The 288358-nt window shown below is 38.6% G+C and overlaps 10 protein-coding genes across 16 annotated transcripts; 9 read left to right on the plus strand and 1 right to left on the minus strand.

Moving 5' to 3' along the window:
* Nucleotides 1-12385: 12385 nt before the first annotated feature.
* On the plus strand, nucleotides 12386-172855 carry LOC115427021 (A disintegrin and metalloproteinase with thrombospondin motifs 2-like). Of its 2 annotated transcripts, XM_030145366.1 has the most exons (23): nucleotides 12401-12648; nucleotides 14250-14674; nucleotides 84103-84274; nucleotides 127856-128061; nucleotides 145373-145456; nucleotides 147238-147394; nucleotides 148833-148938; nucleotides 149098-149241; nucleotides 151144-151276; nucleotides 151962-151991; nucleotides 153087-153200; nucleotides 153302-153447; nucleotides 154644-154819; nucleotides 159501-159634; nucleotides 159723-159846; nucleotides 161322-161402; nucleotides 161489-161652; nucleotides 161753-161909; nucleotides 162033-162168; nucleotides 163973-164180; nucleotides 164587-164716; nucleotides 166169-166243; nucleotides 169508-172855. In XM_030145366.1, the coding sequence occupies exons 1-23, from the start codon at nucleotides 12561-12563 to the stop codon at nucleotides 171652-171654; spliced, it is 5337 nt and encodes a 1778-aa protein (XP_030001226.1). In that variant the 5' UTR covers nucleotides 12401-12560; the 3' UTR covers nucleotides 171655-172855. The 2 variants fall into 2 exon arrangements, with proteins under 2 accessions (XP_030001227.1, XP_030001226.1); XM_030145367.1 differs by lacking the exon at nucleotides 151962-151991 and having other exon boundaries at nucleotides 12386-12648.
* Nucleotides 172856-176340: 3485 nt separating this feature from the next.
* LOC115427022 (uncharacterized) lies at nucleotides 176341-178602 on the plus strand. Of its 2 annotated transcripts, XM_030145370.1 has the most exons (3): nucleotides 176341-176511; nucleotides 177475-177669; nucleotides 177700-178602. In XM_030145370.1, the coding sequence occupies exons 2-3, from the start codon at nucleotides 177477-177479 to the stop codon at nucleotides 178269-178271; spliced, it is 765 nt and encodes a 254-aa protein (XP_030001230.1). In that variant the 5' UTR covers nucleotides 176341-176511; nucleotides 177475-177476; the 3' UTR covers nucleotides 178272-178602. The 2 variants fall into 2 exon arrangements, with proteins under 2 accessions (XP_030001230.1, XP_030001229.1); XM_030145369.1 differs by having other exon boundaries at nucleotides 176343-176511; nucleotides 177475-178602.
* A 9744-nt stretch (nucleotides 178603-188346) lies between these two features.
* LOC115427220 (interleukin-8-like) lies at nucleotides 188347-189604 on the plus strand. The gene is made up of 4 exons (XM_030145710.1): nucleotides 188347-188548; nucleotides 188672-188792; nucleotides 189094-189171; nucleotides 189282-189604. The coding sequence occupies exons 1-4, from the start codon at nucleotides 188482-188484 to the stop codon at nucleotides 189340-189342; spliced, it is 327 nt and encodes a 108-aa protein (XP_030001570.1). The 5' UTR covers nucleotides 188347-188481; the 3' UTR covers nucleotides 189343-189604.
* A 1991-nt stretch (nucleotides 189605-191595) lies between these two features.
* LOC115427221 (interleukin-8-like) lies at nucleotides 191596-192749 on the plus strand. Its single transcript, XM_030145711.1, has 4 exons — nucleotides 191596-191758; nucleotides 191882-192002; nucleotides 192309-192386; nucleotides 192497-192749. The coding sequence occupies exons 1-4, from the start codon at nucleotides 191692-191694 to the stop codon at nucleotides 192555-192557; spliced, it is 327 nt and encodes a 108-aa protein (XP_030001571.1). The 5' UTR covers nucleotides 191596-191691; the 3' UTR covers nucleotides 192558-192749.
* A 2029-nt stretch (nucleotides 192750-194778) lies between these two features.
* LOC115427222 (interleukin-8-like) lies at nucleotides 194779-195973 on the plus strand. Its single transcript, XM_030145712.1, has 4 exons — nucleotides 194779-194961; nucleotides 195084-195204; nucleotides 195515-195592; nucleotides 195701-195973. The coding sequence occupies exons 1-4, from the start codon at nucleotides 194895-194897 to the stop codon at nucleotides 195759-195761; spliced, it is 327 nt and encodes a 108-aa protein (XP_030001572.1). The 5' UTR covers nucleotides 194779-194894; the 3' UTR covers nucleotides 195762-195973.
* Nucleotides 195974-198603: 2630 nt separating this feature from the next.
* Nucleotides 198604-199635, plus strand: LOC115427027 (interleukin-8-like). The gene is made up of 4 exons (XM_030145377.1): nucleotides 198604-198766; nucleotides 198890-199010; nucleotides 199316-199393; nucleotides 199504-199635. Exons 1-4 carry the CDS (start codon nucleotides 198700-198702, stop codon nucleotides 199562-199564), a joined length of 327 nt encoding a protein of 108 aa, XP_030001237.1. The 5' UTR covers nucleotides 198604-198699; the 3' UTR covers nucleotides 199565-199635.
* A 3527-nt stretch (nucleotides 199636-203162) lies between these two features.
* Nucleotides 203163-211716, plus strand: kiaa1191 (KIAA1191 ortholog). Of its 2 annotated transcripts, none has more exons than XM_030145375.1 (8): nucleotides 203163-203347; nucleotides 204901-205025; nucleotides 205221-205409; nucleotides 205604-205717; nucleotides 205970-206097; nucleotides 209350-209513; nucleotides 209660-209838; nucleotides 210563-211716. In XM_030145375.1, exons 2-8 carry the CDS (start codon nucleotides 204998-205000, stop codon nucleotides 210766-210768), a joined length of 1008 nt encoding a protein of 335 aa, XP_030001235.1. In that variant the 5' UTR covers nucleotides 203163-203347; nucleotides 204901-204997; the 3' UTR covers nucleotides 210769-211716. The 2 variants fall into 2 exon arrangements, with proteins under 2 accessions (XP_030001235.1, XP_030001236.1); XM_030145376.1 differs by having other exon boundaries at nucleotides 203164-203347; nucleotides 204908-205025; nucleotides 205221-205408; nucleotides 205606-205717.
* A 7727-nt stretch (nucleotides 211717-219443) lies between these two features.
* Nucleotides 219444-234994, plus strand: gfpt2 (glutamine-fructose-6-phosphate transaminase 2). Of its 3 annotated transcripts, XR_003936421.1 has the most exons (20): nucleotides 219444-219601; nucleotides 220682-220789; nucleotides 221676-221783; nucleotides 221971-222096; nucleotides 223007-223065; nucleotides 224418-224552; nucleotides 225473-225534; nucleotides 227382-227461; nucleotides 229062-229179; nucleotides 229361-229524; nucleotides 229843-229938; nucleotides 230367-230464; nucleotides 230608-230728; nucleotides 230856-231013; nucleotides 231247-231361; nucleotides 231555-231682; nucleotides 231830-231997; nucleotides 233355-233516; nucleotides 233839-233982; nucleotides 234040-234994. XR_003936421.1 is itself a non-coding variant. In XM_030145373.1 (19 exons), the coding sequence occupies exons 1-19, from the start codon at nucleotides 219595-219597 to the stop codon at nucleotides 233881-233883; spliced, it is 2058 nt and encodes a 685-aa protein (XP_030001233.1). In that variant the 5' UTR covers nucleotides 219444-219594; the 3' UTR covers nucleotides 233884-234994. The 3 variants fall into 3 exon arrangements, 2 of the variants coding, with proteins under 2 accessions (XP_030001233.1, XP_030001234.1); XM_030145373.1 differs by having other exon boundaries at nucleotides 233839-234994; XM_030145374.1 differs by having other exon boundaries at nucleotides 231830-231994; nucleotides 233352-233516; nucleotides 233839-234994.
* Nucleotides 234995-236370: 1376 nt separating this feature from the next.
* Nucleotides 236371-254192, plus strand: mapk9 (mitogen-activated protein kinase 9). 2 transcript variants are annotated; one of them, XM_030145316.1, is made up of 12 exons: nucleotides 236371-236584; nucleotides 244244-244390; nucleotides 245663-245792; nucleotides 246255-246313; nucleotides 246604-246742; nucleotides 246876-247041; nucleotides 247736-247807; nucleotides 249658-249840; nucleotides 250244-250368; nucleotides 250481-250544; nucleotides 250671-250742; nucleotides 252327-252463. In XM_030145316.1, the coding sequence occupies exons 2-12, from the start codon at nucleotides 244275-244277 to the stop codon at nucleotides 252461-252463; spliced, it is 1263 nt and encodes a 420-aa protein (XP_030001176.1). In that variant the 5' UTR covers nucleotides 236371-236584; nucleotides 244244-244274. The 2 variants fall into 2 exon arrangements, with proteins under 2 accessions (XP_030001176.1, XP_030001175.1); XM_030145315.1 differs by lacking the exon at nucleotides 247736-247807 and adding an exon at nucleotides 248910-248981 and having other exon boundaries at nucleotides 236373-236584; nucleotides 252327-254192.
* LOC115426993 (rho GTPase-activating protein 22) lies at nucleotides 254121-256404 on the minus strand. The gene is made up of 2 exons (XM_030145317.1): nucleotides 255698-256404; nucleotides 254121-254810 (listed from the first exon to the last, which is right to left on the minus strand). Exons 1-2 carry the CDS (start codon nucleotides 256279-256281, stop codon nucleotides 254573-254575), a joined length of 822 nt encoding a protein of 273 aa, XP_030001177.1. The 5' UTR covers nucleotides 256282-256404; the 3' UTR covers nucleotides 254121-254572.
* Between the last annotated feature and the right edge of the window lie 31954 nt (nucleotides 256405-288358).

The following is a 288358-nucleotide window of genomic DNA, read 5'->3' on the forward strand; positions in this document are numbered from 1 at the left end:
GTTCACTTTGTGGTCTCAGGGTGGCAAACAAAAGAGTGTATATGGTGCATAAAACCTTTGCTGAGCATGTGATATGAGGCTGTGAGAATCAAAAATTCAACCCAGGACATGCTTTTATATTCTTATATGTAAATGGATAATTTTTCACAGGGTTGTGAAGTCACTGAAAGATACAGTTACTTTCAGGACTCCAGAATCAACGCAAATCTGACAATTACTGGGTTCAAATATCACCAAATAGGTAAAGAAGTTCTGTCCTGTTTATTAGATCAATGGTCAGTCTCCTCCACCTCTGTTTTACACAGAGACTTTAGTTTAACAGAGTATGAGGCAAATACCACTTGTTTATTTGGTTAAGTGTCAAAATGGCAGCAAGAGCAAGTGGTCAAGTGGACAGGTCAGGGGTTAGCAATGTGGGGTATGAAAGTTCAAATCATGTGAGTCGTAAAATGTGGATTTCCCTCTCCAAACAAATGCCAAACATGATCAACTGGCATCAACATCAAAAATCTGCCACCAGTGATTTAAAGGTGTTATACAGTCTGATGGCAATGAAAAACATACAACTATAATAACAAATATACTGTCATTTTCCGCATTCATAGATGTCATTTTCTGCATAATGATAGCACAATTCATTTTGTTTTTTTACATTATGAGTTATGATGTTTCAGATGGACCACTGGCATTTTATGTCATTTTGTGTTAAGTAATACTTTTTAATGTTTAAATAGATTCAATACACCATTGCCTTACAATGCAAACGCAACTCCAATCGTACTTTCACTGTGCCTCATTATGAGATCTGCACAACCACATTCTGTGCCAGGGTTTCAAAGTTTGAGCAGGGGGAACAACCGGATTGGGCTTCTATATATATTATATTTTAACTTGTTTTATTTGATTTGATTTTAATGTTTTTAATGCTGTGATTAATTTGTATTGTGCTTTTAGTCTTCTGTACAGCACTTTGGTCCACTGTGGTTGTTTTAAAATGCTTTATAAATGAAGTTGGATTGGATCGGGTTGGATTGGGCTTCAAGGTTTTTCAGACCCGGGACAGCAGGGTTAACCCGCTGTTCGCAGAGAAGCTGCTCATAACCGGTTGAGCTTCTGGGATTCTTTGAGTCCCCGGGGGAACAAGTAGCACATTGCGCTTACGACCAGGCAGGTAACCTCAGGGCAGTGGTTTCTGCTGGAGTGGAGCATCTTTTCTGCACTTTCCTTCTATTTAATATTTTGTTCTGCTATTGTCATTTGTAATTTTATGTGTTTCTATGCCTTTGTAAGTACTTTGAATTGTCTTGTGTATGAATGGTGCTATATAAACAAATTTGCCTTGCCTATATAATGATTAACACTGCATGTTGATATCAACGCTGCCTTTGATTAATAGACAAAGAATTAATAGAGTGCACTACACTTGGGAAGACATCCACACTGGATTCACATTCACAGCATCAGCACGAGCCCCCTTCTTTGTGTGTGTCACTTCAATGCCAATGCCACACCAATCTCTTCAGAAGCGAGCGTTCACATGTGACTGCGCCAGCATCGACCCTGAGCCCACACTATAGAGGAGAGGAGAAGAAAGCTTCCCATTCAGTTACCAGGCCCTCTTGTCCCCATGCATTCATCACATCTGATAATGTACCTACAGCCGATACGTATGTGTGGGAGTGCGCACACGTGTGAGTATGTTATACCTCTCATTCTTCTGAAAGCTGGACATGCCTCTGAGGGATTATCCCATCTCGTGAGCAGCTTTGTTACTAAAAGTCCCTTTTTCCAGTTTCTACAAATGTTTACCACATGTCCATTCCCATCTGCTGTCAGGAGCTGAAACAGGTAATAAAGTGCAAACACTGTCAGCACAGTCACAGAAACCTGATGTATTTATGCTTAAAAGCCTCAAAGTGTTTTTCTGAAAGCCTACATAGACTTTAATCTTTTGTTTAGTTAGTTTGATGCAGTTCCCTCTTATTTTCGACAATGTTATTAAAAACACCAGCAGACTCGACCACCTTAGACATTCAATATATGCCAACGCTACTGGACATAACACACTATTTAATGTGAAAATCAGAAGTTCAAATGCAGTGTTATCATAATATCATACAGACACATAATGGGGATAAAGGAATGAGAGACAGTGTGTGATTTATATATATATTTCAAATGAGTGTACCTGAGTGTCATTAGTTGCTAATAGAGCTCTTGTGTTCAATAATATTGCTGAATTATTCACAGAAATTGAATAAAATGGAAGGAAAATGTATAAAATAATGACCTCGACATCTATAAAGTGTGATGAATTATCAATCCCAGAAATTAAGTTTGTGATTTTCCCCTGAAATGATGGGTTGATAATGTTTAGTTACACTGCATCATCAGTTTTTCACCTTTTAACTGTCTATAACCATACACTTCAAGGATGTAAAACAGATCTTTAAACACAGGACAACAAATTATAGCTTATAAAAAAGTATAACAGTTTTCACCCTTTGTATGTATTCCACTTTGTTTGCTTTTATTAAAGGAATCATGGTCAATATAATTTGGCTTTATTACAAAAAAAAAAACAAAAAAAACAACTCTTTAGTGACAAAGTGAAAACAACTTTCTACAAAGCAGTGTCACTGAATTAAAATATACAATTTAAAATAAATGATTGCATAAATATTCACCCCTTAAAAAGTGACTGAACTAATCCAGCAGAGGTCCCATCAGTTGGTGCTAGTACTATCTGAACTAGTGAAACTGAGATCACCTGAGGGCAGTGAATGTGTCTGAAGTGACTGTATAAAGCCATCTGTGTCGGGAAGGTCCAGTAACTGGTTTATCTCTATTCCAGACAATTACAGCATAAAGACAAAAGAAAACTCTGCACAGCTGCAAATCTAAGTCAGGAGATGGATATAAAATAAATTCCATTTCACTGCACATCCATGGGGTTCAGTTAAATCCATCATTAAAAAAAAAAGAATATAGAACATGTGTGAATCTGCCCAGACCAGGATGTCCTCACAAACTGAGAGACTATGAAGAAGAGGACTAGAGAGAGAACGAGGACAGCAAGACGCTTATGACTAATCTGAAGGAGATGCTGCAGAGGCTGTGGAAGACTGGTGAAAAAATCTCAACTGGAGTTCACACACAGCCATGTGGGAAACTCCATGGTCAGCTGGATGAAGGTTCTTTGATCTGATGAGACAAAAATATAACTGTTCTGCCGTCATGATAGATGCTACGTTTACTGGACACCACTGTACCACTAAATGACACCCCCCCCCCCCCCCCACACACACACACACACACACACATACACATATACTAGTAGTTTACAGAAAATCAGGTGAGTGTTCTGGAGTGGTGATACATAAGTCAATAAAGAGGTAGTATGGAGCATATATATGTAAATTAAATTAAATTAAATTAAATATTTAATTTAAAAAGCTGGGATAGGCTCCAGCACCCCCCATGACCCTAATGAGGATAAAGCAGGTTCAGAAGATGAATGAATGAATGAAAATAAAATAGAATAAAATAAATTCACCACACATCTAACCCTTTTCCACTACAAGCAAAAATTTTGCTTTGTATAAATTAGAATAGTTGCCTCTGAAATGTGGTGGAGTGGAAGAATCAGATACTTAAAATCATTTATGGTCAGTTGATTGTTCGTTTCAGTGCTTTGAAACAAACTTGTGGACATGGTGATGGTTTTGGTTTTACAAGAAAGTTTAAAGAAGGTAGAAGAAGGAGTAGATTCACACATGCATCCACTTAAAATTGCAGCAATTACTTCAAATTGCATTGATTTCAGTGAATTACAATGTACAGACCATAACATACCATGCATCCATTTTTGCTTAAAGACAAAACTTTTCTTACTGTTAGACTAAGAAAATAGATCAAAAACTCACATTCACGGAAATGTTTTCTGATTTGCCTTGATTTTCCTTCTCTCTCACTTTCTTTAGCTCACAGACACAGTCACATACTTTCCCACCAATAATTATAGTACAGCAATAGTACACATTCCTGGGCAGGACCTTGGGCTTCCTGTGGTCAGGTTAAATTCAGTGGTCACTGTGCCAGAGGGGTCAGGGAGCAGAATCTGTCCCTGCTGGCATGAGTGCCTCTGTCAGATGAGCTACTGTTGGAATTAAAGCCTACACTTCCCTCCATCGTCCCAGCCCATTTCCACATGAGTCAAGCTTGGGAAAATCCACTTGCCCAGTGCTCTGGTCACCGACAAGAGAAGGTCCAGCTGAAGATTAACATTATTGAAATAAACAAAAAATTGAATCCTAATCTTCTTACAAGAATTGAAGATTGGGAAATATTAATTCAGTTTTGGACAAAAGGGGAAGTTAGAAAAAAATACACACAAGATACTGTGTTCATCTCTGCAGCTGTTTAAAATCTTTGTGAGTTTTTGTGTAGGGTGATTCATAATGTGTTAAACACTTGAGCTAGTTTAAGACACCTCCATGCTCCAGATTCATGGTGATCACTTATCAGAAAGGGCACATAGGCCAATCAGATCAGGTAAGGGCATAAAAGGAAATGGGCCACCGGCACCCACTGAGAGCTTAGATAACATATGGTGCATACACAGTCAAAAGCACGCACAGTGTGTGTGCTTATATGTGTGTGTGACCAACTAAACAGACACACACATGAGGGTGGTCCTGCTGTGAAGAGCAGTGTATTGGCATTGGCAGTGAATAAGTAAAGGTGCTATTGACCTGAGGGTCAAACTCCATGGGCTTGCACAGTACTCCATCCAATGAAAAGTGAAAAGTATTGACAGAATCACTCACTGAACCTCTGAGTACAAAGATAAAACAAAGACGATCTGAGGGTAAACCGCTAACAGAGATGTTAAATATCACTGCTACAGTGTTTCTGTGAATGTCTATATGATCAGGAAAATACAATCTTACAAATTAATAAGAAATGTGTCATTGTATATTGTCAACACTTTAAAACATTCAACAGAAACTGATAAAATATCAGGATATGTTCCCACTTGATTAAAGTTGTACCATGTTCTCAAAACAGTCACTGTTTCCACTTGGTGTTGATGACTGATCGTCATTACAGACTGAACTAATTTGGAAGTTCTTCTGTCAGTCTGGGCCAACTGCTCCTGATAGTCCTGGGCTGAAAGACTGTAGAGGTTATATTCTGTGAGGACTTAACTTTTAGTTGATGTTATTCATATCAAACTTAGTTTGTTGTTTTTAGGTTATTTTTTTGATAACTTTTAATACTAATTCAGACACAGTTAAAATGTCTGTGAGGAGTAGAGGTTGTCAGTGTTTGAAGGTGGAGTTAAACAAGTGAGTCTTAAGTAACTTTTTCAATGTGGAGAGTGAGGTTAAGTCTCTTGTGGATTTCTGAGTGAGTTCCCGAGGATGGGAACAGTGATGGAAAAGGTCTGGATGCCCCAGGATTTGTTTGGTCTGGATGGGAGGAGATGGGAGGATGGCATCAACAGAACAGAATGTGCAAGGAGGCCGAGGATGTTGGATGTTTCACGACTTTTTCACATAGAACCTGGTACTGTCATTAATCCAACTTGCTCAAGTGTTGCTTCAGAACCCAGAATTAGATTTTCAGGTTTTTGTGAGTTAACTTGACATCTTAGATCATAGTGTTTAGTAGGGATGCAACATTACAGGTTATCCACAGTACGGTACATTTTGCGGTTCTTGAGTCACGGTTCACGGTACGGTACAGTTCGGACACAGAGGCTGGCTGGAGCCTGGCTGTGTGAAAAAGTGGAACTGGGAGCTGATCGAGAGCCTTAAGGCTCATTTTTGTTCACTTTATGTGTGTAAATATGTTCGTCTGTTTCAAATGTTGCCATGCATCACTGTCTTCATACTTCCATGTGTCATGTACGTGGGAATGAGTGTTCCTCAATCAATCCACCAGAGGGCGCTACTCTTAATTACCATACTGGCCGAATACCATGAAGAAGAGTAAAGTTTTATGAGAAGAAGAAAGTCAATAATAACAAACATGACGACGACAGATTAGGTGTTACTAATGTGGATACTAATGTTAATATTGAAAAGGGTCGATGGAAGTAAAAGGGCTGTGCTCCGTGTCCGGCTCCAGCTGGGTTCCTCAGTTCCGTAAGTCAGTCTCTTGCAAAGCTCTAATGCTAGTTGTCCTGAAATGTTATTTGAAAATGACACATGAGTCGTACCGCGGTACATGCTTGTACCGAACCGTGAGGGGCGTACTGTTCGGTACGACGGTACCATTGCACCCCTGGTGTTTAGTGATGCAGAGTGATCGTCATAGAGTCTACATATATTATTCCACACAGTGTAAACTGTACTGCAGGTATACGTAAATATATACACAAATAAGAAGACTACGACACACTCTGTCAATTATCCTCCATTTGGAGTTGTGTGAACTGACTTCCAGCAGCCACCTGTGTTGGAGTTCATGGCTTGTCCTGATGCGCTGTCATGGAGCTTTGATGCCTCATCATGTAACCTCTTGAAGACACTGGGAACACCTGTCCTTGCGCTCATAAGGCATGCTAATACATGCAGACACATGGTGGCCTGCTGCCTGACCTTGCTAGGACAGAAGGAGTCATTGGAGAGACGGACCACGGCGGCCCTGCAGGACACAGTATGGCATATGCTCACTCCAGATAGCCCTTAACACATGCAGCATAATCAACATGCCAGAGAGGAAAAGTGCATAATGTTTCATTATATTGCACTAACAACAGTTACAGTACTTAGTCAAACCAGAAACACAAATGTGACTGAGCAAAAATCAGACTGTCAGTGATTATATAAATACTGTAACTACTGTACATCCCATAGCTGCTACATTCATTTACTCTTAAGTAATTGGGGTGAATTATAATTAATAACTAATATCAGCATGGCTTTATTTTTGCTCTGTGTTGTTGTTGCACTAGTTTGTACAAACAGTACTTAAAGAATTTGCCTCTTTAGTGGTGACTACTTCACAGAGCTGGATGATAAACACGTATCGGCAGTCAACTAACACAACAACTTGTAATTAAAACTATATTACCACACAACAGATTTTCTCCACTCGTCTCATCTGACCGTGTAGATCTATTTCTTCACTCACAATCTGTTTGCACGCGCACAAGCAACAGACATCTCAACACTAACCTTCCAGACAAACACACAAACATGTGCTCGCACACGCACACACAAACCCCCTCCCTGCCAAACTTCGCTATAATAACCTCCACAAATACAAGTGTGTGTCTGTTTGTCTGGGAGGAGGGATATTATTGTCTGTCTCTCCCCTGCTCCTTCCAAGTGCACTTTTCAAGGTGCAGGGCTTGGTATCTCCATGGCAACAGCAACGCGACCAGGAGCAGTGGGAGGGAGGGAGGGAGGGAAGGAGGAGGTGGGCGACGGGGATGGGCAGGGGCTGGTGGTGATGGTGGTAGCTAGGAGAGGGAGGAGAAGGAGGAAGAGTGGGTGGTGTTCATGGTGGTGATGTTGGTGGTGGAGGGGGTAGGGCGGAGTGGGGGGTCTTCTGGTCAGATATAGGCATGTAGGGTACACAGACTCAGGAACACTGTGACGTTTTCATGTGTCGTGATGGCAGACTGGAGGCCAGCAGGGTGTGGTTTACTTTTAGAGGTGTTTGTGTGATTGTACAGTTGTGTGTGTGTGTGTGTGTGTGTGTGTGTGTGTGTGTGTGTGTGTGTGTTTTCAGGCAGCCTTGTGAAGATCCATGCACTGAGACACCAGGTGTGATCTCAATGCTTGGTGAAAGATGACCTCTCACTGTACCACACACATGCATAGTGTCTCTCTCTCCCTGCGTCGGGTCAGTGTCTGTGTTTGTATAGCAAAGACCTCCAGGTATTATTGGACTGTGTTTACGTGTGCATGGCCCAGTTATGTCCACCTTTGTACATTTTCTCTTGTTTTTCTCTTCTTTTCTCTCATTTGACCATTGCTCTTATTCAGTTGGGCCTTGTCTATCCAGCTTGGAGACATATATTTTAAAGGTGCGGGAGACTTTTGTGACCAATTTTTTATCAAATCTGTAACACCTCAGTCATAGCCTAAGTATCACAAATCTGTAAGTCTTTCTCTGATGACTCACCTGAATCTCTTGCATTACGGTGAACAGTTTCAAAGTGCCATCCACCATAAACAAAACCATGTGTTTACATTCAGAGCTGGGAGGTCACTTGGGCATCTTCGGAATTTTTTGTCACGACGTGCATTGTGGGAAATGGAGGCTTGTGCTGCTGCTGCCACTGCAGGCAGCTGCGCAAACCTCCATGCAGCGGCAGTGTGAGCCTCCGTTTCCTACAATGCACATCGTGACAAAAAATTCCAAAGATGCCCGAGTGACCTCCCGGCTCTGAATGTAAACACATGGTTTTGTTGATGGTGGATGGGACTTCGAAAATGTTCACCGTAATGCAAGAGATTCAGGTGAGTAATCACAGAAAGACTTACAGATTCGTGATACTTAAGCTATGACTGAGGTTTTACAGATTTGAGGAAAAATTGGACACAAAAGTCTCCTGCACCTTTAAAGCACATTTTTTCAATTGGTTTAAATAGAAACTTTTAACCCCTGCAACTTTATGCATATTTGTTGCATCTGTGGAGTCTGAAACCCACACTGAGCCACCTAATGCATTGTCAAGTGTAATGTTTAAGGCCTGGAAAATCACTATCCATTTTCATTTTGTTGTGTATTCATAATCACATATTCACATTACATCTTGCATAACTTGACAGCAGATGTGCCGGACATTAAACCATCATTTATCATCTGCTGCAGACTGATGTTGATATGATGCAGTAAAATCTGAATATATGGAGGTCAGGGCTGAGGATCAGTGGTAGGTTTACCAACAACACTTGGTTCATCTTATACTGGTGAAGAGTACTTATATCTGATTGACCTTAATCTTTTCTTAACCTCAATTAAATGGTCCCACTTGTCTAACCATTCAGCAGTTTAATGCATTTGTAAGATTCACACAGAAAATAAAATCTGTAGACAGGAAATATGCTTTCTGATGTGCTATCGAATTAAGAAACTAAATAAAAATGATGCAGAGTGAGTTTGCAATGGTATAACATCTCGAAGATGTGGTTGACTGAGTTATAAAAACAAGATTTAACAGAGGTAAAATGAAATGATTAAACTTCCAGAATGGCTTAACTTCTCTGTTAAAGACACTCAAGTCCAGTATAAACAGTATAAAGTTAGCAACTGGATTATTCCTAAAAAAGATGAAGAAAAAAAAACATCCTTGGAAAGTTTTTAGTCTGCTCTCCAGAGCTTCCTGTAAAAGTTCATTGATAATAACTCCCTGGAGTTGCTCTTCATCCTGGAGTTTATGTAACCACTGCTAATTAGAGCCCATGGCCATCACAGAGTGTAAGAAAATCTGAGTATTTGTTGATGCAGAAGGTGAACAGTATGGACACACAACACCATCTGTGTCAGTGTTCCTTTGTCAGTATAGACACTTAAGTTCAAGCGGACTTGTTGACATGTTAGTGATATTATAAAACATGAATTTGGACGAAGACATAAAGTCAATCATTGGTCAATGAGTGAACACAGGTCCGCTGTGTAAAAGTCCAGCCTGTCTTATCTCTGTTACTCCTTTGGCTTGGCTCTGGAAATCAGTCAATGTGGAAAAAAGGTGGGATCACCATCTCGCCTTTTTTCCAGGATCTCTGTGTAAAAGTGGCTTCTGACTAATTTGCACTCTGTACATACTGACAATATAAATCCTCACTGTAAATAATATATTCATAAACATATATTTTAATAGTCCAGATCTCTGTACACATCTACTCAGTTATTTATATTTATTTTATGCTATTTTATACTATTCCTCAACCCATTGTTGTCTTTGTCCCTAGTCGAATGTTTGTATATATTAGGTCTATGTTTAAGTGTGTTTGTGTTTTTGTTGAAATTGTACGTTGTGAGCTAAGAAAAACTGAAGCCAAATTCCTTGTATGTGTTCACTTGAATAATAAAGCTGTTTCTGATTCTGATTCTGAACTGGAGTCATAGTAACACACTTTAGTCTTCTCCCTTAAATCATAGAGAAAATGTCAGATATAAATGTAAAGTTACAGCTGATCATACAAAGTTAACAACTGCAAAAATTGTTTTTGATCTATGTACATTTGTTGCTACAAAAATCATAATAATTGCAACCTTTTAACCAGGAGAGGTGATAAAATGTGAGACACCACAGAGGAACAGCATAAAATAAAAAATGATTTAGGTAATGTAATTAAAGTTAAGGGCAGCTAATGGCAACGCAGTTAACACCATGCAATTATTACATTATGTTTGTATTTATCATCCATCTTATATTGTTTCTGTGTTGTAAATAATCTATGCTACAGTTTACAGAAACATGAACTAATCTAGTCACAAAGTCCTCATCAGCAGGCCACGTCTGGTTTTCCATGATGAATTAACCAAGACCAGATGAGTGGTTGGAAAAGAGAGTCTTAATTATTAAAATGAAATGACGGAGGAAATTATTTTTTGAACATGAACTCCACAATTTTAAACACTGATGGTGATGGATTACTGCTGAGATGACAATTAAAAATAAGGTAATTGAAAACATCATTCAACAGAGAAAAATACCGGAAAATATTTTTTAAATTTTTCTCCAAAACACACACCGTGCCTGTTGTAGGTTTATGGTAACAGTGGTCAGAGGAGGCTAATCACTGTTTTCCACTGAAATACTATATTTATATATATTACACATTATAGAGTAATTTATTTAGTAAGTACTTTAACACTATACCTTTATATGCTGTCACTTCATTTCTGATGGGAATTTGCTTAATAGAGGAACACTCTGGGGCTTTACGAATAATTATTAGACCACTTGTGATTTTTTTTTTTTTTTTTACAGAAAATCAACATTCAATTCTTAACTATTAAGATAAGATAAGATAAGATGAAACTGGTTAAAAACCATGCAATACTACTACTACTTCTACTGCTACTACTATCACTATAAAAGAATAACAAGACTACTAATTTTAATACTTTACAGACTGTTTACATAAGAAGTATAATTGCAATTTAAGTACAGAATATTTCTTTATTGCATTTTAAAGCACACATGTCATGTACCTTTTGCCATACTTTTTCTCTTTTGCACACCTGAAAATGACAATGGTTAACCACTCTGCCGCAGTGGTCTCAATAGTTCTCTCCAGTGCTTTTTCTTTTCTTTCTTTCTTTCTTTCTTTCTTTCTTTCTTTCTTTCTTTCTTTCTTTCTTTCTTTCTTTCTTTCTTTCTTTCTTTCTTTTGAGCACTTTTAATGCTTTTTTGTTGTGGCTACAAATGTGGAAATCCTGCTGAAACCAAAGTGTACTGAGTGAATAAAGCCAGAGGTGGATGTAGTGATCATTAGAACAGATTAATTTTTAAATCCAACCTTAAAAACATTGCATTTCCAGTTTATTTCTGTTTCTTTGCCCTTCCTCTAGAAAATATTAGAGGAGAATCAACGGAGTCTGTTTTGTTTTGGTTTGTATTAATCGTTTACCACTGCTGGTTTTCAGTATTAGTATTATTCAGATGGTCGTGAGGGCTAAATGATGTGCTAAATGAGGGCAAGGCAGGTTAGGGCTGGTAGACTTCTCTTTTTTATCTGTAAATTGGACCCCTGGGCCCTGCTAAACTGTGTGTGTTTTCCTGGTGGTCCACACGGGGCGCTATTGGACACTCAACCCGGGACGCTTGACGGGATGTTCAAAGTTTATGCAAGCCTTGCAGCATATCGGAGCTGTCGGAGGGGAGAGTTGAACAGTAGTTATGATCCCAGACAGCACTTCCAAGTTGCAAAAAAATCACTTTTACGCGCCAGCACAGAGGAGATGTGATGGAGCAGCTTGTGCGTTCATTTCACTGCATTTCTTGTGGATGTGGGCTGTCAGCGGGCCTGTCCGTCAGTCTGTCTGTCTGTCAGTCTGTCTGTCTGTGTGAAATATCCTCTCATGTTGGACAGCAGAGACCCACGGGGAGCGTGTGTGCGCACGCGCGTGTGTTGTGTTGTGTGTGTGCGTGTGTGTGCGTGTGTGTGTGTGTGTGTGCGCGCCTGGTGTGAACTGGACTGTGTGTATGTGTTGTGCGTCTGTGTGTGTGTGTGTGTGTGTGTGTGCGTAAAGTCGGGGAGTTGACCGAGCACTAAGGCAAGAGTGGGGTGGCACGGACGATGCGAGAGAGGAGTTCTCTGAGAGACAAAGAGGAGAGAGGAGAGGAGAGTTGAGTGAAAGTGTCTGAGTGAGAGAGAGAGAGAGAGAGAGAGAGAGAGAGAGAGACCTCAGCAGAGAGGAGGAGAGAGAGAGGGGAGGAGAGCTCCGTCTCTCCCGGTGCACTTGGCAGTCTAGTTGCGGGCTGCTGTGCTGTTGCTGTCGTGGCGTGGCTGGTCGCGCCAGGCGGGGAACTTCACCACACTGGAGCCCGGAGTCCCACTCTCTCACCTGCGCAGTTCGGAGCTGCCATGGGTCTCTCGCCTGGATTTACTGTCCTAATTATTCTGCCGGCCTTTCTGCTGCACACCAGCGGCCTTTACATCGCCAGTAGCGTTGGTAGGTAGAGCTCAGTTAAACGTGGTCAGTGTTTATGTTGTTCTCCATATCTGCTCATTCCTTATCACTGAGGCTGCTCTGTGGACTCTCCAGGCGCGCACTGGAAGTCGTGCAACGTAGCGGCAAAAAAACAAAAAAAACAAAACACTGTCCGGTTTCTCCTGTTTGGGTTGAATTTTTTGGCAGTTTTTGCAAACAACGTTTTAAGACGTATTTGCAACTTCTGTGTCCTGCTGTACTGCCTGAAGGGACTTTCCGGAGGTCCCTCAGTGGTGCACACAGTGTTGTGATCTGCTCTCTCCCATCCTAGAGATAATGTTATCTGGGGTGTAAAGGGACCTGAGAGGCACCGGTTTTACTGTCAGATTTTGCGGGGAAGTAGCCTGACATTATCTGATTCGCCCGCTGTCGCATCTATCGATCTGTCACAGGACGCTGGAGTCGGATGTCAGCATATTGATCACACTATTATCAAATCATTCCTCCAACATCAGAGCTCAAGAAATAACAAGAAATACTATTTGTTTGCATCAGTCAGCAAACTTTAAACATGATGACAGGTCAACGACAAAAGAATGCGTAATGTTGATGATACCAAGGGCACCTGAGGACCACACAGTGTAAGGTGATCCTGTTTCTGGCTGTGATCACACCGTTAAGTGGCCTTGGCTCAGTGTGTGTGTGTGTGTGTGTGTGTGTGTGTGTGTGTGTGGGCGCTAGGTGCATGTCTCAGGTCCCCTTCAAAATGTATCTCTGTCGTCACTGTGATATGTCAACTAGAGACGGTTCCCTTAATCCAAAACAAAACTCAGAGGCATGGATTCCCACTTAGACTGGACTGTGGGTGTCATTTCTAAACTGACTCCTCAAGGTGCGGTTCAGTTACATGTCGATCAGGTATCAGAATGATGATGCTCAGGATGGTGGCACACTGTCAACTCAAGTTGTATTAGTTTTTTCTATCTTTTAAATTCCGTCGCTTTAGAAATGTTTTCACTCTGATCGAGCAAGCTGACGATGAGAAAACAGCGTGAGAAAACCGCAATTAGCACCTTGATCTTGTGCTGGCTTTCCTGTTGACGGTGGAAGGGCACAGAAGGTGTCAGGAGCGCAGCGCAGCACTGCTGAGGCTGCCGTTTCCAAACGCGCACTGCCGAGCACCAGGGTCGCCTCTGGGTTCATGGGTGGGGCTGTGTGTGTGTGTGTGTGTGTGTGTGTGTGTGTGTGTGTGTGTGTGTGTGTGTGTGTGTGTGTGTGAAAGGTTACAGGGTCTTTTCATTTATTTTTATGTTCCATGTGACGCAACCTGGACTAAGGAATAAATAATTCCATGAAATGCCTGACATTTTTCTAATCCCTCTTTCCTTCCCTTGTGTTTTTTCCATGCTTCAATTTGCACTCTATCCATGACTCCCTATTTTCTCCACTGTTTATGCCCTGTGCTTCTCCCATGACGTCTCCTCCTCTCCATCCTGTTTTCTTTTTCTTATCTCTACCCTTTATGTGTTTTCTATCCTTTTTGGTGCTGTAACAAATATCTGTCCTGTACCTGCTCCTCACCCTCTTCTTTGTACTCTCACCTTTACCTGTCCTGTTCCCAGACTCCCTGCAGCATGTCCTGGGGGAGTATGGACTGGTGAGGCCAATCAGTGTGGATGCAGAAGGCCGCTTCCTGTCACATGCTGTCTCAGCTGGCCACATGGCAGGAGGGCAGCCCCGTAGGCGCCGGAGGAGGGAGGTACAAGTAGGCAATGATGAGTGGGAAGGACCAAGAGGAGTCAAGGAAGACCAAGAGCCTGTGGCACATCAGGAAAGGCTTTACTACAACGTCACCGTCTTCGGCCGGGAGTTCCACCTGCGCCTGCGCCACAATGCCAGGCTGGTGGCCCCCGGAGCCAAGATGGAGTGGCGTGATGACAGCGACAGCATCCGGCATTCTGAACCCCTGCACGATGAATGCTTGTATGTGGGAGATGTCACGGACACACCGGGGGCCACTGTGGCTATCAGCAACTGTGACGGCCTGGTGAGTGGCTATCCTCTGTTACCTGTGCTCTTTGCTTATGTTTCTGGCTGTTGCAGTGTTCTCTACTGCAGAGGTGCTCGTGGAGAGTCACAGGATGACATGAAGTGACACAACAGGGCAAATTAGTTAAAAATAAATGTCAAAAAATAGCATTGCAAGAGATAAAATAGCATGGCGCAAATATTTCTGGCCTTTAACCCTATTGCGGTCTCTGGTGAGTCACTCTGGTTGACCATATAGCTCAGAGGTTGTCATGGGGTCAAACTTATGATTTACACTGGTGCTCTCCCTTTTGCCCTCTAAACTGGATGTAATACCAGGCCTGCCATGATAAATACCTAAGTCATGTTTTCATCCCTCTGTCCTCTGCCTCTTTTAGTTACTCATGTACTAAAGAGAAAGGCAGAGTGAGATAATCTCAAGCACAATGATTATCAACTAGTATTTAGTCTGCTTATACTGCTCTCTACAAGATACAGATGAGTCGCTGACACTCCACCAGCATTTTTGTATTGAAACTGCCACCATAAAATATTTTGGTTGCACAACAGTTGCTCAGAGAGCTTGAATTGTAAATGCTTTTAATAGAGCTGACGATGAATAGAGGAAAAGGAAAAGAGATGGCAAACAGTTGGTGAATGGCTGTCGGCAAGCGAGAGAAGTGAGATGTAGACAGTGTGAAGAATCTGCACAGGAACTGCTGAAACGAGAGGATGCGAAAAAGATGGAGCCCAGCGCTCGAGGAAGAGGTGAAAGGGATGAGCAAGAGATTTGAGGCCAGGGTTGGGTAAATACTAGATAAAATGGGCAAATGCAAATGGAGAATGATGCGATTCAGGGGAGGAGTTCCCTTATTAGGAAACATGTTCATTAGTCAGCCAGATCAGCCCACCACTGGAGCTGAGTAGCAGCAACTGGATCCGTTTAGGGTTGAGGACACTGGGGACTGTGAGAGCAGCTGAGAGAGCAGGCAGGGAGCCAGGACAGCACAGGGCTGACATGCCCACTTAGCCTGACACCAGCCAGCGGCATCTTACTGCTGCTGCTCCTCGCCTGTCGTTCCAAGGCCTGCTGGTCATTTCTATCAAAGGTTTCTGGTTACCCATATAGGATTACCTGTAATCAGTGGCCACTGGTTTGTTAAGGGGCTGTCCGCTTTGCCCTTTTATGAAAGAGCAGATTACAAGGTTTTATGTTTGTCGTACTGTGTGTGCATTGAACTGGTTTTTGGTTTACTTAATAATTCCCATCTGAACTGCTGCTAATGTGTCCAATGTGAAAAATAGACACAGTAAGACCTTGTTATCTGAATAAATATGTTTCTGAGTCCAGTAAAGCTAACGTGATATTTAATTTTGCTGATTTAATCACAAATCAAGTGGGTATACACTAAAGTTTAAGTAGTGAATTGAGAATTTCCTTGTCGTGTTACAATTCCTCTTGTGCAGTGAAGAAAAGTAATTGTGTTTGAGGATATGAACAGGGGATATTGCACAAAAGGGGACTTTATTTAGCTACATCTGACCTTTAATCCCTGAGCTAAACCTAAGAATACAATTTTGCGCAAAAATGACTCATAGAATTTACATGAATTATCCCTTTTTTAAATTGCTCAGACACAAAATCTATGATATCTATAAAATATCTATAAATATCTATTAAACAAAATCACACAATTTTGCATATGCTTGATTTTCACATATTAGAAGTGATGGTATCATTGCCTTTATAACATTTAGACTGTATAAACTGATCATCTGCGCACAAAACTCTTCTAATAAACTCACCACTGCTCTCCACTTCCATTTAATTTGTATCTCTCCGCCCATGAACAGCACTTGTCATTACTGATCAAGTCTTACAACACTATCAGGCATGCCAAACATTACAGCCACGCTCTCTCCAGCTCTGCCCACTTCTGCCTTGGTAAACCCAGCAGAGCCACGTAGCCCGGCTCTGCCCTGCTGTACCGACTTCCTCAGCGACCCAGACACCTGGTTAGGGCCTTTCTGCCCCACGTTGACATTCACAGCCAAGAACCTCCAGCTGGCTACGATCCAGACTGTGTAATGAGGGGAGAAAGTGAGAAGCCAAGAAAGGGCCAGAGAGGGTTCAAACCAAAATACAAAAAAAATAAGGAAGAGGCAGAGGTGGGAAAATGAAGAGGGCAAAGGGTGTAGATTTCAAGAAGTAACAAATGACCAGTGTAAATAAGAAAGGAAGCGCGAGAGCACAAGGGGGGAAAAAAAAAAACAGGGAAGTCTTTCTGAATGGATAAATGACCTTTGGAGGGAATTGGATTTCTGTAAACAGAGGCTGTGGTCAGCTGGTTAGGTCTATTGCTGGTGGAGGGGAGGCAGCACAGTAGTATGAGGAGTGTGGAGTGTTGTGTGTTTGTGTGCAGTCTGTGTTTGAATCAAGCAAAATATCAGCTCATTATCCTCGAAGGGTTCCACTTTACACTAAATACTGCTGTAGAAAGTGCTCATGTATTTATCCACATGAACAGATGTGTATGACACAGTGTTGATTTTTCGCCTCATTTGGCATTTTTAAATGTTTAAATACACCATTTACTAGTGTGGGTGTTAGGGTGGAACTTGGAAAGTGCATGCGATTGTGTTGGTATCAGTCAGTTTAGGAGTTGAAAGACATTATTTTAAGTTTTCACGCTATGAATACATTCAGATTGAAGAATGAAACCTTGTATAAAAACCCACATGGATATTTTGTTCTGCAGTTTACAGCTTTTGTATGTATTTGTTTTAAGATACAGTAGTTTCATCCGGGGAAAATGAATGGATTGAGTAATAGATTCAGGTAAACGTTGCCAACTTTTACAACCTGAACCCTGTGTGAATGTATAATAGTCATGATTGTGCGCAAACATTCTGTCATATTGGCTGACGTAGAGGCTGTAAACGGCGATGGCCTGATTTTTGTGGGCAGGTATGTGTGAGGTCAAGTGCATTTGTGTGTGTCTTTTTGGGGCTTGATGTGGAATGTGCAGTATCAGCAGAGCTCCTCCTTTTTCTCTCATGAGAAGACACAAAGAGACAGAGATCAGGGGTTACAGAATTCTGATTTTTTTTCTTTATATTTCCATAAGAAATAGCTTTATTATATTGCAGTACTGTTGATCTCTCTGTAGATTTCATATAGTGTGCTTACATTGTCTGCACTCCCAGGTATAGCATGTTTTGCTTTGAGGATGATTCATTTTAATTGTGTAAATCAGCATTACGTGTCTATTGAAACTATTTGGCTTTGAAATTTGTAGAGAGAAACAGACATTTTTTTCATAGCGATTATTCACTTACAAACATTTAAAGCTCAGGATGCATCCATATGACTGAGCTGAAATTAAGTAGGAGATACCACCCTAAGAAAAACTATTGTGTGAAAATAAACAAAAGTTGTAAGATAGAGAGAGAGAGATAATCGATGCTAATGCAGTTTTAATGTTATTGCTGTGAATGGTACTTATTAAAACATTGTTTAAATAATGTCTACTAGTAAAACAAATTATGGCTGTGAATAGATGTAATTAAAATAATTACTATGTATGTACAGCAGTCACAGTTACACACTCCACTTCACACTCCCATTGAATTGTTGCACATCCTAATATCTCTAGTGGGAGACTTCCTGTCTTCCAGATGGGCCTCAGCTCCCGAAATAATCAGTGGGTTCAGACAAATGGTAGGGCAGCTTCAGGTTACTGTGGGAACAGAGGGTCACTCAGGTCTGTGGAGCCAATATTCAGGCACGCAGGCCCCAAATGAGAACCAGCTGGATGAGAGGTGATCCCAGTCTCAGTTTGTAACATATAAACAGTGCTTCCTGTCATCTTGAGGTTTACACCTAAAATCCAGGTGGATGCGCACCTGGATGATGAGACACATGCTTTCACAGCTGTAATGCACATGTACCATACACGCCTTTCACAAAAACACACCGACAATACCTGGCCTAATACACGTGACTGCACCTACAGCCGGGTCAGATGCTGAAATGCATGGCAGCAAAAAGTAAAGTTTCCTCTAACCATCCTTACCTCCCTGCATGGCAAAAACCTATGCACACATTTCTCTTATTGTCTCCACCTCTTGCTCCTTCTCTCACTCTTTTTCTCACTCGCTCTGCCTCATGTTTCTTGGCCAGCAGCGGTAGCAGCAAGCAGGAGAGCTCTCCTAATGATGGTATTAAAAGAGTCAGGAAAATGACAGAGAAAGAGAAAGAAAAAGAATGTGGCAGACAGCTTTTTGCTCCCCAACACCCACAGATTCAGAGCTCTGGCAAAAAAAGAAAGAGACAGCAAGAGACAGTGTTTCTTTAGTGAGCAGTCTTTGTCTGTTTTTAGCAGCAGCTCTGCTCCCAAGTGTTGATCAGACAAGTTGTGTTGAGGGCTAAGGGTATTGCCCACTATCTATACAGGAAAAAGTGAGATCCAAGAATCAAATCTAGATCTGACTGAAATGAAGATGTTTTACACCTGCTGTTTATGTCGTACAGCATCATTTGCTCGGCAGAAAATAAAACCTGTGAATTGTGTGCAGGTGTTGCCCCTTGTATATTCTTATATGCTGTATTTATGCATGTCTCTGTGCTTCAGCCTGTTCATGTGTGTTATTAGTGCACAGCAGGAATGCTGGAAAGCTGCAGTGTTATTTTAGTGCTTCCACTGAGAAGACTTAGACATCAGCAGCAAGGAGAAATGCCAATTTGACAGTTGTTTTATTTTTTGTGGTTCAGAGATAGCATATCCTTTGCAAACATGATAAGAAATATCCTTACTTGATATCATGGTTACAATACATTTTCAATTTTATGTTTCTATATAGTGCTGAGTGATGTACCGGAAGAACCAGCTTTAATTACTGGCTTTAATCCTGTATAGATTTTTTCACATCCTACAATACTTCAGCTGGAAACAACAACTGTAAAACTAAAATAAGCAGAAAATGTTATATTTTTTAGTACTAGAAGCAATACAGTGTGATATACAGAGTGTATCTAGAGGCGACCTTCTTTCTGTATCCTCTTTACAAGATATTTTTAACACCATAATTCAAATTTTTTTGTAAATGGAAGCAATGTTAACATCGTTGATGTGTACTGATCCTCGGATGTGTTAATCAAAGCTTTAATTATATACACATTACAAATAAAAGTTCATTTTTTAAAATATTCCATGTACTCCTGACAGTGCAATAAATCACACACACACACACACACACACATAGAAAGGCCCAGTCATGCAACCCAGCTCTGCTCCTGTAACTAAAAATCAAACGGTTGTGAAGTTACTAACATTACAAAGCACACAGACATCCTCATGCACCCAATTGTGTGCCAGTGGAGGACTTAATCATGCATGAGTGTGTTGACAGTGGGGCAGACTAGTCACAGTAATAGCCACAGAACTACACTAAATTCCAAAGACATGGACACTTGCGCCAGCCATGCCCCCGGAATACGCTCAGTCATTACCTCCGCATTAGGAGTCAATAGAAAAGGCAGCCGTGAGCTGAGCCAACCCATCCATCCATCCATCCAGTCAGCCGGCCCAGCAGTTAAGCTTGGTCAGGCGTGGCGGCTCACTGGGCCCTACAGTGTGTTATTCCACCCCGGGTCACACGATAAGCAGCTCTCAACTGTAATCAGCTCAAATTGAAATGATGACATCAATTACAGCACGGCGCACAGCTGTTATTGACCCCGGCCTCACTTACTGTGTAGAGTAGGCTTTATGTAAAAATAAATAAATAAATAAATAAAAAAGAGAATGAGAGAGTGAGAGAAAGGGTTGGAGAGAGTGGGGGATTGCCGGCAGGAACCGCAGGGCTGGAGGGAGGGCCAGGTGTGGAGAAGCCAGACTGCTGAGGCATGGCATGAATGGAGAGACAGACTGCACGAGAGAGAATCCTGTTCTCAGTATCTGATTGCAGGTTCCACCCTGCAGTGTAGCGCCACTCAAACACACAATTACTCAATCTAGAGCTATTATCAGACAGGGAGAGAAATAGAGGAAGAGCGAGTGAGAGAGGGAGAGTCAGACAGAAAGCAGGCCCATTCTGAGGAACGCTATACAGAGCAAAGAAGTGCTTTTACCAGAGTTGTGATTACTGCCGCTCACTCAGTGCACTTAACCAGCCCCCTCGCCTCTTTTCCTTTCGCCCTCTGTCATTCACAAAGAGCTGGCTCAGAGCACAGGGATTGTTTGAGTGGTTGAAATAACAGGATTCACCCAAGAAAATAGAGTGGTGGAACCCCACTGATTATAGGGGAACACCTCTCTGACGTCAGCATCGCAACAGGTCTCAGTCTGATACTAAAATCAGCTCAGACACAGTGGAATCAAGGATGAAATAAGACCTACACAACTAATATTAACCCCTAAAGACCCAAATATCCACTGGCAACCAAAAGCATCTACTGATGTAAACTGTTTAATACCTGTTGATCCATTAATCCTATCAATATATGAAAATAATTGGTGTAAAATACAGTTTGTTATCTTTTCATGGTCATCAGATATGACCCATTTGGACGTTTAGAAGCTCCATAGTGAACCTGGAAACTCCATCATCTTCTACAACAGTGATTCACCATTAAAACCCATGGAGTTGGTTTTACATTCAGTTATTGATATCTTTGCTGTAAAATTCACTTTTTCTTCAGTTTTCTCTGTGTATGATTTAATAAACTTCAACTTTAATCTGAGGTTTTTATGAAAATCTACATGATCAGTAAATTAAATATGGGAAAATACATGATATTCACTGAAAAATAACAAAATACAGAGACCAATATTATGATAAATGATGATAAATCACTCATCATCATCAGAAAGTTTAATTTGAGAGAAAAAAAATCATTTGGGAATGGCCACAAAAATAGCACTGGGTCTTTATAGGTTAAGAACTCTGCTCTATGTTTAATAGTATTTGTTATTTTGTCTCATGAGGAGTAGGGTAGTGCAGTCACAAACAATGTTATCAGAGAAGTACTAAGTGAAATAATAGGCTTCTTAATGCAAATATATTCTTTGTATGTTCATTTTGTTTGATAATCCATAGCGAAGATGTGGCAGGAGAGAAGGGCAGAAAAGGAGTGACATGTAATGAAGGTCATCTAGACCTCTTCATGTTCAGTGCACTTGACCGCTCAGTGAAACACAGCGATCCACAGAATAATCCACATGGCCTGTCCTTTCACAAATGTGGAATGTGCATGGGCAGGATGCACAATACAGCCAATCATGTTTCGTGCATTTCAAACAAATGGGATGGAATTGAAAGTCCAGATGGTACAAGAGAGGAGATTCTCAGATTTTTAGTTTCTGATAAAGTAAATACATAGAGAGAGGATTGCTCTTTTGGCTCTGTAATGGCAAAATTATATCACTTGGGTAACTGTTGAAACTATATCAGTCATGCAGTTCCTGTCTGACTCATTTGTGTAATCTATCTATCTATCTATCTATCTATCTATCTATCTATCTATCTATCTATCTATCTATCTATCTATCTATCTATCTATCTATCTATCTATCTATCTATCTATCTATCTATCTATCTATCTGACTGTCTGTCTGTCTGTCTGTCTGTCTGTCTAATGTTGCATAAAAAACTTTCTGCTCTGTGTGTTGAATTGAATTTTATTAGTGTTTTCTTGCAATTAAATGTAAACATTTTAAACATTGCCAAAATAGTTGACTTCAGATCCCTACATTCACCTTATTTCTTCATGATCTAATTTGGCTTCTGTCTTCTTACGGTAGGGGTATCTAGTCTCGTTCAGTGGTTTAATAGACTCAGCGGTTCAGCGATTTGTGAGCAATTCAGCGACTCAGCCCTACTCGACCCTCCTGATAGTTAGGCGTGTCAAACAGTGCAGTGGGTTAAACAAACATTTGGCAGTTAGGCATCGCAAGTTCAAGACCAACGCCTGCTAGACATTTTTTTTTTTTTTTTTTTTTTTTAATTGGTGAATCAAAGGAGTTGATTCGGAATTGATTCACAGCACACGAACAAACCAAAATAATTGAGTTAGTTCACAACAAAATGTGTGTAAATCCAAACCAATACTGTTGATTAGAACATATAATTGTTAAGTTGTAGCATTAAAGCAACACTTTACTTTAGATTTATTGACACAATTGCTTTGAATTTATTAGTAGGTTTTCTTTGCCATTAACTACAACATCTTTTTACATTTAAATAACCATGTTTTGTAGAACAAGTTGCATAACATTTTTAAATTCATTCCAACAATTCCAGTATTTCTTAGAGTGTATGACTCAGCCTTGTGCTCTCGTTCGGGGGGAGTCCTTCCTGCAGGAAGCAATAAACTCACACGAAAGACCAGTTTTGTCTCTTGAGTTCTCTATTGACAGATTTTCCCACCACAGCTCTGACACAGCCTCTGTCTCTGTGCCTGTAGTCACCTCTTGTTACACCACAGTAACAGTCTATGAGAAAGAAAAAAGACCATTTATTTAGTCACATATTATTATTACTACAGCCCTCAATGTTCAGTGTGAAAACTGTCAAGAAATGTAGTTGAAATGTTATTGAATTGTGCTTTAGCTTAAAGATCCTCATATTCACAATGGAAAGCAGCATTTACAGCAGTGTAAATGAAAGTGAAATAAAAATTAAATAGACAAATAGATTTTATTTTCGCCTGTCTGCTCTCCTGTCAGTCAATCAGTCCGCAACCAGTCCCTCAGGCTGCCGGGCTGTGCAGGATCGATGTTGGCCACATCAGCAGTTCTCTTGCTAACAGGCCCCAGCAGCCTCTGTGGAGGATCCTGGAAATAGGACAAGACATTCTCCCCGTCTTTCAGTGAGTGAATAAGCCTTGAGCCTGCCTACCCCCGTCCTGACCCGGCCCACGTCTCCCATGGCCAAGTTGTTTTACCTTCCAGCCACCACACAGGTGGCTTTGTACTCTTAAAGCTTCTGTTCGTCTGGAAGTTTCCCCACATAATCCTCACAAACAAAACACAACATGAGAGGGAGATGAAGAGAGAAAAAAGGAAGGAGAGTGGGGAGGGAGGTAAGGTGGATTGAGGAAAAAATGGCAGTAACACGAAGAGGGAGGGAGGCAGAACGCGGTGGAATCTTAATGTGCCCAAACCTGAACAAGAATAACAGCAACATCATAACCGTCACCACCTGCTCAGTCAGAAGGGATGGAGTATAGAGAGGGGGAGGAGTGAGTCTTGTTGATTAGCATGAGGAATCCTGCTTTTTATTGTCTCTTTCTATGAGCTAAGGTCACTTGTCGACTTCCAGGAACTGGGATGCTTCCCTTAGTGATAACTGCTTTCATTACATGAGTTCATACTTGAAGTCAGTGCACTCTAAAAATACATATACACATTTTCTCTTAGCCTACTGTAATTAGTTATATTTGCTCTTCCTGTGGATTAGGTTGTTTATCTGTCTTGTTTGTAATGTTTACACATTCCTTAATGGAATAGAGCCTGTCTGCGTTTCTGTCTGTCTGAATACAGTGTCATTTTGCTTGGCGCTTCAGTACAGCAGGCACTTTAAGCAGCAAGAATCGCACCTCATAACAGAAAATCACACCCTCCTCATCTTACTAAGACTGCCTGTTTTTGTTTTTCCACAATAGAGAAATAATCACTTTTTCTCTCCCAGTGTATTATGTTTGGGGTTTTTGCCAGTGCACAAGGACCGTGGGAATTGTTAGTGTACCAGCATATGTAATATATTATATAATAATATATTGTATTCTAATAACTGACTCTGTGGGGGCTGGAGTGAAGCAGCAGAAACAAAGAAACACATCTAGTGCTTTGATCACTGTGACTGATCATCTGCCAGAGTGTACAAGGAAAGCTTTGGATACTGACTTACAATTATATAATCATGTTTGCCAAGATGTAATGGAGACTTTGAGATGACCTTGTCCATGTATAGCTCTTCGCTAGACTGAGGAACTGTATAGTTGGACATTCAAGGTGTGCTGCATGTACAGTGTGTGTCCTCTAAATCACTGCCAAACAGCACCAACATCAGGGTTAGAAGTCAAACCCTGACAATAAAATGATGAGTGTGATTAAGACAGCACAGTTTGGTCCAAATGTCATACTGCAATGATTATGACAGCTGGTTGACAAATTAATCCTAGTTTGAAAAAGAAAAGATAAATAAAAGTAGTAATTTAGAAGTGAATCATTTTGCCTGTTTTACAGAATACATCTCTATGCTCAGTGTCACTGAATAAAGAATATAAAGATACAGAGTGGAGTGCAGTCATGAGCAATTATATAACTGCAGAGATTTAAGATAAGATAAGATAAGATAAGATAAGACTTTATTTATCCCACCATGGGGAAATTTCACAGTTTACCAACAGCAACATACAACACGCAAGGGCAGAGAAAAAACAGGTAGAAAAACAACAAGCAAGTGAAAAATTTAATGTGAAGAGAAAAATAAGAAATTTGGAATTCATATAAATATTTCTATAAATTTAGAATTAGAATTAAATTATTTACATTGTGAACTTGATTTATTTGATTAATTTTGCAGCCATAGCAGTAATTACAAGCATGTCATTTTCATCAATATCAGTATAATACATGTTTGATAAATGTTCAGTTTAACTTTAAGTTGTAGATAGCACCCAGAGGACCAAACTGCAACATGCAGGTGGATGTTTCAGGTGGAGGTGTAGGTCGATAATATACCTGTGTGTTGTCTGAAAAGCTTTTTTTCCACCCCTGATTTACAAGTGTTCTGATGATAACAAAACAGCTTAAAACTACAATTAGCCATCCGATTACTTCAGCTTTTACCCATGAGCACAATTCAGTCTATAAAGTCAAAAGAAAATGTCATGTAGCGTTTATTACGATAATTATCAATATGGACTGATTTTTATATTGTGATACTGTTTTTTTGCCATAGAGAATCATGATTAACCCTCAGATGATTTCATGTCCTTGAGTAAGAGTCCACAGTAGCTCTGCTGTACTAGCAAGCAGCCTGTCTGACCTCTGACCTCTGCAGAAAGAAGAGACGAATCAGTAAAATTACAGAGCATTAACTCATCTAAACAGTTATTTTCTATTGTATGTATATTTTTGCATATAAGCTTTAATGCTGATGAGTGGTCCGACAACAAGTTACTCAGTCTGGTGTTGTATGTGAATATGCATTTACTGTAATTGAAGACCCTGGTGCTAAAAGTACTGAAGTCACATTTTTTTTGACAATTCAAGTTGATCATATAAACATGTTGTATTTGTGTAGCTAAGTCCACCTTATAAATATTTAACAGACTTTTTTTGTGACTTCAGTACTTTTAGCACTAGGGTCTTCATTTAGTGTGGTACAAACTGTATTGTGTGCAATGACAAGTAAGTCAGATTTATTCAACTACAAACCAGAGAAAAATACCAAAAAGCAAGTTTTGTTTGCACAGAGAAAGGCAGCATCAGTTGTATGGAATTATGTCAGCTACATGACAGATAATGTTGCACACGGCACAACAGTGAAACCAACAAGCACACAAGTTAATGTAAAATACTGTTTTTTAAAATTTTTTCTGCAGATGCACTCTGATACAGAATCTCCCTAAACATTCTACTATGATTAATCCTTTCTAAATAGAGCCGTTGGAGTCATTTGGTTTCATTGCACATCGCACGAAAATATTGCAATGTCAGTTTTTTTTCTAATATTGTGCAGCCCTAACGTCGAGCTACTGTTGTCTTACACACACACACACACACACACACACACACACACACACACGCACACACAGCTCCACTTACAGTGCAATGACTGACAGCTTCACTTTGAACACAAAGGAAAATAATTTTTTTCTCATGAGCTAATCCTTTGCCTCTCTCTTTCACACACACTGACACTCAGACACAGACACACTGGGGAGAAGGGACTTATTGTCAGGTTGTGCTCTATCTCCACAGTTCATTTCTAATCCTCTTTCTCCTTTTTCTCTGCACCGCCCTCCTCCTACACATGCAACCGCTCCCACCACCCAGACTGTAGTGGCTTTATCCCAAGGCTGGGATCTGCCACACAAGTCCCCATGTTGGCCAAATGAGGAAGACTCGCAACAAGATGAGAGGGGTGGGATACTTCTGGATAAGAGAGGAGAGGAGTGGAGAGGAGTGGAGAGGAGAGGAGAGGAGAGGAGAGGAGAGGAGAGGAGAGGAGAGGAGAGGAGAGGAGAGGAGAGGAGGGACAACTAGAGCAGAAAGCAGGGAGAAAAGAACATCCCCTTCTGTTCTATTCCTCCATTAGCCTCTCCTCTCCTCTCCTCTCCTCTCCTCTCCTCTCCTCTCCTCTCCTCTCCTCTCCTCTCCTCTCCTCTCCTCTCCTCTCCTCTCCTCTCCTCTCCTCTCCTCTCCTCTCCGGGTGTGGTTGCAGTCTGACTCTGATGCAGTCTGACAGGACACTTCTTTCTGTCCTTTTTGCTGGTGTGTGACAGCGTGAAGCTGCCATCCACCTCCACCTCTTTTTTTATCCCCTTCCCCTATCCTCTCTTCACCTCTCTCACTGCCTCTGAAAAATGAAAAAAAAAAACAAAAAACATTTCCATGACTTGCTTTGTGCTCATCTTGTCAAAATGTTCCTCCGTCCACTTCCTTTGTGTATGTGTGTGTGTGCTGGACTTTTCGACAGCGTGTGTGTGTGTGTGTGTGTGTGTATGTGTGTGTGTGTGTGTGTGTATGTGTGTGTGTGTGTGTGTGTACCTTCTTCTGTGTCATCTTAACCCTGTTTTTTTAATATAGTGAGCTTATGGAGCACTGCTTATTTGAGGACACAGCAAAACATGGTAGTTCAATAAATAAGAATCTTCATTATGATGATTTTTACAGATATTTTAACTGATTAACAGCTAAAATAAACTTTGATAATAATTAAACATAAAAGCTGTTTCATCTGATCCCAGTGGATGTTGCGGCAGCGTTCATCTCTCCTTGTGTAATATGGCATATTAGCGAAGATGCATTTGATGAAATATTTATCTTTAAATTTGAGTGTGTTTCCCTAATTTTTGGCATTGTGGGCTGCAGACATAGGGTGGCCTCCCAGTTATCACTTCTGCAGCTCTGTTGGCCTTTTATCCACAGACACTCTGCTGATTTTAGACTCAAGGAATTTTTCAGTTTAGGGTCAGTCACATCAGAAAAGCAGTGTTTTAGCCCAAGTCCAAGTGTGTCTTTCTTTACTTTGAGCTTTGACTGTTTCTTCTTGATCCAGTTGATATTTTATGCCTCTGTGTATGGTTTTGTTTGGCTTTGGGCAAATAAAAACGAGGGATTTCCTGAGGCAGATAGCTGAGGCTTCAGGGCCAGTCGTCAGATGGGAACATTCATGCTGCTCATTCTCTTAAACTGAAGGTCTATGTTATGGTAAGCACCAAAAATATTGGTTTTATCGCCCATTTTCATGATTTAATTTATTCTGGCGTGCAATTTGAGAAGCAGTTTTTTTTTACTATTAGAAATTTCCACTGCAATAAAAATGCCCATTTATAAATTACAATAAGTTAATTGCTTTAAACATTTGCTAAACTAATGTTGAGCTCAGTTACAAATGCCCTGAGCTTACGTCTCATTCTGCCTCCAAATCTAGATCCTCTATTTGTGGGATCGAAAATAAAACGTAAGTGTTTCATAGTGTCGTAGTATGACTCAACATAATCAGCTCTAAAATTGTCATTTCTTCCAAATGTTTCGTGGGATTCTGTATTAGTCACAGTCTTCGTTGTAGTAGTGTTACGGTTGCCACTTCCTCAGATTTCCCACCAATTTGGTCTAGTTGGAAAGCAAAGTAGTTTCTGCAAATGAAGGTGATCACACCTGATCATGTGATTAATTGTTTTCATTTTTGTTTTTTAAAAAATACACAATTTTAAGGATCTGTTTTCTGCTGTTTGGGATATTTTAAAAGTAGGTGGATTTCCAATTGGATAGAGTGACTTTTAGTAAATAAAACCTCCATATTTATGCCTGTTTTTCTCACTCACACTTTTTATCAGTTGGGAATAGGTGAGAAGAGAGTTTTAAATGCTCTTGGAAGTTTCTGTGTGTGTGCCCATGTTTGTTTGTATATTATGGAGATATTAAAGCTGTAGAAGCTGAAATCAGAGGGAAAAAAAAGGCCACAATTTGAAAACACTTCCTTTTGCACCTCTCGCCTCTCAGTAAAATTAAATGTAAAGATAGATCATCTGATGTTGTTTCCCACTGCTATGACAAAATGAAGCCACTTTTCTTTGCAGGTTCTATGTAGAATCAGAGTACTTTGCATCTGACTGGAATCAGTGATTACAATGGTCACCTATGATCGGCTAAAACATACCACTGTGGGGTAGATTTTAAGACAACGTCAATCCATAGAAGGGGGTTGAATTCATGTTTCCTCTCAGATCACTTTCGATTGCAATATGCTCAAAGGTGAATGTAGAATTTCATCCCAATAACAACAAAATATATGGAGCGCTGCAGCTTTAACCTGTTTACACAGAGGGAAAATCATTAAATGTAGGGATGGAGATGAATGATCAGTCCAAAAGATCTTGACGATCCTTTGAGATAGATCACAGTAATCATAATACACAATCTGAATCACAATTTTCTCACCTCTTACAAATTTATAAACTCAGTTTTCTTTTAGTTTTCTTTGGCTTCTGGAGGCTTAGACTGTATGTGATTACTTTTTGTTGTTATCTGAGTAGAAATTCTGCATTTTTGAGAAACTATTAATTTTGGGCTAGGATTATAACAACATTTTGACAATATCTGGATACATTTAACAACCACATCCTCATGTTTGTATGCATACAGTTTAATGACCCAGATTATGGCATTCCTTTTTTTGCCCTTTTGGATTTTTCTCATCAATCAATTATCTTTTCACCCCAATCTAACTCTATCTGTCTGAGTCATTTGGCTAAACTCTCTAAGTTAATATGGACTAATAATGACCACTTATATGTGGCTTATATGTGGACGTAAACTAAACCTTCGCAATAAATGGACTGAAATAAACTCAGTAGCTCAATGTGTGCTAGCAATGTTATTTCTACAAATACAGAGGTTAGTGCAACATAGATGTTAGCTGAATAGGACAATTTTGACAGCACTGCACATCATCATTTGTCAAATTAAGATCAACTACAAATTTCATTGCACTGTACAATGGTATGCAATGACAATAAAACTTATTCTATTCTATTCTATTCTATTCTATTCTACATAGACATGCCTTGTTACATATTATACAAAGTGAGGTTTAGGCGTAGGTGTGTGGTGCATGTTGTTAATGTTAGGATTAAATCTGTGTGAAGTCCCTTAAATCCACAAAAACCTAACCTGTATGTGTGTGTTGATGATGGATAACCACATGTTCAGATTAGCCTGATGTTTTGGACCAAAGAGCTCCGTTGCTACTGTTTCTCCCTCCTGCACTGGTCATCCATCTTTATCTCTCTTTTGCCCTCTCCACGTCTTTCTCCCTCCCTCACACTATAGAGCATAGAGGTCATAGCCCCGGCTGAGCCACAAGCTGTTGTTGCACTACATTGACTGTTCTACCTGCTAATAATGACCAGAGACTCCAGTTTATCATGTTACTCAAAATCTCTGCATGGAGAAGACCACACAGACTGCTTTAATCTTTTAGGAGAAAGAGCAAAAAGATGATGTTGGAACGTGGACAGCTGCACCTGGACTGGCATTAATCCTTTAAAGGTGAAAACCTTGTTTGTTTTATGTTAATGGAATCATTAGTGTTTATTGTGGAAGTGTTTTGAATCCCACCCCCACAGGTCAAATGGTAATGATAGCAACTCAAAACCAGGGGTACAGGAAAAAAGTACATTTTTTTCTGGGTTGAAGAATCTGTCAGAATATGCTTGCAATATTGTTCAGTAATTATAATATTATTTTTAATAGTGGTGATGAATAAATTATTTTTATTAGCACTGTGTAATAAACATGCACAATAAATACACTGCAAAACTGGATGATGACATATGTCATTAAGTGTGACTGTTTATGACAAAACAGAACAAAAAAGAAAAAAAACACGGAGAATATGATCCATAACTTTCCATTAAGGTTATAATGATGATAATTAAGTTTTATTTAATTATTTTGTTTATTTTTGTCAATGTTTGTAGAAGAATAGACTTTATTTTGCCATTTGCACAGATCAGTGGCGGCTGCTCGTCTTTCAGACAGGGGAAGCTCATTGTCGGCTTACATAAAAAAAAAAAAAAAATTGTCATGTTATTTAAACATACATTCGGCCCTCCGTTCCTTTTTAAGAAAATGGTCAGTGACCTTATCGTACCAAGTAGGCGTCTTTTCCAGGGACTGGACCAGTGCCCTCTTAATGTCCAGCAGAGCTAGGCTGCTTACATTTCCTTGGCCCATTGTGTTGCGGGTGTAAGACTTCAGCCTTTATAAACTAGAGATGCTCCTTTCACTCCGACCTAGCCGGCAGTTTGATTTAACGATCTACAAAACGATATTCAACTCAAACAAGAAATGATTAAATTATGTAACTGAAACAAGAAAATGCTGAAATTATGTTAAATTGAAACAAGGAAGTCCAATGAGTGTGTTTTATTTACAGTGCAAGAAATGAACAAGTAATTTGGTAGTGGTTTCTTTCTCTTTCGCAGCAGAATGTGTGACGGTATTAAACTGAACTGTGTCAGTGAAGGAGTAGGTCTCAAAATAGCTGTCAATCAAACGGGATTCAGCCTTTCGACTGATCCTCCAATCAGCACGTGGGATTCTGGCGTCCAGCCTGGCCGAGCTCCGCCCACAGCTCCATTCACCCCCAGAGACACCCGGCGTCCGGGGGCGGGACAACATCATGGCATTTATCCTATTACCGTCCAGTTTTGAGGCAATGAAAAAAACTGTTCCACTCAGTCCCATTGAAGCCCATAGACGCCCGGTGTCTACGGACAAATGCACTGAGCAGAGATGTATGAGAAAACAGCACAACGGGAATGGAGGAGAAGTGAACAACATCGAGTCCGCTGATTTGTGATAAAGCTGATTCTGAATGAACTCATCTGTGAGATGAATGTGTTCTAACACGTTTGTAGTCAATAAAATGTCAACACAACCGTACATATTTAACCATTTAATTTTCGTAATTTTAGGGGAAGCTGGGCTTGCCTTGCAGTCTATGAGAAATCGCCACTGGCACAGATACATTGCAGTGTAGGTACATTGGAATTCTTGTGCATTTTCCTGAGTCACAGAGTTAAAAAAAAAAGACACAAAACACAGCTAAAACACTAGAAAAGTGCTCAGAGAGTGCAGACCTCTGCCAAGGCAGATGAGTGCCCCCCCCCCCCCCCCCCGATTACCACCAAAATTTAGTAACTTGTTCCTTGTGCATCCAAATCCGTCCATAACTTTTTGAGTTATTTTGCACATGGACAGACAGACAAACCAATGCCGGAAAAAATATAACCTCCTTGGCGGAGGTAATAAACACAGCTAGAACTTATAAAAACAGTTATTGCATGGACAGACAAAAATACACACGGTAAAATCAAGTACTGTATCAGAGAAATAATAATAATAAAAGTATAAAAGTACAGGGTGGTAGAAGAAGTTATTGCACATTCAGTTGAAATGGCTGTTGCACGTATTTAGGAAAATACAATATTTTTGGAGAAGAAAACATCTTAAAGTTAGAAGGGAAAAAATTTCATTTCTCATAATTATACATGTGTCTGTTTAATTCATTCCCTGTTACATGGGTGAACCCATACTACTGGACATGTATTACTATTATATACACTTTAAAGGTGGGGTCTGAGATGTTTTCCTGGAGCATTTTTTACTATATTCCGTAAAATCCCTTCACACCCCGATTACAACTAATTAATTAAATGCTCTAACACAAAAATTTAAAAAAATCAGTCACCTGCGGAACGGACAGGACTGAAAAAACACCATCCAGTCATTTTGAGCGCCCACTCGAAATGGTTGAACGGTGATATGTCTATCAAACTCAACTGCCATTCGCCCCTCCCCCCTTCCCCCTTCTGTGCGTACCCCTCTTCGAGCATGAATCGCGCGTTCTCAGAGGCTGGAAGTCCTTGTACAGGAAGCGAAACCAGAACCTGGTTATATTAGTTGTATTAAGATGGAAAGTTCACCGGCAAACTGTTTTGTCACTAACATAAATCACTAGGAAATGTAACGTTAGTCGTATAGGTATGAACTGGGGCTGTTCTGTAAGAGCGGGAGTGTTAGAGGAGACTAAATGAGGTATGCATGCATCTGCGAGCCGGAGCCTCAGCTGGGGCCGTAGTTGGCATCGGAGCCTGAGGCGGGGCCGTACGGGGCCGAAGCCGGGGACGGAGCCTCAGGCGGGGTCAAAGCCGGAGCTGGTGTCGGAGACGGAGCTGGGGCCGGGCAGGACCGTAGACGGCGTCGGAGCCCAAGCTGGGGTTGAGATGGAGCAGAGCCTCAGCTGGCGAATTGTTGCTGTGCAGGGCTCGTGAACCCTCAGGAACAAGCATTGCGCGTGCCAGTACTCTGGAGGCGTGGCTTTGGAGGGACGTCTGAAGAAAGGGGTTTGGACTTTTGAATTGAGTATTTTCAAAATGTAGCTTGCTCGAACCGTTTTTCTAAGATCTTATACCCCACCTTTAATTTCTGTTTATGTGTAAATCATATTCCAGTCAGTATACTGAACAATGGTATCACATATCACGTTGTAATTTGTGCTGTATTTTAGGTATATTTTGTTTAAGTAGTATGGAGGCAGACATTGAGAATATATTGCAGTTTCTCCTGAAATTAATGTTCTGATTCCATATTTCTAAACACAAATCCATAAATTCACACACAAACAGCATAATTCCAGGTCAAAATCATAATATTCATTCAGATGTCAAATAAAAGCCACCAAATACACAAACACTACACACTCCTGGCAGCGAAAACACTGTGGTAAAAACTTGTAAATGTGGTTACCAATCATGCAAAACATATACATTTTCAACGTTTGGAAACCCTAAATTTACTGAAGTAAAATAAATGGAAATAAACTGCAGCTGACTGAGAAAATAAATGTTCTGTTAAAATATGAAACATAAATAATGTAGAGTACAGTGCAGTGTGTATGAACAGTAGAGAAATACTGTGAAAAGCATAGATTAATAGTTTTCATTGTGTTTCCTGATATGAACAAATAAAGTTTGTGCATGAAGAAAGAAATTACGATTGTTTTCATTCACTTTGCAGATCAGAGTCCAGAACTTGACATGAGTATGTAAATTATCTGGATATTTTCCTCTGTGACTCTGAAGATGGGGATGATAGAGGAACTATTTCTCTCCTTGACCTTCCTCTTCTTCTTCCACCTCTTTTCCTGTGTCCTCCTCTTCCTCCTGGTGACCTGACCCATTTCTCTTTAATCTGTCTTCCCTCAGGATATGGTTTGGAATGTGTAGTTAATAGAACTAGTGTTTAAGCAATCGACAAAACCTGTATAATATTCAGTGATATCATATAAATATGCTCTATGTTTTTTCTTTGTGTGTTTCTTTTTCTGTTTATCAGTGGAAGATCTAAATTTTATTGAAAGTAAAAAGTACCCTGTATTGGCTGTAGGTCCTCTTTAAATAAATCCAGCCCATATTATGGTTTTCAGCAGATACAATGAGCATGATTTGGCTTCTTTATGTCTATATTCTCTCCCATGCTGCTGGACACCGCTGTTGCCTTTTCAAGACAGCAGTTCCTGAAGCTCATCTCTCAGTGTCTACAGGAGAAGGGGGTGGGTGAGGCGGGGGTTGGGGGGTAATTTGGTTAGGGGAGGTAACTATGAGATATGGTGGTGAGGAAGGCAGGCTTTTTGACACAGCCACTCGCTAGTGCTGCGCTGTGATGTATAATGGCAATACGAGTGAGCTCACAGAGAGCAGAATGGCCTGCATGAGGGACTCACACACACACACACACACACACACACACACACACACACACACACACACACACACACACACACATACAGGTGCACACATACACACCAAATTGCACACAAATTGAACCTATAGGCTTTTCTTCCACCAGACTCAAACCCGCGTGGGTTGTCAGGATTAAGGTGTCTGTTTGATCTCAGGTAGAGAATTACATGAAAGAAGAAAAATAGCGAGGACGTCTATCAGCTAAATGCTATAAAATCCTTTTCCACAAGGAGCTTAAGTCATTTTTGCTCTTTATCAGAAAATGATAGTTTAAGTAGCTTTTGCTGAAGCCAGTCTTCAGCTCCAAGCAGAAGTGAAAAGGGTCTGATTTCCTCTCAGACGATGTGATTGTATAAAACTGTGGCTGTTGACTCCGTTTCCAGGCCCCAGTAATTGGGGGCAATAGAGGAGCCTGGTGTTTCCCCTGTAGATGAAATCTGTGCTTTAGCTCAGATGGGGTGTGAATTACAGTGTCTACTGTATTGCACAACACAGAAACAGGATGGCTTCATGTGTGTCAGTGTGTGTGTGTGTGTGTGTGTGTGTGTGTGTGTGTGTGTGTGTGTGTTTGCAAAAGAAGTAGTACACATCTGAGGGTGTTTATGGGTGCACAAGCACATATTTATTTGTTTGAAAGTGGTGTGATTCCCCAGTGATTGTCAAGTTTGATAGCTTACCTCGTCTTTTATTTTTCTGGTGGTGACTTTCCTCCGAGGAGCCCGTGTGTAATGTACTTTCTGTATGTGCGACTGCACGTGTGCAGGAAGAAGGACGAAAGATGAGCATCAGATTCTAGCATGAGATGTAGCTCATTTCAGTTTGATTCGTTGAGTTAACAAAATTGTGTGGATCAGATGTTGAAACGGGGATTCTGTTGAGATGTGTCAATGTGTTAATTGGCACTCACCAATGTATGCATTACAACATATACTCATGTATGTATTCACACTCTCACAGCCTCAGGCTACATCCTTAACCCTTAATCTTCATCCCCGGTGAGTTTCTCTAGGTTTTTTTTAAAGTCTCAATAACAGAGGATACTTGTAGACTGTAGATTGTTTAATAAGGAAGGTGTTATAATATGGTAATACATAAAAAAAGCTTCGACTTTAAATGACAAATTATTTGCTTTTACATCAAACATGTCAGTGTGCATATGATTTTAACACTATAATCACACAACCAAGGTATTCATGTGTTGTTTAATTGCTGACTTTTCTGTATTATTAAAATAATAATGCACATTCAATCCAATTTTGATAATTTCTAATGAAGATGTAGATGTATGCTTCAAATGACAAACACTGCGATGGTTTTGCTACTGAAGTTGTATAAGAGACACCACTTTTTTTTTTTTTTTTTTTTTTGCCAGTTTTCATATTTGCCTGTTGAATTTGATGGTCTAATATCAGCATCACATTTATGGAAGACTTCAACTACATTCACAGTAGTTCACTGTGGCTCCAGAGTTTTTAAAGGGAGTTGTTTGACTCCTGTACTCCTGCTGTACCTTCCCACATCTACTATAGGATGGAGAAATTGCTGTGTTTTCATATTTCTCCACAATTTCTGCTTTAACAAGGATCTCCATTCCTTGGTGCACACTTTTGCAACACTGACACTAAAGTGAATAGAACAATACAACAGTAAAGGCAAACAAGCAAAGAAACATATGATTATCAATAGTCAGAATAAAAAAAAATCTGAGTTGTGAAGTTAATGACTTAAAAAAGATTAAAGTGGTAGACTGAATGTGACTGTAATGTGAGAGTATAAAGTCATAGATATACTGTTGAAGAAATTAGGTTAGATCAAATTGGATTAGATCAAATTATATTATATTAGATTAGATTAGAACAGAATGAAGTGCAAGAAAGTGTGCATGCATAAAGATAGTGCAAAAACAAAAAAAAAAAAGAAAATAACAATAGTAATAAAAACTATACAGACTATTTACCTATTTACAACATAGCTCTCCATGATACAACTTATACCTCCATAGTATGTGAATTAGCATTGGATGATAAAGTGACGATAAAGTGATGGTGTGATCGTGTTATGTCTTTATGTTGTGGTAATTATTTCTATCATAATAAACTTTTTTGTCTACATTGTCAGCTAAACCCCCTCCAAATGCTTCAACATTTATATCTACATTTCTAAAATTTTTGTTATTTTCGGACCTTAAAGAACTCAGTTATTTTGATTTTCATGATTTTTTTCTTCATTTTGCCTTTGGTTTGTCCTTTAAGGTTATTTTCATTCTTGTCTCGGTTGCAGAACTGCCACTCAGGGCCAAAAATCAGCCTTTAAACTGGAGAGAAATGGTGATATGACATTTATCATAACTACTGATAACATTGATAACACACTAAGCCTTCTTCAGTACGGTAAAATCATATTCCTGACTGAAATGTGTTTTGCTGTTTCCAACGATGTATTTTTACATGCATCACCTTACATTTTGTAGGCAGGAAAAAAGCAGCGTACAACTATGTTTGTATTGTAGCAGATGTACCTCCAAGTAATGAAATGGACCCAAGCTGAAGAAAACAATATACATATATAGTTCATTAGTTGCTGTTAAAAAACATGTTGAAATGGCTTCGGGGTGGATTTAACCTTTCATTCCTTTTGGGGAAGTGATAGGATGTGGATGAGTGGGGGAAGGGAAGGGGTGACACATCACCTCAGAGTTGCGTTGATGTTCGTGGATGCTTACATTAAAATGAGTTCCTCTCAGTTTGTCTCGTACATGCACCACACCCAAACACAGACATACACAACTCCGAGACGCAGAGCTCTGCAAGTATGTCATTCTCACTTCATGACATCCTCACATTTTCCCTTGATTTCTCTTTCATTGTTTTCTGTCATGTCGCTGGATGGATCCAAATATTCCAAGTGTTTTTGATTCTAAAAGACGACATCACTCTCTCCTACCCTCGCTCTCAGTCTCTCTCACACACACCTCTCCAGGCATGGCAAGTGAAGCTTGGAGCATGCCTGGGAATATTCTCTCTCAATTTGTGTGTGAGTGCTTTGGCTGCACGGGCGCTGGCGGAGGCCCTCCTTTGTCATGGAAACACCAATTTTTAATCTCGGGTCCTTAAACCAATGAATTCAAGCCTCTCAAATCAGCTAAGTAACTCACTGACTAATGCATGCATCCTAGTGTAATGATGCACCTGAAATGTCTCTTCCAGACATGCTCATATTGTATTAACAGAGGTGTGCAAACAGGCAGAATACAATGCGCTGAGGTGGAAACGATCACAAAACACCTGGACTGTTAATAAAATGTAACTGGATTAGTATTGTGGTAAGTGTCAAATGTGAAGTGCAAGGCTTGGCAATCTATAATCCTTACTGAAAATTATATTTTAAAAATATCTGATATCTGAGACAATGGAAGGATTAGTAAAACCAGCTTTGTATTTGATAGAGAAGGTGTTTGATGAGTTTTTCTGATAAATGTCAGCCTACTTTATTATTAACAATTGGGCAAGAAATATCAGTTTTTAATACATGAAAATACAAATTAGAATAAAGAACAAATTTATGTAGTTAACTGTACACTTTTTGACGTGAAGATGTAGCCGTCGACTAACTAGACATTGGCCACACCCATTTTCTACATTTTCTCAAGCGCCTCCCGTGGTATCCCTGGCTACCGCTGGTAACCTTGGTGATACCGGTGGAGATATGCTGCAGTCAGTGGGCGTTGCCAGGGCGTGATATGAAAGCATAGCTGGATCTGTGTGTGTGTGTGTGTGTGTGTGTGAGGGTGTGTGTGTGTGTGCATGCATGCCTGAGATCCTGAGAGCAGCCTCTGCTGGAGCCTTCATTTTGACGTATTCTTTGATGACGGCATTGGCATTCGAGCAGACACACACACACACACGCACACACACACACACACATGCACGCACACGCACACAGGAGAGGGAAAAGGGGGAGAGATTGAGGGAAAGCTGTGAAATATGAAACAGGAGCATCTAAGTTCAGGTAGACTCCTGTATAAACATCCATTAATTAATCGTAGAACCCCACAGCTCATAAGCAAAGAGGTTGTTAAGTGTTTTTTTTTTTTTTTTTTATTGTTTAGACTCTTCTACTGTATAAACTGTAGTGTGTTAATGTCTCTTCCTTTGGGTCTGCGAGGCCAGAGAACCAGGACGTGTCCCTCTCTGTGATTTATGGCCAAATAATTGTGCTTCATCAACAGTATTGTATGCTGTATATCCACAGTAATATAACCAGCGCTACATATACACCTCAGCACAATCACTAGTTCTATATTTGTTAGGCTATTAGGATTCTATAATAAGATAATCAATAAAGAAATTAACATTTGGAGCTACAAAGTGTAACAGAATGGGCCTTGAACTGCTGCGCTTCTTGGGACATAATGAATTTAATTGATTATTTAAGTCTAATTTAGTCTAATTTCACACTAGGCTACATGATTTGCTTTCCTTTAAACTTTCACACTTAGATTCTTTCATTTGTTGGTCTTCTAGTTGGTTAGTTATATCCCTGATAAAGCAACATGTGACAGTAGAATATAATACATATGAATGCCAATAAGGATGAGGAGGACTGACATTTTTGGTTATTTAGATCTGCTCTTCTGTGCTTAATCCTACACGCGCCTGCTTTGTAATGTGCATAATCCCTGCCTGTGTTATCTCAGGCTAATGTACAAGGAATAGCAGAGCCAAGTTGAGGAGATGCACTTGCAGGCTGAAGCTAGCAGCTTCCCAGAGAGGGTTGATGTGGAGGCCAGCGATGTTCACTCATCTGTCGAACACGCACACTGTCTGTCTTCCACCAGAGAGAGACTCCCTTGGCCTGGACTGCCTTCATCAAGACATTAGCAATATGCTGTGGCCAGCGTTTTTGACTTACTACAACATCAGGCGTTCTACAAAGACTGTGGCGTGAAGAACATAGACACTGAGTACAGACAATATGGAGATGACTTTATCATTATTGTATGACTCCTCCTCTCCTCTCCTCTCCTCTCCTCTCCTCTCCTCTCCTCTCCTCTCCTCTCCTCTCCTCTCCTCTCCTTTTTTTCCTACCTCCCCCTGAATAGGAAGGGGTCATTACTGCCCCCCCCCCCCATGTTCTTCATAATCAAATATTTGACCTAATGAAGGGATTTAATTACTGGTTGCCCAGCACTGGAGGTGTCAGATTACTGCTCCCTCTTTTCATTTTCTCTGCAATTTATCACCATCTTGACAGTAAGGGTGTGTATGCATGTGCAACTTTTGTGTGGAAAATTTTTGCTTTGAAGCAGCATGTTGGAGGAGTGAGTGTGGACCTGTGTACAAATCTGTAGTTAGTTGGCCACCTGAGACTATGGTTGCAGAATGGTTTGTTAGAAATGGCATCTAAACTATGCTAATGCTCATACTTTTCTGCACAAGTGTAGCCATACTTTACATTCTTGCTGTGAAATGTCCAAACATCATGATGATGATAACTGTGCACTGGCTTTGTTTAGACGAAAAGACCCCTCTAACTAAAACAGACCATGTTGTTTATATAAGTGTGAAAAAGAGCGTAACATAAGATAAGATCATTTACCAATTAATAATTGCTTCTCCAGTTTCTTCCACTATGTTGGAATAAAGCATGAAAACATCCCTGTTACACCATATTTACATGATACTGGTATTACCTGATGACCTCTGGTAATTTGTCATAATTGCATATTCTGGTCTGTGACCTTAATTCCATGCAAATTCACCATGTTTTTAATTGATAAAGTAAAATTACACAGTGAATAACCCTATTTCAGCAAATACAGAGGTCCTGTGATAATACTATTCCCGGCATCTCTGTGATTTCGTAGGATTTGTAGCATTTTCTGTTTCTGATGCACATTTATTCAGCCTTATTCCTGATCAAGGACTGTGGGGGATGGAGTGTTGTCAGTGGAAATTCAGGGGGCTCATTTCATGATATATATGGATAGTCACTGAAAGAGCAAAGCTGAAATGCAGAAAATCGACATATCAGAAGATGATGAGATAGATGATATGCATGACAGCAACAGAGGGAAACATTATTGCAACTTTCGACAGTTATCTGTAAGTGGTGAGCCTGGCCTTGACATCAAGGAAGGGAGTAATGTCAGTAAATTTGAGTAAAAACAGATTTTGTTCATCCTGTGCAAATGCACCACATGAAAGACATGAAAGACCTTAAAGCCCTAAAATTGGAGCATTACGCAGAGACTGCAATATGAATTTTTGTCTACATTCAACATTTCCTAAGTGATTTATCACCATTTATTATTAGATTATCCTCTGAATTTTGCATTTTCATTGAAAATCTGGTATTTTCCTGCATTTAATTTACTGAGCTGAGTATGTTTAAAGGGCAATTCATGAAAATAGACAAAACTGAAGCTTTTTATTCCCAGCAAAATATATCATTACCTGAATATAAAAACAAGCTTGTACAACCACTGTCTTTGATCAAACTCCATTGATTTTACTGGTGAATCAGTGTTGCAGAAGATGATGTTTCCATGTTCACTACAGAAGCTCTGAATGACCAAATGGATCAGATCTGATTTTGCGGAAAAACTGGGAAACTGCATTTTACTTGAATCATTTTAATGTATCAATACAATCTGTGTCTCAAAAGTTATTAAACATTTTAGATCAGGAGATGCTTTTGATGTTTTTAGGGTGTATGTCCTTATCACCACACATACGTGGATTATATTTGTCATTTCAAATGGAAAACAGCAGCACAATGGTCTACTACTGTTTTTTTCAGGCATATGGCTGTAGCCAACTCCACTGCTTTCTAATACATCTCCATAGCCTAATTTATTTGCTCCAAATCAGTTGAAAGAAGCAAGATTGATTCACATTTCATAAGTTTGCATGGAATTTGGTGTACAGTCTCATGTAAAAATGGCAAATGTGTTCTTGTTCAAGGGAAAGAGCATGGATGTATGCACACCAGTACATTCTTACACATACATGTTAGTAGATGTGGCCCTCCCGAGCATGAAATCTACCACAGAGGAAGGGTTATGTGTGTCCAGACCGTTTAGATTTAACTATGAATTAATAACCAGGCAGGATCACAGCACTGGAAGAAGGGCAGGCGGCTGAGGGGGCGAGACAAAGGAGAGCAACAACAGAGAGAGGACTGAGGGGTGGAAATTACTCCTAAAGCCATTCTCAGCATGGTGGTAGATGCCAGAAAATATCAGGAAAGGATGTCCTCTGTACAAAGCTGCAGCTAGTCCAATACATGCTGAATAGATGAAGACATGGAGCCAGTGTGTGTGTGTGTGTGTGTGTGTGTGTGTGTGTGTGTGTGTGTAAGTAATATAAGTGGCTGGCATCACTTAACTGCAAAACCACACATATCCCCAACCTCCTGACCTCTGCGGTACCATGACGACCAGGAGCGGTTAAACACTGACTGTGCTACTGTTGCATTACAAATTTTTGGTGTGTGTTACTCTCTGTAAAAGGCTGTCATCCTCCCTGTGCTTTCATCTGCATCCTTGTGTACCTTTGTTTATATGTTTCAATTCTCTGAGTCTAAATAGCACCTTTTCAAGCCAGTTTCATTGGAAGGCAGTTCTCACCTACCGAACAGTGTGCAGAGATATCAGTAGCATTACCAATGTACTTTCCTTGATACATCTTGAAGCATTTCCTCTGCACAGATAGCACAAGATTCTAGCCGATAGAAGTTGTTGCGTTTCAAAAGGCCGACCGCTCTGAGAGATATCTTCGCTGTGCCCTTCTCTCTAGCGTCTTTCCTGCTGTGCAGAGCTGTTATGGCTGCTATTCACTGGGTGGCCTTCTACAAGGTTTCTGGCATAAAGACAAGTTGACCTCCAGTGTGCCTCTCCGTTTGTGTGAATGTGTGTGTTTGCGCTTGATCACTGAAAGACACAGGGCAGAAGGGTTAGGCACAAATGAAGAGAAGCAATGTTTGTGTTCACACCCACCTACAGTATGTAATGCTTTACGTTTCCATTCATTGAAGAGTCTGCCATTTGTGCAACAATATAGAAACAAGACGACAAGACCGATAAGTCAGTCAGTTAACCAGTAGTCAAGGAATTAAAGTCATAGAAAGCAATGTTCTTCATTGAGCCTGTTTACATGACCAGAAAAATCCAATAACTGGGAGAAATCGGATGATGGTAATATCAGGTATGTTGCGTTTACTTGCACCTCAGAAACGTGATAATCAAAAAATCCTAGTTTACACATTTCAGTCCATTAACGGATTTCTTTCATAGTACATATGTATGTAGACTCAAACTTTCTCTTATTGTCTTCCACTCGTGTTTGACTGCGTCACTTGCATTTTCACTCCTTTCTTTTTTCTATTTTTTTGTTATTACCTCTGCCAAGGAGGTTATGTTTTTGCCGACGTTGGTTTGTCTGTCTGTCTGTCTGTCTGTCCGTGTGCAAGATAACTCAAAAAGTTATGGACGGATTTGGATGAAAATTTCAGGAAATGTTGATTCTGGCACAAGGAACAAATGATTAAATTTTGGTGGCGATCGAGGGGGGGCACTGATCTGCTTTGGCGGAGGTCTGCGCTCTCCAAGTGCTTTTCTAGTTTATTTATTTTTTGTATGTGTGGATGTAAAATAAGGAGAAATATCAGATTAATGGGCAATCATGCAAAAATAAATTGGACTATTGTGGAGAAATCCAGGTGTGTTAATCCTATTTCTCATAATCGGATTACTGCTGTTATCTGATTAAACATATCAGATTATGCTGTTTACATGATATGATTTGACTAATCTAATAACTCCAGAAATCAGATAATGATCAGAGTTTAGTGTGCATGCAAACCAACTCAGTGTTATTGGGCAAAAATTCAATAACTTTTTAGCATATTATAATTTGCATTAAAGGGGAAACCAGTTTTCTCCGCCTCTTCTTGCCTTTAGACCTATTTTCAGTTATTTCAGGGAGAGGCTTTTCCTATTGGCTGCTGTATAAGTGCATATGCAGTAGAATGCACCATACACATAAATCCATCTGTAATATGAACCCAGGCATCATATGTAATACTAAGTACCCATGACCATCTGTGAGGAGGGCATAAAGGCAGAGAGGAGAAAGCTGAGGAGGGTACATTTTCTTATTTTTTCTGTATTCCAACTTTAAAGATGAAATTGCAGTAAGGACTTAACTAGTAATTTGCTGAAAGGCCTATCAGTTATCCATTCTGAAAACAACACTCTACAAAAATGATCACATTAAAGTATTAATCTAAAGTCATCAGTCTTTCATTCTTCATTGTCACTCTTTCTCTAATTTTCCTTATGATTTGGAGCAGATTATCTGTGTACTATATCTAAACTTTGATGGTTTAAGCCTTTTAAGACTTATATAATCATATATTTTCCTGTATTTAATTCACAGATCATGCAGATGTTCATGAAAACTCAGAGTAAATTCAAAGTTAATTACATCATAACAGAGAAAAATGAAGAAATGACGCTGTTTTCACATTCACTACGGAGTCTCTGAACGTCCATATGGGTCATATCTGATGACCATGAAAAGATGAAAAACTGCATTTTCCACCAATTATTTACATGTATTGATAGGATTAGTAGATCAACAGGTATTAAACAGTTTAGATCAGTATGGTTTGTGTCACCGGTGGCTGTTTGGGTCTTTATAGGATAAGACTGAATTTAATTTGTCATAAGATCTATTTTTCAGAGGGACTGCCAAAATTGTGTCATTTAAAAAAATGTAAAAGTGCAGTCAAAACCTTCTGGTAGCATTTGTTTTAAATGTTTTTCAGTATTATTATGGTGTTTTAAGCCTAACATGAACCAGAGAAAACAAGAAACAAACGTATAGTGTGGTTGTAACTCTCCTACATTTTGTAAAAGAAGTAACTGTGATTATAAATAATTTTTATTTATGTCTCATGTTCATTGGTTTATTGGTTTTATTATTGGTTGGATTGTCTCATAGTAAACAAGGCTGATGAGCAGCTCTTACAGTTTAATGTCCTCCTAGGCACAACATCTTTGTGGTGGATTTAGAAAAAACCCCATAAATAAATAAATAAAAAAGAGCAATCTCCAAATAATGCACTTTTCGTCTAATGGTCCTTTTTGTAATGATGTCCTCTGCAACTCAGTTGGAAAACACTGCTTAGTGATTAAAAGAGGACAGGATTTTCTGCCAGAAACATTAAGTCTGAAAGGTGTCCTAGTTCTTTTTGAATAACTGAAACTATTATCTTCACATAAACTCTCAAATACTTTCTTGTACAGGAAAACGACTTTGATTTGAGTGATTACAGTGAGTAGAACCAGTAAAAATCATAGCGAGAGCAGTTGGCTGTTGTTGTAAAACAGATAAAATTGTAACCCTAAACTGTAATTTTACTGTGAATATATTTCTGCTGCTGCTCAGGCACAAACTAGCATTTTGATACATTATAATGTGATACGAAACCTTTGAAGGGCTACACTACATTCATGACATTTGGACATTAAAACAGCATTAAGTAACTGGAAGAATAAATGATTAGATCGGCTTTAGAATGCAGCTTGGTTACTTTGCAGTTTCTGATCCTTTTCTGGTTCAATTAAAACTATTTCTTGTGTATGAAAGTTTGTGATAAACTCATGACTATCCATGCTTTATCATGATGTGAACCTCCTGAACTTCCACCCAAGTCAATTCACATGCGGACATTCTAATCACATGACCTCTGTGTTCACTGAAATAGGATAGTATGGACTGGTGTTTTACTTTACTAACTACAAATATGTCAAATTTGCATGAGATTAACCCATAAAGACCCAAACAACCACCAGCAACAAGAACTATCCACTGATTTAAAATGTTTAATACCTGTTGATCTACTAATCCTATCAATCCATGTAAATAACTGGTGTAAACTGCCGTTTGTCATCTTTTCATGGACATCAGATATGACCCATTTAGACACTTTTTCTTTAGTTTTCTTCTATTTTTGATACAATAACCTTCAACTTTAATCTGAGCTTTTATGAACATCTACATGATCAGTGAATTAAATCCTACGAAATAATACATGTTCTGTGTCCCATCGATGTTGCAGCACAGGAGGGCATTTGTACGGATTTTCCTCAGCCTTCACAGGCCCAATCGCCGCCAAACTCGCCAAATGAATAGAAACATTACCTGACTATCTACTAGGCACAATTTTATGTCCGTATTCAAATGTTGTGAGGTATGCTGGGCGATTTCAGCCTCTCTCTAATTTGAATTCTTCATCCCTGCCGCCATGCTTCATTTTCGGAAGTGGTTATGCTGCGGTTCAATTTTGTTGAAGAATGCAAATAGGCAGTATTTCACTACATATACTATAAGTTGATGGTACTGAAATAAGCAAACTGCCGAAATGCATAATTGTGTCTTGAAAATATTCCTTAAATATCCACTCCCAAATAATGTAAACTAATAACATCACAACATTTTTTTTTAGAAAATTACTGCTGCTCTTGCTGTGTCCATTTACAATAATGTATAGGCACTTTTCACACACAATGGCACCATGATATACACATGATTTACACTGAAAAATGCAAAATACAGAGAATAATATTATAATAACTGGTGATAAATAATTTCAGAAAGGTTAAGTGTAGAGGAAAAAATCATATGGCTACTGCCACAAAAGTAGCACTGGGTCTTTATGGGTTAAAGTCACCGACAGACTCCACACTTACTACAAATCATCAAACTGTTCATCAAACTGAGATCACAAAGCTGATAGCATGACTGTTTTTTTGAGTTCATGAAAAGTTGACTTTTTTAGGGAACAAACATGATGACCTTACTGAATATAAAGCTATGCTGTATATTAAGCATGTACAATAAACCCTGTAACGTCTTTAAATAAGCTCAACCTTAAACGTCTACAGTAGTAAAATCTAACATACACTTTAATGCAACAGTGAAATGAATCTAAACATCTTCTTTAATAGTAAAACACCTACAAGGACCGGTTTTCCTCACATTTTTATCACATTTTGCTGAAGACTTTCATATATTTACTTAGCATTTTGAAGGTAAAACTTTTACTTGTGCTGAGATTTTTGACACTGTGTTATTTTACTTAAGTAAATGACCTTAAAGGAGTGATATTTTGCTTTTTTTTAAATGGAATTATACATTTTAAAACATTTGCCTGTGGTCTACATAAACTGTAAATGCTATGCTTGGGTCTGAATTCTTCATTAATTCAACTCCACAGGTCCATCTTCAACCCTATTTCTGAGTGATGACACCAGAAAGGTCATTTTGAGCGCTGGCCCTTTAAATGCAAATGAGCCACTGCAGGCCCCACCTCCTCCAAGTTGTTGACAGTGCTGCCCTGTCCTGTTCAACCAACAACTGATCATTTTAGGTAATCAGCTCGAAGTTTGGACATATTTTCAGTATGGACTACAACCGCTGCTGCTGACAAACAGTTATGGTGTACTCGGAGAAATGTTTGTCGGAAGTTTTGACCTTATATGTGCAAACGTCGCGGCGTAACTAGTTATAGACGTAACAAATTAAGCAGGAATTAAAACGAGTTGTAGAAATCCACTCGATTTTTGCCAAAATGAATATAAAGATAGCTTTGCAGCACCTGGAGTGTTCAAATTCAAACTTTTTGAGCTATTAGGGTCCAAATACACAAATGACCAAAGACTAATAAAAGTGGGTTTAGGAAAATATGACCCCTTTAATGCTTCTTTATACAAAATATCAGTATGTTTATCTAGTGCCTGAACAGCTAACCTCAGGTAATTATCAAAATTTTATCTCTAGGAGGTGAATATCTGATACTTTAAAAGCATTTTTGTTTTTTTTTTTTTTTTTTTTTTACAAGCCACATTGTATAAAGCTCCTCATGTTGCCTTTCTCATGCCAACGATGACTGGGCGAATGAAGCCCCTTAAACTCCTGCCAAACACACAAGCATGAAAGGTAGCTTCCCATATCGGTATCCGGTCCTCTTTGTAAAGGGCCAAGGGCTTTGAAAAGCAACAAGGTGCCTCTGTCTTTGTACATGTCACAGATGGGGAACCCAAGCTTGGCGTCAGCAGAGAGAATGGGCATCCCACAGCGGCTGGTCACAGGGAACAGAAAACAGTACAAAAATGGACACACTCTCAGGGAACGTACATTACACACACACACACACACACACACACACACACACACACACACACACACACACACACAGCATCTTGTTATGATCTAAAGACCTGAGAAAAGGACTGAGATTGTGCCAGAATCGGTTGAGCGTCAATGTCAGTTCTTCTGAATCCCCTCTGTGCAGGTTCTATATTTCTTTCTGTCAGCTTAAGTAAGTGAGTTTATGATCATCTTCCCAAATCCTCCCAAGCCCAATTCTCTGTTCTCATTTTCTGTCATTTGTCTCTTCTCTGTCATTTTTACTTTGTTTTCTATTCTAATCCCTCTTGTCTTTTGATTGTCTTTTGATTATCTTTTTCTTGTGATGTAAACCCTAATCGGTGCAGAAAGCACAGGCTGATTTACAACCCAACAACACACCAACAGGAAAGCTAATGAGTCAGATCAGCATGTTTGCACTGACGCTCATATGAGCCTTTTGGGAACAATTGGACTGGTGTACATTTTTGGGAAATCAGACCTCTACATTTAGATTATCTATCAACATAAATATTAATCTGCACCATCTTTGTTATGCCAAGGTGACACAGTGGTTAGCAATGTCATGTCATAGCACGAAAGTTGACAACAAAATCTATCTATCTATCTATCTATCTATCTATCTATCTATCTATCTATCTATCTATCTATCTATCTATCTATCTATCTATCTATCTATCTATCTATCTATCTATCTATCTATCTATCTATCTATCTACCTACCTACCTACCTACCTACCTACCTACCTACCTACCTACCTACCTACCTACCTACCTACCTACCTACCTACCTACAAACAAACAAACAAACAAACAAACAAACAAACAAGAACTTTCAACTCCACAGATGACTGATGTGGGTCTTTCTGTGTGGACTTTGCATGTTCTCCCCATGTCTGCGTGGGCTCTCCTCAGGTACATGTACATGAAATTAACTGGTCAATCTAAATCACCTGTAGCTCTGAATGGTTGTTCGTCTGTACATGTCTTGTGTCCTGTGATGATCTTTGGTGGCACGGTGGTGGAGTGGTTAGAACTTACACCTCACAGAAGAAAGAAGCTCTGGATTTGACTCCCAGTCAGACCACCGTGTGGGTTTCCTCTGCCGTTAAAAAACATACAGATAGGTTAATACCTTGTACCTAGACCAAGGTACTGTTGAAGCACCTTCAATGGCAGCTCATTGCTCCAAATATGTATGCTATGTGCTATTGCTAATGCTAATGCTATATGTGTGTGTGTATTAGGATGAGTAAAATGCAGCATCCAAATTTGTCTACAGGGATAATAAAGGGAGTTAACCTTTAACCTTTTAACTGGTGACACGTCCATGGTGTACCAAGCCTTCACCAGTTGACCCTCTTGAGAATAAAGTGGTTCAGAAAATGGGTGAATGAATGAATTTTTTTACGGCAAATTGGGTTTTGGTCAACATTTGGGTGATTGATGATGAACATGTATTTTTGTGGACTGTGTTTCTAATAAAACTGAACTGCTTAATGGAACTGGATTTTTAGCTGTAGTTTGATCTCTATAAATGACTTTCTGTGAGTTTCTATTCTTGATGAAGTAGTTACTCACCTATTCATTATAGGTGTAATTCATTATAGTTTTTTTTCTGCTATAAATATAATGATTTGCTGAAAGAAAAAAAAAAAATCGTAGACATGCCTGTCATCTGAAATTGAATGGTGCTTCAAAACATTACATTCACAGACATAAAGTGCAGACCGGTTTTGTCTATGCGCCTGTGATACACACATATTAGGCACTCTTAGGGATTCATACACACAGTCAGACAGAGGAAAGATCAGAGATCAGATGTACACAGACGGTTCAGTGCAGACGGTGCCGCTCACATCTCTATTGGCGTCTGGGCCAGAAGAGGAGACATCAGGTAATTAAAAAGAAAAGTGAGAGAAAGAACAAGAGAGGGGGGTGAGGGAGAAGCAGCGAGTGGGAGGGAAGGAGAGAAAGAGGCCAGTAGGGAGAAAGATAATGGACAACCTCATGCAGCTTCGCCTGAAAACATAACTTGTCATTAGCAGTGCCATCAGCAAGCATCATGTTAAAGCGCTAGGTTCTGCCACAGAGACCATCACTTAGGTAAGACACAGAAAGTTCTCCTGGAGGGACAGCTGCCTCTTTTTGTTACCACTGTCACCATCAAACTTTCTATTTTGCATTTGAACTTTTAGATGGATTTTGATTTTGTGTGTCTTTGCATTTCTGTCAGTCTGTGTGTGTGCTGTACAGTGTTGCGGTGCATAGGTGTGTATGCCTGTCCAGTGGTTAAATATTAACCTGGATCTGTCAGGCTTTACTCAGGAGGAACTTAACCTCCAGGCACATCCTTCTTGGGTTCCGAAAGAGTGAATGAGGTAAAACAGAGGGAGATGGCGAAGATGTTCGATCATCTGTGGTTGAAGGTGAAAACAAACACAAAAAACAGACCAAAGAAGGAGTGAACATTTCACAAGGAAGAAAGAACACAAGTGACAGATTTCTGTATCTCTTCCTACACCCTTGGTTCTAGTCATCTGTCCAGTCTGAGAGAGAGAGAGAGAGAGAGAGAGAGAGGGAGGGAAAGTGAGAGAGGGAGCGGCGGGGAGAGACAAACTGAGCTGTCATTATGAAAATGCAGCGTTTTCATTTTCTGTTTGTTTTCTGTTGTCATGGCAGCCGTAAGTTAAGTTAGCTTGTGTCAGGTGTCTGTTGGTTTGACCCCTGTCTTTGAAGCTGACAAGCGCTTGAAAAATGCACTGAGGAGTTTACATGGTTCACTTTCACACACCCACACAGACTCACACACACACACACACACACACACACACACACACACACACACACTCTCAGATACTAAATATGGCAGGGCAGGCTTGCATGAAGGTGTTGAAAATGAAGTTGATTGGGGCCTGTCGTCATGAGAACATCCTCTGTCTCCAACAATCCTCATCCTGGAGGATGAAGGTTTTACATTCCTGAGAAAAATAGAAGAAAGAAATAAGGTGGAAACAAAGTGTGAGGACAGAACGAAGCCTCTTGTCCAAAAGAAAATTCAGTAATACAAAACACTTAATTGCAGTCCTGTGTGCACGTGTCCACAAGTAAACCATGAACAAGTAAGTTTGTCTCATGACTTCCTTATCTTTAAAGCAACGCCTGTAAACAAACTGAAGCAAGGGCCGACATGCTGGGGCAAAAATGAATAAGTAAAACAGAAAGTCACACATGCACATTATTCATGTGGTGCTGTCCATTTGAACTGCATGTGCTGTACTTCAGTGCAGTGAAGAGGTAGAAAAGTAAGTGGCACAGCTCTCTCTCTGAGCTCCAGCTGATTTGAACTGAATGAGTCTCTCGTTCTGTACGCCTGGTAAATATTTCAGCAGTTAAGGCGCCTGCGCTAAGCCTAGCCACAGCGCTAACATGTCATTGACCATTAGTGCTAACCTGCTGCTTCTGCTTCTCTGCTTTATCCTCTCTCCCTCTTTTGTTCTCCCAACTTTATTTTTGTCCTTTTGCTTCCTTACACTTTGCCTCCGGCATGTTAAAGCACTTCCTGTCGAAAAGGTGTAAACCATTAAAAAAATTTGCTGTGTGGCATTCATACACAGCCTTGCATCTCTGAAGCCTCATATGGAACTGCATTGGAGCTCCATGAATGTTTTATTTTGGAAAAATGAATAAATTCTTATAATTAACTTATTTCCAGATGACAAAAGTAATGTTCCTGAATATAAATTCACATATAATATATTTCATTTGTTTTCTGACAACTGACCCTACATTTTTAGCAACAATAGGCTATCTGCTGGCAGTGAACATTTTTATGGTTAGTTTAATAGTTGTATTAGGGAAACATGCTAGGCCATCGTTCAACCCTTTCATCCATGAATTGTTATAAAACTGAGTGGGATTATTCCTCCCAAATCAGACTTAAAAGTTTTTAATTGTAGTATTTTCACTGATAAACATATATTACAGTCAATTGCTTGTAACAGCTTAAACACAACTTTAATTATATTAGAATAGTGTCCAAAGGCCTCTTTCCATAAAGATAATATATGATTGCTTTAGGAAAACTTCATTTAAAAGGTAACTGTAAGGGATGTTTCATGTCCGTGGCAATCACAATTGTGTGATAATAAGTTATTATCTGATAATGTAGGAGAATGTATTAATTAATCAGGCAATCCAGATAGAAATTTTGGTTGTAGTGCTATAACTGGACCAAAAACAGCTAAATAGGAGTAATTATTGCAAATGTCAATTCTAAGTTTGAATAGCACCATGCATGAAAGGGTTAATAAAGTAAAAGTCCACAAAGATGTGAGGAAGGCTTGTTGTGTTTTTATTAATACTAACATTTCCTAACTCTTTCTATTTTTTTTTTAATTTATTTTTGTCTAAACTACATGACTCCTGATTTTTGTCTGCCTGCCACAACCCTCAACCACCTCCTGCCCATTGAGCAACAACACATAGTAGCACTGCAGTTATACATATACATGTTTGTGAGAATGTGTCATCATGTAAATTGTTAAATGTGTCAAACAGAGCCTACATCAGTGCAGTAACAGAGTGTGTCTGATTTCAGGCATAAAATGTGTCAGTTTAAGTCGTTTTGTTATTACAGCCTCCAGTTTTGTGGCCACTTGTGGACAGCAGGAAAGTACACCAATTGTTTGCTAACTTTATATGTTTGCCATTTGGTTCTGGGCACGTAATGTTGGGCTGGGTTTGTGGGACCATTTTCACTGGAAACAGCTGTGTACTGCATCTGAAACTGATGACTGAAAACAACAAACATATGTGACATAAAACCAAAATAAACATTCCTAGAATATTCCATGCAGTGGGTGAATACATAGCATTCAGTGTTTTGTATTTCTAGATAAAACTTTATATTCATTTCAGGAAAATATTAAAATAACCAGCATAGCATTAATAATGAACATTGACGTCAAAATAAAAAAAAAAAAAAGATACACATTCCTGGTTTGCGGTTGCAAAGTTGTAAATTAAACTCTTAAAACATAACCAGAAAAATCCCGTGTTGCCTGGCCTTTTTAACTTAGGTGGAAAATGTGTGCAAACAAAATCTCAGAGCATAAATATGACCACAAAAACACACACATATCTTGATCATTGTATAAAAGTGGGTGTGTTTGTCCTTTATACAGATACACACAAACGCATATAACAGAGGTTGGATCAATCAAGAGAACAACAGGCCCGGCCTGTCAACGGAGGCACAGTCTGAGCCAAATCGATCCAAAGGCAGATCTTATTGGTATACACTCTATTTGGGCTGCAACACACACACACACACACACACACACACACACACTGTACAGACACACAGACATGAGTCATAAGCTCTAGGCAGGAATCTTTTATAGTGGCTTTAGTCCTAGTTGCTAATCCAGCCCTACCACAGTGATGCTGTTGAGGGAAAGTCTGTGTACGGGTCACATGTGTGAGTGTGTGTGTGTGTGTCTGGAAAATATCGAGGGACTGGACGGATAAAGCAGGCGCCTTTAAGAGTCCCAGTTCTGCGCTTAACCTGCCAAGGATTCACACTAAATTAAAAAGACTCCGAACACTGAGAAGATGGAAAGGTGGTGGGCACAGACAGAAAGATGAGTTAACCTGAGAGAAGCTGTCAGCGCTACCTTCCCTTGGTCTGTGGGTGGGAATGACCGACAAGCACTCTGATGTCAAGACGCCCAAACAGCTCAAAAGGAATTTGATATATGACATATTTTCTTGTCAGTTTTACCCGTGTCCACCAGTGGGTTTTACAAAAAAAAAACTGCCATTATTCATTGTGATGAAGCCAGAAAGACATTGCTACAGATCAGATTTTTTTTCAGTTTAGATACAAACACATGTTGATCATTATTAGATTTTGTAACTTGGAACATTATTTTTTCATTATTATTTATGTGTGTAGATTGTGTATTAAACTGATTGATTTGATTGGCACAGTATTCGATAATAGAGGAGATGTAAACATAGATATGAGTTGAATACATTGGCCTGTGGATCGGAGCAGTTATTACCTGTTTGGGAAAATGTCAGATAGAAATCAGTATCAGATCAATGCATCGCTACAAAAACGTACAAATATTTCCAGTTATTGTAAAGTTGCATGAAACCACAACTCTACAGAAGAATTAGTAGATATTTAGTGATTTTTGGGTGAGTACTCTCCTTTTATTTACTGGTTTGACTCTCCTTTAGAAAGAAAAAAACGACTGCAAAGAATTGTAAAAATGTACAATAGAATTCCAAGTATTGTACTGCATGATCTCAAATGCCTTTACATGATGAGAACTCTAAAGTCTTGGTCCAGTGCAGGAAAAAAACAGTTAAGAATTTGTTTGTCCCTGCTGCATTTGGGTTTTTAAATGGTTCAATGTGATTTTTATGCTATTTATTGTTGTTTTGTTGGTTCTGAATGTTGGTTGACTTTTGGCTGCACACAGTTTCTTGAACAAGAACTCACAGTTGATTGTCAGGTTTATGTAAAGAAAAAGCCTTGTGCTGCAAAAATGTATTAAAGTCATTTTTTAATTGAAGCAAACATGAGATGAATGGGATGTGACCACTGTGACCATCATACACTCATGATGGTTTTTATTGCATTTATTTGCGCCTTTATCAAATAAATTGTAATTAAATTTTAAGGTGATGGTATGATGACATGTCACATTTGGGTCAGAAGTAAGAAAAGAAGAGATAAAAGATGAGGGAATAAGGAAAAACCCTGCACGGGAAACTGCATTTAGACGCCTGGTGAACATAACAAGTGTCAAATGACAGTGGATGGTCTAAAACAGAGCCAGATTTCAGCTGCAGTCAGTGAACATTAGGGATAATGCTTCTGAAACTAAAACTTTCATAAAAGGTGAACTTTGAATATAGCTTTTAAATCTTTGTGCCGCTCTGAATTTTAACTCCGTCTTTTCCCATATTTCCATCTACTCTGCTCCCTTTTAAACAAAACTGCTGTGTGTTTGGTTCTGTTTGACGAGTATCTATTTTAAAGTGAGGTCTAAGTCTGTCTAGGGTGTCTTAGCTAATTAAAGCTAAATTATTGATAGTCTTGTGAATTATTCAGAGGGGATAATTAGATATAGAAACAATGGTAAACACAGGTACAGCTGCACAACGGAAGAGGAGCAGGGGGAAATGAAATGGAGAAGGAGAAGGGGACGGTATGGCCTTTATTCCTTTGGCTCTTTGCCAGCCCTCTTTCTCTCTCTGCCTCCCTCCACCTGCTTCATTTCCTTTCCTCCATGTTTATATCATTCCCATCACTCCTAGCCTGATGTCTCTGTCCTTGACTCTGCAGTGGTCATCTCTCTCTGTCAGTTTCATCTCTTCTTCCAGACTTCGTTCCTTCATCCTTCCTTAATTCCTTCCTTCCTTCCTTTTCCTCCCCTCTGTCGTCACCCAGCTCCTTTCGCCCTTACCTCTTCTCTCTCGCCTGTACCTGCTCTTTACTCTTCTACTCGGTGCCGCACCCATTAGACTTTCCTTCTCCCTGTTGCTATGACATTAGCTAGCTGTAGCAGTGTCAGGCCGGTCTTGAGGGATGAGACTAAAGAGCTAAGTCTTGCTCTTTTCATTTAATTACTCCTCCCTCTTTTCCTCCTTGCCTCCCTCCTCCCAGCCTGGTTCTCCTGTATATCACACCCTGCCCTCCACTCCCTCCCCTTCTCTTCTCTGTCACCCAAATGTTTCCTTGTCTCTCCTCCTCTTCTTTCTCACCACTTATCTTCTTATGTGCATGTCCAGCCTCATGTCCACTCTGCCGCTCTGTCGCCATCTCACAACAATAGGTAGAGACAGGAGGGATGTAACATCACACCCACATCCTTCTTATGAAACAATCCAGATCCTGCAGAACTCCACCCATTCCCCTCTTGCTTTTGTCATCATCCTCCTCATCACAACTGTAAATGTCGCCTAATTCCAGCTGTGCCTGATCGTACACGTCACACCGTGGCTCTGCAGTGTGAATGTGTCTGCTCATATGTGTGTATCTGCGTTGGCCTAGGCTTGACCTTGATTACCACGGTGACGGTGAGGCTCCTCATTAGTGCTGGACTGGAGGAAACAGTTGGTAATGAGGGAGCAGTATTGTCCTTAGGGACATAAACACACATACACTCACTCACATGCATACCCACACAGATGCCAATGCACCACTTCGTATTAGTACTTGCATGCACCTGCTGACACCTGCGCTTATGCAAGATCTCATACATAAGTCTCATGCACACACACACACACACACACAAACACACACATACACACACACTCCTTCTGAGTACATCTCAGTCTCATGGCCCCCCACTCAGTTGTCTCGCCTCACCTTCTGTTTAGTGTTTTTTCTCTCCCACACACATTCTGCCTCTTCCCCCCGTCTCTGCCTTCCTCTCTCTGTTCTGCCCACCAGACAGACCTCGCAGACCTAGCTGCCCACTGAGTTCTTACGAGCCTGGAACATCACAGTGTCGCCCTCTAGCGGCAGCGCTCCAACTTCCGAGGAAAATGGCTCAAAATTTCCATCCGCAATCCTCTAAAAAGACTTGTTCCTTAGTCACCTTTCCTTTCATTTTTGATCTGAATTATAATAGATCAGCTCTAAAAGTTAGGTGGAATTTTGGTGTTCGCACATACAGAGGAATTGTGTATTGATGTATAGAGACTGGTTAAGACTGCAGAATGTATAATCCTACTCCTGCTTGGTCTTGGTTTATAGTTTTTCCACAGATGACCTGGGCTTTCCAAGCAGACACACACACACCTACACACACACACACACACACACACACACACACACACACACACACACACACACACACACACACACACACACAAACATAGTGGAGGCTAGTCAGAGTACACATGCAGCCCCCATGCGGGATAGTTAATCCTCTTATGTGCACACAGACACTTGTAGATGGTCTCCTTGCATTCTCTTTCACTTGTAAATGCATAGATAACATGTCTATAGACACTCACAGATGTAGTTCTGTGTGGGAGAGAAATATAGAGTGATCTGAGTGAAGAACATAGGGGTTCTGTGATCCATGTAGCATCAGTTCACTCATGCTCCCACTGTTTGCCTCTAAAGGCTCAAATGTGCTTCATGCACCAGCCATCCGCAACCAGTCAAGTATACATAGTCACTGCTCTCTCATCCTTGCACTTCCATGGTGAAAGGGTATATGAAGAAACAAATTAAATCTGGTTGGTACCACCCCTCACCATTTAGTATGTTAATGTCCAACAAGTCACAGTTGTGTTTTTTTTTTTTTTTTTATAATTAAAAATAGGTTTACTTTCTCACTTTTCAAATTATTTAGAAAACAGAGCAATGAACTGTGTTTGATGAATGCATCCATACACCATTGTACCCCTTTTCACCCTCACCTTTATTCATGTGTCCTGTATACACACAGTTCATGCATAACCTCTGAGCCATACCTGAAGTAATTTTCATCCCAACAGAAATGGAAATAAGACTCTATTAAACTGAAGTGGTGCAGGTAGAGAAGATTATCTCTAGAAATAATCTGAGAGATGTAATGTAACCAAGTGCATCAAATAAAAAGTGTGTCCTGTATGAGTATTACAAGTAACATAAGGCTGGTGTATAAATTGAATATTGTATAAAGTTTTCATGCTACAGGATAATGAATAAGACAGTGTTATGAAATACTGCAGGAATCTTACAGTGATTTCTCCACAGCAGTGCTGTAGAAAACTACTTCAGCAGAATAGCTGAAGGTAGCTTTGATTTTCTTGCGGTCAGAGTCTCGACTGTCAAAAGTATTTACAGTTACAAACTAAATTTTCCCCTCCACTCCCAATTGTGGTTATGTTACCATGTGCTGTTGCATGAAGGATCCTGGATTGCCTCACACTCCAAGAGCTGATCACAGACAACGAGCTGCCTGCAGTCGACATGTCTGCAAACAGAAACGTTTCAGTTTTCAGGCCTGCATGCAAGCCGCAATTACATCACTGAGGAGGTGCAACACTTGGTCTTAACACTACGTCCTTAACCCACCTCAAAAGCACTTTACCACACACATGTACACATACATGCATATGTTAACATACAAGCATTGGGATTCATACATGGAATGCCTTAAATACCATTCAGACACCTTGGTTGCTGTTTGAAACATGAATAACATTTCCTTAAAGATAAACAATCTCGGCCTTTCTGGTGACTTTGTTAGTCATGATTTAATGCTGATGCTGTTCTTCTACCACTAAGGGGTGATCATATTTCCATATGTTCTAATGTGTGTGTACATTGCATGAACTGATTAAGAGTCTAATTAATTTACCCGGTTTTGCCACTTTAATCTCCCTGGCAGAAGCAGAGGTACTACAAACATCAACAGAGCTGGAGATGGAGCTCCAACAAGTCATGTGGCGATGAGGGGACCGTCACATGCTGCCTTCTACTTACACAGCAGTTATGTTTTGACAGATTTGAGCAGAGAAGTGGAGGAAAGTGGAAATGCAAGACGCAGGAGGTATTAAAAGGGGTTAAGAAAAAATGTTAAAGGGAGCTAAGGCAGGGCTGAACGATATTGCAGAAAATATGATCACACTATTTTTTTTCCCATATAGATTATCCATATTAACTGTTAGCTTCCTTCTGCAACTCTCACCTCTTCGTCCACATTAAGAGTCTAAATATACACTGCCCAGCCAAAAACAAAAGTCACATGCAATATTATCATTTAGAATTAAGTAAACAGCCTGGACAAAAAAAGTAACTGCCTGGATTTAACTAAGCAAATAGTTCAGATCCTTCCATCGGTACTGCAGTGGTTAACTAGAAAAGCACTCGGAGAGTGCAGACCTCCACCAAGGCAGATCAGTGCCCCCCCCATCACGACCAAAATTTAATCATTTGTTTCTTGTGCCAGTATCAACATTTCCTGAAATTTTCATCCAAATCCGTCCATAACTTTTTGAGTTATGTTGCACACGGACAGACAGACAGACAGACAGACAGACAAACCAACACCGGCAAAAACATGACCTCCTTGGCAAAGGTAATAATATTTCAGCTGTAACAGGTTCTTTAACTCTAACTGATGCAGTAAGTAGCCTCTCGTGTCTTGAACGTCAAAAAGATAATGGATAATGCCAGGGTTGGTCAGTATCATCAGGCTTATGTTAGAATGGTTCAGGGAGAATGAGACATCATTTTCACACATGGATTATCCTCCATAAAGTCTAGTTTCTAATTTGGGATGTGATGAAGACTTGATGCAGCGGTCCGATTCTCCATCATCAGTAATCAAAAATTAATGCAACTATGGATGGAAAAAATATTATGAACCTTATTGTGACACTATGTAAGCATTATGCAGCAAAAAAGATGTCACAGTGAATGTCTCCTGTAATCAAAAGCAAAGGCGGGGCAGTGAAATATTGCATATGTGACTTTTTTTTTGGCCAGGCAGTGTAGATGGAGATGACCTGACACTGTGGAAAAGAAAAGACACATTTGCACAGGTCTGTGTTGTTCCTTGGAGTAGAGCAGTGGAGTTAAGTTTGACTGAGTCTTAACAGTGATTTGTAATTACAGCTGTCAATCACTATCCGGTAATGAGTAGTTAAGATTTCCTAGTCCACAGAAGGGTGTAAACTCTTGTTTCCTGTTAGACATTTTAAATGCTTAAAGGTAATTGTGGAGTTTTTGCTCATTGACACCAAAAAATTATCAAGCACTGCTGCCAGACCTATGTAAAGTGGAAAGAATAAATAAGAAAAGAACACAAATGTACCTATTTTAATAAGCCTTGGTCATATAAGGGTAGATTTTAGACTTTAGAAGATGTACTTGAATACAGCAGGTTCCTGTCCCTTTATATGTACTGTATGTCCCAAACCTGCTACCCCATCAAATGGAAAATGGATCCACTTTTGGTACTTTTTAGGTGCGATCAGGTGTTATATGTATACATTCTGAGGAAAGTATAATGTCTGAAGCTTATCATCATTATTGGCCTAAATCTTATCCTTTGACTTGGAAATAGGGACTTAGATTAATGACATGCTTTGCAAAAACAATCAAATAATTTGTTTAAACTAGGGATGCAACGGTACAGGTTATCCACCGTTCGGTACATATTGCGGCTCTTGAGTCACGGTTCACAGTACGGTATAGTTTGGGTGCAGAGGCCGGCTGGAGCCTGGCTGTGTGTCGAAACGTAACTGGGAGCTGATTGAGAGCCTTAAGGCTTATTTTTGTTCACTTTATGTATGTAAATAAGTACGTCCGTTTCAAATGTTGTCATGCCTCACTGCCTTCATACTTCCATGTGTCATGTACGTGGGAATGAGCATTTCTCAATCAATCCACCAGAGGACGACACTCTTAATTACCATACTGGGCGAATACCATGAAGAAGAGTAAAGTTTCTGAGTAGAAGAAGAAAGTCAATAATAACAAACATGGTGATGACAGAGGAGGTGATACTAATGTGGATACTAATGTTAATATTGAGAAGGGTCAATGGAAGTAGAAGGGCTGTGCTCCGCGTCCGGCTCCAGCTGGGTTCCTCAATTCCGTTAGTCAGTTGTCTTGCAAAGCTCTAATATACACGGGAGTTGTCCTGAAATGTCAGTTGAAAATGACAAATGAGCTGTATCGTGGTACATGCTCCTACCGAACTGTGTTCGGTACGACGGTACGACATGTACCGTTGCACCCCTTGTGTAAACTCTGAAAGTTAAAACTTTTCAAATACTTCACTCTTCTGGTAGATTTCTGCATTTGTGTAAAACCTGTCGGAAAATATTCACTCCTGAATATTATATTATAGATTTTGTAGTCTTGGTATATTGAATTATATATCGTGTGATCTGCATTGCAATTGAAATAATACATTGCATTTCTAGACAGTTGGACACCACTACAGAGGATATATGTGGATTTGGTGTTTCCATACTAAAGCAGTTATCATTATAAGAGTCAATGGGAGTCAACAGGAGGAAAAGCAGAAAATATCACCACAACAATAAATTTACCTGCTGACCCAGAACCTCTCATCTGGCAATCATCTGATATTCTGTGTCTGAGAACATGTCATATGCAGCTCTGTTTTAGTGTTTTTAGTATTTCGGTTGCATTCTAAAAGAAAGGTGTAGGAGTCAGAAACAAAAAACAAAAATGAAATCCATGCAGTTACTCTCATTATCAAGTCTTTATAACTTATTGCAATGTCATGGTTATAATGTATGTGTGTGTGTGTGTGTGTGTGTATATATATATATATATATATATATATATATATATATATATATATATATATATATATATATGTGTGTGTGTGTGTGTGTGTGTGTGTGTGTGTGTGTGTGTGTATGTATGTGTATGTATAGCTTCATCCTTGGCTTTTGCAACCTGGTAGATATCATATGAGCAGAAAAAGTAATAATCAGTTGTGATACGCTATCAATGAAAGTAGGTGTGTTCTTAGTTTTGTTATTCTGTGTGTACGTATATAACCTTCAAATCAATGTTGTTCATCTGGTTCCTGCTTTTATCTGTGTAGTACAAACATTTGTGTTGATTAACAAGTCCTCACATCTCAGACCAGCACCAGAATCAGTTCTGCTCCAGAATCCCAGTTTTGGTTATGGAAAACCATATATTGAACCAGTATAAACCCATTAATTCAGATGTGAGTCGGCCTCCTGCTGGACAGAATACCCCTCTTGTTGTCGACCATCTCAGTTTCACTACTTAACTTGGCCCAGCCCATACCTTTCCCGTGGCCTAATGTTCCCTGTAAACTTCTAAAGGTATAAAATCCTGGGCAGAAACTTAATCCAGAGTGTGAGAGAGTCACGCAGCCTTGTCATGCAGCTCTATCTCCACTCTTGTGTTGAATAAGACTCAACTGAACCCGCCTCAGTTTGGTACGGTTTTCCTCAGACAGGAAGTTTACGTATTCACCCTGAAATGAAGTAAATACATCTGAAAAACAATTTAACCTAGAAGAGCACTCAAAAAGCACAAATCTCTGCCAAGGACAATAGTACACTTTTCGTCTCCTTCTACAGCTTTACTAAACCACAAACAAACCACAAATTATGACCTATGTTTTCCCTCTATTTGGTAGTTGTTGCCGCTGGTTAGTATAACAGACAGTTACTATGGTAACAAAGGTCAATTTTGTCACTAGGTGCCAGTTGGCGGTTAGTTTATTCAGAGATAATCTAACTAAAGAAAGAGGACTATAAACTGTAAACACGTAGCAGGCTTGGGGTCATCAAAGAGAGACCACAGACTCAATGGAATCAGATGAGAGAAGTGGACAGTGTTTTGTGAATAAAGTTTTTATTATAATCAGAAGAAGCATTTTATCCATAGACTAACAAATTATGAGTCCACGATGACCATAAACCTAAAATGATCATGAGGCACAAATATCACCTTGAGGTGTTGCAACATTTACAGCAGCTCCACATTCTCTCATGTTTCTTGGTCGACTGTTTTTTAATGTTGGAGAATTGATTCCATTGTCTCAGAGGGATAAACCTGAAGGAAGTTTAAAATAGTTAAGGTAGTTGTTAGGTTAGTTGTTTTTTTTTTGTTTTTTTTTTTTAAATCAATAGTAACATTCCATCATATCATCTTCATTTGAATTCTGTTATCATTTGAGTTAACTGATATGATTCCTACTTAAACTGGGGCTCTTTGTTAAACTGAAAACAACAGCAGCACCAGCATTTTGAGTGGATTTTTTTCAAGGTTCACCTTTAACTTCCTAAGACCCAGGAAATGTCAGCAAAGTACAAGCTTTTTTTGTTTTTTATTAAATAAGTGCCTTTATTGGAAACATGATGCAACAGTTTTTTCAGATGCTGTTTTTACAATTTTTTATCGAATGTCCTTTGTGGTGGACAGTTTTCTATTCTTTTTTTTTTTTTTAGTATAAAGTTGTGAAACTCTTATCCACAAATGTGGACAGAAAACCCATAGCTGGGTCTTAGGAAGTTAACTAATGTCCCACCAGGTTTCACTGAAATCAGTGCATTGTCCTTCTGTAAGCCTGATAAAAGACAGGTGGAAAAATGTGGCCGTACAAGTTTCTTGGTGGAAGCAATAAATGCTGATATTAGTGATAGTCTCTAGCTATTTTATTTTATTGCTGTAATTGTTTTACATGTAGTATCCCCTTATTGATTAGCTGCCACTGCTTAAAGAGACAGAAAATGCATTTGTTTATTTTGTGATATTACCAGATTATCAGATCTTTTCAAATATAACCTGACTGTATGGAAAGGTCTGACCTTAGAAAGGAAATATGTTTGTGTATAGGATATACTGTATATCTCCTCATGGAAGCTCATGTTTTTTGCATGTCAGTCATCACATGAATTGGTGTTTTCAAAGGTAGACTTTCTCAGCGTGCTAATGAGACACTTGGTTGTTAAATAATCAACAGGCAAGTCAGCCCAGTGCTGTGATCTCCTCTGGGTTCTCAAGAGGCTTGTGTGAGCGCGAATGTGTTTATTGTGTGTAGAAAACACAGTGTGCACAGGCATGCATTTAGTGTGCATGCGCATGTGAATGCATGTGGGGTCAAAAGGGTGGAGAGCAGAGGGCAACTCCCAGTTATAGCCAACATTTCATTGGCTGTTGTGGCTGTCAGGGGACAGTTTGATTGGCTCAGGTCCAGCAGTCAGTGCAGCGAGCAGGTAGGGGAGGGTCTTCAATCTGGTATAATGTGATTGGCTCTTAGATCCAGCAATCAGCACAGTGAGCAGGTAGGGGAGGGTCTTTACTCAGCTCTGTTGCTAGGTTACAGGTATACCCAATAGATGGGGAGATACAGAGATAGAGTAGAGATAAAGATGAGGATGGGTGTGGATCTGAGCATGGATCTGTGTGCACAAGTGTGTAGATGTGTGAGTGTGTGAGTGTGTGATTGTCAGCACTGGGGAGGGGTCGATAGGACTGAGGGTCAGGAGGGTGGTAGGAAGAGTGAGACAGAATGGGAGTGACAAGAAGTGGAAAAGGCAGAGGGATTTCTTGAAAATGAGAAGAAAAAGGGTTTATTGTGTTTGAGGACAGATTCTTGTTAATACACACAAACCTCATTTATCCACTTTCCAACAATTCAAACTGACATCTTAGACAAACAATTGTAATGGACCGAGTATGGAGAGATTACAGATCATCTGAATGTTCCTGCTGCTTCATTTTGTTGTTTTTAAACACAGCTGATACCAAATGGAATACTTGCGCTTGAAATAACCTCCAAATGTCATGTTTTTCATTTGACATCCTCAAAATGTACCGGTGCAGTGTTGTAATTATGACAGCAGATCCCAGGACTGTGGTTGTTGGTGTGTAATTCATTAGGGTGTTGTTGTATTAATCACAGACTGCTGTAGACAACACTGTTCTGATAACAGCTGTTCCGCTGCACTTAGATTGCAATCATAGAGCGGTCAGTTGCCACTAATCGGGGTCATTTATCAATCTAGAAGAACACACACGCACGCGCACATACACATACTGATCGATGGCCGGGCCAGGCTGGTAAAAGGGATTGATGGGCGCTTGGCTATTGTTCTGTGCGTGTCTGGGTGTAGGTGTGTGTTTGTGAGTGTGCTGGCATGAGCATGTTGAGGGTAGAGAGCACAGAGAGGCTAAAGATCCATAAAGATTAACCTCAAATTGATTAAAATCTGCTATCACTCAAGAACAAATTTGTCAGGAAGTTTTCTTATATTACATATAATAACAGCGACAACAACAATGGCATCGACAATAATAAGGATAGAATAGACAGTAATAGGGATAGTAAGGATAATAATAAGCATAATAATGATAACAACAATAATGATAATAGTAAAGACAATAATGATAATAGTAAGGATGATAATGATAATAATAAGGATAAGAGTATTTACATTAATTCCCTACACTGGGATCACCTAATTCGTCCCACTATACTTTTTATAATCAATCAAAGAAATTTTCACATTAGCACAACTTTAACATCTGTGTAAGTCAGACTTACTATTAGAGTTCATTAGTGTTAAACCAACACGTTAAACAAACTCTGCAAGTTAAATGGACTAAAACTAAACACCTCAGTTCACGAAATTATCATTGGAATAAATGTACAAGCCTAGCAACCTGCGCTAGCAACATTAATGCTGCAAACCCCAGGGTTGGTCTCTAAAATGTCATATTTATTTACTTTATTCATGACATAATCTGTATGAAATCCCTTGACAGTAGATTATATGACAAATTAAGATACACATGACATAATAAATAAATAAATAAATAAATTCATTCCTGGGTACCATCTTGTGTGCTCACATTAGGTTTATGTTGGCGTCTGTTGTGCTGGGAGCTGGCCATGTACTGACCTTAGAAAACTTCATTAATAAAATATCGACTGTCTTGTTTGACTACATCATACATAAATGATACATGATAACAACCACAGTAAAGTCATTTCTGCATCGAGGTTTTGGGTCAGATTTTGCCTGAAAATTTCTAAAACTCACAATTATTTACTCCAGTGGCTCTCTTCCAAACATATGCAATGCTAGAGACCATTAGAAATGCAGGTAGCTTATGTCAACAGATCTACAGCTCCCAGAGCTGCACAGGTTTCACTAACTTTTTAGAACCACAAAGGTATGTGCGTATAGAATGTTGAAAAGCAACAAAATAGATTTTTGAAGAAGTATAAAACGCTGTCAGCTGCAGGAAGGAGCCTGCAAAGTCCTCTCAACAGACTTGCACTGTGTTTTTTGCGCCATGGACAGGTGGCAGGTTGGTGCAGAGACAGGTATGAGTATGTATCCGACAATTAACATGTAACACAGGCGTGTCAAACATGTGGCCCGTGGGCCAAAATTGGCCTGCCATAGGGTCCAATCTGGCCCATGGGATGAAGTCTCAAAATGCAAAAGTTACACAGAAGACTTGAACACTTAATGGTGTCACTGAATCTTCACAAGTTGTTTTGAACATAAAGTTAAATACTATATTTTTCAGTCCCAGATGCCTGTTACTAAATGTTTTGTGCCTTTGTTGATCCACATGGGTAAATCATAAACTGAGGCATGATTTTGTTAATATTTCACTTATTTTTCTTTAAAAATTTCAGGTTGTTCATGGTTGATCAGGTTATTCTCTTTGTTTATGAAAGGATAGTTTATAAATGTAAACCTTTTCATTATGTAATTGTACTTCTTTTGCCAGAAAATATTGCCAGAAAGATTTGGAGTTGTCATTATTATTAAGTTATTATGCTATTATTTTTCTTGTCCAGCCCACTTGAGATCATACTGGGCTGTATGTGGCCCCAGAACTAAACTGAGTCTGACACCCATGATGTAACAAAATTAATTCAGCTAAATCTACATATTTACTTGTGCTGCAGCTGAATTAATGGTGTATATTCGATTTGATAGCAGATTATAATGCACTTTTGAAGATGCAAGAAAAGATATGTGCTACAGAAAAAGTCTGTAAGTTAGATAAGAGGGACATTTTGACCTGATTGCTAATGTAGCTTATCGTCATCTGTAGCATTTATTTTGTGCAGCAGGTTGATGTTTGGCTGTGACTGTCTGCCTGCAGAATGGTACCATTATTGTTCAAAGGAAATTGAATTGAAGCTCATCCCCAAAATCAGATCTCACTGGCTGTATTTTTGCAGATATCATTTTAACACAGGTTATATTGTACGGCTTCTACATGTGTTTCAGTTGTTATAGACATGCGCTCATTCTTTCATTTACATGAGGTAAAATTAGGATTCATGAGGCTTAGACAAACACAATGCCCCATAGGCATGAATCTCCTCAGAGACCCCCTTTGGTGCACTGCCCCAAGGTCTGTTTGGAGTTCTGAGCTTTTCTTAATGGCACGGATGCTGTAAATGTAACACAGCAACCCCTTTCCCCACAGCAGTTCATGACTGGAATGTACCTTTTAGTTGAGTTGGAGTAAGTTTCATCCAGCATTATATCAGCTGTATATTTTATAGCCTCTCTGCCCTTTGCAACAAGCTGTCCACCCGGAACATGCAGGTCCTGTGCTAACACCTGAGTCACACTGCAAAAAACACTGTGAAAACACATAGAGACGAAGCTGTTGATGATTGGATTGAATAGATATTCCTGACACTTCTTCTGGCTCCGCAATCCCTGTAGTTCCACGCACACTAATTATTTCAGAATATGAAAATGTCCTGAATTTGACACGTATCAAGTGAACGTAATATTCTGTGTAAGGCATTTTTTTTTCCTTGGATAGGCTGATGTTATTCTGGTTTTATGAGGACATGTATACAGTGCGTACAGAATATATGTCTCATTTGCTGGTTTTATCACATGTTGCGACACAGGTCAGCTTCCACATTTCTGTCAGGAAGGAGAAACACTTCTACTTTTAAAAATTATAAAAGAAAATGTCTACTGTTTTTTTTTTCTTCTTAGATATATGCAAATATTGAAAAGCTGACCTTTTCAAGAGGATGCTCAAAAAGGGGAACATCTTCTCCTATTAAAAACCCCTGTATACTCTGGCAAAAAAGCCAGGGTTTGCAGGGTTGCAAGTAAAAATAAATTAGTGGAAGTTTTATTTTCATCACCAGTTTATTGGAAATTTGGTCTTTTTCAGAAATCTGCGCATATGAACTTAGTCACTGTTGGTCTGACTAAGAGCACTTGTTTGTCTGGGAAATGTGTGTGACTGTTGAGAGAAGAGGAAATGGTGGAGGTGGAGGTGTAGGAGCAAAAATGCAATGGACGAGGACTTTGGTACCAGTATATTCCTGAGCAGATTACCCTGGACATAATTTAAACACTATTACACTTTACAGTAAATTTATATGAGGGTAACTGGGAAATTAGGTGTTGCATCAGCATGATTATTTCAAGCATTCTGATTTGAACTAGATACATTGACTTTACATGCACTAGTTCATAGAAAAAATGTGAAAAAGTGTGTCTGATTTCCTCATTCTGATCGTATGTGACCGATGTCCACAATAAAATCAAGTAAACTTAAATAAGCTTTTTTTTTCCAGTGTGAGCTAAATGATGTTCTGTGCTATTTTGAATCTTTTGCCTGTATTTTTCCCTTATTTTATTGCCGTATGTTCCTCCAAATGCCTGTCAGATGTTTTATATTCCTTTACCATTAACTCTTGTTAATCTGTCACCATCATATTGTCTGAGCCTTTTCTCCATCACCTCTACACAGCTGGTTATCACACATTTCCGTACCTGTAACTCCTCTGCTTCTTCTGTCAGTGTGTTTTTTGTCCTTCCCCTTTCTCATACCACTGATATATAATCTCTGTTTGGACAAAAAACAGAGGGAGGGAGCTTCTGTCCTGATGAATAACAACAGGGATCAGAAAAAAAAAAAAAAACCCAGAATGGGATACTGAGGCAGCCTCAGCCTGTCTGTCTGGCTGGCACTCTGTACATGTGCCAGGCTGTCAGCGTCTGTGTTTCTGTCTGTGTCAACGTTCTCGCCCTGAACCAAAATTTCCACACATCATGCGGTCAGGCTAACCAGGTTTGGCTCATGCTATTCTTGGGTCCAGAGAATGTTTAGCTAATGTGGCCTGTGCTCTGTTGTCTTTTGTCTATCATCTATCATCTTTTTCCAACACCTGGACCTGTCTTCAGTCTAACATAAACACACTTTGCTTTTAATATTTAGCATTTATGAGAATGTTAGAGAGGCTGGGGTGTTCTTTTGAGTGTAAGGAAAAATGGGGGGGAGAAAAAGAAGGTGGAAAAGCAGATTGCATTGGGATAAATAGCAAAGACACAAGAGGAAGAAGCAGATTATAAAGCAGCGACAGCTTAAAAAGGAGATGAGATTGATCTGTTTGACTTTGGAGTTTACATCACCACTTGGGAGTCATAAGAAAACGTTAATAGAGATAGCTGTGGTGTTATGGGGGCCTAGAGAGGGCCTTTCCTGTTTGTTCTGCCTCCCTCTCTTCCTCTTCTGATGCATTTTTTACAAACTCCCCTTTTTTTTTCTCTTTAAGCGGTCACAGACAGTTGTTGTGTATTGGCTCGACTGGAGATATCAACTTGATCTGACCCAGACTGTGTGTGTGTGTGTGTGTGTGTGTGTGTGTGTGTGTGTGTGTGTGTGTGTGTGTGTGTGTGTGTGTGTGTGTGTGTGTGTGTAGTTTGGCTAACATACTGTGATAAAAAATGTAGGTCAAAGATGAACAATTTGCAAATGAAGTAGAGAAAGAAAGTAGAGCCAAAAGACAAGGACAGAACTGCTCATCATGTGTAGGTATGCGCTCACGTAGATATGTCCTTAGAATATTGATTATTTATTTTTTTGTGACTGTTTTTACAGACCACTCTATGTAATGAGCTGAACAGGATGGCAGGACTGGGGTTGCATCGCTAAGTCTTCCACAGCTTAAATCACACTGGCATCTGACTGCAACACACACATCCTCCTCCACTATGTTTATATTTGATAAATCGCTCTTTGTTACATCAAATTTACCCATATAGCACATCCCTGATTAACATAATTGGCCAATCACTCCGTTCCTCGGGACATTATTCGAATAAGTGAGCCGACTGAATGAATCCATCTTAATTCTTTAAATTAAATGCATTTGTGCTTATTTCCTCTCTGTACCTTTTGTGAGCATAAAGTAGCAGAGAGGAAAGGTTTGCCAGGGGTCATTGCGGTCTTATATATTTAGAATCGCTGAATGTTTTAAATAGCTTCCCTTCATGCCACCTTCATAAATTTCAGATTAATCTACTTTTTGCTGGAGCCGTATTCATAATCCAAATACAGAACTTGCAGAGCTTAGACGGGGAGCATAAAGGTACAATTTGCTGCTGATGCGATTAAATAAAACACTATTAATATTTGCGGTGACGTGTGCTCGTAATCTCTCCCTCTGAAGTGTGTCTAATTTTTCAAATCAGCCTTACTATTGTACGCTGATTCTGTTATGACTCAAAGGGTGAATGAATCGGAGGGTTACACAGTATGAGTCAGTCACTATCAAAGCTATATTTGTGCGTAGTTGTGTGTGTATGTGTGTGTGTGTGTGTGTGTGTGTCCACCCTGCCTGCCTGCCCATGTGTGTGTATGAGTGTGCAACTGTGTGTGAAGTTAGCCAGCAGTAGCAGGGTTATGAATCAGATCAAACACACACACATAGTGACACCAGATCAAACATACGCACACGCACTGAACTGAGCTGAAGGGCCCCAACCGGGTGGGACTTTGATCCGCACCACAACATCCGCTCTTCTACTCCAACACTGCTTTTCTCCTACTCGTCTGTCTCACGTGCCCCTCAGGACACTTACCCAGGACTCATGTTACCCGTTTCAGATCTTCAAATAGAGCTCAGTGTGCCTTCAAACACAGAGGATCCTCCTGTTGTAACTGGACACTCGATGTGTAGGATCCAGATTTGGATCCTGCAGATGGGCTCCAGGTCTCACTGGGAGAGTTGTGGTTAGTGTCACCATCTAAATGGCCATGAAAGTAATAATAACCCAGCACTGTATACGATACGTCGAGCCGCCAGCATATGTGCTTATTTGACTTAATGATGAACCAGATGTGACTTTGTGGTTCAAGTTTCACAATACGGTAGTGGTTTCCTTAAAAACCTGGTACCTCCACCAAGGAGGTTATGTGATCATCCCCATTTGACAAATCTGTTCCTGAGGGAACTCCTACTGTGATGATGTACTGTTATGATCTTTAACATCTTATCCTTTGACGAACAAATTATGACATTAATTGAGACAAAATAAACAAACTATAATTTTGCTAAAGAAATTACAGTTTTTGATGATCTGCTTATTAAGTTGTGATGTGATTTACTGTTTGTGAATTGATTTATATTCATTACACTGTATTCAAAACACTGCAGTACTTCTGGTTGAGTCAATAACACCTCAGTTACCATTCTACCACTAACCATGTGATGATAAAGAGTAGATTTGATAAGTTTAAATTCTTAAACAAATGCAAAAACTTCATCCTCCAGCTCAAATCGTTATGGATTTATGACATAATAACAAGGCATTTATGATTGACATTCCATTTGTCCACCATTTATCTGTACTGTCCAGCTCACAGAAAGGTAAATAAGAATTTCAGAAGTTTTTTTTTTTTTTTTTAAGCCTTTGATTTATGGTAACAGTGCCCCATTTAGGGGACACAGCTAACCCCAAAATGAAGTAATGCACTATTATAAACAGAACATCAGCCTAAAAAGTATTTATGATTAAAGAATAAACAGAAGGAAAAAAAAATCAATATCACTACTGTAATAGGATTATTTTCTTAGCTTTATACAATAGTAATTCTGCTGTGTCCGTTTCCTAAATGTGTCCCTGTGTACTGTAAACCACTGCCTCTAAAACACACACTGAAAAATCACACCAATCACTGTGTGAATTAAATAAAATTCTTTAGCTTCTTCTGAACTGAAGCCTCAAAAAAGAAAGATGTTACATTAAACAGACTCAGCTGTTGTGGATGCTCGTATGTCTTGATCCTCCTTTGTACCAGTGAAACCATTAAGTAGCCGGACTAACTAAACGTCATGAATCTGAGAAATCTGCTGTGCTGACTGTCACAGGAGAACAGTAGGTGACCTTGGAGAACTGACACCACCAGCTCACAGCCATTTACATGAATGAAGTTGAAGCTAATTAGCAGCAGGATAGATGTTACATTTTCATCAATGGTAAAGTAGCCCAGTTTGGAATCATCCCCCTTTAGTTACCTTTGGATAACATAACTGAAATACACTGAAAATACAGGAAAAAAGGAAAACACGTGGTGGAATGTGTGGTTTGTTGGTAGTTGAATGATATTGTGGAACAATATCTGCGCTGTTTGTTTTTTTGTTTTGAATATCAACATTTAAAACCAAAAACAAAGAAAAACATAAAAAAAAAAAAAAAAAAGAAAAGTATCTGACTCTGTGCTGTTATGGTTTTTACCCTCAGCCACACTGACCCCAGGGTATTGTCATCAGTTGGTCGTCCATCCGTCTGTTCAAAAACTTTGTCATGCAGTGATAAGTGTGTCCACTAGGGGCAGACCTCCATAGAGTTGGCCAGAGTCTGCCATATCCACTCCATGGATATCTGCGCGTACGCGGACTGAACTCAATGCGGACCCAAATCGGACTTGACAGTGTACAGCATGGTTAAGGAAAAAAGAGGGATGGATGAAAATGCCTCTGTGAACCATCATTTGGAAAAAACAACACTGGAGTCTCCACATCCGGTCCAGCTTCACTGCGGCCTGACAGTGGAGACGATAGAGCGGAGGAATGGCTGAGAGAAATGGAACTAAACAACAGTAACTTTCACCAATATTTAGCTCAAGCCTGTGAACATGACCCTAATGTTAATGTGAATGTCAATAATGCAATGTTAGAGTACATTGCAATAATGCAATGTTACCCAGCTCTGGGTATAGGCGACACAGGCAATGCATAGGGCGCCATCTGCTGGAGAGGGCAACAAATTACAGACATAAAAATAAAAAAAATAAAAAAATCTAGATGCATTCAAATATCTGTATAATAAACTTGAAACACACCCTTTACGCTTCCTTGACATGTTTTCTCTTAAATAAATCCTAATCAAGCCTCAATATGACAAATCTTTATTACACTTATCCCACTGTGGATTCTGTCATTCACATGTATTTCTTATTCACTATTAAAAGGCATGACACCAACTCACATGATCTGTTAAACATGCTAAGTATCTAAACAGTTTAAATTATTTCTCATTGTATATTTATTTCTCTTAGACTTATTTCTTTTATATTTATGGTTCATTTACATTAATTCTTTACCACTATATGTACTGTTCTAGATTAATCTTGGATTTCTTTACACATCTATTCCCCAAACCAATGGACTCTATGTACAGCCTCACTACTTCCTGAACCTCAGGTGGGTCCTTTATTTCCTGTCTTTGATTATTGGACACACTGATTAATCCAGGTGTGCCTAATTATTCAGTTGTCACAACAAGAAGTAGCAGACACGCCTGGATTAATCAGTGTGTCCAAAAATCAAAGACAGGAAATAAAGGACTCACCTGAAGTTCAGGAAGTAGTGGGGCAGTGCATAGAGTCCATTCCAGTATTAATTCACAGTCTCAAACCTTTTACATATTGAAATCCACATACTAGTGACAGCCCATATTTAGAAGATTTTCATAAGTCAGGCTGAGGGTTTTCAGGTGTGAGCACGTTATGTTATTCTTATGATATCGGCTTGCTCAAAGATTGATTGGACCATTTTATTGTTTTGTCTTATTAAACAAGTCCAATGAAACATTTTAAATGCTGTTAAATAAAGTGTATCATTATCAGTATTATTTATCAAACCATCAGTATTGGCTGAAATTGGGGCCAATAGGGGCTGATAGTGATTTACAAGCCCCTTGTTTTACACAGCACTTCTGTTATGGGAATATTTCACCTTTATTCTAGAACGTCTGTGTAAACAAAATGGTGGGATTATGGGATGCACCGATACCACTTTGTTCCAGACCGAGTACGAGTACTTACATTTGAGTACTTGACGATACTAATACCGATGTGAGTACTTAATAATCCCATTCCAGTTCTTAGTTCCTTTTGTAAATGTGCTTTATTGTCGTTGTCATTAGTCTGACTGGAACTAAGTGCTGCTAATGACATTTAATGTGTTGGAATGAGCATTTCTCAATTAATCAACCAGGGGGCGCTGCTCTAAATTAACCATACTGGACAAATAACACGAAGAAGAGTAAAGTTTTTTGAGAAGAAGAAGAAGAACGTCAGTAACAACAAACATGGAGATGACAGAGGCAACACTACTGTGATACTAATATTGCAGTGTTTTCGCTGGTAAGGTTTAAAAGCTTAGCTTCAGCATGTAGAGAAAAGAGAAATGACTGATAAGTTTCGTTTTCACTTCCGCTGGTGGTGGTCCGCACCGCTCCATTCTCCCGGTGGTATTCTACGTCTGGGTACGCATTCGCCAGCACCTGGAAAACGGATGGAATGTACGCAGAGGACGGACAGAATGCTGCGTCCGTATCTGTCTGTGTCTTTAACATTACTTGCAGTCATCGTTACTTTTATCACCGTCATTTATTTTGAAAAATCTCCACACTCGTCACACTCCCCACACACTATTCCACCGCTGCGTACCTGCTGCACTGAACTGTGAATGTCACACGGCCGTAAGTGGTATTGGTGTATTTGTATCGGATATCTTTTACGAGTACGAATATGAGTACACACACTGAGTATTGGGGCTGATGCCCGATACTCGTATCGGTATCAGTGCATCCCTAGGTGGGATCATTTGGTCCCACCTCTGTAACACCTCTGGAGGTAGTAATAGAGTCATGATAAAGGTGGAATCATGATTCTGGTATGCGATGTAAAAGGAACACCTCTTGTTCCGCAACCAAGGTGTGACGTTTTGATGACGTATTGCGTGTGTGACCACCGCGTTGGGGGGATTTAAAAATGTGCATGGGCCGTGTACAGTAAACAAACATATCAACGCAACCAGAAAGATGTCGAAGTGGGGAAATGCTGAGATCCAAGAATTAAACTTAAAATCTTCACTGCTAAAATAAGCATTGCTGTGCTCTGTACGGCCTCCATTGTTGATTTGTGAACACCGCTATGCTCGGGGTATTTCTGACATGCAAGTTATAAGTCACACTATACGCTGCGCTGCATCATCGCCCCCTTTCATTCCAGAGCGCAGGTCCGCTGTGTAAAAGTCCAGCCTGTCTCACCTCTGTTACTCCTTTGGCTTGGCTGTGGAAATCGGTCAGTGGTAGAAAAAAGGTGGGATCACGATCTCCCGTTTTTTCCAGGACCTCTATGTAAAAGTGGCAATAGATTGTTCAAATGGAAATATGTATATATATAAGCCTAGTATATATATAAGCCTAATATACAGATAGTTTGAAATTCATTCCCATTATTAATGCTTAAGTGCTTTTGAGATTGATGTTAATTGATTCATATTTATTTAGCAGGTATTTATTATGTTGACTCTATTTGTAATGAAGTAAATGTAGTCAATTTCAGACATAGATAATGTGTTTTCAGTATCAACATAATTTGGGGGTGGGATTAAATGGGCCATTTAATTGGGTATCAGCCTTTAAAAACCTACTGTCAGCGGTACTCTAATTGAAACTGAATGAAATATGACCTGAAATAGATCTGACAGACTCACCATTTTGTAAAATTGTCTTGCAGCTGCTCCAACAAATGTCCACATTCACACAGCATTCTGTATTTATATAAGACAAATGCATTCATTACAGTTCGGATTCCCCTGACTCTCATGGTTCGTTATTGCCTTTAACAGAGCACTTGAGCAGGTGACAGCTCAGATTAAATCATCACGGTAAGCAAGTGTGTGCTCTTGTTAACACACATATCCAGTTGTCCGGTTCCATTGCAGTCAGCATGCTCACTGTCCTTTACAAATCCATTACAAAACAATTAATAAGCTTCAGTCAAAGGTCTCACCTGAGGGATTAGAGATTTGACAGGAATAATAGGGAATTTTCTTGCTTATAAAAGACAGACAGAGTAGATTTCACCACATCATTAGTATCCAGTGGAGAAGACTCTGTTGTTACCGCTGTCAGAATTAACATGGGATTCACTTGTAATATTTAACTTTATTGCATCTGCATCTTTTTCACTTCCTATGGCAGCTCATTTACACTGTCCTAATGGTTCTGATGTTGCTGTTATCAGAAGTCTGTAGTGGATCTCTTTTGTACGGTGGCGGCCACATAAACAACCTTTTCCCAAACGTGTGAGGTGTGAAGAACAACAGCACGTTCGGCTGCAAATAAAACAAAGCAGCATGTGACAACACCATCGTACAAAGACATAGATGCACCCAATAGCAGAATAAATCCGTTCATATCTCAGTGTTGTGATGTACCAAACATTAGTCCACTGATGATGTAAAAACTATCATTTCAGTAAAAGGCTGAACAATCTTTGCTTCATTACTGTGGACATTTTTTACCCCACCCCCCAAAGGGGAGGCAAGGGGTATTGTTTTTGGTGCAGTTTGTTTGTTTGTTAACACTCTAGTAGCAAAGCTATTGGTTCAATTCATACCAAATTGGGTTTATAGATTGCCAATGACCCAGACTAGATCTGATTACAAATTAAACATTTTTATGAATTTTTAAAATCTTTTTCTTCCATTTTCTTATAATGGGCGAAATTTCAAATGTGACCCAGAATCAATGTCATTACATTTTGGGAGAAGTAGGTGAAAGTTTCAGTTTTTCAATCTTTTTCTTCTCCCATTTAGTTATAATGGGCGAAATTTCAAGTGTCCTAAAAGATGTCAATTTTGTTTCAATTTACTTCAAACTTGGCACATATATAGAGGCAATTGATATGCTGACATCACCACATGCATAGACATGTAGACATCAGCTGGATTGATGCCAAAATAAGCTACATTATGTGCGAGGGGCGGGGTTTGTTGTGCCTGGCACCACTTGTTGTTGGTAATAATCATTTGTATAGAGCAGGGGTGCCCAACCCTGGTCCTCAAGAGCTACTATCCTGCATGCTTTAGATGTTTTCCTCTTCCAACACACCTGATGGTCATTATCAGGCTTCTGCAGAGCTTGATGATAGGCTTATCATTTGAATCAGGTGTGTTGGAAGAGGGATTCATCTAAAACATGCAGGATAGTAGCTCTCGAGGACCAGGGTTGGGCACCTCTGGTATAAGGCATAATACAAGATGTTATTGGCTCTCAAGAATATTGGGACACATCATATCTACAGCTTGGACTTGCCATTCATTTGAAATATTATCATGATAAAAGTGTTGGTGTCAGTTGTTGTTAATAATTCTCACAATTATTAGGTCTGATCTTTTAAGTTTAACCCTTAAAGACCCAAACATCCACTAGCAACCAAAACCATCTACTGATCTAAAATGTTTAATACCTGCCAATCCACTAATCCTATCAATACATGTAAATCATTGGTGTAAAATGCAGTTTTTCATCTTTCCATGGTCATCAGATATGACTTATTTGGACATTCAGAGGCTCTGTAGTGAATGTGGAAACACTGTCTTTTACAATATTAATTCACCAGTAAAACCCATGGAGTTTGATAAAAACCAGCGGTCGTAGACACTTGTTTTATGTTCAGTTTAGGGCTGCACGATTAATCGATTTTAAATCGACATTTTTTAATTAGGACGATTTTTAAAAAAGGGGAATCGTCAATCAATTTCATCTCTCTCGTGCCTCCCAGCCGCGCACCTTCGGGCTACCGTAGGCTCTTCTTCCTATCTGTGACAGAGGTCTTTCACAGAAGTCCGTGTAATGACCGGACTTCAAATCTGTTAATGAGCCCGCAGTAGTGATACCAATGTAAGCCGTGGTTTCCCGCAACTGAAATATAGTTGCATGGGGATCACTCATCTTACGTTGTCCCGGATCCGTACCGTACTGTCTTCTTCCTAACCGGGTCCGGGTCACAGGGTCAGCAGCCTCAGCAGAGGAGCACAGACAGCCCTCTGCCCAGACACATCCACCAGCTCCGGGGATATTATCCCTCCAGCGTGTCCTGGGTCGGTCTCTTCCACGCACGGATCCCCCAGTTTAAATAGAACCGCATGGGGATCACTCATATCACTTACATTGACTTACATTGGTATCACTTCTGTGGGCCCAGATACCCCAAAAAGAAAAAAAAAAAATTAATTTATTTCTCTTACTTGCTAAATATTTCATTCACAATTGTAAGTTCTGTAACACAAAACCAAATATTATTTATTTTTTGAAAGATACTGAACTTTATTCAAAGCTGTTAGATAAATCTGGAACCAAAAAGGCTCTAAAACCATCAGTATTTGCTCTGATTTGGACATTGTATTGTAGTGTATTCCCCCTGGCAAACTTGTTATGTTATTTTCTTGTTGTATACATTGTTTGTATACTCTACTTCATTCAATAAAGATTTAATGAAAAAAACTAAAAAAATAAAACTTCTGTGGGCCCATCATGTGATACCATCACAGATTTGAGGTCGCAGCAGTGCCTTGCATTGTGGGCTGCTCACAAAAATGACATGCTGACTTTTGTTGTCTTTTGTAGTTTTACCCAAAAATTGAAATTGAAAATCGGGCTTTTAGAGGAAAAAATCGGGATTTTATTTTTTGCCAAAATCGTGCAGCCCTAGTTCAGTTAATGATATATTTTCAGTTTTCTCTGTTTTTTGATACAATAACCCTCAAGTTTAATCTGAGCTTTTATGAACATCTACATGATCAGCAAATTAAATATTGGAAAATACCAGATTTTCACTGGAAAAATGCAAAATACAGAGGATCATAATAAATGGTGACTTGTCACTTATGAAATGTTAAATATAGAAAAAAAAAAAATAATTGTTTGGGAACTACCACAAAAGTAGCACTGGGTCTTTATGGGTTAAAGGTTGATTTTTCTTTCTGAGTGACAAATATTTACATTGTGCAGTTATAAAGATAGCTACATAAGAAGTTATCAAGTTGCCATTCAAGCTTACAGTTAGCTGTGATGGATCTTTTGGACACAGGTCAAAGGTCAAAGTAGGCCATTAAATAACATTATTTGATTTTCAACATACTCTATTTCCATTCACTCTTCAGATTGTAACTTATTGAGGACATGGGACATACAGTAGGATGGTTAAACAAGTAAAAGTGAAGTTAAGATAAAGAAAAAGATCAAATGGGAACATTGAAGGTGTTAATTCTACATTAATTCAGTCATTTTACATTTAAGTCTATTATTATTAGCTTCATTCGATATTATGATAAAGTTTGGTTAATCACAGCAAATTGTGTGACAAATTTTTTTTTTTTGATCGACTGATTATTCTGTTCAAAAACAAAAGAGCAGATGGTATTTCCTCCACCGGTGTGTTGTCAACAGTATGTGTTGCCTTGCCTATCTTCAGACATTCAGATGTTTTGTTGTAGTGGTGGGTAGACAAACAGATGACAGCATTTCATATAAAGTAGGAAAAACTCGACAGTGAGTCAGGTGTGCAGTGATACTTTTTTTCTGTAGTGTAAAAATCTTTATTAATCAGTAAAGATGATGATAAAAATGCAGAAAGCAGCCATGTCTCATAAGGGAAGAGGGGCTAATAAGTCTCATTCTTACACGTCAAGCCTAATAAAATGTTTTCACTCTCAGAACCCAAAGGACTCCAATGAATTTACTGTAATAAGAGAACAAAAAGTGGAAAGGCAAAGCTGCAGAAATCCCTGAACAGGGAGGAGTGAGGACCAGGGAAAACTGTTGTTTTCTGGTTTTCTCAAGCCTGGTTTACTTCAGAGCCACGTGTCACATTGTTGGACAGCTACACATCATGTTGGATGCTTAGAGTATTAGCTTTTCAACATGAGACGTTTAAAGACTCACACTAGACACTGAAAGACACTGGAATAATAATTTTTTTTGAACAAACTACAAACCAATTATTAATAGAAGAATCAAAATTATAGCATTTTGTAGGTGTAAATCGTTTATGACTGATGAGCCCAATGAATTAATTACTTTTTAGAAAGTGGTGGTAAATAATATAACTTTTGTGCTTTGCTGAAAAAACAGTTGTAACAGAAAGAATCGTATTGTTTAGTATAAAGCAAAGAAAAAATATTGCCGATCCCTCTGCTGGAATATAATGTAAACTTTTTTTTAAGCATGTTACTGGTTAAATCTAAATAATTGCAGGATTATGTTGTAAAGATATATTGTTGTTGAGATTAGCAGAGATAGAGATTGCTCATGGATGGATGGATGGATGGATGGATGGATGGATGGATGGATGGATGGATGGATGGATGGATGGATGGATGGATAGATAGATAGATAGATAGATAGATAGATAGATAGATAGATAGATAGATAGATAGATAGATAGATAGATAGATAGATAGATAGATAGATAGATAGATAGATAGATAGATAGCCTTTCAAACTAACAGGATGTACGCTTTTGGAATAATCTTACCATCAGGTACAGCTACAACCTCCAAACTACATGATCAAAATTTTAAGTTTTGCTAAAATATTATTTGTGCCTGTGTGCATGTTTTTCTTTTGCTGAGATTTAATCATTTTAACACCACAGCTCGCTTTCCTACCAGCAAATGTTTCATCAAAACAATGTCTCCCCGGACACTATTTTGTTAAGACAGTCATTGCATCCTGCATTTAGCATCAACCAAGAGCAGTGTGATTCATTTAAAGGAATAACAATAATAGTGGACTGAGCCAGACCTCTATGCCGTGCTATCAAAATGTAGAGATATAGATCTGACTATGCAAGACTACTTGACAATATTTTCTATTCTTTTAAGGAAAGAATATAAGGTTAATTTCTTGTTTTTACTTTGTTGAAATTTCTTTTTTGCAGTGCATGGTTGGTCTTTATTCATAACCATGACTCTCCATGTGGCCCTGAACTCCGTCTTTGAACCTCCTGTCTTGTGTTGGCACATTGTGTCATCTGGTGGTGTACTGCCAATGAATCTGAATTTCACTCTCTTGATGTGGACATAGTGTTTGGACAAGCCCCCCTGTAATCCCTGCGACTAGGACTTGTGCTGCTCCTGCTTTAGAGGAGATGAAGACAATGCTTCTCACTATGAGAATGTGTGCAGACACTTTGATGCTTTATTCACTTCATTTTTTCAAAGGACATGTCCAGTTCTTTGGCTGCCGCACACCTTCCCCTCTCTCTAACCCACCCCCACTCCCACTCTCACCCCCACACCCCCACTATGCCGGCTCTGATCGATCCAACCATGTCTCCCAGTCCCACATGTCATCTTTTTTCTTTGACACAGCTCTCCTCTCTCCACTGCTTGGTATTCTGGGGTGGGAATGCATGCACCATCAGATCCATCAGCTCCAATCGGAATGCCGCACCACGGCTCGGGGAAATGGAGGGATGACGAAAGAGAGAGAGAGAGAGAAGGAGAGAGAGAGCATTGGAGAGAAAAGTAGAGTGAAAGGGGAGGAAGGGAGGGAAGGAGTGAGGGCAGGTCAGTGGTTGTCGACATCCTTCCGGGACCAAAGCCTCAGACTGACAGGGAGAAAGAGAGAGGAGGATGGAGAAAAAAAAAAAAAGAGTACAGGCAAGAGAAAGAACCGTTTTATTTCAGAGGGGCCACTTCTGCTAATATCCATTTCTTTTCAAATCAGCACCTCTGAGGTATTCAAGGACCGTAGTACTTCTTATACTCCATTTCCTTACAACTCTAATGATATATTAAGCAGCACACTCACTTATCTAGGACTGTCACCAACATGAAATTTTAGTCATAGTAAGTGAGAGTAATTGCAGTTTAAAAATTAATTGCTCATTTAACACCAGCAGAACAGGATAACACACATGCACATAATGATATTTGTTGACACTGAACTCCACTAAAAAACACTTTACTGTTTACAGATAAATAAATTACATTTCCAAAGATTAGTACTGAAATGCACATGTAAATGACTGATAATTGAAGCACCTCAAGAGCACAGCAAGATAACAACATGAAAAGGCTACCAGTGTTTTATCAATGATGGAATAATAATACTGCTATCCAGATGTTTTCAGGCAGCTGAATGGAAACAATTATCATGATTATGAAAAAAAATGCAGGTAAATCAATCAATTCTGGTAAGATTAAGTAGTAATCTTAAGTAGTAAGTCAGTGTTTTTCAACCTTGGGGTCGGGACCCCATGTGGGGTCGCCTGGAATTTAAATGGGGTCACCAGAAATTTCTAGCAATTGATAAAAATACAAATAAAAACTTACTAATACAAAATCTATGGTGAGTTGAGAGAAACCATCACAATACATAAAAGACATGACAAACTGTGAAGCTGAAACTGAAGCACTGTGGTACTGTTTATCTGTCAAATGTTCATTGTGGTCAGTTTCAGATGCTGCAGCTCTTTCATAATTCATAGTTTGAGTTATTGTTTGTTCAGTATTAATTGTCAGCCTTGTAAATCCAAGCTGGACTGACTGTACATATCCTGACCAAGGAAAATCAAATTCTCACTTTGTGCAGTAATCTACACCTGGTTTTTCTGCCTCCATCCATAATGATATACATTATATAGACTAAATGTCATCTAAAATTAATGTTTATTTGCAACATAGTATAGCAAACTATTACATGATCAAAAACAAATTAATTTCAGCAAAAAAAAAAAAGTCTCCATTTTGAATGTCTGGGATCACCAGAAATTTGTGATGTTAAAATGGGGTCATGAACCAAAAAAGGTCGGGAACCAGCGTAGTAAGTGTTTATCCAGGACAACAGATGGAAATAAGCTCATCTGCTAAATCTGTTGCACCCATCTTGTTCTTTGCAATATACACTGTCCTGTTACTAAATGGATAAATACAAATAATTGTGACAGCCTCACTTACATCCATAAAAGAATAGATCACTAGAATAAATCAGCCCAAAATGACAGTGAAAAATTGGAATACGATATGCAGACCATGTATGCATATTTGTTAGGTTCATAAACTGTGTCTCTTTTCATAAATCACATATCATGCAGATAACAGACAAACAATTGCTGTTGCCTCAAAAAAATAGAATGTTAAATACACATTTTGCGTAGATTTATGCATTTCTGTAGGAGTAAACTTGACCCAGTGGCTGTGAAAGATATAAACGCCAAATATTTAATTATATTTAACAAGGAATGTAACACTCGTTTTTTTTAAAGTCAAAAACAAAGCAATGCATGACTGAAAAACCATCAGAGGTAAATTTGATCCATTGCTGGTTCCAGTATTAATCATTCTGGGATCATTCTGAGATGTGTGAAGCATCATTAGGCTTGACTTAGTCATTGCTATTTAATTTTGTAAATACAAAATGTGACAAATAAATACTGTGCATGTTAAAATAATGGAAAATAAACCAATAACTTAGTACAAAACAACTGTTGGTGGAAACAATTTGTTTTTAATGTAAGAGGATAATTATTTTTGTCAAGACTTTTGTTGTAGAACAAACTGATGAGTAACATACTTCATTTATTGGTCATTATTGGATGTTATAAGTTAGACTGTTGTTTTTTCTGTGTAGATTGTTTGATCAGTACATGGACTGGCAGATTAATGCAGCATGTACACATATAGTAACAGAGAATTGAACTAAAATATCGGAACCATTGTCACTGACATCCTGTATCAGCTGTTTAGGTCAATACTATAATGTAAACTGTATTTTCTATCATCGATTCACTTTCCTTCAACTCATCAATGCATCATCCACTCCTTCTCCTGTCTAAGTGACGGAAAAAGTAGACAAGCGCTCATCATATCAATGCTCTTACTCTTCTTCCCGTCTCTCCATTGCCTCTCGCTGTGTGTTCTCCCCAACGGCTTTCCTCTACAGCAATGCGTTGCCTTGGTAATTACTAGTTGTCTTAAACAGACAGATGGAATAAGAGAGAGTGATGGGCAATTTTCCCAGGGCCTGTTTTCTCTGTGTATGTGCACGCAACTCCTTTTTGCGTGTGTTTTCTGTTTACATTCGTCTTTACTTAGAGTCTTCTTCGCCGCTCTAACACGCTCTCTTTCCCTGTGAGTTTGCATTTGTGCATGTGCATGTGTGTGTTTGTGTGAGTGTGTGTAAGGCGGACATGGGGAATTACCTGACAGAATGTGTTAGTCCAAGATGAGAGTGGGACAGTCTCATCTTCTGCTGTTGTGTTAGCCATTTCAAGTGCCAGGTGTCACTCCATCCCTTTTGCACGGACCCGAGAGGAATCACTGCTGTCCCCTCCTCTACTCTTTCCTCCCAGCATACCCTAAACGCAGCATTAGAGAGCAGCAATGTGATGTTTTTGCTTTTAAGTTTCACAGAGAACAGGAAAGACAGACTGAAATGAGGAATAGATCTTAGATGAGGGACACACAGTTCACGTACTTGTATCCATGGTACCCAATTAATTTTACACACTCTTCCTTAACGTCCTATTCTTCATTTCAGGCTGGTATGATCAGAATGGAGCAAGAGGAGTTTTTTATCGAGCCTGTGGAGAGAGGCGATGGAGTGATCGAGGAGGAGGCAGGGGGAGGAGGGAGGACACACATCGTCTATCGCTCTTCAGCTGTAAAGAAAACACCCATCAGCAGCGCAGCAGCAGACTTCCACTCTAGAGGTCAGTCTGTGGCGCCCACTGTGCCATCCTTCCCCTTTATGCACCCTTCACTTGATGCTTCAGTGCAGTACCCATCACTTGTCGTTAAAATAAAAAAAAAAAAACAACTCCATGTTAAAAAAAATGGAGCAGCCACTACTTGAAATCATCTGAAACTAATCGGAAACCCAAGCATGAATATTTAAACCCACAGAATGAAGTATTTCCAGATCAAAATATCTCAAAAAAGCTAGGCCTATGTTGTATGTTTTGTTGATTTTATAGATGGAGTCCAAAATTAATCCAGCACAGAAGTATCTTAACATTGTAATACCATTTATGGCCACTGGGGGTGTCTAACCCGAGCATTTCTCTAAAATGACTCCTTTTACTATTTTATTCTAGGACTCATTTTGGTCTCATTCATTTTATTTTGGTCCTCTAATAACTGATCTGGTCCCTCTTTAGGTTTTTACTCTGTTAATAAATTCTCAGGTGGGTTATTTAATAAAACACCTGTTTTCCAGCCAGACATCTCAGCTGTAGCTGTGATTAATAGGTCCCACTTACAAAACTCAATTACTTCAGCAAGACTTTTTGAAGTTTAGCATTTTATTAGTATACTGTTTTGTCATCAGTAAGCAAACACTTAACATTAGCTCCTCCCATTTCTCCTATTTTCTCCAAATATGGTCATTTATGACTCCAACATGGCGACAATCAAATCACAGACTTAAAAAATGGCTTAAAAATAGCAGTTAAGTAACTAACGGGTGATAGTATGTTTCTTCAGTCTACAAGTTATACACAGTCTGTAGTTGTATGAAACATTTCTAATGGTGTTTAAATTCTGAGAAATCTATAATTTATTTATTTATTTTTTCATTTGGTCTCCTGTCAGTGATGTTATGCCATTAATATGATGTGAAAAAACTGTAAGCTATTTGAATTAATCACCTCTTCAGAGAGACTAAGTTGTCTTCTGTTATCATTATAATAACAGAAAATATTACAAGCTCTTCTGTTTTGCTTGTATTGCAAAAATCATGTGGAAGTGGTGGATCTGCATGCACTGTGACTGACATAATCCATGATTGCTTTGATTGAGAAAAAATGTACTGTCCATTTAAGTCTTCAAATGTGACTTTTTATGGATCTATAGGGACTGCATTTATTTTCCTTAAACCGTGGAAGTGCTGTAAACCCTTTCCGCCTTATGCTCACCTGGTTATATAATCATGTCAACCTATTGTACACCCAGACTCAGTGAGTCACATGGAGAGCATACCCTGCTGTCAAAAAGATTACATCTACACACACTTGAAGGCATCTTCCTGCCACTGAGCTGATTTTCCCGTGACAAAGGAGTGGCATATGGAGAGACGTGTTTGATTGGGAAGGTAGCACCCTTCAGATGTTTTAGGGAATTATGTGCTGTCGTGGCTTTGTTAACAATTAACAGCTGGCACTCGAGTGTGTAGATTCTACAGATGAAGTCAATGAACTGCAACAACATGATGGTTGCATCATTTAAAAGGAACACAACCATAGGATTAAGGATGCATGACAAATATGTGTCCTCAAGATGTCAATATCATCATATTCCCAGAAATAAAAAAAATCTCCTTGTTGTGGCTAAAGATGAAAAATAAAACATGTGAAAAAAAGAGCTTTGTCACAGTAAAATTAGGTTATTCGGCTTGCCTCCGAGCGGTATTTTAACCAAATTAATAAAACGACTATTCCTTTTTCCTTTTAGCTCCAGAGAAAATGAGAAGTATTATTAAGCTAGAAGACACACATTATATACAAATAACAACTTTCATTCTATTAAAAGGTATTATTGTTTATTTATAGTTGTTACTAATTATCAGCTTTAATATTTTGTTTCATTGAACTCTGAAGGAGCAAACACTGCACATAGACTATTAAAATACAATGAAATGTTCAATAAAAAATGTATACAAAGTGCTTATTATTTGGTAAGACTAAATTCTGGACAATAAATGCATTTGTTTATTACCAATGAAAGCCCAATAAAGGTATTTTTTTTTATTCATATGTTTATATATTTTTCATTAATTTGTTTGAAAATCACATTGTAAAACTAAAACTATAAAACAAGTAGGATCCCCATAATTCTTTGCTGTAATATTAGGTTAAAGTAGAAGTGCACAGTACGCCTTGGGCATGTCAGTAGTAGTGGCTGTCCTCTGTGATTGATCTGATGCCTGCAAGTCAATCAATTCTGACCCTGACGAGTGCAAGAGTCTGCATCTCAACTAATCACCAAAGTGGGAATATTCTCAAAGAATAGCGTCTCCTGTGTTGTACTAGCTTTATAGTGAGTGTATTGCAATGGATGGATGAGATCTGCGTCTTCCTATTCTGAGCAGTTGACTCGAGAATGCCTAATAATATACAGAGAGAGAGAAAGAGTTTCCATAGGAACACCCAGTGAGGACAGACTGCATTAGTGTAACACAGATCTGCTCCCACTGTTACTGATACCTGGCAGTACATCCACACACACACACACACACATGCACACACATACACACAGGAGCACGCACACACTGAAAAAAACCTATAAGGAAACTCACACACATCCAGGATGTAACCGCACGTAGCTTACACAACTCCCTTGATCATACATTTACACTTCTGAACACGCATATATACTGCGTGCACACGCACACGCACACACACACACACACACACACACACAACACGTCTCACTGCTCCTTGTTGCCTTTGAATCTTTCTTTCTAATGAAGAGTGGGGTGCAGATCAATAGCGTAGGATAGAACAGGCCACAGTGTGTTTGTGTGTGTCTGTGTGCGTTCATGTATGGCGTGGGCTTGAGTTCTGTGGTCGTCTGGCTTTGAGTGCTTGGATTTTCAAGGCTAAGCAGACAGACAGACAGACAGACAGACAGACTGACAGACAGACAAGCGGGCATGTGCTGCTTGCAGCAGCATTTGATGTGGATCTCTCTCTCTCTCTTCGTTTCTGTACTCTTTCTCTTTTTTATCCTTTGTCTTAGCTATTCTAGACCACAACATTATGTAAACACAGGTTTACCTTCCATTTGTTACATCAGATCATTGTAACATCACAGACACATGGACATATAGAAGGCACATTACACTGTACTTCCTAATGCCTTTACAACCCAGATCTTCTCGCCTCATCGTTCTTTCTCTGATATTTTTGTGCTCAGACAATCACTCTTCCCTATGGATCAATCAAGGACATTAGCAAATTAATTAATAATCAATCAATCATTTCTGGAGATCTCCTTTGCCAAGTCTGCTTAGTTCACAGCCAGATATTGAATGCTGGACTCATTTCCTGGCTAAAGACAGAGCGAAGGAAGTTATATTTAGCAAGGTAATAGAGGAGCTCAAGAAAGAGAGAAAGAGAGATGAAGAAGGACCGAGATTGATTGGTTTCTTACACCATAAGCTGAAGAGGTGTGAATCAATGTCCTAAGTGGAGAGAGCAAGCTTTATTATTAATGTGGCACATTCGTCAATTAAATGCTGTGGCGATAGAAAACGAAGGATTGCCATTCATTTCGTCCGGGCAGACAGAGCTCCATCCTTCAATCTGTCTGTTCTTCTCCCCTTACAATTTAATTTGCCCCCCCCCCCCCCCCCCTTTTTTTTATCTGTTTTTGATCTATGTCTTTCTGTTCTGCTAATTTTATATCAGTTTCCTTCTTCTCAATTTTTCTCTGGTTGCAGCCATTATTTGCCCCCAAACAAACTTCTCATCTTGCAGAGTCATTTGTTTGTGAGACTGGACACAGAGGGAGTGGTTTGGCGTTTTGTCTGTGGGGACTGGACTGTCTGCTTCTGTGTTTGTGTTGGATTTTTGTAGTGTGCAAACATATGTATGCGTTCCAGACGTGTGTTGTGTCCAGGGTGCTGAGACATGCCCAGACAGATGGACAACCACAGGGCTTTTTCTCATATCACAACTCACAAAGTCTGATACCTGGACTAAACAACTCCACACTGTCTCTTGTTAATTACTTGTTAACATACGGGAAGCCACAAGATGAAATGCTGTGTATCTTATCATGCCAGCATTGCATTTTGTCAACTCAGTTTTACTCATAGCTGTTACAAAAATGTTGTTGTTAGTGCCTGAGTTGTTTCCATTGACATTTTAGAGATCCGTTTTGTTCTCAAGGCAGAAAGGCTCCCTGCAGTCTCTTGGGTAAAGTGATTGCAATTAGCTGGTGGGCTGACACTGGGTGGAGAACTGAAGCATCTACACAGGACCCCATGCATCTGCACAAAGCCTGCATTTGTTTCACCCCTCAGGCACTGCTGCTCTCCACTGTTCTCGTATGCTTTGTGGTGCATTGTTCTGTGCTCTGCTGTTCCAGGCTGTGAACTGTGTTCTATGTTGTTGGCGTGTACCGCACCACACATTACCAATACAATGACGCACTGACCTGAGCTAGGGGCAAACTGAAGAGGGTCAGACAGAGGCCACCGGTGCTAGTCACTGTCAGTTAATATCTGCCTCCTGCATCCAAAAAGTGAAGGGGTCTCCCTTGAGAAGCCACTCACTCTCTCTCTCTTTCTCTCTCTGTCTTTCTTTCTCTCTCACTTATTGCTCCATGTCCTCGCTCCCCTCACTCTGTCTCCATCTCTGATGATGTGACAAGGATAGTCATATGGTGCAAAGGTTTAAAAGGAGACTTGTGACTAAGCACTTAGAGACATGAGCACACATACACACACACTCACACAATTTACAAATGGCCTGAACTCATCTTCTGTATGTAACAGGGGGTCCCAGCAGGCAAAGCCTAAATGCAGCATAGCTTGTCTCTTGTCTCTTGTTTTGTTTTTTTTTTTGGCCACAAATAGCCACAGTCATAAATGCACAAAATAAATATGTGAAATCCAGCTTCATAAAAGACCTTAGTGTACTCCTGTCTTGTTGATGCTAGTGTGTGCTACGAGTCACAAGCAAACAATCCTTAATGTGTCGTTGACTGGCACCAGATCTATACTGGTGAAAAGCAAAATCTAAGTGAAACATGAGTCACAACGCTGCACCATATGTAATCTACACTTGAAAATGTCAGCAAGATTTGGTAACATATAGCTAAGCCTTTGTGTTGTGTTGGCCTACATAACAGCAACATGACTTACCATTTATAAGTGCAATAAAAATGTGCAAAATTGCAGTAGAAAATTTGTACAACCACTGAGAATAAAGAGAGTGACATGCTTTTAGCCTTTTGCTAGACCAAATGCTATTATAACCAACCATGCACAACAATATTCACAGGTCTGTGTTAGAGTAAGATTAATTTTCACTTTTAATGAAAAATAATGATACATTGATTTCTTTTTTTCCTGTATATTTTTCTTTTTTTTACCTGCATACCTTGGTGAATAAGGTGTTTAAGTGAAACTTTTCTCCGTTAGACGTAAAAGTCCTTAAAAAGTATCAGTATTCACTGATACTGTGATACGTTTTCCAGTTATATCCTGCCTAAAAGGCAGACAACAAAAACAAAATCCAAATAAAGCAGAAAAGCCAGGAACTAAAATGAGTCAGGTTATTCCGCCCACAAATTAACCCAAATTATTAGTATGAAAACAATGAATTTATACCCAAAGTGTAGGTTGAATATATCATGACTTTGACCATAACAGATTTACCACTGTGGTGTCAAACATTGTTCCTGTAAAATATGAAATGCTTCTGACAACACATTATTGTAACATATGATAAATGGCGTGTTATCTAAGATATACAGACAGGTGTTTCCAACCAATTTCTTACAACCAGATTATGGCCATTTTTCATTTACAGCGTTTCCTTAATCCAACAATATTCCCATTTAATCCCATCTTTGCATTCATCTCACAGTAAAATGGTCTTTGTATGAGCCGTCTGTCCTTTGTGACCCGAGGCTGCTGTTTTAAGCTCTGAAATGAATGGTTTAAAGGGGAATTCCTTCATCTTATATAGCCTATGTAAACAACTTTTGCCAAGGGTTGTCTTGAGGCTGTGCATTTTTATAAGTGAGAGAAGCTTTGCAGCAAATTCCAGGATTTAAATGTAGGACCATTACAGTGAAACAATTAGCAGAGGGAAAGCCCAAGGTAGTGGTAAAAAAAAAAAAAAGAACATATAAAGATCTTAATTACAAAATACCTCTATTTAAATAAGGTTTAGTGTGTACTGCTGCAGGGGTTTTGAGTTTGTGTTACTTACATTATATCAAGCATATTGTGTGCTTTGTTGAATTTCACCACCATGCTTTAGAAAACTTTGATGTGGTTAACTGACTGCATCCCTCAGATAAATCCACGGTGTACTGGTCTGAGATCAGCTGGTTGCTCAACCTGCAACAGCAGCTGGGGCTGATTTCAGATCAGCAGAGCAGCAGCCCCACATTCTGTCTCACAGCTTGCACTATATATGGAACATGTGTTTTATGTATGTAATAATGTGTAATGCAATATAATAATATGGGTGTTATATTGGGCAGCAGGGATACACATTGGATCAGTGGGGCACATTATCTCATATCTGCACCGAAAAGAACAAACACAGATGCAGAAGTACTCTCACATGTACACACACACACACACACACACACACACACATACATATACACAGAAACAGTATATGTGTGAAGGAGTCTAAGCCCAGGTGTACCTCTGGGAGGAAATTACAGTGCTTGGAGGGGAAATATTCCAGCAGCCAGCTGCTTCCTCTCTCCTTCTCTGTGGCCACTGGCTTCATCCCAGGGGACGACAACTGGCATATTACCACACTCAACATGTGTGTCATGCATACCTTTATGTCCGTGTGCTTCTCTTGTGCTTGCAGGTTTTATTTCTTGCCTGTTTCACTCATGACTGACAGCATTTATGTGTGAGTGTGTGTACGACTGTAATTGTGCATTTGTGTCTTGTGCCTGCATTGTGTACCTCTGTGTGTTTTCCCTCTGGCTCATTTGACTCCTCACCTGCTAGTGGGTTCCCAGCAGGCCTTCCATTGAGCCGTCACTCAGTGTGCCACAGCGATGCCTTTAAACAGCGCAGGACTCCAGGGATAATAGCAGGGTGCGGCCGACCTCTGCTCCGGTCTGCAGCCGCCACTGCTGCACTGACCCACACACAGTCTGTGTTTGTGTGGGTCTGTCTGTCTACGACACAAAGAGAGAGTGAGCAAGGAGAGGATGAGGTGGAGAGAAGGGGAAGCCTTGGAGGGATGCGGGAATGAAGTATTATTACAGCCTTAGCGAGTGAGAGCGCGTCACTATAATCATGGAGATCATAGTGTTTTGACAAGATTAGCACTTTTCTGAGCCTCTGCGCTGCCTGTTGATGTGGTTTATTCTTTTAGTATCGCAGAAATCCTGCTGTGTGTGTGGAATCTTTATTTAAATTTATGGTGCTTGACTGTAGTTCAGAGCTGTGATTAAGGGCTAAGACAGGGAAATTATCATTTTCATTATTTTATTTATTTAGCTATTTTTGGTAGTATTACTAAGAATTATGTGGGTTTCACATGCAGTGCCCATTCTCTACCTCACAATTAACATCAGGTACCACAGTTAATGTTAGTGCAGGAGGTAGTGTGTACTGCAAGTGTTTACAGTGTCTGAGATTTCACCTAAATCTAATAAACTTGGTGCAACATCAAGTATGAGTCTGTATAGTGATAACAGGCATTGAGTCCTAAGCCATGAGGCATATGCACATGCAATAACCATCAACGTCAAACATGCATTGTCCGTCTACATCATCACAGTGGTTGGTAACACCTGGAACACACTACCTGCATCCCCCCTACGTGATCGCTGCCTCGCCCTGCTGCTACCTCTTACTCATGTGCATGTGTTCACACTGGCAGAGCATGTTACTGAGGCACTGCTGCGACTGCCACCTCTACTTTTACAGTGATATTCCCATCGATAGGCTGTTAATGGGATTTGATTGTACAATACATTTAGTTTCTAAGAAAAATTAGTTCAAGACATCACATGATTTTCATTCATCCTCAGCAGTAGAGAGTAAAAAAAGAGAGAGATCAAATATCAGAATATTTTCCCAAATATGTGATATATTCAGATGTTGTATTAATGTTATATTAATATGTGTCAATTAAATAAAGTATTGCAGATACGACATTAATTTGCATAGACAATAGCATAGCATAGACAATGAGAATTTAGTAGTGGTTCAAATAAAGAGTTCAGTATGGGATACAACTTTTGCAACACCACTATTGTATTGTGTTATTTCAGGCTCATTGGTTGGTTATAGCAAAGGCCAAACTGTGACATGGTTGTTGTACATATCTGACCAAAGATATGACAACATTGTGTCAAAACCACACAGTATATTCAGCTTTTATACATTTGTTTCATGATTCATACCTTTGCAATGGACATTTCCTCAATCCCATGTGTGAAGAAATTGTTTGTATTATTCTTACTGGATATATATTTTTGATCCTTCGGTCAAGAAATGTACTCATCAATTAATGTTTGAAAATATGCATGGTATATAACCATTGTGTGTTTTACAGATGAAATGCAGGGCTCACACAGCAGCAGCAGGTAGGACTGTGTGACAACAATTACATGCAACAGACCTCCCTGGAGGTGGCCAGTGTTCTGTGTTAGCATCAGTTATGTAACCAGCCAACCTAAGGGACAGAAGCTCATGGAAGATGAGATGGCGTGTGACTTCCTTCCTCCCACTACTGTCACAGTGCAGCAAACACACTACACACACACACATGCTGTGTAAAATCTGGCATTCCTCAGACAAGTGTAGGAGACATTGCCATCACTAAATAAGCCTATATGCACATGCTTGAGCAGGAAAATATGACATTGTTTTCTAATATCAAAGCCCCTGAGCAATGGTGAAAGCACAGATGTTTTTGCTTGCTTTAGCTGATCACAGCTCCTCTCAGGGCTGTGTAGCTGTTTTTCCAGTGTGTTTTGTTGTGTCTGAAGGTACACCAACTGTCCTGACGAAAGCACCAAAAGCACTTTTATGATTTTCACCTAATTCCACCCGACATCAATCTGAAATGAACTCTAATCAGCCAGAATAACTGAAGCACCTGGGTGGCCATGCATAGCCTTTTAATGGCAATATAATGTTCCCCTGTATGAGCAACTACTCACTAAAACACCATGTAGGTTAGCAAAGTGTAGCAGTGTGTGTGTAAAGAGGATGTAATACTAGGGCAGCTGATTCAGAGGTTAATGGAGCCTCTCATGTGAATGAGGCTTTCATCGCTCTGGAGACCTAAATACATTCACTGCTAGTGCAGCAGTTTCCTCATTCTGTGTGTGTCTGTGTGTTTGTGTGTGTTGGATTTATCTACTTTACTGAGAATTTAACATGTTTCTCAAGAGCAAAACCATTAGGGTTACAGTGAAGTGTGTGTTTTTACCCTTTATTTGAAGAACTTATACCATTTATTACTGTGTAATTTGTGAACGTGTCTCATCATCTGAAGATGTTGGGAGTGACAAGGATGGACAGGATTAGGAAGGAACTCATCAGAGGGACAGCTCAAGTTGGACAAAGTGAGAGAGGCTAGGTCACAATGGTTCAGGCCTGTGCAGAGGAGGGATAGTGAATATACTGGTGGAAGGATGATGAACATGGAGCTACCAAGGAGGAGGTTTATGGATGTGGTGAAGAAGGACATGCAGGTGGAAGATACCGTAGTAGTAGCAGTAATAGTTTGTGAACATTTCTCAGATGCACAAAAGCTTAAAACCATAAAAATATGGGCAAAAGCAACATTTTCCTGTTTAGATTTTAAGTCACATGTGGATATGGATGGTCAGTAGATGTCATCATTTCAACCTTATCACATGGTCTTTATCTTTTCCCATGCTTTTTATTTTTGTTTTTTACTGTATTGTTTTGGATAAACAATTTTGTAAAATGTATTTATTATGTCTGCTGGTAGTCCAGTCCATATGTTTATGCCATGTCAAGGTCAGCCAAGCAAAAGCAAAAGCAAGGTGCATTTCCATTAAAGAACAAAACAGGCCTCATGTCTCACCAACATTTCCTTCCTGTTGGGATGGTTTTTGCACTCTCCTTTTAAACACTTTTTTTATTCAAATTTATACGACTGTTTGTTTACGCGTATGTGTATGCTTGTATGTATCGTATGTGTTTGCTGCTGATAACACTGTGAATTTCCCCACTGTGGGATCAATAAAGGAATATCTTATCTTATCTCATCTTATCTTATCTTATCTTATCGTATTGTATCATATCTTATCTTATCTTGTCTTATCTTTATTCAACAGTGTTTATTTTGTAGCTTCATTACTGCTACATTAGTGCTACATCTATGAAATATACGTTATTCTCCTTAAGCAGCCAGATATATAATGTCAGTAATATGATTTCACCCTTATGGTTTTGAAGATAAAGTGAAGTGAGGAAGCATTATTTTAACAGATTTGACCATGGTTTCATCATAGTGGTTATGTATATATATTTTTTAAGTTATTTAAAGTTATATCAGAAAATGATTTAGGTCTGTATGAAATTACCAAATCATCAGACTCTGCCAAACATTGTTTTATAAAGACCACCACAACTGAACTAGATAAACTTGTGAACTTGAGGGTAAGGGGTAACATCAAACTCAGCTTTAGTTATTTGTGCTGTGGCTCATTCTTCTTTTAACCCTCCGAGGTATTGGGGTATTTTCTCAATTTTTTCATACTTTCTTAAATTCACCCATTGAATGTACTTGGAAATAATACAATAATCAAGTGTTTTGCATCAAAATGTTCAGGACAGTGTCAGCTTTTATGTTTACTGAGGCCTATTTTTGTTCTAAAGCACTGCAGAAAGAGATCATTCAGCCCAAATGCTGAAAATCTGTGATTTTTTTTTGGAAATGTTCAAATATCTTGTGAAAAGACACCTTCACTGATATGGACCAGGGGATTTGATGATTAAAATAGGTTAACCAAAGTCTTAGCTTCACAAAAGTAGTGAAATATATCCTTAAATGTTAGGTAAATGTAGAAAACATGTCTAAAATGTCATACTGTTTTCACCAAATGACTCAAATGAGGCTGAATAATCACTTCATATGACAAATCAAGTATGTTTGTTATGGACATTGTTAACAGTTTAAGCTCTATTTTCTCCATCTCAATGAGCATTTTAACCCATAAAGACCCAAACAGCCATCGGTGACCAAAACCACCTACTGATCTTAAATCTGTTGATTCATTTATCCGAACAATACATGGGAATAATTCACATAAAATACAGTTATTCATCTTTTCATGGTCATCAGATATGACCCATTTGGACGTTCAGAGGCTCTGTAGTGAACATGGAAACACTCGTCATCTTCTACAACATTGATTCACCAGTAAAATCCCCGGAGTTGGATCAATGACGGTGGATGGAGACACTTGGTTTATGTTCAATTGTATTTTACTGAAAAAGTCACTTTTTCTTCAGTTTTCCCTGTTTTTGATATAATAACCCTCAATTTTAATCTGAGCTTTAATGAACATCTACATGATCAGTGAATTAAATATAGAAAAATACCCAATTTTGACTGAAAAAATGCAAATACAGAGGATAATAATATAATAAATGGTGATAAATCACTTAAGAAAGGTTGAAGAGAGAAAAATTCATTTGAGAACCAACTGACACAAAAGTAACACTCTTTATGGGTTAAAAAAAAAATCATAAGACATGGGATACACACATAATAGGAGTAACACACAGACATCCATGAAGTGAGAGTTAAATTGTCAAAGTGGAGTGTGGGCTTGATGGTTTCTGTCTGATTAACAGAGTGATGTGTGGTGGTGGGAGTTTGTTAAGCTGTAGTTCATTTGCTGCTGCGCCCCTTAGGGAAGTTTAATTGAATAAAAAACAGCTCTGTGCTCCCTCAGTCAGTGGTGGCTATAATACTAACCATGAGCATTGAGGGCAGACACGCTCATTTATGACCCAGTCACTAGGTCAAAATAAAGCACTGGGGTAGCTGTTGTTGCAGAATAGAATTGTGTGAATTCAATTATAAATGTGATGAACTAAACAGTGGCTACATGTGTCACCTCCATCTTCAGATGTCTGTTCTTTTCTGATCTCTCTGTGCCGGCTGGTATGTCTTGTAGCATTAGTCTGATGTGTTCAGATTTAGCTTGAATGAAAGAGGAGAACGGTCCTAGAGATGGATTAGAAAACAAAGCTTCCTCTAAGCTGAGCCGAGGCTCAAAATACGCATTTGTAATTGTGTTTACTGAACTTAATGAACCAGTGACTGTTAAATCCAAATGGGTCATGTGGTTGTTGACCCTAAAATATGAATCCCGGACCTGCACCCAGGTTTGACTGTGGGAGAAATCACAATAACAGATGGTTAATAGGTAGAAAACGACATTATATCAGTATTATTAGGCTTCATTTCTTAAATCCTTTTACATTGTCTGCAATGATGGTTCTTCATCCTTTATATGATTTAATGTATAGACAATAATATATAAAGAACTTACTTTACATCCATGTTTGTCATTTTAGCCACTATAATACACTGTGAATTAGACTACTTAGATTTGTGTTGTGTGTTGTGTTATTTATATTTTGTGACAGTTCTTTCCCGATTTTTGTCTAAGCTTTCATTATTGCTTGGTTGTTGTTGTTGTTGTTGTTATTATTATTATTATTATTATTATTATTATTATTATTATTATTATTATTATTATTACTGTTGTTGTTGTTGTTGTTGTTGTTATAAATGTCTAGCAGCAAAACAATTTAACAAAATGACATAGAAATTAAGTGTCTGTTGAACTGAAATATGTGTCAATTGATCAGTTAATTGATCAGTTAATCTGGTTCACTGACCACACACTGATCCACTATTGAAGCCATTTTTTGCCAATATATTGTTTGATAATTTAGAAAACTTCTTATTATGATCTGTCTCTGCTACACTTATTCTAATTAATCTGTGCTGTCAGGATGTTCTGCACAGTTTCAATTGGAATTGGCTCGGATTTTAGTTAAATGTAAATAGTAAATACATAGATGTAACTGACTTACAGTGAAAATAATAACTCAGAAGGTAAAGATTGCTGAAATTATGTTTTTACTGTTAATTAGCTGTTCGGGTCAACATTATTTTGAATTTGATGTTCAGTGATTTGGATATATTTATTTTCATATTTGTCACTTTTAATTAGATGTTTCTAATATGGTTAAACATTGTTAATTTCACAGAAGTATAATTTGTTCCCAGTGTTGACATGTTTTGTTGGAGGGTGGAAGATTTCCTGCTTCAAGATATTGTTATATCACTTTTTTTTTTTTTATTCAGTATTGGTTAACATAGGTAATCAAGGTTTTATTTTGCCTCAAAATAATGATAAATGCCCAAATTGTAGAACTGATATTACTGCTCTAGAAATATGTATTGCCCAATAACAATTCAAAGTGCAACCTCTTTGTTGTTGTAATACACTGTCACCCATAAAGTTGGAATAAAATATTTTTTACCTCTTCTCATTTAATGACTGTGACAATGTGACTTATACTTGACAGATGGCGTGTAACTGAGACTCAGTATATAATCATTACATCTGGTTAAAGGTGATTACTGGTGTGTATAAATAAGAAAAAAAGCAATGTGTCTGAAAACAAAATTATTCCAACTTTATGTTTATATTAATGGTGAAGGATTTCCCCCAGCTGTTTACTGCATATAGTTTTAGTACTAAGTTTTACTTCAACTCATGCTTTGTCTTTTATGCACACAGCCAGAAAACAATCAATCAAAATCATAAAAATCAAGATTAATTTTTTTGGCCATATCACCCAGACCCAGGTTTATGTTGACCTCTTGTTCGTAGAAAAATGTCGCCATTACCTTCTCTGCTAAAAAATGTCATCTGTGCGGGATTACACTACGACATGAATCATTTTAATGCAGATTATGTAACACAGAAAGTATGTTTTGTATTTAGAAAAAAAAAAAAAAAAAAAAAAAAAAAAAAAATATATATATATATATATATATATATATATATATATATGTGTGTGTGTGTATATATATATATACTGCATATATATATATATTTTTTTTATTTTTTATTTTTTTATTTTTTTCATTTCGAGGACAGAGGTTTGGTTTCTCTTTGTGATAACAATGCTGTAAATCTCATAATAGTCATATAGAAGACAAATAAATCAAATCAGGCGTAGAGTGCAGTGTTAGTTATACTCTGCTGGGAGAGCCTGACGGGAGATGTTGGCAGTTTAAGAGGATTCAGTTTGTTCCACAGTACAATAATCTGCATTTGAGGAGCGTATATTAGATAGAACCAAGCTACTGGTGGAAGCTCTTTGGTTTTATGTAATGTGTCCTCTGCAGCGGTGGACACCATCACACTGAGACAATTACTGAGCATGCTGGCATGTCTTCACTGCCATGCTCTATGTGTGTGTGTGTGTGTGTGTGTGTGTGTGTGTGTGTGTGTGAGTGTGTGTGTTGTCACAGAGCTCATGTGCAAACTCTAGCTCTGCTGCCATATGTGTGGTCCTGTAGCGATGAGAGAAAGATAGATCATCCTTCACAGCAGATGTGCTGATGCCAGAGAAAAGTTAGTTCACTTCCCTGGCATATAACCATGTTCCCCCTGTGATCCTTCCCTTTCTCTTGACTTCCTACCATCGCTCAGAACACTGGGAGATTTCTGAAAAGACTCCCAATCAAGCTGACAAGCCCAGGTGTTCTGGCTGTGTATGGCTTCTACTCCTACGCTGCGAATCAACTCCGTCTCCCCTTCCTCCTCTTTCCTTCTGACCTCTGTTCCTCACTTTTCTTTCTCCTCATTCTCCTCCTCTTCCTGTCACAACTTTGAGCCCACAGTCGGAAATTATTTTAGAAAAAATAAGTATGGTACTCAATAGTAGGAGATAAATAATTTTTTGAACAAAACTAAATGAATAAATGTTTTATTTCAGACATATAAAAACACAATACAACCACCAACAAAGCAAATGCCTGAAGCAAATGATCAACATAAGACAACCAAAACGAACAAAAACAGAGAAATGTATACCATTATACAAAAAAAACTTTGTTTTAGTGTTTTAGTGTTCTTTACACATGAATCACACTATCAATTACACTTATGTTTGTCAGTGTTTATCCAGGCGTTGCTATTGCCAGCTCTACTTTCAGCGATGAGTTTCCCATTGATATGTTATCAGTATCATTTCATTTTGGCATACATTCAGTGTCTAAGCAAAGCATATATATATATATATATATATATATATATATATATATATATATATATATATATATATATATATATATATGTGCTTTTTTTCCAGACAGACTTCATGACTGTACTTGTGTTTAAGTTGTATTATCAGGACCATTAAATGACTTTAGGTCAGTAAAGCTAGCATTTAGCATTTACTCTCCTTTGATGTCGTTGTTCTTCCATCAAGACAACACTCTCAAGAGCTGTTTAAATAATGTGATCCTAAATTTGTTTCTTCACAGTCATTTCTGAGCTACTGAAGATGTCCCTCCGACTCTCAACATGACTTGACCTGTAATGGTTTTCACCTCTGTTAATACTTGTCAGTCATGTGCAGAATGAGGTGTCTCGTGTGTCTCATGATATGAGAGATACAGTCCACTGAACCACTTAACACAACCAAATTGTATTTTACCATCTTTATCACAAGCTAGCACTTTCTTGACTTGCAAAATTATCAGATCCATTTTCATGTATAAGTGATCAAACAGAAAAAAACTTGTCTGTCCCTATTTTTATTACAAACTAACATCCAATGGGGTGACCTGGACATGGTGGGTCTTTGCTTCTCTATTTTTTAGTGGATGTCACTGACTTCTTTAAAACTCTGCGTGTAGGTCTCGTTTCATCACTTATGTTTGGGTACGTTAAGCATAATAAATATGCATACCTGAGATGCTTGCAGCACACTTTAACTCTGTCCCATGCCTCTGAGTCTTACATATGCTGTTTGTTGTCTTTGGAGATGAACCAGTAATAAGTCAGTGCAGATTTCAAAGGATTCTTTATTTAGGGAGATAAACAAGATAGAACACAGATACAGAGTTGAGAGGGAAAATGTGTAGGACAGAAATAAAAACGGTGACGTGAAGAAAAATGACTTCTAGTTAAGATCAACATCACTTCAATTGAAACCGCAGGGTGAAGTTCATAGCAGGATTATGGGTAATTTAACCACTGATATGATGTTAAAGCGAGAACAGTGTAAACAATTAAAGTTGTGTTAAAATTACTGCTGGGAACACTGTTAAATGTTTCACCAACAAAGCTGTCATCGAGGCCTTTCAAAAAAAAAAAAAAAGAATCTGCCATGAGGAGCTGTTTTCACATTTCCATGAACAAAACTAGAATACTGCTTTGGTGAAAGCAGCCACACTGTCACAACCTCTATGTGGGTTATTTTTATTCCAAAAGCAGATAAACACTGCAATTACTAATGTTTAGCAGAGCTGATACAGTACCATGCTTGCGAAGTCATACTAATCAAGTCTGAAAAGGTAAAAAAAATAAAATAAAATAAATAAATAAATAAATAAATAAATATATATATATATATATATATATATATATATATATATATATATATGTATGTATATATTCTCTGCAGATATAAAATGACATTGTATGTGTTGAGAAGTTACAGTATCATCAACTTTAGTCACAACTTTGATAGGTTTGTGACTTTCATGCCTCCATTCTCTTGACACACAGTGCAACACTGTGGAGATCCTCCTGTTTATTATGTTGGATGTGGTGGTGGGGGGATTCTTGGATGCATTTTGAGACTGTAATTTCCTGATACTCATATTATAGACAAATTGATTTCTTGAAGAAAGAATGTACCTGGAGCACGTGGAAAACACAGAGACAGACACTGCGCTGGTGTCAGCCTGTAGTATGCGTGTTGCTGTCTCTGTCTGGATAGTTAGGGCTTAGATTGCTGATAAATAGTGGCCGGTGGCCTTCAGCATCACCAGCGGGGAGAGATTTGTGTTCTTGTGTAGGATTGGTCCAGGCTTGAGGAAGAGAACAAGCCATCTCGTTAATCAGGGAACACTGTGGGGACACAGTGTGTGTGTGTTTCTGTGCCACTCACACTCCTCTGCCTCAGTGCTTGTGGCACGTTGTCAAAATACTGCGCATATGTGTGTGTTTATGCAATGTGTGTTTGTGTGCCAGGGAAGGACAGAGACAGAGAAAGTGAGTGGTGTGTGTGTGTCTCTGTGTGTGTGTGTGTGTGTGTGTGTGTGTGTGTGTGTGTGTGTGTGTGTGTGTAGGTGTGCGCGCGTGTGTGTGTGTGTGTGTACAATATTATGTCAGGCAACTGAGACGGTAGCAGTGCAGACCTGAGCCGATGGATGACAGATGACTGGATGTTAAAGGCCGCAGGAACAGCCATGACTCACATACACACATGTACACACAAATTCCTAGCTGCCAAACCTGTCACATTATAATCCTACCTGTGCTTACATTCCTCCTAGCACCAATTTTCACCTTTAGGGCTGCCAAATAAAGTCTAGTGCCATGTCAAGTTTGAGTATCATTACTGTCTTCTATTAGAGGCCTCAGTGCTTGTTTTTTTTACAAACACTAAATTTTTCAGAAATAAGAAAAAAGAGACAGTATTTTCAGATAACTTTACTTTCTCAGGCTGTTGTAAATACATTATCATCCCTCAAGGGTTGAAACTCATAACAAATGTGTTTGCTTTCTTGGTCCTTTGTGTCAAGCTGCTAGGTTTTGGAGCTCATGCCCAAGCTGCAAGTTTATACCTTATGGTGCTTCAGGGAACATAGCAAATGGTGTGTGCTTTGTTAGTCACACTTTTGACTGAAAAGTAACAACAACTCTACATTAATCAACATGTATCAGTGAAAAACATATGAGAGGCTGATTTGAACAATAGTGAGATAATGAATTAACACTGATTTACATTTCAGTATCTTGATCTCTGTCTCTACATCAGTTCACATTTGGATACAGAGACACAGAAAAATATGCAGTACATTTAAAACATCCCTGTGCAAGTGTCATAATGTCACACATATCAAAAAATATTACTATTATTGTCATTTTTTGTCCAAGGAATTGCTATTGCAGAAGGAAAATACAACTTACAGTGACAGTATTTAAGGTTTAAGGGAGAACATATAGTACAACGATGGTAACACTAGTCCTGTTTTCCATTTTTGTGGGTAAATATTAATCAGCAAAGGTTTAATGGAAAAGTTTTTAACCCATAAAGACCCAGTGCTACTTTTGTGGCAGTTCCCAAATGAAATTTTCTCTATATTTAACCTTTCTAAGTGATTTATCACCATTGATTGTCATATCATTCTCTTTGTTTTGCTTTTTTTTCTGTGCAAATCGTGTATGTTCCGGTATTTAATATAGTAATCATGTAGATATTTGTAAAAGCTCAGATTAAAGTTAAGGTTTATTATATCAGAAACAGAGAAAACTGAAGAAAAAGTGACTTTTTCAGCAAAGATATCAATAACTGAACATAAAAACAAGTGTGTCCATCCACTGTAATTTTTTAAACTTCATGGGTTTTACTAGTGAATCAATGTTGTAGAAAATGATGGTGTTTCCACGGTAACTACGGAGCCTCTGAACGTTCAAATGGTCATATTGGATGACCATGAAAAGATGACAAACTACATTTTACACCAATTATTTACATGGATTGATAAGATTAATCGATCATCATATATTAAACAGTTTAGATCAGTAGATGATTTTTGTCACCGGTAACTATTTGGGTCTTTATAGGTTAAGTTTTTTTGAGGTGATGTTTCCCTGTCATGAAAAACCACTAAAGCTAAAAGAGCTGAAATCAGTAGTAAAAAAAAATCTCTCCTCTGGGTCTAAAGATAGATCAAGAGCAGAACATTTGTGCCCAGGTCATGGATTTGGATTAGCGGTCATAATTAAGATGTGTACCCGGCTATAGAAGTCTGGGCATCAAAGGGTAGATTTACAACAGCCTGAAAAGTCAAAGAGTACATGCAGAAGTCTCACATGTTCTCAGACCCCTTGAATTACAATACACTGAAACACCATTATAGATTTTTTGCCCAGTGACAATAAAAAAAAAAAAATCAATCACTGCAGCTTTTATGTGCAGAAATTGTAACATAACAAATATTCATCTCTGGTTATTGACTGATTAGTAACTTTGTATTTACCCAAAACCCTCAAACAAGGCTGGTTGTGGCAACAGTGTGATAAAGTTTAACCCTGTCTGGCTCTTAGTCTAGCCAGCCATCCATCTTTCCCAATGAGAAATCCATCTGGAATTGCAGGGCTTGAATCCAAATATGAAGGCGGGACTAACAGGCATCAAGTAAACCAATCACAGATAAGACAGATGTGACATAAGTATGTGACGAGCAGATCCCTAATGTCAACAAACCTCAGCATGTTTCCATCAATGAGTGCGATAATGGTGGTCGAGTAAAAACTTTGGTGAATGATTACTGTCGCTTTTGTCAGGAAAACTTGAGAATACAGAGTGTAATCTGTAATTCAGTCCTTATTTTTGAATCAAGTAAACAACTGACAACAGTTGTAAACAGATTTGCGGACTTGGAACTGACTTTGACTCGTGACAAAAAGCAGCTGCATTGCAAAACACCCGCCCCCCCAGACTTGTGATTGGTTGGTATAGAATAGATTGTGCATATTTCATTTTAGTTCAGGGGCCACATTAAGCCAAATTTGATCTGAAGTGGGCCGGACCAGTGAAATAATAACATAATAATGTATAAATAATGTCAACTCCAAACTTTCCTCTATGCTGTAGAGCGAAAAAAGTAAAATTACGTGATGAAAATGTTTAGATCCACCTACTATCCTTTAAAACAATGTAAATAACATGAACAAACTGAAATTTCTTAAGAAAACTAAGCACAATTTTAACAATATTTTGTCTCAGTTTATCTTTTACACATGCAAACTTATAGATAACAGTGGATCTACAAATGCACAAAACATTTAATAACAGGCAGAATGTTGGTAAACTTGCACTTCAGACATTTCAAAATGTTCATATTTGTTCAGGTTATTTGCATTTTTGTGAAATGATATTTTGTTTTAGTGTAAATACAGTAAAATGACATGAAAATGTTTACATTTACAAAGAGAAAAATTTGGAGTTGTATTTATAGGTTATTATGATCGTATTTTACCGATCTGACCCACTTAAGATTAAATTGGTCTGTATGTGGAACCTGAACTAAAATGATTAATATCTTCAGTGTAATTTTTGCATTTTACAAATTCATCCCACGGCCCAGATTGGACCCTTTGGCAAGGCAGATTTGGCCCCCGGGCCGCATGTTTGACACCTCTTATTTATAGGGATACAGCTATGGCATTTCTGTATTTACTTTTTAGCAGTTTGTTTAGTTAGTTTGGACTTATATACCTATTATTAAGATGTGGGACAAAAGTACTGTATTGATGTATAACAAATTCAAATGCTCCAAAAAGTGGCTCTACAGCAGGTAAAAATGTACAGTGTGTTCACTCAGACTTGTTCTGTGGTGTTCTATGGTAGATCATAAGGGGTTACAGGTCGGTTGCTATATTGTAAAACCAGATTGTACATGAATGCAACAACCTACCAGGACCTTTATCACCTACAGCCATGTGTAACAAAGCCTGTACCACCTTCTAATGACACATGGCCCAGTTTATTCTCATTCAGTCATGACTTGGTAGCTTCACCAAACAAAACTAAAACAGCATGCAGTAAAAAACGTCCTCCTCTCCTCTCCAACCCGCCCCCACTTTTCCTCTCTTTTAGTTTTCCTTCCCATCCTTCAGCTCCATCATCCGTTCTGTCCTGGAGGTAGCCCCAGGGCTGCCAGGTGTGTGTCTGTGTGAGTCTGTGTGCATATATGTGTGCGTTTGTGCTGGCATTTCTAATGCTCACCTGCATTTTTATAGTGTACCAAGAACCTGCATTTCACTTAGAAGTTGGTGTGTTTCTTCGGTTTGTTGAGTCCACCTTGTTCTCTTTGTCTATAAATCATCATATTTGTGCTTCATCAAGCATCTGAAATTTCTCCACAGCTCTTAAACAACTTTCTCTCAAACTACTGCAGTTCTTCATCCTGCGGTGTGAGCTCTATGGAGGAGGTTCACAAGAATAATATACTATATATCTATATTCATTGCTATTCTTATACTTTTTAAATTTAAGCTAAGCTCAATTAAAACATATTGGTAATTCTAAATAGACTTGTAGTTAATATGATGTAAGATTTTTAAGTAATTATATGGTGCATTTCTATGTTCAGATATTAAAATATAACCTAAAATTATGATTAGAGTCAACATCAATGTTTTGGATTGTAAAGATATGAACTGAATTTGTTTACATCAATGGTCTGGAGGATTTTTGTGACCACTAGAGGGAGTATTGAGTCACTTTTTCTGTCTTAGTCACAAACTAACACCACAAGGCCTTTGACTGAAGCATCAGAAAGTGACAAGATCAGATGTGAACTGTTGAAAACATCCTTTAGAGTCAAAGAAAGTGACAAAGGGATAAATGTTAGAAATACTGTTGTTGTTTTCACCACTGGACAAGGCTCTAAATGAAAAGAATGGTGCTTCATGGTGAAATTACAGCATTTCTTCTACACTTGTGAGTTTGATTATGAGGCTTATGAAGGTATAAAGTTGTTATGTGATGTTATTATCTTTGCTCATTTTATTGTTTGTTGATCCACGGTTCAGACTAAACTGACGGTTCTGACCTCGTTCGGATGATTCCAAACAGATCTTTAATGCAGGTATTGGCAACACAAACCGTACAGAAAACAGAGGTGAATTGTGGATTTACTGTGGCTGTTTTCTGTCTAAAAACACAGTTAAGCTAACAGAGCTATAATGTAAACTATCATCTGATGCAGCACATGAAGATTAGAAGACTCTGTAATTTTTACAGACTGTCAAAATAACTATCTGTGAGTTTTGATAAAGATGAGTGTAAACAATGAGCTTTATAATTTATTCAGTGAGTGATAAAGTCTGTGGATATGTACTGTGGATTCAATTGACTGGTATGTGAATACTACATGTAACCCTTTAAGTCAATAACTTGAGTAGCCACAACATCATTATCAACACGTGCCCTCCACCCAAACCATAAAAATAATATCATTTAATTATATATACCATTTAATTCTTTAAACATCAGGGACATTGCCATAAAAATAGTTGTGTATCTCTGAGGATTAAAACATGAATTTCTTCCCACCTAAAATAAAGTTAGTCGACTTCCAAACAGATGTATTCTATGCTTACTGTTTTGATTCATTAGTTTATTCACGCACATCCCTAATTCCATGCAGTCAAAAGAGAAGTTTTCACATGCACTGTAATACTGGATAAGTTGAGTTTACTTAAAAAATTTGAGTAAACCGGTTACCTTAAAAAATTTAAGTAATGAGTAATGAAAACTTGAGTGCATTAAACTTAAATGCTTGATTTGAATGGAAATGCTATTTTAAGTACAACACACTAAATGCCAAGTTAATTTAACTTACAATTTGTTGCAATGTCAATTGCTTCGGATAATCACTAACTTAATATCATCAGTGCGTTGGACTCATTCCAAGTTGATTTAAACTAAAATCTTTTGCAATATAAGTTGCTTTATGAATTTATTCAACTTTATATATTGCAGCATGGATGGAAGTTAAGCAGGAAGATAGCTCAGTGTAATTTACCAGAACAAGAAGTGCTTTAATTTTGGTGAGGCATAAAGATTTTCATTAAACAATATCTATCCAAGATGAACAGTAAAGCCATAGTTCTTCCTATGGCTCTGACTCATGGTGCAGCTCTACAAAAATACAAAAACAAACACAAAAAGGCCAATAAACACTGACATACACACATTAAGTCCAAATTAATACTAACACTTCAACCCCGCTGAACCCCTGCACAGAAAAAGAGCACATTTTCAACAACATGCCCAATACCCACAATGCAATGCGGAGATAAAAAGGTGTTGTCATGACTAAAACTTAGTGATTTAAATCTATTTAACTTAAACTTTTTCGTTCTTCCGACTATGTCTACAAATTAGTCGAATATACTTAACATTTTATAGTAATGTAATAAAACTTAAATCATTTAAGTACATTGAAATTAAAGCATTTTAGTAAATGCAAAGTCCGGGCTTACAGTGTGGAAAGTCATTGTATATTATAACATTATTTTTTTTGTCTTCTTTTATTTCTAAAAACTGTATTTCAAGCCAAAAAAAGCAGCAACCAAATTCACCAAATATTGACCTCAGTTGACTCAAACATTTATTTTCTAACATTAAATAAGTCCAAAGTAATGTTGTGGTGTTGAAAATCTTTCCCCCATCTATATTCCCAGTCTAACATATCGAGCTGGCAGCCATGGGGTCAGAGGTAGTGAAGAGAAAGGTGAAGTGTGGTATTTAAACCAAGGAAATATTAATGGAGTCAGCCAATTAAAATAGGGGCAGCTGTAGTGTCCCAGGAATACAGAGCAGACATTAGCACAGCACTAATAAGACGATTTCCATCAGCTATAGCCAGACAATGCAGGTAACGGCAGACAAGGCCAGGGAGACCTGGGGTGGGTGGTGAGTGGGGGGGTTCGGTCGAGGGGGCAACAGGAGCTGGAGTCCACCTCTGAGGGGTATCAGACAGGTGAGGAAGGAAGCCAGATGGCCTGGAAATTGGCAAAAGGTTGGATGATGAATAATGTTACCTTTCTGTTGAGATAGCCCTGTTTTTCTGCATGAGTGACTGATAAAAAACTGGGAAACACTGCTTCTTTTCAATCGCTGAGCCTGAGTTCAGTTGCCATGTAACTGCATTACAATCTAAAGACACACTGATTACCTTCCCCTTTTTCTCGCTTGTTTTTTCCTCACTTCTTCTCTCCTCCTGTCTCAACAGGGTTCAATGTAATTCATCAGGGAAATGGGAAATTTGTAGAGGGCTGTCCACATAAAATCACACAAACACACCACACACAAACATACATACAAGCACACACACAGGAATTTTCTTGGGATTAAATTTATTTACATTCAGTGTTAAAGTGCTGGTTTCGCTTCAGTTTCACCCAGTGTTTTCAATTGTTGTCAAACTTTTTTTCCATTTGCCACGTGTGCTGCTGTCATTCGCTGACTCATCATCACTAAAGGACACACAGCATCATATCACTCTCACAGTCACCCACAGCCTCCCTTTCTCTCCACTTTCATGGTTAGCCGGTGCTATTCTTAGCAGGGGGACGCAAAGTTCTCCATTACAACCCAATAGATACTGATGTCTACTCACGCTTTTTGCTGGCTCTGGTTTGGTGTATGTCTAGCACTAAGCTAGCTTAAGCCAGCTGCGTCTCTCATGCCTCATGTGTGGCTTAACTGAACGCATGCCCGTCTGTGTGGGTGTTTCTGTATATCTGAACGCCTGTGCATTTGTGTGTGTGTTGCATGTCCTTCTTTGTAATGTGTGTGTGTGCATGTTTACTCATAACATCCATACATCTTCAGTCATCACATTCTTCTTTTTGCTTTAATCTTGCACACAAACACATAATATCACAAACTGACAACAGATTTATCACCATATATCAGCTTTTACCATCCTTACTGTTATATAATTCAGCGTTATTTAATTTGCTTCAGTAATGTAATGACAGTAGCTAATACTTGTGGAGTGACTCAGTGTAATATTCCAGTGTAATATGTGACAGGCAGAACAAATACTTGGCTGACGCGTTGTGAGTAGGCACACGTCCATATGTGTACATGTACACAAACATGTCAGCACACACACACACACACACACATACACACACGCACACACACACACACACACACACACACACGCACACACACACACACACACACACACACACACATGCAGTGGTATTCACAGAGTAATCAGCACTGCAGCTATTATTAATGAGAGAGAATCAGATCATTAATATTTAAGTAGTGTCACCGGGGCCACCGCCATGAGAGTGTGTATGTGTGTGTGAGTGTGTTTGTGTTTGTGTGTGTGTGTGTGTGTCCACATATAGAAGAGGGACAGAGGGACTATAAGGCAATTTCCTCAGGCAGCGTAGTGAGACCTACTCCATTACAATAGGATAGACAGAAATGGAGACATATTACTGCCTTAAACAGAGAGGGAGAAGAAGACAAAAACAGAGGAGTCGAATTTGCTCCTTGTACTCGTCTCCTCTCCTCACACCTCCTCTTGATTCGTCTCCTTCTCATTTCATCCCCTTACATGTTTTTTCTCTTCTTCCCTTTAGTTTTATTTCCTCTGTTTTCTTCTTGTTTCCTCTCCTCATTTTGTCTTGTTTCCTCTCCTCCCCTCTCCTCCCCTCCCCTCCCCTCTCCTCTCCTCTCCTCTCCTCTCCTCCTCTCCTCTCCTCTTTGGAGGTTGAAGAAAATGGGAAACAGCAGATATCTCATTACATCACACTGGATAAAATAGGCCTGGGAGCTTCCTGTGTGTTCATGTGTGTGTCCATAGCACAGTCCTTCTTACTGTACACTGTTGGAGATAGTGACTCTTTGGTCTGTTACTAGTTTTACACATTGGGCATCCTGTAGTGACACAAAAACACACAGAAACACAATAGGTGCACATAACAGGTCTTAAGGGTATAATTGTCTGAAGGAAGGACTTAACATAAAATATACTAATAATGACATTAGCTCCTACCCTTACACCCTTTGTTTCCATGTCTCTTTCTCCCTTCCGTTTCCATATTTTTGTGTTTTCTGTGTGGATTAGTGGGTATTATTTGCTCTGTAGAGCAAGGAGAATGAGACAGGTCTAAGTACCAGTTCTTAGGTTAGGAGAACAACAAAAATATTCCCCATCTTTATTAAACGTAGCTGGAGGACATAGAGTAGACTATTTCATCACCACGTTTCTGTCACAGTTGTCTCACAAGAGCTTCTGAATTGTAAAGAAATTAATGAATATTAAATGTCAAAGGCCTTAGTGACCAAAAGCATGTGCTGATCTAACAAGTTTGGCACTTTTAAGCCATAAATACTATCACTACAATTAAATAATTAGAGTTAAGTAAAATGTAATTAGAGTAAAATGCAGTTTGTCAGTTTTTTATTGTCATCAGATATGATCCATTTGGATGTTAAGAGGCTCCGTAGAGAACATGGAAACACCTTTGTCTACCATCATGACAGTGGTCATAGACACTTGTTTTTAAGTTCAAGTTCATTTGTTTTACTAAGAAATTAACCTCTTAATTTTGTCTGTTTTGGTATAATAACCATTGAAATTATTCTGAGCACTTATGAACATTTGTAAATTAAATAAAGGAAAATACCTTATATTCAGGGTGTTTTCCTCGCTTTTGATTTTATTTAGCATTTTTCCCTGAAAAATATCATATAAAGAGGATAATATAAGTTAAATAATATAATCTAGGTCTTTAAGGGTTAAGTTCTATTTCATCATTAACATTAATCGTCTGCAGTAGTTTGACCTTTTACCAGTTCCATGATGTTGAATACTGTTTTTACAATAATCTGCCTGATAATGACTGAGGACCTGATAGAGGTAAAATCTGTGTCACTTTCTGACAAATGAAAGCTATTTCTGCTGCAGCTCTTCATATATGGTGACATTACTGTTTTCTATGAAATTATACTGACTTCCCTTTCTGGTCCACAGATGCAGACACACACAATTACTCACTACATCTACAGTATTTCCATTGTATTTGCCTTTTGTTGACATGTATGCTGGACTTTTCACCTCCTCTAAACATTATTATGACATTTTGATGATTTTTTTTTCAAAATTTTCAGCATTTCAGATTTTTTTAATGTGCAAATTAAAAATTCAAATACATAAAAGAGAAATGCAACTTTCTTCCCATCTGCACACCAGTCAGATTATTTGATCTCTCAGGATTACATGACTGCTTCATGGTTTTCATGAAACTTTGTGAAGGGTAGGGCATGGGCCAAGGATGAACCATTAACATTTTGGAGCAGATGTACGGTATATTAGAAGTAAAACTTTTGTTACCATATAGTTGCTAAGTAAGTGTGTGTCGGTGCCACCGTAGAGCCCCAGTGGTTATTTCCTTATTGGCCATCTGCCTGTGTGTACAGTGATTTGATTACCTCGGAGCTTCATTAGGACAGAGAGACAGGGGAGGCCGCTCTGGTAGCTCCCCTATCCTCCCTACACAAGTATAGAGTTACATTTGCACGGAAGAGGCTGCATTGATTAAGCTCCCATATGCCTGGGAGGTGGTGGGGGTGTAGCCTCACCCTGTGCCATCACGGACCCCTCTGGAGGACTGAGAGACGGGGAAGTTGGATGTGTAGAGATATACTGTGTGTAGGACAGGGCCTGCTTTCCCCCGGTGCATCTTTGCACTAAGACTGTATCTCCATTGTTACCAATACAGCCACGATAACAGGACATTAATATTGAAAGTCATAGCTTGAGTTTTCCAGTAAAGTGGCATTGCAGGAAGCTGTCAGTCAACAGAATGTACACAGATAGACCAGCACATGGCTTCAGATTCACGCAGACACATGCTGTACTGACGTTTGCCAAAGATGGACTTGTTTATGTGATTTTCTCCTGCGTGTTTTGAAGTTTCTTCACAGCTTGATTTTAAACCTGTTCTTCTCCTGTTTTCTCCCATGTTGTCACTTTCTCTGCACTGACTCTGTTTTAGCAGCCATGTGTTTATTTGATGTGGTTTGAGGACAGTGTTCTGTCCATTAGACCTAGCTGGAGGTGTGATCTTTAAATAAACATACCTCGACTCTGTCAAGACAAGGCTGTGTGAAAAAAGAGTGCGGGCAGATTATGGTGTTGATTACATTTTATCAGCGTCTCTGTCAGCGCTGCTCCCTTTACGAAGCTGGCTCCGTATGAATGATGAATGGCTCTTTTAATTGTTTCTAATTGATAACTGCTCTGAAAGAGTTTGTTATGAAACACCGCCAATTTAGTAACACCGATACACTGTAGAGCCTTATTAATTCTCTCCCGTCTGGCTCGAGCACTCAGCAATTGAAAAGAACTCCGTCTGCGTGGTAGTGGGTTGACTGGGCTGTATTATTTCTGTTTAAATTTCTTTTTAAATGCCAAAACTCTTTTATTCTTATTCACCTCGCTTTGTCCTTTCATCTTCCACCACTCCATGCCATAAATGCCTAAATCTTCTTTTCTGTTGATTTACTACTATGTTTAAGTAACTGCGTTACAGGTGGTATATAACTTTATTACAGCGTGGCTTATGTGTTTATCATTATCATTTATGATGAGGTGATATTGGATGATAAATCCTCATCCTGCCACCGTATGGCAGCCATGCTCATGGGCTCTGATCTGCTCAGAGAGTACATTTGCATACATATTGTCTCACACCTTTAGATAGACTTTCTCTTTCTCTCACCCACTCTTTTCACATCGGAAGCACTTTCAGAGGTACAGTACATCATATCAATAAAGGAAGGAGTGGAGGAAGGAGAAGGCAAGAATTTAATAAAGAATAATTCTGGAAACCAGCCACTGCAAGTGGTTTCAAGTCAGAAAGTTTACAGAGTGATGCAAATATTACTTCTTTGGTTGTTTACTCAGGCCATTCACAGAGATAAATTACATCGATCTTTGCTTAAACTGGCTAATTCCACTCGTTTTGGATATGGGATATCTGTTTACTGATCTACTTGAGGATCCCTTAGTAAATCATTCACATGTATATCCCCTTTCTTCAGATGATGTACAAATTAATAATCAGTTTGGAAGAAACAAAACAAGACGGACAGCAGGGCAGAAAAACACCGAAGTATAACACCATAGTCAGTCAGTTGGAACACCCTTACCATTCTACTGCAATAGCTCCACTTTATAATAGGAATGCAATGGTACAGGGTATCCACGGTTTGGTACGTATTGCGGTTCTTCAGTCACAGTTCACGGTTTGATACAGCTGATGGAGAGCCTTAAGGTTCATTTATGTTCCTTTATGTACCTAAATAGGTATGTCCGTTTCTAACATTGTCATATGTCACTGCCTTCATACGTCCATGTATACGTTGGAATGAGCATTTCTCAATCAATCCACCATAGGGCGCCACTCTTAATTATCATACTGGCCAAATACCATGAAGAAGAGTAAAGTTTTTTAGAAGAAGATGAAGAAAGCCAATAATAACAAACATGGTGACGACGAAGGAGGTTTTACTAATGTGGATACTAATGTTAATATTGAGAAGGGTAGTTGGAAGTAGAAGGGCTGTGCTCCGCGTCCGGCTCGGGCTGGGGTCCACTGCGTCCGGCTTGGGCAGGGTGTCACTGTGTCCAGCTCCACCATGTAATGCTCTAGCCATGCTCCGCATCCGGCTCCAACCAATGACAGTAGAATTCTGTAGGTCAGTCGTCTTGCAAAGCACTAATATAAATGCGAGTTGTCCTGAAATGTAATTTGAAAATGACAAATGAGCTGTACCGCAGTACATGTTCGTACCGAATCGTGAGGGGCGTACTGAATGGTACAACGGTACGACGTGTACTGTTGCACCCCTACTTTATAATGTAGTTTGGTTGTTAATGTTAGTTCTTTAAAAAATATATTACTTTGTCATCTTTATAACATATAAAAGACCAAACCTTTTCCCTTCTAACAGTCTCTGGTATGAAATAAAATCCAATATCAAATCATAGTCATTATTATCCTCCTTTTTTTCATGTTATTGTTATAAATCTCATCACAGCTCTGTTCCTTGTTTCATTTCTTTCCATCTGTTACTTTCCTTACTCTTACATCCCTTCCTTTCCCTCCATCCTCCACAATGCACAGGTTGACAGATGTTTGGCTGACTTAGTTGTCATAATAACTGTGGCGCTCAGTGTCTCAGGTGATCAGTGTTGGCTGCTCTTCCAGTACTTCACAGCTGGGTCAGGACAGAGCAGGACATTACCCTGGGCCGTGGATCAAAGGGGGGGGGGGGGGGGGTGCTGACGGGGGCTGACTGAAAGGAGAAAGGGGGGCAATTACATGTTTTCAATAAGTAGTGCAAAGATGCAGTGTGTAACATTTGTACTTCTGCATCTGTGAAGTCTGTGTTGAAGCCTCTTATCTTGGGAATGGGATGTTTATGACGGACATAGTGAACTTAGTATTTACACTAATATCTATGGCCACTGTAGAGGAACAAAGAAAAATGGATGGACGTGTGGAAGATATTCAGATATGAGTTATTGTGACGGTGTGTCCGCCATCATCTTTGTCGTCATCTTCATCATCGTCGCTATCAGTTTCTTCAAACAATCTCTCCGTCAAAACTACTGGTCAGATTCATTTCACATTTTACATGTAGCTTCCTTAGGACAATGTCTACAATGGCTGTCCACAGTTTGGAGAAATTTAGATTTTTAAATTTTTTATGAATTTTTGAAATGTTAAAAATTTGCCTATACTTACAATGGGCCATATTTTGGTGTCTTATAACATGAAAATGGTTACCAGTATAGTTACTATTGAGCACTGGTAGGAAGTCATATGTGAACTTTGATTTAATTAGATGCGTTATCCTTCAGTGAAAGTACCACCCACTTATTTTGGGAGATTGATCTTATCCATCAATACCACAGGACACTCACATAGCGGAACCTGACAGTCACACTTTCATGTTATTACTGATTCTTGATAGAAAACACCAGTGAGATACAAGGTCCTATTTTTTGATGTTGAAACAGTATTTTATTGCCGGTGACAATGGTTCAACACATCCTTTTCTGTTTTACAATCATCTTCTGCCTTCCAGCCTTGATAATGAAGCAGAGTCAACCATTTTTGATCACTCAACGTCTTGAAGTGTTCAGTCAGAGTTTTGGCATCTGATCTGAGGTGTTCAGTCCACCTGTCTTTCAGCGGGAGAGGTTACATCACTGGATTCAAAACCACTGGACTCCCACGCAGATGATGATTTTGTCTTGTAAAACATTACCTTGATCCGCTAATTTGTCGTTTTAAACTTGAAATAACATATTAAAATACATCACAGTGACAGGACAACATAGGCTGCAGATGTGTTGTATTTTGTCATTGAACTGTAGTCTGTTTAAGAGGCTTTGGGGCTTCAGTGGGAAAGGACTGTATGATGGCAAGAAAAAGCAGAGAAAGTTTTCTAAATATAGCATGCACTTAAACAGATATTGAGTTTTTTAGGAAGGCTGTAAAACCAGTACAAAAACTGAAACCAACCTTGTACAGCCACATAGGTGTCTTGTGTTTTTCTGTCATATGGACATCCCTGAACTATTCCTGTCTCATATTCAGGCCCAGATCACCTCCTCTCAGCCTCTGTATGACTGTTTAGAAAGTCAGAACAGGAGTAATGTTATATTTTATACAGTCTGATTATTCTTTTAATAATTTTATTATAAATGTTATTCTCTTCTATTATGATTTTATATACTCTCTACTGTCATCTAATGATATTTTTAAAGATTTTGATCTTTTATTGTTAAAGCATTCTGTCTTTATTTCCATCTGGGTATTACTTTTACTTTTGTAAAGCTGACTGAATTGTCTTTGAGGATAAAATGTGCTCTATAAATAAACTTGGCTTGCTTTGCCCTGCCTTTAATACATGTACATTTTTTCACATATTTTACATATTGCACTTTTAACAAGTCTATTGAGTATTAAAGGCATGTACAAAGATAATCACTACAAAGAAGTACATACACATGTATATACAAAAGTCTTAGTCCACCTTAAGCTTTGTTGTTTTTGCAGGTTTGAAATGAACATACATATTTATTTTTCTCATTCTCTTTTCTTCAGATGCAACAAGAAAATACAAGAAATATGTGCACAGCCTTACAAGATGCACCAAAAAACTGAACTAAGTGGGTTGTAAAGGTTAAACTATTTAGTGTGACCCCTGACCCCATGACAAGAAGCAGAACAAACTATTAAAAGCATTTGACATGTGTTGATTGAAACCTGGTATAATGTAATAAATCTCATATTGTCTGAACAAAAAGACATGAGTGCAAAGGGAGGTCACACTAAATATTATTGCTTTGGTTTATAGAAGCTGTTATATCACTACAAATTTTGTTTTTTACTGCTGTACATATGTGTGATCGTTGTAAGTTTACTAAACCAACAATCCTAATCTTTGCCTAAGACTTTTGCACAGTATTGGATGTAAGTTATTGCACTTTGTCAGACACATTTTGAAGACAATCTCATGGTTTGATTGCTTTTGTTTTTGCAAATTCAGACATTTCACATGTTTACACATCCGGAATCTTCAGGCAATACATTGAGTTTACCTAACTAAAGCGCTTGATTTAAGTCAGAAAAACACTTGAGTTTGATGTTAAGCAGTGAAAAATTAACATATTCTGTGTCATGCTTAAAGCCATAGTTTATATTTGAGTATTTACCAAGACTCTGATCTTCCCAAACCTTAGCTTAATGCAGCGGTTCTCAACCTTTTTTGAACAAATCCCCCCCTTATTTGGGGTGGGGGTGGGGTTATAGCGCTCTGTAGGTAATGCCCCCTCATTTCATCATCATCCTCCTTGTTGCACCCCGACATCAACCCCCCCTCCGAAACAAGTTGTTGAGGGGGAGCGGCAGTTGAGGAGCAGTGTAGAAGACATACGTTCTCCATTGAGATAACATGCTGGTAGTAGGAAAGTGGCAGCACAAGCAGCACTGGAAACTTCTTCTGATATGGATACTCATACATTGTGAGGAATAACACCATTTGTGCCTCAGTGTCCCCCTCGCAGCTTTCTCCTTCCAAACGCCCCTCAACATTGTCCCAACACCCCCTGGGGGGCTCTACCACCCCTGTTGAGAAACACTAACTTTGTGCTTTAAGTTGCCCAGACAGAACTTTAAAAAGAGTAGTGATCCATCAATTGTCAGCAGTGGATAATCTACGAGAACACTAAAGGGTAAGGACAGGGTAGATGCCATCAATATAAATGTTGATAGAATTACACTGTTTCATACAGAAACACAAATGCGTAATAGTTCTATATGAACATATTTTTAGGAGACAGGTCGGGTGCTAGTGACATAAGATGAGGTTAAAGAGGGACAGACATGACAAAGAAGGGCTTCAGGGTTAGAGAGAGGTGACAAGGGGGTCGCAAACCTTTTAAGATAGCAAGATGCTGTCTCTGCTGAGATTTATGTCCTCTGGTGGTAGGACCTTGCACCTCGCTGTCAGCCTCTCTTTCTTTATCTCCTCCCTGATGCACAAACTGTTTCCTAGTAAGATTGATTCATAGCTGTACAAGCTCTTTTAAAGTAGACGTACAGGCAGTGGGCTTGATAAGACATTAATAAGAGACGCAGATGAAGCATTTCTCTTGTCTGCATATGCTGTTGTGTTGTAGTTTGTTTTGGGGTTTTTTTCTGTTTTGCTTGTTGCCCTGTCAGGGTAGGGGATGTTTTCCCACTTTTTGATTTCATAACAGACCTTTATAAATGTCTGCCTTCCTGAGGCTGATATAGACAGACACACTGAAGGACAGGTACTCAGACAGGCCAGTTTCAGACTGGATGAGACCTGCAGTAAGCCCTATATCAGCCTGGCTTTGCTGTCTTATTGGACACTAAGGCTCTCCAGTTTACATCGAGCTCCTTAGATCCAACCACAGAACGAAGAGAGTTGGGAGACGACTGATCTTTGCCAGCAACGGTGTTTCTGTGGGTGGAAGTAATTGGATTATTATGTCTGGAATTGTGTTTCCAATATTTACATGGGATGTTCCTTTATGTATTAATTGTTACGATGAGGATGGTTCATTGTGATGTGTAAATTCTGATGATTTCTGCTGGTTTTGTGTCCTGGATGTGCAGAAAAGACTTCATGAAGAAAAGGCTCAGCTAGGCTAATGAAACGGTGGTACAGCAGGACACCAGGGGAATCGGTGTGCACCACAGCACCTCCCCAGCAGCCAACCGCCCTGTGTGTTTCTGACAGACAGACAGTTATGTAAGAGGGGAGAGCTAAAGGTTGCATTGTCTCCCGAACCACCAGAAATCCACAGACATACCGAGCAGCGGTGAGGATAGGTGGCCCTCTTGCCTGCTGATTATAAAAGCTGCTTCATGCAATATTAAAAAATGGTCCCCTGCTCCACTTCTAGAAGCCAACGCATGAGCCTAAATATTATGGATCTATATGGACGTGGAAATCACAGCCAAGGCTTGTCCATTTAAAACATCAAATCAGCGATATAGAAGTCATAGTTAAAAATAAACAGCTCACCTAAAGCGGTATTAATAAATGGGCAAAGTTCAGTGTATGAATAATTTGACAGTCTTCTGGGAGCTGTCCATGTAAAATTAGATTGCTGATTGCCAACCTAAATAATTAACAGCAGAATGATTATGGGAGTTCTATTTCACTATATGTACTGCAGTAGTCTGTAGCTTTACCGCTGTCATATGGCTGTTTAGAAATAATGAGCATTCAGCACGGGGACATGGTGCAGGATAGTATGGCATGTTGCTACCTGTCCTGATGCTAGCAGCAGTGTTAACGGCATGCTGCCCGAGCCACTTATCACCTTGACAATCCATAAAGCTGTCACCAGCAAGACAAAATGTCCATGCCTTGAGCTATGTGACCAGGACATGCCTGTAAGTAAATTAGTTAATGTGAGTGTGGATAGCTGAGCACCTCTGTGGAAACAGCCTTGAACTGAGGTGAGCACTAATGAGTCCAGCCCTAACCCTCCCACCTGCTGCCACTCATATGAGAAAAATACGCAAAATAAACAGGAGCATTTTAACAGATAAGATTTTAATCACTTATGAAGGGAAGGCTGTGTGTAGGCAGAAATCCTCAAAGAAAACAATATTCATGATACTATTAATATGTTACTTATATTTCCTGGTAAAAATAGGCAACTTGGCCCTGCCTGATTATAAAATTTCAGTTTTATACAGTAGGAGATACGACAAACCCACACTTTGCACAAATACATATCTGTAGATGGTGGGTATAATGTTTTCATATCACAGCATAATTGCCTAAGTCATATTTTTGGCCAAATTGTGATATCTATTACACTCCTAACACTGCTGCTTCATTTTGTATCAGCTATGACCAGAAAAAAATATGACTTAGACAGTTATGCTAATGATATGTAAGTGGGTAAATTTATGTCTGTATTTATGCAAGTATATACAGTGTCACCCATAAAGTTGAAATAAAATATGTGTACCTATTCTCTTCTCTTGAAATGATTGTGATAATGTGATTTACTCTTGATTGATAAAGTGTAACTGGGACTCAGAATGTAATCAGGTCTAAGGTGATACTTATGTGGAATAAACAGAGGAATGTGTCATAGGAATATATTATGGATAGCAGTATACACATATGTATATCAGGAATTAATTTCTTCTGTCTTAATGCCTCATTAATCAAATTTAAAAAAAATATATATATATATTTATATATTTCTAGAAGTATTCAATACAGACATTAATATCAACAATTTATATTATTTCAAGTGATAATAATGATAAACTCTATGTCTATGGAAAATGTATGTAATTGTAATGGATGTTTTAATCAATGAGGAAGCCAGATAAATATTATTATTGAAAAGGGTGGTAATAAATAAGTTCTGGACTTTGTCCCACTAGTAAATATGTAAATAAAGGCATCATGCAATTGATAGTTTCTACAAAATGTAGAATGGTGGATTTTTTCTCTTCTGTTTCCACTTGTTTGTAAGATCTTTTTTTTCTTCTTTACGTGTTCTAAATAAATTTCAATTTCAGTTCCAATTTTGCAACAATGATCTACCATTGTTTCTAGAACATGGACAGCTTTTACTTAAGTATGGAAGCTCCAGATACAAAATAAATATGTTATGTTTAGCTTTACTTTTGCATTTTATCCACAGAAATGCACATAGGGTGTTACTTGGACTCACCTATTCAGTATCTCCTGTAGAATTTTCCATAAACGTTGTTTTTCGTGGTAGTTCTCAGTTCAACTGGACTGGTTTAGCTCTTTTGAAAATGTTTCGTGTCTCATTTTCTAAGGAGCTAAACCAGTCCAGTTGAACTGAGAAGAACTACCAAGAAGAATGATGACCTGGGCAAATGAGAACCTCCACAGACAAACATTGTTCACTACTCACACCTGTTGTCAATAATTGTTCTTCATCTGTCTGTCTCTGCTGTAGCTGAGTATGACACATGCTACCGCATGCAAACACAGACATTTGCTGTCACACACATCTTCCACAGGTGTGACCACAGTGACCATGATGAGGTCAAAGCCTGTCATTATACAGTGCAGCTTCTGAATGCAGTGCAGAGCGATGCGCCACAACCGACTGCCAACCAGTCACCTTAAACCAAAGACCCTGGCTGATAGTGTAATGTTTCTTGACCTGAATTATCATCACCATCCTCTCCCTCTCTTGTTGTGGCTTGTAGTCTCTTCTTACTCTCTGGACCCCCTCTACCCCCTCTCTTATTCAGCGGGCAACCAGACATTCTTGACATTTTGCAAAGGTTGAAAGACAAAGAACCTTTGTCTCCTAATAAGGCCGTGCTCTATACCCCACCTGAATGAGAATACTAGGAGAGAGAGGGCTGTGTGTGGGAAAGTGTTCACACGTATATAGTGTTTGTGTGGCGACGGAGGTGGGAGGGGGCAGTTTATACAGGGATCCAGACAGCATAAACCACAACGTGGAAATGTAAATGAGGACTGAGAATGGGTGGGTAGGAAAGGAATAATAAAATAAAGCAGCAGGAAAAATTAGAGCTGCAGGAATGTGTGTGTTTGTGCATGGTTAGAACGATTCTGACAATGAAAATGTCTATTTTTGCCAGACCAGTTCTGTATCTGTATGTTAAGAGTGACAAAAGTTGGGTTTCTGAGGCCGAATAGAAGCGATTGCAGTGGGAACAACTGCAGCACGCTAATGCCTCACAGACAGACACAGTTGCTCTGCATGAGAACGATATTCTCCATCACTGCAGGAGCTTGAAGCGGAACTCACAACGTCCAAGGTCCTTCTGGTCTCTTCTCATCTTTCTCTCTCTCATCCATCACACCCCTTAGCGCTACCTCTCACCTCCCCTACTGCCTCCCTCAATCTCTCTTACACCTAATTCCTCCACAGTTTTTTTTTCCTCCTATCTGAAAAACTTGTTTCAAAACAGCTGAAGACGGAGGGAAAAAAAATGTGTTCGAGCAAGTGTAAGCAAGGACAGAGGTGTGATGTGACTGAGAGGGCTGAACAGTTGGACCTTTCCTGGTCAAACACCTTTAAGCCTATGGTTTAGCCACCTCCCACTCCCCACTCCACTAGTGTCATGTTGACTTATATCTACCTTATTCCCTTCACTTACTCTACAGCTGTGTCCCCTTGTTATGCAACGTCCTTGCATTGTTTCAATCGCAGTTTTCAAGGAACTGCAATTTTGTGAAGGCGCTGAGTTAAAAGTGAGAACACAGTACTGGTTTTTTTTCCTGTGTTTTGTCTCAATATTACATAAGCAAAAGGTAAAAATATCTGGACCTGTCTTTAAAAGCAGATGGTGTGGTTATGACATCAGGCTCGTTAAAGGCGGCTATAACTAGGGAGAGCCAAGGGTTGTTGTGAAGTACACCTCCTTAAATCCAGCTTCCTCTACTAACAAGGGAAAAAAAGATGTGTGTGAGACGAGCTGTGAGAGTGAGCAAAATTATGTGCTGCAAAAATCTTTAAATTCTCCTTTCCCAGTCTCTCATCTTTTGCTATATTAGTCCCCCCCCCCCCCCCCCCCCCCCCACACACACACACACACACACACACACACACACACACACACACTCCTTGTTTCTTTCTGTGTGGGTATTCTGTCACTCACTTGGATGTGGGCAGATATGGGATCATATTCATACTTCCAGATTCATTCTCCTAGCGACTCAGGAGCCAATATTAGCCACGCGGTCGTTGTTTTACCCATGAGCCCGTTGCCTTGGAAACATTACATAAGAGGGAGTGGGATAGTGGGATGCCCCTTGCTGATTGGGAGACAAGGTGGCAGATCTCTCTTCCTCTTCCTTTGTATCTTCCTCTTGCATCTCGTTCTTTTCCCTTCACTCAACGCTTGTACTAACTGCATGTGTCACAGCACTAGAGCTGTTCCCTCGTACCACGTGTTGAATCAACTCACCTCCCGGCTCCTTCAAATAGAGCTCTGTCGTCAAAAACAGCATATCTATTACAGTTAGTCAGGCCTGCACACAAGCTTCAACTAAATTAAAGCTCCTGTTGGAGAAGTGATTTATAGCCCAATTGGAAATGTTTGTCCACACTGTGTACGCACTCACAGACACGCACCTATGTACACACACCATCGCAGACACACACACACCACTCCATGAGCTGTGCTGTGTGTCATCCTTGGCTGTGGGAGGCCTTGGCTGGAGTCAGAGAGGATAGTGCTTTGTTGAATCCACTGAGACCACATGTTCAAGACTGCATGACTTGTCCTTCCATGGCTTCTGTACAAGCAAGGCCATGCTGTGTCTACATACCAGGAGGATGAGAGAAAGACAGAGGGATGATGAGGGAGGACACAGAGTGGCCTTGGCTCTTAAGACAGGACAATTTGTCATCTGTATACACAATGACTTCGTCGCTTTAGCTGAAAAAGAAACCGGATCAGATCGACACGGTTTTGAGATTCAGTGTGTAAGACGTAGAGGGATGTAATAGCAAAAATGAAATTGGAATATTCCTAGATGTGTTTTCATTAGCGCTTAATCAGTTGGAAATCTAAATTGTGTTTTTGTTTTGTAAGAATTAGCTGTACATAGAGAAACAGAGCAGAATCATGAAAAACAGGAAAACAAACACGTCTGCTGTATAATGAGCAGAAAGGTGCTGTGTAGTACTTCTAAGCCAACTATACTACTACCATACCAACTATACTACTACTATACCACTACTTTAACTGTACTGTTGCTGCATTCTGTGTTATTTTGTACATGCTAAGAATTTATTTATTTATTTATCTATTTATGTTTGCATATTGTATAGTAGTTTTTGTTCTACCCTGCTTACCTTTTATATATTTTACATTTTATTCTTTATCTTTCTTATGCTACGAAACCAAGACCTGGGTAACTATATTTCGTTCTATCATATACCATTGATCGAATGACAATAAAGCCGAGTCTGATACTAGTTTATGTTTAGGTGTAATTTACATTAGTTGAAGTTGTAATAAGTAATCTGTGCACTGAAAAAGAAATTACTAATCACAAAATAATAAATAAGACTGTTTAAGCAAATTATGCAGGTTTTGCTCAATTGCACTATTTTTAGATTTTTGTTACATTGTGCAGAAGGAGGGATGTTTACCACAATCCAGTACTAAACAGGCATTGAGGCAAAATAATTAAAGACCGGACTATTGATAAGCTTTGATATTTCTGGTTTTCATATATCATTGAATGGAACTGGAGATAGAAAATATAGAAAAAAAAGGCTCCTATTTATCGTAGCAACATAAAACTTACATAAAAGTTGTTGGCAGATTTTTCTCACTACATTTATTTCTGTCATTTATTTCTGTCCTCACACACTGCATCGAGCTGCTCAAGCACACAGACATCCCAGTGACAGTGAGTTCACCTGTGAACTAAAAAAAGTGGACATTTCACTCATGGACACAAATGTGACTTTTTTTTTTTTTACATTATTCGAATTGAAATGAGCAGATCTGTCACAAAACCACCAAATGAAAGTCTGTCGAGTACAAGTGGAGGAAAGAACAACTTGATGTTTGGCTCATAGTATTGGTTTATGACGCCTAAATAGAAAAACAAATTAGTGATTAAAAATGACTGCTACTACGTCACTATTCATAAATTTAATGTGACATGGTCAGAGCATCATCACTTGTTCATAGATTAAGAGCAGTGCATTTATATTTAGACATAAAATTAATGAGTGAAAGACCATTTTGTTTTTCAGTAAATCATTATTTGCCAAATTTTTTTCAGATTTTTTCAGGAAACACAAAAAACTTTTAAAATTTTGATGATTTAGGCAAAAAAATAAATAAATAAATAAAATTATACATATATATATATATATATATATATATATATATATATATATATATATATATATATATACATACATATATACATATATATATATATATATATATATATATATATATATATATATACACACACATATATATATATATATATTTTTTTTTTTTTTTGTCAAAAAAAGAAGACTTAGGCAATTATTTTAGAAAACTGACAAAATGACAAATTAAAACTACTAATTCTGAGATTGAAGTCTAATCCTAATTTAAAACAGAACCAACAAGGGGTGCCAGGCATAACAAACCCCGGCCCTCGCACGAATTGTAGTTTATTTTGGCATCGATCCAGCTGATGTCATCATGTCTATGCATGTGGTGACATCAGCATGTCAGTTGCCTCTATATATGTGCCAAGTTTGAAGTAAATTGAAACAAGTTTATGTTTTTATAGACATTTGAAATTTTGCCATTATAAGTAAATGGGAGGGAAAAAAAATTGAAAAGTCAGACAAAAATTTGAACTTTGACCTACTTTTCCCAAAATGTAACCACATCTATTCTGGGTCACTGGCAATCTATAAACCCAGTTTGGTATGAATTCAACCGATAGTTTTGCTGCTACAGACGTGAAATTTCACCCATTGTAAGTAAATGGCAGAAAAAAAAAGATTTTAAAAATTCATAAAAAATTTAAACTTTGACTTACTTTTCCCAAAGTGTAATGACATCTGTTCCAGGTCACTGGCAATGTATAAACCCAATTTGGCATGAATTGAAGCAATAGTTTGCTGCTAGAGTGTTTACAATCAAAGAAACAAATGAAAAGCAAACAAACCGAACCAAAAACAATACCGCTTGCCTCCCCTTCGTGGGGGCAGGGTAATAAGAATACAGATAACAACTGCAGTGATACACATCCCTGCTTAAAGGTACTATGAACTTTTAAACTATTAGACTTATTTAACTGTCCACCTGCCATATACTTTGATATACACTTAGGCTTCACCGTTGCTATGGTAAGTGATTTGAACTAATCCCTGCTATAGTAAGTTACACAGTTAACCTCAAATTTAGTTTCTTGTGTAATTTGCATTTTTTTCAGCATGTAGCAAGCCAAGAAAAGAGCAGGGTGGGCAGCCCCTGTGTGAAGGAGCTGCCTTAATCCATGTGTTTAGCGAGCACCATCTGCTGCTTTTATTCAGATGGGAATAGAAATATTTGGTTGATTAGGAGAGGATCTGCAAAGGATAGTCGCACCGTTACCACCGCTTATGGGGGACGCTCATGCTTGTTTGTCAACTGGTGTCTTGGAAAGCAAACAAAAGACAGACACACAGACACCAAACACACACTCAGAAAACTAGACATGTACTTATGGATCTGAATGTGTAGCACTCACAGATACACCAAACACACAGTAGTAACTCAGTGAGCACAAACACACCAGCTGTGCAGATTTGAAAGGATGCAAACAATGGCAATAGGGGGTTTTCACACATGACCGGAAACGAGTTTGAAACTACTGAGTTTGTGTACTGCTTCTTTGTGTTTATTTGTCAATAACAGCTGAGGCGACATCGAAGTGTCACTGCTGTGTGCCCCAATGCACATCGAATAAACAAAGGCAACCAGAGTCCTGCACGGGCCCACTTTTCCAAACCTGTACCCGCCCGTACCCGCACAGCTGAGTCCTGTAACCCGACCCACATTTTTTTCATGTCCATCCATACCCACATACATTAGACCCACACCCCGACCCGACCCGACCCATGATTAAACACATTTGTGGCTTTTCCACTGGACATATTCGTAAAACTTCACCAATATTCACTAAATGTCGAAAAAACAGAAGTGTGTATTGATGGTTTTTCCATTAGATCACAAATGCGATGATTTGTTTATTTGTTATCGTGAGATGACATGAGAAGTCATTCCATAAACATGGTGACGGACATAAATATTGTATTGATTTACAGATATATTATTATATATTACCCCTCTATCCTGTACTAAATAAAAAAAATGATTCAGTTTCCTGGAGCGTCCACACATACTGTGCCATGTTTCTTTTAAAAGTCTTCTTCTTCGCTTGTTGTAACGTTCATCACCATCTGTTTATTTTAATTCATGTGACTCTAGTTGTGGAAAAAGGTCTTTCCATTGCATTTTTGCATGGTCTACCATTTGAGCTATGCCCGAAAAAAAACACCTCTTGCCAGCGCAAAAGCTTTTAATTGAAAAATTAGAGTTTTGGTGAAATTGTCATTTTCCAATTAGAAAAATTTTAATGTGCAAGTTATATTCACGCAATTTGAGGGTCAAAGGAAAAGTGATTACTGTCTTCACAGTAACTCACTTTTAAGGGCTTTATTTTTGGCTAAAACGCCCGCTATCAATAAATCTCTAATATGTGCTGGTCAGTGACATCTGTGGCTGGATGTAAACAGAGGTGAAGCTCACTTCACAATAAAACAAACCGGCTGTGGATCAACCATGGTGAAATTTAATGAACATCATTAAATGTCCTGCAAATTATTTTCATCCATGAATATTCTTTTATTTTTTACACATCCTTGCCTGCTACCCACCTGCATTTCATTTAATTTTACCCATACCCGCGAAAATTGTTTTTTTTTTTCCCAGCAGGTACCTGACCCAGTGCAGAACTCTCTTGTGTTTTCCCTACTTTTAACCTCATGATTCCCTTCACAATACCGCTGATGTTTCCCTGGTGATCCTCTTCCCAGAAATGTTGGCTGCACACAAACATACTTCCTGATTGGATTCTGAAGTTCGGTCCCTCATCTTGGTGAATTGCGATGATCCATTTCTTCTTCTCAACTAATCTGAAGGAAAACCATGAAAACTTAAATATGGTCGCCTTTGTTTATTTGATGTACATTGGGGCACACAGCAGTGACACTTCGATGTTGCCTCAGCCATTCTTGACAAGTAAACCTGAAGAAGTGGTACTCAAACTCAGTAGTTTCAAACCATTTCCAGGTCATGTGTGAAAATCCCCTATTGCCATTGTTTGCATCCTTTTAAATCTGCAATATTTTTTCATGATATGATATGATATGATATGATTTGAGTGGGGTAAAACAATGATCAGACGCTGGTTTGTGGCAACACATATGCCAGGTTTAATTCCACAGTCACCTGGTGGTTTTCTGTAAGCCTTAAACTAGCATATAATTGTTGGATGATGTTTCATTGATTAAAATTTGTACACTGACATTCTTAGCAACTAAATATATAGTTGTTTTTTGCCGTTTCCCTCTATTATTACATGACAATCAGAGGCTGTTTTGATTTTCTAGGTGCAGATCTCGGCGGCCTCATGGACCTGGAGTCTCTGTATCGCGGCGTTGAGCAGAGCATCAACCACACACGAGCCGGGCGCATACGGAGGCAGAGCTTGGACAGGGCCTACAACATCGAGGTGCTTCTGGGTGTCGACGACTCCGTGGTCCAGTTTCATGGGAAGGAGCACGTACAAAAATACCTTCTCACACTGATGAACATCGTAAGTGTCTGAACCATACAAATATATGAAACCTCTCCTCTGGTTTCATTCCTTCTTGTTCCCTCACTTCTTGTTTTATTGTGTTCTCTTTCCTCTCATTTCCTCTCATTTCACCTCTTCTCTTGTTTCCTCTTCTTTCTCCTCTCGTTTCCTCTCCTCTCGTTTCCTCTCCTCTCGTTTCCTCTCCTCTCCTCTCCTCTCCTCTCCTTACTTTCAACATGGTATAAAAATCTTATTTTCCTTTCACTGTTTACACTTTCAGCTCATCTAAAACATCTGTGATCAGTCTTTTATTAGAGATTCAGGAACATATACAGACACTTAAGTTTACTGTGTGTAAAAAAAAAAGTTGATGATTGATGATGATTGTCAGTGATCATGATGATCAAGCAAATCTCAAGTTGTACTTCACGCACACACAATCCCATGAATGCATTGTCCTGTTCCCTACACTTTCCGTTAAAATGGTCAGTGACGTTGCTAGTTGAAATATTTAAGTGGGCAAATGTTCGGTTGGAGTTCAGAGGGAGGTAAGTCACAGAGAGGTCAAAGAAAGAGGGTAACACAAACGCATATACACACATACACACACACACACACACACACACACACACACACACACTGAATAAGCATTCAATTCCCTCCCAACATGTTCTCATCCAGCAATCAGCCGCGGGTAATCCTTTCTTCACTATCTGAATATGATGAGATTTCATTTGTGCCTGTGTGTGTGTGAGTGTGTGTGTGAGAGAGAGTGTGTGTTAGGTGAGCCCTCTGCTCTGAAGGGGCTCCTACATATCGTTTCATCAGGGTTTGTGTCATGTCATCATTCATTGCGAGTGTGTTTGTGTGTCTAAGCAAAAGAGAGAGAGAGAGAGATGCAGAAACAGCAGGCAGTGTGCTCCAGGCCACAACAACACTTAGCCAAGCACTCATGCTCCCAGGTGTTTTTGCAAGAGTGTGTGTGTGTGTACGTGTACATATGATTGTGTGTCGGTGTGACAATGCAGACTTTAATCTTTGCAAATTAAACCTGTGGTGAAAGTGCTGTTTGCATTCATTTGTACGTGTGTGTGTGTGTGTGTGTGTGTGTGTGCTCCTGTTTGCTTTTACTTGTGCAGCGACCCACTGCGCAAGAAACCAATCTCCGACTGTTAAGCAGGTGCAAGCATACAGCAACAAATCCTGCCACACCTCTTTGTCTCAGCTCAGCGCTTGAGAAAGAACAAGAGCCGCTGTGCTCTCTGCCTCCCCTTTTAGATATTTGTTAGACAATATAGGAGAAGGGAATACGCAGCCCTGTCGCAGCCCCCGTCTAATCTGTGGGGAAGAGTTGGAGAGACAGAGGGAGAAGGAGTATTTTAAACAGTGCATTCGGAATAAATTACTGACAGCCAGATAAACAGAAATAAATAAATAAGGGCTGCCTCCCACGCTTGGCATCTGGGCGACTTTCTTCTTGAAAGTTTGCTTTGCTCACTTCAGGATGGGTGTGCGCTCTCTCTCTTTTATTTCTTTCCCTCTCTGTCTTTCCCTGACTCTCCCAGTCTCTCAGCAGCACTGACTCGCTTTTACAGAGTTCTTTTGCATTGTTACTCCCTGACTTGGGTAGTTTATGCCAACAAATCCTCAACAATGTTAAAAAACTTTCTAAGTATAATGTGAGTGATAACCCAGGTTTATGTGAAGACATATTTCAGTACAAGGTAGATTTATTTTCTATAAATGCACTCATACTGTATGACAGCTTTTAGAGCTATTTTAATGGAGACAAGTTACCTTGGTGCAACTGCAAAGATAGGAATACTTTTCTTCTTTATCTGCTTCGCTTTTTTCTCACAGACCTTGAATTATTTGGTTGGTTCACATTTTTATTAGTAAATGTTACCTATTGAATTTTGCCTAAATAATATTAGTCATATTTATGATTCATGTAATTCAGGAAAAAGAGAGCTCTAAAAATGGAAGGCAGTCTAATGTCACTGATGCACTAAGCATTTACTAAACAATTATGATTTAACTGGGGATGTAACCATCCTACAGAATATCAGCAAACTCCTCTCCTCCTATTTCCTCCCTTCTCTTCTTTCCTTTCCTTTCCTCTCCCCTCCCCTCCCTTCCTCTTTTGTCCACTTATTTTCTCTTATGTCTTCTGTCCTCTGGTTTTGTCTCTTGTTTCCTCACTTGACTTTTTCCTTCCAATTTCTCTCCTTTCCTCTTCTCTCATTTTCTCTCCTTGTTTTCTCTCCTCTCCTCTCCTTTCGTTTTCTCTCTTCTCCTCTCCTTTCGTTTTCTCTCCTCTCCTTTCATTTTCTCTCCTCTCCTCTCATTTATCTCCTTACTTCCACCACAGCATCAATATCTGATTTCTGGATTTCACTAAATGTTTACACTTTCAGCTCACCTTAAAAAAACGATGCTCTGTCTTTTGATAGAACAGCTGTTACACAGTGGTACAGCTCCCTTCAAACGATGAATAAAGAGTGTCTGTTTCAGTGCAGAAGGTCATTCTGTAAAGTAAATAGTACACACTGGCTTTTATAGTGTTTTGTAACAAAATTTAATGCCTATAATCTCTGCATCTTCCCCTCTCTTCCTAATGAATCTCTCTCACTTTTTGTGCTTTTAATGACTGCAGCAGTGAGAAAAAGGGTCAAAGTGGACAATTTGGTCTTACATGTGTGTCTATATGATTTAACGGAGGTTGGGGATGACACTGTTGTCTGCAGGACATCAAAGCAGTCTGACGAAAACCTCTAAATCCTGTCTGCGAAGTTCACCCAGAGTATTAGTGTGTGCCTGCAGGTGTTGATGTGTGTGTTTAGTTGTATGTGTGTATTGGTAATTCTGCTTCCCACTCCTTTCTCATGTGTTTGCCTCCATTAACAGTGTCATGTGATTTCTGGGTTGCATCAATGGATCAATGATGGATCCACCCACATAACTCACCATGCCATTCATTGTCTTTAGAGGTTAACAGTGGTGGGTGAGAATGGAAATCCAGGCCCATTCATCTTTTTTGTGTCTCTTTACAATAAGGCAAATGTTTTAAATGGTTCATATCATTATTACTTTTCATTAATTATCATTACACTTGAAAAATGGGCAGCAGTGGCCTGTTACTTTCCAAATAGTGAGACCACTTTTACCGTCACTGTTACCTTCATGTAAGGCTCCTATTTGGCTTTCATTACTCATTGGTAAATGCTGACTGGTAAAGACAATAGATAAAATAAGATGTGAGGTTTAACAGGACAGATAAATTAAAAAAAAATAAAGAAAGAAAAAGTGCAGATCTTACACAATAATGAACTCTATTCAGTGAATGAAGATTGTTCAGTAACCTTTATTTAATGAAGGACTCATAAAGTGTTTATAACCCATCTATGAACTATTTACATATCTTTAATAAGTGTAGTTTTTGTGTATTATAAAGTAATTATAATTGATACCACTGGATTATTTCTATATGCTACGGTGTCACTCTTTCTATTTCATTAAAAATACATATATAGAATTGAGTTAAAATATTTAAATTTTAGAGACACAGGTCTTCATCAGAATGAAAAATCAAGAACATTCATTTAGATGCAACTTTTGGAATGTACAATTATGATTACATAAAGTATCATTAGATATAATATAATTTCTAGCAGAAAAGCTGTGATATAAAGTGCTTTACACTATAAAAGAATAAATCACAATAAAATCATAATAAAACAATAAAAAAAAAAAAAATAACAACGGTTTTAAAAACAGCATGATTCATAGCTGCCATATCAGACAGTAACTATAGTAATAAAGGTAGATTTTTGTTTGATTTTAGGAAAAAAATGTAAAATTACTTCCAGATAATCTGAGGATTCTTAAGGGTTCAGGATAAAAACAAGTAAGTTGAACTGTACCATTAATATGTTTGTAGCCTCTGAAGCAGACAGTTAGCCAGTGTCTTCATCATCTTGTTCCCAACATGAGCAGCTCATTTTCAAGTAAGAGTCATTAATTTCTTTTAAGGGAGGTCAGACAGTAAAGAACTGCAATCATCACTTTTATAGATTATTAAAAAATGGCCAAACTGTGAAGTTTTTAAGAGGGTAAAACACATTCTGGAATGTAATTACATTATGTGACTATAACTAAGAAGTGAATCAGTGATAACTCCTAGGTGTGGCACTTGTTAGCCTTGCTTTTCTACAAAGTTCTCCCCAGAGCTTCCTGTCCATTTACCAAAATATCAGTTTATCAGAATAAAGCTGAGAAAAAAAAAAACAAAAAACGTCTGGAGACATGGCAGTGTAAAACTGAATGTCATCAGTATAGCTCTGGCTGTTTGTGTCATATCTGTCTGATGATGATGATGATGATGATGATGATGATGATGATGATGATGATGATGATGATATTTATTTGTGGAAACATGTAAAAGTTAAATTAACTCATAAAGACCTGGTGCTAGTTTTGTGGCAGTTCCCAAGTGAATTTGTCTCTATATTTAACCTTTCTTCAGCGATTTTCTACCATTTATTATAATATTATCCTCTGTATTTTTCATATTTTTCAGTGAAAATAATGTATTTTCCTATATTTAATTCACAGATCATGTACATGTTCATTAAAGCTCAGATTAAAGTTGAGGGATATTACATCAGACACAGAGAAAACTGAAGAAAAAGGGACTTTTTCAGTAAAATATGTCATTAACTGAACATAAACTAAGTGTCTCCATCCACTGTCATTGATCCAACTCCATGGGTTTTACTGGTGAATCAATGTTGTAGAAGATGATGGTGTTTCCACGTTACCTACGGAACCTCTGAACGTCCAAATGGGTCATATCTGATGACCATGAAAAGATGAAGAACTGCATTTTACACTAATTATTTGCATGTATTGATAATATTAGTGGATTAACAGGTATTAAACATTTTAGATCAGTAGACACTTTGGTGGCTGTTTGGGTCTTTATGGGTTAAAAAAAGAAGGAAATACAAAAAAAGGGCCTACAGTTGATCCTTGTGGAGCACCAGACAGATGAGGATTCTTCTTGGACCTGATATTATTTACTACCTTCACATGCCATCTCAGTAGGTCTAAATGGGAGAATAATGGTTTTCTAAAATATTGGAGTTCATGAACTCATTTATCTGGTTGAAAACAAGCTTCTCTAAAATTGTACTGAAAAATTGCACCTCTGTACTGATCTGTAGTTTTTTTGTTTTTTGTTTGTTTGTTTGTTTGTTTGTTTTTTTAAGGGAGAATTCATTTATACACTTCAGAAAAGGTTTAACTGTTGCCATCTTTAGAGCAGAAGGAAAACTACCCAATTATAGAGAATATTTTACAATAGTAAATAGATCATCAACAAAGACCAAACAAAGACCCCAGACTCTGTTGACGTAGGAGGGAATGGAAAGTTACTGGTTTTATTACATTATTTTGCCAGGTAGCTCAGCATTACTACAAGGATGTTTTCCCTTGTACTACATTGTACAAAAGCAGAGTTTCTGGGTTATAAAAGTCATCATTGATATCAATATAGATTATTGTCTGCTTTATCTATTGAATGTGTCAGAATATTTTCACATATGGAACTGGTAAACATATTAGTAGAGCCATGAAAACAGTTTATTCCATGGTCAGTGGCTGACAGAAGTATATTGAGGTTATCACAATTGTTGCATATCAATTTAAAGTGTTTGTCTTGCAAAATTAATTGACATATTATAAATAGTTAACTGTGAAACATTTGATTATTCATGATCAATATTTTTTTCTTTTTTCATCTTTCTACTTTTCAGTCATTTCCCTTTAACTGTTTAATTTCTTCATTCCTCTAGGGTGGTGGTGGTTTAAAGGCATTCTTTTCATTTTATGTGATTCCACTGTGAGGTTTATTATCAAAACTCTCTACAATAAAACCAAATGAGGAAGGAGGGTAGTTTCTCTGTAGTATCATGTGAAAAATTCATAAAATTTGAAGCCACTTTCAATTTTATAAGTAGTCTGAGTAATGTGTTAGAGCAGAGGAGTCTGATTGATTGTCTCCATGCACGTTGAAATCACCTACAATGATAATTCTGTCACAATTAGTATGCAATATTAAAAGTACTACTAAAAAAAATGAAATAAAAGAGGAGCATTGTTTAGACAGCTTGTAAATTGTCGTGCATAGTGTGAGAGGGTTATTAAAAGTGATGGAGCGAAACTCCAAAGATATGTAATCATCCTGAATGATGTGGGAGTAGCTGATACATCTGTATTAAACCATGTCTCAGTTAAAAACATGCAGCCAATATTGTCATTTATAATTAGGTCTTAGAAGACATGGGACATATTCAGAGCTCCTTTAAGAAGTGGATTTGGAGATGGTTTATTGGTATTAAAGTGATGTGAGATTATCAAAATTTACACTACCGATTTGGCGTTATGTCTGGTATATCACAAGTGACAAATTAAAGGAAAAACACGATGGGAGGACGGTACTGTCAATGTCCACAGGGCACATGGGGATCACTGGATAATCCAATGAGTGTGAAAACTATGTGGCATTTGCAGCCACTAGATCTAGATCCAATTGAACACCAATGAGAGATACTGGACCAATGTGTCAGAACACCTTCAGTCCACCACATGTTGAATATAATGTGCAAATATGGTGTTCATCCCTTCAGCAGAATTCACAGATGAGATGTGTTGAAGCAGGTCTGGTGTCCTCATTGTACTTGTTATAAATGGGGTTGATTCATTATAATAATGAGGGGGAGGAGAAGGGTTCACTGAAACAAGCTACCGGAGAGTGTTGTAGGAACTGTTGTGGTAAATATGCTGTTGCCCAAATGCCAAGTAGAGGCCATTGTGCCGTAATCTCTCTGTGATGAACATCACATTGATGGATTTAGACACTAAAGGTGCTCTTTCTGTCTACCTGTCCATCTCACCCATTAATGGAGACCTTTAGAGATGAGCTGCAAAGTGTTAATTACATTCTCTATGGATATAAGTGGAGTCAAGGGGTGTGTGTGTGTGTGTGCATGTGTGTGTGTGGGTGTGTGTGTGTGCATGTGTGTGCTTGTTGGAAGAGGTGAGGATGTGTGTTCATGTCTAATTTTGGTGATATACTGTATATTAGTGAAGTCTGTTGTATGTAACTATTACTCTGGAGGTTGTGGGTGTCGGTGCAGAGTGGTCAGTCTTGTCCTGACCAAAACCTCTCAAATCACCAGAACTAGTCCAATTAATAAATGGCAGGTTGAGTCGTGAAAGGTAAGGTAGAATAGCCTGTATTGTTATTGTGTGTGCAATGAAATTAGGAGTACAACTCCAGTCAATGCAACAATATGTTCAAACACCAGTGCTACAGAAATAAGAATAGAGCGAATGTAAAATTATAAAAACTAAAAAATCAGACAAGAAAATACAGTTTTAAAAAAATTATAGTTTAACAAAGTAACATAAGAATAGAGCTTAGTAGATGAAAAACTAAAACTGGATAAAATATGAGCAGGCGCAAATAACAGTATTAACAGTTAACAGTAAAAACAGTATGTATATCTATGTAAAACAGTATATATACCTATAAACCAGGTCTATATAAAAATAGTGTATTTATTTTAGATAAATATTGAATAAATATTGCATTGTTATTGCAAGACAGAAGATTATTGCACAGAAGTGGTTGGTCGTGTTGGTAATAATGTCACAGCAGTGTCACAGATAGGTAAAGGAGTACTGTCAGACTCAGAGCTCAGATTCTGCGTCTCAGTTTTCTTTTGCTTGTTGATAAAAAGATGCAAACCCTTATCTAATGTATGTAGGCCTAGTACTTGTGCCAGATTTTATTTGATGACTCAATTCTGTCTCATCAACAGCAGAGTGTTTCTAATGCTTATTTTTAATGCCTTTTTTCAAAATGTTTTCCTACAAATTTTCATTGCCTATTAAATGAAGCCGACCTTCCATGATGAGTTATTTTTTTAAAAAAAACCTGCGAGCTCAGGGTGCAAAGTGCTGTGAAAATATTCAAATAATTACAAAGTTAGCCTGAGTGTACTTATTACTGCTTGTATTGTTCGCAAGGACAAAGTAATTGACTTGTAGACAGAAATAGACAAATCATCACTGATATGTCACTCGAGGTATTATTGTTGCGCTGACTATATATTATGTATGATCCAACAGCTATGGAGGTGAAGATTTGAGGTGGCGACATCTCTGTGATCCACGACACACCTTTACCTCTGTCTTACAGTGTTACTTAGGCTTGGTTCTGTTTTCTGTCCTTTTTGTGCACAGTCCCTTTCTCCTTTGCCTTTCTGAGCTTTTTCTGCTTTCTTTCTTGTTCACAATTTGTGTTTTTATTTAATACCACGTTGAATGAAAACAGCTGTCAGATTAAAACTGTTTTTTTCTGATCCTGCTTAAGGTGTTTTGTGAGAATAGAATAGAATAGAATAGAATAGAATAGAATAGAAGAAGCTTTGTTGTCATTGCAAAATACCATTGTACTGTTGTACATTGGTTTTATGTTCTGAAAGGAGCTCAAAGTAAAATACAGACATCAGTTATAAAAACAGTCAAGAATAAAAATATAAATATAAAAGCTGTCAAATTAAAAAAAAAAAAAAAAAAAGACACTCACATTTCTAATTGTGATTACAGAAGAAAAAAATAAAAGTTCAGTGTGTAAAATGTGTGAAGAGATTTAAATCGGCCTACTTGCAGTTTTTTTTTTTTTTTTTTCGTGCTTTATTATGTCCAATGATTGAGCAGATCAAGCACATCACTGCACACCTTCCCTGATCACTGTCCCCATTCTTTCGCAGTCTGGGTTCCTGTAAATTATTTCTATGCAGAGAACTCAGGTTAGTGTCCATGAAAATCTTTATACTTGCCGTCTAGTGCCTTTCCACTACAGCAGAAAAAGCGTGTGTTAGCTCATGCTGCTTTTTCACTGACTATCAGTTCGACTCACCTTGACTTTAGCATTTCCACTGCATGTGAGCAGAGACCACCAGGTACTATTAGATAATGCATCTACTATCACCCTCATGTGAGCCAGCATGATGCTAAATATTATTTAAAGAGATTATGTGTGATATTGATATTCCAAATTCTCAACAACAGGAGGAAGTCATATACCAGAACACACTAAGGACTACCAAAACCAAAACGAATCAGTGCTATGTATCCACCAACTGAATCACCCACTGAATAGAGTATAAAGCTTATTGTTTACACACATCTGTTTATGGTATCATCAAGTTTTCTTCAAGAAAAAACTCATGGCAGGTTATTTTGATAGTTGGTCAAAATAACACTCTGTCTTATAATCTTCATGTGCTGCTTCTGCTGATAGTTTCCATTACAGCTCTGTTAGCTTAGCTCTATTTCTAGACAGAAAAACTTTAACTAGACTGTAAAAGTTATATTGTAGTGTTTCTCATCTCATCTCATCTCATCAGTGTCTGAGACTTTAGTCAAAGGCTGTGAGGCATTTTCTTCACCATGGGGGAGCGGCAGAGTGACTCACTACTCCCTCTAGTGGTCACATAAATCTGCCAGACTGTCAGTATGAATATAGTCATAATATGCATTAATATCTTTGGCATAACTTCAGAACTCTTTATTCTAATCCAGTGTTTTTCAACTGTGGGGTTGGGACCCCACGTGAGGTCACCTGGAATTCAAATGGGGTCACCTGAAATTGTAGTAATTGATAAAAATTAAAAAAAAAAAAAAAAAAAAAAACCTTACCAATACAAAAATATATGGTAAGTTGAGAAAGACAGTCCCAAGCCATAAAAGACATGACAAACTCTGAAGCTGAAACTGAAGCACTGTGGTACTGTTTATCTTTCAAATGTTCATTGCGGTCGGTTTCAGATGCTGCAGTTCTTTCATAATTCATAGTTTCAGTTAATGTTTGTTCAGTATTAATTGTCAGCCTTGTAAATATAAGCTGGACTGACTGTACATATCCTGACCAAGGAAAATAAGATTCTCACTTTGTGCAGTAATCTACACCTGGCTTTTCTGCCTCCATCCAGAATAATATACATTATATAGACTAAATGTCGTCTAAAAGTAACGTTTATTTGCAACGTAGTATAGCAAACTATTACATGATCAAAAACACATTAATTTTAGCAAAAAAAAAATTCTTCATTTTGAATGTCTGGGGTCTCACTTGAAAAACATTTTAATATAACATTTAATTTAGGAAGTTATAAATTTAATTTCAGTGGAGTTTTAAGTTCCATTTTCTTCCATTGCTGTAGTTACACTGATGACACTGTCACAGTAGTTTCCATTGCTTTGCAGTGAAGAAATACTATACCTGCAGTGAAATGCATCATACTGTTGCCAAAACTGAACCAAGTCAAGGCAAGGCAAGTTTATTTGTATAGCACATTTCAGCAACGAGGCAATTCAAGGTGCTTCACACAGGACATTGAAATACAACGACAAGGGAAAAGAAACACATTTAAAACATTATAAAAGAAACATGTAAAAGGTGAGTAAAAACAGCAAGTACGAAAACAACACATAAAATCCAAAAATATAAAAACACATATATTAAAGTAAGAGTTGCAGTGCAGAGTTTCAAAAGAGAATATAAAATTAAAAAAGTAAAAAGCCTTTTAGTCGAAGGCGGCAGTGAACAGGTGAGTCTTTAACCTTGACTTAAAAGAACTCAGACTCTCAGCAGACCTGATATTTTCTGGTGGTTTGTTCCAGATATATGGAGCATAGAAACTGAACGCTGATTCTCCATGTTTAGTTCTGACTTATGGAACACAGAGCAGACCTACACCAGACCACCTGAGTGGTCTGGATGGTTCATACTGGACTAGAAGGTCTCTGATGTATTTTGGGCCTAAACCATTCGGTGCTTTATATGCTAGCAAGAGAATTTTAAAGTCTATTCTCTGAGAAACAGGGAGCCAGTGTAGAGACCTCAGAACTGGACTGATGTGGTCCACTCTCTTGGTCTTAGTGAGGACTGGAGCAGCAGCATTCTGGATCAGCTGCAGTCGTCTGATAGACTTTTTAGGCAGACCAGAGAAGATACTGTTACAGTAGTCAACTCGACTAAAGATAAATACATGGACAAGTTTTTCAAGGTCCTGCTGCTTTAATCCTTTAATCCTAGAAATGATCTTGAGGTGATAGTAAGCTGACTTTGTAATTGTTTGTATGTGGTTTTTAAAATTCAGGTCTGAATCCATGACAACACCCAGATTCCTGGCCTGGTCTGAGGTTTTTAACTGAAGTGACTGGAGCTACATGCTGATTTTAAGACGCTCCTCCTTGGGTCCAAAAACAACTACCTCCATTTTTTCTCTGTTTAACTGAAGAAAATTATGGCCCATCCATTCAGATATTTACTCCATGCATTTACCCAGTGCCTGTATGGGGCTATGGTCACCTGGGGACATTGAAATGTAGAGCTGTGTCAAGGCTAAGAGACATAAGGCAGCACCGTCACTGGCAAATGTCGTTACAGATGGAATCTGCCAACTATAAACCACAACAGCAACATTTAAAACACTTAGTGTGGACATCTGTGGGCGACACTATGGTGCAGTGGATGGCACTTGTGCCTCACAGCAAGAAGGTCCTGAGTTCGATTCCAACACCAGTCGATGGGACCTTTCTGTGTGGACTTTGCATGTTGTTTGCGAGGGTTCTCTCTGGGTGCTCCAGCTTCTTTCCGCCATCCAAATGCATGCACTGATTGGTTAATTGGTTAATCTAAATTGCCCATAGGTGTAAATTGTGGAGTGATTGGTTGTTTGTCTCTGTGTCAGCCCTGCGATGGACTGGCGACTTGTCCAGGGTGTACCCCGCCTTCGCCCATAAGTAGCTGTGATAGGCTCCAGCGACCCTAGTGAAGATAAGGCAAGTTCAGATGATGAATGAATGCACATATGTGGACGATAGAAACATTTTTTCCAACTAAATTGTGATAGAGGGAACATTGAATCTGATTTTTCCCTGGTGCCTTCTCATAAAAAGTGAAAACATGGCTGTTAGTGTGAACAGATGAGGAGACCACATTATTTCAGTTCATAAATACTAGAAAACAATTGTATTTGTTGTATTTCATTTACGAGTGTTCTTCAGAAAAGTAGAAATAGATTGCTTTTAGAATAACCTCACATTTTGAAACCTCGACCCTTTCCAACATTATATATACCACAGAAAATACACAACAGCATCCTGTCCACTTTTAATTAGCTGTAATCACTGTACAGCTCACTTTGCTGTTGTCTCCTGCTTTCATTCTTCATTCTGTCCTCCTCCTTACAGGGTTAAGTGACAAGCCCTGGCTGCATTATTTATCTCAAAGTAATGATTTTGTACCCTGCTGACCTCTGGGCCTGCATTAGTTACTACAGAAACAGATAGACGTAAACACAGTTTGACAAATCTGAGCTGTGGTGGATTCCTGTAGGCTGGTAAGTATATTCCAGGCGTAGGTCTTACAAACAGTGGAGCACAGCAAGCTTCATTAATATGATGCAGATATACTTTATTAATCATCAGTGGGAAATTCAGTATCAGTCAGTTTAGGAAAGAAAAGACATAAAATAAAAATTAAATTAGTAGTGAATTATTTACACAATATTCAATCTATTTTCCAGTGAGAAATGTAGGTGCTCAACTCCTTTTTGAAGGGGAAATCATGTCTCAGTAAATCATTAAATTTGAGGGTTAAGATTTGTTTGAGTAAAAGTGTAAAAGGAGGAAAAGCACATGGACTATACAAATATCACAATAAATTTCACATTTAAAGGCTGATTCTGTTTTATTCCTGAGTGGAAGTTGGAAATTAAAAAACAGACAGTTACTAGTGATTTACAAAGATTATTTATGTCAGAGCGTGACAAATATTTTAGAAATCTAGATGTAGAGTATTTCAGTCAATTAGAATGCTATAATATACAATAATTCAGAATTACGTACAGTTAAGCATAACCATAGATGATAATGTAAACAAAATCAACCCTAAATATGAAATAAAAACATTGATTGCAAAGATGTTTATTGCAATATAAAATGATGTTATGACATTTGTCCTTTGCTCCCTGTTATGAATCAAACACCTGAATTCAGTGTGTCCTATTGTTTGTTTGTTTGTTTGTTTGTTTTCCATCTAGTGCAATTAGAAGTACAGACCCTGGTAAAAGAAGAAGTAATAGTTCAACTTTTTTAATCAAAAGTAACAACTATATGTAAAGACTCTGTATAGTGAATTTAAAAAGTACAAGTGAGTATAACTGAATATTAAATTCCTACTCTTTTGGTATCATTGGGCTATCCAGTATATTATAGTTTGTTTCCCCCTCCTCTTGACTGAGGTAAATCTCTTTCAGCAGAAGTTTTTCACTGATAAGAAGGGACTGAGGATGTTAAATATGTTACTGACAACTGTTGTGATTCCACCAAATGTATATCTCCTCCGTGATTTGTCACAGAAGCAACATGATAGCAAACGTAAGTGACATTTTGGCTTCAAATGTTTTTATATTGTCAAAGAGTCAAAGTAGAAAGTTGTCTGAAAAAGGATTATTCAAGTAGAGCAGAAATCTGAAAACTCGACTCAAGTACCGTGATAAGTGGTACAGTGGTGTTTCTTTGGTGTAAGAGTGTGTATGGGTTCACGTAAGGTGAGCACATCCAACAAATGGATGTATTTGGGATTATTGCTGATGCATCTGTTTAAGTGTGTATGAGTAGTGTTTAAAGCTGAAGTTGTGTCTGAAAGGACTCTTCATTCCCCCTGCATATGTGTGTCTCATTAGAAGGGAACTTGTGATATCGGGGTCACCTGGAAGTCAACGGGCAATAATTGGCCTAACAGTTGTCAAGGAAACCAACTGGATCAGGCCAAGTGTAAACTGACCGACCCCAGTGTCCATGTCATCTTAGACAAACAAACTACACACACACACACACACACACACACACACACACACACTGTCGTCATTGTGTGTCACTTCCACATGTATGCTTCATCCTGCCAAGATAACGAGGGAGTGAGACAAACATTACAGAGTGAGAGACAGAAATACCAGTAGGTAGCCAGACGGGCAGGCAAGATGAAAACTGCAGACACACACACACACATTTACAGACATACAGGGTTAAACTGAGATGACAACAGAACCCTCTGTCTTTGTTTGGCAGTTGCCTAGCAACTCTAGATCTTTTTTTGAGTGAAAGGAGCATCCAAAACATGGAACTGAAGGTCATTGTCAGAAAACTTTTCCCTGTCTTTACCCAGACAGCCTGTCCCTCACGCACATAACTGACCTCCTTCATCAAATATAAATGGCAACTACTAAAGAAATAAATAAAGGGAGCATTCAACATCATATTCAGCAATTGAAAGAGAATAAAGATAAATAATATTTTACCCAAGCAACTTCTACTTCACCACCCTTTATATAAATATTTGACTGATTCTATTCCATGATTATATTCTATATTCTACTTCCCAAGCTTCAACTGTATAGCAACATAAATAATACTACTTTTACATAAAACATATGTTGATACTTAACTTACATAGGGTGTAAAGAGTGTTAATAATATTTTATGATCTGCAGCCTACAATTTGTTATATATGATTTATGTTATTGTCATGCTATTGTATCAATTTAAATAGATGGAGTTTCAGTACAGTTTTAAATCATCCGTCCATCCATCCATCCATCCATTTTCTGAACCACTTAGTCCTCGTAGGGTCCCGGACCCTATCCTAGATACCTATGGGTGTAAGCGGGCTACACCCTGGATGTGTCAGTTTTAAATGATAAAATGTTGTTCTTTTTTTTTCTTTCACAAGGTACAGGTAAAAGAGTAAAAACTGATACTTTTCAATGATTTCTTAAAGGGATGACAAGTGAATTGTTGATTTTCATCTATTTTGTTACTAAAATTACATAATTACACTGTAAACTTTTTGTAGTTGGACTGAATTGTCACTAAATTACTTTTACAGACTAAATAATGAGCAATAAATGGTAATATTTACTGTATATTTAGCTCTATATATACTATATTGGTGTTTAATGGGTACAACTACATAAGTACAAGTACCATTTACCTGAAGTGTTGGAAATTTAGGGTGAGGGATTTTTTTTTAGAAGTAATTAGGAGGAAAAACATGTATCACGATTTCTGCTCATCAATTTTTTTCATTTGTTCCCAAAATGAAAGAATTCCCTTAAGCTGTCCTGTCTTATACCGTCTTGAGATCAGAACTTTCAACTTTCTCCTTTTCTAATTTCTGGTTTCCAATCAGAGCTGAAGGTCAACATTTCTCAGCTGGTGTCAGAGACTAATCACAGTCTCCATTTGTTCCTGTCTTTCAGCTTGGAAAACCAAACACATAAATGCCCGCAAGATTTTATTCCCTGGCGTAAAATGTCGCTTCCATCAAAACCTCTGATGTTATTTCAACAGTATATTTACACTGGCTTGTTAGAAGCATAAGCTGCCAAATGCAACTAAGCCATTTAAAAGGTTAATTACTGGTAATGTATTGAATCATTTATCACAGAGATGTTCCTAATAATGCAAAGGCCATCCTGTCCCCACGGTTAAACATAACTTTATTTTTTACTCTGTATGTCTTACTGTTAAGCCTTTACATCGCTGCCTGTTTAGGTAATCAAATGGGTTTGTTCCATTAAGTTTGTGGTTAAGGAGTTTGGGTTCGACTTGAAAGATCAATCTGCTGCATTTTTCCGAGAAGGATGCTGGATATTCCGACTTTGCGGCACGCACAGAGAAGAGCGTTAGATTACAGCAAATGTTTCCCTTCTCCATGGCGCTGTGCTACATTTACATTTCCCAGCCCTTCAAGATCCGTCTCCTTTCTGGGCTTGCGTCTGCGCTCCTCCTCCCCTCTCTGCTCAGCTTCTTGTCTCCTTCCCTCTGACTCTCCTGTCTCTATTCGTAGCATTCCTCAACTCCCTCTCATACCTTTCTATCTGGATGTGTCTGCAGTTTTGTTCCGTCTCTGTGTACCTCTGTGTGTGTGTGTGTGTATGTGTGTGTGTCTTTCTCCGCAGCGTGTCCATCAGCCATCTCATTATGGCTGTCTGTTTTTACATCCCTTTGCCTCATTAGGCACCGCACACAGCCACTGAGGACAGCAGGCCTCAACTCCCGCGCCAATTTACTCCTCTTTCTCTCTCCCACTCTCTTTGTGTCTGCATGTGTGTCTGTGTGTGTTTCTCCAATATAGTGCTCTCTGCAGCTCCCTTGTCACACATTACCTTGTTTCCTTGCATTAGGCTCTTTCTTTCCTTTGCATTTTTTCTTCCTTCATCTCCTCTCATCTGTGCTCATGGGAAACTGAGTTTCTTGCACTACCCTCTCCTTATCTTCCTGTTCCTTTTCTCATATAGTCTCCGGCATCACCGTGTTAATTCAGTTTTTTGCAATCTTTACCCACATCCTTGCTTTCTCATGCTTCATTGTTTTGCTTCCTGTTCTGTGTTTTCTGATGGGGCACAGTTTACAGCTTTAATGTCTTGTAGACAATCGAGCCAAGAGAGAGGATGTAGTAAACCCACACTGACTCATACCTGTAGAAGACATTTAGCTCAGATCTTTGGTGTCTTAATTCTGCACAGATATTTCCTGTATTTTTCTTGTTTTATCTCAGTAAAAAGACATGTGTGCATGCTTATTACAGCTCTGCAAAAACAAAAACAACCAAGGGCAGCCTCAGACTAATGCAAACCACTGTATAGGTAACCAGCTAAGAAACAAACCATGTTCATTTTAGTAATTCAGAGCAAATGAATAGTATATTACAAATAAACTCAGCTACTACATTGAACCTATATCATAGCTTAGATAATATTAAACTAAAGCTGTAAGCTGTTTTAATTGTAAATAACCAATTACAAGTCAATTTTATGCAATTGAATAGAAAAAAAAAGTTTCTTGGTTTTAACAAGTAAGCATGACAAGAGCTTTTTGTCGAAGCTAGTATGGTAACTCATAGAGGACAGGGAGTAAACATATTTAATATAGAACACTTTTGGGGAACACTTCTGTTATTTAAGGCATTCTGTCTCTTTCTTTATTATGGCTCTTTTTTACAAACATTTACTGCAATTTTATTTAAAAAATATTTTCTTTTGTACCAGCCTTTATTTTTCTAAGGCTGTTATGCCTAATTTATGACTTACTGACCTGCATGTCACTGTCTATGTGATCATGTCCACAGATTTTGCGATTTAATTCTATTAAGACTTGTGTTTTTTGTGTCTCTGTGTGACTCCAGGTAAATGAGATCTACCACGACCAGTCTTTAGGAGCAAAGATCAATGTGGTGCTGGTGCGGATTATCATGCTGGGCTACGGGAAGGTAAGAGCTGACAATATAGAGCTGAAAAGATAACTGTGCTCTTGGAAAGTGGACGCCTTGTCTCTCCATCAGCACTAACTTTGATACTAGGATTTTTGCTACAATCGCTTTAAGTATCTACAGTAAGCACAGCCAAGTCTCAAACACACTCATGTACACACACACACATAAACAAACACACAGAAACACAAGCGTGGACTCATCAGCACGCACTGATGCCGAGGGCCTGTTATTCCAGTGGACTGAGCAAAAGAGGAACTAAAAGCATGCAGCGTCCCAGGGGAGTGTTTTCAAGTCGCACGCCTTCACAGTTCAGCACCAAAGCACACAGAAACTCTGTCCGTTATGCAATCAGCCTTCCTCCCAGTAGGCTGCAGCACAGAATCATGGGAAGTCCAGGCAAAGATAAACAATCAATGATAGCCCTCCCTCATTCATAAACAGACAAACCGGACAAAGAGGGTAGCATCCTTTTCTTCTTGACTGTAACTCTATCTGCTTGTCTGTGCAGAGGAGAGGAAGAGTGAAAGAGTAGAAGAGAGGAAAAAAGAGAGATAAAGCAAGAGATGGCCGCAGTGGAGAAGGGCAGGGATTACCCCACAGGATGATACAAATGATTTTATTGCTGGATAGGTGCTTTGTGATACACTTACGCTGCTTTAGGCTTATCTCTTCCTCTCCTCTCTACATGTCTACAGTCCCACTGGGCCTCCAAACACACACGCTCTCCTCCACACACACAGACATGCACTCCTACATTGGTCATTCTAGGCCAGCCCCGATGCAGCTTCAGCCAAAGCTTGGGCTGTCCATCATCCCCAATTACCGTGGCAACAGAGCTGCACCCAGACAGCCTGCAGATTGGCTCTGTGACCCTGAATGCAGACGCACCCACACACACACACACAGACACACATGGACACACACACACACACTACCAAAAAATGTTAAAACATGTACTGTCACATATTTTTAAAGATCATGAAATCCCACAGAAATGTGCAAAAAACACCTGATGAGCATGATTAAATACACACGTGAACAGTACAGTCGGTCTAAAGGGTGTTTCCGCAGACTTCACACTCCATCATGTGTGCAGAGGCAGGCCATATGTCTTCACTGCAGCACACTCACACAACACACACACCCCTTGCTGTTTGATTTAGCTGTGCATTGTGCATGTGTGAAAATCGCAAGAAAATGTAAAGAGCAAGGCAAAAACAAAGCAGTGGAAGAGAGAGAGATGGAAAGACTTGTACAGCAGAATGTAGCAAGAAAGGGGAGGGGAGGAGAGCATGGAGATCCTAATGAGGAAGAGCACGGGAGGTGAAGGTGAATGGAAGGAATTGCTGGCGTCTGACTGTTTGTGTGGGTGTTGGTGTTATGTATTTAATCATAAGTAAATATTCTGTAATTGGACATGTTTTGACTATTAGTATGGGGCTCGTTATGAGGAAGTTCCTTGTTCTTTTTCATGTTCAATATTAAAACTCATCAAGATTACAGAATTTTCTAATGCATTATTGTGATCATTTTCTATCGCTGTGTGTGCATGTGTGTGTTTCCCTGTGTTGTACACCTCAGCAGTTTGTCGGATTTGCTGAGTTTATATATAACATTGTGACACTGCCCCCTACAGGGTTGAGTAAAATGTTGTAACTGAACTAAAAACAGTCGTAGTTCCCTGTTTGAGTATAATGTGTACTTCTAATTTACTCTGTCTTACTATTATTGTGTTTCTGTTTCTGTGTGTGTGTGTGTGTGTGTGTCTTCTTTTCCAGTCAATGAGTCTGATTGAGCTGGGAAACCCATCCCAGAGTCTGGAGAATGTGTGTCGTTGGGCCTTCCTGCAGCAGAAACAGGACACAGGGGACGCAGAGTATCACGATCATGCCATTTTCCTGACACGACAGGAATTTGGTCCTACGGGCATGCAGGGTAAAGAAGGGAATATTTTTAAGTCTACATGAAGTATAGTATAAAATACACCCAACCTGCGCAAACTCCCCCTTTAAGACGTTAAAGTAGCAAGTGCATAAAGATAAAACTCATCTCTTCCTCCCTCCGCCTCATACAGCTGCATAGTGCACTGTGGGTTTAGTGGTTGGTGGTTTTCTGTGCAGCAGAGTGCAAGCTAACAGGCAGGCCCAGGGGAGAGGCCTCTAAAGGCAGTGGCCTAGCTATCCAGAAGCCCTTCAGCTGCCCTTGGGCTCAGCCTTCAGCAGCAGAAAATCAATAGACGGAGCAGGGCCAGCCGCAGCTCCACAATTAAAGGCAGTACGGGACAGACAAGCACACAGGGAGTTGGAGATTGGCATACACAGGGGTGGAAGGCGACGGTTTAGGGTTAGGATTAAACACACACACATCCTCACATTTGCAAGTAGCTTGTGTGCAAATACATGTATTTGTCATTTGATCGGTATTAATGTATTATTCTTTGCAGCTATAATCAATCTAGTCTTAATATTAGTCCAGCTTACCAATAATTAGGGGTCTTTGACTGACATTACTGACATTTATATTTTCTAGCATTAAAGCAGATGTGTATTTAAGTATGTAGAAGTATGAAGTACACTGAATAATTTATTACTTAATGATTAGTGTTTATGTGCAGCAGGTTGTCTGAAATCTGTCTGTTTTCTCTGTTATCATATTTGTAGGAAAAGTTGTTGTGTCAAATTTCTGTGACTCTTTTCAGTGAAAATTTCGGTGGGAATTTGGGTCGAATGAGCATGAAATGATCCTGCTGCTATAACATCATATGCATTTGTTTTGCTTTTGCATAGATAAATAGATGCCCAGAAGCTCACATTAGAGAAAATACACGTTAGTTATAATATATAATAATATAAATAAGTTATCCTTTATGTACATGGATAAAATTGCGAAGAGAAATTCTGATTCTTATTCTCTCCATGCAAATGATGATGATGACGATGCTTTCTGTTCCATTCACCCGTACAGAAATGGGTCAAAGGGCTTTTGTTTACTCTGCACCTTATGCATGGAATTAGCAACAGAAAGACTGGAAACTAACTGAGTTCATTTCTTTGTGGGCTTTTAAGTCCAAACTGAGAGTTCTTGAGGTCAACTCCATAACTTGCACTTGTTTTTCTTAATCTGCTTGTAAATGTAATTTTTACTAATTGTTTATTGTCAAAAGTGTCTGTTATATGTGTTTTAATTGTGTAATCTTGTAACTGTATCTTGGCCAGGTTCTAATTTCAATGGGATATTTCCTGGTTAAATAAAGGTTAAATAAAAATAAATAAATAAAACACAATATATCATAAATTCAGTTAAGTGTTCTCTAGGATGTAAGGTAAGCACAACAAATACCCTGAAATGTTTTTCCCTCTTTGCGGTTGCCAAGGTTACGCCCCAGTGACAGGCATGTGCCATCCAGTGAGGAGCTGCACTCTGAACCATGAGGACGGTTTCTCTTCTGCCTTTGTGGTGGCACATGAGACTGGACATGTGTAAGTGCACTGTCCTCATGATGTCTGATAATCCTGCTCTCATGGTATAGAAATGGACTTCCTTGTTCTTTTCCTCCCATATGCTCTCAATCTGCACTGGTTCGTCTCCTTCAACCCCCCTTCACTCCTCACCCGTCCGGTCTCTCTCTCTTTCTGCAGCCTCGGCATGGAGCACGACGGCCAGGGGAACCGCTGTGGAGATGAGGTTCACATGGGCAGCATCATGGCTCCACTTGTGCAAGCTGCCTTCCACAGATTTCACTGGTCCAGATGTAGCATGCAAGAGCTGGGACGCTACCTACAGTGAGACACACACCTAACATAGACAATGATTTAGTTATATGAATTATATGAGTTATATGAATTTTTAAAGGTAGAATTACTCATAATCTCCTCAGTTGTGCACCACATATTCATGTATTAATGTATCAGTGCATTTTCAATATATATGCAAATGTCTAGAAACGATACGTATCTGTCCACTCTGGAGGGGGGATTCCTTCTCTGTGGTACTTCTGCTAAAGGTTTTTTTTTTGTTTGTTTTTTTTGTTTTGTTTTTTCTTGAACCAATGTCTAGAGCAGGGGTTCCCAAATTTTTAAAGTTGCAACCCCCAAAAATAACAGTGCCAGAGACTGGTGACCCCCCACTGTCCCCAAAGTGACTGAAACATAAAAAAAAAAAAAAAGTGACTACTGGAGTCATGCAATGCTACTGTAGCATATTTGCCACATTGCATTGTGGGTGCTTGACATTCTGTTTTATGTGCAGGGGTTCAAAGGGGGTTTTTATGTTAATGTTAATGTTTATTTAGGTTAATGAGTCGGTTTTACAACGTTTATTGGCCTTTTTATGTTTATTTTTGTCAATATGACACCATTAGTCAAACCTGCAGGCCCAACAATGCCTTACCTGTTTGTCATTGGTAACCTGTTATTAAGGCCGTACTAATGAAATCTTTACTCTTTCAAAGTAAAAGCACTTCCTACACACCTTGAAACCCACAATACTAATACCCTTCCATACAGGTGCAACAGTACTACCCTTAATCAGTCCTAACCACCTCAGGGATCACATCAAGAGGTTTCTGAAAATCATCTTGTGGGGGGGATACCAGCAGGGGTCACGACCCCTACTTTGGGAACCCCAGGTGTAGAGTAAAGGTTAAAGAAAGACAACATTCAACAGAAACAGACCTGGCATCCTATACATACAGGGTCACCTTAAATGCTTTCACCCTCCATTGTTTAAGCAGTTCTCTCAGTTAACCTCCAATCAATAACATACTTTTCTGTTTTTTACTCAATTACCCTTTGATTGTTTTTGTCACTGAAATGTAATCAGTTAAACCTTGAGTCCAAGTGAATGTTTGCATTTTCATTCTACAAATATATTCTTGAGATACCATATTCTCTAGAATGGGCATTAGGTAACAGCAATCTTAAACTTTGACCTTTGCCAACAAAATCCTTACATTTCATCCTTGTGTCCAGTGAAGGAATTATAATGAATGAATTTTAAGACATTCTGTCAAAACCAACTGATGGACTGTCAGCATATTGAAAAAAGGCCAAAGGGATCTGAAACTTTCTGTAATGTCATTAACCCATAAAGACCCAAACCTCCAAAATCATCTACTGATCTAAAATGTAAATCAATAGGTTGAAATAATTGGTGTTAAATGCAGTTTGTCATCTTTTTATGGTCATCAGATATGACCCATTTGGACGTTCAGAGGCTCCGTACTTACCGTGGAAACACCGTTAATCTTCTACAACATTGATTTACCAGTAAAACCCATGGAGTTGGATCAATGACAGTGGATGGACACACTTATTTTATGTTTGGTTATTGAAATCTTTGCTGAAAAACTCACTTTTTCTTAAGTTTACTCTGTTTTTGATATGATAACCCTCAATGTTAATCAGATTTTTGTATGAACATCTACATGATCATTAAATTAATATATGAGAAAATACCTGATTTTCACAGGAGAAACGCAAACTATGAGAGATAATATAATAATAAATGGTGATAAATCACTAAAAAAAGTTTAATATAGAGAAAAATATATTTTGGAACGGCTACAAAAGTAGCACCGGGTTTTTATGGGTTAAGGAAGAAAAAATCTGTTAGTAAGCATAAGCATTATTCAGTAAGATTAATATGCAAATGAAACAACATTTAATCACAGCATTCTTCCATAGTTCTTATGACTGTCTCCGTGACGACCCCTTCGACCACAACTGGCCGTCGCTGCCTCAGCTTCCTGGTTTGCACTACTCAATGAATGAACAGTGTCGCTTTGACTTCGGTGTGGGCTACACAATGTGCACCGCGGTAAGAGATCCCTCATAGTCCGATGGTCACTTTACTAACATAGCTAAATTATACTAACCATAACTATCTACACTAGTTGTGATTCCATGACTGTAATCTCTTCAGTTTATTCAACAGTCAGCACCAGCCTTTTTAGCATCACTTAAAAAGGGGTAAAACTGATAGATAAGTCATTCAGACCTTTCTATAGTGGACTGAACCCAGCACTGACATCTATCTGATCTACACTGTAATGAAATGAGAGTCGCACATACACAGCTATTCACATTCTTCTGATGTCCTCTGCTTTCCTCTCCCGGCCACTGGTGGGATTGACATCTTGCTTAAAAGCAGGTAATTGGTTTTGATAGCTATTCCTTTTGACTGTTATTAATGTTAAGTACCATAAATAACACAACACTTAATTTCTAACCACAGTGCCTTTACATGAACCGGTCACAAATGGTATGTTTGTTAACAAAAAAAAAAAAAAAAAAACTCACAAAACATCACACAGTAGATGAGCTTCACCAGCTGCAGCATCTTACCAGGCATCTTGTCTCTCCTGTCTCATCCTCTCTGTGACTGTGAAGCCACTGTGGCACGCTGTAGGGAAGTTGTTGCTTGATAGTCAAAGGGCTTGTTCGGGGCTTTGCACACCTTGCTAGATTACCCTCTATTCTCTTGTCAAACCCATTCCCTTCAGCTACAAAAGGCGGGCCAATCAGGAACGCAGGTAAGGTAACCCCACCTCCCGGAAGATATGTGGCCCATTTGTTTTCTCAGTTTTTTTTCTATTTGTCCTATCAAGTTGTAATTATTTGTATTTTTCTTTTTACTGTACTTTATCTGTTTTTTGCCCATTTTCATATTGTGGACATTAGTCTGCAGGATTCTAAAATGCTCAGGTATCAAGAGAAAATGGCTGCAAATGCCTAAAACCACTGTTACTCTAGCGCTTCTCTGGTTCAGTGGCTATTGTGCAGTTGAACAGTTGAACCGTCACAATAAACCAGCTCTTTTCCTGCAAATCTGTGTTAAATGACTGCAGCGCTGGCAGGAAAAGCCTCAATATATTGGCACACGTAGACTATAAATGACTGGAAAAGGTCGGAATGATGTGTTTCCCACTGCAGGGAAAAGGGCTGAGCCAGAACAGAGGCTGTTTTTCCATGTTTCACTTCGGCTTTTAGGATCCTCCAGTCTGATGTCATTGGTACTTACCTACCACAGTCTAGCCATTGATTGTTACTTGCCCTCTGACCTGTGAAGGTCTACAGGGGTCATGGTGGGTAGGGAAGTCTGTAGAAAGGAGGGGGGACACTGGACTGCAGGTCAGTTTGGTGGAATCCTCATCAATGGTTTATATCAGACAAGGAGGAGAATTTAGTCCTTGATCTGTGTCTTGGGGCATCTTAGAGGTCAGTCAGACCTCACCTTTTGGCATTTTGAACTTTTTGCCCTCTACCCTCTAACCTCCCTTGTGACCTAATTAATCCATGGGCTGTCTCATTCTGAGAGTCTTGTCTCTCTCTTTCCCATCGTTTGGTTTAGTTTGCATGAATGGCTGTGTGTTTCTCAGTGGAGCGTAGTGTACAGTGCAGTGACTCAGTAAAGGGTTGGTGTTGTTATTGTTGGATATAACACTGTTTGGTTATTGTTGTGATATCTCTCTTCTCTTCTCATCTCTATTTTTATTTTCTATTTTCAGTGTTGAGTCATTCAAGCTGTTTTATGATGGTTGAATTGTATGATTGAAGGTCAGTCTTCTAGCCTGAGCGTAAACTTGATGTTTCTGATGGTAAGAAAGTCTTTTTTCTGTGCCCTGCAGTATCGCACCTTTGACCCATGTAAGCAGCTGTGGTGTAGCCACCCAGACAATCCCTTCTTCTGCAAAACCAAGAAAGGACCACCCATTGATGGCACCATGTGTGGAAATGGGAAGGTACATATGAAACTCCACAACACACATTCTGTCTTGGAAAAAAAAAATTTTGGCACAGGGTATGCAAAAACTAGCTGTCTTTTGTTCATAATCTCTTTCAGCATTGCTTTAAAGGTCACTGCATCTGGTTGACCCCTGACATCATCAAACAAGATGGAAACTGGGGTTCATGGAGTGAGTTTGGTCAGTGCTCCCGCACCTGTGGAGGAGGAGTTCAGTTTCGAACACGTGACTGTGACAATCCCAGGTATGAACAGTGGTTCACCATGTGCAATGCTAGGAGAGGGGGCCAAAAACATTATCATAATAAATGTTCATATCAGTCAAAATTAATAATAATCATGATAGATTGAAGACCCTGGTGCTAAAAGTACTGAAGTCACATTTTTGGACAATTCAAGTTGAGCATATAAATATGTATTTGTTTAGCTAAGTCCACCCTATAAACATTTTTAACAGACTGTTTTTTGTGACCTCAGTACTTTTAGCACCAGGGTCTTCAATCAGTTCAAGTTTAAAGGTGTATTTATGCACCTGGGTAAGTGTCTGGTTGTAGCGTTATACTGGTTTTAGTATTTTGCAAACATTTGGCAGAACAAGCCCCATAGCCACTGTACTTGCAAACAATACAACATTCTGGTGTGTGAACAGTCCTGAAGTGACCTGCATGTGTAGAAGAAGACGTGACGTCACTTGCAGCAGAGTGTGTTTATGGAAGTAAATATGGAGAATTTTGACATCCATTGCATTTCAATAACGAAAACATTGAATGGAATGTGATATGACCATACAGACTGAAGTCACATTGCAAAACAGGACCACATATGAAGTTGTCCCGGGTCTGAGTTGAAAAGTTGGATTTGTGCTCTTCAGTCTGTCATTATAAAAACACATATGAGACACTTGCGGGTAAAAAAGTCAGATTTGGGCCTGTTTTGCCTGCAGTGTGAATGCAGTGTTTACGACTTCAGCAGACTAGACACCACACCGGTATAGTGCAACCCTTTACTCACTGGTGTGTGCTACCAAAGCATTGAAAATGTATTGAACCTTTATGATACATTTGTTAAATCCATATTGAAGAAACTTATTATTATCATTTTACTGCCCAGACTTCACAGTGTGTGTGTAGGAGAGAGAAATTCCATGTTTTCACCCTGTGTTTAATGAAGCCCAATTTAGAAAAGCTTTAAATTTCTTTCAGCACATATACCTTAACATGAGCTTTAACACTCTTACATCTGTTGCACTGACTCTTGAGAGCAGTAATTGCAGAGTGGGAACTTGCTTCATACACATTAGTAGGTCTTGAACAGGAGAAAAGTGTTTAATGTATAATTTCAGCACCAAGATTCCAATTAAAGGCCTGTGAGTTTCAGAGGAAAAACACACATTTCGATGGATGAAAACATAAATGCCTCCCCTTCCCTTCCGCCCTTCCAGACCTGCCAACGGGGGGCGTACCTGCATGGGGGCAACTTACCAGTTCCAGATGTGCAACACCAACGAGTGCGAGGATATCTACAGTGACACGCGAGAGGAGCAGTGTCACGCCTGGGACCCTCGCTTCGAACTCCACAGCAACAAGCACCACTGGCTGCCTTATGAACATCCAGACCGTGAGTATACGTTTACCCACAGACGGAAAGAAAACAGATCTATAGAGATGAAGAAGAGACTAGAGGAACTGAGATAACAGCCTGAAATGACTAAGTAATGATACAGTATGGTTGTAAATCTAGGAAATAATGGAGTAAAAACTAGAGTAGAGGATATAGTAAACACATAGTTTTTGAATGCGGTTGAGTTTTAGGGGTTTAAAGCCTGTGTTCTGTTATGGTCACTGACATCTGGGTTTCCTGCTGAGTCTGAGTATAGCTTTGAGGTACGACTACGCCCTCTCATAAAAACACACCATGTCTTTGAACATCTTTGAGCTCATTGTTCCTCTTTCTCCACAAGTTGGCTGATATCACTTAAACCTTACTAAACCATCTTTGTTCTTATATGTAGGTAAGTTGTGTTTTTATTTTATTTAACCTATGTGTAACCAGAAAAGACTGAAAATCATCCTGGCCAAGATAGACAACCAAGTTATAGGCAGAGGCTAGCAACCAGACATAAAGATATGCAGGTATTGTACGAAAATATTAGTAGTAGTAGTAGTTTAAATACACTGGTACCCATAAAGTTGGAATAATTTACTTTCCAGACACATTTCTCTTTTTATTCCTATTTATACACATCAGTAATCACCTTTGACCTGGTGCAATGATGGCATACTGAGTCCCAGTTACACGTTATCTATTAAGAATAAATTGCATTGTCGCAATAATTTAACAAGAAGAGGTCAAAAGGTTTTATTCCAACTTCATGGGCAGTAGTGTATTTAAAGGAGTCATATGTTGCCAAACCCACTTTTATTAGTCTTTGGTACATTTATTTGTGTATTTTGGGATCCTCCAGGTGCTGAAAAGCTATCTTTATATTCATTTTGGCAAAAATTGAGTGGATTTCTGCAACCCATTTTAATTCCTGCTTAATGTGTTACATCTATAACTAGTTACGTCACGACATTTGCACATATAAGGTCAAGACTTCCAACAAACATTTCTCCGAGTACGACATAATTGTTTGTCAGCAGCAGTGGTTGTAGTAAAAACTGAAAATATGTCCAAACTTTGAACCAGTTACCTAAAATATTCAGTTGTTGGTTGAATGGGACAGAGCAGCACAGTCAACAACCTGGAGGGGGTGGGATATGAAGTGGCTCATTTGCATTTAAAGGGCCAGCGCTCAAACAGCCTTTCTGGTGTCATTACTCAGAAAAAAGGTTGAAGATGGACCTGTGGAGTTGAATTAATGAAGAATTCAGACCCAAGCATAGCATTTACAGTTTATGTAGACCACAGGGAAATGTTTTAAAATGTAAAATTCCATTTTTTAAAAAAGCAAAATAAATTAGGCAAAACTACAGCTAAGTTTTTTTGCTTACATGGTAAAATTTTCAATGAGGCCAGTTCCTTAAGTTTCATGTCAGTTTGTAGTTGATTCCAAGCAGGAGCAGATTTAAAGGCTTTTTTTCCAACTTCAATCTGGATATTTGGAACTAACAGAAGGAATAAATCCTGAGACCAAAGACTGTAACTACCTGTACTTTTTTATCAAATATTACTTTGAAGACATGATGGAAGCAGTCTGAAGAAACCTTTATAGACGAGAACATGTCAGTGCGTCAGTCTATGTGTGGACAAGGCTTAAGTTCTGCACTTACTACTCACAATTCTCCTCAAACTAGTGAAAAGTTACTGTTCGTTTTAGTTCATGTGTGGCTGTCGAACGCACCATGTCTCTAAGTGGAAGTGTCACTGCCTTCCTGCTTAGTATTAAATTATTATCCAACTAAAGGGCAGCCCTGGAGGAAAGTGCTGAGCTGTCTCTATCCAATCGGAGGTCAGGCTACACACACTCCACTAAAATGGGCTTTGCTAAATTGTTTTTCTCTGTTCTTATCATTTCTAAATGCCATATTTTGCAGCAAGGATTTCTCTGTCTCAAATTACTTTTCTGTTCGTGTGAGTGTGTGAGCAGCGATGTACGTGGCGGGGTGTGTGTGAGAGAAAAAAGTGACTAGGGAGGTGAAATTGAATTCCATTCATGGTCTGTCATCTCCTGAGTTCCAGAGAGTGTGAGAAGAGAAAACGAGTGTCTGCCCCGAGTGTGAAATTGTAGCATTTGTTTAGAAACGTTTGACACAATGTTGGTTTTTTTTGTCTCTATTTGAGTCTTTTCTCATGTCAACAGATACAGTGTAAAATGCTCTTGAGCAAAGAAACATGAAACATAAGGCTCCCCAGTGTCTGTGGCTGTTCATCCAGTTGAAGAACAGGCTTGTTATTAAATCCATCAATCCATTCACATTATAGATTTTCTTGCCAAAAGTGTGTTTTGCCCTTATTTATAATTTGGCATAGGCCTGCACAATATATCGTTTCACTGTTATTGCAATTTGTGCATACGCTGTAGTCAGATCACAGGACAGACAGGGACAGATAACTTAAAAATGCCTAATACTTTTACATCAATATGTAATTTACTCAAAATTAACTAATCACAATCATTGTTGATCAGTTTAACCCTCACAGACTGACGACCAAAAGCATCTACTGACGTTTCATAACTTTTGATCCACTAATCCTATCAATACATGTAAATAATTCAGGTAAAATGCAGTTTCTCAGCTTTTCATGGTCATCAGATATGACCCACGTGGACATTCAACCCCTCCATAGTGAACGTGCTAACACTATTATTTTCTGCAGCATTGGCCCACCAGTAAAACCCATGTAGTTTAACAAAGGACAGTGGCTGTAGATACTTGATTTTATGTTTAGTTAATGGTTTTTGCTCAGTTGTCTTTGTTTTGCTATAATAACATTTGCTTTAACTCTGCTTTTATGAACAGGCAATAATGTTGTAAATGATGATGATGAATCAGTATAGAAAGGCTGAATGCTGAGAAAAATTCATTTGGAAATGATCAAAGAGACAACCAAAAAAACCCTCAGCCCTCGGTAGTCATTAACACAACCTGAAAATGAGCAGAAAACAAGAAAAAGGAAGATACTCAAGTGTTGAAAACCAACTATAAAGCTCTTAAATGACAGAAAGGATGATTCATAGGAGAGTTTGGAGACTTAAGTTACGACTTGATTTCACCTGGATTTTGGTCACATTTTTGAGACTTAGCCCACTAATACTGATGAACGACACATGAGTTGGACTTGCTGCAGGTAACTTGACAAGACAGAAGAAGATGAGGATGACGACAGGCTTTTGAAACATGACTCAGTCACTTTTAATGGTTTGTCAATCGTTATAGAATAAGTGACAGAATAAATGTAGAATGAATCCAGTAGTCCATTTGTAGTGTACTAATGTATCATTAATGCTAATATTAATATCAGACTGAGCTCATTTGATCAACTTTATGTAAAGCTTGTATTTTCATCCAGAGCATTGCATCATAATTCCATAACATCATGTTTGTAGCACTGTGTCCATGTATTAGCTTTATGATAGTAAATTTTACATTAAATCCAAGAGGGTTTTTAAGAGTTTATTTAGTTTAAAACGGAAGGAAAAAAAAAAAAAAAAATCAAAATCACCACATTGCCTTATTTTCACTGGACTGGATTTAACACTGATTAATGTAATGGGGTAGAAAATACAACATCTCTGAGATGTAGTAGAGCAGGAGAATGAACCTGCATAAAATAAAGGAAGCACTTCAGTCAAATATAAAGCCCTAGAATTAGTATTGAAGTATATTAAAAGTAGTTAATTAATTCCCATGATCACTCCACCACAGAGAGTAATGTACATGTTTTAGACCAATGTTTGATTCATTTTAACTTTGATGCAATATGTGTTTGTGTGAAAACCCATACAAACAATGACTTTTATTTTCACCAGGACTATGCTATGTTATCACTACTTTTATGTAAGATCAGACATTTGTATGACTTGAGTGCTTTTCCTTGATCTGAACAATGACTCAACATGTGTTGCTTGGTGTTTAGCAGGAACTTAACAGGGCTTTCTCAATTTTTACCATAGAAACGCAGGACTTACTTGAGATTTAAAGGTCAAGACTTCATACTTGCTTGTTGCTTACATGTGTGACTTCCACCTTAGATTAGATTAGATTAGATTAGATTAGATTAGATTAGATTAGATTAGATTAGATTAGATTAGATTAGATTAGATTAGATTAGATTAGATTGAACTTTATTGATCTCTCAGGAAATACCTCTTAACTTCTATTATTCTTTTATTTTCATTTTCTATGCATTTGCACTTCAGTCACTCCAGTTATTGTTAAATGACATATCTTTTGTCAGTAAACTCATCTATCTGGTGAAAATATTATTCTTTCATAGCATTAGTTTTTCCAACCAATGTGCAGATCTTAATTTTACAATAACAAGTTTGTCAGCTGCTACTAAATGTCAAAGTATCAGACCAGGTTTCTGGTTTATATTGTCCTGTTTGATTAAAATGTGCTGATCTGGACTCAAATGAAGTGCCAGGTTTAGTCTCCTGAGGCTCATGCAGTTGTAGAATGAGTCACAAACCGACACAATGAGGCAAAGCATTACATTGACTCATGGAAAGCTCGCTCTGCACATATAAATAATCATATGCTGTAAAAATGACATCACCAAAGGAGTTTTGTGCTGTAAATAGTACCATTCTGACTGACTAATGTGGTTGTCTTTGTGTGTGCTTGTTTACCAGCAAACAAACGCTGCCACCTGCATTGCCAGTCAAAGGAGACACGAGATGTGGTCTTCATGCAGAGAATGGCCCTGGATGGAACACGCTGCTCGTACAAAGATCCTCACAGCGTGTGTGTGCGTGGGGAATGTGAGGTGAGTGATGTTAGTGTAAACGGGAGTGAAAGAAGGCTACATGTGTCCAGATCGACATGTGTTAAACTTTCCATGTCCTCATAAACAGAAAGTGGGCTGTGACGGCGTGGTGGGCTCCTCAAAGCAGGAGGACAAGTGTGGAGTGTGTGGAGGGGACAACTCCAGCTGCAAAACCTTCAAAGACACCATCACACGCACAACTAAGAAACACGGTAACACACAACAATCACAAGTACAGTTAACCCCTTGAATCATAGACAGATTTTGTTCCATCGTTGCAGCTGATCTCACTCTAATGTGGACAAGATAAATACTTGGTCTGTGTTTGCTCTAAAGCGGGGATGTCAAACATACAGCCCGTGGACCAAAACTGGCGCATGGGATGAATTTGTGAAATACAAAAATTACATGCGACGCTACATGAGAAAGGTCATGGGTGTCAAAAGGGGCCACATACAGACCATTATGATCATAAGTGGGCCAGGCCAGTACAATACTATCATAGTATCCTATAAATAATGACAATTCCAAATGTTTCTCTTTGTTTCAGCGTAAAAAAAAAAAAAAAAAGATTACAGTATGAAAATGTTTACATCTACAAACTATCCTTTCACAAAAAATGCAAATAACCTGAATAAATATATATAACCTGAACAATATTCTGCCTGTTACTAAAGGTTTTGTGTCCTTGTAGATCCACTGTGATCTGTAAGTTGTAAAAGACGTGTGTAAATGTTAAGTTGAGGCATAATATTGTTTTAAAAAAATTCAGGTCGTTTGCAGTTGTACACGTAATTCACATTTTTTTCAAGGATAGTTTGTACTTTGTAGACATAAACATTTTCATTCATTGTCATTGATAAATGACAATGGATGGACACACTGAGTTTATGTTCAGTTAATGATATATTTTGCTGAAAAAGTCACATTTTCTCTGTTTTTGATGTAATAACCCTCAACTTTAATCTGAGCTTTTATGAACATCGACATGAACAGTAAATTAAATACTGGAAAATAAATGATGTCCACTGAAAAAACACTGAGGATTATGTCATAATAAATTGTCATAAATCTCTTTAAGGAACATTAAATACAGACAACAAAATATTTTGGAACTGACACAAAAGTAACACTGGGTCTTTATGGGTTAATGTAATGTTACTGTTTCACGCTAAAACATGGTTTGAAGTTGTGAATATCATTTGATTATTATGTTATTATTTTACTGCTCCAACCCACCTGAGATCATATTTGGCTGTATGCGGCCCCGGAACTAAAATGAGTTGAACACCCCTGCTCTAAACTGTTTTTCTGTGTATGTTCAGTTAAATGTCGCCCTCTAGAGGAACATATGTAGTACTGTCCAGACCACAGTGAGCTTTGAGCTGATGTGTTTCCATGAGTGTTGTGCAAGACGTTACATCAAACTCTCTTAATGAGCAAACATTTACTAGTGTATTATCTAACTCTTGAGGTCTGAAAACAGTTTATCACCAAATTCACAGTGTGCGATGTTTCCTAGAGAAAAAAACAGCTTGAGACTGAAGGAATTTTAACAAATCAGTAGGATTACTTTGTAAAGTGCGTAAGAGCTTTTTCCTGGATTAGCTGCGGCTGCAAACAGGAAACTGTAAAATGAGTTTTTGATGATGGTGGAGTCATGAACCAGATGTGTGTTTCATTTTAGGTTTCCTTAAAGTTCTTGAAGTCCCTAGAGGGGCGAGGCACTTGCTGATCCAAGAGTTGAAAGCAGCCTCCCACACTTTAGGTATGTGAGAATGTGTGTGTTTTTTAATGCATGTCTGATTGTTTATGAGTCTTGTGTAGCTATAAATGTTTCCTTTTGATCAACAGCTGTGAAAAATGTGGCATCAGGACTGTTCTTCTTAAATGGGGAAAATGAGTACCCAGAATCCCGTTCAATCATAGAGAAAGGCGTGGAGTGGGAATATGAGAATGACAACGACAAGGAGACCCTTCAGACCACCGGGCCTCTCAGACATGGGGTTCTGATTATGGTAAATAGTGTTAAATTCACTTTGGTTTTCATTCAGGCAGCTGCAAGTTTTGTTTTTGTCTTATTCTTATTCTCACATCATTGTCTCTGTCTTTGTGCAGGTGAAACTACATGGAGATGAGGATGTGAATTTGTCTTACAAGTACATGATGAACATGGACAGTGACTCTGCCATTCAGAACAACATGCTGGTGGAGGACAGCGCTTACGAGTGGGCTCCAAAGAGATGGTCCTACTGCTCCAAGGCCTGCGGTGGAGGTACAGTGACACACACTGGTGGTGTTTTCACACTAAAGCTGTTAAGTCTGGTTCAAATATGTTTCATTCTTGCACATCTTTTGTTTCCTCTTGTTCTTCTTCTATTCTCTCCTACTGCTTTAGGGAAACAATACCTGCGATACGGCTGCAGAAGAAAAGTTGACAGTAAGATGGTCCACAAGAGCTTCTGCAACAAATCCAACATGAAGCCCAGAGGAGACATTAGAGACTGCAACCAGAAGCCCTGTCCTCCACCCATGTAGGCACTGCATTCTACTGCATATCCTAGAGTTTAATACAGCAAATGAAAAGTTATGGCACAGTTTTGTGAACACAATCTGGGTAGAGTAGCTACTGAGGGCTGTCACTATACAAATATTAAATAATTGCAATTAGTATTAGAGTATTAGAGAGTAATCATTATACTAGATTATTTACAGGGCATCTTATAGAATAAAAGAGGCATTCATTGGGACTGGACACCTGATTTCTGGTGTTTCTTTTATACTTTGTAAGCTTAAATTGTGCAGCGCAGATTTTACTGCCTCCTGATTAAATACTCTAAAGAAATTACTGGTAATGACTTGTACAAATAAAACTAACTGCAAGATAACATTTTTAAAACAATGGGAGAGGGAGAAATAACCTAAAAATGTCTTCCATCAATACATAATTTATTCATAATTAACTAATCACAATCATTCTTAATCAGTTTAACCCTCACAGCCTCTGATGACCAAAAGCATCTGATGTTTTATAGCTTTTGAACCACTTACCCTATCAATACATTGAAATAATTCCAGTAAAATGCAGATCCTCAGCTTTTCTGCATCTCTGAGTGTTTGTGAGCATCTAAAATTAAACTTAAACACAGGAAAAACTTAATTTTCACTGAAAAATGCAAAATGCAGAGGATATTATTATCATAAATGGTGATAAATCACTTAGGAAAGGTTAAATGTAACCTAGAAAAAAAGTGTTGTAATCATCTTAACCAAGACGTGTCAAGTCACAAGTCATGAACGAGACTAAAAGAACTGAGACTAGACCTGATAAACAAGAGCATTATGTCAACCACATTTTCAGACATTGTAGTCTCAAGTACAACACAGCTAAATGGTAGAACATGATGTTAAAATAGTGACAAAATACAAAATTTTTAGTTTCATAGTTTCGTTCACCTTTTAAGCTGACAGAGGCTGGGCCGATTAAAAATACACTCAAGTCTCAGACAGACCAAGACCTTGAAAAAGTCTCTCTGAAACGTTTCTTAAGGCCAAGATCAATCTGGACTACAGCACCCCATCATGAATAAGAACCACAACCTCAAATAACTGGAACTAGTGTTTATTTATAGTAAATTACAAATGGATAATAATGTTTACGAGGAATGAGGACCTCTTTAGGGGGGTGTATTTGAAGTGTGGTCCTGCTCCTTCCCATGATGTGAAAATAGCGACATATATGATCTTGCTGGTTTTAAGCCCTTGTAGACTATTGTTGTGAATTTACCTCAGTATTCCACTGGTTATGGATCAGTTTCAAAGCCCTTTTTCAGTAACAGTTTTATTAATTTCATGACATTGTGTCGATTTTGGGATCATTTTGTTTTATTTGGGTTATTGACTGGAGGAACTGATCAACATTTGTGTAGTTATTATTTTACCAATTATGCCTAATGTCACTAATTTGCATAACATAACTATTGTATGTGTTATATTCAGAGTTACAATCTGCAATTAATTCAGGGTCTGTTTGACAATAACAACACAAATAAATATTTTTTTCTTTATATAATTGTAAATAAATGTAGGCAGTAAGGGATTAAAGAGGTGAATAGAGGTGATTATGCTAAATATTTGTAGTTAGCTACAATAATTGCTAAAAAGCGATACTTGTGACAGATGTAAAAATAAGTTTTCTACAACAAAGAACAACTTAAGGCTCTTTTTATGTTGAGTGGTATTTTTTCTTCTCTCTTCTGTAGTTGTTTACCTGAACGCTTTGACATCTTGAATGCCCTCAAAATGTCTTGTTTCCCTCTTTGCCATGATGTTCTCCAGTTGGGTGACAGGGGAGTGGCAGAACTGCAGTAAGCCATGTGGAAAGACGGGGATGCAAATCCGCTCGGTCAGCTGTGTCCAGCCTTCAGAAGACAACACCACCCGCTCTATTCACAATAAACACTGCAGTGACGACCGGCCCGAGACCCGCAGAGCCTGCAACAGACACCCCTGCCCCACCCAGTGGAGAGTAGGGCCGTGGTCACAGGTACGCAAGCGTCTGTGGGTCCAGGCGGGGGTTTAAACAATCAGTCTGAAAGTTGGATTAAATGTTTAAATGATTTTTATTCTGGCATGTAATGATATTTTTGTATCAAAGCTGAACAGATGGTCATTTGTTTCCAAGTATCCAAGATTTTCTCAGAGCTGTATTCTTGGCAGGTTTGACAAGCCCCTGAAGAACTGATCATGTTATTTTCAGTGTCTTCACTAAAAAAGTAAACCCGGGATAATAATATAACAAACTCATCATAATCCTTATTGACTCTGGGCCATTGGATTGTTTTACATTATGTGAATCATTTAAGTGTTCATACAGTTACATATAAATCTGTATTTCCCAGATAATATGTGCTAATATTCTCTTTTAATTTTTGTATTCCCTGTATTTTTAGTGCTCAGTGACATGTGGCAATGGGACACAACAAAGGCAGGTTGTGTGCCACAACCGGGACGACACCATCGGCTTGTGTCTGGACACTAAGCCCGACACCATCAGAGTCTGTCGCATGGATCCATGTCCCAGTGAGTGTGGAGTTTAGACGAAGCTTAAGAATCAGGCGGAGATCCTCAGATTAATTCATTTACCCATATTTGATGAGAGTAAAAATTTTCATCATAAGTTGGATGCTCATTGTTTCATTGAACGGAACATCCCATTTGTAGATTGTACTGTACATTTAAGACATAAGGAGATAAGACGGATCAGTAACAGGAGAAACACCCTTCAGTTGCATACACTTACAGCATAAATGTGTTAATGTGCATCTCTTTTGAGTAAGTTATTAATTTTTCCCATATCTTCTAAAATAATGTGTAAATAATATGCAGTTACATCATTATCACAGGAAGGAATACTGTGAATTCTATCATAATTATGCTGTACAGCGCAGACTAAAGTTTTAACAACATGCAGGTGTGATTCTCTGAACAAATGAGTTTCTTTACCCTGTTGAACTTTGTTTATGTAATTAAACACCTCTCCAGATTAAAGCAATTACTTTACTGAATGCAATGTCAGCTAAAAGCAAAACCTACAAGAATAAGATCCAAGCTACAGTTAAACATTTTTAATATCCAGTGTCAAATCCAGATCCTGCTAGTTTAAACTGATCCGTTCCAAATTTTCTGGTTTCTATATTATTGCACATGATTATTTGTCATCAGTGAATACTAGCAGTTAGTTTGATATAAAATGCTGTTTATACATTTCACTGTAGTCTATAATGTAAACAGGTGTGTCTGTGTGTGACCCAGCTCAGTAAATAATAGAACATAAATCCCTCTGTAATGCAGTAACAACTAGAGGTGTGATTCTTATGTGTGATTTTTCTAGGGTAGGGGTGTCAAACATACGGCCCCTGGGCTAAAACTGCCCACCGCAGATTCTAATCCAGCCCATGGGATGAATTTACAAAGTGAAAAATTTACACCGAAAACTTTAACAGTCAATGGTATTAAAATAATTTTTGCATAATTTGATTACAAGTGGGTCCGAAATGTAAAATAATAGCAGAATAACATGTAAATAATATCAACTCCAAATTCTTAACTGCATAATTTTAACAATATTCTGCCTGTTACTAAATATTTTGTGCCTGTGTGGATCCACTGTGATCTGTGCTGCACATGTATAAATGATAAGTTGAAGCATAATTATGTTAACACTGCATTTAGTTTTCTTCAGAAATTTCAAGTTGTTCAGGCTCTTCATTATTGTTTGTAAATGTAGGCATTTTAACATTTTCATAATTTAATTTAACTTCTTTTCAATAAAAAAAAGACAAAAATTTGGATTTGTAAATATTTATCAGCTATTTTTCTATTACTTTACTGCTCTGGCCCACTTGAGGCCATATGTGGCCCCTAAACTAAAATGAGTTTGACACCCCTGGTCTAGGAAGACACAGGGATACGTGATCTGACTAAAACACAATAATAAAACTAAATAATAATGCCCCCCTCCTCTCTCATCAGACCTCAACAAGAATGGCAACATCCTGATCCAGTGGCTGTCTCGCCCCAACCCCAACTTCTCGAAGATCTCCTCACGTAAAACCTCCCTCTATAGTTCCCAGCCTGGCCTCCACAGCAGCAGCCGCAGCTGCATGTCTGTCCTCTGCTGGGCGCTGCCCATCTCTGTCCTCCTGTCTCTGCAGGGCCGACCCCGGCTGGCCCCTTGACCCGCCCCTCCCCCACGCCCGTGCCTGTGCCCACGCCCGTGAGCGAGCGGCAAAGCTTTCGCTTCTCTTTTGGTGGAGGGGATGTTGTCTCTCTCTGTGTGTCTGAGACGGCTCTGACTGGGGGAGGTCTCTGGCTCCTGTGTGTGCTAGTTGGTTCTCTCTTGCTCTGTCTCTCTCTCTCTATCTCTCTCTCCTTTGTGGAGCATTGTGTTGTAACCGCTGGCCAGTCAAAAACTCAAAAGATCAACAAAATATTTGACGTGAAAAGGAATCTTGAAGTGGAAAGGCAAACAGGCTTTTAATGACACCTCCTGAGATGTGTCAAAGAGCCGTTCATGTGTGAGGGACCTCCTCTGCATTTGACGGCCATGTTTTGCGCGAGCTAGCTGCGTGTTGTCATGGGTTACCACTCCTGAGATGCAGCTGCGCTTTTTTCTTTTTGTAGCGCACTGTCATTGTGAGGAGAAAACAGATGTGAAAATAAACAGAAAAAGGTATATAAATATCTATATAGAAAAAAAAAGTTATAAAAAAATATGAAAGCTTTATTGTGAATGTGATCTTGTCACAATGAGGACATCTTTGCTAAAGTGCTCATCTGACATCCTGGTTCCATTCGGGGATGAGAATGGCGTCTCATTCTACATTCCATTCTCAGATTGACAGGAACTCAGCACAGGGACAGGAAGTGACATAAGTAAACCTTTTGAGTTTTGGGGAGATAACTGTGAGGTGAAGACTCTTGAAGTAAAGGCTAAAAAAGAAAAAAACAAAACAAAAAAAACAGGGTAGTCTGACCGCTTGAGGTTGCTTCCCATTTCACCTCATCATCAGCCATCCTCTCTTTGACTGTTATACTAAAGTTCAATAAATGCAGCTTATTTGTGCTTGCAGACTTTAAACAAATACACCTATAAATATATTTGTATTTATATATACCTATAAATCTAAATCTATATGAGTAACAATAATATTAATAATGTTTTACCATGAATAAGCTGTAGCTTATTTGCCTAAAACCTTTGGACTGCTATTGATCGCTTAGATCCTTGACTGTTATGTGTATTTTTTTATTGATTTTACATGAGTACAGATGAATATTTAATAAAGGTAAAGTGTTTTGGGGGTAAGGGGTTAGACCTATATTATGCAGGACTTGGTCAGTTAGTTGCCTCTCCATTCTCTCAGATGGATAAGTGGTTTACTGTCGCTTCTTTTCTTTAAGGATAGGATCACGTTTTGTCATGCTCATTTGCATCCATCCCCTGTATGTGTGTGTATATATGTGTGTCTGTGTGTGAGTCAGTGCATGTAGTCGATGTGTATATTTGCACGGGTGCATGTGTGTTTTCTGTGTAAGCTGCGGTGAAAGCATAAATGAATCCCTGGGCATCTGAATAATGCTAGTTTTGTCTGAGTGCTTTTGTGTATGTGTGTGTGTGTGTAGGTGTAGGTGTGTGTGTGTGCGTGCGTGCGTGCGTGTGTGTGTGTGTGTGTGTGCATATGTGTGTGTATATGTGTGTGTGTGTGTATGTGTATGTCTGTGTCTATCTGTGTAGTGTGTATGGGTGTGTGTAAGGTTGCTTCATCAATCGGGCTTTTACACATCGCGATCAGATACAGAAATACCTCATAAACTTTGATTTGAGAGCGTCCGATGGTCTCATTTTATTTTGATGAACATTAACCACATGAACAATGCCTTATCTTGGATTGAATGTAATGGCATTTTATCTGTGAAAGAGATGGCTTTACTCATTCAAAGTTTCGCTCGGAATAGAGGCAGCTTCAAACCAACTTAACAAACTCACACCCGCCAACCATCAAACCTACCAAGGTGATGTTGGACCATTGTCCGACTACTGGGAAGGGTTTACAAAGGGCCTAGGGTATCGACACATATGGCATCTAGAAAAAAAAAAACACTTCAGACTTGTCATTGTATTGTGATCACATATTTCTGTTGTGACTATGTAGCGAGCTATCCAAGGTTTCCTTCTGCTGGAGTTGGACTGTATGAGACCAAGCCAGACCTAGCAGTGCGATACTGTATATAACATTGGTGTTGACTGTATTTAATAATGTTCATGACTGTTATCTTCTTCTATAATATTCTATACTATGGGTAACTGTTTTGTGGCTTCACTGGCCTGCTGCGTGGGGCTGGCTAACGTTTGGCTAACGTTGAAGAAACATTCAGATGGACTACGTGCACTGCGTCTATATGCACTTTGATTTATCAGGGAAATTTTATTAATGTTTTGTAAATGTTTCATATGACACTTAATGTGCCATTCCAGTTTTTACATCATCATGGAAATTATGTATTTTATTTAAACAGCAAATATCATTTATGTACTTCTTTTTTTTTTTTTTTTTTTTTTTTCAATCGATAAACAGATTGACTGGTTGATTTCCAAGTAATGAAGTGTTTTACCAAAGTGACTGTGAACTTGTAACTTTCGATACAGTTGAATTATTTTTCTTAAGAAAAAAATATATCTATATATTGAGCAAGGGGGGGGCGTACATCTCATTGTTTCAGTTCCTGTCATTCTCAACAGCAAAGTTGTATCAATAAAAATGTTTTAAAAAGTGTGATCTTTCTCTCACAGGAATGTTCAATCAACATGTCAAAAACAAGACGGGCTATTTTTACTGGCGGGGTACTGCAAGTCATGTGGTTGAGGATTAAAATTTAATAACAGAAAAATGATGTATGCAGAAAGCAGAATCATAGATGTAAGCAGTAGAAATAGATGTTTTAGATCAAAACTGCATTTAAACAGCTACAATTTACAACACAAGACTGGCAACCTGTCTTCTTCCATTTCAGTTTCTCTGGATTAATCTCATGACTGCTCTTAATGTTTGGGGTTTTTCCTCTTCTTCCTTCCTGCATCCTCTGCTAATGGTCTGGCTTTACTACTGTACTCTGCACGGTGTGGAGCAGCACACACACACAAACACACACAAGTATGCATGCAATGTTCTGTACATATAACAAACATACACACAAATTTCAAGGTGACACACATTCCTTCACACAGGCACAAATACATCCAGACACACCTCGATGTTGTCTGTACTCAAGACCGAGTCCAGTCTTAGGTCTCTGTTCTCTCTTTCACAGGCCAGCGTTGTCATGGAGACCGCTCTGTGTTCTGTCGTATGGAGGTGCTGAAGCGCTACTGCTCTCTACCGGACTACCAGCGCATTTGCTGCAAGACCTGCAGCAATGACACCGCTACAGAGCCTCCACCCACATTTGCCTCCACTTCTCCCTCCATCACCTCCACCCGGCCCAGCGTCACGGCTCCTCCTCCATCCACCAGCAGCTCTGGCTCCGGCTTCACCACCATGTCTGTTTCCACCACCAGTACCTGGACCACAACCCATCCTCCTGCCCTCACCACTGCTCCTCCATATTCCACCCCCAACCCACCCAGCGTGATGCGAAAGATCACCACCCACCTGCCCATTTCTACCAGTGCACCTGCCTCTCCCACAACCTTTTCCATGGCAACCACTTCACTTACGATGACATCTCCCAACGCTACCTCTCACCCCCTGCCTGTGCCCGCCCCAGATCTATATGAAAGCACAGACCCACAGTTACAGAGCACCACAAGGAGTCACCTCACAACAACATCAGCTTGGTTCACCATGACAAACCCTCCCACAAAGACCAGTCCAACTGGTTCAAATCTACTGCAAACCATCACTGAAACTGGCACCCAGCAAAAATCCAAGCCCAAAAAGAATATTCCGCCAAAGAAAAACTCCAAACAAGGTATTCCACCAAAGATCAGTCAAAAAAAGAACACACCACCAAAAAACACTACCAGAAAAGATATTTCACCAAAGATCAGTCCCAAACCAAAAAACTATACTCCCAAAAAGACAATACCAGAAAAATCAAGTCCCAAAAAGACTACTTCTGCCAAGACAACACCCAAAAAGACTATTCCTGCAAAGACAACACCCAAAAAGGCAACTCCGGCAAAGACAACACCCAAAAAGACTACTCCTACAAAGACAACACCCAAAAAGACAACTCCGGCAAAGACAACACCCAAAAAGACAACTCCTACAAAGACAACACCCAAAAAGACAACTCCAGCAAAGACAACACCCAAAAAGACAACTCCGCCAAAGATAACACCCAAAAAGACAACTCCAGCAAAGACAATACCTAAAAAGATTACTCCTGCAAAGAACAGCCAACCTAAACAGTTTCCTAAAATGGTTTCACCAAAAGTCAATACCAAAAAGAATGTTGATCCAAAGAACAAAACTACAAAACAAATTCAAACAAAGACAAACCCCAATAAGAACTGGAAACCAGGACACAAAAATTCCACAAACACACAAGCCAAGAGCAATCAGAATAAGGTGACTGTGAAAAAAACCTTCCCCAAAAAGAAAACAATTACAACACCTCCCTCTTACTATACCACAGCCCCCACTTCATACGTGAGTCTAGAGCATCTGAAGGAGTACTTTCCATCAACTGTGTCATCTACCACCAGTATCCACACAACAATGGTGAGCAGCTTCCCCGAACCAAGAGTCAACGTCACATACATCAGTGATGACAAAGTAATGACAGATGAAACTCCACTGTGGTATGACGTTGGGACAGACATTGTGGTCACAACACCGAGTACCTTTGACGACATCTTAGCAACTACAGAAAGCATTTATTTTGATGAAGTCACAATGCCCAGTGGAACCATGCCTTATAGTGATTCAAGCAGTGGAGATGTTACAGTTACCAGTGGGACCATCATCAGTGGCGATGATATCACAGTGTCCTACAGCAACGTGGGAATGGGAAGTGACACTATGGTGCTGGACGATGGCCTCACCATGGTAATCCCGACCATCAACAGTGAAGATATGTCAGACCTCGCGTCTTCTCCCTGGCAGGACCTGTCTGAATACATCCCTGTAGGGGTTCCCACAACAACCTCAAACCCCACTACAGCCGCCCCACCTCCCACAACAATCGCTCCAACAATGAAACAACAAGTCCCTGTGGTGACTCCCATCTCCACTGTAAGACCTGAGGGAAAAGCTGAAGAGAACAGTGAGAACAACAACATTGAGGTCTCATACAACCAGGTCACCAATGTCGACTCTGACATCTCTCAAAACAACATGGTTTCAAAACACCGGGTCAACCTGAGGGAGCGAACCAGGAACAAACGCATTCAGGAGCTTCTGGAAGAGAAAAGAAACTTTCTCCTTAGGATGAAGAGAGGCCATGCAGCTTGATAGACCAAGTCTTTTCATTTCTCTTATAGAGATTGACTGTTTTTTACAGACTAAGCTTTGTTTGAACCCATCATTGCTGCCGTGATCCATTCTATCAGGCTTATTCACAGAATAACAAACTCTCATATCTAAATCGTGGCAGTCAGGACTGTGTTAGAGACTGAATATCATGACCAAAAGTTTGAACAGTTGCTTTGAATAAAGAAAAGCCCTGTACTACAGACTGTTGCAAATCGCTTTGCCTGTGCAAACGCAATAATGAAAAAGAGAAGGGATAAAAAGTGTAGATCCTGTTTGTCCAGCACTTTATCAAGCTAAACTTTTATCCCTCCAAATCACAGTCTAATCAAGGGTTCATTCAGTGAAGATGTACATTTGATATTACATAGTTTGTGTAATGGCGTTATCCCCAACAGCACTTACAGATAAATAAATGCACCACCCAGAATCCAAAGCTTTGATATTCCTGCCCAGGACTGCAGCTCATTTCCCCCAGACTGGTGCTAATACCTCTCAGATGGATACGTTCAGTATCTGTCTCATTCTTAAGATCCCAGCACTTTGGACTTTCAACAAAAACTGCAATCTGAGCTTTTGGAGGTCTAAAACCAATGCGGTAATGCCATCAAACCAGAAAATGTTCTTTTACTTTTAATTGAGATGTAAAAGTTTGTACTTCCTGTGTTGCCTTTTCCGAAGCGAACGTCTGTCTGACTGCATGGTGTCTCTCATCTCTCAGGAAGTCCACATATGGAAGACTGATGAGGGACTTTGCCAAACACTTGGTGCTTTCTTCCATGATACGTTTTAATACTACAGTAAGCTAAGGACAGACAAAGTGGTTGAAGAGAAAATATATTTTGATTACTTTTTTTTTTTTTTTTTTTTCATTTTTTAATGGTCAGTCAAGTATGGTGCCTTTTTTCCAGAGATGCTAAAACAGTGTCCCTCGTGCATACATTTATGAACAAAAATAATACTTAAATATATTTTCTAAAGGCTGTTTTCTGAACTATGAGCAATTACAAGCTTTGAGGGCCAGTTTATTTTCTTCTTTTAAAGTTGTATTATTGGTACATCTTTAACTTTCAGCAACAAAAAAAAAGCACCTACGGATGTCTTTGTACAAAATCTGTACATAAGAAAAAGAACTTAATGTTTAATATTTATTAAAGTTTCAGCACCTGTGGTATTTTGCAAATACTGTGTAGTTTCTGTGTCACGATACTGCTGCTTTTTGAACTATTTAGGCCCAGAGGATCAGTTCTTCAGAAATGCTAAGATGAAACAATCACAGACCAAGCCAAGACTCCACAACTTCACCATGTTTAGCAGAGTGTGCTCATTTTCTTAGTAGTAGTGCAGCATATGGTACATAGGGGGAGACAAAGCACTTATATTGTATTCATGTTCACTGTGAAACATTAACCATTTGTACCTGAACAAAGATACACTATGTAGACTGTATCAGGTGCAACTGCTAGAAAAATTATGCTACTTTTTATAATATCAAGTAATCAATAGTAAAACAGAGTAATAGTCTGCCCTGTTATGGTGAAGCTGCTCAGGCATGAGTCAGCATGACATTACAAAAGATTTCACATTATTTAACTGTTTATATCAGAGCCTGGGAAAAAGGATAAACATTGACAAGATACTTACATGAAATATTGCCTCTGGTCATGAAGTTTTTACTGCGTATTTATTAAAATAGAAGTAATTCCTGGTACACATTCAACAGCAAAGAAATGATTTCTCTTTCAGATGTCTAACTTTTCAACACATTCATAGAGGAAATATATATATATATATATATATATATATATATATATATATATATATATATATATATATATATATATATATATATATATATATACAGAGAGAGAGAGCATATATTGCTGTAAACATCACTGTCATCAGAATATTTGGTCATGCGTACATTTTTGTCAGTCTATGCAGCAAATGTGTAACCAGTTGTAAGATTATTTCATTTTTATTATTATTTTGATCGAAATTTTTGTTAATTTACAAAGGGAGTTTACGAATATGTATATACACACAAATGACATTAGAAAAGTCATGCTACAGATTGATTATACCCACCATTGGTTTAAAGTCAGCCCAAAAACAGGAATTCATTTATACACTGTGGTCCATAAAGTTGGACTAAGATATTTTTACTTCTCATGAATGTGATTTACTCTGGACAGATAAAGTGTAACTGGGACTCAGTATGTGGTCATTACACCAGGTCAGAGGTGATTACTGATGTGTAGAAATAGGAATAAAAAGAGGAATGTGTCTGAAAATTATTCCAACTTCATGAGCAATAAGTGTATTTTATCGCTGTTTTTGGACCCATGAGGGCTACGTTTGTCAGTTACTCAGACAAAACTGAAACTTGATTGAAAACATTAGTTTACATAAATATACAGGCCTGCTTGAAACAAGTTTATAAAGAATACAAACACAAAATAAATATTAGTTTTAAAGCACGAGTGTTCTGTGAATGATTAGATTATGTGCACAATAAATGTTGACTTATTTTAGACCACTTAGTAGTGCTTAGTATTTACAGTATTTGTGTTGAAGTACATAACTCCAGGAAATGTGTGACAACAATTATAAGAATTTTTAATTCAACTACTTTGGGGAAATCATGATTCAATTTTGCCAGTTTTTTTTTTTTTTTTGTTGCTTTGTAAGTGACTCATTTTATTGAATAGCTCCTTTTGTTGTCCAGCATTCTGACTTTCCTCCTAAATATATAGCAAAGCATGTTTTCTCGGAAATGGCCATATTTCTGAAGAATGTCATCTCTCTGCTCTTTCAGAAAACCAGTATATAATCATTTCCCAGAAGCTGCGAGCTTGATAAAAATCAATAATCAAGATCATCTATCAGAGCCTTCTCGTTTATCCCTGAACCCATGGTGTCAGTCTCTCTCTGCCCACACTGAAGCTTTCATCAGCCATACAACATAAGCATCCCCCTGTGTAAATGTAATTTTTATGGAAGTGGATGAAACCAGGACTGGACAACTTTAACTTGTCGTGTAAAATTAGAATAGTTTAAGTGCCACTGTACTGTGAACTGGATAAAAGACCTTCCAAAAAGAAGCGTATATACTGTCAATGCAGCTGCTTAAAAATAGACCATATAGATTTTATTAGAACTGAAGTTAGCTGTTTGACATGAGCTGCATACACACTGATGAATGCAGTCAGTGTGTCAGTCAGTGTGTGTGTGTGTGTGTGTGTGTGTGTGTGTGTGTAGGTCTTTGAGACAAATTTAGTTCCTTGTGACTAGTCCATTAGAGAGCCATGAAAACCCAGGACACTTTTGATAGGTTGGACGCAAAGAGAATGTGACTCATCGGAGGTCACGATGCCCCCGTCGAAAGCAAACACAAAGACACAGAGACACGCATGCAAACTCACTAAAAGACTGAAATACTTACTGAGACAGAGGACAGATTGTTGACTGAAGGGTTTGAAATGGCATCTTTGTGTGTATAAATACTTTTTGGTGATGGTCCACAAATATATAGACCATGAAAATGACTGGAAATTAATATATGACATTGTGTTCATTAGCTTCATACTTAATACTTGTATATCAAACATTACAAGGATATGAGTTTCATCAGCCTCATAGTGTTACATTTAGCATTAGAATGTTAACATTACTGTGATTTGGTAAATATTTTTTCTGAAATATTAACTTACATGCTTAATTTTCTGCTACATAAGTTATATTTATGAAATAAGCCTTAAAAATTAAATCATTTGAAAACAAATAACCGACTTTGTTTTTCAAACACATAAATATATATAACTCAACAATTAATTTGGTAACAAAGATGCAGTCACATCAGAACATTTTTTAAGGTTCAGGTTTAATTTTTCCCCATTATACTCATGTGACTCTACTGAAATTACCATATATGTTATGTTTGCTTTGCTTAGATTAATTCAGAAGTGGCAGTGTATAAGTGTGCGTTCCTAAAGGTTTAGAATGACTGAATTTAAAACTGCTTTCTGGTGTCTTCTTTAACCTTCTATAGTCCAGGCAGCCTGAGAGTGAAATATTACATGGACATTAACATTGCTCTCTAATGTTCCAGATATTATAAACAAATGGAAAAGCATCCAACAAAGACGGGCTGTTATGACTCATGTGACTCACGTGCCATACGGTGTATGAAGTCTCACATTCAGGGTTTCCTGAACCTGCTGTGATCTCACCCCAACATGTTAACACGTGTGAAAGCCTCACATGCACAAGACTGACTGCATGTTGCACATAACACGCTGTACACAAATAAGGTCAAACATGTTTACAGCAGCTCCACAACATACTGAATGTGATTTGTGTGTCACATTATTGGGATTTTATTTTTTAAATTAAATGATTAAATGATTTTTCCAGAAATAGGAGAGGCAGTTGTTTTCGCTTTCAATCAGCTATACATGGAAACAGCTTGTCTTCCATCTTTTTTTCTTCTTTTTCTCTGTCCCCTCTTTCTCTGCATCTGGTTTTCTCTCTCCATCAGTACAGTCGACCAATAACAGTGTTCAGGCTGAGGAAATGGATGGTGTGTCTATTTTTAGAACCAGGGAAGGAGGGCAAAGCAAAAGTAAGCTATAGAGAGAGAGGGAGGGAGGAGGGATGTGAGGAGAAGATAAATCTGCATTCTGCCTCTGCCTCTGGTCAGAGACAGTCAGGGCTACAGAGCGCGCTCAGTGAGAAGCATCATCACTGGCTTAACACACACCACCTTAAATAAAAAACAAATCCTGCTGCAGAAAGACTGCACAAGTGACTGGGCTGGAGAAGACGGTCTGCAAGCAGGTAAGTGGGAAAGCTAAGTGTGCAAATGAACCTTACATAATCCTTATTATTGGAAATGTAAGAGGTGACATTACAAAGGGTGCTTATTTGTGTGCCTCAGCGTAGTGCTACTGGCTCAGAACCATTTTTAGTCTTTGTATACTGAAGGTGTGGTCTAAATTTAGAAGTGGTTACACCTTAGAAGAAATTGGGAGAGGCTGGCATTTCGGTTTGGCTTGCACTATTTTTGGCATCAAGATCTGGACTAAAATATACTGTGGGTTGCACTCAGGGTTATAACAATATGAGCTGCAGAGGAAAACACAGGCTGACACATTCTGTGGCTTTACATGTCTGAAGATGCATTTAAAATACTCATCTATTTATAATGCCTTGCTGCTCATTGCTGGGATTGCTTGTATTTTTGGCTGTTTACACTGCCACTCCAAAGAAAGCAGGGGACGGTGTCTGAGGAAAAAAGCTTGCATGCATATAGTAATTAATACTGAGTGATACAGTAGACAGTTCTGCTTGAAATGTCCAGGCTACTGAAACTTCTTTATCATGACCAGCTCATGAAGATTTATTTAAAAAACACATAGATTACAACAAGATCTCAGCATAATGATCAATTCTTAGAAATGTTGTTACTGTATTCAGTGTTTTTATTTATTGTATTGTTGTTGTTTTTTTGTTATGGGTAATATGAATGTTCAGGTTTGGGTCTACTAGATGCTCTGGGATCAGATTACATTTTCCTCTGGGCTGTTGTTTTCTAATAAACAAGAACCACATTGCCACAGATGTCAGATGCTTCTTAAGAATTGTATCTGCTCTAATCACATCATCATTTCATAAGAGGATCTATCATTCAGATTTCACTGTTTTGCTACAATGATTAGACTTGCTTATGCAAGAAAGTACCCAGATGATTACATAAAATGCTCATTTGACATTTGTCCTCACAATTTGTTTTCCTCTCAGCTATGCGGCCGCGGTCCAGACTGCCATCCAAGAGAAGACTCCTGCTGCCCACCATCAGAGAGGGCACTGAGGAGACAGTGAGGGATCTGAATGAAGCCAACTCACTCCACATTACTGGCAACAACCAGGCTGTCTCCTCAGAAGACTACCTCCTCTCCATCTGCCACCTGGCCCACCCCACCTTCCCCTCCAGGGATGGTTCACCCAACAGCGCTCACACACGGCAGCTGGATGTTATTCACCACAGGCTGAGGCCGTCACGGCTCAGTGCCAGCACACCATCAACCTTCGGATTGGATCTCAGAGAGGAGGCACATGTCGAGGATATGCAGCAGGAAGACAGCAAACAACTAAATGGTAAACTGTTATTTGGCTGCTACGGACAGTCAGACCCACTGGAGCATCTTTATGGACACCCCAGCAACCTCTCAGGAGGCATAAGGGGGGCATTTGTGGAGGGGAGGTTTACAAGATCAAGTGGGAGGGTATGGGAGGGTCAGGCTCGCTCACGGGCGCACAGCATCCCCCGTGCTTCCAGTCCAGACCGTCCATGCCAACGCAAAAGCAGCTGCCCCGAGTTACACACCAGCATCAACATGCCCATCCCAAACATGTCCCCGAAACACTGCTTATCTGGGACCAGGAAAGGGAGCATGGCAGACGGAGGAGGAGAGGAGGAGAGACAGAATACACCCAGCAAACACTCCCTCATCTCCCAGTGGATCTCTGACTGTAGGTCGGCCTGGAGGGAGGCACGTGCACGTGCCTGTATGCTGCCTGCCATCGCTGAAATATAAGGCACAAAACTGCACCATCACTATAAAACACTCCTCTATGAAGTGTCCTAATCTGTCCTGTCAGGCACACACAAGACATGTAGATGTGTTTAATATGCAGATATATAAAGGGATGTGATCATGTAAACCATTGAAGACATGCAGTGGAAACTAAACATTGCCATAATGTGTAATCAGTAATATATTAATGTCACTGTTCACTGTTACAGCCCCCCTATGCGTGATGTATGGTGGTGATCATGCAATATTAAAGAAAAATGCAAAGCCCTTTTATACCTTCCAGTGTTTTGTGAACTAAGTATTAATAAATAAACCATTTTTGATACTTTGAGCCATGCATAGTGCGTGTTTTCCTTCATGTTATAATCTGTATTTTCTCACATGTGAACATCCTTCGAAAATTAACTCCACTCTCAGCTCTGCTGGTAACAGGCGATGGAGTTTCTATGGTAACTGTCGTGGGATCCTGCTCTGGTAAACACAAGAGTAGAGAAACTGAGCAAAGACGATACCATTAAACTTAAAGATTGAAGATGCAGGTCATGTGCTGTTGTGCTGCTGTAAATATCTGCATGTCAGAACCATAAATGTAACACATGCTTTGAATATTTATGCATTTTGACGATATGTGTCGAGCAAAACAGAAAATTCAGAGTTAACACAGGACTAAAATGTAAATTTAAATCTATTCAAAATGGGTATAGACAACTGGTTTAATCCACTAACATCACAAGAAAATCCCTCAGAATTATGTCACACCTTAATGCTGTTTCAATTCTGACACACTAGAGGGCGACGTGGCCCCCTGAGAGGCATGCCCCCTTCAATCACTACCCTAGAAAATACTTTATGTAACCAGCCTATCACACAAATCTCTCCAATAAGTAGTGAAAAGCTCTTGTATTTCAATTTTGATGTAGCTTTGGTTATGTAGCTATTTTTAACAGACAATGTAGGATTTAAAGGTCAGTAGTCAGGTTCCAAACACAAACACGGTACTGGCACAAAAATGTTTTGCATCTCCATCCTTTGGGAGGCAGTATAATACAGATATAATAACATAAATAATACCTCATGAACAGACATAAGCCATGGTTTGTATCAAAAAATGTTGCCTTGTGTTACCTTGTGGACAGATAAAAGAATCAACTTTAATGACTTTGTATTTATTTGTCATTTATTGTGGTTCACGGCAGAGAGAATTATGAGGAATCTTATATTTATTTATAGTTTTATATCTGTACTGGCCACATCACACAGAATGAATTTGGTAGGTAACAAAGCCACCTATCAAAAACAAAATGCATTAAGCAGTAAAAATTTAATTAAAAGGAGCGAAAATCAATATAATAAAACATCACACATTTTTATCCCATTAGATTTTATGTTCCCAGATCACAGAGAAGGTGGTCGAACCCATACAACTCCGACACAAAACTACATTAACCATAATTATCAGTTCAAACATATTACACAAATAAAATGTGTGAATGTGAGAGCGAATGAATAATGGGTTAATAATGTAAAGCGCTTTGGGTGTCTAGAAAAGCGCTATATAAATCCAATCCATTATTATTATTATTATTATTATTATTATTATTATTATTATTATTATTATTATTAAAATTAAAGAACACTGAGATGATCTGAGAAGGAGAAGCAAAAATCACCTGTATTGTCACAGTAAAAGAGTATTTAATAGCTATCGCTCTAGTTCTCTTCCAAGTTACATCAGTGTCCTAAATAAACTGAACTGAACTGAGTCTGCTGAAGAAGTGATGATATAATGATATGATGAGGAACTGGTCTACCAGTTAATCACATATCTGCTTAAAAGGAATACAAAAATAATATTCTCACAAAATAGAGAAGTGAAGAAGTTTGTCACTGATGATTGATTGCTTTCCCCTGCATACTGTTTTCTGAAATGCAAGACCACACATATTCATTTTTTCATTCCATTATATGTACAACTGGAAAATACAGGAAAATATTGTAATAATTATTATTGCAATAATAATCGTAATAATGTTATCACATTATTTTACAATAATTGAAATTGTAAAATAGTTTAATAAACCCACAGATGTACCTAGTTTTTGTGTCCTTAATAAAGCTTGAATGAATGAATGAAGGAAAAGTCTTTTTTTTTTCTTTTTTTTTTTGACAAAAATTACTTTTTTTTGCCTAAATCATTAAATACTCAATTACTGGTTAAGTTTTGTGTGTTTCCTGAAAAATCTTAAAAAAATAAAGACTTGGGTAATTATTTTAGGGAAGGTGACAGTGTAATTAGAAACTAGATGTGAATAGAAAGAAAAACAAAAAAAGCATCACATAAAAAATAACAATAAAAAAATCATAAAAAGCCTCTGGCACATTCTGAAGTGTAATGTAATATAACAAAAAGTTATTTAAGAAAACATCTAGACCACAGGTGTCAAACATGCGGCCAGGGGCCAAATCCGGCCCGCCAAAGGGTCCAGTCTGGCCCCTGGGATGAATTTGTGAAATGCAAAAATTACATTGAAGAGATTAATCATTTTAGTTCAGGGACCACAAACAGACCACTTAAATCTCCAGTGAGTCGGACCAGTAAAATACTATCATAATAACCTATAAATACTCACAACTCCAAATTTTTCCCTTTGTAAATGTAAACATTTTCATGTTATTTTACTGCATTTACACTAAAACAAACTAAATTTTCACAAAAACACAAACAACCTCAACAAATATGAACATTTTGAAATGTCTGAAGTGTAATTTTAACAATATTCTGCCTGTTATTAAATGTTTTGTGTATTTGTTGATCCACTGTGATTTGTATGTTGTAATTTACATGTGTAAATGATAAACTGAGACATAATATTGTTAAAATTGCAGTTAGTTTTCTCAGGAAATTTTCATTTGTCTGTGTTATTCAGTGTTTTAAAGGATAGCTGGTAAATGTAAACATTTTCATCGCATAATTTTACTTTTTTTGCTCTAAAACATAGAGGAAAGTTTGGAGTTGACATTATTGACATGTTATTATGTTATTATTTCACTGGTCCGGCCCACTTCAGATTAAATTTGGCTTAATGTGGCCCCTGAAGGAGACAGTCAACCCAAGAGAGTTGATGATTTGTGTGCATGTGTGTGTGTGTGTGTGTGTGTGTGTGTGTGTGTGTGTGTGTGTGTGTGTGTGTGTGTGTGGGTGTGTGTGTGTGTGTGTGTGTGTGTGTATGTGTGTGTTTCAATACTGTACACATATTTCCAGCATATTTATTCATAGAAAAAAAGACCCATGCCCACTACAACCCTGTAAATACAATAAAGTTAAAGGCTGCAAGATATAAGATAACAAGATATATGGACTAATTACTAATTATAACTAAGTAACATCTGTCATGAGTGTAAACCAAAAAACTTAGTGAAACTGTTAAGTGGAATCTTTAACCTTTACAAGTCATCTTAAATACCGCTGTGGGTTGATTCAACTACACTGAAAAATAACACAAAGGAAGAAACCATGTTTATGCATAAATAATAAAACTGTGTGGGTGAAAGTCGCACTAACTGCTGGTAGATTTCCACGGCACTCAAAGTATAATTCATTTTATAAAAAATACACAAAGGAGTAAAAACAAGCACATAAAACTTAATGAGGATAATGAAAGAAGGCCTGTTTAGAACACTTAACAGTGAATTGCTGATATAATAGAACATGTGATGAAATATTGGACAGCTGCATTGGACTTAAGTACAATAGGTCTAGTGATCAATGTCAAACCTCTAAAAACAATGTCTCAAAAGAAGATCAACCAGATCTATCAGAACGTCTGAAGGAAAACAGAGATGAATGTGGTTTCAACATGGAAAAAACCACCTTCACTGCCACAGGAAAAGAGTCTCGCGGTTGTGAAAACACTAATGTCTCCATTTCTCTTCACACACAGGTACAACCCCCCCCCCCCAAAAAAAAAACAAAAAAACAGCAAAGTCTAACCTCAAGACTTTTAGAGCAGGTGTAGCCATAATATATATTATCAATCATACGGATATTTTACTGTTTTGAGATGAAATATTGTGTCTGTTCCATTAAAACAGGCTTGTACTGCAGTTCTCCCCTAAAACAATCCTTCTGACTTGAGTGAAACTGTTGAAAAGGATGCTATGCATTACGCATAACCTTTAACCTTTAAGAGTCACCTGAAAGCCACTGTGGAGTCTATCAGCCACAGTGAAAACCCACAAAAAGGAACAAATCTTGAGAAGTTTATTTGACCTTAAAACTATTATCCTGTTTGTTCATATGGTTTTATGCATAACCTTTATGTCTAAAAGTCATGTCCTGTATAATAAATACTAGTACACTTGAATTTTTATGGCCAGTATGGATATTTTTTCACCATTTCATCACATTCTTCCTACTGCTACATGAGAAATCCGTTTTAAAATGAAATGAGAAGTGCAACTACACCAAGCTCTACCGAGTCAGCAGAGGAAAAGAGTCTGCTGACGTTACGAGTTCCTGTCAGTTCACACTATGGGTCACACTTTATGGTATTTCCTTTTGCTGAAAAAAAGAAAGATGTATTATTAAAGACAGGGTGGCAATCCCCTGCATACCCAACCTGACATTTATAAACCTACACAGTTAATAGGGTAATCAGAATAGAACTGATATTTCCATCAGCCCTGCTGGGTATATGCCTCTTACATCTCACATCCAGATGTGAGCATGAGGGCGAAAAGATGAGCTTTACTGGTCTGAGGTGCTGTTTTACTCTTCAGTTTTCAATACGCAAATTCGATGAAAAATTTGCTGGAGGGAAACATGAAATATTCAACCCACCGAGTGCAGAGTTAATCACAGGTGGCACCTACTTACAATAAAACTGCTGTGTGATTTCAGTATCTCTATATGACTCATTTCTTGTTGTAAAGGCGTTGAAAGTGATTCTCGTGTCATTGTAAATGTATTTTTAGAGAAGTCCTTTTCTCCTGACCGCTGTTGTTGGTCAGTACTGCATGTAGTAACACAAGAAAGTCCCTTCTCTATCCTGTGCAGGGAAGACACTTGTGTCTTAAATTAGTACAGACTGCTCTCAGTTTTCAGAAAATGCATTCGGTTTTACAAGAACTGAATTTTCATTTATTTTTTAATTACTTATTTTCAAGTTAGACTCAGGGAGGAAACAGTAAAATTCTCTCAACTTACAAAACATTTTAATTCTCATGTTCATTGACATTTGTACTGATATTTTCTAATTTATAACAATCTAAATGAAGTAAAAAAAAAAAAGTCTCTACTGGTTTCAGACATTGCAGAGTATGTTTGTTTTAGTTTACATTCCCAGGTTTTATGATAACAATGTGACCTCCATATGAATTCTACTGACTCGGAACCATAATATACCAAACCAATTTGCAGGGCCATAAATAACTAGAAGAACATTAAACATGTATTTTGATGTAATATATGAAATATTAAATTATGGAAGCTGAGCCGTGAAAGTCCTGATGTGTTTTCTCTTAGTCTAAAATGAATGAAAAAGATGATAAAACTGAAAGTAAGTCACACTCTCTGTTGAAACCAAGCATTTCCTTTCAAAACCATGACCTTCAGACATTGTATGATGCCAGATGTGACAATATTGTATAAAAATAAAATGATAAAACATGTAAAATGAATAGATAGATAGATAGATAGATAGATAGATAGATAGATAGATAGATAGATAGATAGATAGATAGATAGATAGATAGATAGATAGATAGATAGATAGATAGATAGATAGATAGATAGATAGATAGATAGATAGATAGATAGAATAATCAGTCTTGGGACTCCTGTTATGTTACACCAGATAAATTATTAGTGGAGAGCTACAATGGTGGAAACACCGCTCTGCATCATTTTTTCCGTGCATTCACACATTTGATTTAGTGCTAAAGGCGTTAACCACAGACGCACATTATATTCAGACTTAACCTGGTGTTTCAAAGATCAGCTCAGCCCACACTTTAATGTTAACAAAAACTTTGTCAATCTACATACAGTATACATGTACATAACTAGACATTATATTTATTTTATTATTTTATATTTATATCTAAAGAAACTTAATTGCTCCTCTTATTGCATTACCTGCATTAAGTCTGCAACATTGTGAAACTGAGATACAGTGCATGTCAATTAGTCATTCTTTTCCCCTTATTGCAGTATTTTGTTAACACATTCAAGCACATTTTCTGTATGTTTTTAAAACAGATACACACATATAAAATTTTTAGGACATATTAGGCATATAATTACTAACATATTTTTGTATGCAGTGTGTAAGAGGTTCAGGGAGCTCTAATTACAGAAATGGAAATTAATAATTAGAATATTTAACACGAATCACTGCGTTTTCAATAGCTCTACATTGGAATGAGTCATTTATATGTACCGTGGGAGTGTGATGTATTTCACAGTCTGCCACGTTCTGCCCCGGTAGCAACTTGCATGGCTGAAAAGTGAAGCTAGTGTGGAAAATCTAAAATCTAAATCTGCAGCAAACTGAATGTCTACTGGGGGCTGACGCTAAAAGCAGGTTCGATCCCTGTAGACCCCCATGTTAATGTATCACATTTTACAGCTGAAATAAAAGTCTTTACAGCTTGATACAAAAACACAGTTCATTTCCCTCTCTATGCCAACAGAATATATAACTTACCTATTACACGATCAAATAGTAAATCTTTCGGCATCATGAAGGAATAGGCCTTTGTGATCAATAGACGAGTATTTATTTAGAGAATTCCCTTACAGTTGTGCCCCATGGGACCTTATTTCAGAGAGAAAAAATGCATTACAGTCAGTGGTGAGAGACATAATAATGATGAACTAGTAATATTATGTTAGTCAATTTAAATGATAATTTACAAGTCAAAAAGTTGCAGTTTGTTGTAAAACTGTTGAAGTATCAAGAAACTGTGAGACTACATAAAAAGACATACAGAAATACATAAATATAGATATACTAGTACTAGTGTGACCCATGGGGATCCATAGGTTCTATGTAGTAGTTTGTATGTTGTTGTGTATTTGTGTATGCTGCACTGCTATTGTCTAGCAGTCACTGTCAAAGTATTCTGGCCATAGTAACATGGTTGTGAGACGACAATATTCCAAAATTACTATTATCTCCCAAAACACTGGTCCTACCATCTTGTCGTTTTTGCTAGTCTGTTCCTTGACCAAAAACACATAAGTATGCCATACTGCAGCAATCAGGTCTTTCCGGATTTTGAGTGAGTCCCCAGACACACACACACACACACACACACACACCTACACACACACATACACACACACACACGCACGCACGCACACACACACACACACACACACACACACACACACACACACACAGCGGCCACTTGGCTTTTATAATCTAGATAGACTATGTACCAGAAAATCACACAGTGACATCTGAAGCAGCTTCAACATGACCAGAATTGCAGTAATTTTCACTTGATCTTAACACTTTTTCAACTCGCTGAACACTTTACACTGAGGTAAAATGAGCAGCGTCTGCTTTGTGTTGGTGACATAATCACATGCAACACTAGATGCAGTCCACTCGCCTGTTGGACTTAAAACTAGATGCTTCTCTACTCTCTTTGTAACAAACCACAACATTCTGGACTCAGAAGATTATCTCTTAAACTGACAAATAACATACATGTAAATGGGTCCACAATTTAAATATATCACTTACCACTGACTGTTGATAATTTTTCCAAAGAAACAGTGGAAAGGGCAGTACTTTAGTTTTCCATGTGTTTATTAGCCTCATCCCAGATAGCAAAGAGATACTGGGATGGATCTGGAACAGAATCGCTGACCAAAACCGCTTGGCAGATCTGTCCCAGTGTTCGAATGCACATCGGGCCAAAACAAATACTGCTCCGCGAAACAGATCTTCTACAGAAATGGTCCAGCTCTGGCCCAGCTCTTAACTGCTGAAACAGGCATCCTAAGCTCTTTTTCCTCAAACATGTCTTCCATGGTTGTGTTTACACTAACCAGAAAAAAAAAAAAAAAATTACAATAACCAGCATAACTTCACTGCACTTTTAGCATTAACTGGTATTGAAATGTATGGTCTGTCAGCTAGCATGCTAATTAGCCGAGGCAGCTGTAATTACTGTCCGTACACATTTCTACCACATTTCAACTTTGACATTACTGTTATCAAATGAAACTGTAGGTGTTAACATTTATCAAGCAGAAAATTTGACACATGTATTGTGTTTTCAGAATGTTCTGGTTTCATCCCTTGCTCTTGTCCAACTCCACCTGTTTGTTTCCTTAAAACCAACATGTTGACAGCCATGTTGAACATCTTCAGGCTTCAAAATAGCAGTTCAAAATCTAACGGATGACTACAAAAAGGGTTCGTCCACTATTTATATAAAATCTACGGTCCTGTCGCCAAGTTTCCTCACCAATTTTTACCACATAATTCTGTGTAATGATATAAATAACAGCTTGAAAAAGTGTCCATAGCATATTGTATTATTCTAAAGGGGTCATATTTTGTTAAACCCACTTTTATTAGTCTTTGATACATTTTTTGTGTGTATTTGGACCCTAATAGTTCATAAAGTTTGAATTTGAAACCTCCAGGTGCTGCAAAGCTATCTTTATATACATTTTGGCAAAAATTGAGTGGATTTCTACAACCTGTTTTAATTCCTGCTTAATTTGTTACGTCTATAACTAGTTACGCCATGACAATTGCACATATAAGGTCATGACTTCTGACAAACATTTCTCCGAGTATGACACAACTGTTTGTCAGCCGCAGCGGTTGTAGTCCATACTGAAAATATGTCCAAACTTCAAGCCAATTACCTAAAATGATCAGTTGTTGTTTGAATGGGACAGAGCAGCACAGCCAACAACCTGGAGGGGGTGGGGCATAAAGTGGCTCATGTGCATTTAAAGGGCCAGCGCTCAAAACGACCTTTCTGGTGTCATTACTCAGAAATAGGGTTGAAGATGGACCTGTGGAGTTGAATTAATGAAAAATTCAGACCCAAACAGAGCATTTACAGTTTATTTCAAACACAAGGAAATGCTTGAAAATGAATAATTCCTTTTTTTTTTTTTTTAAAGCAAAATATTACTCCTCTAAATAGTGCGCAGTTAACATGGTTTGAGGTAATTTTTTTGGATATAATAAAAAACCTGGCATACTATTTTAACATCCTAATTAGGTTAGTTCAGAGTCATGGACATTCTCTACATATACAATAATCTGTCTGTCCCCAATCTAAGTGATCGAAGTAGCTATGCAACATGTTCAGAGGTTTTTATAAACATTTTGGGGGTCTACCTCAAAACTGAGAATTTACCTACTATAGTATTGCATTTCCTGAAAGACAGGCTGTGTTAGTTATGATTTCTGGCATGATAGACCCTTTTCACAAATGACATTTTGACTCATTAAAGCAGAAAACACAGAGGTGTAATTGGTGTCATTATAAATCAGTGTATTCCATTTAGGTGTATGGGTTAAAAGCCTTGGACAGGTAGACACTGGTTCACTGAATTCAAAAGGAAACTAAAAGTAACTGAATCATAGTTAATATAACCAGTAAATCGAATTCTTAGATTTTTTTTTTTAATGACAGACTTCTTGTATTTGGGAACACATAAATGAGAGAAGCTTTAAATTGGACAGTGTTTAACCACTGAGTGACCATGTCACCCACAAAGAGAGAACAAGGCTTTAACGCTCTAAGGACAGACTGTAATAGAAAATGTCTTCATACTTTTTACGGTGAAATAACTGTGGGACTGTTTCTCTATTCTCGTTCTGAATGTCAAACCTACTTAACCCATTTTATCTCCAGTCTGGTCAGTGAATTCCTTTTTTTTAATTAGAGCAAAGGCAGAGTGGGAAGATATGTTGGTTTTCTTGCGGTTTCAGAGTTTCACTTTCCACTGTGAAGAATTTCCCCTCGTCACAGGAGGATATGAGGTAAGCATCTAAGAAGATGGCAGAAAGGGCTATAAAAGATGACCCCTCACATCGTCTGAACACAGTGCATCTGTCAACAAGCTTGTATCTTTCAGCCAGTGTCTGCAGATACAACCATTTCACCTGCCGTCTGTAAACGGAGACCAGATCCAGCACGACGTCATCTCGACTAAAGACAAACCAGTATGTCCAGCATCATGAAAGTGTTTCTGCTCTTCGCTGCTGTCATGTTCTGCATCTCTGAGGCTAAATGTAAGTTTGTATTTTTTTATTTAAAGTGTTATATGTGCAACAGGAAGTTCTGTTTTGTTGAGAGAGAAGTAATAAGAATACACGCGGTTTAACTGATCTGTTTTTTCTTGTTTTCCTATGCAGTCGATGACAAAGGGCAGAATTGTCTGTGTCGAAGCACAAGGGATAAACTTAGTGCCGGGAATAAAGTAAAAGACATCCAGATCTACCCTAAAACAGTCTTCTGTGACAACGTTGAGATTGTGTAAGTAATGTGTTGCATACATTGAGTCACATTAATGAAGTAGTGGTTAAACTACAAGACTAGTTTTGGTTCTTGATTTAGCTTCATAAAAGTGTGGTCTAAGTAATGAATTGGATTCCACTGGACGAGCCAAAAGCATTAGATCCAGACCTCTAAATAAATGACTGCTAGACTCACAATACTCAGCACTCTCACAGTCAACATCAAACCTGCAACCCTAAACAATTTGTTTCTGTTTTGCTATAACTTGGTGAAAAAAAGCATGATTTTCTTCAAGTGCCTCTTCCATTCTCTTCAACAGTGTCACCGACCAAAACGGCCTTCGCTTCTGCCTGAACCCCAACGTGAAAGTAGTGAAGAAACTCATAGCGCGCATCATGTGAGTAAATAAGTCCAAGTCTATCCAAGTATTCCACTCACAGATTCTGGAAATGACAACTACAGTGACTAACATAACGCCTTCTGTTTTACTGTGTGTTGTTATTTTAGGTCCGCGAAGAGAAGTCGCACTACTGCAGCCACCCCTACCAGCAGCTCCTTGGCTCAGTAAGAAGAACAGATGACCTCTGACCTCAGACACATGCACCTTTGTTGAATGTAGACGTTAAATGAAAGCAAAAAAGCTGGGAATTACAACTCTGTGACTACTTTGCCTATTTATCTTCTATTTATACTAATGGGATCTTATTGAATGTACTATAGAATGTGCCACTTTTTTATGTCCTTGTTTTTGTAAATAGATTTAATATATTATACATTTTTCTGCAGTTTGCTTTTTTTTTATCCTGCTTAATAATAATAAAAATCTGTCAAATTAAGGAGTAAATGTGTTTCTTACCTGATACAACTCTGTGTGAACAGTGCAACCTTGTGGTTTAAATTCATCAATGCAAGAGAAAAAGGTTATAGTTTTGTTTCTTTTTGTTTTTTTTTTTACTTTTCTTTGACAAAATACAAATGAACAAAATATGTAGGCACATATAGCAATAATACTGCAGGAAACACAGTTGTGGAAAAAAAAGACAATTAACAACACATAAAAACAGAAAAAACAATACATTCTTGTCTAAGTTTTTCATATTTCCCCAAACTTAGGACATAAGAGTTGTTTGAGAAATTATTCAGCCAGAACATGTGAGGATTTTGTGAATTGGAAATGTTTTTTCGATACATATTTCACATATAAAATAATGAAAAATAATCATGTACTCAAAACAGATGTCTTTTGGGTTAACATTAACAAAAGTTCCGTTCAGTTTATTTTGAATATGCAACAAAACAAATAAAATAATCCTACTTTAGGCCTTAGAAATAAAGCTGATTGCAAGAAAACATAAAAACTTATACATATACATGAAAACAAAATATCACGTCATTTGCATATTTGAAAAGGAGTGGGAGGAAGTATAACTGATTTAATGCCATCCCTTCTCCACACGACAGTCAAAGTAAGCACTGAATTCATGTGTTTTGTTACAACAGTCTGTAATATAAGTTCATATGGTGATAAATATCATTGCAATAATATAAATTGTTCTTAAAATTTATCCTGTTGACGTGGTCATCTGTGCTCACATGTTGCAGACATTGTTTTTACCTATTATACTAGATGATGAATTTTTCATTCGGCATAATGAAGGAATAGACCTTTGTGATCCACAGGTGAATATTTATTTAGAGAATTCACTTACAGTTGTGCCCCATGGGACCTTATTTCAGAGGGAAAAAAATGCACTAGAATCAATGGTGAGAGACATAATAATGTTGATTTTGTAATATTATGCGAGTCAATTTAAAAGATAATTTTACAAGTCAAAAAAGTTACAGTTTGTTGTAAAACTGTTGAAGTATCAAGAGACTGTGAGACTGCATAAAAAGACATACGTAAACACGTAAATATAGATATACTAGCGCATTGCCCCGTGGGGATCCACAGGTTCTAGATGCGGTAGTTTGTATGTTGTGTATTCGTGCATGCTGTATTGCATTTGTCCAGCAGTCACCGCCAAAGCTTTCTGGCATTAGCAACATGATTATAAGACTATTGTATTCCAGAATTACTAATATCTCCCAAAATATTGGTCCTATGAACTTGCTGTTTTCACTAGACTGTTCCTTGACCAACAACTTTTTGGCATGATAGACCCTTTTCACAACTGACATTTTGACTCATTAAAGCAGAAAACACAGAGGTGTAATTGGTGTCGTTATAAATCAGTATATTCCATTTAAGTGTATGGGTTAAAAGCCTTAGACAGGTAGATACTGGTTCACTGAGTTCCAGAGGAAACTAAAAGTAAATGAATCATAGTTAATATAACCAGTAAATCAGATTCTTTCATTTTTTTTAATGACAGACTTCTTGTATTTGGGAACACATAAAGAGCTCAATGAGAGAAGCTTTAAATCGGACAGTGTTTAACCACTGAGTGACCATGTCACCCACAAAGAGAGAACAAGGCTTTAACGCTCTAAGGACAGACTGTAATAGAAAATGTCTTCATACTTTTTACGGTGAAATAACTGTGGGACTGTTTCTCTATTCTCGTTATTTATCTCAAACCTGCTTAACCCATTTTATCTCCAGTCTGGTCAGTGAATTCCTTTTTTTAATTAGAGCAAAGGCAGAGTGGGAAGATATGTTGGTTTTCTTGTGGTTTCAGAGTTTCACTTTCCACTGTGAAGAATTTCCCCTCGTCACAGGAGAAGATGAGGTATGCATCTAAGAAGATAGTAGAAAGGGCTATAAAAGATGACCCCTCACATCATCTGAACACAGTGCATCTGCCAACAAGCTTGTATCTTTCAGCCAGTGTCTGCAGATACAACCATTTCACCTGCCGTCTGTAAACGGAGACCAGATCCAGCACGACGTCATCTCGACTAAAGACAAGCCAGTATGTCCAGCATCATGAAAGTGTTTCTGCTCTTCGCTGCTGTCATGTTCTGCATCTCTGAGGCTCAACGTAAGTTTGTATTTTTTTATTTAAAGTGTTATATGTGCAACAGGAAGTTCTGTTCTGTTGAGAGAGAGGTAATAAGAACACAAGCAGTTTAACTGATCTGTTTTTTCTTGTTTTCCTATGCAGTCGATGACAAAGGGCAGAATTGTCTGTGTCGAAGCACAAGGGATAAACTCAGCACCAGGAATAAAGTAAAAGACATCCAGATCTACCCTAAAACAGTCTTCTGTGACAACGTTGAGATTGTGTAAGTAATGTGTTGCATACATTGAGTCACACTAATGTGGTGGTGGTTAAACTACAAGACTAGTTTTGGTTCTTAGTTTTGCTTCATAAAAGTGTGGTCTTAGTAATAGATTGGATTCCACTGGACGAGCCAAAAGCATTAGATCCAGACCTCTAAATAAATGACTGCTAGACTCACAATACTCAGCACTCTCACAATCAACGTCAAACCTGCAACCCTAAACAATTTATGTTTCTGTTTTGCTATAACTTGGTGAAAGAAAAAGTACTATTATTCTTCAAGTGCCTCTTCTGTTCTTTTCAACAGTGTCACCGACCAAAACGGCCTTCGCTTCTGCCTGAACCCCAACGTGAAAGTAGTGAAGAAACTCATAGCGCGCATCATGTGAGTAAATCAGTCCAAGTCTATCCAAGTATTCCACTCACAGATTCTGGAAATGACAACTACAGTGACTGACATAATGCCTCCTGTTTTACTGTGTGTTGTTATTTCAGGTCCGCGAAGAGAAGTCGCACTACTGCAGCCACCCCTACCAGCAGCTCCTTGGCTCAGTAAGAAGAGCAGATGACCTCAGACACATGCACCTTTGTTGAATGTAGACGTTAAATGAAAGCAAAAAAGCTGGGAATTACAACTCTGTGACTACTTTGTCTATTTATCGTCTATTTATACTGATGGGATCTTATAGAATGTATCGCCGCTATTTTATGTCCTTGTTTTTGTAAATATATTTAATATATTATACATTTTTCTGCAGTTTGCATTTTTTTTTTATCCTGCTTAATAATAAAAGAAAAATCTACCAAATTAAGGAGTAAATGTGTTTCTTACCTGATACAACTCTGTGTGAACAGTGCAACCTTGTGGTTCAAATTCATCAATGCAAGAGAAAAAGGTTATAGCTTTGTTTGTTTTGTTTTGTTTTTTACTTTTCTTTGACAAAACACAAATGAACAAAACATGTAGACATATATAGGAATAATACTGCAGGAAACCCAGTCGTGGAAAAAAAAGACAATTAACAACACATAATAACAGAAAAAACAATACATTCTTGTCTGAGTTTTTCATATTTCCCCAAACTTAGGACATAAGAGTTGTTTGAGAAATTATTCAGCCAGAACATGTGAGGATTTTGTGAATTGGAAATGTTTTTTCAATACATATTTCACATATAAAATAATGAAAAATAATCATGCATTCAAACTAGACGTCTTTTGGGTTAACATTAACAAGAGTTCGGTTCAGTTTTTTTTCAAATATGCAACAAAACAAATAAAATAATCCTTCTTTAGGCCTTAGTAATAAAACAGATTGCAAGAAAACATAAAAACTTATACATATACATGAAAACAAAATATCACGTCATTTGCATATTTGAAAAGGAGTGGGAGGAAGTATAACTGATTTAATGTCATCCCTTCTCCACACGACAGTCAAAGTAAGCACTGAATTCATGTGTTTAGTTAAGACAGTCCATAATATAAGTTCATATGGTGATAAATATCATTGCAATAATATAAATTGTTCTTAGAATTTATCCTGTTGACATAGTCATCTGTGCTCACATGTTGCAGACATTGTTTTTACCTATTATACTAGATGATGAATTTTTCATTCGGCATAATGAAGGAATAGACCTTTGTGATCCACAGGTGAGTATTTATTTAGAGAATTCCCTTACAGTTGTGCCCCATGGGACCTTATTTCAGAGGAAAAAAATGCACTAGAATCAATGGTGAGTGGCATAATAATGATGATTTTGTAATATTATGCGAGTCAATTTAAAAGATAATTTTACAAGTCAAAAAAGTTGCAGTTTGTTGTAAACTGTTGAAATATCAAGAGAATGTGAGACTGCATAAAAAGACATACGTAAATACGTAAATATAGATATACTAGCGCATTGCCCCATGGGGATCCACAGGGTCAAGATGCGGTAGTTTGTATGTTGTTGTGTATTTATGGATGCTGTACTGCATTTGTCCAGCAGTCACCGCCAAAGCATTCTGGCATTAGCAACATGATTAAGACTATTGTATTCCAGAATTACTAATATCTTCCCAAATATTGGTCCTATGAACTTGTCGTTTTCACTAGACTGTTCCTTGACCAACAACTTTTTGGCATGATAGACCCTTTTCACAACTGACATTTTGACTCATTAAAGCAGAAAACACAGAGGTGTAATTGGTGTCGTTATAAATCAGTATATTCCATTTAAGTGTATGGGTTAAAAGCCTTGGACAGGTAGATACTGGTTCACTGAGTTCCAGAGGAAACTAAAAGTAAATGAATCATAGTTAATATAACCAGTAAATCAGATTCTTTCATTTTTTTTAATGACAGACTTCTTGTATTTGGGAACACATAAAGAGCTCAATGAGAGAAGCTTTAAATTGGACAGTGTTTAACCACTGAGTGACCATGTCACCCACAAAGAGAGAACAAGGCTTTAACGCTCTAAGGACAGACTGTAATAGAAAATGTCTTCATACTTTTTACGGTGAAATAACTGTGGGACTGTTTCTCTATTCTCGTTATTTATCTCAAACCTGCTTAACCCATTTTATCTCCAGTCTGGTCAGTGAATTCCTTTTTTTTAATTAGAGCAAAGGCAGAGTGGGAAGATATGTTGGTTTTCTTGTGGTTTCAGAGTTTCACTTTCCACTGTGAAGAATTTCCCCTCGTCACAGGAGGATATGAGGTAAGCATCAAAGAAGATAGCAGAAAGGGCTATAAAAGACGACCCCTCACATCGTCTGAACACAGTGCATCTGCCAACAAGCTTGTATCTTTCAGCCAGTGTCTGCAGATACAACCATTTCACCTGCCGTCTGTAAACGGAGACCAGATCCAGCACGACGTCATCTCGACTAAAGACAAACCAGTATGTCCAGCATCATGAAAGTGTTTCTGCTCTTCGCTGCTGTCATGTTCTGCATCTCTGAGGCTAAATGTAAGTTTGTATTTTTTATTTAAAGTGTTATATGTGCAACAGGAAGTTCTGTTTTGTTGAGAGAGAGGTAATAAGAATACACGCGGTTTAACTGATCTGTTTTTTCTTGTTTTCCTATGCAGTCGATGACAAAGGGCAGAATTGTCTGTGTCGAAGCACAAGGGATAAACTCAGCACCAGGAATAAAGTAAAAGACATCCAGATCTACCCTAAAACAGTCTTCTGTGACAACGTTGAGATTGTGTAAGTAATGTGTTGCATACATTGAGTCACACTAATGTGGTGGTGGTTAAACTACAAGACTAGTTTTGGTTCTTGATTTTGCTTCATAAAAGTGTGGTCTTAGTAATAGATTGGATTCCACTGGACGAGCCAAAAGCATTAGATCCAGACCTCTAAATAAATGACTGCTAGACTCACAATACTCAGCACTCTCACCCTCACAATCAACATCAAACCTGCAACCCTAAACAATTTGTTTCTGTTTTGCTATAACTTGGTGAAAGAAAAAGTACTATTATTCTTCAAGTGCCTCTTCCATTCTCTTCAACAGTGTCACCGACCAAAACGGCCTTCGCTTCTGCCTGAACCCCAACGTGGAAGTAGTGAAGAAACTCATAGCGCGCATCATGTGAGTAAAACAGTCCAAGTCTATCCAAGTATTCCACTCAGATTCTGGAAATGACAACTACAGTGACTAACATAACGCCTTCTGTTTTACTGTGTGTTGTTATTTTAGGTCTGCGAGGAGAAGTCGCACTACTGCAGCCACCCCTACCAGCAGCTCCTCGGCTCAGTAAGAAGAACAGATGACCTCTGACCTCTGACCTCTGACACATGCACCTTTGTTGAATGTAGACGTTAAATGAAAGCAAAAAAGTTGGGAATTACAACTCTGTGACTACTTTGTCTATTTATCTTCTATTTATACTGATGGGATCTTATAGAATGTATCGCCGCTATTTTATGTCCTTGTTTTGGTAAATATATTTAATATATTATACATTTTTCTGCAGTTTGCTTTTTTTTTATCCTGCTTAATAATAAAAGAAAAATCTACCAAATTAAGGAGTAAATGTGTTTCTTACCTGATACAACTCTGTGTGAACAGTGCAACCTTGTGGTTCAAATTCATCAGTGCAAGAGAAAAAGATTATAGTTTTGTTTGTTTTGTTTTGTTTTTTACTTTTCTTTGACAAAACACAAATGAACAAAACATGTAGACACATATAGGAATAATACTACAGGAAACCCAGTCGTGGAAAAAAAAGACAATTAACAACACATAATAACAGAAAAAACAATACATTCTTGTCTGAGTTTTTCATATTTCCCCAAACTTAGGACATAAGAGTTGTTAGAGAAATTATTCAGCCAGAACATGTGAGGATTTTGTGTATTGGAAATGTTTTGTCGGTACATATTTCACATAACAGACGTCTTTTGGGTTAACATTAACAAAAGTTCAGTTCAGTTTATTTCGAATATGCAACAAAATAAATAAGATAATCCTTCTTTAGGCCTTTAGAAATAAAACAGAATGCAAGAAAACATAAAAACTTATACATATGTATGAAAACAAAATATGACATCATTTGCATATTTGAAAAAGGAGTGAGAGGAAGTATAACTTATCTAATGCCATCCCTTATCCACACGATGGTTAAAGTAAGCATTGAATTCAGGTGTTTTGTTAAGACAGTCCATAATATAAGTTCATATGGTCATAAATATCATTGCAATAATATAAATTGTTCTTAGAATTTATCCTGTTGACATAGTCATCTGTGCTCACATGTTCCAGACATTGTTTTTACCTATTATACAAGATGTTGAATTTTTCATTCGGCATAATGAAGGAATAGACCTTTGTGATCCACAGGTGAATATTTATTTAGAGAATTCACTTACAGTTGTGCCCCATGGGACCTTATTTCAGAGGAAAAAAATGCACTAGAATCAGTGGTGAGAGACATAATAATGATAAATAAGTAATATCATGTGAGTCAATTTAAAAGATAATTTACAAGTCAAAAAAGTTGCAGTTTGCTGTAAAACTGTTGAAATATCAAGAGAATGTGAGACTGCATAAAAAGACTGTGAATATATGTAAGTATAGATATACTAGCGCATTGACCTGTGTGGATCCACAGGTTCTATGTAGTAGTTTGTATGTTGTTGTGTATTTATGCATGCTGTATTGCATTTGTCCAGCAGTCACCGCCAAAGCATTCTGGCATTAGCAACATGATTATAAGACTATTGTATTCCAGAATTACTAATATCTCCCAAAATATTGGTCCTATGAACTTGCTGTTTTCACTAGACTGTTCCTTGACCAAAAACTTTTTGGCATGATAGACCCTTTTCACAACTGACATTTTGACTTATTAAAGCAGAACACACAGAGGTGTAATTGGTGTGATTATAAATCAGTATATTCCATTTAAGTGTATGGGTTAAAAGCCTTGGACAGGTAGATACTGGTTCACTGAGTTCCAGAGGAAACTAAAAGTAAATGAATCATTGTTAATATAACCAGTAAATCAGATTCTTTACATTTGGGAACATGTAAAGAGCTCAGTGAGAAAAGCTTTAAATTGGACAGTGTGAGCCACTGAGTGAGCATGTCACCCACAAAGAGAGAACAAGGTTTTAACGCTCTAAGGCAGGGGTGTCAAACTCATTTTAGTTCAGGGGCCACATTAAGCCAAATTTGATCTGAAGTGGGCCGGACCAGTGAAATAATAACATAATAATATATAAATAATGTCAACCCCAAACTTTCCTCTATGTTTTAGAGTGAAAAAGTAAAATTATGCAATGAAAATGTTTACATCTACCAACTATCCTTTAAAACAATGTGAATAACATGAACAAACTGAAATGTATTGAGAAAAATAAGTGCAACAATATTATGTCTTAGTTTATCATTTACACATGTAAACTAAAACATACAGTGGATCAACAAATACACAAAAAAATCTAATAACAGACAGAATATTGGTAAAATTATACTTCAGACATTTCAAAATGTGCATATTTGTTCAGGTTATTCATGTTTTCCTGAAATGATGGTTTGTTTAGTGTAAATACAATAAAATGACATGAAAATGTTTACATTTACAAACAGAAAAATTTGGAGTTGTGAGTATTTATAGGTTATGATGATAGTATTTTACTGATCTGACCCACTGCAGATTAAATTGGTCTGTGTAATTTTTGCATTTCACAAACTCATCCCAGGGGCCAGATTAAACCCTTTGGTGGGCCAGATTTGGCCCCCGGGCCACATGTTTGACACCTGTGCTCTAAGGACAGACTGTAATAGAAAATTTCTTGTACATTTTACGGTGAAATAACTGTGGGACTGTTCCTCTATTCTCATTCTGAATCTCAAACCTACTTAACCCATTCTGTCTTCAGTCTGGTCAGTGAATTCCTTTTTTTTAATTAGAGCAAAAACAGAATGAGAGAGTGATGTTTTTTTTTGTGGTTTCAGAGTTTCCCTTTCCACTGTAAAGAATTTCCCCTCGTCACAGGAGAGGATGAGGTATGCATCTAAGAAAATAGCAGAAATGGCTATAAAAGACGACCCCTCACATCGTCTGAACACAGTGCATCTGCCAACAAGCTTGTATCTTTCAGCCAGTGTCTGCAGATACAACCATTTCACCTGCCGTCTGTAAACGGAGACCAGATCCAGCACGACGTCATCTCGACTAAAGACAAGCCAGTATGTCCAGCATCATGAAAGTGTTTCTGCTCTTCGCTGCTGTCATGTTCTGCATCTCTGAGGCTAAATGTAAGTTTGTATTTTTTTATTTAAAGTGTTATATGTGCAACAGGAAGTTCTGTTTTATTGAGAGAGAAGTAATAAGAACACACGCAGTTTAATTGATCTGTTTTTTCTTGTTTTCCTATGCAGTCGATGACAAAGGGCAGAATTGTCTGTGTCGAAGCACAAGGGATAAACTTAGCTCTAAGATTCAAGTAAAAGACATCCAGATCTACCCTAAAACAGTCTTCTGTGACAACATTGAGATTGTGTAAGTAATGTGTTGCATATACTGAGTCACATTAATGAAGTGGTGGTTAAACTATAAGACTAGTTTTGGTTCTTAGTTTTGCTTCATAAAAGTGTGGCCTTAGTAATAGATTGGATTCCACTGGACGAGCCAAAAGCATTGGATCTAAACCTCTAAATAAATGACTGCTAGACTCACAATACTCAGCACTCTCACAATCAACATCAAACCTGCAACCCTAAACAATTTATGTTTTTGTTTCGCTATAACTTGGTGAGAAAAAAAGCATGATTTTCTTCAAGTGCCTCTTCCGTTCTTTTCAACAGTGTCACTGACCAAAACGGCCTTCGCTTCTGCCTGAACCCCAACGTGAGAGTAGTGCAGAAATTCATAGCGCGCATCATGTGAGTAAATCAATCCAAGTCTATCCAAGTATTCCACTCACAGATTCTGGGAATGACAACAACAGTGACTAACATAATGCCTTCTGTTTTACTGTGTGTTGTTATTTTAGGTCTGCGAGGAGAAGTCGCACTACTGCAGCCACCCCTACCAGCAGCTCCTTGGCTCTGTAAGAACAGATGACCTCTGACCTCTGACACATGCCCCTTTGTTGAATGTAGACGTTAAATGAAAGCAAAAAAGCTGGCACTACTGCAGACCCCATCTGTATGATAAAACCTAACAGCTTATCTTACTAAATGAAATGAGTTACTACTACTTGGTCTGCTAAAGAAAGTTGGAGTCACTCATTTCTAATAATGTAAAAAAAAAACTCAAAAAGTTAATGTCATAATAACTCTTTTGAAATGAGCATACTTAGTTTGGTGACAGTTAAAGTAATAGTGACTTGCTTCTAGTTAGTTTCAATGACTCTTTTACTTTAATTAACCTAGAAGACTTTAGCATGGGTTGCATCTTTTTTCTTTTGTGCTATTGCTGCTGCAGCTGCTATCCCTCAAATTCTATTCCAATAAATCAAATAATGTAATATTAAAAACAAACTAATCAGATATACACCTCTTTACAGTATTACCACTGAATTGTGAACTAATACCATATATAATTTTCATGATCTATTATTTCATTAAAAATAAAACTTTTTTTTTCACGTAACTACTTTTTCAAGACTCCTTTGTATTTCATAATGCTGTTTCTGCAAAAACTTGTATGTCAGAGCACGGGAGGGTAGGTCCGTGATTCCGTGATTTTGTGTGTGTGTGTGTGTGTGTGTGTGTGTGTGTGTGTGTGTGCGTGCGTGGGGGGCATAGCGTAATTGTCGAAGTGGAAGTAAAAGTGAAACTGACAGACTTTACTAGTCCTCTTACTTTCCAGGCAGCACGGACACACAGGAGGAGCAAGTGAAACAATCTCTGCAGCAAAAACTTTAATGCATCAGTTACATATAAACTGATCCCACATGACATCACAGGTCACGTGATTTATGTTTACGCAGCCATATTGGAAGGAAACCCACAAGCTAGAAAGAGCAGTGCTAGGCTTGTTAGACAGATAATTGTGCTTAATAATTGTAGTCATGGTTAACTTTTGTGCAGTAATAGCCTGCTCAAACACCGTGGGACATGGTGAGAAGTTTTTCTACAGGACCCCCTCTATTTTAACCAACCAGGGAGAAAAATATAAGTAACTCAGTGCCCAGAGACAGAGTACTGAGTATGGTAGTAGACCTACAGTCACCTGTCAGCTGTGACATTAAACCATTAAAAGTGGTGAACAACAGGGATGCAATGGTATAGGTTATCCATGGTTTGGTACATATTGCAGTTCTTGGGTCTCGGTTCGGGCTGAGGCCCTTGTGCCTCGAGCCCGAACTGTGCACCGTGCCCCAGGGCTCAAACGGGGCTGGGTACGGGGTGCAGCTCCGACGTCTGTTGTTTTGACTCGTCTGAACACCTGCCTCTGTGTCCAGTGTTGTCACTCAACAGGACAGCCGGCCTCTGCATCCAGGTTGGCCAGGCTGAACCATGAACCGTGAACCACAGCCAGTTCCTCAGCATAGCGTTGCCTTTCACCAGGATTCAGAGTTTGAAAATAGTCTGCCATATATAAACGATAAACTGTCACTAATAACCCGTTAAAAATATCTTATCACTGATAAAGCAGCTGCTGAACACACAGTCTGTCACTCTGTTGCCTCCTCTCTTGCCTTCCAACATGGCGGCGTGTCTGTTTACTTCTAGTTGATGACGTAGGTGGCATCGGTCTATTGGCAGATGTTGATTAATCGGTGACACACTGTTGACGCCTGTAAGTTCAAAATGGTGAAATGGGATAGGGATGCTGGTCTAGTGTGTTGCATTGTGGGTACTGGACATTCTACTCATTGTGTTCAGTTTTATGGTAGGGGTTCAAGGGGGGTTTGTGTTAATGTTTATTTAGGTTAATGTGTCTGTTTTACAACGTCTATTGGCCTTTTAAGTTTTTTTTTTTTTGAAGTGACACTGTGAGCCAAACCTGTAGGCAGAACAATGCCTTTCCTGTTTGTTGCTATAAAAGCATTAATAATTTTAGGAAGATAAATAATACCAGCGTTTCACATTGACTATGATATCTGTCATGAGAATAACCCAGAGTGTATGTTCACCTATGTAGTTGGAAGTACTTGTCAGCTGAACTCTCTCTTTTACAACTATCTCAGGAAACAAGAACAATGTGAATCTAATCTTGCATCCTCCACTCTTAGAAAGGATTCATGTGGCTAGTAAGTTAAGCTAAAATCAAGAGCTTTTTCTGCTTAAAAAAATTAAGTTTGTTACATGTACGCATTGTAATCAGTTGAAAAGTTATTTTATTAAGTTGGTCTGAATGAAAAATAAGAAAAACAGTCTTAACTTAGTAACACATCGATTTCAAACAGACATTTTTGCCTTAACATTGAAGTATATTAAGTAAGTGTGTGTATATATATATATGTATATATATATATATATATATATATATATATATATATATATATATATATATATATATATATATATATATTTTTGGCGTGACAAAATTCCGAAGATGCTCTAGTTACCTTCCAACTCTGTTTGTAAACATATGGTTTGTTTATGGTGGATGGCACTTTGAAATTATTCACCGTAATGCAAGAGATTCAGGTGAGTAATCACAGAAAGACTTATAGATTTGTGATACTTTGGCAATGACTGAGGTTTTACAGATTTGATGAAAAATTGGTCACGAAAGTCTCCCGCACCTTAAGCTCTGATATAGTCAAAAGTATTACCTGTTTTCTTTATTTATTGTTTGCTTTGTTATACTTAATGTTGTCTTACTGACCTCTGTTGGAACCTCAGAAATTCATTCTAGCGACACTAATTTTCATTTTATTGACAGAATGTCAATAACACCTCTTAAATCCTAAATGTAGCAATGAAGAGTTCTGAGCTACTACTACTACTACTACTACTACTAAAAAAAAATAATAATAATAATAATAATAATAAGAATAATAATAATAATAATAATAATAATAACTTTCATTTTGGTGGATACACTCATCATTACATTGTAAGACAAGATGCAGTACTGTGTCAGTTAACCATATGTGACATCATTCAGCCTTAGGTTACTGTATATCACATTTCAGGTGAAGTGTCCACTGTTAAGTATCACTGTGCTCACATGTAACAGATATGAAAGGACACCAATGATGCAGGCAGCACTTTAGATTACAAGGTCATTAACCCAAAATCGCCATGTTGTTTATTTACAGCTCTCACAGGGGTGGCCAAATTTAGCTGAATCTCATAGGCTGGAACCCCCTACACCCATTTCCTTATTCCCCAAGGGCAGTCTTTTATCTCTGTCTCTCATAGTTTGTTTTTTTTTTTTTTTTTTTTTTTTTTTCTGTCTCGCACAAAAAGGATGATACTGCACTTTTTGACATTTTGAGTAAGTGCACATATTAAACACTGCACAGTCTAATGGGTTGGTTTATCCCAAAATGAGCATGTGACACCAAACACATGCATAACCAAAAACAAACAAAAAACAGGTTCCTAAGTATTGATTAAAGTTCCTAAGTGTGTTTTCTCCTACTGCTGCATGGCTCTGGTCCATGTGCTGCTCTGACTACATTGCAGTACATTCATTCCTGAACCAGCTGCTGGGTTTGAAGTGACAGATGATCACTTCCGCCGGTCCAGCCGCCGGAGCCGTGCGTCCACTGCTGCACTGAGATCGGCTCTGTTTACACTGTGCATGTCCAAAAGTCATGGATCAGCAAACATACTGTATTTGTTCGCACTGTCTGTCAAACGGACGCCGCTGGGACGAAAAAAATCACTGCATTTGAATAATTCCAGCAAGAGGAAATATATTGACAAGCACAGGTAAGTGAGAAACACAGTCTAGTAGAGCACGTACGACTAATCCTTAATGTGTTTGACTGAATTTCTTAGAATCCAACACCCGAACACGCAGATATTAGACGCACTGGTGCACTATAATCATTAAAAACGCAGATTATGTAGATTAAGTAGATTATGTTCCGTTACCGATTTATCTCAGTTTGTTATGTTAGTTCTCATTTTCTTTTTGGCGTTCTCCAATCCGCCCATGGCGTGACTTCGGTTCCTGTTTTTGCAAGTCACTCCATCTGGCATCCTGCAGCGCCGACACGGATGTAAGCAGTAACAGAGACATGTCTGGAATAGCTGTGGCGTCCACTAAATAATAACATCATCACAATAACTGAACAGTGTCTGAATTCTGTTTTTGTTTTTTTGTTTTTTTGCACATTTGTGTCAGTTTATTAATAGTTGTTTAATATTTATTGTAATCAAAGCAGGTGGATTTCCAAAGAAAGTGAGCTTTAGACAGAGGTAATAAAGCACTATCTTGAGCCACTATAATAATATAATATGATAAGGGCACTGATAATACATTAGACACAGGTTCACCCCAGGACTGGCTGGAAGATGGTGCTTTTGTAAGTGCTTCTTTTTAATCCATAAAAACCCAAACATCCACCATCTACCAAAATCATTCACTGATATAAACTGTTTAATCCCTGTTGATCCACTAATCCATGTAAATAATTGGTGTAAAATCTTTTCATGGTCATCAGATATGACCCATTTGGATATTCAGAGGTTCCAGAGTGAACGTGGAAACACCATCATCTTCTGAAACATTGATTCACCGGTAAAACCCATAAAGTTTGACAAATAACAGTGGATGGAGACACTTGATTTATGTTCAGTTAATGATAGAGTTGCTGAAAAAGTCACTTTTTCTTCAGTTTTCTCAATTTTTAATATAATAATCCTCAACTTTACTCTGAGCTTTTATGAACATCTACATTATTAGTAAATGAAATGTAGGAAAATACCTGATTTTCGCTGAAAAAACACAAAATACAGAAAATAATATTACAATAAATAGTGATAATCCACTTAAGGATGGTTAAATATAGAGAAAAAATCATTTGGGAACTGCCACACATGTCACAGTGGATCCTTATGGGTTAACAAAGGTGCACGTAATACAGAAGTCACATGTAATTCAACAGATCTCCTTACTCAATAAAGCTTAATTTCTACATAAAACCTGCTTAAATCCACATTTCATTGATTATTTTTACTGAAGAGAGAGGCTGGTATGGGTTTGACTGTGACATAAAGCAATATTAATGACACTGCTTGAAACCAGACTCTGTGCTTCTATTTGAGGCAGGTCAGAAACAGAACACTGTGTGCATTACATAAGTGTATTCTCCTACTTAACCCCACTTTAATAGGCTGCTTTTTCTCCTGTTTGTGATCACAGGGCTAACATCAGTGTAGTGTTTACTCTATACACTTCGCTTTTGCAGGAACAGGTTTGTCATTTCTGTCAGACTAATAACCCAGTAACACTGTTTGTTTTTTTTCTTATGATGAAGTCTTCAGGTGTTGAACCAAAGCCAAGTAGACTGGGCCTCCATATATTCACACTTCAAATCCTTCTGGTGTGGTGAAATCCTCTGACCTGTAGTCAAAATGTCCTCAAGAGATGAAGACATTCCAGGTAAAGCAGAAGTTCAGATTTTTTTATCAAATCCACTGATCTTAAATAATGTTGATATGAACACAACAGTCTTATTGTCAATTACAAGGAGAAGAAGAAAACAACAGGTGGTAGATGACTTGTAATACCAGAGCTGAACACCATAGCATTCCCCAAACATTTTTCCTTTAACGGAAAATTTCTTCCTTCTTTTAGCAATTGAGTCTAGCACTTCATCTGGTATCTTTGGTGCTCTGTCGTCCCCTATTGGAATGATTCGGCGCAATATCAGCTATGACGAGCTCATAGACGCCCCTATGAATTCGCCACCTCCAGACTTCAGTGTCAACATCTTATGGAAAGACCCGGTCATCCCGCAGCGCAGGTTTAGGAACACAGAAGAGGTACTTCACACTTTTTACTGCAACACAAATTGTTGTCAAGATAAGAATATATTTGCACAATATGTTATTTGTATTGGCCTGTGTGAAGCTTGGTATTAAAGGTTAGGGGGAATGACTATACTGGTTTGATTTGTCTGCCTATTTGTTATACAACTGGTTTGTAAGTTAATCCTAACAGAGTAAACCTGTGTAACCAGGAAGCCGAGAGTGGTGGGAAGTTGGTGACTTTTGAAGCAACATCGCCAGCCAAGTCCCAAGTGCCTGTGGTGAAAGCCAAAGCCACCTCTTTAATGAGCTCACTCATGACCAGTAAGTCAACAAACATCAACAAATGACTGAAATGAATATTAAGACTCATTTTATGGCCAATATGTACATCTAGACATGCACAGGTATACAAAGATTATTCACTGCATGTCAGATAATTATGCAAGCCTCCTCCATCACTATCAGATAATACTACAGCCTGAGCTGCCAAACAGATAAACAATCTGCTGAGGGTCAGTGGCCTGTCATGGCTACATTTATTTCCACTCCTGATTGTTTGCCAATTTTCCTTAGAGCAAACGCATGAGAACATCCAGAGGTTTGAGCACCAGGCTGGCCTGACAGATACTGGGTATTCTCCGCACAAGGGCCTTTCTGCTGAGGAGACTCGCTTTTCCCGCCTGGCTGACAGCAATCTGCCTGTGAGTGTGCACCAAGGAGAGGTAGAAGATTTGGTGTGTCCTGGAGCAGTACAAAGTTTGTCCATGTTCTCAAATAATAGTTATCTCTATGAACTGGGTTGTGTAACATGACAGCAGCGAAACATAATGAAATAAACTTTTCATATTGTCAGTGAAAAGCAGGTTGGAGCAAGATTTTAGAGGGGGAATTGGGTATAACTGATAAACAGGTATCAGGACCAAAGCAACCAACAGTTCTTGCTAGACTATGTGTTGACAGATCAGTGAATAGTCAAATAGACATAATACTGAGTGGTATGAATGGCAGTCTCATATTAGGTGCTAAAAGTAAAACATTTTGCTGATTCTATTATCAGAGGCTGTTTTGAAAAACCAGAGAAAAGGGCGCTTTCTATGCACTTATCTGTATGCACACAGAGTCTGTGTATGCACAAAGGTTGTGTTTTGTTTTCTGCCTAGATTTGTATAGTTTCCCATTATGTTCGATTGCTCACATTCACATTTGAGCTGCTATTAAATAACCTGTCATGACCTTGAGGTTTCGACCTTGAAAACCAAACATCTGGTATATTTGAGGCCTCTGTTCCAACTAAAAGGATTAACCCACCAGAATGTTGAAGTTGCTGTGTTATTACAGCAACTATAGACTACAGTTCACAACATGTATAATAAATGCATTTATAATCTATAAATTAATAATAAATAACAATTCATTTATGAAATAGGATACTACATTATTGTAGTTTACAGACTAAAACGTGTAAACATCTTGGTAAACAAATTATATAACTCTTTGTGTTGGGGCATACACAGTGGCCTTTAGCAGTAGTGTTGCCAGGCAACGCCCTTAAATGAAACGAGGCCCCTAATTTTATCAAACGGACCAATCACAGAGCTCCTAACAAAAAAGGACATTCTGGATAGTGTCTCCTCTGGGTGCGCACTGTATCCTTGTTTTTCTTTCAACAAATCTACCCTTAAACTCGGTAATACAGCTAATTATGGACAAAATTAAGGAATCCATCGGACTGGAGCGCCAAAGAAATCTCATTATAAAAAGGTATGTCGAGAAGTAACTACATTATATAATAAATCTAGCTGTACGCTCCGTCCAGAAACCAGGCCACTGACGTTAGCAAAGCAGCCGCGCTAAGCTAGCTAACTAGCTTTGAATGTTGCTCTATTTTCGCTGGACGTCGAGCAAACGTCTTTATTATATTGATATTTTTTAAGTCTCATCAGATTTAGGGCGGCTTTCCAACATGGCTGTGTGTCAGAGTTAACATTAGCAACACTGAAGTTAACCCAGTTAAATAACGCTATCTTTTCCTAGCATTACCAGTAGGCTAGCTAGTGTGTAGCACAGTTAACGGGACAGTAGTTATCTGTACTACTGCTCAGAATGACAGTTCAACAGAAATGTGTGAAGGAGGATGCGTTCTTTAAACATTTGTAGCGTTTTTTCCCGTTGTGACCCTGTGTAGCGTGAGCAATACCACGTCTTTGGTTTACTACAATATTGTCAACAAAATACACGAGACATAGACTGGTGTTAGCAGTGGAGTTTGCCTTAACTCATAAGGACCCAAACAGCCAAAAGCATCTACTGACCTAATCCTAATCCTATCGATACATGTAAATAATTGGTGTAAAATACAGTTTGTCATCTTTTCATGGTCATTAGATATGACCCATTTAGATGTTCAGAGGCTCCGTAGTGAACATGGAAACATCGTTATCTTCTCCAACATTGATTCACCAGTAAAACCCATGGAGTTTGACCAATGCCAGTGGATGAACAAACTGGGTTTATGTTTAGTTAATGATATAATTGCTGAAAAAGTCAATTTTTTCTTAGGTTTTCTCAGTTTTTCATATAATAACCCTCAAATGCAATCTCATCATGATTATTAAAGTACACGATAAGTAAATTAAATACAGGAAAATACGTGGTTTTCACTGGAAAAGAAATGCCAAATATAGAGGATAATATTATGACATATAGTGATAAATCACTTAAGACAAAAATTCATTGGGGAACATTCACAAAAGTCGCTCTGGGTCTTTGTTGGTTAATATGTTATCTTTACTTAAAGCATGCACAATCCTAACCAAATAAATGTTGTGATACATTGAACATGGAAATTTCAAGTACAAAACATTACAATTTCAGTTCTTCCAAAGCCGTATTATGTTTAATTTTAATGATGATCAAGCATTGATTTAAAGTTTGTTTTTGGCCTGCCAATTTCCACTTACTCAGCCTTTGACATGATGAAAAACAATAATAATGTGGGATATTATGTAACCTGACAGCTTTCCAAACTGATTGGACCTGTGATGAAATCAAACTAGGTATCAGCATTAACGGCCCCCAGGGTGTAAAAGACCAGGGGGCGTTACCTGTTATACGTTTGTGCAATGATCACTGCGCAGAGCATAATCCAGGAATCAAGTATACAAGATGGATATGGATTTGTTAGAATTTTCAACATATATATGGGACCATGACCCCATTCACTGGACAGTTAACATTGTAGGAGTAACTGTGGAGATTTCTAAGGGATCAAACTTAAATGTCAAGGCAAGTACAATGATGTATGTGCATAGTGAGCATTCATTTAGATTGCATTAGTAACCATCAATAATAGCTTTTGTATTTTTTTATATGCATATTGGAATGCAGGAAAAGAACTGTAATTTCTGTACATTTGGACCTTACAGGTTAATTAGTTGCCAGTATTATATTTTTGTCTCTTTATTAGTCCTTGATAACACTGTTTCCTGGTTTCATGCTTTTGTTTGCTAATTAGCTAATTTTACATTTTTTTTAACTAGGCTGTATTCTCAAAACACTTTTATTTGCAAGATTTATTTGCCAGTGTCCCCCCCCACTGTTTTCCCACCCACACCACATGGTCTCATATAATAGGTTCAAACAGTCAGTGACGCACTTTGCAATTATTTTTATCTGCAGGTCCAGAAAAACACTGGACCTTGCATTGTGTATTCAGCCAATGTTTGCCCTTTAAATAAGATAAAATTTCTGACTGTCACAAACATGCTGTCAGTTTAACATGAATCTAGGATGAGAAAGTGGCATGTCTCACTTGGATCTGGCTTCTTACTTACATGGAGGCTTGCTGACTGTGGTATATACATGTTTTTCATGTGTTTCAGTGATTCTAATATGGTGAAGGATATGTTTTTGATCTTTGATTAATTGTTTTTGTTACTTTTCTGTCTGTGCAGAAGTTGAAAATGCCAAGCGGGGACTTCAAGGAGGACAGGCTTACAACATCAGCACAATCAACTCCTGGTGGCACCCCTTCAGTCACCCCTTCTGCCACCCCCTCAGTCACTCCCAGTGTCACCCCTTGCGTTAGTCCCCACTCCTCACCTGCTCTCCATCGCAGGTAAATATTAAGCTGCTCAAATTTTTATCACAGTATTTAATAGAAATTAAACACAACCCCTTAAGGTCTCATTCACATACAGTAGCACCCTCGTTTATCATGTTTACTGCAATAATAATTTAATTCCCATTGTCAATAAAACCCAGGAACTGGTTCCAGCTGAGTCCTACACCCTTTCTTACTGCATCAGAGCACAACAGTCTCAACCCAAGCACAGACATGGGAGGAAATGAAGGAGGAGGAGGAGGAGAGCGATGGAACTTTTTTGGAACTCGGTCAGTGGTGCAGAAGTCCCCCACAGACCCAGGCTCTGACACGGGCACAGGTGAGATGTTTATCTTCACCTCTACCTCTAGAGTCTGATTATTATGAGGTTGAATTGACAAGTGTTTAGATATCAGTATTCCCATGATCATGAGAAACCTGGAAAAGTGATGAAATGTTAGAATGTACACATAGACTAGAGCACAAGTTGAACCCAAAATAACTTCCAGATTTAAAAATAAAGCTATGGCTTAAAGTAAGTGTGAATACATAGCTGTAGCTACAGAATGACCTTAATAAAACACTGAAATGTAGGCCAGTTAAATTAAGAAAAGAGAGTTTCAAAGTCCCGTATTTCAGTGAAGTATATTTACATTAATTCTAGGGTGGTTTTCTGTGTCCCAATGCAAGCACTAACCATTCAAAAGTAATTTAGAAATAATCTGTAATAAGAAACAGAAAAATATTGCTATTTAGTTTCCATAAAATAGTAGACTTAAGCTCGCTTCTGTTTATGAAAAGTAACGGAAATTATATTATGTGTCCTGGCAAAATATTGTTGGTAAAAATGTGTGGGAACAGGATACTAACATTAGAAAAATCTAAACCTTCATCATGAAGTGATGGTTTTAGCAGTAGAACTCTTTAAATTAACTAAGTAGGTTTATCATTTTAATTATGAACAGGACATTATCTGTAAGGAATGCTATAAAATGATTAGATTGTTCCTCAGATTGTAGTCGTTAATGGTACCCTTTGTGGCTCTTGCTCCTTCTTTCCTGCAGGCTTCTCACTGCAGTCCTACTTCGGCATTCAGAAATCCTCCACAATGGATTACACCAACACACAGATCAACCTTAAGGTGGAGGATCCCGCCCAATTCCTACCCCCCAAGATTGAAATTACTGGCATTGAGGCTCAGAGGGCTCCCTCACGGCCACACAAACTCAAACCTCGGGATATGAATGTTTTAACACCTTCAGGCTTCTGAAGCCAGACCAGCCTTGTTACACTTCTGTTCCACAACCACAGCACATTTGTCCTCCATATGGCCTTCCTCTGTCCCCTCAGTCTCACTGCAAATTCACGAAGGCAAAGAGGACTGAGGACCATCTGTAGCATCAGCTCACCAGCCCCTCGCCTCATCTTACTCCTCACAGATGTCCCCAACGCTCCCCTCACTCTCATCGGTTCTATTAAAACACCAAATGAAATAACTCCATTTGGTGTTACTGCTTTGTATTATTAGTATTATTATTGTTCTGCCATCAGCGTGCATTGCCTTGCGGTCCTTGTTTCATTGTCATTTATGGCATGAAACTGAGGTGTTGAAATATCTCGTCAGTATTTGGCTTAACTTTACCACTTCAGCACTGTCATTTATATTAAAACTGACCAGATATTTCAACCGTTAGTGCTCAGTTTTTCTAATTTGTATTGATTTTATTTTAAACAAGCTCACTTTTTTATAGTCGTGTAGTGCTTTTTTCCGTTAGCATGTAGAGTATAGTGCGGTATGACTGATATTGTGCCGAAACCTGCAGTGTGTTTGCTTTTGGCATAATTGCGACTTTTTTCCATTTTGTGAAAAAGCTTCTCATTTTACTTGATGACAGAATATGACTGCTGATATGATGTGATTTTATTTTTATTATAATTTCAGCTCTCAGTATTTTCATTTTGTTGTGCTTTAAATCATTGTCCACTCTACATAGTTAGTGTTTTGGGTTTATCATTTTTATATTGCATTGAAATATTGTTCCATCACACTGAAAACATGCAAAGCATTGAAGTGATGATTTTACATTTACCTTCTTTTTTGTGTCCCTATCCAAGGATCTCTGCTGTTTTGTTTGAAACATATGTAAATTCCAGTCAGTAATTGCACAAGGGAGACTGTCTCCCGCTTGTAAATACATCTGACACTAACAAGAAAAAATGTCTGATTCTTTTTTTTTTCAACGGAAACTTGGATATATCGAAGTATAGGGAGTAATCATGAAAATTATTTCATTGGAACTGACTACAATAGTGTCTTTGACCAAACAAGATATTTTATTAGCTGTGTGGGGCTTTTCCTTTGCCAAACCAAACAGAACATAGACAGTGTCGTAGGTTTCATAATAATACAAAATAATAATAAGTGATGCATCAAAGAAAAATCCATATAAATCTCAGATGTTATAAAATAAACTAAACTGACCAAAATGTCCAAACTATGATGTCAACAATGGAAAGATTTGATTTGTATGAAATGCTTCATTACAAAGTTTGACCAGAAGAGGGCAGACTGAGCTAAACAGTAAGCTCACTAGTCTGCAACAATGACTTTTAACATATATTCCTTTATTTGCTTTTCTCAGACACTCATCAGATTTGATCCACCAAAGCATATATGTTAATTATTCAGGAAATTAGTAAACAGAGCAAAGTGAAAACCATAATCAATAATCAGGAAATGAATTACGCTTCATTAAGGGGAAAAGGATTAGTCATTCCTGTGTGCAGTCTTATGTTGTCTGCTGCTGCTTATATACTGATTAAATTAATCTGTAATCTTATTGTCTGAAGAATTTAATTATATTGTCAACAACGCCAAGTGATTGAAGAATATTATAAGCTACAGTCTCTGTTTATCGGACATGAAGGCAAACATCCAGGCCGTCAGACAATAAGCAGCAAGGGGAAACATAAGTGAGCAGCAGCCTTTTGCTTTAGGCCCTGCCATGAACTAAGGTTTACAACCCAGTAAAAGATCACAACTGTTATTGTCTGATGTGCAGTTTATTGTGTGTACAAGAGAGACTGTAGTCTTTTGTGTAAGCATGTGTGTGAATGTGGTGGGTTTATTACAGGGTGTGCCTGTTGTCCTCATTTTGTTACTTGTAGAAGCACACCAAAATATAAATGTACAGAATATACACTGTTGCATTCACTGAACTGAAGATGTGTGTGTTAAGTTACAAAGGGTCACCTTTGGTCCAATGTTATGACAGTGGCATGACCTCAACTTGGGGGGGGGGGGGGGTGCACCTTTTCATGGACTTAAAATGTTTATTTGTATTTAGCCAGAGCTCCTAAGGGGAATACACACTGCTTAATTATGGGCTGTTGAGTCCAGCTTTGGTTTCCAGGTGGTGCAGAGGTGGAGATCAGATGTGAGGCAAGTCCAGACACACAGGGTTTTCAGTGGAAAAGTGGAGGTGAAAAGTCATTAGTGGAAACAAGGGATAGATAGATAGATAGATAGATAGATAGATAGATAGATAGATAGATAGATAGATAGATAGATAGATAGATAGATAGATAGATAGATAGATAGATAGATAGATAGATAGATAGATAGATAGAGAGATAGAGAGATAGATAGAGAGAGAGAGAGAGACAGACAGACAGACAGACAGACAGACAGATAGGTGAAAGACTGAAAGAAAAGTGCTGTACCATGTGCTCAACTGGGCAAAGATGACCCAGTTGTACTCCACTAAAGCCTTAAACCACATGAGTGTTTTTATCGCAAATGCAAGAGCAACAGCGACTCACTGAGTGTGTGTGTGCGTGTGTGTGTGTGTGAGGGGCGTGGGGGTGTCTGGAAAGGAGAGAAATAGTGAAGCGGAGAAATCGAGTGCAAAGGGTGGAGTGCAGCCATGACATAATACAGATGGCTCTCTCTCTGGGTCCGACGTGACGTGGTTGTGGGCCCTCCCTTCTCTGCCCCCCACCTCCCCCCACCCCAACCCCCTGATTCCACACAGATTATTTAGCCCACTCACAGATGTGTAATGGCTCACACTACCCAGTCTCCACAACCAGACTCACCACGCACCAAAACAAACACTGGGGTCTCATCCATAATCTGACACGATACACTTACTCATTATATGTTGCAAAAGTAATGTGGTCGAACTAAAAACAAGAAATTCAACTTCACCAGATTCCACACGCCCTTATGGCACAAGGATATACTGGTCTGGACAAAGTACAACACTAACCAGGAAACAAGTTCATTTTTTAAGATCAGTGTGTTCTACTGACAATGGCTTTCCTGCATCTAATATTTCTGAGAAATGCTGTTAAACTGTAAATGTGTTTAAAGGTCAGCTTTCACTATGGCTGTGTGAACTTTTATACTATAAATGAATGATTAGTGGATGCATTTTGCTGAAGCTTAAGTGCAATTAAAAATGAGAGAGAGATTACGTACTGGTGAGTATTTATCTTCAATAAACTGTAATAAACTGTAATGCCAGACATGCCTCTAGTTGCTGGGTGGTGAAGAAAATCAATGTCCATTTGACTAAGGTAATTAATGAAAACTGTTTTGATAAGATAATAATATCAATGACAGATACAGTTTTATAACTGCAATACTGCTCCCCCTATCAACTAAATTCAACACTTGTGTGCATCAAACGTCACTGACCGTAACAGTGACTAATACTAATGTGCTGTTGTTTGGTGCTAATCTAGTTTATAACAAGAACAGAAGAACAGCTGGTGACAAAACTTAACAAGGGATTTGGAGGTGGTCCCTTTTGACGTTTGCTGCTGGGTGGGTTCGCCGTGTCGTAGTGTAAATGTTACGCCATGTGACTTCAGAGCCACATCTGGGGCTGATTCACAGTGAGCTGGCCTGGAGGTGAACCCACCAAGCTGAGAGGAGCCGGTGGGGGGGACGGCGATGGGGACTAGATTTGAGCCAAAGTCTGTCTTCAGGTAGTGAATACTGTCAAAGTACCCATGAATCAAACCCGCTACCTGGGGGTAGAGTTACAGTGTCAGGCTTGGGCAGATGTAGGTCACACACCAATCAAATCAGTTTGGTTATGTTATGTAATAACAAACTGCTGTACCCCATATAGTTTGAAGACATGACCTGTGTTACAGCATCTCCATGTCCCAGAAGAGCCACTGTTCAACATGTATGCATATGTAAAATGATACAGATACCATTTATTATTGTTTTTCTGGATCTGTCACTTTGTTTCACTGTTGATGTAAAATGATTAACACAGAAGATCAAATTTTAGTAGAATTGTTAGCCTTTGTGCAGCCACAGTGTTTTGTATTTGCTCTTTAGCCAAGGACTGGCAGCCCTGAATAACACTGACAGAGCTTCTTCTGAATAATGAACCGTGTACATGTATGATTCCAGTTTTATTGCATTTATTTCCCTTTACCTTCATTTACTGTATATGCACACAGGCCTGTACGGTGTATGACGTCCTTTCCTTTTGTACCATTTTGTTCTAATTAGATCGTCTGAAAACTCAAAAACAGATATTTAACCACAAATGTTACCTGTTTGTTTGACCATTGAGCTGTGTGTGTTTGTGAGGCTCTTTAGGCGCTCTCTCCGGCCATCCCCCACTGAGAAAGAGAGAGTCAGAGGGTGTTGTTGGGCCCTCCTGTACTGGCCCCAAGGCCCTAACATGAAGCAGATGTGGAAGGGGAGATCCCCCACAACAACTTAGCTGGAGGTGCACAGCCAGCTTCGCAAAGCCACATCCGACTGATACACTCAGACTTTGAACATTCATATAGAAGCTGTGCAAACTCAATTGAAACTTTTAAAAGAACATACAAACCATTGGTGATTTCTCAAAGACTGCAAGGGAAGCCCGGCTTCCCCTAAAATTACGAAAATTAAATGGTTAAATATGTACGGTTGTGTTGACATTTCATTGCCTACAAATGTGTTAGAACACGTTCATTTCAAAGATGAGTTCGTTCAGAATCAGCTTTATCACAAATCACCAGACTCCATGTTGTTCACTTCTTATACATTCCCGTTGTGCTGTTTTCTCATACGATCTCTGCTCAGTGCATTTGTCCGTAGAAGCTCAGCATCCATGCACTTCAATGGGACTGAGTGGAACAGTTTTTTTCATTGCCTCAAAACTGGACGGTAATTGGATAAATGCCACGATGTTGTCCCGCCCCCGGATGCTCGGCATCTCTGGGGGTGAATGGAGCTGTGGGCGGAACTCGGCCAAGCTGGACACCGGGCTTCCACGTGCTGATTGGAGGATCAGTCGAAAGGCTGAATCTCGTTTGATTGACAGCTATTTTGAGACATACTGCTTCACTTGACAGAGTTCAGTTTAATAACATAATGCATTCTGCTTGTGAAATCAAAAAAGAAACCACTACGAAATTACTTGTTCATTTCTTGCACTGTAAAAAAAACACATTCATTGTGCTTCCTTGTTTCAGTTTAACATAATTTCAACGTTTTCTTGTTTACTTGTTACAATAAGGTCACTGACCATTTTCTTAAAAAGGAACGGAGGGCCGAATTTATGTTTAAATAACTTGACTTTTTTTTTTTTTTTTGATGTAATGAGCTTCCCCTCTCTGAAAGACGAGCAGCCGCCACTGATACAAACACACAGGAGTTTGTAACATACACTGTGTGCATGTGTGTGGATTTGAAACATATATGCGTGAGATGACACACTACTTGGATATGCTGCCAGATAACATTTGTACAATTGACCAAAGTACATTTATAACAGATGCTAGTACAGTATAAATGTTTCCTCTTGGCACTGAGCCAAAGATTTACGTATTTGCCATTTAAGTCATTAGCAAGAATTCGCTACTGGATACCGTTTGTCATCATTCACTTCTGTAACACTGATATAGATAGATAGAATTACTTTGAATTGCAATACGTTCAACTGTAATTGTAGTAATTGTGTAGCTACACCCACATTAATAGATGTAGGTGTGTTTTCACAAATACCTGTGACAGTGAGGCTGGGCTATGTCATAATAACTAGCAAGCAAAGAATTGTATGTCCAAACACATGTCACTTTATATTCTAGACAGTGGAAGTGACAAGGTTAAGACCCAAAAGCTTTAACCTGTCACTTCTGGATGAATTAAGTTGCTCAAACTTCTCCAAATTCCATGATAAGCTTTGGGAAAAACCCTGATTTTTACCCATCGTTTTATTCACAGAAGAGACTGAAGAACCTTTGATCTCTGGGGTGGATCTCATTGGATAACTAAGTCACAGGGCACATGTAATTATGGTTATTAATCTCTTAAGCAGGTGAGGAATCTAGTTCTTTTGGCTTTTGTCAGTGGTTCCTGCTCACGCATATCTGAAGCACAGCATAACGTGAAGATGTCCACATGTAAAACTGGACTAATGACCGATGATGCAAATATTTACAGAAACACGTGTAGAGGTAGAAGTACAAACAGAGGTTTATACGTGTAAGGAGACCCGAATTTGGATAATATTACAAAAGTTAATATTTTCCTCTTCATACTCCCTGTTCCATTTCTTCATGATCACATATGGGCTGTGGTGGTTTGAACAAAGAGAGGTGAGGTGTGACTCCACCAGATGCTGATACATTCTTCAAGCACTGATGAGCTCAGAGACCAAAACACAAGCTCTAATCTGACACTTCTCTTATTTTAGTTCTGTGCTTCACTTTAATAGGTCTTCCTCTCCAAATGCCACATTAGATATAATCTCATCGCCTGTGTCCTTCTACCCAACTAGTCTCTGTTGGTTCCTGTCAAGCTGAGATACAGCCTCAGTCTAAGATAAGGGGTGTCTCCACCACTGATATCTCTTCTCTGACTTTATTAATGTCTATCATAGGTCATATGCAACACTAATCACAGTTTATAGAATCGCTCTAACTGCTTCTTTTTATACTTTTTAAAAAATACATGCATTGACACAATACACCTACATAAGCCTGTCCATATAAACCACTTTCGGTCATTCATAATTGCTTTCACAGTTGCTTTTGGCATCCTATCTGAGCTCTAATGGGACCTTCGCTCTGGAAAAGACAGTAGGAGTAGTCGGAGTGATAAGGTTGAAAAGTAAGCACAAGAAGTTATCACTGAAAAGCTGCTTCATTTGGACTTACAGTTTCTGAACAGTGCTGAACAGGACAGAGAGTATGACCTCTTAACCTGATTTATTGACTCATTTGGCCAATAAGTGTTTGCTCAGTTTTTTAAAAATTACAAAAGATATATATAAGGGGAGATTTCTTTTATATAAACTGAGATACGGAAGAGCGAAAATGTGACAGAGGCAATAAAATATTTAAAGTCAATAAGGAAGTAGAATGTAGGCAGTGGAACAACTCCCTCAGTTTACGCCCAAAACTAATTCACATGAACTGCCATCATTAAAGTTGAAATTTTTTTTTTTCACAATTCTCATGAAATGATTGTGACAATAGGATTTATTCTCGGTAGACAAAGTAAAACTGGGACTCAGTGAGTAATCATTGCACCTGGTGAAAGGTGATTATGGGTGTGTATGAACAGGAATAAAAAGAGGAATGTGTCTGAAAACAAAATTACTCAAACTTTAGGGGCAACAGTGTATTGCCTGGTAAAAAAAAAAAAAAAAATCTAAAATGCTCTTATCTTGAAATCACCATTGAAATAGTAGTGGCAAGTATTCACATGCCAGTTTATCTTAAGTAATGCGCTGGAAATGTGTCATGTCAAGTTTACTGAGGAAAATGGGCCTGTAAACCAAGTCACTGAATGGATATTGGTCGTTACAAGTATCAAAAAGTGTGTTTTTCATTTACAAATGAATGATGTATGATCTGTCGAACATTGTTAGAATTTAATTCCTAGATTTTATTCCTTTTTTTTTTTTTTTTTTAGATTTTATTCCTTTGATACTAAGAATAGAATGAGTGGCAAATTAACCCCCATCTGAGCTAGAAGTGACCCTTTTACTTCATTAATCCCTGCTCCTCACCATAATAACCTCTCACCCATTCTTTCAGTAACAACAGTATAAGTTAATGTTACCTGGCAACAGTAAACATCATACCCAAGTGCATAAAATTGCAAAATATAGCAGTTTCCCGTTCCATCTTATTTCATATTACATGTCCTGTCACTGATCTGCCATTTTTGAGAGGACACTGCACCATGTTCACAACACAGTTCACAAAATAAATACATACATAAATGTTTATATGGTCATAAGGAAATGGTCCAATTAGAAAAACAAGCCAGAGATAGATTACTCAAATAAGTTCTTCAGTGTGAAAACCCCTTGACTAACTTTTGCGGCGGGTGTATTATTTTTCCTCATTCTCAAGATGACAAATGAACTGCAAAAGAACGCACTAGAAGACACACCTCCGCCATGGGCCCACAGTATTCTAAGTCAATCAAACGCCCTTTTCCGTGATCCACGATCCAAGACTGCTGGATTTCCTCCATCATTTGGCACATTCCTCTTTGACCCATGTCCCGCCCTTCTGCCAAGTTGCATGGAAATTGGTGTGGTAACTTTTGCGCAATCACGTTGACAAACTTGTAAGGGTTGTTGAAAATATAATCTTACTGACCGGAGGAATTAAAGATTATAATGTGAGCTGTAAGAGAAAGGATTTATTATTATTATTATTATTATTATTATTATTATTATTATTATTATTATTATTATTATTATCTGAATGTCCCTACATGGCAGATATGTGAAAGACAACTATAACCTATAATCTAAAGACTCTGACGTTAACAGGTGGATGGACAAATAATGGCGTCACTTTGGCGCCTATCCAAAAATGTCAGACGGGGTGAACACCTGAAGGAAACGGGATCGGTGGTTAACAGGACTGGGGAGGTGGGGCGTCTGGAGGTGGGGCTGCTGGTTCTCCAGGAAACACCAGTTAAATGCTCAGTGGGAGTGTGCCGGAGTGTGCAGTTACCGTGGATTTAAGACGACAGAAGCAGAAGCATCTCTCCAACGTGAAAGTACCAGCGGGTTTCCTCAAGTTAAGACACAGCGTCGAACCGTGAGCCATGTGCGGTAAGGCTGCGTTTATGTGTAATGTTTTAGTTCAGGATGTCGCAGAGGTTAACGCGCATTACGCACGGTGTGTGTACTGACTGGATCCTGCAGAGGCACAGAAAAGAGAAACGATAAGACAGAAATACAAAGAAACGAGTTTGTTGAGCAAATGACAAATAACACTGTCACTAACTTAAATGTGTTTGTATGGTTTTTGCTGTGTGTTAATTTTAATGTTCACCAGTCTCATCTGTGTATTCTGGAAGAGTTTTACGCACAACTGCTACGTGTCAGTGCTTTCATTGGATTTTAAAGACAGAACGGGCAAAACCTACCGACCACAGAATAAAATTATTCACATATTTTTCGGATTCTTGACCCTGGCATGAGTCAAATCCATCCACTAATGCTAGTTTTTAAAAGATTAATTCTTGTCGCATCTTCTTGCATTTCTACACATGTGACCAGTCAACAGAGGGAACGTTTACAACCAAAGGTAAATCTTTAACAGTCTGTCGGCTTTGCCTGAAGGAAGAGGCCAAGGTTGTGGAAGTTTACCGCAGGCTGCTTACCTGGCGGATCCAACACTGCGCGCAATGTGCGCCTGTCAATGGCCAGCTGTGTGCGCACACGAGTGGAGCAGCGACATTCCTGAACAGACATGCACACAGCCAGCATTTGAATGCAACTATAATTAACCTCACTCTACAGGCTATACTACTAAATGTAATATATGAAGGCATCTTCGCCAGTAATGAATATAATTAAATTGTAATTTGATTCCATTTGAGTTTAGTTGCTCCTGTGAGTTAAATGTCATAAACCACCAAAAAAAAAAAAAAAAAAAAGAGTGGAATGAAGGATGATAGTTGACTTGTCCAACCAGCCATCACAGTCCTTAATGAACTATCAAGGAAAGACAGAAAGTGATGTAAATGCTGCACAAAACCCACACTGTTTATTCAACTATCCTCTTTTTCTAAAATAGATTCCTCCCTTAAAAAGATGCTTCTGTGTGTTTGGTTGTGTAAACTCTGCTTACAGAGTCAAGCATCTCAGAGGATTCAAGCTCTGTTTCTCTTTCTCCCTCTCTAAAAGGAATCTTTGCCTACCTGAATTACCGAGTGCCTCGCACCAGAAAGGAGATATTTGAGACGCTAGTGAAGGGACTGCAGAGACTGGAGTACAGAGGGTACGATTCAGCAGGTAAGACACTCAGCTTCACAGCTTTGCCATATGCCTTTTGCACACACGCACACGCACACGCACACACACACACACACACATACACACACACACACAAACACACACACACACACACAAACCTTGCACAAAAGCTAATAGTACTCCCAAACAGCACCTGTGTGTCAGCTGCTAAAAAATAAAACCTAGAATATATTAAAGTGTGCAAAACTTGAGTTGAGTTGCAGTTGTATTTTTTGTTATATTGGTCTCCTGTGTCTGTCTGTCTTGGATGATGGATCCCGGTCTGTTGCTCTGGGATTCCTTCTTTGTTTCTAATATTTTCTTTTTGGGGAGTATTTCTTTTGCAAATCAAGGATGTTGCAATAAAGGCTGTCACAGTTTATGAGGCTCTTAAACGTACAGTTTTGATTAGTGAGTCAAAATGAGAGTGTTGGGCACATACAGGTAAATTAATCATGATTACTAATAACCAGAGAATATGATAATTATATGCTCATTAAGAAAAGAATCCAAACAGATCGGTTTGATCGGTAACACCTAGAACAAAGGTACATTATCAATTATTTAAGTATAGCTAATTACGTGGCAGATTGTTCTGTCATGTGCTGTGTCTGATACCATTCACACGCTGATATGTATACACAAGCATCAGACACACACACCCATAAACTTCATATTTGCTTTTCCAATTTGAGCCGGATGAAGCCACAGAACAGTCTCTGGCACCTGACATGCTGTGGTATTAAATACTGGATCACATGTGTGCACAAATTAAAGTCTCTAATATCTCTTCCTGAAAGGTGATATAGTGGACTTTTATTCTTTGCCCATTGTGTGTTTGTTGTATGACACTATAGGACCAGATGTTTTACTCATATGTTTGCAGGCATTGCTGTAGATGGCAATAGCAAGACCACCACTGACATCAACAGCAACACCATCTGTTTGATCAAGAAGAAGGGGAAGGTGAAGGCTCTGGATGAGGAGCTTTACAGTAAGTTACAGAATCTGTTGGGAAAAGCCTGTTCATCAGTGCTTTTTTTATATATAAACCCCTCATTGTTAATACTCTTGAATGCCTTCCATATATATCTACTGAATACCAACCTCCGTGCACGACTGAATGTGTTGTGTCATTTTAGTGTTAGTAAAGGAACTGGTGTTGTGTTTTGCTTTTGCAGAGAAAGACTCACTGGACCTGGATGAGGAGCTGTGCACACATTTTGGCCTCGCTCACACTCGCTGGGCCACACATGGAGAGCCCAGCGCTGTCAACAGCCACCCCCATCGCTCTGACAAGGATAATGGTAATAAGTACTAATGTGGCTACTTGCATGTTCATACACTCATTTATTTACAGCACACACTATAAATGCTCACTCCTATGTTTAAAATAGAACTGGTTTTAATTACTTCTAGGTCAGACTGTAATGATAGTTTATGTGTAATTTTTTAACATCAATTAGAATTTAGATGACATACAGTATGTACTATGACAAACCCTGAGGCACCTATTGTACATACATCTTCTTTCATTAAGGTGCTTCATTCATGGGTGTGTCCACAATGTAGCTTGGCTCAGCTCAGGATATGCATCCTCTTAAAATGCACTTGGAGGGCTAATCACATAAAAGGACAAAATTAGCCTGTTATAATAATTATTGTATCCACTATTATATTATTTGTACTTTTTGTTACCTCCGCCAAGGAACGGCGGAGGTTATGTTTTCATCGGGGTTTGTCTGTTTGTTTGTTAGCAAGATAACTCAAAAAGTTATGGATGGATTTTCATGCCATTTTCAGGAAATGTTCATACTAGCACAAGGAACAAATGATAAAAATTTTTGTGGTGATGGGGGTGGCTGATCTGCCTTGGCGGAGGTCTGCACTCTCTGAGTGCTTTTCTAGTTGTATGTGTTTTCTTGCATTGTTCTGTTCTTCCACATTACTATGACAGCTCTATGTTGCAGTTGCTCAGTGATAAGTAAATTTGAACTTCCAAGAGCAACACTCAATAAAAACAATAACTTGCTGCACAACAGATTGCAGGTGTGGTATAAATTATAGTGTTCTTTTAACTCACTGTATGTGCAATATTATAGATGAAAATGTAGATATGTGTCATCCACACACCTGCTGGTGGCTTTTCAGCAGCTGAACCATTCAACAGCATTTCACCTCTTTTCTAATCTTTACCAAAAATCTGTGCTTTTACAGAGTTTGTTGTCATCCACAATGGCATCATCACCAACTACAAAGAGCTGAAGGAGTACCTGGTAAGTCATACGATTATCAGGAGTCAACCCTGTAGAAATAAGAAACTACTTGAACTAAATTCCATTCTGTGTAACTTTTAAAAATAATAATTTCCCCATCTACTTATAATGGGCGAAATTTCAAATGTCTGTAGCAGCAAAACTGTTGGTTGAATTCATACCAAACTGGTTTTATGGATTGCCAGTGACCCAGAATAGGTGTCATTACATTTTGGGAAAAGTAGGTCAAACTTCAAATTTTTGATGAATTTTTAAAGTCTTTTTTTCCCTATTTAGTTATAATGGGCAAAATTTCAAATGTCTATAAAAACATCAATTTTGTTTCAATTTACTTCAAACTTGGCACTTATATGGAGGCAATTGATATGCTGACATTAGCACATGCTGACATGATGATATCAGCTGGATAGATGTGTATCTGGGACTCGGTATGTAATCGTTGCACCTAGTCAAAGGTGGTTACTGATGTGTATAAATGGGAAAAAAAGAGGAATGTGTCTGAAAACACAAATTATTCCAACTTTATGTACAACAGTAAAGAACATTATCTTATTTTTCTTTTTTTTTAAGAACAAATTTCAATCAGTACTGCTCATGTATTATACTGACCCTTATATAGAGCCTCAGGGAGATAATTATTTTGCCCAGTCAAATAAAATATTACATTAAAACTGAATATTACATGAACTAACACAATCAGTACAGTCTGCTTAAACCAGATCAGTTCAGCTGAGGTCACTGCAAGTTATTTGTTCACAGATTTTATCATGGAGCTAAAACCAGTTCCTTTAAATAAACATTCATGTCATCGGTATTATGATTATGACTTGGTACACCATTCTTCATTGTCTTTTCTGCTAAGGCCACTCTGGTGACAAAACCAGGGTTGAAGTGTTCTTAAAGTTACATAAAATTATCCAACAGCAGTTCAGTGCAATCTCTTCCACAACGTGCTACAAAACTAAAAACTCCTTTGTCCCCCGAGCCATTAAACTGTACAACTCTTCACTTGGTGGGAGGGGGAGGAGTAGCAGGAGGACAGAAGAGGCTGACAGGTGTACACCTGAAGGCTGAGACAGAGCACTGGACATTTAGATACCTCTGCTCAGTGGGACTGTGCAGTCCTGTGGTGCAATGTTGTTTATGTTGTTTGTTGTTTATTCCAGTATGTGTTGTTTGTCGTTGTTTTCTTACCACTGCTTCTTTTTTCAGTAATCACTGGTAGCTTTGCTATTTTGTGTGTGTGTTTGTGTGTGTGTGTGTGTGTGTGTGTATACCAAAGGATCAACAAAGTTCTATCTAATCTAATCTAATCTAGCCTAATCTGCATTTTATCTCATCACCGACTTCAGATCACCAAAGGATATGAGTTTGAGTCAGAGACGGACACAGAAGTGATCCCCAAACTGATCAAGTATGTTTATGACAACCGAGAAAACGACAGCATCACCTTCTCCACGTTGGTAGAGAGAGTAATCCAGCAGCTGGTGAGTACATGTCTATGCCACAAAAAACACTCTTTACCCAAACCAATGCAGATACCCTCAGAAAACTAGTTTCATTTTCATCAATGTGAAGTCAGGTGAGACACACAGTGTATTTCCTGGTTGTTTGCTCTATATTAAGAAATGGAAAGTTTTGACAATCAGCTTCCTGGTTACTATGGAGGACAGCGCCATGTTATTCAGCGTCATAAAATGTGTCATTGACTGGTCATGCACACTCGTGTGTTTTTTCTTACTTTACACCATCTTAAACTACTTTTCCTCCATGAAAACACTGTACACATCACAAAAACAGTCTCTATGGCAACCACTTTAACAGCATCACAAGTGACATCATTTGCTTGAAGTCTTTTTTTTTCTTAACGTGCGATGGAGCAATGCCTTTTTCCATTGTCCGATGACACAACTTCAGACGTCCTCACTCTGAGTCTCCTGAGTATAAATGAGCAGGTAAAAGATGCTGGATTTGGAAATAGGAACCACATAGTTGGACCCTTGACACCCTTGAGTCCCACACATACCGGCCCACTTTCAACACTACACTCAGGAACGCAGCCAGTCGTGCTTTTACCCACCACAGGCAGCATTGCAGTCACTGCTTTCGAAACACAGCTGATGTTATACAATAGAGGTCTTATTTCCCATAAGCCCCCTCGTACCCCACTCTTCCCCCATCATTCACCCACACCCTCTCTACAACTGCCAAAGCCCACAGGAATGGACCACAGATGAAATGTTTGTTTGTGTTCAGAAAACGTTTACTCTGTCAAACTCCACTTGTAGCTGTAAATGTATGCACTTTAAATATTATTTTTTGGATTGTTTGCCCTCCACTTCCTTTTCCTTGGTGTATTTCCAGTCTTCCATCACACTAACGTAAACTCTGTGTCTTTATGTCGCAGGAGGGGGCCTTCGCTCTGGTATTTAAAAGCCGTCATTTCCCTGGGGAGGCTGTGTCCACCAGGTTAGTATGCACACAGTCACACATGTACACACACACTCAATGCTTTGACATTTCACTTTCTAATTACGACCCCGTATCTCTGCAGTGGTTGGGTCTCACTGGAGATGAGTCATCTCAGTTACAGCCACTATGAAGCAATCCCGAGTATGGTTTTTCGGGAGATTCTTTTGATTCACTCATTGTGGCTAACGTTCATTACATTTCGCATGTTATGACGCTGACATGTGCCGCTTACGATAATTGGTGATTATACTGTTTGTGCGTATATGTGTGTAAATTCCCGTCCGGCCTCATGTGTCAGGCTTATCAGCGTTTGAAGACCCAGGCAGTGAGGCAGCAGAGCAGAGGTTGAATTCAGGTTCCCCACGTCTCTCTCTCTCTCTCTCTCTCTCTCTCTCTCTCTCTCTCTCTTCTCTTCTCTTCTCTCTCTCTCTCTCTCTCTCTCTCTCTCTCTCTCTCTCTCTCTCTCTCTCTCTCTCTCTCTCTCTCACCAGGCTTCTGCATTTGCTGGCCATACGCCGGCCTCTGTGACTCATTAACAGAGAGAGACTTGAGAGTTTCCTGTTTCAGCTCCGGGAAGTGCCCCTGCCAGCAAGACTCCTTGTTAATCACCTCTCATCATTTTATTTTATTTTATACCTTTTCTTGTTCATTGAGCTGTCATGGATCAGGGAAGGGGAGCCTTTGTTGGCGCGCAGGAGAGAGACAGATTAGGGAGAGGAAAAGGAGGAGGGCAGAAGGGCAATGAAATGAACACAGATAAGTGGGTTGTAACTTATGCAAACTGGTTGCTTGGCAGTGTGAGTAGGGCTCACAAGACTATTGCTTGGCACACCTGCTAATAAATTCAGATAAGTGTATCACCACAATGATCCTTTAACCTGCTGGACTTGATATAGATGAAAGTTGGACAGGCAGACCGCGCTTTGCGAAAAGACTACTACTTTTTACTGTAATTGATCGGAATTGTCTCACAGATGGACGGATGTTAGCAATTATCCACTGATGCAAGCCATGACCCACCCTTTGTTGTCAAGGATTAACCTCCTGGCAGGACCTTTACTTTCAATTCTCAGCTTTTCAAGCATAAACTTCTATGTCTTTTATTCTTTTTACCACACTTCCTCTTACTTGGACCTACTTTTTCTTCACCCTTCCATTCATCCCATCTCTCCCTCCCTCAGGGTAAATATTGTATTGGATAGCAACCACATGTTTCTGTTTGCAAGCCTCCCATTTCAAGACCCACACCCCTTAAAACGACTAACTGTCTTACGTCAGCATTGCCGAGCCCCAGAGACATCTATGCTAGAGGAAAAAAAAAAAAAAACAAGGGATTCGAGAAAGGAAAAGGAGACAGAATGACAATAAGAAGAGGCATTTTGCAGATAATAGTCCAATACACACCATGTTTACAGTATATTTCCACTGTTATTGCAGTACAGATAACAGTTTGATGTTTCCTCACACCCTGACCTATTATTAAGTCTGTGTGTTGTTGCATAAAAAGTCAATAAAGCCGACATAAAGTAAGCCAATAGTCAAGGTTTTCAGGAAATGTCAGCAAATCCTTGATGTAGGACCATTTTAGCTGTTTAATGCTCAAGATTAGAAAAGATTTGGAATAAGTGGAAAAAGTCTGGACCACTGCATGGAATAAGAACAAAGCGATCATATGGAGAGCCAACGAACTTTGTTTTGTCTGTGATAATACAGCGGAATAGGATCGCAGATTTCCAAAGTGTATTTCCAGAGTGTATTTGAGTTGTTGTGTGTTCACAGAGCTTATAACCCACACTTTTTCTTCTCCTCCTTCCTTTCTGCTTGCTTCATTCTTGTCTCGGCAGGAGGGGAAGTCCGTTGCTCATTGGTGTGCGAAGTGAGCATGAGCTGTCAACCGAACACATCCCTGTCCAGTACAACACTGGTGAGCTGTGTTCCTCTCCCTATTTGCCACTATCCATTTACAGTACACTGTACCCTAAACCTCCGCCTAAATGCACTCTCACATTGACACCGTCTGAAAGTACACATTCCCACCACAGAAAGCTATAGATGTGACATTTAATAGACACCAAAGAGAGTTTTCACAATGAATTCAGAATACATTATAATTGATGTGATCTGCTCTAAAACCAGTTTTAATCTTAAAAATAATAAAGTGTGCCACATCAACAATCTCTGTCACTACACTTTCTATTTATTTCGGTAAGTGTTTCCTAAATAAATGAAAACAGAAATGTATTATTGCATTAGGATGTTGAGTGTAGGATTAAATAAACTATACAGCGCTTAGATTCTTGGGAAACAACATGTCACAAAATGGCCTTCGAATGTGTGTCTCACTGATATGTTTTTGATTTTTTTTTCTGGAAAACAAAGGAGCTCTGTGGCATTGATAAATGACTTACAGTATATTAGCCCTTAGCTACAAAGTATTAGCATGAAATCCACAAGTGTAAATATAAGAATAGAATGTTGGTTTTAGTCTTTTCATATGATTTCCTCATTATAAGAAACTGCTATGGTTTAATCAGACTTATCTCCACTGGGCTGTTATTGTGGTACAGGGTGTACAGACTAATACATCCTGAAATGTTCAGATGCGTAAATCACTGAATCATCCTAAGCATGTGCCATATCAAAGGAACCTTATCTCTTCATTTTCTCACTGGGCTTAAGCATAGGATCACACTAACTACTGGTTTTCTCCATATGTGCAGCAAATCCCCATAATTCTGTCAAAATGATTCTGTTGGCTAACTGCAGAAATACTAAAAGATGTTTTCTGTTTTTTATTGTGCAATAATTACATTGAAAAACTTTCCTAGAAAGACATTTTCTTTCATAACTGCCAGGAGTTTCTTTGAATATTTTCAGGGCACTAGTGTTTTGGAAACTCAATCAGCTGCTTTTAGCAAGGAATGTGATTCCCTTGTGCAAAAGAGACAGAGTCATAGATTTTCTTACGCTGGCAGAATTTACAGTGAAAGCGTGCTTGTTTTGTTGTCCTTTTTCTGTTTGAACAATACTTAGTGCTGTGCCTTAACTGTCTTATCTGTTTGCTTAAAATTTATGGTTCTAATTGTTCAAGTAAGACCAGACCAAAGTCCAAGTGTTAGGTGGTCCAGGCCCAGCAGAGAATTAAATAGGGTGTGACTTGTTTATGTCTGAAAAAGACTTTTCTTTTAGTAAATGTATTCAGTATTAGCTGTATTTCAACACCTCACATTAAACTAATTAATCATCATGACAGGAGATCTGCCACGTATGACCACCTTCAGTCAGCTATCTCACAAAAAGATCACTTTGAAATTTTAAATCAGATGTCAAAGCCACAAAAAAAAAAATCAGATCTTACTGCAGAACCAAATGCACAGCATGGTAAATCAGTTTCCATGGTGGAAATCTGACAACATCTGGGACTTCAGAGGAAGGCAACGAGTAATGTACATCTTGGTTGTTTTAGTCACTGAAAGTTACTGTGCGACCCATGACCCTTGACCTCTGACTTTTGACCCCACAAGCTCGCTTCAAGGATGGACTCCAGGAGAAGAACAACCATAATCGGCCTGACTGCTCCAATACTATCAACTCTGTGGGGGAAGGCAGGGCTGTGGAGTTTTACTTTGCCTCTGATGCCAGGTAAGACAACACTTAATACAGGCAGCCCTATGTCAACAAATTAATGATTTTATATGATGGATAAACAAAAAAATTATGTAAGTGCTTATATAAAACACCCTTTCATCAATTTCACCATCCTACTTGTAGATAACATTGTGTGTTTATCTGTCTTGGTCTCTGTGTTTGTCCGGACAAACAGCGCTATCATCGAACACACAAACAAGGTGTTGTACCTGGAGGATGATGACATTGCGGTGGTGTTGAAGGGGGAACTGTCCATCCACAGGATCAACCGGCAGGCCGGTGAGGATCCAGTCAGGGCCATCCAGACCCTGCAGATGGAACTGCAACAGATCATGAAAGGTCAGATAGTGGTTCTTATTTAACTCTTTTTTTTTTTTTTTTTTTTTCTTTAAATATTTAGATTACCTAAACATACCAGCGATTACAGATCTTGAAGACCATTAGAAGCCTGAAGACTCAACATAAACTTGCAGTATACATGTGTAGGCTTGTGCTTGCTCGCCCCCTGCTGGCTGCATGTGATACCATAATATTACCTAGATTTTTCCTCACAGACCTCTGTCGTTTCTGTTATTTACTGTGAGAAAAGGCTTGGTGTGGGTGTGATGATCAGAGTGTTGATCAAAGAATGTAAAGGGCTTTCTCCTCCATTTTCAGGAAATTTTGATGCCTTCATGCAAAAGGAGATCTTCGAGCAGCCAGACTCAGTGGTGAACACTATGAGGGGCAGGATTTGTTTTGAGACCAATACAGGTTAGTAGTTTTTTTTTTTTTTTATAATATAACCTACAGCCATTAAGGATTAAGAATACCTCAAATACTTTTTTATTCACCCATTCCTAAAATTAAGATGTAATTAATATCATTAATTCAGCATATTCAGATTCCTTATTCAGCCTCTTCATAGAGAATCTGTGCTGTGTATACTACAGCCAATTTCGAAAAGAGAAACTACTAAGAGACTAAGAGCTACATAAATTCATTTGTAGCTACATCTTAAGTATCAATATACAGTATATATATTTAGAGACATTTTCTATTTGACTATTCTGATTCAGTTGCTAAATTTGACAAACCTAAACATGTAAGGCTTGTTCATGGGTAATATTCATGTTAATATTCATGCACTAGTAGATGCAGTATGAAGGGTTAACATGCGGCTTTGTTGTCTGTCTCCTCAGTGATTCTTGGTGGTTTGAAGGATCACCTGAAAGAAATCAAACGCTGCAGACGACTTATCATGATCGGCTGTGGCACAAGCTTCCACGCTGCAGTAGCTGTGAGTAAAGTCACTAAAAACTGATCTGATCTGATAATGGCTGATCTGATAAAAGGACGGAGTGTAAAATTGGATGTTCCTGTTTGTGAGTACTCTGTGTTTAGGAGTAGTAATGGTAATGATGATGTTTCACTCGTCTTCAGACCAGACAGATCCTGGAGGAGCTGACAGAGCTGCCTGTCATGGTGGAACTGGCAAGTGACTTCCTTGACCGAAACACACCAGTGTTCAGAGACGACGTCTGCTTCTTCATCAGCCAATCAGGTGACACCCCAAAAACAAAACACAAAATTCACCTATATTATACTATACTATATTATCATTTTATTTCTTGGGTTGCCTTCATTGTGGTCAGATATGATGTTTTAGTCTTTCTTTTTAACCCCATTAGGAGAAACAGCCGACACCTTGATGGCACTGCGCTACTGCAAGGCCCGTGGCGCTCTAACAGTCGGTATAACCAACACAGTGGGCAGCTCCATTTGTAGAGAAACAGACTGCGGGGTCCACATCAATGCTGGGCCTGAGATAGGAGTAGCAAGCACTAAGGTAAGAATTCAAACCAATCATCAAACTGCTTTCCCAAATGGTGAATTTCACAGCACTGTGCACTGATACTAGAAACACTTTATACAAAACAGGAGCATGTTTTTCATACATAATATACTGTGGCCTGTCCTGCAGTATCACCATTACTTTGCATAGAATTTGACAATAAAATATATCTTTGTTCATGCCGACACTGCCTGGCATTATGAATGTTTCTTGTGTTTGCGATTCAGGCCTATACCAGTCAGTTTGTGGCCCTCATCATGTTTGGTCTGATGATGAGTGAGGACAGGCTCTCCCTCCAGAAAAGACGATTGGAGATCATCAGTGGCCTCAAGGCACTACCAGGTCAGTCATCCCACACACACATGAATAAATCACTGATAAATGCCATTTGAGTGTCCAACATGAGCACAGAGGATGCAAACTGATATATGTTTGACTGTGTATCTCAAATTTTAGAAAAGAAATGATCATATTATTAATATGTTTTGTATTTCATTAACCTTGACTCCTATACCTCGTCTTTTAACTTCCATAGAACTGACAAAGAAGGTATTGTCCCTGGATGGCAAAATCAAGGAAATCGCCAATGAACTGTATCAGCAGAAGTCCCTCCTGGTCATGGGCCGAGGCTTCAATTATGCCACCTGCCTAGAGGGGGCGCTGGTGAGTTTAGAATCCAGACCACAGAACCAGAATGGTGTGCATCTTCTTTGCATGTTAACAAAAATGTTAGGTCCTCGGTGGCCATGATAATTGTTATATAATGTGTTGAACTGGTTCTTGTTATAATAATTTTTTTTTCTTATACAGAAAATCAAAGAAATCACCTACATGCACTCAGAGGGCATCTTGGCCGGTGAGCTAAAGCATGGTCCTCTGGCCCTCATAGACAAACACATGCCAGTCATCATGATCATCATGAAAGATGCCTGCTACACTAAGTGCCAGAACGCTCTACAACAAGTCACTGCCAGAGCGGTAGGTCCAAGGAAAACACATATTTTATAATAACCATTCCTGCCTCTTGGCTTTGTTTTCAGGCTTTAGAAAATCAAACCCATGATGCAAGACTTTGGCAAGGCACAGGTCTTTTCAGTAAGGGAGAGTATAAAAATGACCACTGTGTCATTGGAAAGGTTTCACTTCATCAGAGATCGTAGTTACATCTGCAGGAACTCAGTTTGTTCTTCATGAACTTCAATGAATATTAAAATTAAAAGTTGGTTAGTTGTAGATGTGAAAAATGATAGGTCATTAATGAGAAAAGTACGTTCATATACAGGGTGAGTAAAAAGTAACTAGGCATTAAAAATTGGTAATAAAATCAATATTCCTATTACAAATTTATTGAAACAAATGACACATGATCTTTATTACATGGGAAAATGAAAGCAAATCTTCATATTTCAATGTAAGCACCGGTGGCATCAACCAGCTTCCTCAAACGGCCAGGGATGGAATGAACAACCTTCTGAAGGACGTCATCTGGGATATCACTGAGATCCTCCTGAATCCGTGTCTCCAAGAAATAAGACAATGAGAAAATAAGAAATCTCCACTAGTGTTGTCTGTTTAAAAAATATTTTTGTCATGACTTCAGTGATACTAAAAATTCTATAAGCAATTTCTAATGCCTGGTTACTTTTCACCCACCGTGTATTAAGAGGGGTCCTGGAGGGTGTGATAGGAAAGACCTTATTTCTGTAGATGCATTTTATAGACACTAATTAAAATGTTATGCTATTACAGCTATTTTGCCATGTTACTTTGTTCTGAGTCCTGTTTTAACATGTGCACAGTTCATGTCAATACAGTGAGTCTCAGGTCTTTAGATAATATTCCTGTGTCTGTACAAAAATGGCGTGAATGAGGCGATACTCTGCTCACTGTTCTGTAACAAAACACTGCTTATCATTGTTAAATTACAGTGCATTAATCTTAGTTCAGAACCAGAATATAAATGATGGAAATGTGTAATATGCATTGTAGATGGACCAGTCCATTCTTCAATAATGCACTAGCAAAAGCAACATCAGCTTGCTAACTGTGATTTTGGTTTTACTTTTATTCATGGTGGCAGACTATGGTGTTACATTGTCTATTTTTTCTGTCTTTATATATGGTCTATGGTTAGGAGTGGATGAGTATTTTCACATTCTAGCATTTTTGTCCCTAACTCATGCAAACGCTGCAGTTTAAGAGCATTGGAATGAACTTTGTAAATCATCAGCAGGGGTTCAGATTATGTAGAAAATGTATAATTTAGTCATAGCTGTTTGACATGGAAGTGAATCTGATATCTAAATATTAGTATTTGTGCTTTTTTCTCCATCAGGGTCGACCCATCATCCTGTGTTGTCAGGATGACCCTGAAGTGACTAAGAATGCCTACCAGACCATCGAGCTGCCACAGACTGTGGACTGTCTGCAGGGCATCCTCAGTGTCATCCCCCTGCAGCTCCTGTCATTCCACTTGGCTGTCCTGAGAGGATATGATGTAAGTGTAACACATTTTTTATGATGTAACATGTGCGTGTCGTGTTTCAGTTTGTAAAATAAAAAAAGCAGGATTTATGTAATGTTCCAGTTTCTAACCTATTTTGCAGAGACAACATAGAGTAAATGCTTATGATGAATTTGTCAATGTTATTTTATCTGTCAATATTAAATTATAATATCCATATTGCCCACCCCAAAAATTCAGTCTAAACTAGTTAAGGATATAAAACTGTGTTTTTTTTTATATTTCATATAAGGCATTTTATTCAGTCATTAATCACAGGTAATTTGCTCTCACAAACTGTTTACTCTTTTTCCAGGTTGACTGTCCCAGAAACCTGGCCAAGTCTGTGACTGTGGAATAATAACAGTTGACAAAGCACAAGAGGAAAGAGCAGTAGTGCATAGAGTTAAAGTGCAATTAAATATGCAGTGTGTGTGTGTGTGTGTGTGTGTGTGTGTGTGTGTGCATGTGCATGCATGTGTGTGTGAAGTATAGAGTTGTGTCTATGTGTGTGTAGATGAGGGTGTAAGTGGGAGAATGTGACAGAGGGCACAATGACATTTTAATAAAAGAAAAATGTGAAGTCGGACCAATACACTGCCAGAACCGTTGAGGCCACGTGGAACAATCTCTGAAAGTAAATTCCACATTACCAAAGCAACATACTGTGCCTTACTTCTCTTTTGAGTTGAGCCAAAACATTCAGCGGCAAAAGCAGTTTTACGGTATATTGAAGTCTTTGCAGTTGTGCAATAGAAGAACCAAATGTGCATTAAGAATGTACACAATGATAAGTGAAGTAATTCCTGTCATGACTGTTTTTAATTTTCTTTTATCCACTGGGCGGCTTTTATTTACATGTATTTTGCAAAACAAAAAATGTAGGATTTACTGACTTATTTTTCTGTGGTTTCTAAATCTAATTACATATGTATTGCACATGCATACAATCACTGTGCCTTATCCTTAATGTTTTGAGCAGTCTGTAAGAGAATCCACCTAAAGGAAGGTCTTTTATCTAGTTTCCACATTATTACTTGATTTTTCTTGATATGTTTCTACTCCATGTAGTATTTCACTTTAATTTAAAACATGTCTGTTCTGTTTGACAGAATTGTGTTTTTTAAGTCAGTACATGTGAAAACGTAAGATTTTTTTTTTTTTTTTGACAGATCTCTTATTTACGTATTGCCATTACAGAGGACAGTCTTTACATAGAAACAATAGAATTATTTAAGGAACATCCAACTGCAAAAGAAAAAAATGTGCTGACTTTTAATTATGCTTTTATTTGGTCTGCCATTTTTAAGGGTTTATCATAATAATATTCTGTATTTATCTGATTTTTATTTTATAGGGGTAAAGAGTGGGAATGATTTTTTTTTATCTGTTATATGATTGTACATTATATTTTATGTTTTATAGATATTAACAGGCACTCTCAATCAATAAATATGAATCATTGTATTCTATGTCTTGTTTTCTTTCTTTCTTTCCTTCTTTTTTGTGCTCTTTAAAATTTACATTTTTGTTTACTTATGTTAAGTATTAATGTGAGTTCTATTTAAACCCATTTGTTCAGTTTTCATTTGGGCTAAATTGTGATAGCAGTTTCTTGGTGAGAGCAGGTCACTTTAATTTTTCATCATTTTCACGACAAACTCTTTGTAGCTTGAGAAAAGAAACTTCTGTTTTTGAACAATTTAGTATATTTCATTCATAAAATAAAATAAAAATACAAAAAAAGAAACTTTGGTTTTACGTGTCAGCAAAATGTTCACATCATGAATGTAAAAAGCAGAAAGAACAATTCCTCAATTTCCTGAGGGTTTTGCCCAAAGAATCCATAAAGTTCTATCTAATCTAATCTAATTTTATATTTTCTGCCCTTCTTTAACAAAATACTTGTGTATCTACAAGCAGTAATTTCAAACAGAAGTGTTAAATCAAATCTCTTAATAGCCTATAATATCTTCCATTACTTACTGCTGTAATTAATCATTTACAATTCAGCATAGTCAAAGACATCATTACATTCAACACTGTTTCCAGACCACCAAAGGCTCTTTATGAGCTGAATTCTTTTGTATCTTTGTTGAGACTGCTCTATAAATTCATCTCATTTTCTGAGAAACACCATTCATCACTTTGGTTCTGAATCTGGGTTTCTTAAAGACCTCTGTTTTAGGTTGCAGGGCCTTAATCTTGTCCCAAACCTTTCCTGAATATTTATTGGAAATGTTTTATTCTACACTTTATACTGAATTAAATCATGACATTTCAATACATTAAACTGAATGAATAATGGGTTGGAGGGATTTCTATTGATGATTCTCAGAGTGCTTTTCTGTAAAATGAATACACTGGTCTACAATTTTATTTATTTATTTTAGAAATTATCTGTCTCTGAGATTAAATGTGCTAAACCTTACATACTTTAATAAGATGAACTGGAAACCAAATTTAAACAAGGCAACCAGCATTATAAACTTAATTTTTCCTCTTTATTAGTGACTAAAACTTGGTATACTTTCACTAGTTTTACCTCCAGGCATTTCACCTGTAGGCCAGTGGTGTGTTTTAAGTTTTACATGCAGTCCCCCAAGTGTTAAACAAGTTTTCATGCTCTACTTGGGTAAAATATGTGAATTATATTTTATTATCACATTTTTATTTAACTTTTATTTAATTAGGAATGCCACTGAATGCATCTATTTGCGTTATATAACTATATTTTATACAATTCTAAAAGTTTGTCCAAAGTTTCCGTCGAGGAAAAACTTTGCACCCACGTACAGTGTGCGTGGTGACGTCATCCGCATGCTCTCCGCTTGTTGTGGCGTTCCTTTCCTCCGCACCCGTCCCTCCGCGCGCCGCCGTCGCCGCTGCTGCTGCTGCTGCTGGAGTTAGCTAGGAACTGGGGAAGGGTCTACCTGTCGTGACAGCCCGGCCAGTCGTTCTGCTGAACTTTTCCGGGTTTTATTTGTGTCTGCCAGACTGAGAGAGTGTTTCCTCTGCGTTTTCGATGCATGGGAGTGTCCGGGGAGCGGTGAAGGGAGAAGGTAAGGTCTCCGCCGCCTTGTCCGCCGTCCGTTGGTCCGTCCGGGCTCTCAGTTCAGCTCCGGCCCGACTACCGCATTGCTAGCGATGAAAAAGGAAAAGACGGACGGTGCGGGCCTTGGGAACTTTAGAACCCGGTAAAGCGGGGTGAATGTGGCCGGCTGTAGCCCTCTGTGACTCTGGAGGGGCTGGTTTGTGACTGTATGGAGCCGTCGAGTGGGAACGGTGCTGCGGTCTCGGTGTGTCATACACGGGTGACTTCATACCTCCGTGTGTGTGACGGTGTGACGGTGCCTGTGTGTTTATGTGCGCTTGTATTGTAGAGCTGGCATGCTAACTACGGACATCAATAATAAGTCTCCGTTTTAGACTCGTGCTGTAACATCTAAGTGTACATAGTTTATACGTGGACGTAGGCTAATGCCGCTTCATATCTGTAAGTTAGAGTATTCTCAGGTTAACCCCACAGTGACCATTAACACGCGAGTTTTTTTGGCATTATACGTCAGGGACAAGTTTCCACGTGTCAAGCACCATGTGTAGTATAGGACGTCTTCACTGTGGTATGTCAAAGAATAAAAGGATTGGCAGTTCACTCCAGCAACATACCTTACGCCAGGGGTGTCAAACATAGGGTCCGTGGGCCAAAACCGGCCCGCCACAGTGTTCAGTCCGATGAATTTGTGTAATGCAAAAATTACACAAGATGACAAGATATTAAAAATCAAGGGTGTCAAGATCATTTTAGTTCAGGGTCCACATAGGGTACAGCCCAGTTTGATCTCAAGTTCGTCAGACCAGTAAAATACCATCATAATAACCTAGAAATAATGACAGCTCCAAATATTTTCTTTGTTTGAGTTACATGAAAATGTTGACATTTTCAAACTATTCTTATACAAAAAATGTGAATAACCTGAACAAATATGAGCAACATAAAATGTATTAAAAGAAGTACAATTTTACTAATATTATACCTGTCACTAAATACACTGAACAAAAATATAAACGCACCACTTTTGTTTTGCTCCCATTTTTCATGAGCTGAACTCAAAGATCTAAAACTTTTTCTATGTACACAAAAGGCCTATTTCTCTCAAATATTGTTCATAAATTTGTCTAAATCTGTGTTAGTGAGCACTTCTCCTTTGTCCTTTGCTGAGATAATCCATCCACCTCACAGGTGTGGTATATCAAGATGCTGATTAGACAGCAGGATTATTGCACAGGTGTGACTTAGGCTGGCCACAGTAAAAGGCCACTCTAAAATGTGCAGTTTTACTGTTTTGGGTGGTCCAGGGGAGTCAGAAAACCAGTCAGTATTTGGTGTGACCACCATTTTCCTCGCACAGTCTTCTTCATGAATTCTCTGAAACAGCTTTGGAGATGGCTTATGGTAGAGAAATGAACATTCAATTCACAGGCAAAAGCTCTGGTGGAGATTCCTGAAGTCAGCATGCCAATTGCATATTCCGTCAAAACTTGTGACATCTGTGGTATTGTGCTGTGTGATAAAACTGCACATTTTGGAGTGGCCTTTTATTGTGGCCAGCCTAAGGCACACCTGTGCAAAAATCATGCTGTCTAATCAGCATCTTGATATGCCACACCTGTGAGGTGGATGGATTATCTCAGCAAAGAAGAAGTGTTCACTAACACAAATTTAGACAGATTTGTGAACAATATTTGAGAGAAATAAACCTTGTGTGTACACAGAAAAAGTTTTAGATCTTTGAGTTCAGCTCATGAAAAATGGGAGCAAAAACAAAAGTGGTGCATTTATATTTTTGTTCAGTGTATGTTTTGCCTTCATAGATCCACTGTGATCTCTAAGTTGTAATGTACATGTGTAAATGATAAACTGAGGTATAATATTGTTAAAATTACACTTATTTTTCTTAAGAAATTTCAGGTTCATGTTATTCACATGTTTTTAAAGGATACTTTGTAGATGTAAACATTTTCATAATGTAATTTGGCTTTTTTTACTGTTATTTTACTGGTCCAGCCCACATGAGATTATATTGGACTGTATTGGACTGTAAAATGTGCTTGACACCCCTGCCTTACACTCAAGAAAGGCCAGAGTGTAATAATAATAATACACTGGTAATAATAATAATCAGTCATAATAGCTGCACTTTGCATCACGCGTGGTAATAACATAGAGGCAATGGAATGGAATTACCGTAGTTTTAACTAGGCCTGCCTGTTTTAGCAGTTTGTATATTTGTCTAACAGTAGACTGAAATTTATAGGGATGCATGGAGATAAATGACAGATGTTACGTGGGCTTTGAGCACTAGCCAATGTGTGTTTATCTTTTATATTAAAGGTTGTTTCATAAATTTGACGGTAGAATTTGCATTCCATCAAAGATTGTAGGGTTGAAAGGATTCAAATACTTTGATTTTTTAAATAATGAAAGTGGGTTTTTTTGTTTTTTTTTCTAAAGTACACAAGAAAGAATAGAACAACAACAAAAACAGAAAGTAACATTGGCATCAGCTGTCAGCCAACTCACTATTTTAAACACAGCTATCAGGCCAGAATTTCTCAACAGGTGCATCCCTACAAATTTCTGTTATACAATAGAGCAACAAAATGATGAGGAAACTCATTTTAGTCAGAAGTAATATATTCCAGTTTTCTGGTAATACTGAACAATGGTGTTACTGGTCACCTTTGTGTATTAACTACAATCATGCTGTAAAATGCAAAAATATGTATGTATTTTTTAAATTTTGTGTTAATGTTAGATGCAACCAATGAGAGGCAGAAGCCAATCAGCACTTTGAATGCACACAGCATCTTTGTCACAGTGTTTGTTAGAAATCTCAAGATCAAGAACTTTATTGACAGTTTAATTTAGAGCAGCAGTCTAAACATGTCTGCTGATGTTGGGGTTAGTCTAATAATACCATAGAATTCCATAGAATTAGGTACCGTTGATGCATTTCCAGATGATAAATCACATCACTAAACTTACAATTTGTACAGTAAAACAAAAATTAATGTAATCATTTGCCTTATTGTTATAATTAAATCTATTTCCCCATTGTTAGCCTTCATTTTTTTGCCTATTACTACCTCGTTACATAAATTTCATTTTAATATTACCCAGCTAAAGCCACTGTATTAATACTCTGCTAGCCTTTTACCAGCTGCTACCTAGGTATTACTTTGGTAATTAAGTGGTATTAATCAGAATCTTTTTATTATCACTCAAGTACCATATAATTACAAATCTGAAATGTAATAATGACAAAAAATAATTTTTCAGCAATAGCACATATGACATTGTCACCTTTTGCTCTTACATTAAACATGATTTTATAGGAAATGACCAAAGACCCTGACATATCTGGAGCAGTGGAACCGTTGAGTGCTCAGTACCAGCTTCATGAGGCTGTGATGCTGTGTCTTCAGGCCATGTTAATCTGATATCATAGCCAGCTCACTGACTCTCATCCAGCTACAGCTCCCCGACCGAGTGCCGTGGCCACGTCAGACAACAAGGCTGGACTGAACTGAGCTGGACCATGGTCATGAGGATTAGATTGAGATTTGTGATGTCAGTGTGAAGGTTACTTCCCTTTCTTCAGTCATACACTACTTTTAAATCGAAGGACAAGGAAAGAGAAATATATTTTGTTGTAATATTAGGGATCAGTAAATCCATTGTTCATAAGTCATTTACCAAAATGAATGGGAGTCAGATTTATGCGACCGCTTCCATTAATTCATGAAAAAGGAACTACGTGTAGTAATATAGAATCAAATTGTGAGGCCAGTTATGATACACTGATGTGTTACTAGTGCAGTCTGTTTCAGGGAAACAAGAAGCATTGCATATTCAACTAAATAAAATGGACTTGTCTGAGCATCATGATGATTTAGTCAAACTGCTCTTAAATACATTGTAGTGCTTATCAAATACTCAAATGCAATTTTTGTCGGTCTTATAGTTTTTCCCAACACAAAACCTTGAGTCTGTCCTCCTCACTAAAAATAACAAAGTCTTGCATGCAGCCTTAATGATGCAAACGGGTTAATCACAGCATTCACTAGACAAACAGCTATAATCAGGCAGTTTGGATCTTGACAGTTAGCAATTTGCCATTCAGAGCAACCATTGAACAGTGTGTCTGAATAGGTTAAATTAATTGCGGATGGTTATTGGCTTCTTTATGATTGTTTTCTGGATGTCTGTCATTAAATGTGTGATTTTCTCTATGTTGGTCATGATGTATGTAGGGCTGGGCGATAAAACGATAACGATATATCGTAAAATAACTTTTCCTCGATAGAAATATGACACATGCTCGATGCAATTTTGATAGAATTCATTTGTCCGTGTTTTGACAGACATAAGAACAGCCGATCATAATTAAGTAGCACCACACCGAACCAATCACACTAGAGCCACAGCAAGGTAAGTTGATGCCCACAGCACAGGCGTAAGAGCAGCAGCAGCACACACACTAAGGTTTGGGCTGAAGCGGGAGGTAATGAGTGTTCCATCGGGACAAAATTTGACCGAGAACTCAGGCGATCGCGCTACTGAAAAGTAGGGTGTGTCATAGCCAGGAGTCGGACGGTTAAAGCGTGTTAAGGTTCATTTTCGGTTTACGCCAGTTACAGTAGTTACAGCAGTTACGGAATGCACCCCCACGTATATACCCCTGATATTGTTTGGTGAAGATGGTCTGTTTTGTTGGTGTTCTCTTTTAAAACTTGAAAGCTTTTACATACTGGTCAGACATTTAGTTTAGTTTTAAATATATGTTCCTGTTTTATTTATTTGAAACAGTTGTATAATGTTCTTCAGCACATCTGTCATGTTCAACCTCTGACAGAAAATAAATCATACTTAAATCAAAAATAACCTTCTGATGTGTTCACAGCTACCTTATGACTAATGGAAAATGTCAGCTTGACAAAAATAGTGATTTGATTAATATTGTGATACATATCGATATCTTCTGGTATGGAAAAAAATGATTGTGATATGATTTTTTTTTTCCCATATCACCCAGCCCTAGATGTATGGCAGAAGCACTTTTGAGAATTTACTGCAGTAGGGCACTTTATTTCACCAAGCAATTTGTTTAATCTAGTCTCTTTTGTTATGAGCCACTGATGTGTTCCACTTGTAGCCTTCCTCCTATGACCTAGATTTTCCCACTAGACATAAACTTTCATCTACACTAATGAAATCAAATTTAGACAAATTCCTCCCTGTCTACAGGCTTGAGCTGTAGAATGACCAGTGTCTGCTGATGTATCTGTCCACAGTAAATATGCAGGATTTCTATCATAGGTAGCCTCTCCCTGTCCCTGCATGTACATATATTGGTGCCGAGTCAGCCGTATCGTACATATACCATGTAGGTCTTGGTTGTCAGCAAGGGAAGGATTTTACAAGACACTGTGCCTGCTGCAACTGAAAGGAGTTTTATTTATGATTAATGACTCCCTCATAGTGTTCTTTTCGTGGATTGGTGAGCCAGACATGAAGACAGATAAATATAGAAAAAAAAAATGTTTCACACAGTGAGCCATTAATCCTAGAGTCTGTACTGTATGTCAAGAAAACTCACATTTTATCCAGTGAGACTACATTAGCATGTTTTTTTCCTCTGCACCTGCATTTAAACATCTATGTAATCAGCAGGAAATTTTTGCCGGCAGTTCATAATTACAGTATTTATCTGAAATATATCTGTCACTATCATTCAGTCCCATTAGCGAGGATATGTGTATGAAGATGCAACAGAAAACCAACCTGAAAAGGCTGGATGGCTGAAGGGTGACACAAGCATAAAACATGGACAAAGGGAGAAAAAAGCCAAAGGAAAATGGAAAGAGCTAGAGGAACATGAAGAAAGTACAGAACGTTGCAGCATATCTCTACCCTTGGGTGTAGTGAAAGAGCCAGCTGGATGTACATGTGAGGAAGAGGAGAAACTCTAGAAGCAGACGGTAAAAGAAAAACAAGATGAGAAGGATTCATTTTTCATTTGAGAAATGGTGTGGCTGCAGACCCACACCTCCTACATCTCAAAGCAGATATTTTCAGTGTGGGTGCATTTATTTAATTTACTGAGGGATGAAAGGGGTGGACTGCTGACTAGTTCATCTCTTACACTGAATCTGATATTTAAGCAAAAAATTTGCTCAAGTGGCTGCTAACACCATACCTAAAAGAACAGAACAGAATACTAGTTTTAATGTCCATTCATCACATCCGGTATCCGTAGTGATTGGTAATATATGTATAGGGTCAAATATCATGTTCAGTAAAGACAACAGTAAAGAAAAATTTTCTGACACTGTCAAAAGAAATGTAGTACATTTTTGTGTTCTCGATGGCGGTGATAACTAAATAAATCATTTGTGATCAGTACAGAGTCAGACTATAGAGGCAGGAACAGGCAAGTTGGTCACTCATCAACCTTCATCTCTATTTTTCTTTTTTCTCTTCATGGTATCTTTCCTGCATTTCATTATCATTCAGGTGGCTTGAGGTGTTTTCTTGCTCTCTTTCACAGCGGCTCCCTGACTTCTTTTTTCTCCTTAGCATTTCATCTGTCTGACCGTGAAAAAGAGTGAGTGCTTGCGTCCTTGTTGCTTGTCAAACAGAAAGGCTAAAATATCAGACTCAATTTAACCTGTGGCTGTTTTCTGAAGGAATGACAAACAGCCGTGACTATCTGCTGTTACGTAGATACACAATTGTGTGTCTTCGCCCACACACACACACACACACACACACACGCATAAACCATGGCCAAGAAAAATATTTCTTCTCCATTTCATGCCTGAGGAATAAACACTAGAACTGCCATATTTTTATAAACACACAAACACATCTGCTAGCATCTACCAGCAAGGGTTGATTGTTATGAAAAATATCCCCTTACGATCATATTTACAGATATGTAAGTTACAAAAATAGTATATTAAAATGACGTGTGATTCTGAACCACACAAGTATGTTCCTTTAAATCTGGGGGGGGGGGGGGTATTTGTAGGCCATGTTTCATTTATAGTAGCTTGTATTTGCTCAAGCATCAGCACAGAGAGGAGACAAAAGCAAGTAAGCAAGCAATTTTCACCTGCTTTTTACATTTTTCTTTGCTGGAAAGATGCTCTTGCAGGTGTCCATAGCCAAAATCTGTGATGTAAGTCTGCAGGATAGAGTGTGTAATAAATATATTTACTGCGCAGGATTGTGTCAGGGTGAGTTTGGAGATGTCAGTGGGAGCCTTAGGAACTCCAAGCTGTCAGTTGTGTCTGGTCTCCATCAAAAACACTGACAGCCTCAGCTTCAGCTCCAACCCACCTTTGTCAGCTGAACAAACTGGACTTGAAAGCACTGATGGTGGTTGGTTGTAGACTGGGCTGAAAATGAAGGGAGAGATGCCAAGCACTGACAGATGGAGCCATATTAGGGCCTGCCATTTACTGCGGATCACTTGAGTGATTCACTGTGGATGGAAAAGAGGTTTGACATTCATTTAACAGTGTAATAACTTTATGGCCCTGATAAAGTGTAACAACATGTTTAGTTGTTTACTATTCTGTTTCTCAATAGGAGATAGCTGTTTAGGTATTTATTTTTTCCTGTATGTGTGTGTTTGTTATCCCCCCTGTAGACAGTGCTGGTGGTCCTGACTGTTCGGTAGGATGAGTGAGGCAGAGGGCCAGTTTTACAGTGTCCAGGTGGGAGACTCCACCTTCACTGTACTCAAACGCTACCAGCAGCTCCGCGCCATCGGCTCTGGGGCCCAGGGCATCGTCTGGTGAGGCCTCTTAGAACTTCATTTAGCATTTCAGTGGTATGAAACACTGTGTTGCAGCTCATAGTGCTGTTAAAAAACTGGCTCCAGTTTATTGGATGAGCATTCCTGTTGTTAAAGTAAATGAGGGGTAATGGTTGTTCTGTCACACTCAGTAATCCATCATTACCATGAAATTTGATATTGATGATCATGGTTTCTAGACAATTAGGGGAACAATTGGTTTAATTTTTTCAGGTATCGCCATCAAGACTCAAGTTACATTTGACAACACATTGGATCTTATGGAATGATGGTCAGATTTACACAAATCTTGCTGTGGATATTGTTTTTTTCCACAGAGTTTGGGTGGCCTGATTTACCTGCTCTCCAATAGATGGTCTAGAAAAGACTCTTCATTGTTCAGTAACAGTGTTCAATATTGAGATGATGAAACTATTTGCCCTAAATAAAAGAATATATGTGCATATTAGAAACAAAGGTCACATGTCTCTCAGCTAACATAGAGAATGTTGAGTAGTTTATGCCTAAAGAAATAGGATAAATTATTGTGGACATATTTTTATTGAGCATGAAGACCCACCCAGTTAGACAGAAAATTAAATCAATTATTATAACTGTCTGAAATTAAGCTTCATTTCCCAAATAGCAAACGTTCCGCTCTTTTGTCCATAATGTCTTTTTCAGCCACCTTTTCCTCACGCTAACTGCACAGCCCCCGAAGTGGCACCAGTTAATCTGAAGATAGCTTATATTTGCATCTGATCGGCCACATGGTGTGAATGCATCACCCATGTATCAGCAAGGCTCAGAGGCTGAACGTGAATACATGGTGTTTAGTGGTCAGCACTAATTTGCACTTTTACATAAGAAACATCAGATCCAGAAAGCCGATTGTCTTGCATAAGTATTTCCAGTTTTGTTTGGCGACTATGACTATGGTTTCTTGTCTCTTATTCTTAACACTCAAGAACTATCCAAAAAATAAATGATTGTTGTAAAGCTCTAAAAGTTGAAATTCTAAACTGTTTGTCCTAAAGTGGGCCACTTTCCTACTTTGAATCTCTTTTCCTCCTTAGATTTAGAGAGCGAGTGCACATCTACTGTCTTAAAAGATAAATGTAGAGACCAGAGACAGTTGGCTAGCTGTGAGCTCTCGAGTCGACAGTGAGTCAGTGATGAGCTAGCATTGCTCTGGGGGCTGCATTTATTTTCTCTCTTGATAACCGTCGTGTCTGTTTGTTCCCTCTTCCACACAATATTTCTTCCTCACAGCTCTGCTTTGGACACAGTTCTTGGTATACCAGTCGCAGTGAAAAAGCTGTGCCGGCCCTTCCAGAACCAGACCCATGCTAAACGAGCCTACAGGGAGCTGGTGCTGCTCAAATGTGTCAACCATAAAAATGTAAGACTCTTTAAAATATTTGTCATTGATGGAGGAATGAGGAAAACATGAAAAAGAATTTAAATTAATTAATAAAAAATGCAGACAAACAGTTGGCTGTCAAATTAAAATGTGGCTTGCATTTTCATATTTTTCTGGTGTCCTGTTTTATAAGACACATCTGAGGCAAAAATGTTAATATCCTTCGTTTGTTTATCTCCTGGGCTTTGCAGTAGAATGGGGGAAAAACACTGGCATCAAAGGCACACACAGCACTTTGTCTTTTAAACAACCCACTCCCAAAAAATCTACTCTTGAGAAAAAGCGAGGGCCAGTTAGCTGCAGTGTGAATGTAATTCCTTGCTCAGAATCCACATAAACCCATTTAGTGTTTTGCTCTCCTCTGGCTACCTCTCCATTGTGAAGTAGATATAGATGGGAGAGAAACAGAGTGAACTAATGGCCTTGTCTCTCTGTTTGCAGATCATCCGTCTGATCAATGTATTCACGCCTCAGAAATCCCTGGAGGAATTCCAGGATCTGTGAGTGACAGTAGAGTGTTGCTTTGCACTTTAGTTTTCTGTGTGACTCAGAGATTATAGCTGAAGCATCTTAGTTATCTATGCAGTTCCCACATTTTATTAGCATCTATGTTTTTATTTCTCAACCTCTTTTACTGTTCAGCTTTGTGTTTTTATACCATCTGCTTTAATTGCTGCACTGGGTTCTTTTACATACTCTTTTGCTACGTCTTTTGTAGCTTTCCGTTATCCCTTTCATTCAGCTGTTTTTTTTTTATATATTGTGGTACACATTTTCCCTCTTCTTTCAGATATTTGGTGATGGAGCTGATGGATGCTAGTCTATGTCAGGTGATCCACATGGACTTGGACCATGAGAGGATGTCCTACCTACTCTACCAGATCCTCTGTGGCATCAGACACCTACACTCTGCTGGCATCATTCACAGGGTCAGGAGAAAACACTGTACAGACACGTTAAGAAACAATAGTGTCCCGTAATCATCTACATAGTAATACCATGATGGTGAAGTGTTTTATACAGTATATCTATGTTTCTGAGTTATTTTGTCTGTCTCCTCAGGACCTGAAGCCCAGTAACATTGTAGTAAAATCAGACTGCACTTTGAAGATCTTGGACTTTGGCCTGGCCAGGACGGCTTGCACAAACTTTATGATGACTCCCTATGTGGTGACCAGATACTACCGTGCTCCAGAGGTCATTTTGGGCATGAAATATAAGGAAAACGGTAATAACTGCAATCTGTACACCAGTCTTTGTTTAATGTTAGAACTGTGCATATATATATATATATATATATATATATATATATATATATATATATATATATATATATATATATATATCAGATAGTAAATGTATTATCATTATAAATATTAGAATTAGTATTATTTGTAGTTCTTAAACATTAGCTTGACCTGGATAGATGAAAAATAATAGACCACTGTTAGAACAAGTATGGCACAATAATACTGCTTTGTGCACTGTAATCATTTTGATGATTTAGTAATGATCTTGCGATTCATGTTAGTGTGTTTTTAGTGAGAAAGTATTAGACAAGGTAACCATTTAGGAATTGTTAATACATAAACACTTCCTTGAAGCTGTCTGTTACGATAAAGCCACATTGCATGTAGTTTTTTTGTAGTTTATAGAACCAGATACGATGGCCAGTTATTAATGATTAATAGTAGATTACTGGCCTAGTAATAGTGTTAATGGTTGGTTTACAGTTCAGTATATTGTACATTGCCGTGCAACATTTGAGAAAGCATAGACTAATTGCTGGCTTAGATTGAAAAGTATTGTTATTCTCACTCATAATAACCCTGCCTTCCATAGAGAGTCTTTGGTCACATATCGAACTATTGCCTCGTTTATTTTTCCTTGTATGTATTTACTATGCCACTACTCTGCTGCAGTGGACCTGTGGTCAGTTGGCTGCATAATGGCTGAAATGATCTCTCACAAAGTCCTCTTTCCTGGAAAGGACTGTATCCTTCCCTGTTTGTCTCCTCAGATTTATCTGTTTGATTTAGTCTACACCTTTATGGAACATAGAGAAGATTTTGAAATGGGGAATTATTTATTCAGTTCTTTGAAGCATACCCCATGTGGAGAAAGACTGATAGAAGGTTTTTTCCAAAAGAAAACTCTACACAGCTAAAATTTAATTTAAGCTATTAAGTTATCTTTATCTTATAAATTAAAGGTAACATTTTAGTACATGCTACTTAGCTAAAATGTACGCTCAGGTTGTTTGTGGCTTTACCCCATAAGTTTAATTACAAGGTGGTGCATGAAACATGAGACATCACATTGAGGTCAGATTTCAAACAGGAAGCAACTAGAGGACTTATCAGGCTTTTGTGTGATGCATCCAATAGGAAAGTCTTTCTGCTGAGCTAAAGCTGTAGCAACCATATTGGAGCAGTCTCAATGTCGAGTGTAAACTGTCCAAAGTTTCTATTTATTGTAAATACATTGTGTGCATAGAGTTGGCCTCAAGTATTATTATAGTTATTGATATGAATATGTAATCAGTGCACAAAGAGCTTTTAGCTTCAGTGTATCTGAAATAGAAGCAGGAGAGGAGTTAATGGCTATTTGCCACATATACACACTCTTAACACAAACAGGCAAATGAGAGAGAGAGACAGAGAGAGAGAGAGGGAAACCGCATCCTACTCTGCTCAGTGTGCACTCCCACACACAGGGAAAGTGAGAGAGAGTGCAACAGCTGTGTAAACTGATAAGCAAAGCTGCAGAGAGGAGGAGAAAGGCCTGGAAGGCTGCGTCTGTTTCCCAAGCCAGAGAAAAGAAAGCTGGTGTGAAGATGAATATGATGAAAGCATCAGACCATGGCATAGCCAAAGGAGGGACCATGAGGAGAACACTACTGTTGCATTTTTATGTTTTTCATTTAAGTGTAAACCACTAAGCATGGCATTAGCATGATGTTCATCTGTGCAGCCTTCATTTGTCATTTTTTGTATGTTAAACTGTATATAGTGGTTGATGTTCTGTGATCATTTTTATTGAATATATTTTCTGTGTGTGGTTGTGTGTGTCTGTGTGTGTATTTTCTGTTCCCAGTGGACATCTGGTCAGTGGGGTGTATCATGGGAGAAATGGTAAAAGGCAGCGTCATCTTCCAGGGAACCGACCGTATCCTTCACCGCTCTCACTGTCTCCGTCCTGCTCATTGTCCTTTTCCTTCCATATTTCACCCACCATCACACCTTCAACATAAAGTATCTCATTCATTTTGACTCTTCCTGTCTTGTAGCTGTACCTGCATTCTTGTCCCTTCAGACATTTCCGTGTTCTGCTCACTTCTAATCTGCTGAATGATCTGATCTGCTGAATTCCTATTCAGGATTTCCAGCAGACTTCAGTGTGAGCACAAAAATCTACGTTTCCTTTGCTATTCAGTGATAGTTGAGTTGTCAGATATCATAGTCTTAAAATGAATGCAATTCATTAAATTGAAGCATTTTGAAAATTTGCATTTATATGGGCAGTGTATGTGTGTGTGTTTCTAATTGGTTTGGTCACCTCTTCACTCAAAAGCTTGACACCTGAATGGCTGAGAATAGATTCAGGGAACTGTGATGTTTGAATAGACTGCCTTCCTTCAGGGGAAGTAATACATTTTTACTACAGCATTAATTAAATGGGCTTACTGAATGTGCATATCTGACTTTCCTGCTATTTTGCAAAGTGCATTTTCCTCTGTCTTTATCATTTAATTCCTTGCCTTTTCATCTGTTCCTCACACTTGCTTACATATTTACATACCCATAATGCAGCTGGACTTTCCCATAACAAGCATTTTGTCCAGATATCGACCAGTGGAATAAAGTAATTGAGGTTCTGGGCACACCCAGTCTGGAGTTTATGAACCGTCTGATGGAGACCGTGAGGAACTATGTAATGAACAAGCCACAGTATCCTGGTGTCAGCTTTGCAGAGCTTTTCCCTGACTGGGCTTTTCCATCTGACTCCGAACACGATAAACTTAAGAGTAAGGATTTCATGTAAATGCACTTGTTTAAAGTTGTTTAAATGCATAGAGTTCTGTTCTGTGAAGATCTGTTATGTCAGCATTTTTTCCATCTCTTCATTCACACATTTTAGTTTCAGCCTTTTGTCATGTATGGACACTTGGCAAAATAAGACTGAAAGTGGGGCATCTTTTAGAACTAGTCGAGAGTGACCAAACAGGCCAAAAGATTTCATCCACTAATCTGTGGCATTTAGAGCAAGTGATCACATCACGGAAACAAGAGAACAAATCTTGACATTCCCAGAAATGTTACCCAACACTGTAAGGGGAAGTAATCAGTTCTCATGAAGGCTGCTTAAATGAAGTGATGTCATAGCCATGTTGCCGTAGTAACGCTGCCCTTTCTCGGTTGCCATAACAGCAAGCCAAGCGCGGGACCTGCTGTCCAAAATGCTGGTCATTGATCCCGAGTGTCGCATCTCCGTAGAGGAAGCACTCAATCATCCCTACATCCACGTGTGGTACGACCCCGCAGAGGCCGATGCGGTGAGGACGCTGCTCCACTCAGGACCATTCTCTGTCCATCAGGCTTCATCAGTACATGTGAAGGCTGTGTGTGACCTTGGTGTGATATACTGTATTTGTCTTTGTTTCACAGCCTCCTCCCCAGATTTCAGACAAGCAGCTGGAAGAGAGAGAGCACAGCATCGAGCAATGGAAAGGTGGGTAACACCGCCCTCTAGGGAAGCAAATCCGACATAACAATCCTTTCCTTAAATTCAGTTTAGCCTCGTAGCACTATCTAGAGCTTACTATAATGGTACTTAACATTTTCTGTCTTTGGACAGAACTCATTTATGAAGAAGTGATTGACTGGGAAGAGAGGAACAAGAATGGACTGATGAAAGAAGATTCTTCGGGTATGTTCAGTACATCGTCTTATGACATCAATTGTAAAATAAATTTTTCATAATTTTGAAGATGTGTAATATACTCTTACAGATGTTCACATCACAGCTTGGTAAATATTAAAATTTTACTCATAGATTTTCAACTTAAGATTCATAGATATCAGTATTTTCACTTCTACCTGTGCAAATTAATGTCTAAAACTACTTGTGACTTTCTTTTCACAGATTGTGATTGCTAAATGTATGTGTGTATGTGTCTAAATCACATAATGCACACAATTAAGGTTACATTTAACAGTTTTGGCAGGTTTTTCCCCTTTTTTATAGCTTTTCCTCACTGTCTAAGAACAGAGTGGGTTATGTATCGTACAGATTGTAAAGCCCTCTGAGGTTATTCTCTGATTTGTGATATTGGGCTTCAGGAATTGAATTGAATTGAATTGAATTGAATTAGTCCATAAATATTTTGTTTTGTTTACTTTTCTTCATTCCTGTCTTTTCTTTTCTTTTCTTTTTTTTTCTGTTTTTCTTTTCTTGTGAAAAAAGACAAAGCAAGACAAGTGAGAGACAAAATAACATACAACATACAATAGATGACAAATATATGACAAAACTAGAAAGCGATTGTGTGCTTCATACAGCATGTATATACAATATATACAGATATGTATATATTCATATACACATACATCCCTACAAGCATAAACATACATGTATACATACTGTATATGAAAGGTGCATTGTTCTCAATATCATAGTTGTGTGAAGAGAGAAGAGAAGAAAGAAATATGAAAATTAAAAAATTAATATATTAAATATTATGTGTAGGTATCATTAATAATAATTATTCTGAGTCAGGGGCTGCTTCAGATCACTCCGTTTTTTCATCTTTTTCTTTTTTCACCCATAAATTGATGTTATGTTTAAGGACTTGTGGAACACTGGGGCATGTGGTCTTTCTGTGGATTCATGTGTAATATGCAAACTGGAAAAGCACATTTCTTTAAATTGACAATAATTTTTCACCCCTTAATTCACATACATTTATTTACCACTAGACTCTATCCAGTCACATATGGATTCAAAAGTATGGTTTAAATTAGCAAGTTGGCTGTTATATTGTCAGGTTTCCTCTTGATAGAATCACATTGTTTTATAAATTGAAGCAGGCTTTGCTGTGAACAAGACAAATTTCCCCTCTGGGATAAAGTTTACTTTACGGAAAAGCTACAGTTACATGGTGAACTGGTTCATCCACTTGGAAAACAGCCGATCCAGACAAAGAAGAGAAATAGGCTGTACATAAAAAATTAATATTTATCCAAACTGTGATGTGAGCTTTTAGAAAATTGTTTTTACATGTGATTGAACTGAACACATCTGCAAGTTTTATTTTTCAATTTTAACTCATATTTTTCACATTTGTCCCCATTCTGAGACAGTTTACTGTCTTAAACTATACCTTAAGTGGGCATTTGTCCAGGTGAAAATACATATGAACTGTGGTATTTTGTCTCTTCAGTAGTATGTCTTTTGTGCCTTCACCTGAACTTTGCACCTGTTAGCTTCTGTGTGTTGTTTGTCACATATCAGATGCGGTGTCAGGTTCAGCCTCGCAGTCCTCCTCTGCCAATGATATTTCGTCCATGTCCACGGAGCACACCCTGGCCTCAGACACAGACAGCAGCAGCATCGACACACTGACTGGACCGCTGGACGAGAGTCAGTGAACACAGTCCACAGCCACGTGTCTGTCTGCCCTAACCTCTTTTTCTGATTTTTCTGCCCTCAGCATTTTCCTTCTTCCTCTTTAACCTCAATGAATAGGTCTATTTTTCTATTTTCTTTCCATGTGTGATCTGGCAGACCTTGTGCATCCTCTTGATATTCAACCTTTGTTTTGGACTGCTACCAAGAGGTCAAAGCTATGCTGTCTGTTTGGGTCAAAGGTTTACCATTTCATCTTTATTGATATTGTTAAAATGATCCATGTCCTAAAATGTATGCATCCACGTTGATTTTCAGGTGATCAGAAATATGGGGCAGTTGTTATTTGTTCTGTATGCTTGTATTTTAATAGTTTATTTTTTTAGCAAATATTAACTGAGGTTATCAAGTTTCAGCAAACAAGCACTGAACATAGACCATAGGTGCCAGCTGTTCACATGCATGTTACGCCAAAATGAACAAAAGCTTACCGTTAGTCACATGCACCAACAATCTGATGTTCATCTGATGATCAAATACTAATCCAAAGTTTGATCAATCATTCAGCTAGCTAAAAGTATTGCAGATCCTCTCAGTGGTGCTTTCTGCACAGTGTTTTCTTTTCTTTTTTTTTTTTTTTTTTTTTAGTATTTAATTGGCTTGGGTGATGTGGATTTTGAGCTATTAATCCTGACAGTGAGGGGAAGCTGTGGTTGCAGTGTTACAGTTTTATTTCGTGATATATTGTACTGTATGTAAAGATGTCATAGTCCGACACTTGTAGTGGATGTAGATCCTTTCTTTATAAATAGATAGCGTGTTTGTTTTGTTAAGATATTTCATGTAACTGTAGGACTATATATTGCAATCACCCCTCTTTGACATAAGGTACTGACTATCAATGTGTATAACAAAAGAACATCATAATCCTGTACATTTGGGAGATGCAAAAAAGATTTGTGTAATATTTATTTTTATGTTCTTGCAAAATGTTGCACACCATTACAGTGGAGCCCGTGGAAACTATTCTTCTTGTCAAAGCATTTCATTGAAAAAAAAAAAAACAATGCATGGGCTGCTCCTTTTCTAAATCATTCCATTAGTACTGGAACAGTGACAAAATCAATAATTACTCACACATCATGTAGAACATACAGTATATAAGGCAGTAAAACACAAATAATGGTGTTTAACTTGCATGATGGCATTAATAATGCCCAAAAGACACCGTAGTTATTCTAATAAATATCAATCTGTTCAGGTCAGTTCTTTTACTTAACAGTACGTTGATGTTCTTGATTCTGAAATTCGTTTGAATGATGTTGTATTTTTTGCCTTGTAAGCCTAAATGTGTGTATGTGTTTTCAAAATGTACTGTGCAGCACTCCTTCATGATCTCTTTTGAAAGACCGCGGTCTCCCCAGAGGCAAAAATAACCAGAGAGAGTCAGCCCAGCAACAAAATACAGACACGTTGTGGTTTAAAACGAGGACGGACTGTGGAGTCCTGAATGGAACTGTGGATACCACGTTTCAGATGAAACTTCAGAAGTAATGAATGAACTGTTATGCTGCTTTTTGCAGAACTGATTGCACAGAGTGATGGACGAGCAAGATCCAACACTATGGAGTCACTGAGGACTTACGCACTTGTACACTAAGATTTCTTTTTAAAAAAAAAACAAAAAAAAACAACATGACCTTATTGTGTCAGTCATGCCTTAAATGATCCGAGGAGTGGTCAGTTCACTCTAAAAAAAAAAGTCTGATTGGGTCAGGACTGAGAGTCCCAGTCCTCAGAACATCCTGTGTGTTTACCATGTTTGAAACAAGCTTCATTGTACACACTTGTACAGAACATCTCACATTTTGGATTCGTTTGGTTCTTTTATTTTTCAGAGATGTCCTGTGTGATTGCAATGACCATAATATTATCACTTGGCAAACATTTTACCCTTACGCAACTAATAAAGTGGACATCAGTGATTCATTTTCTCACCTTCATTTTTGCGTGTTTCCCACATTCTTCAGGGACAGATAACAGCTGCACAGGGACATGTTTCTGCACAGGTACAGACCACACTACACTTTACACACACTGTTCATAACATCACAAAATTCACATATTCTTTCTCAAAAGCTCTTGACAATGTACTCAGTCTTCTTGGCCTCATTGTTGAGCTCTCCAAAGGTGTCAAAGAACTGTTCCATCTCCTTCTGCAGAGTTGTGTTGCGTTCTTCTGCTGCCACCCGAGCCTTTTCAGACTCCACAATCTTAGCCTGGACAATTTGGTACCAGTGACGTTGCTGTGCAAGGTTTGTTTTCAACCGAATTACCTCGACCTGCAGCTCTTCGTTTCTTTGCTCCAGGCTGTTGCCAAGAAAAGGAGAGAGGGAATAAAAGAACAGCTAATGTACTGAATAGATATATATCTTAGTAATCTGTGGAAGTGTGCAAAAAAGCTGACGGTATGGTTCACCACTTGCAGGTCTTCTGTTTGTTTTCCTACACTTCAGGCTAAGTGAATTGTAATTTTCCTCTTGTCCTTGCCATCCAGTGTTGGTGTGCGACCTTACACTAAGACTTGCTCTATCTATATCAGTAATAAATGAGGTATGTGTTGTGTCTAGGTCAGCAGCATGGCCCCTTAAATTAGCTCTCTCTCCAGTGTCATGAGCTGTTTCTATAGGTCAACAGCACAGCCTGTGCTTTTTTTCAGTTAAACCCAGACAGCCACTACCTTTAAAAAACACTGTCCTTGATTCTCCTTGACGATTTTATATAGAAACAGATTTGTATTCTTTATAATGATGAATGGAAACTAATGTACATGCATATACAGTAAAAAGAGTGCATCTATGGGTGAAACTATCTTGTCAAATGTGAATGAAAAACACAAAGCTGGCTGCTTATATGGATGCAGTGTTCTGTATGATGTGACTGAAGGGGACTTGAAAAGATCCAGTAACAGTCACACAGGAACTAAACAGGACGTGGGGTGAACCAAAGGGTCATCTCAGTAGCCAGAGCAGCACAGCTGATTACTCTCTGGGCCTGGGAAAATTGTCCACTGGAACTTCCCCAGGAGTTGAATTCTCACAGTTAAGTCAGTGAACTGAAAGTGTAACACTGCAGCCAAGAGCATAAGCCTGTAAAATTTAGGACATTTGTCTTCTACGTGGCGTGTCTAATCTCTTTAAAGTGATTATGTGCACTGTGAAGTTTGAATTGGAAATGTAGAACAAACAAAGTGCTACCTTATAATGCGTTCCTCGTACTCCTCCCTCTGTCGGACTATCTGCTGCTGGAGGCTGGTGAGGAGGCTGCGGAGTGCGCTGGCCGAGGGGTCAGCCAGGGGTACAGGAGGGGGCACCCTGGCCACCCAGGGTGTCTGCTCTGGAGGCTGGGCTTCATCTGGGGGCCACAACATCTGGCACCCAGTTTGGCACAGCTGAAGGGGTGACACCGGGTGACGGAGGAGCTGCACGGGGTCCTCCTGCTTAAATACACAAGATCCTGAGTCCAGCTCTGGTTCCTGTTCTGGCTTGTTTTCTTGGTCTGGATTCTGGTCGTGGTTAATTGAACCACTGCCAGAAAGAATGATCTCACAGGACGACCACGGGCTCCTCTCCATACTCTCCTTCTCAGTCTCCATCAGGCTCTGGCTCTGCTCAGGGGCCCATGCTTGGTACATCTGTTCCCGCAAGTGCTCCTGGAAGCCTGTTTCCATGGAAAAGACCCCCTGGAGATTGTCAGGAGTGACAGCTTCAGGGAGGTTATCGTACAGAGACAGAGCACTCCTGTGCTCCGTACTCTGCGATGGACTCGGACTCTGGTTCATATGAGTTCTGTCCTCTTCTCTCCACCTTATTCCCTGCTCTCCTCCTCCTCTCTTTCCTCCTCGTGTCCTGTTTACGCCCGGCTCTGTTTCCCAGCCCTGTCCTCCTCTCCAGCTGCAGTAGCTGTGATCTGGCCAGGCGCCAGGCCCTCGTCTCCCACCGCCCAGTGAAGGAACCTCAGCTGCAGCTGGGGCCAGACTGGGCACGGGGCCGTAGGGGCCTGAGACTCTGGTTACAGCAGGACACTGAACCCTAGTCTCCATTTCCTTTTCCCTGTCCCTCCCTCGTTTGGCATAGGGCAGGCAGTTGTCGTACAGGGGGTCCGTGGAGCAGGAGCTGGCTGTGGTGGGGGTCTCAGTAGGCAGACAGTGCAGCTCCATGATCAAACCAAGCACATGGGGGTGGGTGCTAACTGCCCTCCCCTACTCTGTTTGCTGTAACGTGGGATTTAAGCCTGGAGTTGTGGACTTGTGAGCGTAGTGTGGAGCCTCCTTAGTGACTGTGCCAAGACAGTGGTAATGTGTCAGGGGGAGTGGAAGGTGCAGGAGCCCTCCTCCCTGTTGCTGGGGTTGTACTGTACCCTTGACGCTGATGCCTAATAGTAGTCAGGTTGTAGTGTGGGTGTAGCCAACAGTCTACGTGTGTCTGAGAGTGTGTGTCTTTAAGCAGGACTGACATCAGCTGTTACTTTAGTTGAGCTTCTGAGGGAGGGACCAGGGTGTAATATAGTCTGGCTCATTCCTAAAGACAGTCACACATAACTGCAACCACAGAAATAGACGTTGGCTGTGGGCCACACATAATGAACCCCATAATCTACACACAATTTTTATGTAATAAAATCTGATGGAGATACAGCTAGATAAACATATGACAGAATCCAAATTCAAAAACTGAAAAGCACTTATTAGGATTAGACTGAATTACGCTGCGTACTCACTTCAGTGGGGTCATTGATTTCCTTTCTCACTTTTAATGCACTTTGCCCATAATAACTCTGTACAATGTGTCGGCAGCTAAGTGCTTGTAATCTAGACAGAGTTCAGCTGAAGGAGTCGTCGGCTGTCAATTTCTCTCACCAGTGAGAGCTGCTTCACACTGAAGCACTAGATATCTGCCAGACAGCACATCAGACTGGAGTGGCTGCAACTTTAATCTGCACTAAGAGAACTCTGGAGGATTTCCAAGACAGTAAAAACTGCACGTATAAATAAGCATGGGTATGTAGAGTAGACACAATGACACAAATGATGGGCAGTAACTAAATGTAACAGTGTTGTGTGAATAATTACAACATATGTTTAATTATAACCCATTCCATCTTAAATGTTGGATATAACATTAAATTTGTTGCATGTCACTGCACAAGGAGGCCTTCTCTTGGTATATTTCAGGAGAATGCAGGTCAGCAAAGCCTTTCCCATCAGATAATGAAGTTATTACCTCCGCCAAGGAGGTTATGTTTTTGCCAGGGTTTGTTTGTTTGTTTGTCTGTTTGTTTGTTTGTTTGTCTGTCCGTTAGTGTGCAACATAACTCAAAAAGTTATGGACAGATTTGGATGAAATTTTCAGGGTTTGTTGGAAATGGGATAAAGAAGAAATGATTAAATTTTGGTGGTGATCAGGGGTGGGGCGGCCCACGGGGTGCGCCACTGATCAGCCTTGGCGGAGGTCTGCGTTCTCCGAGTGCTTCTAGTTTTAGATATAATTGCTGAAATATGAAATACACAGTGTCAGACTCACATAGAGTCAATGTGTGTTAAAAACCACAAGGTGGAGCTGTAGACAACATTATGAAGAGCTCCTACTGTAAATGGGCGGTGTTCCTGGACATAATTACCCCTAAAAGACATGAATGCCACTTTGGAGCTATTCTGTTCCCTGAAATAACATTTAATTTGGTACTCAGGCGTACAGTTATTATTTGGCTCATATCCAAGCATGTTTATGAGGTTTGGTCTTGTGTGTGTTCTTGCATTGTATTCTGGAGTGGAAGTGGAAAGCCTTTCTCATGACCTACACTTTTTTACTTGAGGTTTATTTTTGGACCATATTTGATGTGGAGGGAGATTTACTTGGTTTCCGGAGCTTCATAAAGATCAGATAAGGTTATTGATTTGTTAGTGATTTGGGAATTCAATAAAAATCCTCCTCATTATTGTGATGCAGCTGAGGAAGCACTATCAAAGACCCTCCTCATTTATCAGAGGACGCATCCATGTTGATGTTTATGTCCTTAAATAACCTCCAGGTGGGCAAGTGCAGAGGTTGGAGGAGAAAGTTAATCAGTTGAAGTCATTTTTTTCATTGATTTGCACTACAAAGAGGGAAAAAAACCCACAGGAATATGGATGGCAATGCATCACGAATCAAGAAAATGCCTCAAATATTCACATTTCTCTGATCAGTTAGTTGTCCATAAACACTGAAGAAACTGCACTCTTATCTGCACCATAAAAAAACATCCTGCAAACTTCAAGGACAGTCAAGAAATCACAATGTTTGTACACTGTCAAACTGGGATTTGGAAAAGAAAGACTTGTCTAAAGCACTTTTGCTGAAAACGCTTTTGTTTTCAGGATGCCTTTAGAAACACTGGCTCTTTGTGTTGCTGAGGCGTTCAAGGTGAGGCCAGAAAAGGCTCTGAAATGTCTGCTGAGGGACATGAGAGGCAAAATACTAGCTGTAAAACCAGGAATTTGCTTTCATGTCCGTCTTTGTCCTGTCCTTCACTTGTCTTTGAAACAGTGATGGAGAACCTGCCCTGTTCCCCTTGGACCCCAACACTTATCACATCTGCATTTTGACCACACAGTTGTTGTGCTTTTTGCAAGACCCCTTATCACCCAGACTCTCCCTCTCCTTTATCCTTCATCACTTCCTGTACATCTGCGTAGTTGTTTGTAGCCATAGCGACAGAATCCATGGCAACACAGATCCCCATGGTTCTTAAAAATAAAGGTGGATAGATGGGGGGGGGCTTGTGATGAGGGGAAGGACTCTGGGACTATTTTAGCAAGTGTCTCAATGGAGAGTAATTGAGGAGGGTCCTTGTTAAGAGGAGATGGATGAAACTTCCAAGGTCACCACACCACCAGCCTCACTCTGGTTATAGATGTTTAAATATTCGTAAAGCAGAGGTCCCATGTTTACATACACCTCAGTTAAATGCATTCATACTCGTACTCTTTTCACAGTTATGAGCATCTGTTTTCAATATGTTTCCTCGACTCTTGATCTGGATGTGGATCTACATCACTCTTTGGACCAACATAAGGAAATTAATAATTATTTCTTAGCATGTCACCAGTTTGTGATCATTCTTGTTAGCCTATAGCAGTGTTTTTCAACCTTGGGGTCACGACCCTATGTGGGGTCACCTGAAATTCAAATGGGGTCACCTGAAATTTCTAGTAGTTGATTAAAATAATAATAAATTACTAATAAAAAAAATTATATGGTGAATTGAGAGAGACAATCAAAATACATAAAAGACACGACAAACTGTGAAGCTGAAACTGAAGCATTGGGATACTGTTTATCTTTCAAATGTACATTGTGGTCAGTTTCAGATGCTGCAGCTCTTTCATAATTCATAGTTTGAGTTCTTGTTTGTTCAGTATTAATTGTCAGCCTTGTAAATACAAGCTGGACTGACTGTACATATCCTGACCAAGGAAAAAAAAATTCTCACTTTGTACACTAATCTACACCTGGCTTTTCTGCCTCTGTCCATAATAATATACATTATATAGCCTAAATGTCATCTAAAATTAACATTTATTTGCAACATAGTATAGCAAACTATTACAAGATCAAAAACAAATAAATTTTAGCAAAATAAATGTCTGCTTTGAATGTCTGCAGTCGCCAGAAATTTGTGATGTTAAAATGTGGTCACGAGCCAAAAAAGGCTGGGAACCACTGGGCTAAAGCCATCAACACACTATACAACTCTCAAAATGTGCAGCCTATAGATGAAATAAAACATTTATTTAACATGTTATCATTGAGAATGTACCATATGGTCCTTTAGAGTTTTTCACTAAACGAACAGTGTAAGTGTAACTTTCATTTGTTGGTAATTAATGTGTTTCTAAGTAACCCTACACATGCCAGCGTATGCCAAAAACTCAAGTGTTTTCTTTACTGTAGATTAATAATTTCATAAATGCACCAAATGTTACATTATTGTAATGTAAATACATGGTTAAAGTACCAGTTAATCATAAATAAGCTACTGCAGAGTAGTAGAGTTCAGGTAAAAAGTAGAGAGTTAATGTTGTTTTTCTTTTGGGTCAAAAATGGTTCTTCAGGTTATAAAGGTTGCTGCCCTCTGACTTATAAAATTGTTTTATATCATTTAGTAGTGATGATATTTTTCCCCATCTTGTATTATATGATTATGTTATAAACTTTGCATAACATTCGGTGGCCTTGAAATAGTTTAACATGAATTAAAAACTTCACCAACCTTTGTGCACCTCTCTCCACAAACCTGCATTTTCAGTTCAGTGCACACATTTCTATTGGATTAAGGTCAGGGCTTTGTGACGGCCATTTCAAACATTACATTTGTTGTCCTTAAGCTGTGTTGTTACCATCTTTGAAGCATACATAGGGTCATTGTCCTGCTCCATTTGTGTCCAAGCTTCCTGGCTGTTGTCCTCAAATGAAGTTTCAAAATATCCAGGTTTAATTTCTTTTCAACAATTAATTCTGTGAAATGAAAGAATCCTTCTGTGACTAAATGACCCAGTAACATGATACATGATTCAGATGCTTTTGTCTTCTTCCATACAGTTTGTAGCTTCCATTCTGTTAAAAAACACAGTGAGCTTAGTGTATGTAAACTTTTGATCCTCTGAGAATGTGATAAAAAATAAAATCCTGATGCCTACTATTGTTCTGAAATGTCACACTATCAAAATAATGTGCTTAATCTCCCTGAACCACTGGAGGGAATATGTATATTGAAATGATCAGAAATGTGAATAATCCTTGTTTGAATGCATTTATCTGAGATGCATAATTTCTGTGTTAATCCAGGATACTAGATATAAAACTATAAACCAGGGGAAGTGTTGCTGTGGATGTGTGAATGAGTGTCAAGGAGACGGTCTGATAGGCAGCAACTTGAACTGTCTCGGGGGAAGGGAGAGATAAGAAATGCAGGCATGGTTGGTCTATAATGCGACGGTGTACGCCTGCATTCAGGTGTGTTTTTCTGAGATTAACATGCCTGCCTCTCTTTCCTCTGATCCTCAGCGGTGTGAGCTTTAAAGCTGCAGTGCTACCTGAGCAGATTATATACCGTTTCCTTTCTGTTTACTCATGTTTTATTAAGACAACCGCTGTTTCCTTTTCAGCAGTTACCTCAGAATCTCCAGCCGAGAAAACAAAACCTCAACACCACACTGATGCTGTAAGTGGCTGAAGGGTAGAAGCATTTTTTAATGGTTTTAGATGTGGAAATGTATAATTTAATTTGGTCATTTCATCATTTTAACCCATGATGACCCAGTGCTACTTTTGTGTCAGTTTCCAAATAAATTTTTCTCTATATTTCACCTTTCTTAAGTGATTTATTACCATTTATTGTAATACTATCTCCTTTATTTTGCACTTTTTCAGTGAAAATTAGGTATTTTGCTACATTTAATTTACTGATCATGTAGATGTTCATAAAAGCTCAGAGTAAAGTTGAGGGTTATTATTTCAAAAGAGGGACAATTGAATAAAAAGTGGCTTTTTTTTCAGCAAAGATATCAATGATTGAACCTAAAAGCAAATGTCTCCATCCTCTATCATTCATCACACTTCATGGGTTTGAATCAATTTTGTAGAAGATGACGGTGTTTCCATGTTCACTATGGAGCCTCTGAACATCCAAATGGGTCATATCTGATGACCATGAAAAGATGATTAACTGCATTTTACGCTGATTATTTACACATATTGGTAGGTTTAGCACAGTGGTTCTCAAACTTTTTACAGTGGAGTACCCCCTGAAATATACTTTTTTAGCTGAGTACTTTGTTCCTGTGCCAAAGGTGTCTCTTTTTATTTTCAAAACTTTGTAAACAAACAACATATATTTAACTGTAATATATAAAAAATAACATTTTTTAAGTAAATTTTGTGTGCAAAATATAAACTGAAAAGTGCCCTCTTTCATTGGTAAGAAAAATAAACAAATTGGTCATTCGTTAATAAATTAACCTTTCATCAACAAAAAATAATTACTTAGCTACTCAGATAAATTCATTTTGAATAATTTAAAATAGAAATGTTCTTGAAATGGTACCAAAGCTTAGGTTAACTGCCTTTTAAACCAATTATTTATATGTACTGATAGGATTAGTGGATTAACAGGTATTACACATTTTTTATCAGTGAATGCTTTTGGTTAACGGTGGACATTTGGTTCTTTATGGGTTAAACAAGATGATTGACAATAAAACTATTATTAATGGTTCTATTGTGTTTTATATTTCAACATTAATTCACATGATTCATTTTGTATTTGGTATATGATGACTTATTTAATGTATTTTTCCCAAAAAATTTCAAGCACCCCCTGGGCTTCTTCCAAGTACCCCTTGGGGTACGTGTACCCCACTTTGGGAACCCCTGGATTAGTGGATCAACAGTTATTATACATTTTACATTAGTAGTTGATTTGGTCAGTGGTGGATGTTTGGGTCTTTATGGGTTAAGATAGTGTAGATGGAGTCGATCCATTTCTACACTGAATGAAACATTCAAAGCAGGGCCAGTTTGAGGATGTGTCACTCATCCTCATTCAGTTTTTACTACCTTACATTTTCAGCTGCCCACCTGCTTTAAGTGGAAAACATGAAGGACAGTAGATGCCTGAGGCTTTTCCACAACATTAATAATCAGAGGGGTATTTAAGAGGATATACAACATGTTTTCTTCACAAACTCCTACAAGGAAGCACACTCAGTCTTGCTTCCTCAAACAATCCCACATAGACTTAAACATTGGAGCTGTGCGTCATTGGTGTCTTGTGTGGGTAGGTTATGTTGCTGCCATGCTAAATTGGATTATGCAGCTTTATTTATACCACCTCTCTACTATATACACTCTCAATTAAAACGCTCAGCACATTTTAACTTCTGACACATTCACGCCTGTGTGTAGTGTCCATAGGTTCCACAGTTTGATTCTATCTCATATCATTAACATTTTGATTAGATAGCTCTTACCATATTCTCCAGAGGCAGATGTGTGAAGTGATTATCTGCCATGCAATAAGATGATATACATTTGTTTGCGGAGTGTTGTCTCATCATGGCGGTTCACACATTTTGACAGCCAATTAACAGACCTGACGGTTACCATGGGAACGGCATATTTTTGCATTGACATGATGGGAAAGAGAGCTTTGGAGCATCACCTTTCACAAGCCCTGAAGTACTGATACATGTGTTATACATGTGCATGGAAAAATATATAAACCCTTTGAAATGTCAAAATTTTCCCGTATGAATTGGTCAACAAAAGCAATCTGTGAGACCGATCTATGAGACAAACCAGACTGATCTCATGAGATTGTGCTGTATGTGACGCCAGTTTATTTGTGCATTTGGCGTGCTATACATACGCATTTTCATCCTTTTGCGTGTTATTTAACGCCATTTGATGGCGTGTCAATGCAGTAGCTGCTAATCGCTAATCCTAACCGCTAATTGTGCTAGCTGCTAATCGCTAACCCTAACCACTAATCACTAACCCTAACCGCTAATCACTAACCCTAACCGCTAATCATGCTAATCGCTACCCTAAACCAAACCCTAACCACTGACCCTAAACCTAACCGCTAACCCTAATCACTAATCGTGCTAATCGCTAACCCTAAACCTAACCCTAACCGCTAATCACTAACCCTTACCGCTAATTCCGCTCATCACTAAACCTGACCCTAACCGCTAACCCTAAACCTAACTGCTAACAATTAACTCTAACCGCTAATCACGCTAATAGCATGTTATTTTAATTAAAAGTGGCATGTTATCTGTACGCAGTTCATGATATCATGTTGGACAAACACAAAAACAAACATATGATTCCAATATTTAATGTCTTTATCAAATACAGCTATTAAACACTCACACTGCTTCTGGAATAAATACAAGAACCCTTAAGCTAATGTCTCCAACAAGAGCTAAATGGAGTCAGGAGTTAGAAAACTTGACACACACACACACCTACACACACACACACACACACACACACAAAAACAACTCTCATCCAAGACTTGATTTGCATAAGACTGGACAGAGACAGATGAATACTATGGATACCCTCCCTTAAGTGGACACCCGGCCAAGTCGACTTCAGGGGCACAACATTCAATGAGGTAAAAAGAAGCTCAGAGTAAGAGATAAACACCATGGAAGAAAACACTGCATTCCAGAAAAAAAAAAGCATCACTATGAGCCTGACGTTTACCAAAGAACACCTTGACACTTCACAGAACATCTTGGAAAATGTTCTGTGGACCGATGAAAATAAGATTGAATTCATGAGGAACACACAGTACATATGACATAAAAGGGAACCAGATACTGACATGAGAATCCAAATGAAGGATGGCAGCATTGAGAAGGGCTGTTTGGGTGCGTCAGGACATGGACCACCATCTCCGAGGAGCAAAAGAATTCTCACGTCAGTGTTATAATATGTCGATGTGAGTATCTACCAGCTGATGCTTCATAGAAGATGGATGGTGCAGCAGAACAAGGGCCCTAAAATAGAAACAAATCTATTACAGAATGTCTTCAGGAAAGAAAATCCACCATTTGGAGTGGACCAGTCAGAGCCCAGACCTGAATCCAATAGAGATGCTGTGGAATGAACTGAGAGACGTTCACACACACATCCTAAGAATATGGCTGAGCTGAAGCAATTCTATAACGAAGAAGGGCCCAAAATTCCTCCTGAACATCATGCAGTCCTTATCAGCAGCTACTAGAGGCATTTGGTTGTGGTTTTTGCAGCCAAAGGAGCTTTGTAGCACCAACGCTGCATTATGTAATAACGAAGCAACCTCATTATGTAACATTGCCGCATTTTGTAATAAAATTCTTGAACGCATTTTGTAATAAACTTTGCCATATTTTGTAATAACTTGTTACATATAGTAAAAGTTGTTACAAAATGCAGGTGTAGCACTTTTTCTTTTTTTTTTTTAAGAAAATGTAATAATTTGGTGCATTATGTAATAAACCATCAAAAAACGATTGAAATTGATGCCTCAATTGGAAAAACCATCATACCACCAGAACAACATAAAGCATTCCAGCCTATTTAGAATTAATTTTCAAAAACAAGTTGGATATTTCATTTGTCAAACCTAAATCAAATGTAACTGAGAATGTGTTTGCGAGTTAGAGACAAAAGCTGCACAATTAAGTATTACTGACAAGAAACTTACCGGTGCACTGAAAATTTTGGAAGTTATTACAAATGTGGCAAAGTTTATTACAAAATGCATTCAAGACTTTTATTACAAAATACGGAATGTTATTACAAAATGTGGCATTATTACATTATGAGGTGAAAAATGATTACATTATTACATATTGTACTGTTCTTACATAATGCAGCGCTAGAAGCTTCAATCAGTTATTAAATCCAAAAGTTCACCACATTTTTTCAGCAACACTGTGAGGGTTGAATATATGAGTTCAAAGACAAGAAATATTAGAATGGTGTGTCTAGTATCAGGCTGAGAACACTGTGTTTTTGCCTTGAATCATGACCAATTAATGTAGAAAACTAGAAACTTTCGAAGGGTTCAGATATTTTTTCTTGCTATTGTAAAGTATGTGTATGTAACCTCCACTTTGGATCAGGCAGCTGTCACCTCAGACCTATTATTATTGTCAACAAAAGTGGAAATTTGTAAGATATGTCTAAATAAAAGCAGTTGTTCCAGATATACATGGCACAGATAGATAAAAGAAGCAAGAGGAGGCATAAAAATGGTCATTTTAAGCATGTAAATATGACGAATGACAAATAAAAAGAGGAAATAAGGCAAAAAGAAAGACCATAATAAAAGCAAATAGAGTAAAAGTTATATGTGGCAGAAATGAGAATAGTAAAGCACAGCAGAACTCAAGAAAAAGAATAAACTAAGAGGGATGAAAATATTTGCGTGAGAGGAAAATACCAGTAGAGCACCCAAAGATAGAAGGTAAAGGAAAAGCGCTGCTGATTTGATGACTTATTCACGGTTTCTCTGGAGCTTTCTTCCGAGGATCTCTTTGAAAAGGAGCATGTTTGAAGTGTCTGCATATGTGATAGTCATCTGTCAGTGGGAGGTGGAGTCGGGGGTGGGAGAGAAGACGGAAAGACGGGATCCAGAGAGACGAAGAGAGACGGGAGGTGAGCTAGTGATGGCAAAAGGATATCTGGAAATAAAGATGCTGTGAGGAAGGAAGACAGCACATCTGTACGCTGCATACACCACACAGCAGAAACCTCAGCAGGAATCACAAAGGGCAGGGAGGAAAAGTTATTACATAGACTTATGGAGATATGTCACATTGGGTAAGGGCAGATAGATAGGATAAAGTGTTTAAAATGGGGAAAATGAACGGAGGAAATGGAGGAACAAAATGAAAACCATTCAACGTAAGCCAAGTGAAATTAAAAATGCCATTAAACACATTTTAAAATGTGGGAATATGTACAAGTACGTAGTTTGGTCCAATGAATATTACATTTTCATGGGGTTTACACTCCAGAATTCATATCACAATTTCCCCTCAGAAATGTTTATATCTGTTGACAACCTGACTGGTCTTTATGTTGCTGTGTATTTACCACTTGGTAGAGACTTTTATCAATTGTCTGCATTGTCTTACTTTACGCAGTGTGTCTGTACATCAGTGTGTCTTATATGTCTTAAGTTTCTTGTATTGTTGTATTGTTTCGTAGTGCTTTCCTGATTTTATTTAACTTTATTTGTACAGTAATGTCTTATATTTTTTGTTGTGTTGTTTCACTGCTAATTCAACACCTGACCAATGGACAACATTTGAACATTGGCCATTTGTCTTATCATTTTCTTTTCTTTTAGGCTCTTCTTATTTTACTGTGCAAACTTTTACATATAACTGTGCACAGTTGTATCGTTATAATTGTGTTGTTGTGGTGGATTTCATGTGATTTGCTGGGCTATTCTATTTTACTAGCACGTTGACCTGTGGGGAATAGTGGAATATATTAATACCAATATCTAGGGACTGAAGTTAGTAAATGTGTCGTTCCTTTTTTCAACTTCATTTCCCGTCATGCAGTGTGATACCATGCTTCCAGTCAACCAAGCAATGTGATTGTAAGGCTATTGTATTCCAAAATGACTGATATCTCCCAAAATATTGGTCCTATCAACTTGCAGAGATATTTAATGTGGAGACAGGACTATTCCTCAACTGTAGGTACCAAAGTAAAAACATCTGAATTTGTCAGAATCGTGCACACACACACACACACACACACACACACACACACACACACACACACACACACACACACACACAGAAACGCTCTGAGCCCTTCCAGTATTATGATATCGATTCTATTCTATTCTATTCTATTCTATTCTATTCTATTCTATTCTATTCTATTCTATTCTAACTGTTTTCTACGGTGGCCGACAAGGGCCGAACACATTGCAACAGCCCATTGCACCTTTGTTAAGAGAAAACAGCTGCAAGTACAGAAACAATGTAAATTCACAAACTCAAACACAAGTCTAAACGAGGCAGACTAGTCAGACTAGTCTCAAATATAATCAAATAAAGTCACATTACCGTGCTACGCCGTTACTTCAATTTGTCCCCACTGTAGTTTCAAACACTGTCAGTCAGCTGTTCTCCTTCTCCCTCTCCATCCTATGTGTCTCTGCATTGAGCTGTTCTGCTAACAGCGCCTCCTTCAGGTTTGGAGCACTTCCATTGTAGTGACTGGTTATGCAGCGTTTTTCATTTGCAGATGTTTTCTCGGTTTAAATTGTTTTGTGCTTTCGTTTCTCTATTTGCAGAGCATTTGATGATTATGCATGTGTTTTTGTGTCTTGCGGCGCATTTTTTCATTTCCACCATGTTCCTCTTTCTGTATCTCATTTAGACTTGTGTTTGAGTTTAGAAATTTGCATCGTTTCTGTACTTGCAGTTTTCTCTAACTGAGATGCATTGGGCCATTGCAATGTGTTTGGCCCTTGTCGGCCACCATAGTTTTCTGTCTACAGTTCACAAACTAGGGTTATCTGTTAAGTTAACACCATTAACATTACCTAACATTACCTAATATATGTTTCACAGTTAAGGCTAGGTTTTCATTGTAAAATAATATGGCTTTCGATTTGAGACTATATTAAAAATTGCTGACACTATATTGTGGTGAAGTAGTTCTGAATGTCACTTCTGTTTTTTGGTGGAGTCAAAGTACAAAATGTGACCTAGACATATGGTCTATGCTATGCACACTATGCAGTAGACATATTATAGTTAGTGTACGTATGTGGTGGCAGTTGGGTGCATGTGTAGTCCTCGAACAGGCTTCACTATCTGAAAGATAAGACAACATTAGTGTCACAGCCAAACTCTCTCCACACTTATACAGAGCTGTGCCTTCACTAGAGACAGGTCTGGCACCATGCCCTACTGTTCATGTGTAGAGAGAGCAAAAAAAAAAAACACCCCCTGGGTTGTTTAGCTCCATTGAGTGTCTTTGACTGAATCACTTGGATGCAGTGATAGTGCTTTTGCAAAACAGTGATGTTTCGGTGGAACATTAGCAGGTGGAGAAACAAACTGTGATATTAAAATGGCTAAATATCCACTAAAGAGAATGCCACAAAAAAATGTGTGTCATTGTTGAGATATTGTTGCCATTTTTTCGTGTGTAGTTGCAGCTCGCCTGGTTGACTTTCACAACAGTAGCACATTGACAGTAGAATGCAGGAGAAGTGAAATAGTCGCCCTATGGCACGATTAATCCAGCAGAGTACATCCTGTCAGCTAAGATGAAGGTACTCAAATGCTGGTGAAAACAGGTTTCACACATTCATTATTTTTCCAAACTGCTTAATCCTCGAGAGGGCTGCGGTGATGCTGGAAAGTGTCCAAGCTACCAACAAGTGATCAGGCAATCACAGGACATGAGAACAGTATTAACCCTTTGTAGACTTTTGTTGCAATTCACCTCAATATTCCACTGTTTTTGTAATGAGGTGCTTCTCAGCACTGTGAATATTCATATAAAACCTGGTTATCAATGATCCCTAATATTAATGGATCAATTTCAAAGTCCTGTTTCTAAACTGGGCGACATGGTGGTGCAGTGGTTAGCACTCATGCCTCACAGCAAGAAGGTCCTGGGTTCGATTCCAACACCAGTCGACGGGGGGTGGGACCTTTCTGTGTGGAGTTTGCATGTTCTCCCCATGTCTGCGTGGGTTCTCTCCAGGTACTCTGGTTTCCTCCCACCATCCAAAGACATGCACTGATAAGTTAATTGGTTAATCTAAATTGCCCATAGGTGTGAATTTGAGAGTGATTGTTTGTCTCTATATGTTCAGCCCTGCGATGAACTGGCGACTTGTCCAGGGTGTACCCCGCCTTCGCCCCTATGTAGCTGGGATAGACTCCAAGCGACCCCCGTGACCCTAGCGAGGATAAAGCAGGTTCAGAAAATGAATGAATGTTTCGAAACTAATTTCCACATTAATTCCATGACATTCTACTTGTTTTTGGATATTTTTTTGTTTTGTTCAGATTGCTGACTTGAGGAACTGGTCAATAGTAGCATCAATACAATAACTGCCTACCTGAGACTGAAAATTTATTTAATTACTTTTATGCTAAATATGACAGTTGTGCCTAAGATTCAAAATTCAACAACGTTTATTGTCATTATGTGTACACATAATGAAAATTAGAAAGTTCTTAGCTAAACTTAAATACTCAGATAAAAATAGAAAACACACTCCAGGTTTTCCCTGGATCATCTCTGGACCTGCTGCTGTGGTCCCTCTTCTCTCCTCCCTTCATCATCATCACTCCCTTATCCACATAGTTGTGATAGTGTTTATTGTAATGTAGCCACTGTTCATACTTGTGCTTGCAGTGGTAGTATTAACAGTTATGGACATTTGTTCTAGTTATTGGTAATTATACTAGCATCAGCTGTTCTACTTTTTAGCAATTCAGGTTCAGTTTGCTGTGCATCCATTGCATTCATTGTGTGTCTCCCCCTACTTCTCCCACTCTCCCTCAATCTCTCTCTTTTTTATCTCTTACTCTCTTTCTTTAATCCCAACTGGTCAAGGCAGACGGCCATCCTCCAGGAGTCAGGGTCTGCTCCAGGTTTCTGCCTGTTAGAAAGAAGTTTTTGCTTCCACTGTCACCAGTCACAAGTGTTTGCTCCTGGAGGATTCTGTTGGGTTTCTGCAAATTGGCTCGAGAGTCTGGTTTTGACCAGCTCTATATGTAAAGTGTCATGAGATAACTTTTGTTATGATTTGGTGATATATAAATAAAATTTGATTGATTGTTTGACTATAAGAATATACATACATATATATATATATATATATATATATATATATATATATATATATATATATTTATATTTATATTTATTTATTTATTTATTTATTTATTTATTACCTCCGCCAAGGAGGTTATGTTTTTGCCAGGGTTTGTTTGTTTGTTTGTTTGTTTGTCTGTCTGTTTGTTTGTCTGTCCGTTAGTGTGCAACATAACTCAAAAAGTTATGGACAGATTTGGATGAAATTTTCAGGGTTTGTTGGAAATGGGATAAGGAAGAAATGATTAAATTTTGGTGGTATTCGGGGGCGGGGGGGCCCACGGGGGGGCCCACTGATCAGCCTTGGCGGAGGTCTGCGCTCTCCGAGTGCTTCTAGTTTATTTATTTCTTTATTTCTTTATTTTTTTTTTTTTTTTAATGTAAAAACAATATGTATGTAATGTCACTAATTTGCATCATATCTATTGTATGTGCCATATTAAAATTAACAACAATCTCCACTTAATTTAACATCTGCTTGACCGCAACAACACAAATAATAATTATTTTTTTATATTATTGTAAATACATTTAAACAGAAAAAGGGTTTACAATCCAAAATACAAATTTACACCCTTGACTGTACCCTTGATACTTCCTTAATTATTAAACCATAAGAAGACAGTAACATCAAAAATCATGATTCCTACTGGTTGAGTCCTGCTGTAATTGCACCTTGAGGACTCGGGGCCCAGCAGCTTTGTCCGACCTTCTAGCCGGTGGTTAATGGGCAAACAGAGGCCTGACAGTGTGTCTGAGTTTCACAGGAGTGTCTGGGCTCGGTGTTGGCTCTCAGGCCTGTGTGGAGCTGAGCACACATCTGAAACACATCCAGTTTACACAGAGCTCTGGGAGAGCTCAGCTCATTGGTCGGCCCTGCGGTCACCATGGGAAACAGTCCTGTGGCAGCTGATTGGGTCTGGGAGAGTAAACAATAGAATGATGGGAATAGCCAATGTGAAGGTCAAAGGTCAGCAGGGTGGATTACACTATATGAGCTGTCACCTTCTTCACTGTGTCCAGATATTTTCATATACACACAGATGAGTGGTGCACACTATATACTAAGGCAATGTATTCAAAGCAGTTTTGTGTGAGTGTCATATTCTGTGTGTGTGCGGTTGTGCTGAGGCAGCATGTAAACATTATCCAGGGTAGCAGGTCTTTGTGTAGCATGTGTCTGACACAGGCTTTACTCTGAGTCCTTTACTATTTATAGGCTTGGAGAAAACCACAGCTCATATTTATTTATACAACTGATACACAAAGAGATAAAGGAACCGACGGTTGTTATACAGCAGATAAACAGGACTGTGTGTATTTATGATTTTGTGGATGTATATTTGTGTGTCTGTGTGTTCACTTTGCTTTTTACATGGTGCAAAGCCTTTGACAGAAGGTGGGGAAAATCTCCAGAAGTGATTTTTGTAATGATGTGTGTGTACGTGTGGCATGTGTGTGTGTGTTGTAGATGGGATTCTGTTGCCAGGTTTCCACCCCCCCTCACAGAACGCTTCGATGAAGGCCATATCTGAGCTGTTTACACTGCAAACGGACACAAGCCACGTTTGGATTTCATTATTTTAGTTTGACACACTGAGAAAAACTGCTGCTCTGTCTCACACACACTCCACCTTGCATTTTTTATCACTATCGCTGTTGATGACACAGCACAGGATGAAAGTAACTGCTGTGATCTGAAAATAAACCCAGACAGGCGAGGAAATAAACCAAGTCTGTCGATAGAACAACCAATGTAAGTTGTCTGTAACTGTGATGGATAAGCATTTAGGTGATATATTTGTGATATATTTTACTTGATCCTCCTAAGACATCTCTGCATAACCTAAAGGTACCTTTAAATCTTTCAGAGGTTTGTCTGGTTCCCTTCAGCTCCAACAAGTAACAGACTCTATTTTATTATTGCCCCCATGAGGATTTTGCCATTAGGTTGATCTGTTTCTATGTATTTCTGAAATGCATGCATGTACATCTGTGTGCATGTGCACCTCAAAAAACAGTTTGTTGATTGGGCACATTTTGACTCTAAAATTTGCAAAAGAAAGATCTGTCCTATATACGTTCAGACTGCAGGCAAATGGTCCAAATCCGAATTTTTTGCCCATATGTGACTTGTATCCGATCTGTTAAAGACAGTTTGGACAGCACAAATCCCATTTTTTCAAATCTGACCCAGGCCACTTTTATATGTGGTCCTAAATCTGATACGTATCTGATATTTTGCAATGTGACTTCAGTCTGAATGGCCAGGTTGCATTTATCCAGCCTTTCCAGTTACTTCTGTGATTGACATGGCAAACGTAGAGACCCGGAGGTATGTTATTTTGAGTATACGACTAGTTTAATGCATTTTTTCAATTCCCATACACACGTAAACATTACACTATCCACGGGCTTACCTTTAGCACCACAGTGTTTTCACAGTCATCAGACTTGTAGATCACCAAACCTTGAACTCACCCACAGCAGAACTGTTCATAGCAGTAAATGGACTTGAGACTTTTGAATTATTCCACTCTGTAGTAACTAATTCCAATAATGAAATAGTTAACTGGTACAGGATGGCAGGGACCAGTCAGATGCCGGTGAACACCAGTAGCTCGTATGGGTCTATATCCTTCATAACTCTGATCTTCTCCAAATACCTTTGCTTTGCAGTGGTGTTGACCTTCTCTTTATAGGGACCCCTTGCTTTCACCACTGCCTTATCCATTTTTGTCAATCTTAAATCTTGATTTATATGGCTCTTTCCTACATGTTTGTGTTCTGCTGTTGCCCATAACAACCAGTAGCTTGTAAGTTCAAAACGGCGCAGCCTTCCAGATATATCATATGATATGACGTATGTCCTCATTCCTAATTACGTCCAAGCCTCTTTTGCGCATGCAGGTCACTTCAGGGTCGTATTCAGTTCATACTGAAGACTGATAGAAGTCGCATTTAATGTGTAATATGAACGAGCACACAAAAAATCTGATTTAACAAAAAAAATCTGAAATGTGCATCAAGACCAACTGTCTGAATGTAGCCTCATGCTGCATTCCAGAGTGCTGGGGGGTAGAATATATCTCACTTTGAGTTAACTACATCCCACCTCAAAGTAATCCAGATGATCCCAATTGAACATAAACAACAAATAAGGAGATCATAGATCTAAGCTCCTATTTGCTTTGTTACTGAAGAGGCACTTTGACTGTGTTCTCATAGATGCAAACGAGATGGAAGAAGCGAAATGACGGATGAGCCAATTATACATTGCAATTTTTTTTTTCATTGCAAACTAGCACACTGTGCGCCACTATTCGCAGTGAGGTTGGGGTACTTCAAACTGGCCCCACTTTGCAACAAGGATCTCCAGCTTGGACAGGTGTTCCAATGCATTTTACCAAGTTCAACATCGGAAACTTCCCATCTCCCAGGACTCTGGAATGGAGCATTAGTCCTACAAGAAGATGATCAGGAACTTGATCCAAATTCAGTTTTATTCTTGAATTTTATCTATCTATCTATCTATCTATCTATCTATCTATCTATCTATCTATCTATCTATCTCTCTCTCTCTCTCTCTCTCTCTCTCTCTCTCTCTCTCTCTCTCTCTCTCTCTCTATATATATATATATATATATATATATATATATATATATATATATATAATCTTACCTAGAATATGCTAGACTAATGTTAAAATAGAACACTGTAGAATAGATTGTAGAGTTTTTAACATATTTTTGTCACTGAGTCACTGGTACATAGGACACTTTTGACATATGACTGTCTTAGAAATAAACACACACATGCTGAATAACATTATCTATCAACATGATCATTTTCATGCTGATCTAGATGATGATTCAGAACTGAGAGCATATTTTCATCCCATTTCTAAATATTTTCTGTTAGTTTTACACACAGTTACTTCAGATTTGTTTCAGACATGCTTATATTCATGACAATGAAATCACAACCAAGTAACTTAAAAACAAGTGATGAAAGATAGAAACAAGAATCCACATCCTGGGGTGATGTTTCATGGGATTTATAGCATACATATATTTCTTTGAGTGTATTTGCAATATTGTGAAATAGTGGATATGATCTGAGGGAGTGAGGGTCTGCAAGTGTCTCTATATAATATATATGAGTCCACTTGTTCGTGTGTGAAAGGGTTTTTGGGGGTAGTCTGACAGTAGAGGGCTAGAGGGTTTTGAACATTGTACAGATTGTACAGCTCTATTAGGACAATTTGCAATTTATGATTTTGGATTATAAATAAAATAGACTTGAATGGTTTGTGTTGGTGGTATCATGGTTAGCACTTCCCCCTCACAGCTAAAAGGTTCTGTGTTTGATTCCCAGTTGGACCAGGGCTTTTCTGTGTTAAGTTTGCCTGTTCCATAGGCTAATTCTCCTGTCAGTGGCCTTGACCAAGGCAGTGACGGTGATTTAGAGTTAGTCCCTGAGTGCATCCAACAGCACCTAATATGTTAATACACTCAATGTATTAGACTAGGGAAAATGCAGAGACTGAATTTCCCTTCTGGGATAATAAAGTGCATTAACCTTAACCTGTTTGTGCTGCCATTCTGACATTTTTTATGGCAATGTCAGCACACTGGCATCAGCACACTCACAAAGTTATTTTTGGAACAATGGCTGTAAATAGAAGACTCAGACCCGTATTTATAAATTTAGACAGTGAGCCAAAATGAGCAGACATAAATGAACACACTCACAAAGGACAGAGAAGTGGTGTTATCCTGTTCAATGTGGAAATCATCTTTGTCACCTCACTCTATACTCGTAAATTGATTCCACCATCTTGATTTAATGGGAAACTCCATGTGGCTGCTACCTCACACCACATGTGGTAGAACTATAGATGTATCAACCCAGAGCTTTTATACTGTATGACACCTAGAGAGTGTTTTACTGAACATGATATGTACACACATTTATTTTAACTACAACTGAAGCATTGATTGTGTCAGGTTTTGTTGCAGTGTGTGGTGCATATCACACCTCTCTTTGTTTTTTGCTCTCTGCACAGCTTTAACCGCAGTACACTGAATATTTATGACACAAACATTAACCCAGGAAGTATATTCAAATTCCTGACACTGTGCACTAAAAACATTTGACTTGCTTGTTGCCTGCCAGTAAAATGAAGAAATATTGCTTCACCCTGGTCACACTGCTGCTGCAGCTGGTGTGGAGGGAGGAGGAGTGGTGAACTAAAGACTGGAAAGCAAAGATGAAACTGGGTGAAAATAACACCAAGAAGAGCCAGAGGCATATGCTGTGTGCTTCTATTTCACACCACTGTTTCCCTCAGTGGGAGAGCAGATGATCACACACTCCACTGTCTACTTCTGTGTGTGTGAATCTGCACACCTACTACTTCCAGCCCTGCAGGCACAGACATTTGCTATCTATAGAAAGACTGCCTGCTCTTTATTTAGATTCAGCAGAGACTTGTGCTACAAATGACAATAATCAAAGACTCACAGAGCAACCGTTTGCTTCATTCTCTTGATAGTCATTCAAATGGATATGGATTCATGGATACAGTGGGATTTTATGGGGAACAATATGAGGACCAGTACTCCATCTATCACACATGGCTCCCAAGCCACTGTCACTTCCTCCGCGACCAAATATTCAGGTATAAATAGAAAGTCTTATCTTCCACAATTTGTGGTTATGAGTGAAGAGGGAGACCGTAAAGTGGAGATTTAATAGGCATTGACTTTGTTCCTGCAGCGGTAGAGGCCCACATTCAGCAGATACTCAGTAAATTCTCTCATACAGACAGGAAATAGGCTCATTCAAGCTTACAGTATCCATATAAGATGAAATTATTCAATATAATGTCTTCTATCTTTCTCGCTCTGCTTCTATCACTTCACCTCATTTGCACACAACGTATGACTGTCTTCTGATTTTTCTTCTTGAACAGACACATTAAAGATGTTGAGATTGGGTTCCCACCAGAAATTGTGTCAGGTTGAACTACTGGAAATTTCTTTCTATTTGCATCAGAAAAGTGGAGAAAAAGGGTTGTATTTTATTTCTTCATACGCAGAACGATCATTTTGGATGTTTTCACTTTGAGCACAAGACTGAGAAGTAATGGCAAGTAACATCTTTTTTCTTCAAAATGAAAAATTTTGGAATTTTGTTTTGTTTCATTTTTTTTCTCTTTTTCTCTGTTTTGTCTTGTTTGAAGTTGTCTAGTTTTGTCAGTGGGGATCTGTTTTAGTATGTCTGTCCCTGTAAATCCCTGTAAATAAATGTAAAAGACTGTTAAAGAATAATACAAAAAAATGTTGTCAGTAAATTTCCAAAACAGCACAAGCCAACTCTTATTTAACATCAGGTCATATCATGCTTTTTGACCACTCCATTTTGGAAGTGATCTAAACAGCATTATTAACCCTTAAATACCTAGAAGTATTTTTGTGGTGAGTTTCAAATGAATGAACCTTTCCTATATGTGATTTATCAACATTTCTTATAAAATTATCCTCTGCATTTTTCATTTTTTGGTGAAAATCTGGTACTTTTCTTCCTCATTCACTATGTCATTGTGCCATCAATATGTCACAGAATGCACAAGTACAGGAAGCAAAGGTTGAACCACAAACCCAACTCATTAACGTTCACCTTCCATGTAGCAGCGGTGTGCTCCCTTTTAGTTTGACATTTTGCTGAGTAAGGTTGAGTTTAGTGTAATTGATTTTACTTTATAAGTTATTAGTGGCGTGTGCTGTGTAGTTGGAACATGATCATTTACTTGTAAACACTGCATGTCGCAATATGCAATCGATTTTTTTCTGTTTATTGTTCTTCTATTTTTGCACTGTGGCAAATTTTTTGTAAAATTTTCTGTCAGCTCTTTTTCCAAACTATGGCACAAATGGACCCATTTAATAAACCTAGAGCAGCATCAGTAGAGCATCAGACGTGAAATAATTACAGGATATTTTTATTGACCTGCAAACTGTTATTCAGTTACATAAAATATCTTTAATTGGGCTGTAATATTTCTATTTGCCACAAGCACTAAACTTACAATCTTCAATATTTTTAACCTAAAAAGACCCAGTGCTAATTTTGTGGCAGTTTCCAAATGAATTTTTCTCGAGATTTCACCTTTCTTAAGTGATTTACCAACATTTATTATAATATTATCTGCTATATTATTGAATTTTTTCAATTAAAATAATGTATTTTCCTATATTTAATTTACTGATCATGTCGATGTTCATAAAAGCTCAAATTAAAGTTCAGGGTTATTATATCAGAAACCAAGAAAATTGAAGAAAAAGTGACTTTTTCAGCAAAGATATCAATAAGTGAATGTAAAACTAAGTATCTCCATCCACTGTCATTGATCCAACTCTATGGGTTTTACAGGTAAATCAATGTTGTAGAAGATGACAGTGTTTCCACGTTCACTACGGAGCCTCTGAACTTTCAAATGGGTCATATCTGATGACCATGAAGAAATAACAAACAATATTTTACACCAATTATTTACATGTATTGATAGAGCTTGTGATCGACAGGTATTAAACATTTCAGATCAGTATGATTTTGGTCTCCAGTGGCTAACTGGGTCTTTATGGGTTAAGGAGAAGGTCCTGAATTAATTGCTGGCAAACTGCAAGTTACGTTGGTTCTAAATCTCCTCTTAGTTTCTTTTGCAGCACATTACTTGCTGAGCTGTTCATCACATTTGCAGAGAAACATACTCTTCCCTTGGTTAGTGTTTTTGCTTTTTTTGTTTCAGGAAGACACGTTGTAGCACGAGCAACACCCAGTCCCACATACCTGTAATTACTATTCCCTTGGATCTTATTAGGCCCCTTATTCAGAAAATCAATTAGTGCCCAGAGAAAGATTACAGAGACTTCTAACCCTGCTCATTCAGCAGTGAAAGGTGAGCTGTGTAGTCATTATTTAACCATTAAATCCACATCCAGACAGACACGGAGACGAGGAGGCAACAAGCCAGCTTCAATACCACAGACAGAGTGGAAGTAATGGTTGGAGGAAGACGGAGAAAGAAGATGGAGGGGAAATAGGCGGCAGAGCTCTGTCAGAAGCAAAATAATCTAAATTGTCCTGAGACATGAGAGAGAACTGGGGAAGGCTGAAAAAGGGAGATGAGGGAGGGCAGACACAGAGGAAAAAACAGCAGAAGTATGTAGGCTAGGTCTTTGTAAAGGTTCCTGTCACATTAGGAAAGCTCCACTGTCTACGGTGCCTCCTCTGTAAAGGTAAACCTTGTGTGAATGAGCTATCATTTTAGACAGGCTGACTTCTTAAACCAAGATTCATAGCTTTTATGACCAAGGAAGCAAATTCAATAGAGCACATCTCAGTGTGTGTGGAATATGAAAACGTGGCCAGGGCTTTTCTAAAGACCTATGATGTGATTCGGCCTGTCTCTTCTCCAGAGTATTTTACAGACAAAAGAGAAGCTCACGCCAGCCCTCCTCCCTCTTCCTGTTTCTCCCCTCCTTCCTCCCCCACTGCCGGTAGTCATTTCTCAACTATCCATTAACTGCACCAAAGAGAGCCTGGAGGAGGAGAGGGAAAAGGTCCTCACTCTGTTAAGGGGATTTTCTGTGAGATGGAGGGACAGCATTACAATGAGCAAATGGTGGAAGATGGAGAAGAGAGAGAAGGAGGGCGGCATTAAAAAGGTTAGACTCCAGAGATACAGGAGGAGGTGGATGCACGGCATTCACTTAAGTATTAAAAAAAAAAAAAACACATAAAAATATCCCATCCCGTGTCCTACTTTTGCTATGTCAGTCATTCCACTCATCTGGGCCATTTCCCGGTCACCGGTCACTCATTAACTCACTGCCGTCTCATATATTCAGTATGCATGAGATGGGGCCATCAGCAGGACTCATAGCAAAAAAATTCATAACCTCATCTCAAGAAATATTACTTTTTAACACAAGTCCTGACTGTTATTGCAACTTAATCAGAAAGTTGTCATGAGAAATAGCCTGGAGCATAGCCCACAGTGTGTCTGTGTTCAGAGTCACATACTGTACATATACAATACTACGCAGTACTTCCCAGTGAATATAGCAAAGTGCATTGTCACATTACCACCAGACCTATAAAATCTCCATGGAAACAATTACTTGGTGAGTTTATGTCATATTTTTATATACAAATTTATATTAAATCATTTGTCACCCTAATGTTATTGGTCATCACTTGTCACTAACGGTTAAGAAATAGCTGACATTAAGTCAATAGCAAATTGAAAAGCCTGGTGCTAAAAGAACTGAAGTCACAAAAAAAGTCTGTTAAAAATATTTATAGGGTGGACTTAGCTAAACAGATACAACATGTTTATATCCTCAGCTTGAATTGTCCAAAAATGTGACTTCAGTACTTTTAGCACCAGGGTCTTCAATTAATCTACCAATTGAATGAATGAATGAGATGAAAATGTGATGTTGGTGAATGTGCATTTATAGAGCAATGTCATTGTCATATTCACACACCCACTGTGAGCGACAGGCAGTTCAGTGTGTTGCCCAAGGCCACTACGCCACATGAACAGGAGTTGGGTCAAACCATCTAGCGCTACCTCCTGAGCCACCAACTATCTTTGACCTATTTTTTTTTTTTTTTTTTTTTTTAATCTGGATCACCATACTATACGCATTGCATCAGCAAATCAGGAACTCACAAAGGTAACTGAAAAAAATAAATGTGGTAGTGATTTATAATTTCTGTGTTATGTTCCCTAATAGTCAGTAATCCCAGCTGAGCCTGAGCCACATTCTGCAGACACAGTTTGTAAAAGGTTTGTGTTAGTCTGTCTGTAGATACTAGGGTTGGACGTTCCCTTATGTCTTTTCACCATTCATTCATACCATCACAGTTCTATGTATTTACATTTTTTACAGTCACTTGAAGTATTTTTGCCTGTATTTCCCGAGCTGTACATGAATATCCACAGTCCACAAACTGGAAGGTTCACTCCTCAGTTCTTGTCCACATGACTAAGTGACCTTGGCTAAGTCAGAGACACTCTACCCCTAATTACCACCAGAGGCTGTGCCACTGCTGGGTGAATGTGTGTGTGTTTGTGTGTGAATGCGTCACATTGTAAAGCACATTAAGTACCATCAAGGTAGGAAAGCAATATGTATAAAGATCCACTTACTATTTAATGTATGCAATTCTCACCCACATTCCACCATAGTGGGTGATGGTAATGTATCTAAAATGCTTGCTGCCATGTGCCATTAAAAAAAATAATAATAATAAGTGTGCTATGATGCATTATGGGATACAGTACATCAGTACAGTACAAAGGTAAAGTCATCCACTGTGGTATGTCATTCAGGTATATTGCAAAGCTACTGCAAATGTTCATGTTTCACACATTTACTACTTTTGGTACAAATCAGTCTGCCAGAGGTAGATAGAATGCCAACACAGTCTTTTTTTCTCCTTTGTCTATGTCCTGTTGTAAATGTGCTACTTAACCTGAGATACTGGTGTGGTTGGGTGCATGTGTGGTCCAGGGGAGCATAAATACACTAAAATGTCTCTCCCTGAAGCACTGTGTGAATTTATAGATCAGTCATGCATCAGAAACTGGGCCGTATGCACACCACAGCACACAGCACAGCTCTCTGGGCAATCTTAGCAGCTCAATCTGCTGTCACCCCTGGGACAGAGCAGAGGTTCAACATCTAATACCGTCTAATGGAAGGCAGAGTAAAAACACACACATACACACACATACACAGATTCACAAATCTCTGCATGTACAAAAGAGGTCAGGAGTGGAAGCATCACATTGTGCATCACCTGATTCTCATCACCACAACACATAGCCCCAGTTTGATATTGTAGAAATAGATTCCCGTGTCTGGAGGTTTCAAGTTAATTATGCAACCACAGCCTGCAGCATCTGGGCGTTTGCAGGGAGGGCTCTCTGCTGGTGGATGGCCAGAGACAGACATCCCAGAATGGCCTGGATCTAGATGTAGATCTGGGTTCAGACTCTAGACACAGCCAGCCTGTCTGTCTCTGTGACCCTCGCTGCTTTCAGCCTCACCCCCCCACACTCAAGTAACGGAAGAGATAAATGCGTCTGGGTCATCTTAGTGTGTTCAGTAGTTTGTCTTTTACCTTTCAATAACCACGGAAACATTTCTGTCTGATCGAGCCAGTTTACAACCTGTGGTCCCATCAGCCCTTCTTTTGCAATTGAATTAACGGCACATCGATTATGGAAAGTAAATGCTTTCAAATTGGCCATTAAGTGGGTATGAATATGTAAGGAGTAGCAGCAGTGTATATTAACCCCAAATAACAGGTTCAGATCTGATCTCTGGCAGACAGCATTGCTATGACAACATGGTATTTGCAAAGCTGAGGATATATTAGGGAAATAGGCATCATCGACTGTATAAACAATGAATGGCGTTACCACAAATATCATTAAATCATTAAGGCGCCTGAGCAAGAAAAACATATAAGCTGAAAGACCGACGAAAAATACAGATGACCTTGTTTTTCAATCAATGTATGATGATAAACAGTTACCAGATATGACAGCAGGGGTGGGGGTGGGGGGACAAGTCAAGTGGTCTCTGTGCTAGGGAGACAATAACACACTAACAAACCACAGGCAGGTACACCCTCCATATGTTCAACCTCAATACAAATTCACCTGTGGTTGCTCTCGCTGGGACAACTGGTGAATTTCGATGACTGGATTGTGTTCCCTTGTGTGTATATGTCTGTTCTCCCTGCATATGTCTGTACCTGTGTCTCTGTGTGCAACATGAAAGTCCAACACAATCAAAATGTAATATATATGAGGCCTAAGCTGAAGGATATTGACCTACTCTGTAACAGGACCTCTTGGGTTTTGATACAGAGCGATAGAAAGCTCTCCCGGCCGCCTCCTTCACACTTTCTGTCTCTCTGCTCTGACTTGAATTCTGCAGCCTCCTCTTTGTCTGTAAACATCCTTGCTTCACATGTCCTCCATACGCCCACATGCAATCGTTTTTCCTTCTCCGTCCTCCTGAACGGCCTTCACCCACACACCTCCTTTGTGCCAGAGAGCATTCAATATGTACGTCACATTTAAGATTGATGTGAATTTAAAAGGAAATTTTATATTTCACACATAACCCATAGAGTGGTGTCTGGAGGAGTGTAAGTGTCAAGTATTAGGTGGGTGGCTTGGTACAAAAAACATGCAGCAGATTGCCATTTCTCATAATTCATGTCAGGCCTCAACTGACTGACCACAAAAGCTTTCTTTATAATTCAGTTGCCATAGTTAAATAGTTATTTTTGATTGAAACATTTGCAGACATCTCCACTTTAACATCCACTGTGGGATTGTGTAATATGTGCAGAGTATATGGCTAAGAATTCATATAAATGTACATTAGAATATATGGAAACCCACAGAGGTGCTGTATGATAAGCGTGTAGTTCAGTATACTGTATTTCTATGCCTATGGCCAAGCATCCACACTGATAATTGGATTTTTAATTGGATCCACCTGAGAGAAGGACAGGCAGACATTGTTATTGATAAGTTTTGTTGTTTGTTTCATAAGCTCCTGCTCACAGCAACTTTGGAGCTCACTGTGTTTGTCACCAAAATATCTTTAAATCACCATGTTTCTAATCACTAGTTTTCCTCTTACTGTGTCTCAATGGCAACTGAGATTTCTGTTAAAACGCTCATCAGTTATGTATCCAAACATTTCAATTGTATATTTTCACGTCTCGCCTCTTCCCTCTCTATTTCACATTCACAGCCACATGGCATCTGTGTGTTGAGCCCCTCTGCAGCTGATTGTTCCACTGTTAGAAAATCTAATAAGCGTTTAGTCTGTTTGTGAAATGCCCAGTGACAGAGTGCTTAATGACTTGGAGCCATTTACACGTAAATGTCAGCTTTAGCATGTGGGCTAATTCATCAGCTGTCACACAAGCACTTCCATGGACTCGCCCCCCTGCAGTTTGTTATTATAATGCTAATGCTATGGATTGAGATTTGCACTGCTGTTTTATTTCAGTCAGCTCAAGCATTCTCATAGTAACGCTATTCTGGACGGACACTGTAGCTCTGCAGCAGCTCAACTTAAGCCAAAACATCATTGACGGAGGATAAATGAGGCAGATCCAAGCTGCCTCTTATTTATATGACAAACCCAAAGAAGCTTTTCCCTGAAGGCAAAGCAGTTAGAGCATCTTTCTGAAGCAGGTTCGCTGACATGAGGTGGTCTGAACAGATGAGAATATATTTAGTCTGCAACACACATCATCGTCGGTGACAGAAACATTATTGTACCTGCCCGCAGCACCTGAGGAATATTAAATTGTGTGTGTTTATTTCTCTGTCTTTGTGAAAAGCAATTATGCCCCTGCTTTAAGTGACAACATTTCAGTCATTCCTTATTATCAAGGAATATGAATTATAATAATGTGTGGAGGAGAAGAATGGAAATTTAGAGAAAAGTCATGTTTGATGTTGGTTTTGGTCATAGTTTCCACATACGGTAATGTGTGTGTGCATGTGTGTGTGTGTGTGTGTGTGTTTGTGTGTGAAAGACAGCAAGAGTGAGACCATACACCGGAAACGTCAACATAATGAACTACAGTCTGATGATGACAAATGGGATACAAAAAACACACCCTACCACAAAATTATATTACTGAGGCATTATGGGTGATGTCATGGTTTGTAGGTAATGAGGAAATCATTAGAGTCAGAGTAAAATATCCACAGCATTATTATAACAAAGACTAAATCACAAAAAAGATGAATTTATACAAGAAAAAAAATTGTGCAATAACTAATAAACAATACTTAAAACCTGTCCTTTTTGTGTAATTGTTCCGAACATTTTAAGTTGAAGCAACGATGGAAGAAATGTTCTGATGTTTTACTCAAGTAAAAGAATTAAATGACCTGTAATGAACTGATGGCAGTTTCAGTGTACTTAAATTAAACAATGTAAGAAATTCAGGGGGAAATTCATCTCGGGGTTACGGTTATTAACTTATTTTCAATGTGTACTTGAATAAACACTGCTTTTTGTAGAACATCAGAACCTTTGATTTTTGGAAACCACAAGTTTAATGTTGTATTTTCCTGCATAAAGCCCAGTTCTGTCTACAGTATACCAGCTGTTCAGGGTCTTTGTAGTTCAATATTATTTGTGGCATCTTAAAATATGAATGAGAATAGCAAGTTAAAGCTTTTCACATCTAATCTGATAACTGTATCTAATTTGAATTTGAACACAACTCTGCATGTCCTGGTCCATGTTTATATTACTATTATGATGTTTAGTGCCTGCACAGTAATTGGCTGTTGCCTATGAACAGAAACCATTATAAGACATGTGCAACTGTTTCTATCAGAGTAGATCTGGGTTTCTCAAAACCAGGATGAAGTCTTATCCAGGTTACTGAAATTGGGATATGGTAATTATGGGATACTTAAAAATCCCCAAAATATCTTGGATACTCATGTACGTGTCAACACAATTAAGGAATTCTGGAGCATGCATAAAGAATTAGTGAAAAATTTTTACATAGAAATTAGTTTACAAGCTGCGACTCTACCCTGTAAAATAATTGTATATGTCAAGAGTGTGACTTAGACCTGATTACATTTTTTGTTTCTTGAAAAATCTGAAAAAATGACTGAGACATTTTTTTTTTTTTTTTTTTTTGGAAAGTGATGATATTGCACCTTTAAGTGCCTTATTTCACTTTTATTAACAGTTATTTTGCATCTTTGTGAAATGATGTTTGTGTGATTCCTCTGGTCACTGACCCTTTCCTCTCTCTCATACACTTTATCTTAGCGGGGAAACTTTGTACGCTGGGTCACGTAATAAATCACACAGGAACACAATCAGCCTAAAACACGGACCATAAATCTCTGTTTCCTTCTGAAACCTACACCCACACAAACACACACAGCAGGTTTGTTGTTGAGCCGGCATAACACACAGGTTTCCTCCACTCCATAACAAGAGCAGCCTGTGGGCCTGTGGAGTCGCTTCTATACATCAACCAGACTCCCACGGGTCCACGGAGAACATGTTGTGCATGCGTAGCTTTCAATTTCTTTACTTTTCCCCCCACAACTGTTCTAATATAAGGCATGCAATGTCCCATCTGTTCATATTTCCATAATTCTCCATTTGCATGTGTGCAGATGTTTCACCCACTCCCCTCTTTTTGCCATACTAACGTATTCCTGAAATAAATTCTGCCTGAGGACGCCTATCCAAATGGCCTACCTGGGTGTTGTCGTTGTTCGTGTGAATTAGAGTCCACTTAGGGAAATGGTTTCATGATTGAGCTTAGAGAGAGGGAGAACAAGGGGACAGGGTCTAGTTATCCACTTGCTGATGTGGGACCTCATGTAGGGAGCAGAATATAGCAGAGACTAATCTTTCACCCTAATACAGCACTACCAGCTGTCCCGCAAGCCCCTGCAATGAAGACAGATGATAGTGAATGGCTATGATCAGTGGGAGTGGGAATTCATTTGCTAGTGTAAGAGAGTGAGGGAGAGAAAAATAAAACGTGTGTGTGTGTGTGTGTGTGTGTGTGTGTGTGTGTGTGTGTGTGTTTGTGTGTGTGTGTGTGTGTATGTGTGTGTGCTCCAGCTGCAGAGCGGTGATATAGAGGAGCGGGCTACGCTGTTTTCACAGGCCATTTCCCCCCAGGCTTTCTGTGAGCACAGCTACAGCCCACAGAGACACCGCTAAGATAGAGACAACTATTCATGTCGCTTAAAATACTCAAGGTAATAGATGAAGCAACATAATGAAGAGGGACTGCTGGGAGAGCCGGAAAAGAAAAGAAGTTAAAACATCATCGACAGCGAGAGTTTGTTTTCCTCTTAGCACTGAATTAACCCTGTATCGGACACTCATTGAAATACTCTGAAATTCAAGATTTCAGCTTTAGTGTGTTAGTTGAGGACATGACAAGACTTTATTACTTTTGTAAAATTTTTCAAAAATTTTTATTGTTATGTAGAAAATCACAATTAATGAGGGTACCATATTTGGTTCCTTTGCCATAAGTGGCAAAAAATGAATTTAAAAAATCCAAGAAGTACATATAAAAAATACAATAAAAACACATGTAAGGTGAAAGGGACATGTATTTTAGAACATCAGAACTACATTTTTAGACCATTACAACAACATAAGATACCTGTTAAAATCCACATCATTCCTTATATTAGTACCATTACTTCATGGTACCAAACAAAGCATGTACACTCACTGTTCATGCAGAGGTGGACCATACAGACCCTGGAGACCACATTTGACCTGAGATTGTTGCTTCACTGTAACTGTAATTGTTGCTGTCCCTGTCTTGTAATGCATGTGGAAATTACCAAAAATAGCCCGATAAAGGGTTAAAGCAATATCACCGTCATGATCTGGTCCTTCAAATATCAACCTTCTGTCTTTTTTCCTCCAATTCATAAGCAAGACCACTGAGGAAAAACTCATTTGATGATTATGTTGTAATTTATTAGGCGTTTCCCTTCCAGGAACTTCAGTGTCAAACAAAACCATCCTTTCTTGAGGCTCTGTTTAATGTACTTATTTATTTTAATGAGTCTCATTGTGGCACTGCTTTAAGCTTCTTAATAAATGCAGCCTGAGACCTTGGCACAGATTCACACAAGCCATCTGGCTCCATGTGAGGTACAGCTGATGCCACGATACCAGGCTCTTCCTCTCAAGCAATTTAGTAACAACTTAAATTCATTTTAAAAGCCAATTCATTTCCCAGATAAATAAGGACTATTCTTCCTGGCATGTGTGCCAAATCATTCACATAAAACACAATGCCTGCTATTGACTGTGTTCTCATTTATTTTCCTTGTGCATCAAAAAGGCTGCGGCAGATTAGCAGCCTCCCCCCTTCCTCATGGACTTTAAATCCCCTCAGGAAAATATGAATGACACAGAACAGGAGGTTAGGTAGTTATGCAATAAATGAAATGTCGAAAAGGGAAATGCCCTTTTCAAACGCTCCCTCTGCTCTCTGCACCTAAGGGACAGAGTCCTGAAGCTGCCGGCTTATTAATACTACATAGAGAAATCTACTTAGTGCAAACACACACACACCTGCACACACATTTGATTCACTGACCCCCCCTCAGACACTAGTTGACACAACACATCCTTCAGCCATCATAGATGAATGCCAAGCCATAACCCTTACTCTTATCCTAAAATCAATCCATTTTGTCCTTTTTTATGCCCTTATATCATATGTGTCCTTACTTTACCTTATGCTCAAATGGTAAGTTGAAAGTGCTTTACTGAGATTGGAAAACCAAGCTTTAGTTTATTTGCA

This window comes from Sphaeramia orbicularis, chromosome 10 (assembly GCF_902148855.1).
Source record: "Sphaeramia orbicularis chromosome 10, fSphaOr1.1, whole genome shotgun sequence".
Classification (NCBI taxonomy): Eukaryota; Metazoa; Chordata; class Actinopteri; order Kurtiformes; family Apogonidae; genus Sphaeramia; species Sphaeramia orbicularis.

Excerpts from the sequence above, each read along its gene's own strand:
- LOC115427021 (XM_030145366.1), top strand. The coding sequence starts at position 12,561 with ATGGGTCTCTCGCCTGGATTTACTGTCCTAATTATTCTGCCGGCCTTT. Across the intron at positions 145,457-147,237 it reads TCATGCTGGGCTACGGGAAG|TCAATGAGTCTGATTGAGCT; the intron begins GTAAGAGCTGAC and ends CTTCTTTTCCAG. Across the intron at positions 151,992-153,086 it reads CGGGCCAATCAGGAACGCAG|TATCGCACCTTTGACCCATG; the intron begins GTAAGGTAACCC and ends TGTGCCCTGCAG.
- LOC115427022 (XM_030145369.1), top strand. The coding sequence starts at position 177,477 with ATGCGGCCGCGGTCCAGACTGCCATCCAAGAGAAGACTCCTGCTGCCC.
- LOC115427220 (XM_030145710.1), top strand. The coding sequence starts at position 188,482 with ATGTCCAGCATCATGAAAGTGTTTCTGCTCTTCGCTGCTGTCATGTTC. Across the intron at positions 188,549-188,671 it reads CTGCATCTCTGAGGCTAAAT|TCGATGACAAAGGGCAGAAT; the intron begins GTAAGTTTGTAT and ends TTTCCTATGCAG. Across the intron at positions 188,793-189,093 it reads TGTGACAACGTTGAGATTGT|TGTCACCGACCAAAACGGCC; the intron begins GTAAGTAATGTG and ends TCTCTTCAACAG.
- LOC115427221 (XM_030145711.1), top strand. The coding sequence starts at position 191,692 with ATGTCCAGCATCATGAAAGTGTTTCTGCTCTTCGCTGCTGTCATGTTC. Across the intron at positions 191,759-191,881 it reads CTGCATCTCTGAGGCTCAAC|TCGATGACAAAGGGCAGAAT; the intron begins GTAAGTTTGTAT and ends TTTCCTATGCAG. Across the intron at positions 192,387-192,496 it reads AAACTCATAGCGCGCATCAT|GTCCGCGAAGAGAAGTCGCA; the intron begins GTGAGTAAATCA and ends TTGTTATTTCAG.
- LOC115427222 (XM_030145712.1), top strand. The coding sequence starts at position 194,895 with ATGTCCAGCATCATGAAAGTGTTTCTGCTCTTCGCTGCTGTCATGTTC. Across the intron at positions 195,205-195,514 it reads TGTGACAACGTTGAGATTGT|TGTCACCGACCAAAACGGCC; the intron begins GTAAGTAATGTG and ends TCTCTTCAACAG. Across the intron at positions 195,593-195,700 it reads AAACTCATAGCGCGCATCAT|GTCTGCGAGGAGAAGTCGCA; the intron begins GTGAGTAAAACA and ends TTGTTATTTTAG.
- LOC115427027 (XM_030145377.1), top strand. The coding sequence starts at position 198,700 with ATGTCCAGCATCATGAAAGTGTTTCTGCTCTTCGCTGCTGTCATGTTC. Across the intron at positions 199,011-199,315 it reads TGTGACAACATTGAGATTGT|TGTCACTGACCAAAACGGCC; the intron begins GTAAGTAATGTG and ends TCTTTTCAACAG. Across the intron at positions 199,394-199,503 it reads AAATTCATAGCGCGCATCAT|GTCTGCGAGGAGAAGTCGCA; the intron begins GTGAGTAAATCA and ends TTGTTATTTTAG.
- kiaa1191 (XM_030145375.1), top strand. The coding sequence starts at position 204,998 with ATGTCCTCAAGAGATGAAGACATTCCAG. Across the intron at positions 209,514-209,659 it reads TCACCTGCTCTCCATCGCAG|GAACTGGTTCCAGCTGAGTC; the intron begins GTAAATATTAAG and ends AATAAAACCCAG. Across the intron at positions 209,839-210,562 it reads AGGCTCTGACACGGGCACAG|GCTTCTCACTGCAGTCCTAC; the intron begins GTGAGATGTTTA and ends TCTTTCCTGCAG.
- gfpt2 (XM_030145373.1), top strand. Across the intron at positions 231,683-231,829 it reads CCTGCCTAGAGGGGGCGCTG|AAAATCAAAGAAATCACCTA; the intron begins GTGAGTTTAGAA and ends TTTCTTATACAG. Across the intron at positions 233,517-233,838 it reads CTGTCCTGAGAGGATATGAT|GTTGACTGTCCCAGAAACCT; the intron begins GTAAGTGTAACA and ends CTCTTTTTCCAG.
- mapk9 (XM_030145316.1), top strand. The coding sequence starts at position 244,275 with ATGAGTGAGGCAGAGGGCCAGTTTTACAGTGTCCAGGTGGGAGACTCC. Across the intron at positions 244,391-245,662 it reads GGGGCCCAGGGCATCGTCTG|CTCTGCTTTGGACACAGTTC; the intron begins GTGAGGCCTCTT and ends TCTTCCTCACAG. Across the intron at positions 247,042-247,735 it reads CATGAAATATAAGGAAAACG|TGGACCTGTGGTCAGTTGGC; the intron begins GTAATAACTGCA and ends ACTCTGCTGCAG.
- LOC115426993 (XM_030145317.1), bottom strand. The coding sequence starts at position 256,281 with ATGAACCAGAGTCCGAGTCCATCGCAGAGTACGGAGCACAGGAGTGCT. Across the intron at positions 254,811-255,697 it reads TACGAGGAACGCATTATAAG|CCTGGAGCAAAGAAACGAAG; the intron begins GTAGCACTTTGT and ends TCTTGGCAACAG.